The sequence below is a fragment of the Pieris rapae genome, chromosome 20 (genome assembly GCF_905147795.1).
Source record: "Pieris rapae chromosome 20, ilPieRapa1.1, whole genome shotgun sequence".
In the NCBI taxonomy this organism is placed as follows: Eukaryota; Metazoa; Arthropoda; class Insecta; order Lepidoptera; family Pieridae; genus Pieris; species Pieris rapae.
In genome coordinates, this window is record NC_059528.1 from 2,512,529 (window position 1) to 2,760,643 (window position 248,115).

At 32.5% G+C, this 248,115-nt stretch overlaps 5 protein-coding genes and 2 non-coding genes across 16 annotated transcripts; 2 read left to right on the top strand and 5 right to left on the bottom strand.

Annotated features, from left to right (window-relative positions):
• Positions 1 to 4,996: 4,996 nt before the first annotated feature.
• Positions 4,997 to 16,452, top strand: LOC110993134 (peptidylglycine alpha-hydroxylating monooxygenase). The gene is made up of 9 exons (XM_022259268.2): positions 4,997 to 5,372; positions 7,027 to 7,084; positions 7,943 to 8,030; positions 9,250 to 9,325; positions 12,064 to 12,190; positions 12,801 to 12,849; positions 13,416 to 13,561; positions 14,112 to 14,301; positions 14,827 to 16,452. The coding sequence occupies exons 1-9, from the start codon at positions 5,250 to 5,252 to the stop codon at positions 14,990 to 14,992; spliced, it is 1,023 nt and encodes a 340-aa protein (XP_022114960.2). The 5' UTR covers positions 4,997 to 5,249; the 3' UTR covers positions 14,993 to 16,452.
• Positions 16,453 to 92,548: 76,096 nt separating this feature from the next.
• On the bottom strand, positions 92,549 to 94,937 carry LOC110993129 (venom carboxylesterase-6). The gene is made up of 3 exons (XM_022259258.2): positions 94,719 to 94,937; positions 93,309 to 94,531; positions 92,549 to 93,206 (listed from the first exon to the last, which is right to left on the bottom strand). The coding sequence occupies exons 1-3, from the start codon at positions 94,896 to 94,898 to the stop codon at positions 92,753 to 92,755; spliced, it is 1,857 nt and encodes a 618-aa protein (XP_022114950.2). The 5' UTR covers positions 94,899 to 94,937; the 3' UTR covers positions 92,549 to 92,752.
• An 8,254-nt stretch (positions 94,938 to 103,191) lies between these two features.
• On the top strand, positions 103,192 to 153,626 carry LOC110993120 (myocyte-specific enhancer factor 2). 6 transcript variants are annotated; one of them, XM_022259234.2, is made up of 9 exons: positions 103,192 to 103,420; positions 139,844 to 139,985; positions 142,882 to 143,019; positions 146,331 to 146,396; positions 147,056 to 147,356; positions 147,700 to 147,929; positions 148,771 to 148,895; positions 150,476 to 150,636; positions 151,108 to 153,626. In XM_022259234.2, the coding sequence occupies exons 2-9, from the start codon at positions 139,932 to 139,934 to the stop codon at positions 151,227 to 151,229; spliced, it is 1,197 nt and encodes a 398-aa protein (XP_022114926.1). In that variant the 5' UTR covers positions 103,192 to 103,420; positions 139,844 to 139,931; the 3' UTR covers positions 151,230 to 153,626. The 6 variants fall into 6 exon arrangements, with proteins under 6 accessions (XP_022114926.1, XP_022114927.1, XP_022114928.1 ...); XM_022259235.2 differs by having other exon boundaries at positions 150,479 to 150,636; XM_022259236.2 differs by having other exon boundaries at positions 148,771 to 148,889.
• On the bottom strand, positions 149,146 to 149,217 carry Trnah-gug. The gene has a single exon. It is a non-coding gene; the product is annotated as a tRNA-His (tRNA).
• Trnah-gug lies at positions 149,629 to 149,700 on the bottom strand. Its single transcript has one exon. It is a non-coding gene; the product is annotated as a tRNA-His (tRNA).
• A 182-nt stretch (positions 153,627 to 153,808) lies between the features above and the next one.
• LOC110993136 (ionotropic receptor 21a) lies at positions 153,809 to 160,333 on the bottom strand. Its single transcript, XM_022259271.2, has 9 exons — positions 159,755 to 160,333; positions 159,079 to 159,275; positions 158,781 to 158,912; positions 158,198 to 158,359; positions 157,704 to 157,945; positions 157,000 to 157,140; positions 156,013 to 156,208; positions 155,647 to 155,845; positions 153,809 to 154,544 (listed from the first exon to the last, which is right to left on the bottom strand). Exons 1-9 carry the CDS (start codon positions 160,331 to 160,333, stop codon positions 154,068 to 154,070), a joined length of 2,325 nt encoding a protein of 774 aa, XP_022114963.2. The 3' UTR covers positions 153,809 to 154,067.
• Positions 160,334 to 161,582: 1,249 nt separating this feature from the next.
• Positions 161,583 to 243,580, bottom strand: LOC110993132 (mucin-4). Of its 5 annotated transcripts, none has more exons than XM_022259262.2 (17): positions 243,440 to 243,580; positions 173,978 to 174,182; positions 173,411 to 173,621; positions 172,878 to 173,158; positions 170,009 to 172,645; positions 169,623 to 169,774; positions 169,131 to 169,282; positions 168,885 to 168,931; positions 168,598 to 168,801; positions 166,212 to 168,149; positions 165,483 to 165,578; positions 165,013 to 165,206; positions 164,672 to 164,897; positions 163,684 to 163,976; positions 163,355 to 163,499; positions 162,854 to 163,052; positions 161,583 to 162,523 (listed from the first exon to the last, which is right to left on the bottom strand). In XM_022259262.2, exons 1-17 carry the CDS (start codon positions 243,495 to 243,497, stop codon positions 162,362 to 162,364), a joined length of 7,200 nt encoding a protein of 2,399 aa, XP_022114954.2. In that variant the 5' UTR covers positions 243,498 to 243,580; the 3' UTR covers positions 161,583 to 162,361. The 5 variants fall into 5 exon arrangements, with proteins under 5 accessions (XP_022114954.2, XP_022114955.2, XP_022114953.2 ...); XM_022259263.2 differs by lacking the exon at positions 164,672 to 164,897 and adding an exon at positions 164,180 to 164,405 and having other exon boundaries at positions 169,131 to 169,240; positions 243,440 to 243,579; XM_022259261.2 differs by lacking the exon at positions 164,672 to 164,897 and adding an exon at positions 164,180 to 164,405 and having other exon boundaries at positions 243,440 to 243,579.
• Between the last annotated feature and the right edge of the window lie 4,535 nt (positions 243,581 to 248,115).

Below are 248,115 nucleotides of genomic sequence, written 5' to 3' on the forward strand. Positions count from 1 at the left end.
TTTACTGGACTTACCGCTGGAACAGTGGATGAAATCGTGGGTTAACCGTAACGAAACAGTCGACGGGGGACGAAATACTCGTAGATACAGAAAACGCAGGCCAAAACCAATAGTATAATTTGAGCTATCAAAATATTTTATTTATTCGGTTTTGAAAGGTATGGTTATTTTCTGGTATGGGCGTGAGAACCTGATAAAATGAATTTGTCAAAGAACCAGTGGATGGAAGGGTGAGAGTTTACATCATATGCAGCACATTTTAATTGTAATCTTATAATACATAAATTATGTTACATAGTACATTTCGCAATTCCACTTTCCCTCTACTATTATTTTTCATTACTAACTTTGTCATACATTACTCATTAGCAATCACGGCATTTTATATAATTTAAGATTCTTTATTAAAATAATCTTCTTTCTTTTCTTTTTTCTTAATCACGATAAACAATAGATTTTTTTATAGAACAAACGTGCAGGAGGCACACCTGATGTTACGTGTTACCACCGCCCATGGACACTCAATGCCAGATGCTCGCGAGTGCGTTGCCATTCTTTTAAGAATTGGTACGCTCTTTTCTCTCTTTATTTCAGATTATTGAATAAATAATACATATTATAATAAATATTGGTATTCAATAAGATAATAACTCCCTAATTTCATTGTTAGCTGTCAAATTACTTATATTAAGATATAATTCAGTACATTAAGAAGCACTTAAAACCTGTCAGTTTCTACTTTATTTGAAACTCATGCTACAGTCCTGAAGTTGCAAGTGCATCTTAATTACAAAACTTAGTTATTAACTTTATTAGTACTAATGCGTACATATTTTGAATATGATATTTTATAAGTTACATAACGTTTTAGTATAATCAAAATGCAAAGGCTATAAATTATATAGCTTCAATATAATATGGTAAAAACGTAGCTATTTTTTAATTACATAGTTACTCGGAAATTCAACCTGCATATAAGTTCTTATCTACGATTTCATTAAACTTTTTGACCTAGTGGCTTCAGCCTGCGACCCTCATCCCTGATGTTGTACGTTCGATCCTCGGCTGTGCATCAATGGACTTTTTTTATGTGCGTATTTAACATTTGCTTGAACGGTGAAGGAAAACATCGTGAGGAAACCGGCTTACCTTAGTTTGAGTACTTAGCGTGCGTCAGGAGGTTATGATCGCCTACGTGTCTATTTGATTGACAAATGATCATAAAACAGATACAGAAATCTGAGGCCCAGACCTCAAAATTTAAATCTTATTCTTATTAAAAACTGATGTTTCGCTTTACAATAAGCAATCAATGTTGATTGCAACATTTGTTTTAAACAAATCTAATACAATTAATAAATCAGACATCTTTAAAATAATACACGCGTACCAAATACTAGGTTTAAATATTTTGTTGCTGAATGCATATGAAACTTCACCTGCAAACTATTCAATCAATTCCAAATGTAGAGAGATTTGGAATAAAACAGTCTCGGATATATACCAATATTTGTGGGTTCACCCACAAACCCAATAATCACGTGTGAATCCACGTCAAATTCTCTACGTGAATATCCTGACGTATGGTCCGATACTCCGAACGTGATCGGAGTGAAAATGAAATTATATGTCAAAGAAAAATTGTATTCTCCAGCCTTTGTTTTCGGTGTCTAGAGATATGCGATGTGGACTACTTTATACTCAGTAGATCCTTCAAATATTTATTATTTATTAATTAACACTTCAAAAATAAAATATATTAAACATAATTTAATGAAAAGCAACTGGCGGCCTTATTGTTATGAGCGATTTCTTCCAGACAACCACTGTGAGTAAAGGAAAAAACCACTGTGAGTATACATATTACATAAGGTAGGCAAGAAGTGCAAAAATACATATTACAAATAATAACAGAAACAAAAAGAAATAAAATAAATTACTTTATACTCAGTTTATCCTTCAAATATTTATTGCTTATAAGTCTGCACATATGTGAAGTTCCAGGTGAGAAGGAAATGCATCGCTCGAAAGAATAGAATATTTATTTCTTTAACAAAATTGTTTCAATCAAATAATACTTATATCTTAACAAATATTTCTAACGCCCACGTGGCAAAACAGAACCCTTTATTCCTGGAAAATATTATTTATTTTGGAATGATAGGCACAGTCTTACCTTTAATATTTATCAATACACAAGACAGATCTGCCTCGTGAATCCGCCTCTAAAATCTACATGGCTACGGTACAAATATGCTTCATATTTCGCCAGATGAGTTATTAGTATTATAATAACAAATAACTGTTTTACTTACCATTATTAATTCAATTGGTTTTTTTTATAAAGTAGACTGTTACCTACATAACATCTTACGGCCGCAGTGAATATCGACTATACTAAGCCATTTAAAGATTTTAAGAAGTATATTATTTTTCTTTACCCAATATTATGGGTAATAACAATTTCTGCCGTTTATGAGACATATAAAGCATATTCTAAACACGAAACATTCTCAAAACAATCCCTCCTGTATTTTACATATCAGTTTATTTTAATAAATAGAATTTTTCAAATGACAAAGACATACACGGACTTAGTTGTAGAGCTCGACAAGTAAGTTTATCACTACAAGATATTTCCATTAACACTTTATGCTTTGCCAAGATGTGGTAAACAAAGTATCTTAATTTAAGTACTTAGCTTTTATGTATATAATAGTTCGAGGCAGTCAATTAATTGGTTGACGCAATTATTTTGTCGTTATAAACCAATAATTAAAAGTAAATTTTTTGATATATTGGACGTAGGTAATGGTTTGAATAGTTTTAAATGTGAAGGTTATTCATTTGTTTTTTGTTTATAATAAATAAGCAAAAAATAAAATAGCCTTTATTCGAATACAATATTTATACTTAGTTCATGTAATATATGTTTTCGTTTAGTACTCGACCTCCGACGGCGTGAAGGCTTTCTCCAAATTCTTCTTCATTTCTTGGGACAATTTTCAAATGTTTTCCTTTTTATTTCATCTTCCCAAATCAAATCAAAATAAAAAATCGTCGTATAGTACAAACAAGTACACTTATGAACGTAAAAAAAAATTAATAGTAAATTTACATTTACTACCAGATCGCAAGTCAAGGGCGTAGAGCGGGCAAGCCAAATTTTTGGTGGTTTCAACTTTGGTGGTTATCAAAGTTATAATAAATATATTCGAACAAATGTATAAAAACTGTAAACAAAATACCAAAATACAAATTAGCACACAGCAACACCGAGTGGTTTGCTTTGTCGGCCTAACTGGTGGTACGGACATACCTGAAATCGGCTAATTGAGCCTTTCATGTGACTGCGAAACTGAATGTAGTTCAATATGTCGATGCATCCAGCTAACTTAAGTAGCCGTTTAATTAACATCCTAGCTGTTTAAACGGCGCCATTTAGCCGCATGTTCAGCCAGGTGACCAAACAGCTAGGCTAACTGACTTGGATCGATGACGTTTCATTACTTTGACAGTTAATGAATCACTGCTGAGCTGAGCTGAGCTTCTACGGGAGTGTCTGCAACGATAGTGGATTTACGACGAAGGGATTCATTGAAGCGGTGAACGCGCAAACTTCTTACGTTTTATTAGGGATAAATTAAGTTGACCCCTAGTACATCAACCCGAGATATTTGCACCGCGTCACCAGTGCCGTCATCCGCATAGCAATTAACGCTACGGAAATGCAATTTAGAAAAAGCATTGTTGGGTGCCTTTCTCAAACCCGTAGGTACGCTACGTACGTACGTAATTCGCTGTTTTGCTGATGATTTTTCTTTTTCTCTATTTTAAGTTCCAACCTTCTTTGTAATTTTATTTTATTTTATTGTGTAATTATCTTATTTTGTTTATGTTTTTAATTTTGTATTTTTTTTAGCATATTTTATGTTTACATGTATTGTCATACATATTAGATATAAGATTTTATAAAATTATCAGTCGATTTAGTAAAATGTATGATGTTGTAGACTTAATAAATAAATAAATAAAAAACAAATTATTATTGCAATAAAGGTGGAAACGTGGATGGATGAGTACACAGCCTAAAATAATTCCAGTATTTATGTAACAGGAGGTTCAACTGATATTAAGTTATACCGCAGCCTCTGAACACTCAGAATGCCAGGAGGCTTGCAAGTGCCTTGCCAGCCTTTTAAGAAATGGGTCCACTCTGACTCAAAATTACACCAATTCTCCCATGAGTTCCATGCTTTATTGGTTTAAGGAGAAAATTAATAACATTGATTCTCATGAATATTGGCTTTTCCTAATGACGCCCTCTATTGTTTTTTTTATGAACAATAGTAGTACTTAGTAATAATGCAAAAAGAAGAAGAACAAGAAAATTCCATGAATTCAATTAATGCCATAGACCTTACCATATCATATTATAATATAGTAGTAGTTAGTTAATATACTTTTGTTAATTGCGCCATCTATCGAGCCTAAATAAAACCTTTTACTACCCAACATTTATATAATTTTTAAAGCCGTCCACAAGATATCGCTATTGTTCATCGAAACATAGTTTTAGATTCTTGTTCTTCTTCAATCTGAAATTGTTACACTTGATTATTAACACTTAAAATTATTATTACTAATGAATTATAATAATGCAATAGATACTAAATAGGTAATTTAGCTCTGCAGCAATCTTAAATCTCAGAACAGTTCAGCACCGACTCAGGCCATCAGAGCCAGCCATTTTATTTCACTAGTTTAGGGTTTAAGTGTAGGGTTTTTTGTAGATATTTTGAGTTAAATTTTCATTCGACATTGAAACATTACTTTCAGATGGTCACACAATTGATTTATTTTTACGTGGTATATATTTTCTTGAATAATTATTGTGTAAGATTATTGCTTTTTCAAATTTTTCATCCTGGCTACCCACAGATTGACGTCAGAGCCCTTTACCGCTTAGGTATTGAGTATTCTACCTACGCACAGATTGTACGTCATTTTTTCATTTCATCAAGAGTATATGTCGCTTGTTGTGTTTATTGATTGATTTGACTCGTGAATCGTGATATCATTTTATCATTACATCAGTTGAAATTAGTTCTCTGATTCGTGTAGTTATTCGGAGCGCTCATATTTAATTTCCAATTGCTGCTAAATAAATCAGCAACTAAACTTTGGATAATTATTAAAGGCGACATAAATAATTCTAAAGCGTTTCTAACATTCCAAGTTTTTTAAATATGGAGAGTTTGTATAGCATATTTGTAATATTCTTCTTTGTATTTATTTTTAAAACCTCAGAAGTATTAACTTTCGAAGTGGATACATACGATTTTTTGATGCCTAACGTTCATCCCCACAGGGTAAGTTTAAATATACATATTTATGTTTTCGTTTAATCACTAAAAAAGTAATTTACAACTTAAGTTTATTTTTCGTAAATTATTATTTATTCGGTATTCGTCTTAATATCTCAAGATAAATTAAGCAAACTAGCAAATTACTATACACATAAATTGAGCTTAAAGCTCCCATTTAATATAGATAGAAATATATATAATAGGGCTTGGGTAGAGTTGTCTGTCCTTATTGTTTACTGTTAAAACTTATGACACAGAAAAATACTTTCAAGTTTTTCGGTTAGTTATTATATTGTTTGTAAGATTGCATTACAATTGCATCTTATATGGTATTTTTATTAATTATCAGAAGTATTTCTCAAATCTTATCACAATTTGATAGCAATCAAGTGTTTGATTGCCTGATGGATCAATAATAGATAACATTATTAGGCATTATCTTATCTCTTAATTAAAGCAAATTTATATATCTGTATAACCTTTGAATTAAAATGTAAACAATAAATTTAAATATCTTATAAGATTATATAAACAAAGTAAGTATATCATATTTAATATTGTATTTGATGTCAACAGACAGAGATTTACTTAAATCAAACTTATTCAATATTAACAAAACCACTGAACTTAGATTTAGGTAAAATATATATCATTAATGTATGTAGCACAGTGTTATAACACTTATACCATTGAAAATAAAATTATTCTACATTAATATTACTTATATATTACACACTAACAATTATAATATATTCTATATAACATAATCTAACTAAAATATGCAACTTATAGGCTTTCATTAACATGATTAGTATCTGAACAAGAATAGATTGAACATATTTTCAATTAAGTGTGAAGGTCAGCAACAATAATATCTGTACACATTTTATTATTACAAAATATATATGTATATATTCTGTATCATCTATAAATATCTCTAAATTCATTAGTTAATTAGTTTTTCCTTCTGCAGCAATGGATTTGATTACCCGAGAAATTGTGCTTCTGATATGTAGATATTTGAAAAGTGTAAATAGACTTAAACATCTATTTGTGTCTAACTCACATTGTTGGTAAGATTAAGCCTGATATGTTATACTCTTGACAATTTATATATACCTATATTGTTGCAATCAATGTATATACTTATCTATATTATCATAATTTTACAATATATACGTAATATTATTCTAATGATAAATATATAACAGATTTGGTATAATTTTGTAATCTTCTTATATTATTAATTTCTATTTAACTTTACCAGGCTTTGTAGAGAATATTTGCCGTGATGCTTGGCTGATAATAATTTATGTAGCATATAATTACAATTCCTAACCCTAGACTATAGTGTAGCTTATAAGGCCAGGTGCTTATGTATTGAGTTAATCACAATAAATATGATATAATAATATATTAGCTGACTTGGAAATATTTATAATTTGTATTGTATTGACCAAATGTTCAATTTGTTTTTATATGCCTAACATATATACAATAAAATTTATATTTTCTCTTGTTTTGAGAGTTTAAACAAGAAAATCATAAGAGACAAACATTGTACAATATCTTGTATCAAAAATAAATTACTGGGGATGTGGGCGTTATCAGATTATCAATGGCAGATTAAGCACTAATCAATACTATTAAATTGCAGGACGAGCTCTACCTATGTACTCCAATCAGAATATCACCAAACCAGAACTTTTATATTGGTATGTCATCTGTTATTAGTTTTTAAGTTTTATAGTTTATTTTATTCGCATTAATTTTTTATGTTATATATATATATTTTTTAATTCTTAAGTCGAAAACGAATTATTAAATAAAACTAGATTAACGCATTTATCTATAGTAGAAATCACGTGATTTCTACAATTAAAAGGAATTTTGTTCTCGTAGAACACACATGAACTGACACTTATTTCATGATAGATTCATTCGTCCATAGCGCATATATAAAGATTTATAAGATCTATCTCTTTATATTTTGAATAATCATAATGTGTCTTATATATAAACGTAATAAGTCGTTCATAATTATGATTATTAGGGGAATAACAGTTGAGTCACGATAATGTTGTTAATAATTTAATGATTCCCGGTATTGTTTAATTATATTTATGTTACAATTAATAATTTAATGCTAAAAATCATCTTATTTATCACCGGTATTAATTTATCTAGATAAATAAAATTAATCGGTAAACACGAAGACGGCTGGAGCAATTTTAGTATGTTTATGTAAATTTTTATTTATTTATACTTTGAACTGAAAAATTTGTAAAATTGCACGGGAAGACTCGGTTTTTTTTTCGGAAAAGCGAACAGTCTTGATGGGGTAGCAAAATGTTTCAAATGTCGATATGAAGCAGCCGTGAAACGGTGTTCGCCGGGGTAGATAGTTCTAGTAATAAAATCGTAGTTTTCTATCAATTGTCCAATTGGTAAAGCAAAAGCTTTAGAAATCTTGTTTTGAGGTCGAAGTTTCACGTAATAAATAATGTATAATAAAAATAAATTCGACGTTTTTATATTCTTAGAATTTATACTTACTACAATAAATTTTCCAGTGGGATTTAAACCTAATGCAACTATGCATACCGCTCATCATATGCTTCTCTATGGATGCTCGGAACCTGGCTCCAACGACCCAGTATGGTAAGCATTATCGTCACTCAAGCAGCACTATTATATCCCTTTAACTTGGCGTGCGTTGCAACAGGCGTTCCCGTTCTGGCTAAGAGATTAGATGAGATTAATATTCCTCTTCGTAGTCTTTAATACTGAAGGTGGAGCTTGCTGCTTCCAAACCACTCTATCCGCACCTTGAGGGCATTAGGAATCTGCCATCACTCCTCCCTACCATTACCAGTTTCTTGAGATTATTCGGTTCTCTCCTGGTAGGTAATATGGCCAAAGTAGCTAAGCACCTGCTGGTAAATTATAGTTGACAGTCCTGTGATGATCTTTAGTAGGTGGAAATTGACTAATTCAAATTAGATTAATATTAGAAATTTATTAAAAAATCAAAATATCATTATTACAGCTAGTATAAGATCAATGGTAATAAAAATTTAAGTTTTTATGTTTGATGTTGTAAAAAAATAAAATGCATATAGTATATGCTCCAAGCTTGGTCAACTATATACAATATATTCTAACAGCGAGAAATTGTATGCCGTAATTCATAAATTTACAAAGAACATTTACAAATTCAAGAGACATTTTTATGTATGATAATCAAAAGTAACAGTAAAAATGCGTCTGCCCATAGTAACATACTCTATGTTATTTAAAATGCTCTTATGACCTGAATAACAGGTATTTGTTTGTATTGAATGTTTGCCTTGGTTATTTACATAACACTATGTATTCAATACTGCAGTGAAAATAAACATGAAATGATGATAAATAAATAATCGTTTATACAAAAACGAAACTGTTCAGAATTTGTATTATAGATGGATATCAAAGGATTTTCTATTGACAAGTTGCTTAATTAACACAATTTAATGAATATTAAAATTGTATACGAAGTTTTAGACGCACGCCTACAAGTGTTTGTTCGTTAAGGGTGAATGAAGGATAAGATTTTTGAAAACATTTTTTACTTGTTACGTCAAAGGAGTATAACTTCTAACGCGTGTACATTTTTCTTGTGTCAGTAATGCTAAACTCATAAATTACCTATTTAAAAGAGTACCGAGAGTTTTTTTTACGCCGCCTTTTTCTCTTCTACAACCTCTGTCTTCTTTGCCGCTGAGTAGGGTTGTCTACCGATACATCTTATATTCCATAATAAACATTTTTTTTATTTATTGAATTTGTTACCACTGGTTTATTTTGCGCTCATGTCTTCGTGTTAATGCAATTTCAGGAGTTGCGGTGAAATGCAGAGCAACCAAGTGGATAAGTTGTATACCACAGCTAGTCCGTGCCGGTCGGGTTCTCAGGTATATTTCAAATAGACTCTAATAAAATAGTGCGTGCGTACAAAGTACACATTTCAGAAGTGAAACCTTGTAAATTAATTAATACTAAGGTAAAAGCCCCAATATATGATCATGTACCGGTATATGTTCACTCCAAGTATTTGAATATTTATGTTCACACTGTATACGTGCCAATAATAATATAAAGAAATAAAAATCTGCGTTTACTGTATAAGACGTTATCTAAAGTTCTAATATGTAACTACTAAACGAATACATCAACCGATAGTATTTTTTGCTCGATCTCCCTTTCTAACTTAATTTTACCCTCAAGCGCCTAAAGAAGTTTCACTTCAAAAATTAATTTATATATAATTATAATAATTATATATATTAAAACGGCTTCTAAATGTATTTACATATTTCAATATAGCTAGAAACTTTCATGGGTTTTAACCTCGGATTGAATTTTTTATTTTCCTTTTAATAGGCAAGTATCCATCGGTGCTACGATTGTAATTATTTTAGCTGTATTCCTTCACTGTCTGAGCAGTGTTTTGCCGGGATTCGAATTAGGTCATCATAGATCTTAGTCGAAATATGTATATTCACAACTAATATTTTTAAGATTATTAAGATTAATAGGCGGCATTGAATGATGAATTGATAAGGACAGATCACGTCAAATACAAAATAAAGGAGGCCACATATTAAAAAACACAGTCCAAAATTTAAAAAAATATATTCTTTTTGTCTCTAATAATAATTAATAATTTAAAATAATTATGTTGACGTTTCACTCAATCAGACTTATACAGAATATATTTTATTAGGTGTCCATATACTTTTGACCGGTATATTTTAAATAAAAGTTGTCTAATTATTTAAACAACTTAGTGACGCTACAATCTTATTGCTTGACCTCAGATTTTTATATTTCATTCGTGATATTTTTTTAATAGGCGAATAGGTGATTTTGCCTGATACAAGGCGATTCTTGGGTCTTAGACATTCTGTTTTCTATAAGATGTTATCCTTTACCAGCGATTAATTGCGCATATAGAAAGTCCGATACCCAATCGTGATTCGAACTCACGACGTCAGTGTTGAGAGTCGTCTGCACCAACCACTAACCTATATTGCTCTTAACAAAAAAAAAACAAATGAATTTATTCAGAATAAACAATTTATTAAAATTCTTAAAACTACTTTAATAATTGGTTAAGTTGTATCGTAATTAGCATCCAACAAAGAATACTAATGACGTCAACCTTTTAGCTAAATCTTTAATATTGTTCTGATATTGATGATTTCACAAAATTTTAGTCAAGTGTACAATCGCTATTGTTATTAATGAATTTTTAATATAGGTAATTTCAGTCTTATCAAAATGTTTTTTGTAATTAATTACAACTTTAATTTCACACTGATAATTGGTACAATACTCGCATATAAGCGTAGATAAAGAAACAATATGGAATAAAAACATACCTAGCACGGTACTAAAAATACTAACTATCTGAACATAATTGTATTGATAGATAATTTATATGCGGTATATAAAGATCATATGAGTGAAGTTTGAATTTTCAGAAGATTTTTTTATTTGCCACCTTGATGGCTGGAAATCTTCCCCAGTCAGTTTCACACGGCATTTTCTTTTGCTAACTAGCGAACTGTGGAATGACTCCCAGTAGGGATCATTCCAGAGATACGTCCTCCAACTATTTAAAATTCGAGCGTACTCCTCCCTCAATGGCAACGCATCCACTAAAAATGGGTGTCTATGGGCTGCGATGACTGTCCTTTTTGGGCGTCCCGCAGGCTGTCCCCCTATTACAAAAAAAAAGTATTTTCTGCATTTAAATTGGTCCATAGCTATTATGGAACTTATACGTTGTTGTTCTTTAGGCGCGTTATGAAAAATTGATAACTATGCTCAAGTTGTATTTTCTAGTAATTTCATATTTAGAACTCGTGTTTCGTAGCAGTGCAATTAAACAGTGTGAATAAATAAATATTATTTTGGTGTTTTTAAATCAATTTCATTTACGACTGTGATAGTATTTACTAATAAAATCGTTTTGATTAATTTTATTATTTATCCTTGATCACTACTACATTTTACTTATTTTTTTTTCGATACGTCAAAGAACTTATGACGCGTGTACATAAGTACACACACTCTTTTTTTATAATAATGTACATAGTTCATTCATTATGAATATATTTTAAGACAGAGATCAAAATATATAATTTGAATTTGTCTATTGCGCGTTGAGACAGTGTTTAACTGATACGGGGAAGCGCGTAACAGCTAGGTCGGAAGCTTAAACTGCCTTTCTGCCTACCTAAAAATGTTATGTGTCTGAAATTACTCTATTGATTATGACAGCACAAAAATACTAGAGACTAAGTCCATGGATTCTCGTCAATCGGATGAATTCTCGTCAAGAACAGGTTTCTTGCATCGGCTATGCATGAAGCGGCGGTGTTTCGATTGTTTTAGTGCGTTGTTTGTGCAATTTTTGAGGGTAAAGGTGTTTTGTTGTATATTATGTCACTTAAGTTAATTATAATTAACTAAATATTTTCGACGTCCTGGTGGACAGAAAAACTGTGTTCAGTTTATGTTTGCACCATACAAACTTCTACAATTTAAGATTATTTATACAATAAATAAATAAATGGGCAACCGTTAATGTGTTTTAATTCCTTATTCGCCTTTAGCCGGTCTTAGTGAACTCTATGGATTACAGATTGTGTACGCCTGGGCACGAGACGCGCCAAGCCTGGAGCTTCCCAAAGATGTCGGCTTTTTAATTGGACAAGATTCGCCAATCAAATACCTCGTACTTCAAGTTCATTACATGACCAAGTTTCCAGGTAAAGAAGTATTTTTTAATAGTACCTATTTAATATAGTTAAGTCAAGAATAGGTATGCATTATCGAAACGGAATATCTATGTTTGCGTATTTCCCTTGAATAAATTTACTGATGTAATGTTTAATAGTATTACATAATGTAGTGGTATTGTAAAACGTAATAATAAAAAATTGTAACAATTATAATTATTTTTTCTGATTACAAAATTTATAATCTTTAAGACAAAAAAAGTTATTACTAAAACAATCAAAGCAATTTATTTATTTATTTATCCTAAAGCTATCATAAATTATATATAATTATAAACAAATACACTGAAAATATAGCCAATGATGGAATACATAATACATTTTACAACAAAAAGTTTTACTAAAGGGAACAATAATAATAATATATAATAATAAAACAATTTGCTAAAAATCATGGAATTCGAAGAACCCTTTTCTTAAGATGCAAATTTCTATAGGCTGCGAAAGTATAAAAACATATGTTTTAAACTTATATGATTTTAATCAACCCTTATGATTGATTATTTGATTTTAATGTTAAGAATTTGAATGCCCAGTTTTTAATTTTTATTATATTATATAAAAAAAATTAATATTTCAGAAGGAAAAACTGACAATTCAGGCGTGTTTTTAAAGTACACTCAAGAAACGTAAGTGACATTTATTTATTATTTTTTATTCCATTCGAGTTTTCGTGTTGCCTTTTTTCTGATAATTACTGAATTAAATTAAGGGTAATTATTGAATATTTACATTCTACCCTTTTTCTTCATGTGACCTGTGTACTAATTCAGTAATGACTTGCTCCATTTTGACTATCCTCTGACGGTATGCCCAGCCCACTTCCATTACAGTTCATTAATCGTGATAGTTACATCTTTTGGTTTGTGTGATTTTTTATTATTGAAATGTTTATTCTGTCATAAAGTTTTTCCTCATCATGCTTCAAGTTTGACTGCCGTCAGTCAATTTAGGCAGATGCTCGTGTTCTCTCCAAACAAAAATCAAATACATATAATTATTAAAGATAGGTTACGTAATCATTAAAAAAAAACGGCGGAGAGTTAATTGCCAGTTCTTCTCTTCCGTTCTACGCCCTTGATATGAGAACTGGCAGTAAATGTAAAATTAGAAGCATTTAATATTTCTTTTTTTTGACCTTCATAAGTGTACATTATGTTACCTACATGAATAAATGATTTTTGAATGCTTTCAGAATGCCACGTCAGGCAGGCGTAATACTTCTAGGAACAAGTGGAGTCATCCCACCAGATTCTGTAGAACATATGGAAACTGCCTGTATCATGAAAGAAGAGAAGGTCATACATCCCTTCGCTTTTAGAACTCACACGCATGGCCTTGGTAAGTCTAGGCTCACCCAGAAGATGCCAGTTTGTCTTGGTCTAAGAACATTATCAACAGTTCCATGTGTTTAATGATCAATTGCATTGAAAACCTTCTTAACAGAACAATTTGAATCAGCTATTCTGCTGTACGCCCACTTATGATGATACAAATTAATCATTATTTGTCTTCTTGCGTCACAACTTTTATTTTTGCCCATTTTGAACAAAATGTAAAATAAAATTTAGCTTATTTTTTTATGGCAATATTGTAAACTTTATGCCAGTTTCAAGTAAAAATATTTAATTTTAAATTGCCTTCAAAATAATAAAGCCCAAGAACGAAATGTTTTTCTCCAATTTTAAAAAAAGAACGAGCTAGGAATGCATTTTTTTTTAATTCCAATGAGACGTCTAACCGGCCAGTAACAGAAAATAAATTACATGCTTATTTTGTAATTAAAACTATCAAATGTTATCTATTTTATGCAAATAATGAGTTTTTTACTTAGTTTTACTTTTTTCCAATAGAAATCTAGATTATTAGTGAAAATACAATAAATTTCCAGGCAAAAAAGTGTCAGGCTACGTAGTCCGCAAATCAATGCAAGGCGACAAATGGGAGTTGATCGGCAGTAAGGACCCGCAGTTGCCGCAAATGTTCTATCCAGTAGTTAACACGGACCCTATTGGCAAGTTTGACGTACTGGCTGCTAGATGTGTCATGAATAATACTAGGCATGAGCTGGTTAAGATCGGGTGAGTATTTTGGCCTTATCCTGCCAAACCACATATCAAAATATATTGAAAAGTTACTGCAATTTTTCCCCTGTTTTTTAAATTAATTCTTACATATATATTTTATTTAATATGAACTCGAATGTTCAATTTCTCAATGTAAATGACTTGGTTTTAAACTTTTTTTTTGGCAAGGTTTTAAAAATCATTTTAGAATGTTTAAAATGTGGAAATTGTTATTTTTAATTCTGTTAATTTTTGGCTTTTAATATTTACATTATCATGAACCTGCCAAACTTATTAAAGCAAGATGGCGCTATGACTTAATATTATTTATTTTGTATGTTTTAAAGTTGGCACAGAGAGGAAGGAATTTAAAAAGTCCACTGACTTCACAAAAAATTTGGAAAGTAAATAATAATTTTAAAAATCCCGATTTAACGAATCTCCATAATGATTTTATAAGTTTTCTTACCCTGAATATTTACATAAGTTTTTTTTTGTTGTCTCATTTATGAATTTTGACTTTTACAAATATATTTTCAGGGCAACGAACAGAGATGAAATGTGCAACTTCTATCTCATGTACTGGGTGGAGAATGACACTCCACTTAAAATGAAGTACTGTTTCTCGTCGGGACCGCCGTATTACTATTGGGGCATGGGGCCAGAGAACTTCAACCGTATCCCCGATCTCGACAATACTGTATAAATATATCTTCTATTTTGACGGAAAATTTTGTCTCAATTCCATTGATTTGCACAATGTTATATTGCGTTTTTTTTTTTAATCTCAATTATTACATATCATAAACAAACAAACAAAATATATAAGTGAAATATTATATTGCATAAACCTAGTTTGAGCTGTATTCGGGCGATATTTTGTTTTTTTATGTACTTACAAAAAAATACCAATTTAAAATTCGGACCAAAACTTTTTTTTTAATTGCAAAATTTTTCGTCAACTCGTGCAATTTGACCCAGTAGGTAAGTAAGTGTTCCTAGAATATATTGGATCTGAGGTATGAAATGTAATTTCATTACCCTATATTTAAGTGTAAAGCATTCCCAAAAAATTATAAAAAAATATGCTCAGTGTCAAGACCGCTTAAAAAAAAGGAAAAAAAAATGGTCTTAAATGCACAAAGTATGTGTGTAATGTTGGACCCATATCAATGTACTTAAATCTATTTTTCCAAAGAAATTCAGTGTATCAAGCTTTGTATTTTTATCCCTACGACTCAAATTCAAATCAATTCTTGTACGCATCTTACATCAATTGTTTTTATTTATTATTATAATTACTAATTAAAAAGGTTTTACTCAGCTTGGTACACTCCTTATATATAAGACATTGGCAGCTATAATATTTTTAATACACGCCAAATTAGTTAAATTTGTAGAAATAACATTCCGATTAATGAAATCATAGTTTTAATAAAAATATATAGATTATTTATATTTACTTCCCGTACTGAGACATCGACTTTAGCTGCGCCTTAAGTTATGTTTAAACTAATTTCAATATAAACATTCTTATTAATGGTTAATGAATTGTGACTGTCTGTTAAATGCAATACTATTGACATTTTATGTGTTAATGTTTATATACATTTGTATATTTAGCCACACAATTTCTCTAAATTGTATTATGTGTTGTTAACGACGACAAAAAATGTATGCACGAGTAGTTTTAATTATTATAAATTATTAATTTTATACCCTTAGGAAAATGGTCCTTCGAGCCGGATTTTGGTTTATTCGTGAAAAGTCTAAATAAGTAATATAATTTAGCTAAATAGACCTATTTAATAAAAGTATTTACGTTTAAAAATAATGAGGTATATTTCTATTTAATTACCGGCTCGAAGGACCAGTGTTTCCGAAGAGTCGATCGATATTTATAACTAAAGTTAAATTCACACTTTAATTCGTATTGAAAATGCATTTTATCATAATTTTAATTATATATTGCGATTATTTGCGAAAATCACATTCCTCTAGTCAATACTTAATTTAGTGTAAAGTATTATATTTTCTTTAAGTAATACTATTTTACGAAATTAACATGTCTGAAAAAGACTTTTCTCAAAATTCCTATGTAAAACAATAATTTATAATGTTTCTAAGACTGTTGTTTTAAAGTAACAAAATCGTTTAAAGATTTTCTTCAATTTATGCAAATTTTATACTTTAGTTTAGATTTTTACGATTATATTTTATTTATTATTTTAAAACTTCTTATATTATTTTGCAATGTACCCTATATTTACTTTGAAACTATATCTACTGTTAAACGGCGTCTGATACAAAGCTTAAAATAATGGTCTATTTGAAAAGATTGTAAAAACAATTACAGAATATTTAATAGTGTTAAAAATCTGTAGAAATTATTATTTTTAATTTCTTTTTGGCTTAAATAAAATTGAGAGGCAAACCAAGATTTAACCAGGTTGGCGTCGTTATGACGTGTACGTCCAAAAGCAACGTGTTACGTACGCAAAAATGTTTTTTACGTGTCATTCTTAATATACACACATATTCCAAAACAGGTGAAGATATTATTTTAAACGCTGCGTCATCGTCGATAGGAATTATCTGTAACCGTTTTTTTTCACGTGACTGACGTATAAAATTTGTATAGTTTAAGTTTTTGAAAAAATAACCGTACTTTATAAGATATTTTCGTCCATATAACGTTTCTTAAAACCATATTTTATACAGATTAAAATATTTATTCATTTGTAAGATGTCAAATAGGCTATTATTAATTAGTTTCGTAGTACTAAAAACGGTAAATATAAAAAAACAAGTTCTGTATTAAAAAAAGAAACTTTATAGTATTTTGTTTAGCAAATTCTGTTTTCTAAATTGAGTTAAACTTATTTCTGTATATTTTACGATATCTATCTATCTCTCTCTTTATGTCTTTTTTTATCTACTTGACGTTTTGAGTTTTACAGAAGCGGCGAGAATTTCAAATTCAAATTAATGTAATTTGTTATTTATAAAAGTTTTATTTAAGTTTGTATAGCTCCCGAAAATATAGCAAGAGTCCTTGAATAAGGTTTTTAAGTATTTTTCTATTTAAAGCAAAAAAACTTGCAAGAGCGCGTCAACGCCGCGCGTGACGCCGCGTACGTACGAACGTACCATACGTACGTTTAATTTTGCAAAAGAAACACTAAGTTTTTAATCTAAATTTGATGTCTTGATACCCTAGCAATTAACAATGACCTTTGGAACGAAAATGGACTTCGATTTATGTATATCGTATGCTTTGGTGTGAAGTAAAAAGACGAAAGCATCCGAGGATAATAGAGAATAGAGTAAGCCTATACGACTACTATTAATTATTCCGTTTATTCTAATTGCGTCTTTAATTCTTTGTATTAAAGTGTATTTTACAACACGTGAACCCAAAATCCTTATATTTGGTCTTCGGTCATTTGTAGTTGAGAAATTGGTTATTAATTCGCTTAAAACATAATATTTATGAATGGATTTGGTTGGACCATATCTTAGATTAAATTGTACTTGAATTTAAGTAGATGTGGAATTTATTATATGGAAGATTTTATGTTTTCAATGTTAGAGATTTATCTTTTTACTGATTTGAAAAATATTCAGTTGTTATATAAAATGTAGTTCAGTATTCTTACAACGGTACAGTTTTGTATAGAAATAACTGACTTGTAACATAAAAACTAATAGAGAACTAAAAGTCGCTGTTATATAGATCTGATTTTATAATATTTGAAGAACGGAAAAATCTCTTTGTTAAAATTATAAACAATAAATTAGTTTTAAATTTTGTCAAAACGTACGATCTGACGTCATTTTAAAAGTCTAAAAGTGATTCACAATCGACTTAATTTTTGTCTTGCCATCTTTAACTCTGCGATTTCAATAACTAGAAATATTCTAGATACATAAACTAATTGATTTACTAGATTTTTTTGCTATAGATAATAACAGAGTGACAAAACACAGATTGTTGACGCTGTTCCCCCTTGAGTGTTATATTATATATATATCATATTAATAAAATATATAATTATATAAAATCTTCTTATATGAATCTGTTGTCGACTGTACTGTCATTCCTATGTGTGAACCTCATGTTTAATATGTGTAATGTAGAAATAAAGGCGTATATTTTATAAAGTTTTTTACTCTTTACCAAACACATCTATCCGATGGACGCTTGCTAGCAGTCGTTCATCAGATCAAATTCCTTAATAGACCAAAAATAGTACGTAATTTTAGCGTTAGATGGACTTGCCCCTTAAGAAACCGTTTTTTAACGGCCACAGTGGGTTCTCTCATCTTGAAAAACTTATAATATTGTGACCAATAAATATAGATAAAATAAAACATGTGCAATTCACACGTGGCAGAAGTGACCTTCAAAAACAATTTTTTATTATCATATATAAATTAATCATTTTCCATATCTAAATGTGTGTGTTCTTTTAAAACAGTATATTTTAATGATAAATTTTAATTTATAAGTTTAATATAAATTTTTAATTTGGCAAAAACATCGAAAGTTTGAAATTCGATCAAATGTTAAAGCGGCAGTAAAGAGAGGCTGTATAATGCCTGCTATCTCATTTTCTCCCACGTAAAATCTTATAAATTATTGTTTCTGTCTCTTTTTACTGTCGCTTTTTCCGTTTCATTCGGTTTGAAATCACAACGATTCTAAAGAAGTTTCACTTCAAAAATCAAGTCTGCCTGTTGTTTTTGGCATTATATAAACTATATTCCCTAAACGATTCCACCCTTTCCACCTTGACGTCTGGCGTTCCACGACTGAGCGCGTATTTAAAACACTGCCGCGCACCACTGTAGTTAAGAATCAGGGTCCTTTAACAAGAGTATAGCATTACCTTAAAGGCCGGCAACGCACTTGCAGACCTGATGTTGCGTGTCCATGGGCGACGGAAAGCACTTTAAGTAATCCGCCTGCTCCGTTAAATTGAAGTTTTCAGTTTCAAAAAATGCTTACTAAGCGCCACTCACGCCAGCCATGTTTTGGTATGTATAAAGTACTAATTAAGAAACAAATTGTTTTACATTTATGTTAAACAGTTGATAAGACATGGTAATGCATTGGCTAAGCTGGTAGAAAATTTAATACATGTGGATAATATGTATGTATAATACAAGTTAAACTCTTTATTATACAACATAACATTGTGAGCACAAGGCTATCCTGTGGGGTATTGGGTGGCCCAGGGATGACATGTTTGCCACCCACAGAGCGTCCCCCGCTACGCAACGAGGCGTGGGGCAAACCAACAGGTACTCAATACAAAACAGATTTGTTAGAATTTCTAACGAGTTGATCCTTTGAACAAGGATAAAAGTAGACGACAGTTGTATTGCGTACATAAGTGTATTTAACTAGACAGCAGTTCGAATGAAAATTTCATAAGAGTATTTGTTTGATTATAACAAGGCTTTCCGAGAAGTGAAATCGTTAACTTCTTTCTATACCAATTTCCTGCATTAGAACTCTCTTTGGACCAGTGGATTTTTTACACTTCTTTATATAGTGTCGGAAACTGGCTTCGACATAAAGATATATGACATAGACAAACTTCGTTTATTTCAGCTATTTTCATGGTATAATGTCATATGGTGTTATTTTGTGTTAGTTATTTCCACTATGTATTTGCGTGTTTTTCCCACGAGAATATAAGTGCGTGCTCCTATTTCAATATGCCTCCTGCTGATAGAGGACAAATCTTTGTTTTTAATTTATTTTATTATTAATTATAACTTAAGATGTCATGTGGAACATGGTTGCAGCTTCTTACAAACATTCTGTAAAACAAAAAACTTAAAAAATAATTAAAAAGAGTGGCGGAGAGTTTATTGCCAGTTCTTCTCTTCCGTTCAACTCCCTGGATTTGAGAACTGGCAGTAAATGTGAAATTAGAAGCAATTCATATATATTTTGTTACCTATATGTGTGAATGTTTTTTTTTGAATTTAAAGGCCCAGGCTAAGCACACCATCCTTTAACTAGGATGGTGTGCTTACTGAATGCTGTCTCTGACAATATCGACATATTTATATGATTGCATAATGAGTCCACAGTTGCTTTTTTTATTATATATCTTATGTTTCTGTTTCAATGTGTTTTGGCTTTTATGTGTAATGTAATTGTTAAGTGATAACCTGTAGGAATACTTAAATAAACAAAATAAAAAGTATTAATATATATATTATTATAATATTTATTCTTAGTTTTTTTTAGGGTAATGTAATTGTTTTTGTAAATAAATATATTATAGCATAAATATGAGTTTTATTATTAAACAAAATGCAGGTCCAATTTCCATTTGTTTTCCAAACAGAAACGTTTAAACGTTTAACGTAGTATTCACCCTTCCAGTCTTATAATGAGTTTAATTATGATGCCGTAGCAGTTGTATTAGGTTGCGTCACTAAATCGTCTTTCTAACGACACTTTACACAATATAATCGTATAAGCCAATATTGTGTTCGCAGGCGCCAACCACTTATACATACAGCTTGATGCAATGTGTTATGTAACGCAATGAACTGGTATGATGATGCCCTACTAAGCCGTATGTCCACGCGTATAAAGCATACCACTAATAAATTTTATACAAATTCCTGTAGATTCGGCCTTTAAAACCGAAGCAAATTATTTTAATTTCACTGCATCTGCATTGGTAAACATATTGTAAACTCAAGCTGAACACAACATTCTCTCATTCTCTGTTACATAATATCAAATAGTCTAATATCTACTGCTCGTAGGATGCCTTTTCTAAGAAAATAGTAGGATACTTACAATATCTTTTTGTAGCAAAAAAGGCTGCATTCCATTGGCATAGTTCGAACTAAAACAAAATTAGAATTTTTTTTTCAAAGAAAACACTGTTTTAACGGTTTAAAGTTATGTATTATCGTAAAGTTATAATTATTTAAACATCATTTATTTCCAAGCCAAGTTACGCCGCATCGAACTATTTTAACAAAACTCTGTAATAGTTAATTGGGTCTAGTCAGTTTTTTCTAAAAATCTAATGTTGCTAATTTGCTCAAGCAAAACCTACAATTCTATTACTTTTTTTATGGAATTTAATACTTCAAAAGCCCACCGTGGTTGTTTTTGAAACTTAAGCGGAAAGCGTTGAAATGTACAAAAAAATTTAAACGATTTTAAAACAAATGGTGACTTACACCAGTATAATACGCGTAACAGAACTAATTTGAGTGTGCGACCAACCAGGCTCCAGAAGATAAACCACTCCTTATATGGAAATTGTATTCGTTTTTACAACAAACTCCCAAGCGAAATTAGAGAACTGTCACTAAATAAATTCAAAGCCCTTGTCAAAAGTAAATTAATTAATAAAGCATTTTATAAATGTGACGAATACTTAAATGATCCTAATCCTTGGGATTGATTTGCTCCAGTTCAAACAATTTGTATTAAAAACTTGGCGATTGAAAAGAGTGGCGGAAAGTTTCTTGCCAGTTCTTCTTACCCGCTCTACGCCCTTGACTTGCGAACTGGTGGTAAATGTAAATTTACGATTAAATTAAATAAATTTATGTTTACCTAAATGAATAAAGATATTTTGATTGATTGATTGATATTAAAAAGTAAAAGTTACGACAGCGGTTGGTGATGACATGTTATCCGATCTATATATAATTTTGTGTTTCAAAAGTTCATAAGAAGCTTTAAATTATTTCCTATATATTTTGTACCACACAACCATGGGAATTAATTCAGTCGTGTATTATATTCTTTTTACAATGACCAAGTAAAGAGTTATTATAAAATGCGAAAACGAATCTATTTGTTCGGTAATTAACTTTGGCTTAGTAAAAAAATAGGGTTGAAAATCATATAAAAATAATTTACAGATATTGAATATAAGTACACAACAGCAGCGTTTTTGTGAAATGTGAAATTAGAAGCAATTCATATATATTTTGTTACCTATATGTGTGAATGTTTTTTTTTGAATTTAAAGGCCCAGGCTAAGCACACCATCCTTTAACTAGGATGGTGTGCTTACTGAATGCTGTCTCTGACAATATCGACATATTTATATGATTGCATAATGAGTCCACAGTTGCTTTTTTTATTATATATCTTATGTTTCTGTTTCAATGTGTTTTGGCTTTTATGTGTAATGTAGTTGTTTAGTGATAACCTGTAGGAATACTTAAATAAACAAAATAAAAAGTATTAATATATATATTATTATAATATTTATTCTTAGTTTTTTTTAGGATAATGTAATTGTTTTTGTAAATAAATATATTATAGCATAAATATGAGTTTTATTATAAAACAAAATGCAGGTCCAATTTCCATTTGTTTTCCAAACAGAAACGTTTAAACGTTTAACGTAGTATTCACCCTTCCAGTCTTATAATGAGTTCAATTATGAGGCCGTAGCAGTTGTATTAGGTTGCGTCACTAAATCGTCTTTCTAACGACACTTTACACAATATAATCGTATAAGCCAATATTGTGTTCGCAGGCGCCAACCACTTATACATACAGCTTGATGCAATGTGTTATGTAACGCAATTAACTGGTATGATGATGCCCTACTAAGCCGTATGTCCACGCGTATAAAGCATACCACTAATAAATTTTATACAAATTCCTGTAGATTCGGCCTTTAAAACCGAAGCAAATTATTTTAATTTCACTGCATCTGCATTGGTAAACATATTGTAAACTCAAGCTGAACACAACATTCTCTCATTCTCTGTTACATAATATCAAATAGTCTAATATCTACTGCTCGTAGGATGCCTTTTCTAAGAAAATAGTAGGATACTTACAATATCTTTTTGTAGCAAAAAAGGCTGCATTCCATTGGCATAGTTCGAACTAAAACAAAATTAGAATTTTTTTTTCAAAGAAAACACTGTTTTAACGGTTTAAAGTTATGTATTATCGTAAACTTATAATTATTTAAACATCATTTATTTCCAAGCCAAGTTACGCCGCATCGAACTATTTTAACAAAACTCTGTAATAGTTAATTGGGTCTAGTCAGTTTTTTCTAAAAATCTAATGTTGCTAATTTGCTCAAGCAAAACCTACAATTCTATTACTTTTTTTATGGAATTTAATACTTCAAAAGCCCACCGTGGTTGTTTTTGAAACTTAATGGAAGCAGGAAAACATCCGTCGAATAATGTAGCAAACTCAATTGTATGGACGCTTTAGAGTTGTCGAAAGATCGTAATGTTTAATTGAAGAAAGTATCGTGAGGCTTCTAAAAAGAAACCTATACTGGAAATAATACTATTCCTTTTTAAAACACATAAACGCGAATAACTAATAAAATCATATGTCAATTACAATTGCCGTCTTCATTTTAGTTTCAAGTATAGGTAGCTATTGATCCCAATTAGAAATTCTTGTGTTAAACTGCAAGTTAATTATTTCCTTCGTCTTTGTTGTTTAATTATGTGTTGTATTTTAAGCTTGTGTTAAAAGCGGAAAGCGTTGAAATGTACAAAAAAAATTAAACGATTTTAAAACAAATGGTGACTTACACCAGTATAATACGCGTAACAGAACTAATTTGAGTGTGCGACCAACCAGGCTCCAGAAGATAAACCACTCCTTATATGGAAATTGTATTCGTTTTTACAACAAACTCCCAAGCGAAATTGGAGAACTGTCACTAAATAAATTCAAAGCCCTTGTCAAAAGTAAATTAATTAATAAAGCATTTTATAAATGTGACGAATACTTAAATGATCCTAATCCTTGGGATTGATTTGCTCCAGTTCAAACAATTTGTATTAAAAACTTGGCGATTGAAAAGAGTGGCGGAAAGTTTCTTGCCAGTTCTTCTTACCCGCTCTACGCCCTTGACTTGCGAACTGGTGGTAAATGTAAATTTACGATTAAATTAAAGAAATTTATGTTTACCTAAATGAATAAAGATATTTTGATTGATTGATTGATATTAAAAAGTAAAAGTTACGACAGCGGTTGGTGATGACATGTTATCCGATCTATATATAATTTTGTGTTTCAAAAGTTTATAAGAAGCTTTAAATTATTTCCTATATATTTTGTACCACACAACCATGGGAATTAATCAAGTCGTGTATTATATTCTTTTTACAATGACCAAGTAAAGAGTTATTATAAAATGCGAAAACGAATCTATTTGTTCGGTAATTAACTTTGGCTTAGTAAAAAAATAGGGTTGAACATCATATAAAAATAATTTACAGATATTGAATATATAAAGTACACAACAGCAGCGTTTTTGTCGAAAAGAAAGACCGCTTGAGAAAGAGTGAGAAAGGGTGATCGAGAAAAAAATATATACGCTTTTTGTCAATGTATTCGTTTAGTAACATATTAGAACTTCAGATTTTCTGTCGCGCAACGTCTTGTGCAGTTATCGCAGATTTTTCATTTATTTATACATACATTAGCTGGTATACAGTGTGCAATGCAATGCAGCAATGTAAATATAAATATATGGAGTAATTTATATTTACATTTCTGATATATATATATATATATATATATAATTGTTTGAGCGTATTGCTCCAGCCAGTTGCGAAACTTATAAAGTTTTATTTTGAAGTTCTTCGCCAACTTTGTATTGTGACAGAAACGAGCATTGGTTTCCTTGTACTTGGGAAATATTAACTTTTTATCCTGCTTTATACACTTGAACCACGCGGTTTCGCCCACGTTTATTCGGTCGTAGCATATAGGCCTTCAATGAATGGATAACACATAAAGAATTATATATAGTCGCCTAAAGGAAAGCAGAAACTCAGTGGAGTGAAGAACGAAGTAAGGGATCGCCTTTTTCAGTGAAGGCGATTTTTTACTAAAGGTAATACACATTATGAATAGGCTTTTGTCGGGGCGGCTTTTTTTTTGTAGAACAGGGGTAAACGGGCAGGAGTCTCACCTGATGTTAAGTGATACCGCCGCCCATGGAGTGGCCATTGTGGCCATGCCAGAGGGCTCGCGAATGCGTTGCCGGCTAATGTGATCGGATCTTCCGTATCCATTAAAATGTCAGGGCCTCATAGGGGACTTTGTTGTAGAGAGCAGTTAAAGATTGATAGGTGTCGCTACCCAACTATGATTAGCATTTAACTTCAACCCTACCTATTTTATTTTCATATTATAAATACCTAAATTGTAAATTTTAAAACTGTTAAATATAATATTTTTACATGACCGAATTTATTGTTCACAAACATTTAACGTAGCCAAAGTTGCTACATTTTCTGTACATTGTCAACGAGAACAGGAAAATGATTTACCGAAAAGCAAAATTATGAAAATTTTTACTGAAATCCCACAGTGCTTTCCAGTTTGTTTTGTTAAGGAAAAACGTTTTATTTAGAAATCATAACTTTCTTTGTCGAATAAAGGCGTTGCAAAATCAACTTATGATTTTTTTTTCAATCATTTTGTTACAAGAATATTCTATGACCCCTGGTAAACTTTTTTCATAGCTCTCGGATTCATTTCATCAAATGAAATTGTAATATTGTATTTACATATCGTTGAAAAGAGATATATAAATAAGATTACAATTTTATAAATAAATGGTTTATAAATGATAATTATTTTATTTATGAAACGAAATCCAAAAAAAAACGTGAATTCCCAGCCAGCACCGAAAGAAGAAAATGATAAAGTTGGTTGTCTGTCTCGTAGAGAATAAAAACATTTTTCGTCTCAATCACGGCTTTTGACTGTTTGATAAATAGATCAGATTGCTCATTCTTGATAATCGTGAATTTTCGTCATCAATTCACCTCACAAGGGAAATCAACATCTCTCTTAATGTCTAAAAGATTTTTAAGAATTTACTAAACTTTTTAACAACCCACGCGTTTCAGAGGCATGGTCGGGTTAAAAAATAAACAAAATAACCATAATATATAGGTATCATAGTCGTAAAAGTAACATCAATATATAATAATATACAAGAGTTTAAAATAATTAAATACATATATGTATTTGCTAATTTGCACGTGGTAATGGCATCTCTATGCAACATTCTGACATCTGTGGAAATAAGGTATTTATTTATTGCTTAGCCATAAAATCTGCTAAAGTAACTTATTATTTAGTCCCGCACCCCAATCGAGGATTCATTATTATAAAGTCATATAGGTACACCATATGATCCTTTAAACCTGAAACGAAACGCCAGTAAACGAATTCCCATTACATATGTACTAAGGCTGCGAATTGGTAACGTAAAATGATTTCCATAAAAGTAATTAATAAAGCGATTTCAAAAAAAACATGCGAGCAGCAACGAGATTCGAAATTTGAATCATTTTCCAGATTTAGTTGTTCAAAAATATCCATGCGCTATCTCATAGCTGTGCATACGTGGAAAGGTGGCCTGCGGCACGCGTATCAGCTGTTAGGTCAAGGTTACCCGGGTCAATGCTGAGCCTGCCCGGGTGGCGCGTAGGCGTCGCCATGGCAACCGGCCCACGCCACCTACGTACCAGGTAGTCAATCAATTACCGCGAACGCTATCTAATGAGATGTAATTGAATAAAACCTGCAGTGATATGAGTGCTTACATCTAGTTATTTTTATTTTCATATATGTGTTAGACTAAAATTTAGTTTTAGTGTATACGAAATAAATCGATATTACTGTGTAAAAGACGTTTTAAAAGTAAGACATATTGGCATTGGCATATATTATTTATAAGCGTTATTTATCTAAACAATATCTGTTGTATATTATTATATCTTTATGTTTATTAAAAAAAATATACTGGCTTCAAAAATAAAAAAATAAAAACAAAATACGTTTACTATGGAACATAAGATACTTAATCCACGTCATTAAAATTGGACCTGTAGGCATCCCTACTCATTGGCAAAAAAGACAGAGGGTGTAGGCATACTTATACTTATAAGTCCTAAACTACCTTCATACTAAAGTACACTACACATTCAAAGTGTACTACCGGTCTTAATCATAATCGTATTTTATTACGTTATTTTTACGTGACACGAACGTAAAGGACGAAACGTTTAATCTAATCGTAGTTCTCTGATAGGTTTTTAATAACATCTACATCGGTACAACTAATCATGTCTCTGTTCATCGTTCATAAAGGCAATTCTAACAATATTACTTTTAAAACCGTGTCTTGTACGACATTGTATTTCACTAGCGCAAGTAATTAGTGGCATAATGGTTTTTAATTATAAATGTAATAGATGATTTTATTATATTTACATAATCTACATGTTAAAAATACAAATTAAAAGAAAAGTAATAAAAACCGATATTAAACAAATAACACTCATAAATATATAATATCACTCTCTAAGTAGGTGGTTGTAAGTGGTTTACTATAATATCATGCATTGCAAACTCCATGTAACGCATCTCGATTTAACGTCGAAATCATTCGGCTATGGTTGGTTTAGCTTGTCTTCCATGCAATGATACACTCTACATAAACCCACCCTCGATATCGACAGTTAAATAATAATAAGTACTTAATAAGTTGCAAAAGTTATTAAAAAAGCGGAACTATGTTATTTGGTCGCTTATTATTAAAATAGCCCGTAATAAACTCTACTGTCCCCATCATACGTACAGAACTTTCTATGAAATCCGTTCTTTTGTTTACTTAAATTGGGATTGCTTGCACGTTTATCACAAAGATGCCTCAATATTGCAAGGTATGAATAAAATAATAAGAAAATACAACATAATTACTGGTACAGCAAAATGTCAGGCGCAAATAACAGACGTTACGAAATAGCGTTTAATTAATAGTACAGCTTTTTATGCAATTGCTAACACTAGTCTGAAATCGTAGTCTTTTCCAGATTTTTTCTTTCCATTTAACGAATTCTTCTAACACCAAAATAGTCACACAGTGCCTTGAGTGTCGTTATATAGAGTTTATACTGTATATGTAAAGGATACAATAAAACAGTTGCACTACAACCTTTCTGCCTCATATTTCTGTATCTGTTTCATTATTAGTAAATCTAATAGGCTAGTAGGCGATTAGATTTCTGAGCCTGTCACACGCCGCGCCGTCGACTTTTTGGGTCTAAGGCAAGCCGGCTTCCTGACGATGTTTTTCTTTATTGTTCGAGCAAATGTTAAATGCGCACTTAGAAAGAACGTCCATTGGCTGTGCCAGGGATCGAACCTACGGCATCAGGGCTGAGAGGCGCACACTGAAGCCACTAGGACATCGCTACTCAAACTGCTGCTGTAAATAACTATCTATATTTATAAAATATACAGAAAAAAACATGTTTAAAAAAGAATTCATCACAGCGTAAATAAGTTAACAAAAAGAGACGTTAGACTTCATTAAATAATAATTTAGCTGTTTTGAATATAAAACATAATATGTAACTATATAATAACATACCGCCTTAACTGTGTATTGATCCACTTACCAACAACGACGTTAGTATGTCTTATTCACATAAATATTCATATGAAATACAGTGATTTACATTAGAAGATACGACATTTGTAAGTAAAAATTAAAACCTTTGACTAACTTCTAACTTCATTTTCTTAAGTACAATACCGAAACGTTTGCCAAATTTTAAATACGATTGTTAGAACAGAAGCTTCCAATGTATGTATTAACTTAATTATTTATATATGTATAGTTAGCAATAAATAATCAATTAAAGTTATGCACTTGAATCGTTTATTTCCTGTAGTAATCTACAATTAGTACATATAAGCATACAAAAATTACTGTCAATAAAGATATAGATATATATAAGATTATCAACAGCGTTGCAACCTTATTGGCATTATAAGGTATTGGCAACAAGTGCCTTATATACCTCCTCCTCCTACGTACCTTATATGTCCTCGATTTTTGATACCTGGCTAGTATCCTCACGATGTTTACGTTCGTACAAGAAGTTAGTAAGTTACGTTCATTTAAGAAAAATCAATTAAGCACTAGAAATACATCCATTAAAATTCAATGTACAATGATAAACATCAATAAATAAATACATATTAGATGCTTATAATTTTACATATACTGCCAGTTCTCAAATCAAGTGCGTAGAAGAGAACAGAATTCCCATGGACACTCAATTCCAAAGGGGTTGTGAGTGCGTCGTAGATCTTGTAACAATTGATACGTTCAGGATCCTAAGTCGATGTTTATTGAGGCAATTGAAATCGCTATTAAACTTGTTATACCGAGGCTTTTGTGTAGGTAATAATGTTGGAACCCGCTTGACCGTTTCAAAACAATAAACGGCGTTCTAGTTAAATGATAAAGGCTAGATCACACGCGCACTGAACACTGCGCGTTGACCCGTGTTACATTTTCACGGCATGCGCACTTCGCTCTGTAGCCTTCGGGACACGTATTTTACCTATTTATACCGCTATTGAGGCGTTAATTGCTAGTCATTTAAATTATAAAGACTCATTCACAGCGTAAGTATTTCAATTACGTATATTTATGTGGATGGAGGAAGCTACGAACAAATCCATGGAAAGTTCAGGAGGACGTCTATGCCCAAAGGGGTCCAGACTGAAGAACCTAAAGATACGGAAATAACAATAAATAACGTTGACTATAATATATATAGACGTAGAGTATAATAACTGACACCCATTACATATGTAATTTTTTAACAGTATGAAATTAAAGAGGCTTTATTTATATTTTAAGCAACAAGCTAACCTATATATGTACACTATATTCCTAGATACCCTGTCCTGATAGTATTAATTTTATTTTATTTAATTTTTTACAATATATATTCATTGTTTATGTTTTTCCTTGATGATTGTGGTTTTTAAGTAAATTATTTTTTATAATTACCTATGTATGAGTGTGCTTAAAACACTCGTACTTTGGCTTATTTTATTTTAAGTTTTAATATTTAACTTTTTTATATAGAACAGGGGGCAAACGGGCAAGAAAACCTGATTATATGATGTTTTATCATAAAATCAGGTTTTTAATGAAAAGTAGATGATCCATAACATAAATTCCATTCCAAGACGCTATGTTTAAACCACATTTAAAACGCTGGGTAAAAGCTCACGAAAGTTGATTTCCATACATTACATAGAATATAATTCGTACTTAATTGCGTTTATTCAAAACAAGTAACATAATACATAAACATATACCTAATAACTAACTAAATAAAAAAATAATATTAATTTTTTACTTTATTACCTTTAGGTAGGGTTCCGAAGATACTGGCAGCGTTCCCTCTTTGAATAGCTAACTAATTCTTTGTGCGAGGTTGCTTGATGTAGACTAATTTAATATAATATAATATAATATAATTTAGAAGTCTTATAAAAATGAAGTTTGTTATATATTATACAAAAAATATTTCGATGGGCTGACAGAACAAGTTTGTCCTTAAAGTCTCCAAGGCAATATCACATATTATTATATTAAAAATGTTCTGAAATATAACTAAATTTTAAAGAAAAGCATTAACAATTTATAATTTTCTGATCTTCTTAAGACCCTCTTATATTTCGTAAGCTTCGAGAACTTTTACTTAATAAGGCTTAGAATCAATCTCCAACAGCTTTTTAAAGATTTTAGCAAGGAAAAAAATAAAATGTTATCTTTATTTATTTTTTCTCTTAGATTATAACCTAATCATTATTATGTACTGTTACAATTGAAAACATAAAAACAAAAATAAATAATTTATTTTATAATAATGCAACATTACCAAAACAATCGGATTCCCAAAAACAATAGAAAGACTAAGGATTGCATTAGTGTATTTATATGCAGTGTCATCGATATCATATATCGTAATATCGATTTAAAATCGATTCGTCTTCAATAATTTTGAATATTCCTATCCTATTCCAAGAGGTTTGAGAAATTTATATATAGAACAGGGGCAAACGGGCAGGAGGCTCACCTGATGTTATGTGATACCGCCGCCCATGGACACTCTCGATGCTCGCGAGTGCGTTGCCGGCCTTTTAAGAATTTGTATGCTCTTTTCTTGAAGTTTAAGGGATTAATTTTGTGTGACTTCACGTTCGCTAAAAAGCCCTTGAAGTCTATTTTTTGAGTAATCTAATAAAATCTAAATCTTAATCTCTTGTTATTTAGCACAATTAATATGTTATTTGATTATGATTTACGTTTTAATTATTCTTATGGTTTCTCTAAAAAATATTCATTATACCATGATACACAATTGTTACTGATTTTAAGATATATAAAAAAATCAGACGGGCAGGATTCTCATCTGACCTCCTCTGGCCCACCACTATAGACACTCTCAATCACAGAGGGCTCGCGATCACGTTACCGGCCTTTTTAAGAATTGAGATGCTCTTAATAGGCCCTTAAATGAAAAATAATGAAAATTGAATTTTTGGTTGAGCTTTTTCTATTCCAGTGATTTAACATGTGCTCCTCCTAACATGGTTCCTTATGATGTTTTATCATATAATCAGGTTTTTATTGTTACATAGTCATAAAAATTAATTGGTGTGCACAGGTTTCCAACACACTGTTTTTTAATAAGACAGGGGACGGTTGTTGTATGACTAAAACTGAAGGCTGTTGTGTGTGTGTTGAACTGTTGGCTTAGTGGTTTAACAACTCTCTAATGGATAACGTGCATTCGAATCACGGCTATGCACCAATTATTAAATGTGCGCAATCAACTCTTACTTGATGATCAGGCAGTCCAGACTATTATTAGTCGATGAAATATCAGCCACTGGTTTTTATGAAAAAAATTTAATAAATAATAAAATAGACTAAGCGCCTGTTCCACAATGTCCGGATAAGTTCCAAATAAGCTATTTATTACTTATTGGTAGGATACATAGTATATTTGCGTTTCACGACTGTCAGATAGCGCTATACGTCATGAAATGCGAAGTATCTTATTTGGAACTTTTATCTTTCGAATAATTTATGTATTGCATAGCTATTTGGCACTTTATCCATACATTGTGAAACAGGCCCTAAACTATTTACAAATATAATATTAATCTGACATAAAACACATCTATCGCTGTATCTTAAATGTATACCACAGTCAGCGTAGCCAGGAAGGAAAAAGCAATAACTGGTTTGAAGAGCTAGTCAAAGTACTAAACGAGTGTTCAAAAACCAAGCAACACTTGAGATTTGTATCTTGCCGACAAAGTAAGAGGATGGCGCCACCTATCTCGATGTTTCACTTAGAGCTATTGAAAGGTGAACGCAGACAAGTGTTCTGATTGAGAGTAATATAACTTTAATGCATACTTATTACCGCTACAATATATCTTGGGAAGGTAGAATTATTGGTCTGAGTACACGAGTATTTTGCATAAAATAACGTGTAAATTATAGATATAATAAAATATATTATTAATTTTCTATATTTGTTTGAAATATTGTAGTATTGTTTGATGATTTGCTTTTTTTTAAAGTATACCGAGAGTTTTTTACGCCGGATTTTTCTCTCGGCCTACACCCTCTCCTTTGCCGAGTAGGGATGCCTACAGTTTTAAATTTAATGATGTGGAATAAGTGACACCTTGATGATCTTATGTTCCACAATAAACGTATTTTATTTTATTTTTATTATATCAAAAAGTTTAAGTATGTTTATTTTTTATACTGTTTTAAAAACAATTCAGAAAACAGTTTTGATTCTTTTCATACTTGGAAAGCTCTGTGTTGTGATTTATTAACAGTTTAATATATTTGTTTGTACATATAAAGTGGGACCTTACCTACCTACCCAATAATATCTAGGTAGCAGTAGCTTCAACCACAGCCTTTATAATAAAGCAACTTATTTAGATTAAACACACATATGTACAAAATAACAACATATATCCTATTAAAATGATACGTAATCAGGTATTTGAACAACCGTTGTAACATTAGACCTGCTCTTGACGGCTTAAGAACCTGTATCATACGCCCACACATAAGAGTGCTCCCGAATTAAATTATAACGTACTTGAAGAACCTCAGAAAACCTACAGGGACCACACATAATTTATGAATATACTTAGAAGAATACAAAGTAATACTGTTGAAAACTTTTTTTTACTGTTCTGGCAGCAAACTCTGGAAGAAATGCAAGTTCGCCGATCGCTCTATTGTTTCATCTCATCAATTAGCTACTTTGCAGTGATATTTAGGCCAGCAAACAAAAGAATCGGCATTCCCTTGCCGATTCCTTTAATAATTGGTTGAGGAAATGGCACTTGACGAAATGCTGATAGACTGAATATAATACTGATTAATATCATAAGCAAAGGCACGGCCTCTTCGTAATACGACTAACTGTTAAACCCAAAATTGCATATTGTTATTGAATACTTTTTGATATGTCTCCGCCCTCGACAAACAGTATTATAGATCGATCGATTTAAGATGTGAAAGCACACCTACACAGTTTTGTAATCACTTGACTGCTTTCTTAACAGAACCGCCAATGGCACTGGAGTTTTATTTCGATTTTACTCGCAATTATGGACACTAACATTGACACAAGTCTCGTAAGTACGTTGCCGGCTTTTTAATAATTAATGCGGAAATACTTCAGTGGGCGCTTGGTTTGACATAGCGGTAAAAACTGTCTTAAGAAACGTTTAGTTGTGGAACGATACTTCAGACTGTGTTCGTTTCTTTCATTTGTGACTATCATTTGGCGACATATACTTCTCGTAAGCCATTTTTAAAACTATGGGATAAATTGGTATCGCATACTCAAGACTTTAACCACAAATAAAAAAATTGATAATTCTGTGAAACCAGGATAAGTGAGAAACCTCCATTATTAAGAGTTGCAATGTGGTCCCGGCACTTTTTCATCGAATCACCTCCAACGATTAACCTCAACTGTAGCCCTGTATAAGTGAGACCATTTATCGGATTAGTAAATGTTTCTATACGTCCGTTTATTTTCATAGTCCTATAAATAACATAAATTATATATAAAATAAAATACGTTTATTTTTAAACATAAAATCATCTAGGTATCACTTATTCCACGTCAATCAATTCGAACCTGTAGACATCCCTACTCATCGGCAAAGAAGACAGAGGGTGTAGGCCAAGAGAAAAAGCTGGTGTAAAAAACTCTCTCAGTACTAGTCCCAGGCCCTTTTATCAACTAGATAATCAATAACTGTATAGTAATAAGCCTTTTTACATAGCTTTTCTTTAATACATTTCTTAAAATTATTAAAAGGCAGAGATATAACAAAAACAATTATACTAAAGATATTGCCAAAGAGGGAATAATGTATACGTATACAAAAGGTTCAAACATTTACATTTACAATAAAAATCATCAGGTACATTTAACTAAGTAATACTTAATTCAGCTATATTGTGTGATGGTGTGAGAGGATATTTAGGTAAGGGTTTGTATGTGTGTGTCCTTTAAAGCATATTCCGCGATACCTTAGACTAGCCAACGCTTAAATAGTTATCTTTATATATAATGCCATACTGTATTGTTATTTTATGACGATTTCCATCTCTATAACTGGAATAAAGGTATATTCCAAAATGAGGTAATTATAATTACCTAGCCTAATTGGAAAACTGATTAATGAAACTCTTTACAAAACCATGGTCTTTTCTCAGTTAATCAGGTTATACTGTAATAATTTATTATTACTATGCGTATATTTGAAAGAGACTTAACCTAATATGTACATATAATGCATACATTTATTAGAATCTATATTGTAAACCTACTGTTTTGAGTGACAGAAAAATTATAGACGTATTAAATAGAAAAGTGTCATTTGCAATATAATGCATGTCATACATTTCCAGTGCCGCTTTGTTAAATACAATTAGCCGTTAATAATATAGAATTACACTTTCTATTTATTATACTTAATAGAAAAAACAGGTTTATTTTCTTTACATTTATTTAATCGACATGTATAATTGAGGGGAGAACATAATATATCCGCGTTTACTTTATTGATTTTAAATTGTTCTTTTTTTTAAATTACATTGTACAGCATATTTTAGTTATATTTTTTTTATATTCAATATAGCCTTCGAGTGATACTACAGTTATAGCGGTATACAAATTAAATTATTATTTTTTAATACGATTTGTCTTTAGCATTAAAATACGCTTCCCTTTCGGCAATTACGTCTTCATTAGTACAAACCTTCTGTCTAGCGAAAATTATTTTCAGGTCTTAGAACAGGAAAACTTCGCTGGCCAAATCTGGAGAATATGGCCATCAAATTGTTGAAATTTGAAATTAAATTTAGCCATCCTTTTCATGGGCTAGTAACCGTAAGTTGTCTTGATTAAACATCACTTTCTTTTTCTCCAAATGAGTACATAGAGGTCACATAGCTTTTGAAACCATAGCACTCTTCTGTCTCTAGTTTTTAGTAGTTATTTCTGTGTCTACTAAAACAAAACATATTTCCCCACAAAAGCCTAGACTTTCGGACAAAACGATAGGTATTTGCGTGTTGTTCCTACGAGAATGTAAGTGCGTGCTCACGGAAAATCTTTCTTTTTAATTTATTTTATTATTCTTTATTACTCATGGTGTAATGGTTGCAGCTCCTTACAAACGTTGTGTAAAAAATCTTGGCGATTAAAAAGAGTGGCGGAGAGTTTATTGTTAGTTCTTCTCTTCCGTTCAACGCCCTTGATTTGAGAACTGGCAGTAAATGTAAAAAGAAGCTTTCTATGTATTTATTTTGATGAATTAATGATTTTTTAATTTGAATTTGAATTTTTTACTTAACTGTACAGATGCTGAGACTTCTACGTTAATTCCGAAAATTTGTTCCTTTACAACAATGTTGGTATGTTTACCAATATACACAGAGAACATTGTAGAAATATCTGTGGTTTTCAAATATTCAACGGCGCAAAGGACAGTTGGCTGTATCGATTTCTTTTTACCTACGTCACTTTCCATAACTTTAAATTCGTTTACGTCAGCAAATTATTATCAATTATAGCATTTTTAGTATATTTTTGAATGATACATTTATACATTAAAATCCTTAAACTCACGGTGCGGGATTTTATACACATATTTTGTAAATATATTTCCATATACTTCTGCTTTTATAGGCCGCCCTCTGGCAAAATACTACGCTCTTGTAGCATTGAGTTGCGATCTGAAGATTCTTAATAATTCCTACCACGGTAGTTACCTTTATATCGGATTATATTAATCTATTCTACTATTAGAATAATACATTAGAAATGTTTGTCGTAATCGTTGGAAAAAGCTCTCTTAAATTTGTACAAAAATAGTTATTACAGTTGTTAATAAAACATTGTTTTGTCTCTTCAACAGTAATTGAATTATTTTCAGAACAAAAAGGGTCAAATAGGACGTTAATTAATATTTTTGTTTGTTAACTAATTATTTAATTTATTTTTAATTGGAAAAGATAGCACAAAGGTATCACTTAACGTAAAATCTTGATTTGATTTGGTCGGTGTGTAAGTCTTGAAAGTTCTGAATTTTAGTAGGCATATAGATTTTAAAATAATTTAAAAAGTATTCCCCGGGAGTCGAACTGCTGTTATCTGGCAGTATCGCTTTAAGCTCAACGGCTTAACCCATAACAACGGTTTATTTAACTTTATGTTTGTTAAGGCAGTTAAATAGGACCGATTTCCACAAGTAGATCATGTTACGTGCCATGACGTAGTGAAACGCGATATGCGCAGACGCATTCCGTATACGGCGTTAGCGCCGCCCAATCAGCCGATCACGCCCTACTAGCCACATTATATATCACTTGTGGATTATTCAATTATTGTGAGTGCTAAGAACGAGTGTATATTTTTTATGTAATGTCAACAACATTTATTTCTAGAATGCGTACAAACAATATTCTAAACACTTATACACTTTAAAATTCAATGTGAATGTTTCTAATTAAAATTAAACTTATGATATTATTACCGACTTCATTATTTACGGCAATAGTGAAATATTACTGGTAATTATTTATTAAAATATTGGAAATTAATCGCAAGTGTTCTTCGTGATATTTTTGGGTCATATAATTTGTCATAAAACAAATTTCGTGTACTTTCAAGTAATATAAGAAAAATAGTTTAAACTTTAACTATAGAAATTTAGTAAAACTTTCGTAACTCCACTCTTGGTTAACCCGTTCCAGTATTGTTATGGCTTATTGAAGATATCTTGCAAAGCCTATAAAACTTTTTACGATGCCAAACGGGCATGTTGTTAAGAATAACATACGGGTACCGTAATACAAACACACACGACATATGAGACCACACTGGCGATTCTAGAGTCTATTGCATTAGTTCTTTATAGGTAAATTGATCAACCATTTTTTGTTTTAGTACATTGAACCTAGGTTAACTAAACTAAGCCAAGCGTTTTTACCTTGATTTGTGATTTAGATGTAAATATAAAATTAGAAGCATTTAGCATTCTATAGGTATTTCGATTTAACGTTAATTGTGTTGCCTATATTAATAAATGATTTTGATTTGATTTCATAACAGTATATGCTACAGCAACTTTGCTGATGGAACGAGCTAAGCTACTACTGAATTGAATAAATAAAATCTTATTGTATTGTGTATACCCTTGATAAACCCCCAGGTTACAGCAAGTGTGGACGCATTATTGTACATACTCACTAAAACCCCACAGATACCGCATATGCTACACATTGTTTCATATGTAACAACACTAAATGTATTTAACAAATAGATTTAAAAAGTTCCGTTTGACTGCGAATTATAATTGCGTTTTACAATTTAACTTAATTAATATTTTAGTGACTATTTTATATTCAAAAGTCATGTTGGCCTATTTATTTATTTATTTGGAAACAAAACATATACATGTACATCTTTACAAAAAATAAAGTTAAAAATAAACACATTGGATGTATCCACAAAAGGTATCCTAGTGGATTTAGCGTGCGACTCTCATCCTTGGGGTTGTTGGTTCGTTCCCCGACTTTGCATCAATGTAGGTACTTTCTGTGTATGTGCGCATTTTACATTTGATCAGTGGTGTAAAACATCGTGAGGAAACCGACTTGGCACAGGAAGCTGATCACCTATTAGATTGACAAATGATCATGGAACCGTTACAGACATCTGAGGCCGTGTAGTGCCACTGATTTATTTTTACTTTACCTTTTATTTCAATCCACTGAGAAACAAATGGATTCTTAAACGACATAAATTATTACATCACTAGTAACTTAAGCTATCCTAGTTAGCTATTTAATAAAGTTCTAAGTTCAATAAAGCTTTGTGGCAAAGAGAAAATCCCCTTTGCGCTATTAGTAATTGCTGGAGGCGGAACACGGTAATAGCCGGAGCCTTATTCGCATATGCTAGACATTGATTCTTACACTGATATTATGCAACGGCCAGTAAAAAAATATAATTCATTTTTCAAAAATTAATCGAAAATAAACTTCACAAGGTATATTTAAATTTTAAAAGTGTACTACTAAACTATACATTTAAGGGACAAAATGTTTTGTAATAAAAATTCAGATTTAACTCAATTTTTCTGTCGTTAAAGATAATAGGAAGTCGTAAAACTTGGGCTGTATAATTTAGGTATAAAGGGTCCTATCATATACTTCGGCGCGACATTTTAATTTCTACAGATTCGTATTGAATTTGACAATAATACAAAATCAGTGATCAAATTACCTATTAGTAGCAAAACACTTGAAAAGCATCTAAATAAAATTTTAAATATGAAACCTTATTATTTTAGAAAGTTTAAATTTAAAAAAAGTGCGTACAAATTACACATGTCAGAACTTTTTCTCAATCTTCCTTTTCTTTCTCAATCTTTCACTATAGCTCTCTTGGGAGAGGAGTGAGAGGTGGGCCTATCGCTCCATGGCACTGTGCTTGATGCGACGTTTACTCTATCTCACTCTCTCTCTCTCTCGATCTTTCTCTCCCTTTTCTTCGACATAAACGCTGCACATCTTCGTGACGCTAAAATGATTATGATTGCGTTTCATCCGGTATTATATCTTCATATACCTTCAGAAATTCACTTCAAAAATCTCAAATTCAAAGGAACAAACGGCCCTACTTCTGCACCGGCTTTATTTGTTATTTAGCCTTCTGTGTTTTAACGTATTTTTATCTAAGAACGGTAATTCCAAAGTTTATACAATCAGACTATGACTTCTAAATGTCAAAATTCATTACGTACTTGAGTGACTCTTAACAGTAAGTCTCGTTTCTGAATGCTGAGCACTTTATGGAGACTTAGCGCTAACCTGAGCTCACTGACGAATGCCAGAATCGTATTAGATTTGGCATACAAAAGTCATATTTATATTACCGTTATAAATTATTGAAGAGTCGATATTACAACTAATATTAAGAATGAGACCAATTAGCTTTATACTAAGAAAGTCCAGCTTCCAACGCTATCCGGTGCTTGGTGAAGGTTGATGAAGGAAAGATGCATCAGTGATTTAATCGTATCTTCTAGTAATTCGTATAAACATTTGAAATAAAAATAAAATTAATTTATCCTAACTTTCGTTTAAGTAGCTCAAATAGCTATCGATGAACGAAAAATGGAAAATGCTGTATAGCTATTCAATAAATATGGGTTAGGGCAATGAACGGCAAAGAAGTGCAAGTATAAAGTGCAAGAATGTAATTGTTTGTTTGATTACAAACAAAGAATTATCAATGTGAAGAAATTGTGGCTTCAGCTTGCGGCCTCAGATCATTCTAATCCCCGACCAATTGACTCCCTATCTATGTTCGCAATTACATTCGCCCTAATGGTCATGAAAAACATCGTGAGGAAACCGGCTTGCCTTAGACCTAAATAGTCGACGGCGTTTGTTGAACTCAGAACCTCACCTACTTCCCTACTAGATTGACAATTGGTCTTGCAACATATACAGAACTGAGGCCCAAACCTAAGAAGGTTGTATCTGATATTTTTTAAATGTTGGTATAGATTATTCAATCGCAACTGATAATGCATTTCTTTGTACTATACAGAGTGCGTGTACTAAAGTAGTTTATGTGCTCGCCTTTAATACGATCAGCAGAGCAAAATACATAACGTAGATGCCGGGGCTTCTCTTCAATCAAAATGTATACTTGTGTGTGTATTTCTGAATAATATATGTGAATGTATAGGCAATGCATTGCTTGTAGATTGCACAACACAAACGAAGGTTCACATTATTGCTAATAATCAAACAAATAAATGGTAGCTGACAATCTTTGTAAAGTGCGATTGGCTTTCTCCGTATCATCTTTTAAAACTCTTCCATATAAACATTTCCTAGCCTTATCCTTTCCTGATTAATGTTTAATTCTTGTATTTCATTGCTATTCAACATTCACGAATCCGTAAGATTAGCTTTTTGGTTTTAAGTTAGTCATTAATATTCTATTTTTGTTATCCTTTAGATTAAGGTTTTATATATTAATATTTTGTTTATATAACATTTGGATATGCACTTCTTGCTTTCGTGATATTTTTTAGTTCTTTTCTTACTAGGGTAACCTAGAAGAGATCGCTAATTAGCGATAAGGCCGCTCGTTGCATCCCTTGTAATCTTTATGTATTGTGTTTCTTTTTTTATTATTATTATAAGTATTGCAACGAAGTGTGAATAAATAAAGTAAAATTTTGTATCTTTGTTTTTGCATATATACTTGAAGCTCTTTTTCATCAACATATGTCCATAATCTACTTTAACTCACGATAAAGTTATTTTATAAAACAGAGGAACGAAAATAAGACTCTTTTTTTTATGTTACGCTTACAATGCTAGAAGGCTCATTGCGTTTCTGGTCTTTTAAGAGTTGGCGCGTACCAAGTTGTATACCTACCTACGGCTGAAACAGCAATGCCTCAGAAATTCTACGTCGCGTTGGTAGTTAACGACGTTTGAACACCTACCCGCTTAAGAATAATTTTAAATTCTATCCGTATTTTCATTTAAATAACATTTTCATATATATATGGTATTTATCTACGGTAATTTACAATCGAGCAGTTTTCATCAATCGTGGCCAGCGAGAATATCTCGAATTAAGTAAATATAATACATTGGAGTTTTTCCATTCAAAGAAGTTTTATTCAAATTACAAGGTTTTCCAGAAAACCAACCTGTAGATTCATCCTAAATGAATACAGCTCTAGGGTTATATAGGTCGAGTTACTGGCGTTATGCCAGCTAACTCACTGGTCGGTGGTCGGCCAACGTAAAGGTTACGAACTGAGAAAGTTTTAACACAGCTTGTTATAGGTCAACAGAACCCGATAGAAAGATTTTAATGTCCTTAAAAATATAGACATAATGAGATAAGCGATTCTTTATCTTGTCCTATTTATAACCCGGTACCAATGTTTTTTTTTTCAATATTTGTTCGTACGAATATTGGCTTGTTCGTTCTGTTGAAGTTTACGTGTTTCTTATGACTATACAAATCTATATCCCTAAAACTCGGTTGGACCGATTTGGCTTTTTTTGGTCTTAAATTATATGTGGAAGTCCAGAGAAGGTTTAAACAGTGAAACAAATAAAAAAAAATTACTAAAATCGGTTGTCTGTAAAGTCGGTTTACTGACCATAGTTGAATGTGACAACGTCATAAGAAAATACTGACAGAATGGTTGCATTTTTCCAAAGAAAATTTTAATTTTAATTCTTTGACAGAAATTTTGTATGGATATAGAGAAGGAGGTAAATGGAAATCACAATTGAATTGATCAAGTTACATTTATTTGAACGCATACATACGCTTGCACTACAAGCTTTAAATGTACGCATCATAGGTAACGCCGCGCCGCGAGGTAACGCTGCATGAGTCATGTTTCGTGCATGCAGCCGGCTCCATCGAATTATAAGACGTTGTCACGTCAAAAAGAACAATTTAATTTTCCAATAAATCGGTTCCTATTGTGAGTTCCACCTTTTTAGAAATAAAGAAGTGTTACTTGGTTGTCATAAATATTGCCTTCAGAAATTTGTTTCATGGTTGTAGTTTAAGGTTGCATTTGGTCTATTTCGACACCACAAGCAGGAGATTCGAAGGTCACGACTTCATCTTGTACTAATTATATTTATATATGTAAATATGTAAAAACTTGTTTATTAATATGTGTTGTTGGATTTATATAAATTGATTAATAATGCCAGACGCTACTTGGCTACGGAATAGATAAATCTAACTTTTGTCTGTACGTCTATTTATTAGTCATAATATCTTTATTCATTTAGGTAAACATACAGTACACTTATGAACGTCAAGAAAAACCGATTAAATTAATCGCAAATTTACATTTACCACCAGTTCGCAAGTCAAGGGCGTAGAGCGGGTAAGAAGAATTGGTCAAAACCAAAATCTTATTACGAAATAAGGATTAAATTTAGTCGGTATTTGTGTAATCATGTTTTTCTATGGAAATAACCACCTAAACATGAACACAAATGCGTTTCTAACTTAACCGTATTATAAACCCGCTAATGGTAATAATTAAACTATTTTAAATATTGGTTTATCACTACAGCCTCATTTCAACACCACGAGGCAAAATAAATCAATATCTCCTCACAACACAAAAAAAACAAGAAAACATGAACTGTATGGAAAGAGCATATACTACTTGGAAAGGCTAGTGATGTTGGTATCCATAGGTGCGGTTGTTTGCAATGGGCTGAACCTCTGAATTACAAATATAAAAGTCAAAATCTTTTAATGTATCGTCATTACAAAGGTTATTAAATAATTGATTTTATTTGGTTTTCGGCGTTTCGAAATACGGCAGGTCTGCGTCTCATCTGTCGGCTTGACGGCGAATACGATAAATATTTATCATGTGATATCGTCAGGTGTACCTATCGTTTCACCACAGACAACATAGTTTTTTATTTTATATACTCTTTAATCTATCGTATGCTCTTTTTGTTTCTCGCTTTCCTTCCATAAGTAGATATTGTTATTATTATTATTATTATTTTTATAGAACAGGGGGCAAACGGGCAGAAGGCTCATCTGAAGTTAAGTGATACCGCCGCCCATGGACACTCTCAATGCCAGAGGGCTCGCGAGTGCGATGCCGGCCTTTTAAGAATTGGTACGCTCTTTTCTTGAAGGACCCTAAGTCGAATTGGTTCGGAAATACTTCAGTTGGCAGTTGGTTCCACAAAGTGGTGGTGCGCGGAAAAAACTGCCTAGAAAAACGCGCAGTTGTGCAACGGTATTAATTATATTTTTAGATAAGAGTTTATGAATCGAAAAATAAACGGGATTTATCACTTAAACAAATACATAGCAAATGCCAGTATGATTTAGGACTTAATAAATAAAGGTCACACACTTCATGAAATTAATTATTGTATAGATGCCATAAAAATGTGTAGTTATTAATTGCTTTCATAGAGTTATTCATACGCTTAGTTATATGGTCATATTTAAAAGGTTTTTTACTATGAAACTATTACGTAGGGGCACTTGAATTCCTATGGGTAATAAAACTTATTTTACAAGCATTCTATGAGTGGACGTTAAAATTGTTTTTCGTACATTTTGATGTTTATTTTAAGACTCTGACTTCTATGATTTCCCATTTCTAGTTTGTAGTTGTTCATCATTCATAATTGGAGTCGTTATTTACTAAGTCTGAAGATGAATTTTCTACTTTTTCTTTGTACTTGTTCTTTGTTTAATATACACAACAAATAATTCCATGTTTATTTGAAGAGACGTAATTTTTTTTATAAAATTTTTGACAGAACATGTCAATTGTCATTCGTAGGCGAGATAATAAATGTAGGCACACTGTATAAACTATACGTAAGATCGAATAGTTAGAAAAATACCATAACCTTTTTATGAATTTGCATGACGAAACAGGTTATTCGCGTTATAAACATTGTCACTTAATTAAGATTAATATGAAATTCTCATGATGCAGATACTAATAATTTATTGGATATATTGAATCATTACAACCTACTGGATTATCAGGAAAGAACCGAATAGTTATTTAACTCAACAAACGGAAAAGGCAGAGGAGGACTTCCCATTGGTCGGTCCCAATTATGGGTCATAACATCCCTAAGGAGACAAACTTGACAGATTCAAGACAGACCTTCAGTAATTAAGACTACGAAGAGGGATTATATTTGCGCAGTATATGAACGCGTTTACGCTATCGAAAGCATCAGAATCAGTGTATCTGTCAAAAAGCATTTATTATATAAAACCTCCTGAGTTTAAATTAAAAAAAAAGTTTTCTTTTAATTCATTGACGCGTCTCTCATCACACATTTACGCGATATTTGCCGAATAACATTTGTCTCGACTCTGACATTGTAGGATTTTAATATATTGAATAAAATACAGAAATGCCAACCCACAGACTATTATTATTTTATTGATATATTCGTTTTATATTGTGATGTAAAAGATCTTTGTTGGATGAGTAATTAGGAATAAACGGAATCTTTTTATTGCGCTAAGTAGCGTCAGGTTTTCAGTATTCGTAATTAAATTATTGCAATTTGCAATACATCAACTAAAATAAAAAGGAATCGTGTAATGTTCTATTAAAACGTATAATTCATTTGAATGTGTTTCATTGTTTTTATATTTTATATATATATATATATATATATATATATATACCTCAGGGATGACGGTTGCGTGCTCTTTTTCTTTGGCTTAGTTGTTAAAGAAATATATATAATATTATGTAACTGCAATATCTACAAACATTTATTATATAGAATTTATATAATCAAAGTTTACTTGACAATGAGAAATGGATGTATCCACCCACACTCCAATTGTTTTCAGTTGATAAACATTTATGACGTCTGTAGAATAAAGTGAAATTCCTCAGACGAAAAGTCAAAATGGAATTTAATTAGACTGTATACAGTATTTATCTGTGAATCTTGGCTACACGCCAGTGTTTGAAGAGAATTGACAAGTGAACACAGAGCTTAAAATCGCCATAATTTATATACGATTATATGTATGACCGCAATAACTAGTATAGCCTAAAGAAGCCTTTCTTAGAGCTTTCGGGAGTGCGACCGACCGAGGAAAATCTACGCAAAATTATGATTTTTAGTATATGGTTTAAAAGTTACATAAGAATTCACGCGCTGTGAGTATGACCACATTCTTGGAATAGCGACTTTCCACTTCTGTCTAATTGGCAGTAAACAATTGAATAATTAGAAATTAAATAGAGCAGTGTTGGCCCAGTGGCTTCAGTGTGCGACTCTCATACATGAGGTCGTAGGTTCGATCCCCGGCTGTGCGACAATGGACTTTCTTTCTATGTACGCATTTAACATTTGCTCGAACGTTGAAGGAAAACATCGTGAGGAAACCGACATGTCTTAGACCCAAAAAGTCGACTGATCACTTGCCTATTAGAATTAAAAAATGATCATGAAAGAGATTAAAAAATTTGAGGCCAATATCTAAAGAGGTTGTAGCGCCACTGATTTATTTATTTAATTGAATAATTGTTAAATAATAATTTACGATAAGTCATCCAAAGTAGTATTGGATGATAACAAACAGTTGAAACTTGAAAGTCACGTAGGCTCATCTATTTCATTAGGTAATAAATCCTTCCTTCTTTCCACATTATATATTAGATAATCCTGATTAAATCAAAACCTAGGACTGAATTTTCCGCCAGTCTGTTTGTGACAGTTGTTATTGTCCTACCGTTTTGCACGGTACGTATATAATTGGGCCTTATATGACGCACATTCATAAAGTAATATTTCATCTCTTTCTGTCCAATTGTTTTCACACTATGATGGATAAAGACGGAAAATTACTTACCGTTTAACTAGCTTCCGGCGTTTACTTACCATGGTTGAACTATAAACCGTTTTAGCTCTAAGAATAACTGGAACTTATCGAATGGAATCAATCAGTCTAAAGTTTAAGTTTATTAAAGGCTCCTTGGTAACAGCAATAGGCAGGCCGATAGAATACCTATTATATATACCATCATAGGGTACTGCCACCGCCAACCGAGTAGTGTCTAAGCTTTTCTTTCGCGTTCTAGAATCATCCTTCATACTTTAAAATCACGCGCCATATTGTTTGCATAAATCTTAATAAAAGTAGGTCCTATGTGTTCGAAATTTAAATATAAAACACATTGAATAGACCACGACGTGAACTGACAGGAAGATGAAATCATTATTCGCATTAATGCTTGTGGGAGTATAAAAGTTGAGACTCACTAGACATTATACCCACGCATTTCAATAGACTATATATGAAGGACGAATTTGTGCTTTGTTAAACATATTTATACTTCAATAAATAAGTGAAAATATTCGTGCGATAAGTGCTTGTGTGTTAACGGTTGAATTAAATACGAAATTGGCGATATTCAGATTCAATCATGAGAATATATATCAGTTATTAAACATCCAATAGCGAGCTGAAAACATATTCACTATAATTCCTTATATAGGTCGGTATTTAATATTACAGCCATCAAAATATGCTAAGGACTAAGGTATCTACAATTTCTTTCATACCTCCCTTTTGCGTAGACTATGACTACGTCATATTTTAGATAAGCAATTTTTTCTCCTTATATATTAAAAGTTTAACGGGGATGATAAAATAGATGTTTAAAAACCTCTTATGTAATCCAGTTGATAACGTGCGCAACGCAACGGGCGCAATCAACCTTTTGTAAAAAAAAGCAGAATTTTTTAGGTGCCGCGGCAGATTTCTTTATTTGTTAATTTGATGTGACTATCTATCGTTGACCATGACTGCTGATAATCACTCAAAATACATGTCTATAATGATATAAAGGTTCATATGGTACAAAAACTCATATTTCATCATATTTCTCTAGTACTTATAAAATATTAGGTGTTTTCAGTCAAATTCATCTGAAATATTGTCTACAACATATAATTATATACATGGCCTAGTACATTGCCTGTTGCTTTTGGCTCTTTGCCAGCTACGACAAACATCGACTATGGCCGGCCCTCGTCAAGGTGTTAAGAGCAGTTGAAAAACACGTTACAATTTCACGTATTATATTTTTAAATCTCACTAAATAAATGTATACCTTCCATGAACAATAGATAAAGTAGTTAACGTTATAGAAAACAACAATTTATTTCGTGTTAGTGTATTTGACGTCGTTCGAATTTCAAAAATCTATTTATTTCGTGTACATGTAGTTAAAATCGTTCGAATTTCAAAAATCTATTTATTTCGTGTACATGTAGTTGACATCGTTCGAATTTCAAAAATCAATAGTGTTCGTGATGGACAATCAGATGTCGGAATTTTTTTTTTTAACATCAAACCGACGATGACAGTTTAGAACAACATACCGGTTATATTGACCAAAATCAAAGGTCCCGGCTGAATTCTATTGTATTAAGTTCTTAAAAAAAACGCCATCAGCTTGTAGGTTTTTACGACGCAATATGAGTAGTCCCTTCGATGTCGTTATAACAGATTTTGACTGTATTATCATAATGAATGTGTGTCTTAATGTTTGTGCTAAACATGCTTTGTCGCCGCATAAATTATTGACAACTTATAAATGTTTTGTCTTTTTACTCATCATGTGATTGTTCTGGTTTCGAACGCTCAAAAGGTTTAACTTTTAAAGGAACTTAATTAAACCCTTAAAGAAAAAGCATTAATATAATTTTTTAATAGAATGAGAGAATTTCTGTCATCAATATCTTAATGTTTCTAGGGGTCTAATTTCTATTACATATGAAACAATATAAATAGCAAAGTGAAGCTACAAAAAATTTAAAATCCCATAGGTTTTTACAAAACCACAACCATGTCTATTCGTTGAAAACATGCGCGCGCGCCTCTGACGCATATCAAAGATGCGCGACGGTCACTTTTTCAGATCACGCCGTCTTGGCTATGAGCCAACAGCGCCGCTTGGCAGAGCGCCAGTAACAATCACCCTCAAACCATACTTATGTTAAATATATATGTATATGTAATGCAGTCGTAAAAGATTTTACACTGAATGTCTGATGTCAGTTGATTTTGAAATCTTATTTCAATTGGCTTTCTCTGCAGCTCCATTAAAAATCTATAGCATTATATATATATATATATTCTTCAATTCTCTACATAAAAAAATAAATCAGTGGCGCTACAATTTTTTTAGGTCGGGGCCTCAGATTAGGTATCTGTTTCAGAATCATTTGCATTGCATTTTTTCAATCTATTATGCAATTAGATTATATGCCTCCTGTGCCTGACACACGCCGTCGACGTTACCGGTCTTTCATCGTTCGAACAAATGTTTAATGCACTTCGAGAGAAACTCACGCACGCTGGAGCCACCAGGTCAATACTGTAGTTTACTAACCATATCATAGTCATTGACAACAACCCTCGGAACAGTGAGGCCACTCCATGAAGTCTTTCAAGTGACCAAAAATCTTCTGGGCTTCTGGAAGGAGCTAGACTGGCTAAATTACCTAGAACTTTACGCGCAATGCACCATATGAGCGTTTAAGCGCGGAAACTGAGTCCATACTACATAACTCGATTAGTGAAAACATTATATTGTTGGGGCTCTAAACCCTTGGACGGAAAAATGATTAGGCATAGAAGTCCGTTTTCGAGAACTATTATTCAATAGTAAAGTCTTGTTAGTTGTTTCTTCTTCTTTTATTGCGTCTCCATCACTGGAGGTTGGCCGTCAGTGTCTTGAAGCGTGTCTTGTCCACCAGGCTTGATGCAACAACCCTTTCGCAGTTGCAATACCCGTCCCTAACGTTGATTATTTTTTCATCTACCAACCCATTTTAATTAATTGGTAGCAGTGATCATGGCGCAAAACGTGGCCCAGGTTTACGCAAGTTCCCGTTTTTTGATGTTCTGTATAAGTTTTTTCATCAATGAAACTCGTTTCAGAAACTTCTCGTTAGAGACATGCATGTGAAGATTTTTTTTTTGTTGTTTGTTATTGTTAGTTGTTTACTGTTATTTAATATGGTTCAAATGAATATTTGAAATATAGGGTGTATTTACAACGCCGGCGTACTGAAAATAATTCTAGTTTTGGCCACAACGTACTTCTGGCTGTTTCGAGAAAAGGATGGTACGAGTTTTTACCCGACTTGGATACTAAGTTAATGTTAAAATTGATTTACCAAAAACCCAAGCAATATACTAGTATAAAGGTTTCTTTCTTTACTTATGACAATCACAACTAGATGTTCTACAAAACAATTCTAAAATAACAATTCTACAATTTAGGCGAAAATATGTTGGTATGTTGTAAATGAGTTAATTATCTGTTCAAGTTGATTACTATAATTACATCGAAATCAGTGGGATCTCGAAATAAAGCCATTAGTCTCGACAAGTCAGGATTACGGTAATTTATTATTGACTCAAAACGATTAATTAATTATATTTAATGAGGAAATTTTATTTGAGTACAAGGCTTGAAAAGTCTTAAGAATTTATTTCGTTTTTATCAAAATATATAAAAAAATAATTCGTTTTATATTTTTTTTACTCGAATTTTGATTACCGGTCGTAAACTATCAGTTAAAATAAAATTACCCCACGTACACATCTTCTGGATAAGTGTTTATAATATTTTTAAGGAATATGCTAAGAAATAAAAGTAAGTACGGCTTAAATAGTTATAATATAAGACGTAGATATTTATTCAGAAGTTTCACAGCACAATACAGAAATAGATGTATTTATATAACATTGTGGGCCAATAACATATCTTCACAAATAGTTTTATAAAACAAAGAGGTAAACATCCCAAACATTTTTAGTGTATAACGTAAAAGAAGAAAAAAACAGAGTTTAATTAGTTGACAATAAAAGGTTATAAAAAATAAAATAAAATACGTTTATTTTGGAACATAAGATCTTCTAGGTATCACTTATTCCACGTCAATCAATTCGAACTTGAAATGTTTTCAATGCATTTCGTTCATCATGGTTGAAATAATTAAATATGATTCCTAATAAACTATTACTTTACACACACAAAAATAAGATTAAAATACCGTACTTTATAAACGATTTCATAACAGTTTAATTGTGCAAAATATGAAAACTTCCTCTAAAAAAAAATGTCTCCTTAATATTTTCTTTAAATTTCATATTAAATCGGTGTCAATTTTTCCAGTGAAAATATCACATACTCGTGCTAAACACGTAAGGAATGGACTTTGCCAATATCCAAACGATAAATAAGTCAATTGGTAAATACAAGGGTTTTGGCTCTATGCACATCGAGACGACAGCTGTTTTAAACATGACAATATTAATATAAATTATATACGTTAAATATTATAAACGATTGAATATTAGCATTTAACACCTTAATCATATAGTACCCCGTCTCTTTAAGTACTAGGATTCAAATACAGAAATACAGTGTTAAAACGAACACTTTACGAACGAACGAATACGTGTACGAATACTTTATTTTATTATCTGAATCATCAATGCAGAAACAAAAAACGTATAGTAATTTTCACTTGGACACTTGATTTAAATAGTACTTCTAAAAATTTAAACTGAACTCTGTGTTTTAAATTAAACTCAAAGCATAATAGCTAGCATGAGGTGAATAACACTTCGATTAGGCTAAGAGAAGAGTCATCTATCTCTGCTCCATTCATCCTTTTGATTTTTCTTTCATTGTAGGGAAGGGTTGAAGAAAAATCTATGGGCTCAGCAGGTGTTTGAAAAAAGGTTTGAGTTATTTATATATATAATACTAGCTGCCTCCGCGAACTTCATTTTTCCTTAATACCTAGTCTACCTTTTTAGTACATACCAACATGGAACATATTGCTATGTTGCCCCAGAGACTGTTCGGTTTTACGAAATCGGAAACCCGAAACATAGAATTGGGCTGGACAATATATTATATATATATATTATTATAGCTTAGGGGTAAGATAAAGCCCATTTCTCAGAGCTACTGAAGATGCATAATAAATTTCATAAGAATCGGTCGAGCCGTTTCGGAGGAGTATGGGAACTTACGTTGTGACACGAGATTTTTATATATATAGAGATATAAGTTTACAATATTAAAAATAAAATTATTAAGAGTTTTACAACAGCTGGAATAACGCAATGTTTAATTTCGTTAATTGTATTTTAATTATAAAGAATTTAAATACCGACATTCCCAAATCGAATGGAGTCTACTTGTCTGTCCTTCCTTATAAAAAAAGTCCTATTTTTTTTAATGAACGTTGTACTTCTCAAGTGAGTCACACGCGTCACTCCGACGCAGCTGCCAAAGGATCTCATCTTACTTTGCGCACGGCGCACGTGTTGTACAATTTCACTATCGAAAACAACATAAATCACATTATATTGCACGCAAAAATGTTTATTGTTGTTGACTAGCGAAGTGTCATTTTCCTATGATTTTAATATGAATCGTGAAAACGTGTTGCCATAATGTTACGTGTTTAATGTTTTGCTTGGACGCAATTATTGGCTAGGATGTTATTGTTAAGGCGAGCCGATGGAGTGATTTACGGAACTTTTACTTTGCTAAAGTCTTTTATTAAAATATTTAGTAGATACCTATAGTGCAAGTTGATTTTTTTGATATCTCTCTATATATACTTAAGTGATACCTAATGGGTAATCATCTGATGATTGAAGCCTTAGAATTATCAATCATTCAGACATATAATATTGCTTCATTGTATATTATGAGCTATAAAATATCGCTTGAATCGCGGATATTTGTTTATTTACTGACATTAATATAGTCAGTAATACTCATGTAATTCTAGCTATAGCTAAAGATATATCTCTATGTATGTACGTTTATATACTATATATGTACTTATATAGTATATAAATTGGTAATAGACAATTTATAAAACCTAATAATTAACTCAAGTCTGCCAAGAGCGAAATATTAAGAAAGTAAATCTAAAACACAAAAGTCATTAATTTTCAAGTAAATAAAAAGACTAAATGAAACTGTAATCATTCAGTCGTCGAGAAAAACGATAATGAAAGGGAAGAATGTTGGAAATCTCCAGTCGGCGGGAGTCGAGATCTAAATATAGATGCGCGCGCGACGCATGTACGGCGCATGCGCCAGATGTGGGCCTGGGACAATGGGCAGGTGATTGGTTTAACGTAGCGTACACCTGCAAAGTGTTATTAAAAAGATTCAGTGGCCTATAATTGGTAAAAAGCGGCTTGAAGTCAACATAATACTCTCGCGAAACGATCACTTTGACCGGTAACTTGCCATCATCTCGTCTTTCTTTGTATATTCTCACCCCTTCGATCAAGACGAGCCACACATTCATAATATAAATCAGATCAATCTTAATAACTAAAGTAATCACCTGTCTCTTTTTATCGCAACGTAAACACAATTAAGCAGAAAAAGACGAAATACTTGTTGTAATTGTCTTAGTTATTATGTAAAATCAAATCCGACATTAAAATGAAAAGTTTACACATTGTCAATAATATTTGCTTTTAAATAACATGAAGCGGCAAACTTATACCAGAGTTGCTACAACCTTTTTAGGTCTTGGCCTCAGATTTTTGTAACTGTTTCATGATCACTTGGCAATCTAATTGGCAAGTAGGTGAACAACCTTCGACTTGTTGGGTCTAAGACATGTCGGTTTCCTCATGATGTTTTCCTCCACCTTCTTCGAACGAATGTTAAATGCTCACACTCTGAAATTCCTTTCGGCGCACGCCTAAGCCACTTGCTCATTACATCCTATGTACATATTTATTTCTTTTTTTCTTTATTGTCTCTCTGTAACAAAGCAATTGTTTACCGCAAATTTGTTCTTGCAAGTAATTATTAGCTCCTACATTTCTAATTCATCTGTGGGGACCAACTGTGGAGACAAAGCTTACGGGATTCCTTGAAAGAGAGTTCCGTAGCCTTTACAAGAGTTGGAAGGAAGTAATCGGCGAATATGTCACGAATATGTCAAACAGATGTGTTTTTAAAGTATTATTAAAATCTGTGTAAATATTTTGCAAAAAACACAATATTTTACGTTTAGAGAGTAATACAATTCAATTTTAAATTTTGTGAATTAAAATAATCTTATTTTAATAAGACAACAGATAAATAAAATTACTTTAGGCTCTTTAAAAACAATGGGTTTAAAGATAATAAGTAACAGATGCAAAATATACGAATAAAAAATTATAACCATCTGTAAAAATATTTTAATGCCGCAGGATTAATATGTATGAATCAGAATTTGCGTATTGAAGACATGTGTGAAAGTGACTCAAAATAATCGGAATTGTTATCCATGTCTACCCGTCTCTTCCCGTTACTAATCCATTTTGCTTAAAAGTTTTATAATGACCAAGTATTGAGGGAAATGCCAATTGTCACCACCTTTTTACCGTCACAATTTTCATGCCTCAGCGATCTAAGTCTTGTATAGACTCGTGGTCGAGTTTTGAGATGTATATTTGACGCGTAGATTTACTGTAGTAAAAATGTGCCTTTTGTATTTGCTAAGGGTACTTTAAACAAAAGGGTCAAAGTTGGTTGTTTTGGCTCCCTGAAGCCAACCATTTTTACAACTTCGTGTTTCGAAATAAACGAGGCAAGGTTGTGTAAACTTCTAAGAAAATACCAAATTATAAACCTCCAAGTTTTTCCATAGTTACAATACAAAACTTGATGCAGCCATATAAGATTTTTCACCATTGTAATCTACACGACTAATAAAGTACATATACAATCATAGGAAATCTTATCCTATTTCTATGTAATAAAGTCTAAAATCATTTGTATCTGTTATACGTTACCTTGTTTTGTTTGGGTTAAAAAGAGACAGAAGACTTTATGACTTGTCACACTCGGAATAGGAGTGATTTTAGCGTGGCTGTTTATGTATGAGCGGTCGGTACGGTTGCATAAATCAACGCACACATGCTCAGACGGCGGCCATTTTCTTGCGCTTGGGCAGCGGATGGCACGTGCGGGCTATTTTCAGCGCGTTACGCTCCCGCCCTAAAGCTAACAGTGATTATTCAGATATGGTTTTAAGATTTTCAATTATTCGGAATTATATTATTCCTTTAATAATGATTTTTATATAAAAAATTGAAGCTTTTTAGTTTGGCTAGGCTTACTGTATACAGAATTAGCTACTTATACATTCAGACATCAAAATACGCAGCAGAAAATGGTGAATAACTATATATTAAATACAAATATATTCAGGTCTATTAATGCATAAAAATATCGCTTATGGCTTCGTATAAATTATGCAGTCTAAGACAGTTGTAATACTAATATAATTTTGCTTTTGTTAAATAATTTATTTTTAAATAGTAAAACTGTGTATGAAAAGTTTAAAAATTATTAAATAACGTTTTAAAAACTCAACATTTAATGGAGCCTTTTTTTATTGACATTGGCATATGAACACTATGTTATATGAATACATGTTTTGATATGATTTACAATGTACAAAATTGGACGTAATAAAGTATGCTACTTCAGTATAATTTTTGTAAATTATACACTGGAACTCTTAGATAGTTTCAAGTAACACGAGTACATTAAAACGTCATAAATGAATAAAAACGCGAACCCTACTAAATGTCGATTTATGTTAATAATTATTGTTTTTTAGAACTCGATACGTTAAAGATATTGTGGTCTTTTCTAGAAGCATCTGTCAATTATTCTATGTTCCTGGTCGTCGCCTCCGGTCTACATTCCCCATTTTGATGGTGGTCGTTAATGAGCCGTTTACTGTGACGAGAGATTAGGCTGCACCTACCGTTAATTACCACCACGATTTTCTTCGGTATAATAACGCTATTTTAGTCAGTGAAAATAATGCTTAGAACTTACGGCCCCTCCATGACACGCGGAAAGATACAACAACCATTTCATACGTGGAAATACATTGTAACCACCCACGTTAGGTCCATCCAAGTTCTATCACCACCAGCACGTCATAAATGTATATTTAACAAATAAGTGTTCTCATGTGAGTGACATGGTGAATGTTTAAAGAACTTTATTTCTCATTACAAAAATGTATTTTAATTACATGAGAAACTTAATATACGAGCGAGATTTAGCCGTCCCAATTTTGGTCTACTATAGTCACTCTGACATGCATCTTTAATGCCTTTTTGAATTTGTCAAACGTGCCAATATTGCGAATTTTAGACGGTAATTGATTAAATAAAAAAATAAATAGTTTATTAAAACAAAACAGTTACGGCTGTGAACAGAAAATGTGGTTACAACGCATTTCAGAAAACAATATATTGCATTATATATCTAACAATTTTCGTAGAATCAAAGAAGTTTTTACTTCAGAAAGTGCACTCGTGTATTCTAACAATAAAGCAACAGACTAGCAAATCACCATTGAAATGCACTGAATAGAAACTGAACTATCAAAGTCTGTCACAGAGGGGAAGAGCTGACAAACAAGTTGTACGCCCGAAGTAGTACTTGAATAAGTAATAAATGCTACGAAGGAAAATCGAAGTGTATAACAATGCAATGAAATCACACTAAGGAATAATTTCAATAGACTTACGATAATTGCTTAAGAATTTCATTGTTAAATGTTTTCTATTACTGATTTCATAAAACCAGATGACACTGTCATTAATAAAGACGTAATTTTTTGTAATTGAGGGAAATGAAGAAAACCTTCTGTTTTATTCTAGACACGGGACATGATGCTTCATGATATTACATTTGTATAAAGTTAATCCCACATATTAAGTCACAGGTGATTAAATCAGCGACAGCTTTCGCATTACTTGAAGCGATTTTTTTAATTGTACTCAAACATTTGTAAATCATATTTTTAGCATTACTTCATTTAAAAAGTTTTTTTTTCTTATTTTATAGAAATGTTTCCGAAAATACTCTTGTCTTGTGTTATTGTAATTTCGCTAAGTACATAGCTGAAAATATAATGATAGCTGTCACAAATGTTTTCAAGGCTACTATTTGAATTAAAACAGGATCTCTGATGAGCCGGATACGAGGCGGTCAGAACAGCACCTTGAAGCAGATGACCTGTGTTCGCCTATCATGAGGCATTTTGAGCGTCCACTTGTCGATTCAGATCGACTGGTGTATGCATAGACTTCTTCTTGAGTTTTTTAAGATATAATGTTTTAGGAAGATTCTTGAAAAAGTATGCTATGTTTATTTCTATTCTGTCATTTTTAGATTTTTATAAAATAACTAGCTGACCCGGCGAACTTTGTTCCGCCTTAATTGCAATTAATAAGCAGTTTTTTTTTATTGGAAAAAATACAAAAAAATAAATACCTACATTAATCATTCATTATACGAATGGGCAATGGCACTATCATTACATTATAATTGTTAATTATTTATTTAATAGAAATACGTTTGAATATCGATTTCCTACAAATATCAAATTGTCATCTATACGTCATTACATAGCTATCATTTGCGTTTTGTTATTCCAAGTCTGATTCTTTTGTGTTATACCACGTTTTATAGTGACAGACGTTTCATGTCAAGTCCCACGGGAACGCTGTCGAACGGGATAAAAAGTATCCTATGTCCGTCTCCTGGCTCTAAGCTACCTACATACCAATTTTCACACAAATCTGTTCTTCCGTTCTTGAGTTATAAGTGGTGTAACTAACACGACTTTCTTTTATATATATAAGCTGCCCCGGCGAACTTTGTTCCGCCTTAATGGCAATAAATAAGCAGTTTGTTTTTTTTATTGGAAAAAATACAAAAAAATTAAATACCTACATTAATCATTCATTATTATTTCTGTATTTTAGTACATAGGTTGTTCTTCACTTAAGTACCTTGTGATACACGACATTTTTTGTTTTATTATCAGGCGCAAAAACAAACAACGCTGATGGTCTTCCGACCCGTGAACATGCCACGTATAATTGACCATGGGAAAAACATGAATGTTCTAGATTTAAACCACAAACTTTTAAGGATTGGCCTTGTGATTTGTTGATGGTCATGGCAAATGCAAGACGTATCGGAAATTGAAGTCTTTTAAATTCAAACGGCATATCGGTTGGGATCATCGGGATCCTCGGAATAAGAACTTCCTCACCTTTGAGATTTCCTATCATTATCGTAGCGTAAATTACATTGTTCTTCAATTTTCTAACCACCAAACGCATACCGTTGCAAAACAGTGCAACGGTTGGTTTATGTTTCGAAGCATGATTACTACGGAGCCAACCTTTAGGCGTAAATTGTGCGGTGGTAAGCCAGGCACGTCCAAAGAGTTTAAAAATTCAATTGGATAGTTGGTGGCTTCATCTTCATTTGTGACGCAGTCAATAGATTTGAATGAAGCATTGTTCCAATGATCTTATTTTGAATTATGTAGTTCAGGTCATCTACATCTTTATTCTTAGCCGCTAAAATTGCTCGCTCACTCAACCATTCATTATTTTTGTAGTTAGAAATAATGTTTGGAAACACATTGTTAATAAGTTCGTCTTTTGATTCCATTCATCGACAGGTACTTGACCATTACCGATAGTCAGCAATTGCTCCGAGAAATCTTCAGCAGATGTATCATTAAGCAATGTAACTCTCATGTTTGTTGTCAGCTGCAGTTTCTTCACATAGCGCCATAGGTTTGACGATTTGAGGCAAGTGTTTATTTCGTCGACAGCCGTAGATCTTGGAATTACTGGCAGTATTTGGCGGAAATCGCCAGACAGTAAAATCATTGCTCCTCCAAAACATCTTGAGTCATTGCGTAAATCTTTTAATGTTCGGTTAAGTGCTTCTAATGCACGTCTATGCGCCCAGACGCCCAGCGTCCCAGATGATGATTTTCGATGCCGCTAAAACTTTTGCCATTGCTGAGTGTTTTGCAATATTACACTTTGGTTCTTCAATAGTTTGAAGATTTAACAGTAATTTTAATTCTGAATGAGCCGTACGGCATCCTTCTAACAATGTGACTGCTATTTCAGAAGAAGCAACTGCAACCGCTATGTTGGATCTCGCCCGAACAGTTGCTAAAACTAATGACATGAGGAATGTCTTGCCATTTTCATCATCGTTTACCTTCATTAAAGTATCATAAACTTGCTTTTGTTGGTAATTCAACAGGGTTACATTCGTTTGAACTACTAAATCTAATTCCTGGTGATCATATTCACGTTCCCGCTCCAATACTCGATTAAATGCGTCTTTCGACAACAACAACAAATAGAAACATTAATCATTCTTTGGATGAACTGAATACATACGACCATGTCGAGTTTTATAGTTCTCTTCACTGTTTATACGAATGGGCAATGGCACTATCATTACATTTAATTATTTATTTAATAGAAATATTTTGAATATTGATTTCTTACAAATATCAAATTGTCATATATACGTCATTACATAGCTGTCATTATACGTCAATTACATAGCTATCATTTGCGTTTTATTATTCTTTTTTGTTATACCACGTTTTATAGTGACTGACGTTTCATGTCAAGTCCCACGGGAACGCTGCCGAACGGGATAAAAAGTATCCTATGTCCGTCTCCTGGCTCTAAGCTACCTCCATTCCAATTTTCACCCAAATCTGTTCTTCCGTTCTTGAGTTATAAGTGGTGTAACTAACACGACTTTCTTTTATATATATAGATTAATGGTCACTATTTCCTTAGTAAAATAACAGACATAACTAAGGTAAGGTATACGCGGGTATATGCCTAATATAAAAATTAACACATTCACTAGAAAAATAAATCAATTAACGTGTGGTGTCTAACGTAAAACCTCGGTCCAAGGTTCAGATATTGTGGTCCAGTGAATAAAATTATTCATAATATTAGTTTATTTTTTGGTTCTTAGACTGTACAGTGACATTATAAATCACATAACGAATAGACGTTCAGATGTTGGCTTATGTCCAAGGATCGCTTCGTCGCGTAGCCAAAGCCGGTAGCAACATGTCATTTTAACATTTAATAAAATAATATATAATAATACGTGGGTGCTTTATATAAGTTTGTATATATTTGATTGCTTCTTGTTGTATTAAATAATAAAATAAAAGAGTTGTGAGACCTTTTTAGGTCTAGGCCTCAGATTTATGTAACTGTTTCATGACCATTTGTTAATCTAATTGACTAAAATGTGATCCTGTGCCTGACACACTATATTGACTTTTTGGGTCTAAGAGAAGCAGGTTTCCTTCGGATGTTCCTTCACCGTTCAAGCGAATGTTAAATGCGCACATATAAAATTAATTTTTACATTGATGCACAGCTGGGGTTTGAACCTACGACTTCAGCGATGAGAATCGCACGCTTAAGCCACTAGGCCAACACTGCTGCTGTTTTAAATCAACTAATGTCAAAAACAATGTAATGTTTCTAGGATGCCATTTGGACTGGCTCGTCTCTGTAGTGCTTAGGAGATGTTCGCCAAAGCCCGTAAAAATGATTTCTGGGCTACTATTAGAATTAAAACAGGATCTCTGTTGAGCCGGGGATCCGACGGGACCGTCGGAACAGCATCTTGAAGACTGTGGCAGATGCCCTGTCTTCGCCTATCGTAAGGCATTTTGAGAGTACCCTTGTGGGTACAGATCGACTGGTGTATGCATATACTTCTTCATGAGTTTTTTATGATATTATGTTTAGCTTTTTAAAAATAATATACTAACACTAGTCTGTAAGTTTATACTAACATAATGATGGATTTTTATCGGAATAAATAAATAATAATAATAAAAAACAAAAGACAGTGTGAAGGCGCGTTTTGTTCTACACTGTATGACGTATTCGCATTAATTCTTTTATCTCAGTCCACCTTGTATAATAAATATACAAGTATATAAATAGTGGATAATGAGCTATTTTATTTATAGTAGTTTATTAAATTTTAGTACATATCAATAGTATTCGTTTGGGTATTTTATTTATTTTGTAAAATATAGAATATATTCCCAGAAGTGAAAATACAACTTTTTTATTTTACATTCCGCTTTGTTGTCACAAAATAATCGTCAACAAAAGATCGTATATATCCTTCAATCAAGACAAATGTGACTATATATCTCACGTTAACCCGTTGCCAAAACAGCTTAGTACGTTTGACAAAAATGTGTATCACGTAGTATCACAATTTAAAAATCGTTTTAATAAACGTTTTTTTAATTCCACTACACATTCATATATGACGCTTATGATTTTAGATTTAGAACTCTCTAGAACTGACACCCTTTTCACCTACATAACACTATATTTTATTATTTCAAAATATTTCTAAAATTTCAAATAAACAATTGAATCAATTAAAAAAAATGATTGGCATTGGCTTTTAGAGAAAACGCCTTATAAGGATTTATTTTACATAAAACAAATGAAGCTGGATCCTCTAAAATATCCTATTATTAATAGTAAAACTAACAACGATGTGTTTAGTCCTGCAAACATTAACACGTATAAAAACAACTTGCCTCCTTAACCTTATGCAAGATTTTTCCCTATTTAAAATGTCTACCGTAGGAGCATTTAATTAATTTAAACATCTTAGAGAGACACTTATTGTTGCGACATCTTTTTTATTTAATAACTAGCGACCCGCCCCGGCTTCGCACGGGTGCAATGCTGATACTAAATACACTACAGAAAATCTGTGAACGTTGTATATAAAAATGTGGGTTATCCATAAGAGATAGACATATACCATCATGGACTTTTCTGTAGATCTTTTCAATGTGTACAATACTTAGTACAATATTTTGATAAAACTCGTAGGGTTCAGCCTGCGTTTGCAATGTAAGCGGAAAAAATTTAATTATTTACGACATCACATTAGAAACCTCAAAAATAACAGTATTTCTCCACTATTTAGTGGATGTTATTATACATATAAATCTTCCTCTTTAATCACTCTATCTATTAAAAAAGATCGCATCAAAATCCGTTGCGTAGTTTCAAAGATTTAAGCGTATAAAGGGACATAGGGGCAGAGAAAGCGACTTAGTACTATGTAGTGATTACATGACGTCACTAAAACTACTTTCCTACTTCTAAAAATAAGTTGACATGGTTTCGTTAATAAAATAAAACTATATTTGCGACTAGTGCATCTAGATGTATCTTACTACTGACTAGTAATCTTAGCGTCAATTTTTAATAACTTATATAAATCAAGGACTACATCACAAAAATCATTTTCAGCCAGTAATTCTTTATAATCTAATAAAGGTGCGCCGTGGTGACGCTCTTATTTATGAGGTTGTATATGTAGTGTTATTTTAATGTTCAAATTTAACACTTACACGTCGGTGAAGGAAATTGTGACGATGCATTGACACAAAAACCTGCGTGTCAGGTTTCCAAGCTGAGCCTATTAATAAATAAGTGACAAGGACTATATCCAAAAAACTGGAAGCGTTTGAGATCTGGGTTTATCGACGTATGCTTAATTATCTTGCACATACCGCATACGAAGTACAACCGTCCTGGACAGAGTGCAGAAGATGAAAGAAGTGCTTATGTTGGTTAAGAAAAGAAAACTAATACAAACTCCTTCAACTAATCATTCAAGGCAAAGTGGCAGGTAGAAGGAGACCTGACCGCAGACGCGTATCGGTTGAAAAACTTAAGACAATGGTTTGGTCAAACAAAATCAAACTAGCAATTATGATCGCCAACCCTCGCAAGGAGATGGCACTATAAGAAGTATATTAGTAAATAAATGATCAACAGATAAAGAGATCAGGCTAGGAGCAAACATGGCATTTTTTTTTGTTGAATAGCGACAGGAGGCGTGTACTCAATATGCGTTCCTTTAGAAAATTTGTTCTTAAAAAGCTCGATGTCCGAGCGAAAGACCCCTTTGAGTTGCCGCTCCAACACATTTTAGTGGGTCAAAGGAATTCAGCTAAGCCTAAAAATTTTAAGCCACCGATTTCCCAATTAGTTCGGTTAACGCGGTTTTACGATACTCGCGAATGATTTTTATAAGTAGATAAGTAACTATTTTATAAATTATTTACATGGCCAAATATATTTTAATAATTTTTTAATGACAATATTTATTTACGCCAAAGTTTTATATAAGTATGTCTCGCTTCACCTGTGCTGCTTAAATAACATCAGACGATATGTGTTAGACTTAAAAAATGTTACTAAGCTAATTAAATATCAAATCAAATAATAATACTCTTATTAGGACAGAATCATAATGAACCATATTTCTTATTTAATAAAACTTCCTTCTGCTCATAGTAAACAGTCGGAATATTAAATTATTTTTATTAGTTTAAGGCATCCTAGAATATACACATTCAATACTATTATCACCAAAACCCCATTGCTGCGACAAGGGGCAATCGTTCGATATGTTTGGCAGTTGATGTTGCGTTCGTCACCGTTCTGGCGTGCTGAATGGATGGCGTCATGATCAGCAACAGACAGCGTCTCGACAGCAGCACTAATTTTACCATCTGGCTGGCTGCGTACGCCACTAAGTATAGCAGCCCGAAGATAGCCCGGTCCACGACCCATCGTGCATAAACTTTTCACAATTAGACTATTATTTTTGGTAGCAAAGTCAGTCGGTCGATTATTAATAGAGGCTTTTCCGAGTTTATATTCGTTACGTGTGTTGTGGTGTTAACTTTTAGTGAATTATACATAGACGCTTATAAATAGGATGTGCTGCGTCTGACGGACGGGGGAACACCTTCCTGAAATATCGTAGTACGCCAGTGGTTTGCGTGTTTTCCGACGTATTGGTAAATGATTATTTATACATTGAAAGCAATGAATTGCGTCGTGCAAGGTGGCGCTACGAGTTTAGCCGTTGGACGCGCTCGTAGATGCCATTGCTACGAGCAATTGCTCGCGCGGATCTAGAGAATATTACTCCTTTTTGTAAATCAGTATTGAGGACTATAATATTTTAAGAATCTTTTAAATAAATCATTAATTTGAAATGAATTAAAAAGGAAGTAAATACATCAGTTGACTTTTTTTTATTTTAGCGTAGCAGTAATTAAGTATTATAAACAAATGGAAAATTAAGATATTTTAGTAATAAATTCCACATCTGAAGTAAAGCGAAAACTTGTGTACAATATATGGGGATTAAAATCAGAGTAAGTTTACTTTCTACTTTTAATATGAATGTAGGAACATATCTTATCTATGCAAAATTGAATTACGTGCATAACCTTTTCTCCTTGAAATTCGTAATGGCAGAAGGGGTGATGTCAAGAATCTTCACACTACACGGCTGTTACGGCATAAGAAACCGGATTACTGATTCCATACTGATTTCTTTCTATCAGCTTCTCATTTGCCTTTATTTGTCTTAACCTACCATACAAATTACCAATCGTATCGTCGACGTCCGTCGTTCCACAACATAGCGTATCTTAAGGCAGTTTTTCCCGCTCAGCACCTACCAGCTGCTTAATGAAGTATTTCCTATCCAATTCTACTTAGGGCCCTACAAGACAAGATCGTACCAATTCTTTAAAGGCCTAGCAAGCCTTCAGCAATGTCAGAGTCTGAGGCCAAAAACCTAACAAATATTCAATCACAAAGCGAAAATCATTATACAAATTATCAGTCTACACGAGATAACCATTAAAACTCATATTATATCCAACGAATAAATGCAGATGAAATACGAACTCATTTATAAACCATCAAGTTTATGAGAGGCGTCACAACCACTATGACATGAGAAGTGCATTGAGGGGGAGGCCCTCCCAGGGAGGCAGACGGAGATATTTTCGTCTGGTCATGTCAATTTGAATTAGCAACTGCAGGTAGCGATAATGGTCGTATATCTATTGTGTAGGTCAGTACTATATTTATATTTACATTATTGGTTTGTAGACTACTGGGTTTCTGATATAGAAATAGAGTAGGTTTTTTTATTTTGCTCATTAACTAGAATGACAAAAGATTTTTCAGTTATCTATTGCGACTATAATTATCGAATTAGTGCCTTTTAGTATTAAGTTTAAAAATATATATATATATATTTTTTTTTTATAGAACAGGCGGCAAACGGGCAGGAGGCTCACCTGATGTTAAGTGATACCGCCGCCCATGGACACTCTCAATGCCAGAGGGCTCGCGAGTGCATTGCCGGCCTTTTAAGAATTGGTACGCTCTTTTCTTGAAGGACCCTAAGTCAAATTGGTTCGGAAATACTTCAGTCGGCATATAACACAAGAAAAGTGTTTTCCTTTATAAATTAGATTAGGCTTAAGTTACTGATTAGTCTTGAGTTGCGCTAGATGATAAAGTAAGTAGTAAGTTGTCATAGCGAAGACACATGGTTAAAATATATATTTATTGCCAGTTGTTTAGGAGTAACTGTTATAATAATAATATATTATGTAACTTCGAATCTAGATTGCTCAGGTTTTACCATTTTCTGACACAAAGTACGCAAAAGATATAAATATAAGAACAATAGTTTTATAGTAATTAGAAACCAAAGAAAAGAAACATGTTCTGTAACGGTGTTTAAAAGAAATGAGACAAATTGTGACAGGAAGCGCGCCCAGCCGGTGGGCAGAAAAAAGTCGGTCGTTGACCCGCCGCTTTACCGTGTGTTACCCTAATTGCATCCGTTTCGAATTTTGAATTCAAACTGAAAGTTCATTTCTTTGATATTATCTGTAATTTATTATGGAAATTGGTTATATATTCAAAAAAAGAATGCCTATTTTTATGACAGTTAGTTATGTTTTTATTAATAGATAAAATTTTGTTTTTCGTCTATTTCTCCCTTTACCTTGATTCAAGGATGTTCTTAATTATTAATACTATGGACATGTTACTAAAAGTATATTTTGTATGTCATATACTGCCAAATTCAGCTTAAAAAACATTTGAGATTTTACAAGGGAATAAAAAAGCAACAAAAATATATATTATCTGATGATAATAAATTGTTATCTTCTTCGTAGTAGAAGTAAAGTACTTAGTAAAATTATAACAACTAATAATGGAGATTAATAATATTTAATAATGAAATGGTTTTTAAAAGTTTATATGTATAATTTGTTAACTTATAACTGTATAAATATGTTTATTCGTAATAAAACTAATAGTATTTATACACCCGGTGACAGATTGAAACACACGTGAAATCCATTTTCACGGGGAGTGTATTAAACAATAATTAACCCTCCCCTGACATTACTGCGCCTGCGCAGATGTTCAGTTAGCACAGGGGATTTTTTTCAGTGAAGTTTCATAGCGCATTCTCACACCTGTGTTTAAAACAAATACAATATTAAATCGATTTATATTTTACAATTGTATTATGTAGGAAATAAAAAATAACTGCCCCGCGACATGTACGTATTGCGTATATATACCTCGTTTCTCTTCAAAACGTATAAATCTTTTTTATATACAAAGTAATATTAAAAAAATACACAGTTAACATTAATTTAAAATAAGGTTACATTTTGTAAAACCACTTTATCTATATGAACTGTTATTCGTTAGGCTTTTTTCGATTTACGTTAAAAATTTTGTTTCCTATTCTTTTACATCTGTCAGATTTTCAGAGCTTTGAGTACACAGTTTATAAATGATTAAAGTTTTAACAAATAATAAGCCTGAAACCGTTTACAAAGCAAGTTATTATTCACTTAATAATAGACCGCGCAAACATTAGCTAATTATACATAGCTTTGTTCAGGCATAAACATAAATAAATCAGTGGCGCTACAACATCTTTTAGGTCTTGGCCTCAGTTTTCTGAATCTATTTCATGATCATATTTAAATCTAATAGGCAAGTAGGTGATCAGTCTCCAGTGCCTGACACACGTCGTCGACTTTTTGGGTCTAAGACATGTCGGTTTCCTCACGATGTTTTCCTTCACCGTTCGAGCAAATTGTTAAATGCGCACATAGGAAGAAAGTCCATTGGTGCACAGCCGGGGATCGAACCTACGACCTCAGGTATGAGAGTCGCACGCGGAAGTCACTAGGCCAACACTTCTCTTCAGGCTTCACGATAGTTCAGGCATAACTGAAATTAATTTTAAAGCTGGAAAGGTTGGTTCAGACAATTTCTCACATTAGGTACTAAGGTTAGTATAGCCATATATTTATTATGATTTAATTATAAATTTCGATATCATAACCCATGTCTAATTATTACCTTATAGTTAGATAGACAGGTAACAAATTCATACTACGTAATAACCAACGATTTGCTTACATTGATTGACAGTTATTACATAGATATGTTTCAATTCTCAATAAATAATAAATCATTGGCGCTGCAACCTTTTTAGGTCTGAGGCTCAGATTTTATCGGTTTCATGCCGAGCAACAGGTAAGTAGGTAATCAGAATAACAGAAAAACAAAAAAAAACTATAAATTCACCATATAACTATATCAATAAAATTCAAAGTATAATATAATTTTAAGCTCCTTACAAAAGTATAAATTTGAATTAAGAATGTCAACGGAAACCCTCTCCCGTCACATGACTCCCCTCTTCCTAAGTTTCAGCCGTTTCCGGCAAGACACCTGCGCTTGCGGAGAGTTATCGCTTTTTAATATTCTTCAACAGTTTACTATTATGATGTTTTACGGTTTTCAGCATCCTATTTATTATTCCTTTTTTGTGGTAAAATCGATTTTAATGGCGCCTAGATTTTAACGTGTTATTAATATGTAGGTATTGGTATTTTTAAATATATCGACCGTACTTCTTGTGTAATAGAAGATTAGACATAGACATAACATTTATAACTAACTAATAACTACTAACTAACACACATGGAAACAAACAAATAATAATAACAATAAAAAGTAAACCAAAAATTATAGGAAGAAAAATTGTACATTTTAAGTGATTAATGATAATGACGTCAATTTAAAAATATTCAAAGTTGTTTAAATAAATAAGCATGTCTGTCAATAGATTCCGAGGTCTTTAGAGATTTGTTTAAATCTTTCTCAACGCTGAATTCAGTTTATCAGTGAAAATTATTTAAATACTATTATTACAGACATTTATTTTTTCTTATAGGTAACACACTATGAGTACCATTTTAAAAGTAATCGCTCACTTTTATAGGGTTTTAATTCTAAATACTCAAGTTTTAAATAAAGTTTAACTTTAAATAGAACAGCTTTTAGCTTTGCTCAAATTAAATTCTATAACCTATTAGAAAGCTTTCAGTAGATAACAAAGGCTATTATTATTTAACTAGAATAAAATATAAAACAACATAAACATTTTCTATTCTCGTTTCATTTAAAGTATCCGCCTTAATGGACAAATAATACGTAATCTGTTTCATGATAGGTATTTTCTCTAGGGTCAAATAAATAAAATAAAAATAAATTAATGACGCTACTACTCAGTTTCCTGTTTTTGTTTCATGATCAGTTATTTATATAATAGGCAAGTAGGTGACCTGTGCTTGATACTCGCTGCCGAATACCTTGGTAAAAAGCAAGCCGGTATCCTCAAGATATTTAAAAAAAAGGAAAGTAAGTCCATTGGTGCTCAGCCGGGGATCGAACCTAGGACCTCAGGGATGAGAGTTGCACTCCATTCACTTGGCACTGTTGCACAACACGGCACTTTGGGGCAAATAGTTCTGGTAAAAATGAGTATTGCGTTCCAAATTCCAAAACAAAAGTCGGGTAGTATCCGTGATTATTCCTAATATTCATGCGTGCAAATTAGTAAATTCAGCTAAAAAGTCGACATTTTATTTTTTAAGATTATATCTTGTTATAAACATGGCTGTCTGCTTTCAAAAATTTCTCATCACATGAATCACATACAACGATGATAATCATTATAATAATTCAAATACTCTCATTAACTGCTTTAATATAATGGAAACAAATAGTCATTACATTTTTAACTTTTATAATAGCAAGCTATCGCAAACAGTCAGAGGCTGCATATATTATTCAAAGGCAGCTAAGTGGCCGTGCCATCCGCTCACTAGCGGCATCTATTATGCAGGCCCCGGCTTGACACGTCGACGCCTGTCCCCCACTGGGGGTCTTGTCACTTGCGTCCCCAATTATGCACAATGACGAAGCCACTTAGCTGACCCTTGGACCTATTGCCCTTTTTTGTTTTGAGGAACCAGGTTAGGAATACAAGGTCGGTAGTAATTGAATGTGTAGTACGATTTTTTGAGATAATTTTTAACCCTTTTGAAAGCGTATTTTCATGTTGTTTTTATTTATTTAATTGTATGTAACCTAACAGCTTATACTTATACATATTATAATACAAAACACTAAGACAATACAGAATGCCAAAACAGATGACATAGATAAACAATTTATGTATATAAAACAGAATACAAGCAGGTGCATTAATAGATAAAGATAATAAAATTTAAGATTTCATGTTTTGTTTTGTAATAACGGATGAGGTATTACGTATTTAGCTATACTTGACTTTAATAGAGCAAGTGATTATGAAAAGTATATGGGTAGTAGTGACGGTTGAATGCAATTTTTTCAATTCAATATAAGTCTGGGAAGTTAAGTGATCTATAGATCATTGTGAAATAGTTAATAAAAAGACACTTTACTTCAAAATAAACTCATAATTCAATATTTAGTTAATCGTTTCTTTGTGCTAAGTGTAACTTTTGAATTTCGAACATAAAAATTGTTTTAAAGCTTAGCCATACGAGTTTTATTAAAAAAACAATTGAGTTATTCTCGTAACTGCACGATGCAACACAGAAAATCGCTTAACCCGGTAGTTTATTAATGAAAATTGAGCGACATCAGAACGAGACTAATATAGACCAAAACCAAGAACTGGGACAAGATATTTTGGATCAGTTGGTGGGCTAATTGCAATGTTAATTTGTTAAATGGAGGTAAACAGACTGATTGGGTAGTGTTAGAAGGCTGTTCAGAATAAATGTGTCATATGGGTATCAATAAATAAATCAAAAATCATGTATTAAACATATTGGACACTTATGAACGTCATAAAAAAATAAATATTATACATTAAATGCTTCTAATTTTACATTCACTGCCAGTTCTCAAATCAAGGGCGTAGAACGGAAGAGAATAACTGGCAATAAACTCTCCGCCACTCTTTTGAATCACCAAGTTAAGACAAAGATTTGTCCTCTATCAGAGGAGCACTTACATACTCATGAGAACAACACGCAAATACGTGGTAGAAACAACTTTAATCACCGCATACACGAATTTAAGTATATTGTACGTGGCAGAAAGATTACTATATTTAAGGCATAATTAACTAACCGTCTGGTTAGTAATGATTTATTTAATTAAAGTTAAGAATAAAGTAAGGAGTTATAGCGTGTGCACATAGGTTTGAGAAAACTAAAACAAAAGACGAAACGATAGCGTTTTTTTGTGGTCAGTCAACTATATATATGTAGTCTTCTATTGTAGACACGCGGTTATATTAAGAATATGGCAAATCTTATTACCAAAAATAAATAAATCAGTGGCGCTACAACTTCTATAGGTTCTGGCCTCAGATTTCTGATTCTGAATCGGCAGTGCTTGACACACGTCGTCGATTTTTTGGGTCTATGACATGTCGGTTTCCTCACGATGTTTTCCTACACCGTTCGAGCAAATGTTAAATGCGCACATAGAAAGAAAGTCCATTGGTGCAGAGCCCGGGATCGAACTTACGACCTGAGGTCGACTCTCATAGTCGCACGTTAAAGCCACGAGGCCAACACTGCTCTTATTACCAACGTCAGATAATTATAAAAAATAACTATCGACATGAACGGAGTTTGAATCGATTTGTGGCGTGTTAAGCCTCAAATCATAACAAAACTCATAAAATAACAGCGTATGGAAAAGTTGTGACTGAGCGAAAAGTATGTAATTTTACACTCACCAGCTGTTCATTTCTGAAGGAATTACAATTTGTTCGATATCAAATGATGAGTTACGTAATGGCTTATTACATAATTTTTCACGATTCGAACGTCTCGTATCGTTGATGAAAATGATATGTCTATACTAATATTATAAAGAGGAAAGGTTTGATTTTTTGTTTGTTTGTATGAATTGAATAGGCTCCGAAACTACTTGGCAGATTTGAAAAATTCTTTCACTGTTGGAAAGCTACATCATTCCTGAGTGACATAGGCTATATTTCATTTAAAAAAAAAATAGGCATCCTTACTAAAATTACGATAACATTAACATTTGTTTATTATTTGATACAATTGATTTGTATTTTTTACTGCTTTAAAAGCTACTGGATAGTTTTCAAAAATTATTTCACTAATAGAATTCTAAACTATCTCTCAGTAGCCCTAGGTTGTTGAAAACTGTATAACCGTTTAGGTCCGGGAATCTCTCTCTTTTGTCGGCAGCTCATATCTGAGCGTCTAGGTCAGCAACGAAGCATCTAGAGCGGACTATCTGCTTCCACCGGTTTCTGTCCAGTGCTTCTCTTATGACACCGTATAGCTTTGAAGACTATGAGTCTTTTTCTTGATCGGTCCACGTCCACGTGATCTTTTGCTTTCTGTGTTACCAACTACGATCAGTTCAAGTTCTCATCTCAAGGTCTGGGAATTACGTATCTCTAAATGTTTCGTGATACTTTATTTTCTGTGTATGTCTTACTTGTAAATTTTTCGTTCACCGTTGCAAGTTCAATGCACGTCTCAGGGTTGAGATTGTTTGATAAATAATTTACAAATTTGACTAAAGTATACAGGTACAACTGTATTACCGGAAGCGTTTAGGTACCAAAAATAAACCAAGGGTCTATTGAAGCTAATCAAGCAAAGATATTGAGAATTATTGTTGATTTAATGTTAGTCTAAAGGTCGCTGATCCACGTCGCGTGTAATTTGTGCGTGATATGATTTGAATTCACGAGATAACTGAAGATTAAATCTTTCCAAAACACACACATTAATGCTGGGATATTTTTTTGCGGTTATAACCCAAGTGCTTCGAATAATATAGTCTTGTACCTGCTTGCATAATATTGCAGTCGATACTATCGCCTTCTGTGATGGCAAATCACAATAGGGTTTAGCTGCCGTTGAGTACGTTACATATTCTGTTTATCTACAGAACTGTACGTCTACGAATTTCATACTAGCGACAGTAGGCAGTAACTTCCTACCAAGATAGAGAGTGTGTGATACCAAGGTTGCGACATCAGCGCTTTGTATGTTGAGAGAACTACATCTAAATAACATTCAAATACTTGTGTCTCTATCGAAAGTTACAGCGCACCGGCGCTAATTAGCTAACGACTGATTTATGAAAAAAACAAAAATTCTTTTAACGGATTTAAAACCAAAGAAATATTATATATTTTGTCACGGATAAATTATTGTGTCTGTGACTAATAAGATAAATTAATTATCCTTTAAAACATTTAATTATCTTTAGGCTAACGGAATAAAACAAATTCGAAATGTTGTTTTTTAATACTTTTTGTATTGAAGTCGTTTTGAAGAAATTTATTAAGGCACTATTTTTTAAGTATGTCATCAATCTTTTGTATAGTTATTTATTTTTCGAATCCAGATATGTCTTTTACACATAGAAAGCAAGACGGAATTCCATTTATCGATCGGTTCGATGAACTGTTGGAATAATAATAGCCCATCATACCGTCCACTGTATACTTTACAATTACTTTCTATGACAATTAATATTTACCCGTATTTGATCTTCGATTATTTACGTGACACCCAGCTATAATGATTATAATCAGTAAAGTTTCAGAATCACTAAGAATTAGTTTAGATTTAATTTAGATTTAGTATTTAATATTTTTGATGTGAAACTTCTTTAGGCGCATGAGAGTAATATTTTCATGGATGAAACGTCACGAATATGAGCAGCGTTTTAGTCTAAGAAAAGCGAGAGAGCGATAGACCGATTGAGAGAGAGTAAGAAAGGAAGATCGAAAAAAAATCACTCTATTGGTTGATGTCTTCGTTTAGTATTTATGTATTAGAATTTTAGATGGAATTCTATCGCATAACTTCTTGAGCAGAAAATGAAGATTTATTTATATTATTATTATTAGTAAACAGTGTATAAACTATATATATATACAATTATAATATTTTATTTTATTTTATATTATTTTATTGTGTAATTGTCTTATCTTGTTTATGTTGTTAATTGTATTTTTTTTTTCAATAATTTTTAGCAAAACTTATGTTTACATAATATATTGTCGTACATATAGCTAGAAGATTTTATAAAATTATCAGTAGATTTGGTAATATGTGTGGTGTTGTAGACTTAATAAATAAATATATACAAATACATGGAGTGATCAATTAATGGTACATTAGTCATAGTTATTTACAAAGAAGCTTCACCTTTGACACGTGTACTTTGTGCGCACGCACTTTTTTTTATTATTTATTGATTTTAACCCACAAATGCATTTCATACACCCACGATCCAACTCAGCAAATGGACGCCTACGTACAAGGCTTGCATGAATACGTAACAAATGCGTCATTGTTCGATAATCTGAAAACACCAGTTAAATACAAACAACAGGAAATGAGCCAAAAACTACATTTATCGTATAATCGTCAGCAATCATTAGTCAGGCAAACCACAGACATGGAGATTAATTAATGATGCATTAAAATGACGTAATAAATATGTGTTAGCCAAGTTTTGAAACGGCAGTTTTGGCCTAGCGACTTCAGCGTGCGACTCTCATCGACTCATACGACTGAGGTCGTAGGTTCTATCTCTGGCTGTGCACCAATGGACTTTCGTTCTATGTGCACATTTAAAATTCGCTTGAACGGTGAAGAAAAATCGTGGCCAAACCGGCTTGGATCCAAAAAGTCGAGGACGGCTTAGAAGGATGACCTACTTGCCTATTAGATTAACAAAAGATCATAAAAAGACACAGAACTATGAGGCTCAGATCTAAAAAGTTTGTGGTCTAATTGATTTATTTTATTGATACGACATACATTTGGCAAATGTTACCCCTTTTTTCACAAAATTGAATAAATAATTTCATGTAATCTTTATTTAATAGTAGTAGTAACTGCACAGGTACACTATCACTACCATAGATAGAAAAAAACTTTAAATAATAATAATATATTTATTTTATTTTCTCACAAAAACATATACAATAATTGTCATTCTTCTTTGGAGCAACTGCTATTGCTTAAGTGAGACTGATGCCTGTTAAATAATAGTAGACTCGAACTTAATAACGAAAAAAGACACAAGTGTCATTGGCATAGGGGAAGATGAGAAGAACAATGAGAAAAGTAACACAAGTTTTACCAAATACTGTGCCGTTAAATAAAGTCACAAAAATAAAACAAACAGTCACAAAATAATAGATGATTGATGGCGTACATTAAAGAAATGGCTAAGTGATTTTCAAAAATTAAAACAATTTCAACTCCATCTAAATATATCATAACCACAGAAAAACGAAAAAGTGAGGCAATCAGTGTCAAAAATTATGGATCATCCAAACAAAGTTTCATACAGTATCTATAACGGATAGTCTATGACGATTGCATGTATACGTAGTCCTCAAATTCTCAATATAGACAGCAATTACTCAAGCACAAGAGCTAAGATTAAGCTCACGGGTCTGTTCATTTATCTGAAAGCATGTCGAACTAAGCTTTTATAATTCATTGGCTGAATTTCGATCTATTTTTCTCGACTGAGACAGTTTGACGGCTCGTTGGAAATCAAAGGAAAGTTCGTGTCTGTATTGTAATGTTATTATTTCTTTCATTTCTCACGGTCGGAAATAATTTTAAATTGTGGATTTTAAGTATTGCTTAAGCTAGCTAGCTATCTTCTGTATTCGCAACACATTAAAATAATTGTAATTATGTTAACAGTGTTTGTAACATATACTGTAGATTTAGTATGATGTGGTAAACTTTAATAAATAAACAAATAGTGTTTTAGGCAGATGGACAAATTTTGACTCGTTTTAAAGTAGTGATATGACTTGAAGAATTCTTATAATCTACAATTTTACGGACAATCTGTGATGAGACCCACGTTCAAAGATCTCGCGCTTCTTCGTAACAGCACCACGCTTCCAGAACTTTGATTATTTTCGATTTTATATGACAGTAAAGATACGGAGACTTCACAATCTCAGATACCATACTATCAGGAGTATTTCATCAATTAAATTTTTTTTTTGTGATGAAACGGGTTTTGTGTATCCATTATTGTGTTTATTTATTAAAGTGCTTAGTCAAACAAATATTAAATCGATTCAATAGAAAGTTTTATACGAAATCGAATACGGATACAGCTAATTTTACACGTATATTTTAGTAGAAGATGTTTTCGTTCGATGTATTTAGGGATTCGGTCAAGGATCAGACATCTAAATTCGTTTACGCGACTATTAACGTCAATTCCAAATAGTTGTATTGTTTTCATTCACGTGGTATGTGTTTTTAAATTTCAAAAATGAAATGAAAACCATGTCTTTTATCAAATTTTCGCTGCACCATTCATCATTCTCTTACCATATTGTTTTTGTTAAAATTTTATTTATTACCTTAAATCTTACAAATTGCTATTGTAATATATTTTAAGCTTATATATAGTGCACTAAGCCCACTCAATAGTAAAAGCTCATCTCTATTGTACTGGTTATGTAAGCAGGTGATTTTATAGGCAACGTTGTGAAACTTTAAAGCTCTCTCTCATCGGCCTTTAAAATTTACCAAAATACTAAATGAAAACTTAAACTGATAACGTAATCTAAGTATACATCCTCAAACAACACGCTTGAGAAACAATAAAAATATGCCACTACAAAATTTTACACACCTCCATATAAAGATACTTATATGTTTTTTTTTCCTACATAGAAATCATAAAAATTTTTGTTTTATTTACAGATAAATAAGCAAAAATCTGACATTAATACGATAGTATAAATACATATATCAATATTGTTATAAAAGTTTAGTAAGTAATGACCACAATAGATCCTACGCAAAAGGAAACTTGAGACTCTCTTATGAATCTCGTACTCAAGCGATATTAATATTGCATATAATACCAGGAAGTGTGGAAGTCTGGATAAAGCTTGATTGGCTTAGGCGTCTATTTTAGTTCATACATACTTCAAATAGTATAAACCTCGTAGTTAAGAAAATTATACCAAAATTATACAAAATTACCCATAGCAGTAAAAAATTATAAGTACAGATGCATTTAACAAATGTCCTTCAGAAATGGTAAATATTTTCGGCTAAGTTTCGTCATAGAAGAGAATGTAAAATTCCACCTTGATATTTCCAAATTGTATTCCTTAATATGTTATATCAAATCAAAATCCAACAATTTCAAATAGATAGAGGTCAAAATGATGACTTTGTTTAAGGTAAGTCTATCAAAGAAAATTATTTATTTCATGTAATTCTATCTTTATTATATGTATTAATTGTTTAAAGAATGTTAATAATAATAATTATTATTTATTTGCTAGAATATGGTACAAAAACATTTTAGTAGTACAATCTAAACTTTGCATGTTCTGTCGCACATAATCTATATATATAAAAGAAAGTCGTGTTAGTTACACCACTTATAACTCAAGAACGGAAGAACAGATTTGGGTGAAAATTGGAATGGAGGTAGCTTAGAGCCAGGAGACGGACATAGGATACTTTTTATCCCGTTCGGCAGCGTTCCCGTGGGACTTGACATGAAACGTCAGTCACTATAAAACGTGGTATAACAAAAAAGAATAATAAAACGCAAATGATAGCTATGTAATTGACGTATAATGACAGCTATGTAATGACGTATATATGACAATTTGATATTTGTAAGAAATCAATATTCAAAATATTTCTATTAAATAAATAATTAAATGTAATGATAGTGCCATTGCCCATTCGTATAAACAGTGAAGAGAACTATAAAACTCGACATGGTCGTTTGTATTCAGTTCATCCAAAGAATGATTAATGTTTCTATTTGTTGTTGTTGTCGAAAGACGCATTTAATCGAGTATTGGAGCGGGAACGTGAATATGATCACCAGGAATTAGATTTAGTAGTTCAAACGAATGTAACCCTGTTGAATTACCAACAAAAGCAAGTTTATGATACTTTAATGAAGGCAAACGATGATGAAAATGGCAAGACATTCCTCATGTCATTAGTTTTAGCAACTGTTCGGGCGAGATCCAACATAGCGGTTGCAGTTGCTTCTTCTGAAATAGCAGTCACATTGTTAGAAGGATGCCGTACGGCTCATTCAGAATTAAAATTACCGTTAAATCTTCAAACTATTGAAGAACCAACGTGTAATATTGCAAAACACTCAGCAATGGCAAAAGTTTTAGCGGCATCGAAAATCATCACCTGGGACGAATGCACAATGGCGCATAAACGTGCATTAGAAGCACTTAACCGAACATTAAAAGATTTACGCAATGACTCAAGATGTTTTGGAGGAGCAATGATTTTACTGTCTGGCGATTTCCGCCAAATACTGCCAGTAATTCCAAGATCTACGGCTGTCGACGAAATAAACACTTGCCTCAAATCGTCAAACCTATGGCGCTATGTGAAGAAACTGCAGCTGACAACAAACATGAGAGTTACATTGCTTAATGATACATCTGCTGAAGATTTCTCGGAGCAATTGCTGACTATCGGTAATGGTCAAGTACCTGTCGATGAATGAAATCAAAAGACGAACTTATTAACAATGTGTTTCCAAACATTATTTCTAACTACAAAAATAATGAATGGTTGAGTGAGCGAGCAATTTTAGCGGCTAAGAATAAAGATGTAGACGACCTGAACTACATAATTCAAAATAAGATCATTGGAACAATGCTTCATTCAAATCTATTGACTGCGTCACAAATGAAGATGAAGCCACCAACTATCCCATTGAATTTTTAAACTCTTTGGACGTGCCTGGCTTACCACCGCACAATTTACGCCTAAAGGTTGGCTCCGTAGTAATCATGCTTCGAAACATAAACCAACCGTTGCACAGTTTTGCAACGGTATGCGTTTGGTGGTTAGAAAATTGAAGAACAATGTAATTTACGCTACGATAATGATAGGAAATCTCAAAGGTGAGGAAGTTCTTATTCCGAGGATCCCGATGATCCCAACCGATATGCCGTTTGAATTTAAAAGACTTCAATTTCCGATACGTCTTGCATTTGCCATGACCATCAACAAATCACAAGGCCAATCCTTAAAAGTTTGTGGTTTAAATCTAGAACATTCATGTTTTTCCCATGGTCAATTATACGTGGCATGTTCACGGGTCGGAAGACCATCAGCGTTGTTTGTTATTGCGCCTGATAATAAAACAAAAAATGTCGTGTATCACAAGGTACTTAAGTGAAGAACAACCTATGTACTAAAATACAGAAATAATAATGAATGATTAATGTAGGTATTTAATTTTTTTGTATTTTTTCCAATAAAAAAAACAAACTGCTTATTTATTGCCATTAAGGCGGAACAAAGTTCGCCGGGGCAGCTTGTCTATATATATAAAAGAAAGTCGTGTTAGTTACACCACTTATAACTCAAGAACGGAAGAACAGATTTGGGTGAAAATTGTAATGGAGGTAGCTTAGAGCCAGGAGACGGACATAGGATACTTTTTATCCCGTTCGGCAGCGTTCCCGTGGGACTTGACATGAAACGTCAGTCACTATAAAACGTGGTATAACAAAAAAGAATAATAAAACGCAAATGATAGCTATGTAATTGACGTATAATGACAGCTATGTAATGACGTATATATGACAATTTGATATTTGTAAGAAATCAATATTCAAAATATTTCTATTAAATAAATAATTAAATGTAATGATAGTGCCATTGCCCATTCGTATAAACAGTGAAGAGAACTATAAAACTCGACATGGTCGTTTGTATTCAGTTCATCCAAATAATGATTAATGTTTCTATTTGTTGTTGTTGTCGAAAGACGCATTTAATCGAGTATTGGAGCGGGAACGTGAATATGATCACCAGGAATTAGATTTAGTAGTTCAAACGAATGTAACCCTGTTGAATTACCAACAAAAGCAAGTTTATGATACTTTAATGAAGGCAAACGATGATGAAAATGGCAAGACATTCCTCATGTCATTAGTTTTAGCAACTATTCGGGCGAGATCCAACATAGCGGTTGCAGTTGCTTCTTCTGAAATAGCAGTCACATTGTTAGAAGGATGCCGTACGGCTCATTCAGAATTAAAATTACCGTTAAATCTTCAAACTATTGAAGAACCAACGTGTAATATTGCAAAACACTCAGCAATGGCAAAAGTTTTAGCGGCATCGAAAATCATCATCTGGGACGAATGCACAACGACGCATAAACGTGCATTAGAAGCACTTAACCGAACATTAAAAGATTTACGCAATGACTCAAGATGTTTTGGAGGAGCACTGATTTTACTGTCTGGCGATTTCCGCCAAATACTGCCAGTAATTCCAAGATCTACGGCTGTCGACGAAATAAACACTTGCCTCAAATCGTCAAATCTATGGCGCTATGTGAAGAAACTGCAGCTGACAACAAACATGAGAGTTACATTGCTTAATGATACATCTGCTGAAGATTTCTCGGAGCAATTGCTGACTATCGGTAATGGTCAAGTACCTGTCGACGAATGGAATCAAAAGACGAACTTATCAACAATGTATTTCCAAACATTATTTCTAACTACAAAAATAATGAATGGTTGAGTGAGCGAGCAATTTTAGTGGCTAAGAATAAAGATGTAGATGACCTGAACTACATAATCTATATATATAAAAGAAAGTCGTGTTAGTTACACCACTTATAACTCAAGAACGGAAGAACAGATTTGGGTGAAAATTGGAATGGAGGTAGCTTAGAGCCAGGAGACGGACATAGGATACTTTTTATCCCGTTCGGCAGCGTTCCCGTGGGACTTGACATGAAACCTCAGTCACTATAAAACGTGGTATAACAAAAAAGAATAATAAAACGCAAATGATAGCTATGTAATTGACGTATAATGACAGCTATGTAATGACGTATATATGACAATTTGATATTTGTAAGAAATCAATATTCAAAATATTTCTATTAAATAAATAATTAAATGTAATGATAGTGCCATTGCCCATTCGTATAAACAGTGAAGAGAACTATAAAACTCGACATGGTCGTATGTATTCAGTTCATCCAAAGAATGATTAATGTTTCTATTTGTTGTTGTTGTCGAAAGACGCATTTAATCGAGTATTGGAGCGGGAACGTGAATATGATCACCAGGAATTAGATTTAGTAGTTCAAACGAATGTAACCCTGTTGAATTACCAACAAAAGCAAGTTTATGATACTTTAATGAAGGCAAACGATGATGAAAATGGCAAGACATTCCTCATGTCATTAGTTTTAGCAACTGTTCGGGCGAGATCCAACATAGCGGTTGCAGTTGCTTCTTCTGAAATAGCAGTCACATTGTTAGAAGGATGCCGTACGGCTCATTCAGAATTAAAATTACCGTTAAATCTTCAAACTATTGAAGAACCAACGTGTAATATTGCAAAACACTCAGCAATGGCAAAAGTTTTAGCGGCATCGAAAATCATCATCTGGGACGCTGGGCGTCTGGGCGCATAGACGTGCATTAGAAGCACTTAACCGAACATTAAAAGATTTACGCAATGACTCAAGATGTTTTGGAGGAGCAATGATTTTACTGTCTGGCGATTTCCGCCAAATACTGCCAGTAATTCCAAGATCTACGGCTGTCGACGAAATAAACACTTGCCTCAAATCGTCAAACCTATGGCGCTATGTGAAGAAACTGCAGCTGACAACAAACATGAGAGTTACATTGCTTAATGATACATCTGCTGAAGATTTCTCGGAGCAATTGCTGACTATCGGTAATGGTCAAGTACCTGTCGATGAATGGAATCAAAAGACGAACTTATTAACAATGTGTTTCCAAACATTATTTCTAACTACAAAAATAATGAATGGTTGAGTGAGCGAGCAATTTTAGCGTCTAAGAATAAAGATGTAGATGACCTGAACTACATAATTCAAAATAAGATCATTGGAACAATGCTTCATTCAAATCTATTGACTGCGTCACAAATGAAGATGAAGCCACCAACTATCCCATTGAATTTTTAAACTCTTTGGACGTGCCTGGCTTACCACCGCACAATTTACGCCTAAAAGTTGGCTCCGTAGTAATCATGCTTCGAAACATAAACCAACCGTTGCACAGTTTTGCAACGGTATGCGTTTGGTGGTTAGAAAATTGAAGAACAATGTAATTTACGCTACGATAATGATAGGAAATCTCAAAGGTGAGGAAGTTCTTATTCCGAGGATCCCGATGATCCCAACCGATATGCCGTTTGAATTTAAAAGACTTCAATTTCCGATACGTCTTGCATTTGCCATGACCATCAACAAATCACAAGGCCAATCCTTAAAAGTTTGTGGTTTAAATCTAGAACATTCATGTTTTTCCCATGGTCAATTATACGTGGCATGTTCACGGGTCGGAAGACCATCAGCGTTGTTTGTTTTTGCGCCTGATAATAAAACAAAAAATGTCGTGTATCACAAGGTACTTAAGTGAAGAACAACCTATGTACTAAAATACAGAAATAATAATGAATGATTAATGTAGGTATTTAATTTTTTTGTATTTTTTCCAATAAAAAAAACAAACTGCTTTTTTATTGCCATTAAGGCGGAACAAAGTTCGCCGGGGCAGCTTGTTCAAAATAAGATCATTGGAACAATGCATTCATTCAAATCTATTGACTGCGTCACAAATGAAGATGAAGCCACCAACTATCCAATTGAATTTTTAAACTCTTTGGACGTGCCTGGCTTACCACCGCACAATTTACGCCTAAAGGTTGGCTCCGTAGTAATAATGCTTCGAAACATAAACCAACCGTTGCACAGTTTTGCAACGGTATGCGTTTGGTGGTTAGAAAATTAAAGAACAATGTAATTTACGCTACGATAATGATAGGCAATCTCAAAGGTGAGGAAGTTCTTATTCCGAGGATCCCGATGATCCCAAACGATATGCCGTTTGAATTTAAAAGACTTCAATTTCCGATACGTCTTGCATTTGCCATGACCATCAACAAATCACAAGGCCAATCCTTAAAAGTTTGTGGTTTAAATCTAGAACATTCATGTTTTTCCTATGGTCAATTATACGTGGCATGTTCACGGGTCGGAAGACCATCAGCGTTGTTTGTTTTTGCGCCTGATAATAAAACAAAAAATGTCGTGTATCACAAGGTACTTAAGTGAAGAGCAACCTATGTACTAAAATACAGAAATAATAATGAATGATTAATGTAGGTATTTAATTTTTTTGTATTTTTTCCAATAAAAAAAACAAACTGCTTATTTATTGCCATTAAGGAGGAACAAAGTTCGCCGGGTCAGCTTGTGGCTTATAAATATATCTCTAAGATAATCTAGGTAGTAAGATCTTGGAATATTTTTGCTAAATTATTATGAACCTTGATTTCCATACAAGAAGTATTTTTCCTTAACAAATCCAGATTAACTTTTGGCATCTCCCCATGTTTACTTCGGCAGTTGTCCACTCCCATTGACTTAAAAATATTTATGTTTTTGTGAATGAATAAGGACATTTCTAGAATATACATGCAAGTAGATTATGGCACAATTGACATTTAAAGACTTGCTCTTTGCCTAGCCACCAGAAGTCTTATTGAAACTCTCTGTAATAGTCCTCAGGATCAAGTCTCAAGGATGTTTTGAATTTATTGATTATACTCTCAGAAGTTAATAATTTCCAAGCACTAATTAGTCGATATAAATATTAAATTCGCCTTTAAAGTGCCCATTAATCGTTACATTTAAATGAATGGCTTCTGACGTGTCAAGTACTTGGTACTAATGATATATATTAAAAAGTTGTATATGTCAATATCGCTCAATGCGATTGTCAGATGAAGGCCCAACGTGTGTAATCGATAGTGACATTCGTTTCCTAAATTTTTATATACATATATAAATTCGTGTCTGTTATTAATAAATAATTAAACTGAGGTACGAGAATCTTTTTATTATGATTATTTTTTAAAGGCCGGCAACGCACTGACGAGCCCTCTGGCATTGAGTGTTCATGCGTGGATGGTTAACTTAACATCAGATGAGCCTGCCCGTTTGATCCCAGTTCTTTAAAATTTTTCCTTCCGCTTTAAAAGCATAAATGCGAATTCATTCCAAGAGATTCCTTTTCTATGTTAAGAGAGCTATAACAAAAAGTCAATTATGGAATAGTATAATTTAGTTAGTATTTTGAGCTTACAAAAACAATGTTTTTTAATGATACAGAATTTTATTGTTTTTATTTGAAGTCTCTGAATATCTTGAGGAACGAGATATTGGTAGGTATATTTCTAGGATATAGGTAGAAGATACACCTAGTATTTGCTAAAAAGCACACATACTCTTTAAGTTCCAATAGCGACAGCTACCCTGGATTCTGATTGCGAGGCGTTTAGGAAACTCCTTAATCGTTTCGTTCAGTCACTTGTCTGACGGAACTTTAGCGACTTGATTTAATATCGATATTTAATTAACTATCTAGAGATTCAATTAACTCGCTGATTTAACTTCTTTTCTGCGACATATCCACTGATTGATTCCAAGGTTGCAACATTTACGCTACGGATATTAAGAGAATATGGAAGTTACATAGTATGGACGCAGGATTCCAGTTGGGGTTTGATCTCAATTCTCTAGTTGATAAAAGCGCCTGGGACTAATGCTGGGCAGGCTACCTCTAATTAATTTGATATAATTGTTTTAAATATTGTTTGATGATTTGCTTTTTTAAAAGAGTACCGAGAGTTTTTTACGCCGGCTTTTTCTCTCGGCCTACACCCTCTGTCTTCTTTGCCGATGAGTAGGGATGCCTACAAGTTGGAATTGATTGACGTGGAATAAGTGATACCTAGATGATCTTATGTTCCAAAATAAACGTATTTTATTTTTATTTTATTTTAGCACTATAATAGCCATAAGCACTACTAAATATATGATTTAAACAATAATTTTGTTCTTCTCTACCACAAGATTCCAGTAATTTTATCGTTCTAGTACTAAAGCCAATATTTCGTGGGATTATTTTTATGGCCAATTGGTCGCTGCAGAGTCATTTTAATGGCTACAGTTAAACGTAAATTATGTAAATGAATACATAATTCTTCCAAATTCCTAAAAAACTCAGGGATTATTTATTGAGACTTCGAAGAATATTTAAAGCCTTTATCTCACCAAAATCATAGCAAAAATCGAAAGCTGGTTATACATAACAATTTTTTTTTTGTGGACAAATATGTAAATGTGTGTTATACAATAACGGAACAATGCAGTGTGCAACTTCCGTATAATTTCGAAAATCGAATTTTAGGTTTCAAGGTAATATTTCGTATTCATTAAATTACAAGTCATGCCGTCACCCTTGACAGTTAATTGAAGTTACTATCAAAAACTTGTCGAAATCGACAGCTATACATAAAACTGGAGATAAAATATCCTTAATAATTAAAATGATGTAGATAATACATATGCTGGAATATTTATTGATACACGAAGGAAAATAAAAAAGAGATTAGCCTAATTAAAGGTTAAATTATTTTAATCGTAAGAATTGTTTTTTTTTTCTTTTGTCCTAGAAATAAATTTTGTGATTTAAACTCATTTAATTCAGCCATATAATAATAGCTTTTTTGGGACCATAAAAACCTATATTTATAACCTTGAAGTCACAGCCCTGGGATATCGATTAAAACTTTCTAGTCAGCAACTACGGTTGACTTGTTTCAATTATTTACTCCTTAAGCTTAAAAGTTCAAAGTCCTCATTGACCACGCCGTGCCTTTTTGGAACTCTAAACATTCATATTAACAGTTTGCCTTTCTTACTAAGCATTGTCTTGGCGTATTGTGTAAGAAGACACACATATGACTTACATTGATTTGCCCGTCCGCGATATTATGGAAAAGATTATATAAGTATTAACAATTTAATAAATCCAAAAGAAAGGATCAGTAAAAGAAATTCAGAAATCTCCGTCCCATACACAAGCATTCACGTTTCAAAGCGTCAAGTCCATTTAAGAATAATTTACGATCTAAATTATTATTTGTTTACATTCTAACTTTCTAAAGATCAAAACTTTAGTTTAAAGACTTTTAATGCTCATAAAATTTCTTCGGCGTCAAATCGTAAAATTTCACTCTCATTAACAGATCGTAAGAACACTATTCTTATAAAAAATGTTGTTGCGTACTAATTGAGATAAATTGACTATTTTAATAGAGGTACAATATGTTCAATTATGAATTTCAATTTACTTAGGTGTCATTAAAAACATTAAAAAGTTTATTTAATATAATATAATTTACGGCGCGTCGAATATTAAATAAATGCGTCCGATGCAAAATCTTAAAATGATTTTTTTTTCAGTAAAATAGATGCAGAAATGTTCTTCATGAGACGAGTTAAGGGGTTGCACACAAATGCATTACAGAACATAGAAAAAAAATGTTCAGATAAACGCGAGGTTTGTGGTTTGTACATGGGCGGCGGTATCACTTAACATCAGTCTAACCTCCTGCCCGTTTGCCCCCTATTCTATAAAAAAATTGTCCGTTTGGCCACAATCTCCAAGATATTAATTGAGATGGGGCCTATTCGAGGGCACCTCCTCTATCCAGGAGATGAATAGACATCTCCTAGTAAATTTAGTAAATTTGTTACTCGAAAGTGTATATGGTGAGTGATGACTCAATAAATAATAAATCAAGCTTCTAAGAAATATTACTCAGATCTCAATAAAATAAAGTATTGCGCTGGTGCATTTGGCTGAAATCACTTTGCACACGTGCTGTTCATAATTTTTAAAACGTTACATTTCATATGTGAGATTTGGGTGGATATGCCGTTGCAATTATTTGGGAATTGAAAAACTATAAGACAGTAAAAACGTTTTACTGTCTTATAATTAATAATTTGTGTATAAGTCGCAGTAGCCTAGCCGTTTAATTAACAGCCTAGCCGTTTAACTAACGGCCTGAAAGCAGAAAGTAGCTGGATATTCAGCTAGTTGATTAAACAGCCAGGCAAATGAGTTGGATCGATAACATTTTATTCCTTGCCTGGCATGTTGACAGTTAATTTAAATTTACTTCCACTTTCTGACACTCTCAAACTGATTGAGCTAATTGGCTGAGACATATATAAAGAATAAAATATTGAAATAGTCTCAAAAGACTGGCAACGTTCTTGATAATCCTGCTGTTTACTTTTTGGATGTTACTAAAACTAAAACTTTCAAAGAAACTTTACATACTTTTACAAATTTTAATAAATTTCTTGTCAGAAGTAAATGAGAATTTAATTTTAAATTAAAACCGATGAATTGACTCTATTTTGACGCATCTTATTTATACAAAAAATTATGTGACGGCGGAACACAAATTGGCCACCATTTTCACGCCATTTTTTTGTCACGTCGACATTCATTACAATAATATAATAATTATTTTACAATATTAGGGTGATTTTGAAGCCCAATATTCAAACGTGCAATGTTAACTGATTAAACGTTCTTACGTATAACGAACAATTATATTGTACTAGCGGATCCGACAGACGTTGTCCTGTCTATACGTCTTTAATTTGAAAATTTCAAACTTTTTTTAATAAGCTAAAACATTCTGGACCATTTTGATGAAAATTATTATTCAAATGTTATGACAATATCTAACGATCCAGCACATGGTCTACACTCTACAATAACACAATGATAACAAAACTTTTTTTTAATTTGATCGCAGCGCTAACTGTCGGGACAGACTAAAATTAAAATTCGAATATTATTTAAAATTTGACAGTGCGATGGTAGCGCCGTCTGTCGGATCCAATGTAAAACATTCCAAAATCAACAACTACTAATTAATTAAAAAAAACATTGTCCAGCGGACAAAATTGTGAATCTAAACCATTCTCGAATCTCCACGAACACACACAAAAAATTTCATCAAAATTGGTCCAGTCGTTTAGGAGGAGTTCAGTCACATACACACATACACAAGAAATATATATATTAAGATTTTCCAATTCGGTCTAAAGATATCCATATCAATCTTTAGTGTTGTTGGTCCCGCCCGTGCCGCAGCCGCTATGGGCCATGTGGCACGCATCCTGCCAAGACCTACCTTCAAGCTATGAGTGACGGACCACGTGTATAACAATATACAATATTAAAATATTGCGGCCAATGTATAAGCTTTATACATATAGTACATCTTTTTGGTTTATCTGATAAATCACTATATAGTATAAAACAAAGTCGCTTTCTCTGTCCCTATGTCCCTTTGTATGCTTAAATCTTTGAAACTACGCAACGGATTTGCTGATGCGGTTTTTTTTAATAGATAGAGTGATTCAAGAGGAAGGTATATGTATAATAACATCCATTAAATAGTGGAGAAGTACTGTTATTTTTGAGGTTTCTAATGTGATGCCGTAAATAATTACATTTTTCCGCTTACATTGCAAACGCAGGCCCTACGAGTTTTATCAAAATAATGCACTAAGTATTGCACACATTGAAAAGGTCTACAGAAAAGTCCGTGATGGTATATGTCTATCTCTTATGAATAACCCACATTTTTATTTACAACGTTCACAGATTTTCTGTAGTGTATTTAGTATCAGCATTGCACCCGTGCGAAGCCGGGGCGGGTCGCTGTAGAGTAATAAAAAGCCTTATATTTCTATAGTTCCTTTTAAACATTTTATTCTGGGTATCTATGGACCGTTTGATTTGGTCTATCGAACTCAAAGTTTCTAATTTATTTTTCCATTTATTCTTCTTTTTTTCATTTCTCTGGGAGTCTGGAGGGTGACTGTATGTCTCGTGAAGCGTGTCTTGTCCAAATGTACCAGATGCGCCAACTCTTTCGCAGTCGCAATACCCACTCCCTAATGTTACGAAGACATTATTTTTTACTTCTACCATACTTTACCAACCCTCGATTTAACTCATTATAATTCATTAAAGGAAGTGGTAGCGATCATGGCGCAATAAATGAATAATTATAAATAAAACACAAACAAAACTATATTTATTAACGTCAAAAAAATATATACATTTAAATACTTCAAATTTTACAATTACTGCCAGTTCTCAAATCAAGGGCGTAGAACGGTAGAGAAGATCTGACAATCCGCCGCCACTCTTTTTATTCGCGGTTTTTTTGTTTTCCACAATGTTTGGACCTGCAACCCTTACACCATGTTCCACATGACACCTTAAGTAATTAATAGCCAATTAATAATAATAATAAAAAATTAAAAACAAAGATTTGTCCTTTATCAGCAATATACATGGTAAAAAGGAGTACGTATCTCGAATTATACCTACTAGAATGTAAGAATTCTAGTAGGTATAATTCGAGATATCAGATATATAAGGGTAAGATTCGAGATTTAGCGCTATCAGCCTTGTTTGGCAAAAACAATTTTTGGCATTTTTATAGAACAGGGCAAAAGTGTTTAACGCCATGTCAAGTGAAATCGGCTCTCTCAACACCAGAGAGCTCGCATTGCCCGCCTTTTAAGAATCGGTAGGATCTTCTTGTAGGACACCAATTGGTTAACATAGAGGAGAGAGCAACTCCGGACCTAACCCCTTAGTAAGGTATGCATTGAAAAGTTTTTTGCTAAGTAACATAATACTCTTTGTTTGACTTTAGTTTAACTTTTAACCCATGTTTATGTTGAACACAGCTGCACGGTTACGCTAAATTAAACTGCAAATCTGCTCATTGCCACTTTTAATGGCCTTCTTGCATTTTATGGTCTACATGCATCTTATAAACATCCATAAGAGGTATTAAAATTGTTTATATTTAAGTTGTAGTGAAGCTATATTTGGTGCAAAAACTTAATTGTTTATGATGGATGCCTAAGTCTTTTTACTTCTACTGAAGTCGATGCAAAACTTTTGTTTGCATTTTGTTGTATTTTTCAGAGGAGTAAACGCGCTATTCTGTTGATCATTTTTTATGTAGAAAAGCAAAGTTCCAATGGGGTCAGGCACAAATCTGTTTCAGTAAGCAGCCTAATGCAGTTTTCATCATCAGCAAGGTTAGCCTATCTTTTTCTTTATTCTATGACACTACCTTCTAAGTCTTAGCCTCGGATTTCTGTATCCATTTCGTGATCAGAAGTAGTTCATCGGATTTCAGATGACACACGCTGTCGACATTTTTAGAAAGAGAAATTTAGAAATTTTGTATTCTACCTCGACGTCTGATGGTGTCATCAGCTCTAAGAAAATGCAGGGACTTCACATCTCTACGCAAAGCCAAGGGATCAAGCTCAGGGGTGGATCGCCTTAAGGGCTTTGGGATGCAGCCTAGAGCCCCATGTAAACAAAGGAACTGAAAACAATAGGTGATATTATAAATTTATAAAAAATATCTGAAATTTTATTAAAACCAAACCTGAGATCTAACAACTGGTGTGGTGCGCGTCTATCAAACGGAACGGAGAATTTCCTGTCGCTTTCGGTCGGTGAATCTTCGCCCATGATCAAGTGCCTTCGAAAGTGACCAGTCCACGTTATATACGGTTACGTCGAAGAAACTAGTGCTTGGGAGCCCGTTGGGTGCTAAGTAAATACATTTTGGTATTAACACATTAAACTAGCTTCATTAAATTATCATAATATTAAAATACATATAAAATTAAGAGGCTGTAAACAAACCAAACACGAATAAAAAAATATTTTTTTTAAATCTAGTTACCATTTTTAAGATTGCGATAATTAAGTGGCAATTTATCATGTTAAAACCACATTATATTTCAGTAAAAAAATATTAATAAGAGAGATCATATTGGAAACTTGTAATGGACACATATGCGTTAATATTGTAAGCGACCCTGAATTTAATTCACGACAATATATTTACCGATATCATGGTGCAGAATTAGTGGAACTATGAAGAAGATATCAAGAGGATATCTATTAAGAAAAATAATAAAAAAACATTGCAAGAACAGTTTTTTTTTCAATAGCGCATCGTGCAATCAGTTTATTGACTATGAGCAGATAAGTTGTAGCTTAGCTAGCAAGAACAGAGTAAACTTAATCCTATCTATATATTTTTTCTAATTATTTTCCGCAGGAAGGCCTCCTTCAAAGATCTCCAGATATCTCTGTTTTGGATGAGGTTATCTAGCTTGAGCCAACCGATTTAGTTACGTCATCCGCCCATCTCGTAAGCGGTCTTCCTCTATTTCGTTTCCTAACAGTTCCTCCCACCACATTTATATCAAATACATACCTTTTTTTCATTATTATTAAAACCTTACGCAGCAGTGTTGGTCTATTGACTTTAGCATTCGACTCTCGTCCCTGAGGTTGTCGGTTCGATCCCCGGCGGTGAGTAATGGCTCATACGGTAATAGAAACAAAAGTCTAACGCCCAAAACGTGTACTAGCGGCACAGAAGACTAATCACCTACTTGCCTTAGAAAACAAATGATCATCATCATAATGACGAAATAGATATAGAAATCTGAGGCCCTGAGTCAAAAGGCTGTATCACCACTGCATGGGTTTTGTTTTGTAAAATTATACTCGTATATTTTTATTAGAATTGGGTTTAATTTTTTTTGTACATTACAACATGCTGTATGATAAAAATAAATAAATAAAGACAAACTATACAAGAGGTTTATTATCATGAAAGTAGCATCAAAGTCCGCAGTGTGGTGTCAAGGTGTTTGCCTGCATATACGCAGTTTGACCTTGCACTAGAAGAACTCACCCCCGTCTTATACAAGTACGACCTTATTTCCGTAATAAAAAATATGACGTTGCATGTAAACCTAGATTATGTTGACGATAATAGGGCTGTAACTATAATATATTTGACGTTTTGAAGACCCTGTCTTAAAAATAATTGACTAATTTTATATTGTATGCACTTAACAATAATTATATACCTACGATTTATTTTTATGATCCACCCACACTTTAAGTATATTGTAGTCAAGTATAAAACATTAAATACAAAAAAGCATTTTTATGACGACAGCTGTTATTTGTAATGCCAAACTAAGCGAATGAAAGCGATTAACACGTAGATATTTAGTTGGCGTAGCTGAGAAACTATATCTAATTTGGGTTAAAGGCATATGACAAAAATGAACAAAATTTTTTAATTAGATTTTCTTATATTTACCTATAACCTTAGATTATTGTATTTCAATAGATAAAACATGGCTTGACTTGACAATGACTGACGAAATTCTACAAAAACATCTCTTTGCGAATATTTTTTGTCATAATGAAATGAGATAAAATCATGATTTTTGTATTATGATGTTATGAGGTTTATTCATATGTACGCGTACCGATGTTCTTGAAAAGAAATATAATTATAAACATAACTATTGTGTAAAGATTTACTGATGATTTCGAGAAATAAAAGATAGGTTAAACATTAAAAAAGACGTAACCGAAGCCATTAATGCAGATCGTCAGTACTGGCAAGAGTTAACTGCAAACGAAATAGAAGATGCACTGGGTTCAAACAACTTAGGTGTTGCCAAGTATATTATCTCCACCTAGGTGATGACACACACAATGTATACACTACCCCACAAGGGAGGAAAGAGACATAGATTGTGCCATCATAACCTGATACATAATTTAGAGAAGTGTGATGAAAGCCAAAGGTTTTTAGGACATTATATAAACTAAATATTGGTGACTTAATTAATATTAATTAAAGTTGTTTAAACCAACTACTGGCGCAACATAAGGAGCGATAGAATTCTCTTGTTTCGGTGGCGAAGACATTTAAATTATTTAAATATTAAGTAACAATGCGCCGGTATTATGTGATATATATATTAAGTGATACCATCGCTCATGGACACTCACATTGCCAAAGGGCAAGTACGTTGCCAGCCTTTATAGAATTGGTACGCTCTTAAAGGACCGTATAGGCGATTGGTTCCGAAAAAACTGAGTGGGTTTTTTATTTCGTTTATTTTTTTTATAGAACAGGGGGCAAACGGGCATGAGGCTCACCTGATGTTAGTTGATTTTCTATATTTATTTTACGGAAATATGTTTCAATATAAAAGAAATATCATATGTAGCTGATGGATTAAAAAAAAGTAAGTCGTGTATCAAAAAAAATGTTTATTTATTATTAAAGTACACATTTTGGGAATTTTTTTTTTTAAATAATAATAAGTCCAATGTAGAGCATGGCGTTCGCGACAATCATTTAATACAACAATACAATAACTTATAACGCCCCGGCAGGTGGAATCAGTGATGGCATTTCGTGACGTATATCTTTCAATTGCGCTAGAGAAGTCGGCTTATTGATGTAGATTTTAGATTAAAGGTAACCCCATAAGAAAAATCTATGAGGCTTAAATCAGGACTGCGTGGAGAAAAATTTCACGACCTCGTAGCAGAGACGTATTGGACGTGTGGCGTTGCTCCGTCCTGATGAACCACGTCCTTTGGTTATAGTTTGAAGCAGGCACCAAGAAGCGTGATTTGATGCATCCATGCAGTAAGCTAAATAAATGTAAACTTTCTTTTCAGACACCTGTTATTAATAGTGAAATACATCACACAGATAATGAATTTGTATACTAATGAAGTTTTGATAGTCATGTCAAAACTTGACATGTCAAAACATGATTCTATAATTTCTGAAAGTTTATTACGGAGCTGTTAGTGTTTAGTAGTTACGATAAAATCCGATACTAGCCTTCTAACTTTGCATCGTGTTACACGCAACTTTACACACTAAATGTTAATTAATTTTAAAATACCATTTTAACTTTAACCCACATTTTCTTTGTTCTATTTATATGAGTGAGTTATTATTTAATTTATTCCCATGTTCAAGGCTTTATTTGTGTTTCATGTGTAGAAAAAAAAATCATTTTACAAAATGTAAGGTATGTTTGCCAATTTTATCCGATAATTCGGATCGACATCAAGATAGAGGTGACGTTATCTTAATAGATTTAAAAGAAAACGCAAATACAGTAACTATGCTTTAATTGTTTAAACAACGAAATATACATTTTACTTAATCACAATGAACTGTATTACCTAAGTGTAAAAATAATAAATTAACTCTGTTAACACATTTTTCGAATTTAGCTAAAAATCTGAAAAAGAGTCACAGATCTCTATCTATAAAAACTCTGCCTAAACTTATAACATAAACATAATCTATGTTTAAGTTTATAACATAATTTCTGACGTTTCTAAGTTGTTAACAATTGACAATAAGCTGACGACCACCAGTGTAAATCCAATTACAGTGGAGGCAGAGTTAAAACAATGATATTTAATTTCAGTTTTATTATATTGTATATAATTATCCATATTTTCATATATTTCAGCAAAACTTTCACCTTCGGTATGATTATTTATGTATTCGTTGTCATCTACTTCAATGCTATCCATATCTTGTTCACTATGTATAATGTCCCACCTACTTCTTGCGTCAAGGAAATACTTATCATAAATATCTTGCCAAAATGTTAGAGTTTTTGTATAAGGATCTCTTAATAAAATATCTAAAGAGCCAGCTTCTTTTTTCTGTACGTCATACTCATTTCGGATTTTTAGATAGTATTTGTTGTTATTTGTAAAAGGCTGCCACACAGTACTCGACGTTTCACTTGTAGGCGTTCTAAAATAGAAACAACTTTTAATATTGTATTCAAATGGTACTGAAATGCTATTGAAATTCATTTATCACTCAAGTTTTAGTTAGAATACTGAAATGACTTACCCAGTTTTTGCGAAATTAGTCCACCGCTCCACAAGCATGTCTGCAATGGCTAAGTCATAGGCAGTGCAGGTTTCATATGATTTTTCATAAAATAAATACGCCAGTTCCTGACGATGAACTGACTTTTTTGAATTGTCAGCTTCTACTAAAACTTTTCCAAGATTACCCTTGTATGAGAATTGATAGAGGTAAATCGGAGTAGTTCTAGTTAAAGCACGCATATGAGATTCTCTTAAGGTGGATATATGCACCATAATATCTCCAGCTAATGTTGCATATAAGTCTTTTTCGACAGAATTATTTAAGGAGTAAAACCCTTTTATTTGATCTGTTATTTTCAGCTTTTCTTCCTTTGTATTAAAATAAAGATCTTTTTGAAGATTTACTATACTTAACCAATCTTTAATGAAACCTTTTTGAACAACTGGACCTTCATTATCCACAAACCCAGTCATAAATGGCACATCCAATTGTTCCCCAGACTTGAAAATTTGATAAGGCGATTTCAATAAGAACGGTTCTTTGACGTCGGAGATTACTCTCTCGATACAAGGTGCAAAAGTTAGTAAATTATCAGACTCTAGTTCATTAATTACCGCCATTAATGCAGAAGCCCTAACTCGAGTAAATATATCTGACAATCTGTATACATCTTCAACGCTATGACCAAGTGCTTCGGCAACCTTGATTGCATTTTCTAAATTATCTCTAGTTACTGCCCAAGGGGCCATTGCAGTACCACTTTGTGCTATAGCCTTGTGGAAAAGTCCTTTTGAACTTAAAGAAAGTGTAAGTAAATCAACAATTGAAGCTCCAATACCGTGGCCAAAAATAGTAACGTTATGTGGATCTCCTCCAAAGGCTGCTATGTTTTGTTGTATCCACTTCAATGCAGCAATTATATCCTTAAGACCAGCATTACCTGGAGCTTTCGAAGTGCCTAAGCATAAAAATCCGAAAATGGATTCTCTGAAATTAGGAGTTACGACTACTACGTCTTTTTCGATAATATTTTTAAACGCTGGGTCAAAGTTATTAATTTCTCGTCCTTTGATCCAAACCATTACTGGTAATTTACGTGTATGGTCCACTGTTGGAGAGATGACATTTAGCGACAGGCAATCTTCGATCCCATCGTAACCATCTTTTGTGGGTCGCAGACATGTAATGTTTTGACGGTTTGCTACAAACGGGTCTCTAAATAGCGGAGATGGTTTTGGAGGCTGTGGATAAAATTAGATGTCTATGTATGAAAGCAATAAAACACAAGCACACAGAAATATCTTGATAGAATATATTTCTAGATAGACAGATAGATAGGAGACGTTAGGTACAAAATAGCTTGTAAAGCATTTTTATAAGTATGGTGCAGTGACGTTACCAAAATAAATAGTAAATATAATCCAATACCTGAAATCTATTAACACCAGCTGTAGAGTCAGCATATGGAATGCCATAAAATTTGTAGTAGGAATCAAAAGATCCTATAACTGTTCCTTGCGTTATGCTAACACGAACTTCGCTTGGCCAATTTTCACTAGGTATACAGAAATATAACACAAAGGTTGTACATACAATGTACCAAATCATTTTAGCTTATCACTAAAACTGAGAGATATTTCGTTTCAATCTTAGTATGATAAGTCAAGTTATCTTCCCTTTCCCTAGCTAACGCTATCAACACAGAGATAAGTTAAAATATTTTTTGCAAACCTAAGTAATCGCCCTTACAGCCAAGGTAATGTGATGTCACTTACGGTTTTTTTTCTTGGAGTTGTATCAATTAGTCCAATTAAAAATAATAAGTACACGTTTATGCAATTTGCAAAAGAATTTCCATTGACGTTGTAGTAATGGTGATTTAAGAGTGACGTAAATCCAAGGCCATTCTTTCTCATTTGGTAAAAAATAATTTTGAAAATTTAATTAATAGACCCATATGTTTATTTCTATGTTCTTTTTATACTTGAATACATGACTTAATGTAATACTAATTCACTAAATAATAAATAATCTTAAGACCCATAATTAGGTCACTGAACTTTTAGGATATCTTCGAAGAAAAACATTGTTTAAAAGACCATTTGTGTCAATATGATAATATTAGTGAATTTTCAACCTTACTACTGGTGCGCAAGAGTTCAGTTTTTGCTATGGTCCCATTTTTTCAGTGGTTCCCTTAGAGGGGGTGAGGCGTATAGGTCCTCGGGGAGGGGACACGTGTGCCACATGTGTCGCGATGCGCCTTCATGAGAATTTCTGATTCATTGGTCTTTGTCAATGGTAATATTAATAATTTTTATTTCGTACTTATGAATTAATCATACACCGCAAAATACTTGGTCGATAATTCAAAGCTTCAAGACAAATAATGTATGTTGTATGTGGCATTTAATCAATGTATATTTTGATAATATATTGTGCTGTTAATTTTGACACAATGCAAGTGACATAATGCAATGTTAATGTCGTAATCATTAAGTGATTTAATTGACCGCCATTCATTGGTAGAGTTACCTGATCTAATTACTTACATAATATATTAAGTCCTATTATTTTATACTTATATTATATTATACTTTTTCATTACAATTGTACAACCTCTGGCTTCATATGACTTTGATTTTTATGAGTACTTTCTCCGGCTCAGGAAAAAAAGGTAAACTGGAAGAGCTGGCCACATTGACCGCGTCTCTAATGACAGATGGGTCAAAGAGAAGTTTACTGCCTCAATGGGAAGTAAAAAGAGAGGACGCTCACCTGGGAAGATGGAATAAAGAGGATAGCGGGGAAGGATTAGAAGAATTTGGAGGTTGGCTTCATAGGTTGATGGCCGTGGAATTATTTTAATCCTGGCTATTTTTGTATTTATTTTATTATATTCTCCAGGTTTCTTGAGTGTTGTTTGACCAGACAGAATGGTCAATTATGTTATATGGAAGCGGGAAAATTTTGCTGTTAGGTCAAAGTCATGTCAAAGACAAAGATGAACGAATGGGACCTCTTGGGTAAAATGCCTAAAAGTGCCTACAAGATCTCTTTACGGATCTCTCTACTTGAGCGGATTAAAACACTTTTTTAAAGACGTCCTTTGTTACACGTACTTACGTAACACTGAATTACTTTAATTTTAATGAACACCCTTCACTTTAAAACAGTAGCAATCAAAGATCTACTATCATGTCAATACACAGGTTTAAGATAAATAATTGCGAGATAACTATCATATACCAGATGACCTTCGAAACTGAATCGCCTTCAGTTTAGTAAATTGAATTTTATCTTAATTTTGTATCTCCCGGATAGTCGATAGTCCTGCCATGTGGTTCACCACGTGGGTCTGACGCAAAAAACATGTACCACATTGCCTAAGCTAAAGTAAACCTTATGAATTTTGCGGACGGTTTAGTTTTGTGTGGAAGGTGTATGGTGTTAGGACCAATGGAAAGATTTGTCACCTTGTGGGAGACTCCTATGCAAGACGCGAAAGTTTGAGTGCGCAACACATTGCACTCATCTTTTCAAAATATATCGGATTAAAATTTATAAATATTTACTTAATTTAATGAAAAACACTCTTTCACGGATTATAGTTATGTATTATTGTATTTAAACTTATAATTATTTAGATATAATTTTAAATTTACCGACGTTTCTAACAAAATCGCTAGTAACAGCTCCAAAACTCAACATATATCAGTGTGCTATATTTCAATAATTTTAATGTTTAATGTTTAAATAACTTTATTTCTCATTACAAAAAAAAAAATTATAGTGCCCCTTGCAAACGGGCAGGAGGCACACCTGATGTTAAGTGATACCGCCGCCCATGGACACTCGATGCTAGAGGGCATCATTATTCTTATTTACATGAGAAACACAATATTGCGCGAGACACACGTCGCCATTAGCCGTCTCATTTTTAAGCCTCCATAATACTTGCTATGATTGAATAAAAACTAAATTAGGCAAATCTTTGAAGCGACTTTGTGTTTTGTTCAATCTATGATGAGTGATTTTATTCACAGTGTGACTTAAATGTGACGTCGTTGATGCGATGGCTAGATCCATACTAGCTCCATTATATCTATTCTCGTTAATATACAGGATGGACAAAAAGTCGTGGATCAAACGCAACTAGGGAATAGATACCTCATCAGCTGCAGCTTGTTTGTAATTGTTCCTAAAAAGATATTAGATACACTTATGAGCCAAACTGTAATACCTTTTCAGAATCCCTATTGAATACGTCAAAACTTGTTATACAATTGATAGGATCATTTGAGAAACGTTTGTATCGTAAGTACATATAAATTAGTATAGATAATATATTGGTATAGTTATCTTTAATACAGTAAATGAACAACTGTAAATATAACGTTTTACGCAAGGACTCATCAGTATCAATCTAGTGAATATCATAGAAAAGATACAGACTGTAGATTTGATCGAATTATAATAAGAGTTAGTATAAAAAATGATAATTATTATTAAGTTTAAGGACCTCCTGTAGATTTTTTTTTGTAGCATCTCATTTTTCCCCTTCGTTTGGTTCACAACTCTTTCGGTCATCTCGTATAATCTAAGTATATAAAAATATTAAACACTCGCATATAAAGCAATAAAACGTCAAACAAACGTTAAAATCAGGGTCCATACCAATTATTCTCTTATCAGCCGTATCGTATATAAAGCTTTTTAATTTAACATTCTCTCAGTGTATAAAATAAATGCACCGTTATCTTGTTAAGCGATCTTTCCGATAAACTTTACTAACCTAAGTTAAAGGTTTTCGATTGCTCATTTGTCTTTATCACTCCAATTTGGGCTTTTAATTCAATTTTTGATACAATAAGTAGCTGCGAATTAAATTTGTTAAATTTTAATTGGAAAAGGATTTTATATTGTTATCAAAATCTACTTGGGTTTTAAGTCGCCTATTGTGTCGCCGAGAAACGGTTATTATTGATTAACGACCGGGACGGTGTACAAATTTATGTAGGCTTTTATATATTACATATATTTAATATACAGTATTTGGTAACTAAGTTGCATAGTTAAATTTCAACTTATAATAAAAAACAGAAGATAAATCATAACACTTGTTGGTCTTAAAAAACAGTGGCACCACCACCTATTTAGGTCATGACCTCAGATTTCTGTATATGTTTCAAAATCATTTGTTAATCTAAGAAAAGTAGGTGATCAGCCTCCTGTGCCTGACACATGCCGTCGACTGTTTGGGTCTATTCCACACGATGTTTCCATCACATTCCTAGCTAATGTTAAATGCGCACATAGAAATAAAGTTCTTTGGTGCACAATTGAGCATCGAACCTTTGAACCCTGGGTTAAGAGTCGCACGCTGAAAGCACTAGGCTAAGACAGTTGCAGGTCTTAGTACATATAAAATTCACATTTAAGTCTATATCATCATATCTCTTCATGTCTTTCGAGCTGATACTCCAGAAAGTTAATTAAACGGTAAAAATACAACTCAATAAATCTCAAAACTAAATCTCCACCCTATCCAAAGTACTTTTGAAGTGCATTAAACTCCTGGGCGAATACGTGCGCACGCGCCGTCAAGGGGAAGCGTCCCAAAATAGACCAACCTCATACCAATCGTTCTTGCGGGGCCTGTACCATGAGCTAAAGCCGGGTTGATGCAATAGTGACTATTAATTTCAGTATACTAAGGTACATTTTTCTATACACCAAAGTGTAGTAATGCGCTTGGTAACCCCCCCAGATTACAGTTTTCAGAGTGGAAAACGTGACATATAGAGACTTCGATTTTAATTATATCACATAATGGACGAGGACTGTAGTGGATTAGGTACACCAAAATTATCTACTCATACATATTACAGTAGGTAATCTTTAGAGCGGTGTATTAGAAATAACTTCGATTCGTAGTTACGAATGTTTGAAAAACCTCTAACATAGGATGTAGGAAATTGAAATAACGTAAATTAAATGTTAAGTCATGTGTTTTAAATTATCAGTTTCTCTTCAGATTATCAAAAATTATATGGTGTTGATATGTTACTTATGTGGCTAATTGTGTATTTTGACGTTTTTACATAAGTATTTATTTATTATGGTTTACAATTTTTTCTCAGCAAGATGTTTGGAAAAGATTGATATGAATTAATAATGTAATTCTATAAAAGCAAAACGTCAAGTATTCTGATATATTCTATATTAAAGTATTTTGAATTATTTAGGCACGGAATAACCATTTGAATCCAAAATAAAATGGATGATTTTAAAAGTTTAATCTTCCCAAAATCATTGTATTTGTTTAAGCTTCATTATTTATGTGATTTATTTGTAACTCTTGGAATAGAGAGGACCTAAAGAAAACGACACCCAAGAGATTTATAGAAGTATAGCTTTAAGTTCATATAAGGTTCATAGTAGTAGCAGGAATGGAGAAAGAAACCTGGTAATGAAATTTGGTAAAAGGCGGACGGGAAACTTGGCTATTCAGTTTTTTATTTTTTGAAACACTTGTATGCAATAACTTAAAACATAATTTAAACAAAACAGAAAGCCGAAGAATTCAAGATTACGAGAGTGTAAAATAAAGGTCGTTTTCAAAATTCGAAAACAACTTTCGACCCTGCGTTTTTCATTTCCTTATTATTTCAAAAAAAATGAAAGTTGATCGAGGTAAACATCAAGGCTCATCGGGTGGAAAATCACACGTCCTTTGAAATAGAGGCAGAAGCTTTTTTTTCTTTTGCTTGATTGAATGAAAGGTTCATTTTTACTTAATTAGCTACAGCTTTTCCACGATTTTTCATTATCAATATTCTCTGCATATAAAAATGTATGTACTGCCTGATATACCAATCGTTAAAAGCATACAAGTCTCAGAAAGACTGGCTACGCACCCACTAAAAATAGGTGTACATGATGCGTTGACTGCTCTTTTTTAGCGCCCCGGACCCAACTCGTTAACCTATCTTATAAAAAAATCGCGTCGAATTCTTGTCGAAAAAATTAAATAAACACTAGTATACCTACTCGCCCCACAAAGGCTGGCTACGCACCCACTAAAATAGGTGTACATGGGATGCGTTGACTGCCCCTTTTAGGCGTCCCGGAGGCTTATAAAAAACAATTATACGCGTCGAATTCTTGTAAGGAGTGCCTTACCTATGTTTAGAAATTATTTCCTGGTTTTTTTCTCTATGTCGCTATGCAAGTAAAAATTCATCATTAATTTTTAAAATTAAAAATTGTAACTAATAATTACCAAAACGGAATACATAAGGTCGACATGACAATAATTAAGTCTTACATATTGCTTAATATTCATTAAAAAAGGCCGGCAACTTATTTGCAATTCGGCCGGCACTGTGAGTGTCCATGTGGGGTATCACTTAACGTTAGTTAAGTCCGTTTAATATATAATTCCTATTATTAAAAAAATCGCATGATATCGATAGAACAGCCTTTACTAAGTTGCGTTTTACATGAATTAAACTTTTATTAAACAGCTATTAATTTTAACAAAGGATGATGAATCTATTCGATCATATAGACGGATTGTTGACAAATCAAAATCAAACGTTTACCATCTCCAAACTTGACTGTAAAGTTTGTCTGACATAGCGACGACTATACTTCCTGCATCCTATACCTATACATTCAAAAAATTGTTCATACCATTTCTATGCTTTATTATTTACATGGAATGATGATAATTCATGATTTTCTTCACAATATCGGCAAGTGAAATTAAATACAGAACAATTATTACTAACGAAACACATATATTTAATAATTTTATTTTCAGGTGTTGCAATAACGCCACGCATTACTCACATGACAGATGAAAATGAGATTATTGTTTGAAGTTGTCGTTTACCTATACGAATTAAGAAACAAAATTTAATATCTTCCACAAGGGAAAGTCCGTAGAATGTGTGGTAGCTTCCTCTTTGTATATTCTTCTTTGGAAGTTTCAGCTATTGCACTTAAAGTGATTTAAATAAATATAAGTAATAACAAACCTTATATGCTTTAATAAGTGTTAGTTAATAAGGTTAGGATAGCGTCACAGTCAGGTAAGGTATTTAACGTTCATCTTCATTTATTTATTTATCTTTTGCCTGCCGACGATCGGCACACAAAAGAAAAAAGTCGGTTGTCTGTAAAGTCAGCTTACTGACGATAGTTGAAGGTGACAACGTCAAAAGAAAATACTGTTAGAATGGTTGCATTTTTCAACAGAATATTTTAATTTTATTTGTTTGATAGATGTTTTGTGTGGATATAGAGAAGGATGTAAATGGAAATCACAATTGAATTTATCAAGTTACATTTATTTGTAAATACGCTTGCACTTTAATCTTTAAATGGAACGCATCAGAGTTAACCCCGCGCCGAATTTTTCGTGCGTGCAACCTGCTCCATCGAATTATAAGACGTTGTCTCGTATAAAAATTCAATCGATTCAATGTGACCTATATAAACATAACAAACACGAAAAATACATCGATTCATTGTATTATAAAAGCTAAAGTATAAATTGATTTCAAAGTGCGACGACAGCAATTATAATCCAGACTCTATACCAATATTTAATAGTCTTTCATACGATAAGAGTCTCTCATTAGAGAATCAAGGAAAGTAATAATGTCAAAAAATACGAAAAGGCTTGTAGTAGGCACCAACTTCGGTCCCTTAATATCATTTTACTATACATTTTTACGAAAGAAAAAAAAGCTATCATTCTATGTCTAAGAAAGAGAGCATTGGCCTTCAAAGCTAACAAGAGAGACACTTTTATTTAATAAGCATTTTTTTTTTCGGAATCGTTGACCGCAGAGGTGCTGATTTAATGGCTCAACGAATACTTGTTTCGTAGTACAGTGAGGAAAAGCTGCCACAGGGACCAAACTTTTTACATTTGTTTTAATTTTATTTTTATTACTTTTTGATCATTTTGATTACTATGGAGGTTAAGGAAATTGTACATACTTGGATATTTGATTGTCATGATGACTAATATAGATAGAAAATATGAAATTAATTTAAATAGACTTAGTTGAACGGTATATTTAAAATTACCGCTGAATAAACATAGGTGTATTAAAACGAGTCACCTTAATTTATGTAAAACGAAGAATTTCAGCTTCAACTCGAACTTAAGATCGCGTTCGAAGGCAATCTTGAAAAAGTGATTAGATACGTGTGTACTTCGAAAATGTTCTTTATTTCGTAAGCCATAGGATTTTATTTAGTATAGATCGATGTGATTGTTATGAAATACGACGTGGGTGTTTAATGGTTGGAAGTTGAGGCCTGGAGACAGCTGTTGCCCCCTCGGGTGTACTAAGGATTTTGTTTACAGCCTTCTAATCACGTCGACTATTAGGTGTCATATTTATTTGGTACTTGTGCGTTTCCAACATATTGAAAGTCATAATACTGTATTGTTCAATCAAAGACAGGAGTGAAGTCAGTGCAGTAATTAATGTCTCGTTGACACCATTCGATTCTCTTTCAACAGTGATTAATTGCGCTGTTTATCTACGCCATAGGTATAATAACCTCGACTGGCAATCGCCCAAAAGTCGAATGCTGTCATAAAATATCTTCCTCTAAATCAACAAATAAATCCTTATAATTACTTAATCGCATTTCAAAAAAGTATCATACATATTTAATATGGGGAAATTTGTCGTCATTTTCTGCCCGCAAGCACACGCCCAAGCTGAAGAAAGCTTTGTAGGGCGGGCGACTTCCTCGACGCTGGCGCCTCTAGCGATTGCCGCGCGAACTACTTATCTCACGGCCATTGGCCGCCGGCTGTGACGTCACACGTCCACCGACCAATAGCAGCAAATGGTCTCGCGGCCGGCCGCAGTTCTGTCTCCGTCGCGCCTTTGCTCGAGTTGTGTTTCGCTCTCAGCCCCTGCCCCCCACGCCCCGCGCTCGACTCGCCCGCATTCTAGTCGTGGGTGTCACGCTGTGCAGTCCTCGCGTGTGCCGCTCAACTTAGTGCGCCGTTTGTGAGTGCTTTAGTTTTCGCTCGAGTGACAGTGTGACGACGAAAACCAGTAGCCCATCGCGGAGGATGTTAACAGCTCACGGTGAGTGATAAATATAAAGTCGGCGGAGTCTTATCTCCCAATAGGCGCCACGTGAACGCGCTCTATTTATAAAATGTAAACACTCCGCTAATTTGATTTGAGACGATATCGCAGTATTGGATGTAGTGCGGACACACGTCTCACAATCGTACGTAATAGACTGCGACGGTCAAGATTGCCGAGTTCCTGTAAGACGATCGTGTCGTTTAGCTGGCCTATTGTACGATATGTAATGAAATAATCTGTAGAATGCTGTTGCAGTCATTTGTTCCAACGATACAATAAAGTCGGCCGGTCGGGCTGGTTGTCGTCAGCACGATAACGTGACCTTGGAGCGCAGTGCCGCGAATACCGGCCGGCACTGGAGGCTCTCTGAAAATAATCAGACAAGGGTCGGCAATCGGCATATAGACATTGAATATTCATTGCGATTCTTAATAACTTCGTGTAGTTATTTTTTTACAACAAAAAAGTACATATCGGAAATAAAATTTATTCTGACTGCACAGTTGACAAAATTTAATTATCTACTATAATACGGGAGCTGGTCGCGCTTCAATTAAAGAGTAACGACTGTATTTAAATGACTAATAATGTTCAATGAGTAATTGTAATGAACATACCCGTCATTGTTCCAGAATCCCAACATATAATGCGAAATTTCTGTGAATTTAATACGCAAATCTTTGTTGAACAAAGCGTAGGATCTGTTATTTTCCTTTTGATTGCATGTTTACGGCCGGCGATTGCACATACTCATTACTTATACGTTCCTAGGAGTGTAGGTTGTGGATTTATTATATGTCAGTCTTGTATGTCCGGCTGGGTTACCTCGATATGGTCAGGTTCGAGCTCTCGGCCCTTGTCGTTCCACATACTTTCATCGTTGAATTTGTAATAATGGTCACTAGGTGCCTTGGACATAAGCACAATTAAAACAAAACATCACACCAACGCAATTATATTATCTCGGTATTAGGAATTTTATTGTAATACTATATCTTACTATAGTTTAATACGTCCTCCAAGACTCGCTGGAAAACAAAAAACTGCCAGCAAAAACAAAAAACTGGCGGCAAAAACAAAACTTTGTAAAATTATGAAGATTTGGGATTCTCATTTGCACTTACTCACACATGTTTGAATGTAGCACTTGGCACATTAGCATCACCATCTTTGTCCGCGTACATAAGATAACGTAGGTGTGAGAGGGACGGGTATAATTCGCATCGCGCAAACCGGCCATGCGAGATGCTCAGTCGTATCATAAATATTAATCAGGCGCTGCTGGTGTCAACAGCCACCGCGTAACGTGATATTGCCTCGATGCGCTTCTTGCCTAGTACTCGCCGTGCGGGAGCCAGACAAGTCTATACTATCGAAGGACATGACAATCAACAGACAAATAAGCTACTGGTGCCAGTCCGATATTATAATAATGTATGCAATTATATATTATACAATTTAATATTTCAACAGTGAATATAAACTGTTATAATTATATTTTCCATGTCTGTAATAAATATTTACGTAAATACTAAAAGACCTTTTATTTAACAGTGAATTCAATTCCTAAAGTAAAAAGGGAACGAATAATTAAAATTCACATTGTTATTCAGTGCAAATAATTGTACTGCAAATAATTAACCAAGTAGAAATTATGATAATACTTATCGTATGCACATCCGTTTGTGCTTACGCATCCAGCCATGACCTGCCCTACAACTTCATTGGTTTATTATATTAATATATACAGTATTACTTTTGCTATGTTTTCTTTCATTAAAGTAAAAGTAATCAATACATTTGTAAATATATATTTATTGTAATACATAATTATATTTCAAGCTAACTTATTATTATTTAATAAACTGAAATTAATTAAGTTATATAAAAATATACAATAACTTTTAGTTTAATAGCGTATGGATTATTATTATTAAGCAGATAGATTATTGTTGTCTTATTATAATTTTTTTTTGTCTTTTTGTATCATTTATTTCTAATGTGTAATTTAGCATTATTTGATTTGCTATTATTAAGTAAATACTTATTTAATATTAAAGTCTAATTTGAATCTTGTATGAATGTTTCATAAATCTGCAAATAGAAAAACAATTGAACATAAATAAAAAAAATATGTCACATTTAAATTTTGAATTTATTTGATCATTAACGGTAACATATATTCTGTCTCTTTATTCGCTGCGATCACTTACAATTGTGTGGGTGTGTAGATTAATGCACGTGTGTGCAACCCTTGAAGATGTTCGCGCTCAACTGTTTTCTTTTTTATCGACATTATTGTTCGGTTTATTACCAGCCGTGTAGGTTATACGGCCATGTTGTATTTCAGGATTAATAATGAATTAATTAATTCTATAATTAAAAATGGCCCGTTGTTCGAATATAATATTAAATTCACATCTAACGGATTTCATCTATTATATTCACGTTAGATCTTATACCAATAAAGTTTAGCTATTGTTAATACGATAATTTGCTACTACACAAAAAGTGCAGGAAAGGCATCTTTGTATTCACTTCAGATAAGGAAGCGCTAATGATTAGTGATACACGAGTTACGACCTTATTTTAACGATATAGGGTGCACTTTCATTTGAGTAGCTGTTAGGACTTGTTACTTATTTACATAGAAGCCACTTGAAATAAGAGTCACGAGTTATTGCGTAACAGCGGGAGGTACTATATCACCGAGTTCACATCGATTGTCAAATTAATTTATACTAAATAGTTTTAATCGTCACGCGCTTATATAGTTGAATTAAAGCGTAAAACACTTTGGTTTTTGAGAAAGAAAAAAGGTACCTATAGAAATCAAACTTCAAAAATTGCAATAAAAAGGAATCGTATTGAAATTCTAAATCTTCAGGATGTCCTGCGGCCCTGGTAGCACTTGACGATATCCCGTAGGAATTAGAAAAAAATAACTAATTTGCCAAAGAGACACGAAAATATTTCTGTTCTATTTTAACTACGTATTCATACTTGTTACATTTTTTTGTGAATCTATACAAAAGTTTAAATATTTTACTTTGATCTTTTGTAAGATTATTTGCCATCACTGTACGAGCAAGTGCTAATTGCGTGTACCTAGATAAAATCGATTGGTACAGTCGGGCTTTGAACTCACGACCCGGTTGAAAGTAAGCAATCCACACTTTTATCTTCAATATTGTTTTATAATACATGGCATTATTGCGTTTTCCACCATAATTCGTTCTTTACGTCAAATTAATTTTGTACGCATAAATTATTTCGTATCAACGAACTAGTGTTATCAAAAATTTACAATGTTAATTAAAAATATCAGTAAATGTAACATCTTACAATATTTTTTTATATAACATGCTGTCTTTTTATCATATGTGTAAAAAAAACAATTGCGGAAGCTTTAACGGTACCCTGCCACTAACTTTACCTTAACCTGACTAAAAAGGTGTTATAATTATTTATTGTTATTATTTAATTAAAGTTAATTATGTATATTGTGTGTGTAAAAAAGGATGTTTGTAAAAACCTTTCGTCAGTGTTCATTCGAATGTACAATTAGTTGCTAAGACATTCCGTTAGAAAACATAACCAAACCGGTTTTGTCATGAAAATATTTGTTTTAAGGTTAATTAATAAATTAGCACTTTTTTTATAATACAGGGAGAAAAACGCATTTTGAGAGGAAACCTTTTTGTTGGTGCAAAAGAGTTTTTTATAAAATACGTTTAGTGCTTTCAAGAGATGTAAAATTTTCATTGGCTCAATTATGATAACTACATAATTATGATACTTACCATTCGGCTGGTGCTCCCAAATCCCAGCTTCCTTCTTGTGATCAAATTCAGCTAAGGATTTATCGAATTGTCAATCCAACGTATTACTGATGGACTGGGATCTCTATTTTTATTTATTTATAATAATTGTAACTTATTTATGTACGAAGTTCTTCTGGAAAAATAAATAAAGATTATTATTCTCTCTCTACGAGGCATTGCGTCTCTGAGTTTTCCGGTTCGTATTACAAGGTACTTTTGCGAACTGTGGAATCGACTTCCGGATTGAATCCCTTCCCTTAGAGATACGACCCCAACTATTCCAATTTAAAAGTACTGCTCCCTCAAAGGCCGGCAGCGCACCCACTAAATTGTCCAAGACCGTCCCGTATGCCCCACTATTAAAAAAATGTAAGTCTGTCAATTCCCTGCTTCGATAATTCTGACGCATACTTATTGTGATAGATTGTAATTTCGAAATCTTCCGCACGTAGAGGCATGATGGATGACGGCTTATCAGTAATGATAACCTTAGTGTCTTCGCAGTGCACATATATCTGAGCATACATGCAAAAAAATACTGAATATATAATCGACATATATACCTGCGTCCAAATGAAGTAAAGATTCAATGATAACATTCGTGAATTGTAATATTTATTTAGCAAGATAACGATAATGTGTTAAGTCGACACGTGTTTGATTACATAATTCGAAAGTGACGTCATGTTGTCGTTTCCGGAGCAATTTTTGGTATATTTTTTGTTCGCAAATTTTGAAATTTGTTTACTGTAAAATGTATCTTATTATTGAGACAATAAGACGCAAATTCAAAATGAAAGGGAATGAAAACATTCTATTACTTTACTTATAAATATTATTTACTTCTTAAATCATTTATTAATTACCACTAGGTTTTATTATTGATGAGTTGGCGACTGTGGAGCAATTCTTATTTCTTGAGTTCAACTTAATGTGAGTTGGCAAGTGCATATCTATCTATACAAAGTTGTAGAAAGTTAGGTAGGTTACGATGTAGGTTTACTCAATACGATATAAATTCATGTAAAAAAATGTAATCAATTTAAATGTTAAATAATTTAATATCATAAATTATAAGCTTTACCAGGGTTGCAGAAAATTCTGAAGTTAACAGAATGCAACACAAATGTTGACAATATGATAACGCGACCCCGCATTGTCTTCACAAGCGTACCTTTCAAGGTGTTACGGTAATTACTTTCATTGTTTGACTACAGAGTCAATAGAGTTACAAATAACAATAAATTATAATAAATAGAGCAATCGACAATATTTGTTTTAAGAACGAAAGTTCGCGAACTATTTTTTTTTTCATTGCATAGTTGAAATAGTGAACATTAAAAGTTGAAACATTGAATATTTTCAAGATCGTGTTTTTATTTATTTCTTATCGTGATATTTTTACAAAGGACCTGATAATCAAACGTCTGCGATCGCACGATCTCCAGGTTTAGAGGTGCGCACGTCCATGTCACTAGACCAGTACTTCTCACAAATTCAATAGAAAATACAGGTCTTCATTCTTTACTTGGTAAACCCACTGTTGAAAATCGTATGCTGTCGTGTTGGATATGAATGAAGTCTTTCGGCTGTTTTCGGTAGACCTCGGAATCGTTCGTGTATTTCCAAGGTCGGCGGGTGTCCTCATTTCCACTGGGATCGATGGGTGCCTCACCCCAAAATTTTCAACTACTGCCACGCTTTTCGTGCGTTTTCAATGTCAACAAAATCGTTTGGTCTATATTGCCGCCTTCCGTTACAATTGGATATTACGAAAGTCTGATTCCACGGCGTCGAGCTTTTTTTGTTACGCTTGATTTGAGCTTAGTCATTGGATGTATGGTGTAAAAAGTTGATGCCTAAATTGTTATTTATTACTAACATTTGTTAACTTGCTACGTTGCAAGTTTTCTCTTTGGATTAGGTTATATTTCTAAATAAATGTGCATACAAAATTATATTCTAAATAAATCTAATATAAAAATTGTTGTGTTTACTAATGAAATAAAATATTTTTCCTGTGTAAGCCTTCGTTGAAGAAAAATTAATTTTTCACTACAGACTTTATTAAATATTCTTGCGCCGTTTTCTTGATCGCTCGTATAGAAAAACAACTGAATTGTGGTTGCCTAGCAACGGCTTAGCACGTCAATTGTCACGCCTTATCAATAGTCTTTATAAGAGCCCTTAATATTTCTGGCGCCACGTTGATTAAAAAAGGAATTTATTTAAAATTCTCAAAATTTCTTTAACTGTAAACTTTATACTTTTGAGATAGTAAAAAGTTAGTCTGACAGCTGTAAAACTCTCTTAAATGCTTATAATTGTAGTGTAATTTGATCTTTACAAAAGATATTATATTAAGAATCCCCTTTACAGTCAGGTCTATTACATTTTTGATAAGACATTGATCACAAAAATGCAATTTGATACTAAAACATTTATATTTTAAAATGAAATCGTGTTATCATTAAATTTGAGTTGGACTTATCTATTATCACATTAGAAGCCTATGATAATATTAATGTAAACTATAAGATTTTTATAATGGTTTTTTTATATAATTAAATTATATCCAAATTACTTCACAAGTTAATTATCTTTTACTGAGTAATTTTGTCATAATATATAATGATTATAATTTAAAGTAGCTAGAGAAAAAGAATCATTAGCATATATTATAACATAAAGATGTCTGTTAAACTGAAAAACAACGACCAAATGATATTTTTTTATTTACAAAAATTATTAAGTTTATAATTTTAAATAAATTTAAGTCTGTTTAAATTAAATAACCAATTATTTCTTAATTTTTGATATCAGTCTGTTTTCATTATGTTAAAAATATTACGCAAAAATAAAAAGTACATATATGATTAACATACATGTCTTAGGGCCTGTTTCACAATGTCCGGATAAGTTCCAAATAAGCTATTTGTTACTTATTGGTATGATAATTAGTATTTTTGCGTTTCACGACTGTCAGAGAGCGCTATACGTCATGAAATTCGAAGTATCTTATTTGGAACTTTTATATTTCGAATAATTTATGTGTTGCATAGCTATTTGGCACTTTATCCATACATTGTGAAACAGGCCCTTAAAATTTTTGAAATTCCAATTAAAAGTTTTTCTTAATTAGCGAATGAAACCGCTTTTATTTTAACCTATTCGTCACATGCCACTTGTCAATAACCATATGAGAAATTTTTAATCAATTAGTACTAGTTTAGAACATCTTTCTAGTCAAGTTAGTTAGTTAATGCCCTATAACCCCTAGGTGGGGCAGAGGGCGTCCACAGTGAGTCTCCATCGCGTTCGGTCTTGAGCCTCGTATTTCACCTCTCTCCAAGTTCTACCGGCTCTCTTTGCCTCGTCTGCTGCTACGGCGCCAGGTTTGCTTGGGACGGCCCCGGCATGTTTAGAACATCTAGCTATCTAAAAAATAAAAAAAACAAGGTTTAACGGCACCGGCAAAACATAATAAACACGAAGAGAAAAAAAATAACATCGATTCATACATTATAAAAACTAAACGAAAATTGTTATTAAAGGAAGAAATATGGATATCCAGACTCACTTAACAGAATATTCAATCTGGATATCGGTTAGTTTTGGGCAAAACGCGTTCTTGAAGCAGGGAGAATCCCATTACTAGTTCGAGAAGTTAGGAGGTCTGATTCCTGATTCTCCGGTCGTGTCATCTGTAGACATAGATTTTTCACACACAGTCTAAACAACCAGTCTCAATAAGGCGACGTATATTTCGTTGGATATTTGAAAATATATTACCGTTTCATAGATAGCCACTGAATTATAAAACTAGAAGATTAATAAGCTGTTGATATGAAACTCAACGTTGATAACATGATAACTGTGTACTTCCTCGTTTGGTGTATTGCAAAACTGCATTGTCTGTTCACTTCCTTACCCTGACCTTGACGCTCGAGTGAGGACAACCATGTTTTACCTTTACCGGGATCTACCCATAGACAATTCATCGATACATACGGCGTATTTTAATCATTAAAATTATCTATTATGTTTAAATAAATAGTTTTTATACGAAGATTTTCAATGTCGTTTCGTCGACTGTATACGTCGTTTCGAGTCCTTCAAAAAAGTTTATAAGAAACCGTTAACCGGTGCGAAAAAATGTAATAAATTTATGTTAAATAAGTTTTATTAGAATACGCAAAAACTAAAGTCTAAAATCTGAAAAATACCTATTACTATGAAACAACAGTCGCACATACAGTTCACTTCAGTACTGCCCTTTGCAATCCTTGAGCGTGACAATTCTTTTAAAAGAGATGTTATGAAATATAAATAAAAGAACTGATTCGTTATTATACATACTCATTATGAAAGTACGTCGAAAAGCAAGCAAGCTGCAACGGAACATCAGGAAAGATTTATTAAAGTATGCCCCCTGCCACCATAACATGCGTTTAAATATACTGAAATATATCGTATATAATGTGAGATTTTTACGTAAAATAGATGATAATAACTAAACTAACTAAATGTCCTAGTCGTCAGTGTGTTACTATGAATAAAAAAAACACACTGACGACTAGGACATATCATAAAATGATTTATCTAATTCTCTTCAGCGCAGTGCGAACTTGAATTTGGAATAAAGCTGTTAAAGTTTGAATGTTCGAAATTCAAGTGTCTGCCAACCGAGTTCGCTTCAATTAACGAAAATGATTAATATTAATCTGCGAAGAACGTTGGCGCCCACTCATTGCACTACTTGATACATTAATCCTTGGTTATGAAGTCCTTTGTCAAAAAGAGTGGCTATTGGGGCATGGGCATAAAGTTCAAATTCGCCCCGGCATTCTATTGGCCAAGGCAGTTCAAAACGTAATAATTAAAAAAAATGTTTGATTCACTTAAATGCCCCGTTTTTTCATTTACATAGTTTATATTAAAATTTATGTAATCATAGGTATATATTTAAATTTATTAACATAAATTTCCTTTCCGATCAATATTAATTATATTATCGTATTTAAATGTTATGCGTGTTACACAATAAATATGCCAAATAAAATTCAAGGTAAAATTAATGGTTTATATGACATGTTTAAATGGATGAACGATAGTTATTTAAACAAAGCTAAAACAGGAATAAAAAAGGAAAAATAAAAAGTGCACATGAATCACGATAGTTTTAGATTAGTCTCACTGCTCACATCAGTAAGTATGAAAGTTAGGGTTACGATCTGGACAGGTAATGTTTGGACAGTAGAGATTTGAGAAGGAAGATAGAGAAGAAGCCAAGCGAATAGGGACGTTAAATGAATTCCAGAGACCTTAAAGAATTCTCCAAGAAAGGAAGATTTATGATATAGTTTTTGGAACAGCCAATGTTACAGCTGTGGTCTCCCAAATTTTTTTAATTTCTTTTGAGATAGGTAGGATTTTTAGGATTGAAGATATGTAATGAAGATGGGTAACAAGACTCGCTTACGGAACGCAGAGATATGAAAATCATAAAATGTCCTCGTAAAGAACAGAAGAGAATAGACGTAGTCTAGCAATGGCGGAAGGAGAGATTGTGCCAGTGAGAAAATTACTTAGACGTCAAATCAAATCAAATCAAAAATCATTCATTCATATAGGTAACATAATATACACTTATGAACGTCAAAAAAAAAGAAATATACATTAAATGATTCTAATTTTACATATACTGCCAGTTCTCAAATCAAGGGCGTAGAACGGAAGAGAAGAACTGGCAATAAACTCTCCGCCACTCTTTTTAATCGCCAAGTTTTTTTCACAATGCTTGTAAGGAGCTGCATCCATTACACCACGTCGAAGGGTAGCAAATTATGTAACTGATTGTCCTAAAAATAAAATGTCAAAAAGTCTTGTAATGAGTATTTAGTTCTATTACAATTATGTATCTTCGTAAGTGCAAATGAGTCAACCATATTATGTCTTCAAGTTAAAAGTAAAATCGGATAACTAATCTTGCTTAGGGCAATTCAAAATTATATTATGTGCAGACTTAGGCATGTATTCACTTTTATTAGTGCGAGTGCAAGTGATTAGTAATTGAGGATGATTAGTGCAGGTGTATAGTGCAAGTAGAGTTTATTTCAGTAAATAATAATTTCCTTTATTCCCTACTAAAATTAAATTAACTTAAGTCCATGTCTTTATTATTTACTCCAGAACTTGACCTGCGACGGAGTGAAGGCTTCTAAATTCTTCCACTTATTCCTCGCCACAATTTTCCATATTCAATCCCGTTTATTACATCTTCCCAAGTATCTAGTGGTACCCTCTTTTTCCCCACTTGCTCATTACTATAGGTACAATTGTTACATAATTTGCGTCTGAAAATAAAATCAAAATACGAAATCTTGAATATAAGGTCAATACTATAATCACAATGTACAATTAAATCGCTTGCGATGATTAATAGGAAATTAAAATATTGTAGGCCATTTCATATACATACTTTGTCCATAATGATACAAAATTATTGAAAAAAGATATTTTTAATTTTGTTTAACATTTCCGGATTTTATTCTAATTTTAACTTTTGTTCCATATATGTACATGTAAGACACTATTTTTAACTTACAGCGGAAACGAGAGGTTTGCCTTAAGTTTAAAGACCTTAACATATTAATTAAAAATAAATACCGAAATTTTTAAGGACACAAATCGAGCCTTTTTTGTAAGTTGCGAAAATTTTCGACCAACAACCATATATTATATACACCTTACGGTAAAGCAACAGTTTTAGTTAGTAGTAGGTTAGTTGCTGATCTAAAACTATACTAGATAATTAACACTTTCATTTGTAAACATTTTTTTTTACTTGGGGGAAATTGCGCATACCCTTCCGCGGCGCGAATGTGTGACTCGCTACTTGCAAATAGCAAGGGTAGATTGGGTCCAGTACTTGCATCATCATCATCATCATCCCTTCTTTTAAACGCCGTTCATTCGTGAACCAGTCTAACTGCACTCCTTAACTACCACTACTCTTTCGTCTCTGACAAATTGTGTTGATGCTGTGACCAACAGGTCTTTAGTTAAAAGTATACAATTCGTTTAATGTTAAAACACATTTTTTTATTTCTTTCGCCTATGTGCATTCCGCCTCTTGGCTTTTATCAAATTTTATTAGTTTCGTTAGATGATTTTGATACAATTAGCCAATGCAAATTTTCCCTCGGTAACTAAAAGACAATTAAAAAAAACTGTTATAATTGGCGCCATATAAAATCATCTACACCATGTCTGGAAACTTTTGCATACCCTCGTTGTAAGAGCGCATGGCATGACACAGAATAGTCTTTAAAAAATCTATAAAATCTAAGTTGAATTTTTCGCATAGTGTCTCACATATAAATTGCAAATTATTGTATGCATAATTCATTAAGTTAAAAATCTGACTAGACGACCTCTAGTTTTAGGTGGCAAAATCAGTATTAGCTAGAATTGCGGAAACAGCTAAATCATTTTTTGTACGTACTTCACGGTCAATGACGACTTGCGGCCTTGTTTGCCGAGGCACGTCTCGTCCGAATAGTTACATAATAAACATCGATTAACTCTAATGAATAATAAGGCACTCGATTCTAATCGAGGCAGGTTTAAAGGTCAATGGGATAGGTAGAACTAGTGTCACTAGTTACCTTATACTACAGTGGTTCATTAATAACATACTTGTACTATTATTTTATATATATACTATATCTCTATACATACATATATATATATATATAATATATATATATATATTATATATATTCTCGTATCACATGTTAGTTCCCATACTCCTCCGAAACGGCTCGACTGATTCTTATGAATTTATTATCCATATTCAGTAGGTCTGAGAATCGGCTCTATTTATATTTTAAAATCCTAAGCGATAAGGGATGTCCCCCTCTAAGTAATTTATTTTTTGTTTTTATTTTTTTTATACTACAATAATGTTACCCAAGATGTGAAAAGCAAAGCTTTCATCGCATCCGCTGCGAAAACTATTGATGATAGAACAAAAAAATGGTCCACCATATTAAAGAACATCAAAATCTACCAAAATAAAATAAAAAACATCCACCAGTGTATAGCCGAGACTGGACAGGCCGATAGTGAATACGTTAATCTAATAACAGAGAATAAATCACATTTGTTACTAGGTCAGTCCTTTACTTAATAAAAATATTAATTTATACTGAAAAATTATGCTAATTTAAATAGCAAATACGATGTATGAAGGCCGAACATTTTAAATAAACAAACATTTATTATTTAAAAGAATGGCTATGAGGAATTTTGACATTCCATATTCAAACTTCAGCGTATTAATTGCCATATACAAATCATAAAATCTATAGCTCGATAAATCTGTTTGTGCAAGTGTTAGTAAACACGACCGCAGATAACCTAAGCACAGATACCAACAAGACTCAAGAATTGCATAGAGTCAACGACACATGAGTAACATTAGTATTATCAGACTCGTCATTGGTCGGCGACGTCCGTGTATTTTTAGCCTAGGCCACACTAAAAATAGTTCACTGTACAACGGTTATTACTGAATTAATATTTCTAAAAATGGATCGTCTACGCGCGAATGATAACGCGACCGAGACCGATAGTAGCGTATGACGTGTGGCGGCCATCTTTGAATGTTTGTTTTCTTTTTTGTTTAGTGTTGTTACATGTTTTCGGCCAGTTGTAACAGTCTTTGAACTTTTGAAAACTATATTAACAAAAAACTATTTACTTACTTAAAAGGTTTCCAAATCTTACAATTAGGAAAGAAAATGTAGCTACTTAAAATGAATAAATACTTTTTTATTATTTTTAATAAATAATAATATATCATTTTTGTAACTAAGTTTGAGCCGATTTGAAATAGATTAAATTGTATTCTTTTCTATTTCACTCTCCGTAATAACCTTGAATATCAAATTTCAATTTACCAATTGGTGATAAGAGCGAAGCTGTATCGCTGAATTTAATAAGATAGAGTCGAGATAAAGCAACTTTGTAGTACACGAGTAAAAAGGTATAAAATCTCTATTGGAATTAATGAACATTGACATTTATGTATGTATAGTAGAGTTCAGATTGGCGTGAAGACACTCCCATGCGATAACCTGCCCATCAATCGTTTTTCCACATAAACTGGTAAACGGGTCACTTGCCTGAAATGATCTTTACACACGCATTCAGTATTTGTACGGTTATTTAATAGATTTATTTTGCACAAGTTAATCATTGGAAAAAAATATAAAATTTTATCTTTGTAAACATATCACGGTTGTCTATGATAACACGTGTTTGTTGATAACCTGGCCTTGCCTTTAACAATATAGATACATCATACGTCAATTGCCAGCTGTCAGTGATTCCGACATTATCATTATCCCTAATACTACTGGGTTTACGTAGACCCTGGATGAGCTGGATAAATCTGGAAAATTTGGGGATAACTTCATGTATATTTCAAGTTTTCTCTCGTTACTGCTCAATTGTTTTATTCGTTGTGTGCATAAGCAATTATATTAATTGTATATATTTAAATTGTAATAATTATTGTAAATTGTATTTTTGTAAATTCCATCGTAAAATATTTTCTCAAACCATATATGGTAATGTCGAACTAACCATAATTAACATTATATCGAGTACCTGTCGAGTACTTTATGTAATTTTGAATTAATATTTACGGACGATTAAACATGTAAAACTTATTTTGACATACGTTTTCGAAAGCTTTTACTCAAGGCCCTGATAAACCTCTCTTGTCAGATCGCAAAAAAATTGTATCAGATATCATTCAAAAAGGTTGCGTAAGTAAATGGATACAGTTCGTGATATTTTATGTAATTGATACTTGGAGGACGTAAAAACAAATTTAAAGGTATTTTTTTTAATTTCTTTTTTTCGGTTTTTTTAAACGTTTTATATAAAAAGGGTTAGGAATTCCTTATGTAACTTAACAACTTAGGAGTCAAATTATTAAAATTTAAGCCGGAAACCGTAATACAAAGAAACTTTATCATCATCTATATTTCGACTCAATGTCCAATTCCTGGGTAGCCACTTAGAGATGCCTCAAATCCTAGTATTCGCTAATTACTTATATATTATTAATAATTATTGCAATTTAAATACCCTGGAGGTCGACATATTTCCCTGTATCTTAATTGTTTGTCGGAACCTTTGACCTGCAGATATGCCTCGGCGAGAAGAAAATGTCTTGGGGACTCTTCAGACTAATCCTTAATCTTGTAATATACGGAGTCAGCTTGAAAAAGCCCGAGCCATGTGATATTATCGTTACAAGACGAGTGGCGCCACTTATAATGTGCGCAGCGTAATGTCATCCAGGACATTAGTTAATTGATCCATATCTCAGCTAATGATAACTGGAGGTACATACTATACACTGAGGTTTCTCTGGTTTGAAATAAATGAATAACGATTAATCATATGTAATAATGAGGTAAGAGACAGTCTTAAGTAGTCTAGCAGCAGTATATGTTTATAGCAATTTTCCTGGTGATTAAACCCTGGGTTTGTTTCAAATACAATATTAAGTAAGGCGTATGAAACCTCAATTCTGATATAACAAGTGATTAATTGCTACCCTTTTATTCTAAACGAGAAGCTTTTTTACTTGTTTAGAATAAAAGATAAACCGGAATTAATGTGTAAAAATCACTTCCGTTTCCTTTCCCGACTTCACCTTCTACAATTCTTATTTAAAACACGTATTAATGTAATTTTCTTGTTTCAGGTATGTTGGTCACGAGAAAACGGCATTTATTAACGTGTATTAAGGTTGTATTAACATTTTCCTTTACGTATTGTATTGTATTGTTCTGCTGTAATTACTCTGTCTTTGTTCACAAAAAAGAGTTTCCGGAAGGAACCAGTGAGTGTGCTATGTTGCTATATTGTGAATTCAATTGACGTATTCAGACGATATAAAATACAATCTCTAGAAATGCCTGGAAAGGTTTTTTTAAAACTTTAATTACAAATTATATAGTTATGATTTTTTTTGTTCTCCTGCCATTGTGTCCAGGGACCTTTTCCATGGTTTATATTGTTAAAAAATACATAAAGTCGAAAGACAACGAGGCGACTGCTGGTGTCGTATATTTATGATTGGTTAACACCATATCTTGGTAAATTCTCTCACGACATAATGAAGAACAGAAAAGCAAACTTTGGATTTTGCTTGGACAAACGTCCATACACAATCTTCTTTTGATCGATTTCTCATTGTAGAATACAAGCCTGAATGACATAAAAGAGACTTGACTTATGAGTTATGACTCCCGTAAGTCAAAATCAAAAAATGTATTATGAAAAAAAATGTATTACCTTAATACTAATATGAAGCGCATCACATCTGCCCCTCCTATTACCACAACTACATAGCGATCACGACTGCTCTGTCAAGAGTGTAGCGGATAAAAAGAATACTAATATAATAGATGTTTATGACATCTTAGCTAATCGCGCACGAAAACAAAAATTAAATTACCTCAAAATTCCTTTATGTGGCGTCAAATTCCCGCATAGTTTGGAACAATGCCCTTACGTTAGAACAACTGAACATTGTTAATCAATTGACTCACAAGGTTACTGGGTTACTAAAACGTGTGCCATAATACATTACATTTTATGCTTCATTTAAATTAACAAAGAATTATTTTGAAGGTCGCGTACAATTATGGCAATGTGAAGAAAATGTTTTACTTAGAAATTTATTTCTTTTGACATCATTTTCACTGATATAGACACATATAGGCAAAGGTGCCGTTGATAACTAACTAGTTTTTAAAATGGATTTCTCTGGATATAATCTCAAGGTTAGGTCTACTTGTTAGGTAACTACTTAAAGGTACAAGGTTGATGCATATAAAGTACAGCAATAATTTAGTGGTTTAGCGAGTGATTTTCAGCCATAAGGATATACGTGTTGATTTCCAGCTATATATTTTTTATGCGTGCGGTTGACGCTAGTGGCGGAAAATATTATGAGTAATGTGTCCAAAATGGTTCATACAAATGTGAACAAGATAGTCTATTATCGCATTTAAATTATGAGACCATTTTTTGAAAACAAAATCCAAAAACTTACCTTGATTTCATTAATTTATATTCTGTTATTGTGGAGTTTCTTTATCATTGAAAGTAAATCGCCGTATAGGGGCACAATTAAAAAGTCGCGAATTACGATGTTGTTTCAAGTTTTTTTTTTCGATTTGAAAGTACAAAGAAACACACACACACACACATATTCTACCACAAAATCCTACTTCACCGTACCTCCTGCTGATACAGTCTTCGACAATTTGAGACAAATCTTTGTTTTTAATTTATATTATTATTATTTATTACTAAAGATGTCATGTGAATCGTGGGGTAATTGCAGCTCCTAACAAACGTTGTGTAAAACAAAAACAAAACTTGGCGATTAAAAAAAAGAGGTTCTTGCCAGTTCTCCTCTTCCGCTCTACGCCATTGATTTAAGAACTGGCAGTAAATGTAAAATTAGAAGAATTCAATGTATATTTCTTTTTTGACGTTCATAAGTGTACATTGTGTTACCTGTATGAATAAATGATTTTTGTCTTTGACTATGACTTTGGAAATGAATACATATTTTTCATTAGAATGCAGCGGTGGTACTCCATAACTTCATATTTCAATATTTAGTTTTTGTACAGTGCGAACACAAGATTAAAAGAAATTTCATACAAAAACTTTGGTATCGAATGATACGTGATGTTGGTTATAAGACCTGTCTATTATATTTGCCTATATTATGTCATAATTAATAAAACTTTAATAGTCTTACACAAGACTGTTACGTGATGTATAACAAGCTCAAATAAAATAATTATATTACGATACTGTTGTTAGGCGCAAACGATCAATGGCTTCTGTACATAAGATAGCCGTATTTCATTTATCAGAAATATTCAATATTCAATAGAATACAATATCGATACCGAACTATACCATTATTGTAACACAATTGCGAACCATCTGGCAATGTGAGTTTGACGGCGGCGGTGGGTTCAGTTGAGCATCCTGCGCGTTTTCCTTCCTGGAAAATTAAAAAAAGAAACAAATACATCTGTGAAACAGCAATTATTATAATGTATTATTTATCAATTAGTATGACAAGAGCAAGTCGTAAGAATGACGAAGAATCAATATCTAATGACAGCTATAAGATAGGTGAACAAGAGCTGCCCGGAATAGAAGCAACAGGAAGTCTACCTGTCCCAGAACGCACTAGACCAAAAGTATTGTTTTGTTTTGTGTTATATTTTGTTTATTTAAAAAATATTTATTTTGGAATATAAGATACAGGTATCACTTATTCCACGTGATTAAATTTGATTCGGTAGACATCCCTACTCATCGGCAAAGAAGTCAGACGGTGTAGGCCGAGAGAAAAAGCCGGCGTAAAAAACTCTATTTTAAAACAAATAACACAGATTAATTAGATGTACCCTGCCTAGCACTAGTCCCAGGCCCTTTTATCATCTAGGTAATCGTTAACTTTACAGTAAGCCTTTTTACACATCTGTTCTTTCATACATTTCTTAATTTTATTAATTTTAGTGCCATTGCGGCATCTATAACGCTAATGCCGCATCGTTGGAATCGCGCGGTACTTGACATTAAATTTGGAATAGCTTTTTTGGAAGTTTCTTATCAATGCTGAGGGTTGAACTTGCAATTGCAAGCCTGCCCTTGAAGTACATAACAACAATTTTAAATGATATTGGATTAACTTCGTAACTAGTAATGGGCTTTTGCTCGTATCTCATTTGAATGTTAGCATTGTTCTGAAGGCTGTTACAGATCGATAATGATCTCACTGTACAATCAAGGAAATAACTATCTAAAGTGCGAATTTAAATTCTTAAAATTATTATAATGGCGTTTATGACCTTTTTAGTTCTGGGTCTCAAAGTTCTGTCTGTTGCATGATAATGCTAATCTAATAGGCAAGTAGGTGATCAGCATTCTGTGCCTGACGTACGCCGTCGAGTATATGGCAAGCCGGCTTCCTCACGATGTTTTCCGTCAACGTATGAACGAATGTTAAATGCGCACATACAAATAAAATGCATTGGTGCACAGCCGGGATTCGAACCTACGACCTCAGTGATGAGAGTCGCGCCCTAAAGCCACTTGACCATCACTGCTCTGCTAAATTCTTTCAAGATAATAACAAATATATTCCCCATTTTGTTTATTCAGTATCAAAAATTTTCCCACTATTTTAACATTTGATAGATTTTTTTAAGTTTCTATTCCAAATTATTATTTTTCTATCAATAAACGTCTGGTTTCAAACAATTTTTATTTATTTATACAATATCTGTAAAACTAAAACTTGCCTAAGTCCAGATACGTAGTGATTTGTGTACAATTTAATTTTAGGTGTAGTTAATCTTAACACGTCAAATTAACATTGACAATTTGTTGACAGTATAATGCATATTTGGTCATATGTCAATTTGAATGGCTACGCTGTAAATTAAATACGAACAGGCTCGTGAAATTACTTTACACATATAAATTTAATAAATATATAATAATTTAATAAATTTAATTAACTTTTATATAAACAATCGGCGATGCCGCCCTTCATGTCTGAGCTTTAGATTTCTTTAGTAGTAACACTAACAGTAGATGATTATCCTTTTGTCACTGTCTATTTTTTAGGTCTAAAACATACCTATTGGTTTCCTCAAAATGTTTTCATTACCTTACGACCGAGTGGTATTTTTTTTTATAGAATAGGGCCAAACGGGCAGGTGGCTCACAGGATGTTAAGTCATACCACCGCCCATGGACACTCTCAATGCCAGAGGGCTCGCGAGTGCCTTGCCGGCCTTTTAAGAATTGGTACGCTCTTTTCTTGAAGGACCCTAAGTCGAATTGGTTCGGAAATAATTCAGTGGGAAGCTGGTTCAGAACTCTTTCTCACAGAAATTTTATTAGTGCACAGCTTTCTTCTTTCTTGCGATATCGTAATCTGTCACATTACAGGTACCGATTTTTCGGAGTGTCAGATATCGACCAAAACATCGACATATCAGGCATAGAAGGCCACCTACTTGTCTAACAACATAAAATGATTGATGCAAAAAACCCATGCAGTACATTTGGATGTTTAGAAAATTATGTTTCACAAACTAAAATCAAAGTTAAATTAGAATTTAGTTAGTGAATGTATATTGCGATTTTTATTTAATGCATCGATTGTTGAGATTGACACAAACCTTGTGATACTGAGCAAATATGACATCAGAGGTTACAAATGTGACTTTGTAGTTTTATAATGATATGCGTTGATTACGACATTAATAAAATATATACAAAATATTACCACACGTGGTTTCTTCTCGGCAATTACCAAAAATATTCAAGCTTTGATATATTTCATATAAATAATTAATTCAACAGAAAGCTTGATGTTTTTTTGACTAAAAATATATAAATCAGTGGCACTACAACCTTTTTAGGTCTAGGCCTCCGATTTCTGATTTTTTTTCTGTTTTATGATTAATTTTTAAATCTAATAGGCAAGTAGGTGATCAGCCTCCAGTGCCTGACACACGTCGTCGACTTTTTGGGTCTAAGACATGTCGGTTTCCTCACGATGTTTTCCTTCACCGGTCGAGCAAATGTTAAATGCGCAACATAGAAAGAAAGCCGGGGATCGAACCTACGACCTCAGGTATGAGAGTCACACGCTGGTGCCACTAGGCCAACACTGCTCTTTTTTGACTAAAGTTCTATTATTTATAGTTAAATGATTCTTCTTTACTGTGTCATAGAATTATTTTGATTTCAATACAAACATCTTTTTGAATGCCATTTTGGTAAGTTTAATATGCAGTCACATTGACCTCGTTTTCGCTTTTAATCTCAACCCAAACAATATTTATTAATAATTGTCAGTCATTATTGATGAAGGCAATATTATTTTTATGGCATGTATTTAATTACTTAACATAAAAATTTGTCTTGTATATTTTTTTTTGATTTTTCATGTGATTTTTACATGCATATTTCTTTAACTATAGTATTTAAAATGTATGTTTTTAATTAAGATTAAGTAATTCTATATATGTAATATAAACCAAACCAATGAATCTATATGAAGAATAAAATGTTATTTATACATATTTATATACTTATAAACGTCAAAAACAATTTAAAACATTTAATGACAGTTCCCAAATCAATGCCATATCTCTGATGAATCGTAAGAAACACACAAAAACTATATAAGCAAACTACATCGCATAATATCTTAAATAAATTGTTAACAATAGATACGTTTAGCCGCCATAATTTCACCACTGAATCTCATAGCCGCCGATCGCAAGTATACAAATTTACGTTTAAGTATGGCCGATCAAAAGTTGCAGACATCTTGCAGTAGCAATTTGAAGTCATTGCTACCAAGCTAGTTCAGACCGGTTCATGAAGCAATTAAATGACACAGTAAAAGTGCCTATTAAGTGTAATATTTTTACTCAGTTCAACATGACAGCTGCATTAAGAAAATCGTGCGCGATCTTTACATTTTTTTTGAGGCGTCTCGAGTTAGACAAATTTATGACGAAGCCACTAGGAATAAAAGTATATTAGGGTTGCCTGGATGAGGTCGCTTGTTAGGGATAAGGCCGCCCGTTGCATCCCTTGTAATTTTTATGTATTGTGTTATTTGTGTTTCTTTGCAACGAAGTGTGAATATAGTACATTTCATTACAAGTGCGGAAAGCCTGTCGAATGTCTACCCGAGCCGAGGCGCAGCCGAAGGTGAGGGTTGACAGTCGGGACAAGTTGCAATGACGGTTCCGCACGTGTACTGAACGACTATTTTTAATACAGTTGCGAAAAAATTAAGCAATTTAATTAAACTATTTGCTTTTTTTCTCTTCTCTCTACGGAATAAATTCGTTGCACGTAGATATGTAGCGACTCATATGTTTCCGGTAAATTGTTCTCCGAAGCATTTTGTGCAATTATACTGCGTTCGGGTGGTATTCATTCAAATAAAATATCGTCGAAATTACTCATTTTGTGCAACAAATAACTCAACTCGAAAGAACATTTTTGGAAAATGGCGCCAACCGCAAAGAATATGAGCAAAGCTTGTTTTTTCTTTTCTTCACCCATTCTGGGTAGGCAAAGGGAACTTGGCCCATACAGCCAATTCTTCAGTAGACTATTTTTATTGAAAGAAAATCAAATCTAATTCAATGAATCCAATCATTAAATCTGATATTGAAACAAATAGTAGCTTCTTTTTAAAATATTTGCATGAATCAAAAAACTTCTGTGATTTTTTGTAGTAAAAACTTCATGGTTAGTTTTCTCTTTTTAATATTTTTTTATTGATATGAAATAAAATAAACCTAACCTAACTTATTGAATCCAATTATTCGTAAACTTTTTAAAAATACGTATTTGCATATATTATAAAATTCTTTTTAATATTTTTTTAATTGATATGAAATGAAAAGAAACCTAACCGAACTTATTGAATCCAATTATTATAATATTTAGAAATCATATATCATAAAAACTTCTATGAATCTTTTTCTTAATAAAACCTTCGTGGTTGGTTTTTTCTTTTTAATACACATTGTTTTGACAGTTGGCAAAGAAAACGCACGAGTGCGGGAATGGCAAAGAAAAAGCACGAGTGTGTAATAGCCCACTTTCCGAACGCTATACCTCCCTGCAATATGCCACTTTTTGAGCAACTGTATTAAAAAATATATTTACATCTTATCAAAGAATATAGCTACAAAAAAAATCTGCAGATTATGGGCAGTTAATGGGAAGTTAACGAAATCTTTTATTCGTCCAGTAGAATGAGAATGTTACATAAAAATATGTATCGTTAGTTAAATTGGATCCTAATAAGAAATACGGTTTTAATATATGTACTATAGGTTTCCAAAAGCGAAGAATGGTTCAATAAATAAAAGAGATTTGGACAATTTTTTTAAATACCTAGTTTTGGTTTTTATCAAATAGTCTTACATGATTGGCGAAACCAATATAAGATAGATTTCATATCAAGATAAACACAACTTGTACTCGAGTATTTTTTCTGCAAAGAGATTCATTGAATCTGAATGACTTCCATTTTCTTATCATAAACGCCTAAGCCGATAAAGTTGTGTGATAAGATGATATAAACAAGGCAGTAAAATGATATAAGGCTGATATTTTTCAATATATATACATTTTTATTAGAAACTTTGCCGCCACCAAATTAGTTGATTTACGCTCGAACTCAATCCGTATCCGCAATCTCAGATAGGAAACACTCTAAAAAAACAATCTGAGATTGTGGATTGTCAGACCGTGACCTTCGATTTCCAACCAAACCCTACGAGGACAATCCATTTTTGGCGACATATAGAATGCAATCTCTTCCCCCTTTTTCGTTTCATTTTACCGAGTTTACACTCATATTCTTTATTGGCACACATTTTTCAACATTTGGATTAAGACGTCTATCTCAGATGGTCAAAAATGGTTTGAGAAAGGTTAAAGTAAAGGGTTTGCACGTTCTGTTGATAGATGCAAGATATGTCGATGTTTATTTTTTTTTTATTCTACCCCTATTGTAATGACAGAAGATTTCCAAGTTAATTCTAGCACCATTAAATAGCTTAGTCCTTATGAAAAACCTTTGATTTCATCCTGAAACCACACTTCAATCAGAACTTATCAGTATTGCTCGTTTTGAAAGACCTAACCAATCACTACTAAACCCTAGTCTAGTACTAAACATTACTTGAAAAGTAGGATTAAATGATATCGTCTATGGCAATGTCAAGGCGTTTTATCTTGAGTCATGATCATTGCAGTTGCCCAGTTCAGGAATTTATTATAACACTTTCTAAATTCTTTTGTAATTAAATATTTCGTTTATATAAGGATAAAAACAAGTGAAAGTTGTTTTTTTGTCAAACATTTTTGTTCAGTCGTATACTGAAATACAGGAATTTTATATACAATACGATTATGTCACATTTTTTAAATTGGACCCAGAAAAAGGAATGTATGTGAAAATATAACACGGTAAAAACTGAAAAAGCAAAACGCTAAACCTAGTTGTAGCTCTAACACATAATATGTAATGAATATAAAGACCTATATAAAACGTCTTATAATAGATGGATTAAGCTACTTGTATTAAGCCTGTCTAAAACTATCAAGCCTTCAATAATAAACGACTTGATGAAGAATTATAAATATCTGAATCAAATTCAAAACTAATTTATTTATGTAGGTACTTAACATAATGTACACTTATGAACGTCAAAAATGTATTATACATTGAATGCTTTTTTTTACTTTAACTATTTTTTACATTTACTGCTAGTTCTCAATTCAAGGGCGTAGAGCGGAAGAGAAGAACTGGCAATAAACTCTCCGCCACTCTTTTTAATCGCCTAGTTTTTTCTTTTACACAACGTTTGTAGGGAGCCGCAACCATTACACCATGTTCCATATGACATCTTGAGTAATAAAGAATAATACAATAAATTAAAAACAAAGATTTGTCCTCTATCAGCAGGAGGCATGGTGCAATTCCTAGTGCTCCTGCACTCACTTACATTCTCATGGGAACAACACGCATATACATAGCAGAAACAACTAATATTACTGCATACACGAATTCAAGTACGACCAGTCACCACAAGTAGCACCCGTTCACGAGTATGAAGCGTGGCCAGCCATCGGCCCCCTCGCCATATTTTAGGAAGAGAGACAACCCGACGCATGGACGCCGCCACAAGCAATGACATCTGATAAAACATCTAGAAATTCTTAGTTATCTTTTAAACGGCTGTGTAGTAAAATAATATAACCGACCATAATCTGTTTGCTTTCAACGTTTATCACCCTCATGCATGCATGAGAAATTGCAATGACAACATACTGTATATAATGATTAAAATATCTTTAAACGGCGCCGTATTTCATATAACCTAGCTTTATCTACAGGTGCAACCGCCACTTATGGCTTATCAACTTTTTTAAGAGGCATTTAAAATATTCTGTAGTGCATCGCAGCAGAGTCCAAAATTAATGAAGAAACACCGAGATGCGTTCCCAGGCGATCGTCGCAAACTACACTTTTTATTTTTTTAAAACAAGCCTACAATGATTCTGGTTTTGCAAGACAACTCTGATAATCGATTCGCAATACTACATTCTCGATTTCATTATCAAATATTGTGTTAAATTTTTCAATCATGGAAAAGTAATATTTTTTTTTAAATAAAGTAGTTAAATCTCCAAAAAGTTTTTACATCACTTCTCGTCTTCAGTCTAATATGAAGCGTACACAGAGCTCATTGAATTCATGTTGAGGCAGGTAGTGGAAAAATGCGGTTTTAATTTTTTCTCAGTCTCGCAAAGCCCTTGGGCAATTATAAAAAAAGTGTAAATGCCCTCCGTGACTAGGACAGCTTCTTATGACCTTGACGGCAGCCATTTGCTTTTTTTTGCGCGCGTTCAATGTTGCCAGCATGACGGCGTGCGGTGCGTTGGCTTTTACTTTTTTATTTTTTTAGAAGACAACTCGTTATGCAACTTTTCTTTTTGCTTGGGATGCGTATTTTATGAAAATAATAATTACTGATACGAGAATTTGTAAGCATGTATTTAATTATGCTTATTAGGACTTCGAGAAGTACAAATTAGCTTAGTGTATAATCTTTGCACTAAGATTTTTCTTTGACTTAGGTTAAAAGTATTCGCGACTAAGCGATATCACATCGGTATGTCAAAACCTATAGGATATATAGATATATAGATACTAATAAGGTGAAATTACCCTTGTTTTCAGGAAGCTAAATCATTATGAGAGAGCTGTGTTGGCCTAGTGGCTTCAGCGTGCGACTCTCATACCTGAGGTCGTAGGTTCGATCCCGGGCTGTGCACCAATGGACCTTTCTATGTGCGCATTTAAGATTGCTTGATCGAGGAAGGAAAACATCGTGAGGAAACCGACATGTCTTAGACCCAAAAAGTCGACGACGTGTGTTAGGCACTGGAGGCTGATCACCTGCTTGCCTATTAGATTTAAAAATGATCATGTAAAAGATTCAGAAATCGGAGGCCAGGGCCTAAAGAGGTTGTAGCGCCACTGATTTATTTTTTAAATGATTATGAGAGCATAAACAGAAGCCCCAAGAGTACTAGAGTCTAACAAGATCTAATACTAAGCGGCAAACAAATCGACGTTACGCTGTAATTCGTAATTCTATTCAAATTAACATCACTGAGTCAGGTTATACGTAAAATAACAGGTAAATAATATATTTATTACCTCTTTCAATTATATGAATAGCTAACAATTAGCAATAACAATTATTATTTAATATTATAAAGGAAATATATTTGTATGTTTTAACGAATTATATAACTGAAGAACCGATGACAAAAATTGTTTAGAATAGAACATTATTAGAATATTGTTGTAATATGCAAAATATTAATATAAAGTATAAGTATAGCTAATCGAAGTAAGATTTTAAAATAGCTTATCTATATATCGTATAATTTTTAATGCCTAGTTAAATGTATATTGGAGAAATCGAATTGTATTATTTATTTCATTTTATTATATATTATATTAAAAAATGAATCGCTAAATATGTCGTTAAGCATAATATTTTTTTGGAAGGAAAAATTTCGCTTAATTTAGTAAGTATGTACTTAGGTATTTATTTCGGAAAATGGAACTCTCTAACTGTTGTAACTCAAAAAGTTCCATATTTAGTTACTAAAAAAGGTGGCTAAGGAAAAAAACATTTTAGGCAGTCATGAAGTAAATTATTTATTTATTTATGCTTTCCGCTTTGACAAAAGTGATATTTATTTCAAAAGTTCATTTATTACACTGGCTATTTTATTGACTAGCTCTACGGTTGTATCCACGTTTTTCGGTCGTGTTACATTATACCCCTTAATCTCGAGATTACGCAATAACGAGCTCAACCAAACTAAGTGGAACTCTCAAAAGGAAATATTATTACCTGTTTTGGAAATTTTTAATCGAAGTAGGTTGAGAAATTTGATCAAACTTAAAATTATACTTCTGACTTTTAAAATATGTATAGGTAAAAATGTGATCACAAAACAGATGATCGGCCTGGATAATTATTTAAAAATAGAACAGTAAAGACTCTTCCCACATTAAGTTCCTATGCAAGATCATAACGAATTCTAACATCCAATTTCAAACAAAGTGACAGTTAACATTTAATTATGGAACAGATAAGGGTATTTCTTAAATCCATAGATCTAAAAAATATTTAGATATATCGATTATTATCGATATAATACGTAGGCGTTTGGCAAACGTATCTTCGGTATCGTAATCTCTATCTAGAAGTGATGGCCACGTTAGTGATAATTCGCAGCTTGACAAACAACCTACGATCAATCATTTATTAGAACTTAGCTGTTTTATGAAATGATTATATATAAACAGTAGGTATATATTAGTAAAGCTATTTTCAAATATAAAAAAGTGCGTGCGTACAAAGTACACATGTCAGAAGTGATTTTAGTAAATTAATTATTACTATGAAAAAAGCCCCAATAAATGATCATGTACTAGTATATGATCACTCCATGTATGTGTATATCTATATTCAAACTGTTTACACACTGCATACCTGCTTATGATAATATAAATATATAAAGTAGTATAATAAGTGGTTGCCTGAAAAATATCGCTCGAAAGCGATTATAAATAAATAAAAAATCCGCGATTACTGCACAAACTGTTATGTGACAGAATTGCCATCTAACTTTCTATATAATATGTAACTACTAAACGAATACATCAACCAATAGCGTGTTTTTTCTCACTCTCACTTAAGCGGTGTCTCCCGTTTCTTCGACAAAAACGCTGCACATCTTCGTGACTTTTCATCCGTAAAAGTTACCCTCATGCGCCTAAAGAAATTTCAGTCAAAAAGAATTTTTCATATAAGGACAGTCCAAATTAACGTATATGAAACAATTGACATTCTTTTTATTCATTTTGAACGCGTAATTTTATTGAAATTCAAGTACAATATCGAAATTTTGCTCAAATTTAAATTTATCTGATGTTATCTTTAACGCCTCTGAAACAATTTTGATACTTGCAATCCGGTTCGAAATTTGTTGTCATATTTGTTGATTGCATTATACAGACGATTATTAATAAAACGAAATTGAATTACTAGTTTAATAAGTTAATTATTGACATTCGCACTTCTAGAGACAAACATATTGTCAAACCCAATTTGAATGAGTTATGGGGAATAAAAATCTTAAATGTCTATGGAAAATTATGAAGTCAGATTTAAAAGTATAATTCCCATCCGCATCTAGTGACAATGCTTTCTTAGAGTAACATCGTTAACACATCCAAGGGCAAAGGTATGAAAGACCAATCCGACATTCGCTCAGATATACACCTTAGTCGCTTAGAATATGATACTTTTTCCCATACCACGTGGCCAGATTAAATAAACTGCTTGACATAGTTTTGCGTTTCGGGTCAGACGGGTGTTGGTGCCCAATAAACAAACGCCCATCGCGATTTGAAATTTTACGAATTGAAAAAAAAACATAGTTTTTAATTGAATTGTTCAATCTGTATTTGTTTGTTCTGTTCTCATACACAAGATTAATATTAATCAACACAGCATCCAACCAAAACTTAACGATCTATATATGTATTATATTAGTGCGCTTGTACAGAGAGCAAAATACATCATCATAAGGAACTAGACATGTCATGCCTTGGGTCCGCGACATTGTCAGTTGGATATGAAAAAAATTGTTTGCACATGCTAGAACATATAAAGAAAAGTGTTGTATTATTTATTATTTTAAACTATATTTTATGCAGTGCTTGCTTGGGTATTAATAAATAAATTGTATTGTAATATAGTGGTCTAATGTAATTAAATTTTTTTCTCTTTTCGTGTTTGTTATGTGTGCGGAGCGTTTGCAAGGTATTGTAAATAAATAAACATAATAACACATGTAATGCAAATTTATAATAATATTTAATGCGTATTTCAAAAACACACAATACAAACAAAACAGCCCAATACAGCTAAAACACTAGGAAAGATGTGTGGTACAAAACTTTCTGCATCTAACTTGCGGGCAAATATATTCAGATAAATCATATCTGGCGCCATCTACAATTAACATATGAAAGGAACAAAGGTGCTTCTCAAGTGACATTGTAACGTTACTTTGACCTTAGTTATCAGTGATTTTTGAACTTACAACGAAGTATTGTAACTCTGTACATAGATTATTATTATTGTTTACGATAAAACAGATATATATATATATATATATATATATATATATATATATATATATATATATATATATATATATACTGCCCTATGGATCTTAATTGAGATCTCTTAAGAATTAATGTTTTGTAAATAAGTAGTTAACAGTTTTGATTTCAATCAATTTTTAAACTACTACAGAATGTACTTGAAATATTAGTTTCATATTACGAAATTACTAAAGCAAATTACATATTTAATACACATAATTATTCACTACACGTAATAAGACGTGAATTAGTGACAGAGTACTGTAATTCTGGCCTTTTCGTGTAGTGAATAAAATATGGCCGGCATAAAAAATATATAGCACTATACAAATATGTATATATTACAATTTTAAAGCCATCTAAGCCACACAGTATCTTATACAATAGTGGATATTTAATGCTAATTTATATATCAATTAAGTGTCTAAAATCATGTCTTCCGTATATAATAGTATGTTTATTAATTAAGTCTGCACTAATTTCGCAGAAGTGAATTTATCATTAATGTTACAATATAATTTATGACTGATAACTACGATTTAATATTGTAAATAATAACATAATACTCGCCCACTGTTTGTATTAACACACTTGCGGTTTCCTTATCAGACACTATATCAGTGTGTGTGAAATGACGTCATGCCCGATTGTCATCGCAGTCATGGTTAACGAGCACTTGGTCATCCAAAACACGATACAGCGAAACCCATCGATTTAAATGTCATACGATTAAACCATTAAGAAAGTTATATAATTCGTAAACTAAACAACTTTTGCTTTCACTGAACTTGACATAGGTCAAACGGTTTCATGATGGTACTCGACCAAACAACCGTACAAGATCTCTGCATTGCCACGGGAATCTAGGCTCTAAAACGCTTCAGCCCGCTGCCGCGTGGCTGATTTTCGTATGTCGGTATAATTTCGCACTTTTACCTTCCGCAATATCGCTTGAAGGACAGCTCTCGGTGTGGATCTTAGGTCTCTTTTTCATTGGAACGTGACACGCTTGGTAGCAACCTTGCCCCCCCCGCCACCCTGGCACAGCTGACGTCACACGCGCCATCTTGCCACTGACGCGTTGCTAGGCAACCAAACAAGCTTCGCACTCGAGATGGGAATTCTTATAGGAATTCTTTTACCGAGTATATCGCAAAAATCAATTTGATACATGGCTTCCAATAGATTTGACAAGCTAAAGTTAAGTAAAAAAGTAATGGGCCGTCTATTGAAATGTAAAAAGCGATCAGAGAATATTATATTAAGTATCTCGTAGAGTTCTGTAAAGAATTCCATACAATGCATAAGACGTCGGACTAATACCGCTCAGATTGCAAGCATGTTAATAATGAAGTGTATTAAAGGAAACTTTTTTTTATTGAACAGGGGCCAAACATGCAAACTTCAATATATATAGGTAAACACTTGAAAGAATAAAGATTATAATAATTGAATCGAACTTCAATAATGGAATATGAATCCGGCAGCTGTGAGATATATCGAATAAACAATATATGCATAGGCATGTAAATCACTCAACCATAAAAAGTTTACCAAAACGAAAACCGTACGCAATGTTATGTTTGTTCATCGGGTAATACATAAAAAAATCAGTTAACGTTATATGTGCAGTAATTTAGGTAGCTGTTTTGTTTTTTTTTTTTTGTAATTTAAATTTGTTTCCTTACTCATGTATATTATAATACTTTTTTGATATGACTTAGTATGACTTTGCTGTGGAATGAAATCTTGGTCATCCATGTTCTTACGTAGCTTAAAAACCAGTCTTCCAATACCTTCTTAAATGTAATCAAACTAAAACTCAAACCCAAACTCAAAAAATCTTTATTCATATAGGTAAACAAGTACACTTATGAACGTCAAAAAAATTAAATTAATTGTAAATTTACATTTACTACCAGCTCGCAAGTCAGCGTACAGTACAGAAGAACTGGCAAGAAACTTTCCGCCACTGTTTGCAATCGCGAAGTCTTGAGTCATACAAATTGTATTGATTCATATGTAGCATGGGAGAAAAAAATATTAACTAAATACATATTTACGTAAATCATATTGAACAGTATCAAGCTATCGTTTCGTAATATAAACCAGTGTCTCAGTATTGGTCCTAGATAATTTTCTTTATATACGCTTATTTGAGTCCTCAACGTGTTGATTTCCGCGATCCCTCCACCTTCCACACGGCACGATAAACCATTATAGAAACACAGCTTCTAAACAAAATATTAAATGTGCTGTATATAATAATATGAATACACGTGCATCGCCGCAAATATTTGAATAACATCGTTCACCCGCTTCACCCCCTGCAAAGGAGAAATGCAATCACAACTGGAACTCTACAGGCTTTATACACATGTATATATTATAAACGTATTTGAAAAATACGTACTATTTGTAATAGTAGATTGATAAATATAATCGTTTACCGATCAAGTCCCGAATACTTAACAATTGATTCAAATAAGCAAAGAAGCACTTTGCTAATATTCGATATTTGAACTTACTAAAATCTTTACTAAGTACAATTAATCTTAAATGTAATGAAGTATTTTCAAAGAACACTTTTCATAAAAAAATACCCAAATATATGTATTATTAGTTGTATCTTATAAACCGTTATCTGTACGCTATCGTCGCGAAATTCTACGTATAAAATAAATCGCTGCATTTAGCGAACTTAACCTATGAACAAAACAAAGATGCATCAGATAGCTACCATTAATTACTCCCGTTATTGGGCACAATACTGAAATCTGAAAGCTATCTTTGTAAAATTGAAATCGAATACTAATGGATTGTTTGGTGTACACTGCGTGATATGATCTAGTTTTGATGCATCGTCCAAGGGTCAAAATGCAATGAAACGCGCCAACTGAATATGAACTCTCATTAGTGTTGCCCAAATGCAAGACCAAGACGAGACTTAGACCAGTCTTGGTATTGGTCTTGCGTCAATACACCTGGTCTTGATCTTGGTATTGGTATTGCGCTCTCAGTCTTGGTCTTGGTCTTGATCTTGCAGCAAGAGTCTCGCAAGTCTCGCAAGACTTGCAAATACCTATTAGCCTATTGCTATTTATTCGTCACTCATGTCAAATTGTAAACATTCACTCCGAAAGCAATAAGAATTTAGAGTACCTAGCTAGGTAAATGGGCGAGAATAATAAATAAGATAGACTCGAAGCGAAACTCAATTAGAAATGACTGAAATTGAAATAAAAACTCATATTTATGAGCACACAGGCCGAAGACCGACAAAGAAAAATGCGGCATTCTTTGATAGATAGAATAAATCTTTGAAAGATTAAAAAACAGAAGTATCAGAATCAAAATCAAATAGGTTTTGTGCCTACGCAAAAATAAAGTGTAGATAATTATGCAAATAATATTGTTTATTATGTTCCTTTTTTATTAGAACTATACGTTGCCTGCTGTTTTTATGGAGGTTACTAGCTACTAGAGTAGATACGATAGAAGTTGATAAACCGACACTGCATATCTCGATTTTTGGAAATGTATTTTAAAACCAAATGCGTAAAGCAATATGACGTCGCTCATATTTGGAGTTTTTCCACGTTTCAAATTTGTTCAAATCACCCACTATCGAGACAGCGTGTCAAATGCTGTGATACACTTGTTGCAAACCGCGGCGTCTTTGTCGGTAAATTATCAAATATGTAGGTATATAATACCCCGACCGACCAACAGTTTATTCGCAGAACGTCACATTTTCCCAATCAACCTTGAACCTTATTTCTCTAGTGATAAAGTTGAAAATTTGATAACGCCCAAATCTCAGTTTGTCCTAACTGCAAGACGCAAGAGTATTGCAGGCTTAAGTATTGTCTTGCTCAAGTCTTGCAGGCTTCAGTCTTGGTATTGGTCTTGCTACGATAAGGCGGTCTTGGTATTGGTATTGGTCTTGCAAAAATGCAAGAACAAGACCAAGACTGCAAGACCAAGACCGATTTTGGGCAACACTAACTCTCATACTACGGTCTAAGGGTGGTATTTAGTAGGGTGTTCATACGCGTGGGTGCTCCCCATCCTCCTGCAAGGTCGCACGAGCCTGGAACGAGATAGAATGTTCATGAAAACAGGCTTCACGTTTAATAAACAAAACCTCAGATAATTACTTTGAGAGATAATTAATATTTTAATAAATTTTATGTGATATAAAGTTTAGTACGTATAAACCAACTTTTGCATTTATACCCTAGTTATTAAAAATATGTCACCCAGGGACAAAAAATAAAAAAAAGCGTTAATAAATCCATAAAATTCGTTGATTTTTTTTTTAAATTATGTAATGCACAATTTTTTTTTGTAATTCACAATATGATTTACCTAATGAAGTTTTATTCAAATGTTCGCGTTATCCAAAGTTACATTGACCCAAAAAAAGTTGAATATACCAAACTAGCTTTTTAAGTTAAGTAAGTAAATAATTATTATAATAATTTGTTGTATGAGATCGCGTATTTAATTTATAAAGAAGAAAACTACTCCATATTTCAATTTTCCACACACTAGACGTGTGTCATCTACAGAAAAGGCAATTTTCCTAACCTTTGTTCACGACAATATCCGTCAGTACAAATACCATATTTCAGGTATTACAAAGTCAAGGTGATTTTGTCACGTGGGATATTACATCTTATTGTCTTGTAAGAAGCCCTAAAATTGCATGATTATTAGTGGTATTATGAAACGTAAGGTTAACTGTTTATCTCATACACCACGTGTTGTCATTCTTGTGCTAATATTGCTTTAGTATAATTATGCTGTAAAATTCTCATTGTTATATCTCTTTAACAAATGATCGTCCATTCGACGTCCATTAACAATTATAATCAATTTTAAGTAATCCATTATTTGATCTTATTATGTATTTAATATAAATCTACAGAGAATTGTTTAAAATTATATCTATTAATGAAGTTGTCTTAAAATAATAAAATTCTTCTAACGCGCGTATTATCGCAAATCTTAAATCATATGTAAAACTGTTCATTTAAATGCATATTACAAAGAGCATAATAATTTAACTTACTTATAAAGCATCATTTTTTTATTAGTTTTAAAATGACGTCACAAAGACAATTAATTATTCTATAATATATACTAATGTTTAATAACTGTTTTTGTACGAAATGATACTAAATGTGTACGTACATTGGTGCACACACAGGTGTTAAAAATTCTCATTAATATTAATTATTCTAGTTTTTGAACGTATGTAAACGTTTCGTTATTATAAAGTCTATACTTGATAAGAAAACTACTTAGAGTTAATTTTTAGTCTATATTTTGATAAATCAATGGTTTAGTACTAATCAGTACTAATCATAAATACAAAAGTAATATAACGCTCTCACTAGCACAACTCTAACTACAAGATATGTCAATTTCGAAATAATTCAAATGTATATAATAATATTAATAATAATAGCCTTTTTTATTGTAAATACATAAAAATGTGAAATACTTATAATTAATCGGCCAGCCGGTTAATTTCTGTTTTAAATGAAGCCTAGCCTAGCATAGTATTTGAAAAAGGCCTCCTCTAAGCAAGCAGTACCTAATTAAACTGCATTATATTCTTCCAGCTGGAATTCTGGTGTCTTTAAAATCGGACCTTACTTTGAATTAAATGCTGGCGCGTAATTAGTTTCGTCAGTGTTCTTTAGCCATACTCCAGTCAGCGTTGGCAACTCAAGATCGAAATGAGAAGCAAAAATTTTGGAGTGTTTTTTCGGTAGTACTGTTTAAATTAACTTTCGTTCTTGTTTTTCAAATTATGACTCATTTCAGTACATTAAGGCCCATTGTTTGCTCCTTTAGTGTGCGAAGGTTTTTCACGATTAAGCCCACTTCATGCACTTGTGGTTCGGTTATCCTTTTAAGGAAAAATGTAATGAGCCATAAGAAAAAAGGGAAGGCAAGGACGGTCAAGTATGTTCCCTCGGTTGCTACTTCCAGTACATTAGGTCTTCTGGCTTATTTTAGTAAACATTGGCCTTTGGAATCTTCTAGCGTTACAAATGTCAACGTTTTTTTTCTACCCGAGAACTGTTGGACCAAACTCCTGTCTGGAAGCTGCTTCATAAAAATCAGCAATATAGAATAGACTATAAGAATGTTTGATTTTATTATTATTATAGTTTAACCAGAGGTGGAATTGACCAATGATTTCCGGTTGAAATTCAAACCGTGAATCGTACAATATAATTTTTAAACTATTAATATATATCAAAGAATGTTTAAAAGAAATTTCATTTTTTCAATAGAGCTGAAAACAATTGAAATATCCACGTAATTAGCATGTGTTCAACTGAAACTATGACATCACATAGTGAACAGCCAAATCATTAACACCTGAGTCGGATTTCGGCACACATTTAATTTTTACTAAGAATTCATGGTAAATCTAAATCATATCAAGAAATTATCTATAATTTCTACAATACAACGAAAGCTACCACCAGCTCAAAGACGCGGCCAAAGACAATACAAGACTGAATAGAAGACGGCTTACGTAATTTTTGTAAATCCATTTTTAATCTAGTTAAGTAGGTAAGTGATTCTTAAACTCTTAGGTCGTGCGATCAAAACCCATCTGAATAATTAATAGATCATTATTTATATTTGCGCTGTTTCGAATTGTATTCTTTATGCCTCATTAGGGTAATAACCCTGACATAATAATCTCATAGTATATTTCTAAAATTCTAATTGCACCGTAAAGTTAAAAAAACCCCGTTGAAAAGTCCGCATTGCCTATAAACCAGTGACCTAAAACCCTGTCCCTAGCGAGTCCCCACAAAACTATCCGACCTCAAAATGATTCCATAATGACGCAGCAGTGTTCAGCTGTCGAAATACGAAAGAAGTCAAGTCTTAAAAGCTGGTAACGCACCTGCTCTATGTCTGGAGATTTCACTAAAAATTTGGATTGTTGTATTTGTTACTAAATTTATAATATTTTCAAGCACATTTCATCAGTGGGAGATAATTGTCTAACCCCTATGTAAATAAGTATTTACAACGACAAACTCAATCTCTTTGCATGAACTCTTTCGTCTCTTCCTCTCAAATTGTAATTACGCTGTGATAAAAAGAGACCGATGAGTAGTTTGCTTAATACGTCAATTACACGTCTCTAAACACACACAAAACTATAAATTAGATAAGATGTAGATGGGCGGTCTTACTGTTGCGAACAGTTTCTTCGAGAGACATGAATTGGTCCAACATTAATGTTTAAATAACTTTATTTCTCATTACAAAAAAAATATTGTATTTACATGAGAAACTTATTATGTATACATATATACGAGCGAGATACACGTCGCCAGTAGCCATCCCAATTTTAGTTTACCACGTTCACTTTAACATGTATCTTTGATGCCTTTTTGAATTTGTCAAACGCAACATTATTAGGGGCAAATTAAAAGGCTAATTTAATTGTAAACTTTTCTTAATAACAATGTAGTAACCTTTGATATTTTGGTCTCAAAATTCCAGAAATAACATTGCTAAATGAATTTTATATATGTAATGAAAGCGAGGTTGTACTTGCCTCAACTCTTGCGCAGTGATTGGACTGAATTTCGTAATTTACTATAATCATAACGAACTAATTATACGTGTTTATGCCCCAATATTTCCAATTAAAAAAAATTGTTTCACGTAAAATATCTTGCTTTTCTCATTAATAAATTATACGCTGTGTTAAGTAATAAAGAGTTTAATTTAATTCCGGTTTTGAGAAAAAAACATTTTCCGTATTTATTATTTGAAATCAGGTGACGAATAGTCGGAGATAAGCTAAACGGTTTTTGGACACTTTTAAAAAGATATTAAAAAAAACATTAAATCACTCAGTATATGTAATCCATTTACTTATCTACAGGTAATTAATCATTAATTTTACTTCCAAATTACCAACGTGACTAGACCTAATTTTAATGTATAATTTTTTTAATATAATTTAGAATACATGATATTATTTATTGAGTATTCATTAACATATGCCGAAGTCATGAGGTCCCATTTATGTCTCATGACCTATATATAAATATATAAAAAATGATATATCTATTTAATACAATTTTTATGTTACAGATATTAGCTGTTGACACCATAGACGCAGCCCACCGGCCATTTGTTCTCACCCCCCGCTCCCCAAAACATCTCCAAGATTGCTGCCACCATGGGCCGGAAGAAAATACAAATATCTCGGATTACAGATGAACGGAATCGACAGGTGCGTCTTAGCAATTTTTTTTACTTCTCGATCATAAAAAATTTGGAGAAATCATAAAAATATAATGTTTATCATTTCTGTTAAACAATGGACCGGGACGAGGCGATATTTCAAGTTTTTAATGTAAATGCAGAAATTAAATGAATTTTATAAAATTCACCAAAATTGACATTTAAAATCTGATTAAAACAAATATATCATAGTTGACATTTCAATGAGGTTAAATTTAATGACTTTTGCGAGATTGAACCAGAAATTTCAAATTCAATGACTCGCCAAGATAATGAATTTGTGCATTTTATGTTGCATGTTTAATGGATAAACTAAAAACAACACAAAAAACTAACCCTTACTTTGAAACGTTAGAATAGAATCGTTCTTACTGATCTGTGACTGTTCCCTAGTATTTCCTAAATTAAGATTAAGGGAGCGTTCAAGTATTACGTCACACAAATTTTTGAGATTCTCTCTTTCTTTAACACTGAATTACTAATCAGTGGTGCTACAACCTCTTTAGGTCTTGGCCTCAGATATCTGAATCTGTTTCATGATTTTTTTTAAATCGAATAGGCAAGTAGGTGATCGGCCATCCAGTGCCTGACACACGTCGTCGACATTTTGGGTCTAAGACATGTAGGTTTCCTCACCATGTTTTCCTTCACCGTTCGAGCAAATGTTAAATGTGCACATAGATAGAAACTCCATTGGTGCACAGCCGGGGAACCGAACCTACGACCTCAGGTATGAGAGTCGCACGCTGAAGCCACTAGGCCAACACTGCTCGAATCCACTCACACCACACATCTCCACTGAATTACTAATACCCATTATTATAACATTTTTCTAAAAAACTTGACTCTTTAATTTGTAAAATTATTTATTAAAGATCGAGGTTAAATCTTGGTCGTCTATTACACAGCTTCAAACGTATAACATTTCGAATCCTAAAGCTCGCGAAGGCTGCTTAATATCGTTAAATTTACTATGATCACATTTACTTTGTATTTACTATGTATTTTTTTATCGTGGTCGCCGAAGAGAGCTTTCGATGGCCATCTCCCTCTTTCTCCGCTCCTCCTCCATTATATGTACGTTACTATAACGACTGCTGGTTCTTGATCACAAACTCAAATTATCACAAGGTTAAGGGTGAAATGAACTAAGTTCCGACTCAACAAACAGATGCGACACTATCTGGTCGCTAGGGTTGCCAAAAATTTAAATGATTAAATGTTATATATATTACAAATACTATTTGTATCGAGAAATTATTTTTGATAAATTATCATGGTCATCATAGCAGGATTTTACTTACTTACTTTACATAAGAAATGTACTTTAAAATTCATGCCCTTCTAATGCATAAAAATTAAATTTTATAATGAAACCGTGCTGCTATTGTTATTATATTATTATTAATAGCGAATGGATACTCCTTTGGATTTTAATCACCAACTCGTTTCTAATAAAAAATAATTGTAAATATACATTAATAACCTGAATTCACTTCTCGTACATCATTCAAATTACATTAATTGATTTAAGTAATTTTTTAGATCGCATTAATACAGCTCGTGAACAAAAACAGTATAAAAAACTTATTTAAGAAAAAAAGTATTTTCGAATTGAACTTGACAAATTTGTCTTAATAACTAGCAATTAATTTAATATGAGAGATTTTTTGACGCTTACACAAGCGCAAATTAATAAATAATATTTCGATTAAATTATCAAAAAAAGATTTAAAGCCGACAACCATAAAGTCTGCGAACATTATCGCAGAGTGCGAACAATGACCGCAGTCTGTAATTTATTAATTGTAACAACGGGCAACATTTCAACTGGAAGTTTGAATTTCGAATTTTACCTTCCAAAATTAAATAGACGCCCGAAGCATCGTTCAGTTTACATAACGAAAATATTATCGCATTTTGTGTAGATTTAATTTTATTAAAACAATGCAAGATTGAGAAGACTAAAATAAATCATATCAATTTAATTCAAAAAACTGACAGACCTGTCATTACAATAAGGCATATTAAGAGTCAAAATTGAAGGGAATAATAATATTTATAATCAAATAAATCATGTCGCGTTTCAATTTCTTGATACACTCTTTAACACAATTCAGGGAAAACGAAGCGAATAAATTATAAAACAATGCTTCATGTAAAGGATATTGAATGTAAAACACAAATACACAATATTACAGTCCCTGACCTAATTAATGTATAAATTAATGATAACGTTGTCAGCATTAAGATTGTATTTATATAGCGAGATATTCCGATATTTTATTAGTGAAAGTAGCTCAATGCAGTTTTTCAGGGTGATACTAAATAAAAACAAGAAATTTAAAACAATACTGGACGAGACATTATTGTGTTGCGTGGTTACAGCGCCGGTAGTCTCACTTTCAATATTAGACGTACTTGTGTATATTGTTATTTTAAAAGTTTTTTGGATCGCTTTTGGGAGTTACACAGTACCGGCGCGTTGCCGAAATGTTGCCTAAAAATCCTCAGAAAAAGACTAAATTACTGTTTTATATACAAAAAGTTTAAATCACTATATTTTATTGTTAAGAGATAATAAAACATGACTAGGTATGAATATATGTTAAAAAGAAGCCGTGACGCGTTTCGTTTGATTGTAATTGGTCAAGCCATGACCAACCATAGACACGCTGCATCTCCGTGACCAATCACGTAAGATCGTGTTTTGTTTTGCCTCAGTACGCAAAAAAACACAAAAAGTGAATGTCTATCGAAAAAAGTTGACACAATTTAGGCCGGTCATAAGTATGACTTAATGTTTTTAAAATTTAGTAGAAACCGCATATTGATTTCCACGAAGCGTTTAATGAATAAGTTTTGACGAATTGTTTACGTTTCAGGTTACGTTCAACAAAAGAAAATTTGGAGTGATGAAGAAAGCTTATGAGTTGAGCGTTCTATGCGATTGTGAGATAGCCCTCATCATCTTCAGTTCAAACAACAAACTCTACCAATATGCTAGCACTGATATGGACAAGGTGAGAATTGAATTATCTATCTAATAAGCTGATCTTCGTACGCTTCTCCCAACCCAACGTATCTCGACCTGATAAATAAAATTCAAGTGCGAATCCTGGAACATGTCTCAGAAAAATGTGCCCGATTCGCATTTTTCTGACTGATTCATGTTTGATATAAAATGATGAACGGAAAATAACTTTTTAACACAAAAAAAAAATGCTACGTATGAGAACTAATCTTCTGAAATACACGATGCATACATACTTAATGAATTAAAAAGATTAACGGAGCATTGCTGATAAGTGTATTGGTGTGCTTTACAAAGGTACAAAGCTGTGTTTTTAGTTTTATTTTTGCTTCATTAAAACAAAGATATAGATTTTTAATTCTTCCACCTAGCTTCCCGTCAAATAGTCATTAAGTACATAGTTTCCGTGGATATGTCAGAATTTTTTGGTCAGAATTACCTGTTTGCTCTCACAACCAGTGAAATTTATAATTAGGGTATACAATTCTTTTAAATATAAATTGATATAAAGACAAGAGACCTTTTTGTTAATTTAAATTTATTTGTTAACAATGCGGCTTTTGTGCAAAATTCAAAACATTTTGCATTTATACATTATATAATATGTATTGTTAATTATTAAATTGTTCATAAATACAGCGTTTATTCCATGGAGTGAGGTTTTCCTATGGTTAATCTCTTTCGGGTTTCTCCCATTTGGCAAGCATCGAAAAATTTAAGTTTATATAAGTTTAATTTTATTATAAATTAAAAAAATATATTTTTGTAAAATTACTGTAGGTAAAGCGTCAAGCCGTTATCGTCCAGAAAATATGTTAATAGTTATAAGTTTTAACCTTACCCACAAATACGCAGTAGTACTCTTGTGTGTTTTTGTTTTTAATAATTATTAAATTATTTACGACAAAATTAAATCGTTCAGTCATTCAGTAATAGCCTTTATTTATTCAAGAGGTTTGGTGTGACGCAGGGAAGTACGTTTACACCAACTTTGTTTGTATTACACGACAGATTTTAGGTATAGTATAGCTATTTGGCTATACATATGCCTAGTATCATTAATTTCCTGGAACTCTTTAGATAAGTACGTGTGTAATTATTTCTTCGACGACAATTACACACGTTCATTAATTTTACTTTAATATATAAACATCCCTTTTACATAAGAGTAGTTCAATTTAATAAAAATATATATTGATATTTTGAAGCAATAAATCAAATGATATTGATAAAAACAAGCAATACAATTTAATGCAAAGTTAACAATAAACACACAAAAATGTTAATAAATTACGTAATATTTTAATAATAAATATTTTAAAACAATAAATTAGACTTGCAACAAATAGTATATTCTTCTGTATACCTAATACCGAATATTCGGCGAGGCCCCTGACCGAATAGCCGAATATTAGACAATAGTATTCGGCTGGATTCGGCGCCAACAACTTGTATAGACGTAATTGTTTCGCGCTCCTTTGTTTTGTTCTAATGTACTCATCGCCCGAGCGTCGCGCGGTATATATATATAAAAGAAATGAGAACCTTACCCTTCTAAATTTTGATTACCAGAATAATTCATATAAGTACATAGAATCCTCAATTTTTCTAATTCAGAAGGTGATTATGTACCAATGACTACTTAAATGATTAAAACAGAAATGAAAATATGAATATATACGTCATCAATCGATTTTAATTTTATCAATTATTTCTCTATGAAAAATTATTTACGTATTTTGGTTTTGGTATTCGGCCGAATAATATTTAGATATTCGGTATTAGACCGAATATAATAAAAGCAGCCGAATACCGAATATTAACCGAATATTCGTTGTCTGTTGTCTCGAATATAATTGTCTAAAAACTTTATCTATAGTTTAATTTAAAGTTTAAAATAGATACTTACAAGCGTCTTGCACAAATTTTTATTTTACAAATGAAGTAACCGAACTTAATAATAAAATTAATTGTATTAATACCTTAAACCACTCAACGTACCAACTTAAATGGCACACAAAGCATTCGCATATTAAAGTCGCCGGTTTAAGTTTTACAATAATTATCTCATTACAAATTATTATTCAACACCCTGCTCTGTGCAACATAATTTAATAGTATAATCATGTGTTATTATATTATGTACTTAACCTTTTTAAAATCGATTTTTTTTATATTCGCACTGTTTATGAGTTTAACTTTTAATTAACTATGTATTTTTTAAATTGGTCTGCCTTGAGTTTTTATTGTTTCCGGTTTTATATTATTTTCTTTAGAAACATTACCTTGACAAGAATTTTTAAATGTACGAAAAAAAGCTGTTACAAGTTTATAAGCATATATTATAGTGGTCACATTATGTCCGCTAACATTAATAAGATTTAATCTTATAGGTAATTCATTTTTTAATAGAATATAAATATGTATCTTCTTACTTCGGCTAAGCAATGGAACATGTTCAGTTAAAAACTGAATGAAACAAAAACTTTTAGATATGTCAAAGTGAAATCATTTATATATATAGGTAACATAATGTACACTCATGAACGTCAAAAAAAAGAAATATACATTAAATGATTCTAATTTTACATTTAATGCCAGTTCTCAAATCAAGGGCAGTAGAACGGAAGAGAAGAACTAGCAAAAAACTCTCTGCCACTCTTTTTAATCGCCAAGTTTTTTTTACACAATGTTTGTAAGGAGCTGCAACCGTTACACCATGTTCCATATGACATATGAATTCCATATGAATTCAAAGGTTGGCCCTATCGTAAATACATGTAGGAGGACGTAATAGAAAAGTGTTACAAAAAATTAAAACAAATGAATGTCATGAATGTCGACGTAGCGAAGTAGTACGGTCCGGACCGTAGCAAGTGGAGTAAAGTGGGTAAAAATATTTGAACTATACCCTAAAACTGCATACTAGATCTAACTAGCATAATAGGATATGGCTTCTAATCCGAAAAATTAAAACAAATGAATGTTGACGTAGCGAGAGTAGTAGGTCACGACCGTAGCAAGTGGAGAAAAGTGGGTAAAAATATTTCAGCTATACCCTAAAACGGCTAAAACTGCATACGACTAGACATGACTAGCATAATAGGATATGGCTTCTAATCCGAAAAATTAAAACAAATGAATGTTGACGTAGCGAGAGTAGTAGGTCAGGACCGTAGCAAGTGGAGAAAAGTGGGTAAAAATATTTGAACTATACCCTAAAACTGCATATGACTAGATATGACTAGCATAATACGATATGGCTTCCAATCCCAATTCATAAATGCATTTTAATTCCAGGTATTACTGAAGTACACGGAGTACAACGAGCCGCACGAGTCGCTAACCAACCGGAACATCATCGAGGTACAATAAGTACGGCGTCATTTGTGTGCCCGTGATCAATGCAGTGTCTATGCAATATTGACTTATACCATTAACAGCTTATACTCACATGCAACTGTACTAAACGTAAACTAATTCGAAATTTAAATACCACAGTAGGTAAACACTACGGCATGTTAGTTCCTGTTAGCTCGGAACACCAGACGTTACTAATACACCCCAATTGTTTATGTTTTACCAGCATGGGTTTTGTTTATTTGAATTAATCGGCCCTGGTGATCCGATGGGTGAAGTCAGTGTTGTATCATTGCATTTGACACTACACACATATGTACGCTATAAAGTTACCACGTACTAGAATAACGCTGTGTAGTTTGATGTTTTGTTTTACCCTCCAATACTAAACACAACAGCCACCTTGGGTCACTTCCTATTTTCATCATTTTTCTATTGAAACGTAATTGGCTTATAATTTGATTCTAATAGTAGTAACTTAGTTGATTCAAATAGAATCACGCGTTTAATTTATTTTCCCATTTTATTTAAACCACAATATTTTCTCACAATTTTTACCCAATGTGGCTACAACTAATTGAGGGTGTACGCATGTAAACTACAAAACACTGTTCTAAGTACTTGGCTTGTCAAGCCACCTGAGCTGGTTTCGCTGACACTTTCAGGCGCTAACGAAGAAAGAGCATAAGAACGGTGTGATGTCACCAGACAGCCCTGAAGCGGAACCGGAATACAACCTGACTCCTCGCACTGAAGCAAAGTACTCGAAAATTGATGAAGAATTCCAAATGATGATGCAAAGGAACCAGTTGAATGGGAGGAGCGTTGGAGTTGGAGTGGCAGGAAGCAATTATAACCTTCCTGTCAGCGTTCCAGTGGGAAGCTACGACCAATCGCTGCTACAGGCTAGTCCTCAGATGCACACCTCTATCAGTCCACGGCCTTCGTCTTCGGAAACCGATTCAGGTAGATATATAACCTTATTAACAAATAAGTTCGATATAAATCTAAGTACTAAGAACTACTGTGCATAATGTTGCTTCTGTATCATACATATAACTGATGTTTTTCTTCTACCCACACAAGTTAATATACAAACAGTGTGGCAACAACGTCTTCTCAATGCCTGACTGATCCAGATACTTAAATAACTACTTGGATAATGTTTTCTTTTTTATATTAAAATAAAAGTAAGAATTATTTACAGAAACGCGCAGTTTGTTTGGAAAAAGTTAGATAGTTTATATATTTCTTCCTGCCACTTTACCACACTTATTCGTAAAGTAATACTGTATTTTCACCGTTTCAGTCTACCCAAGCGGTGGGATGCTCGAAATGTCAAACGGATACCCAGGTTCCGGCTCGCCTTTGGGAGCCGGATGTACCCCTTCCCCCTCCCCGGGACCGGCTCCCTCGCCGCACCGTCATCCCCACAAGCATGCTCCCCCGCCCCACCACTCACCACGGCATAACAACCTTCGCGTCGTCATACCCAGCTCTATGCCACCGCCACAAGATGATATCTCGTATACCGGAGAGGTAAGAATTAATAAAATATAAAACACGACATTTACTGACAGAAATCTTGGTATTTTCTGACACTCTTGAGAACACGAAAGTTATTGGGAATTGTTATATGCTATAATAAAATAGCATATATAGACTGGTATCAAAATATAGGTGAAAAAAATTACTATGTCTTAACTATGTATTAAACAAACGCCTTTAGGAAATATTCGAAAGATTATACTACTAGACTACTAGACTAAGACTATACTATACTACTAGACTAAGACTACAAATGTTTAACGTATACTTATGGTAGCGCTATTAGTATTAGTGTTACTAAATATAGAGCTAAAATTATATTTATAACATAATAACTGAAGTGATGTTTTGCTAGATATTCACTTGTAACACTATTTAATTTAATACAAAAATGTGTACATAAATTAAATTAATCGACCAAAGCTTTAGTGTTTTACATATTCTAAATATAACAAGCGTGTTACCATGTGTAAAGTACAAATATATCTCTTTTTTGTACTACAATGGACGCCGAAAAATACGATAAAAATAGTAATTAATTTACCTTAAATCCTCATAAAAACTTATAAAATATTAGTACACATGTACCTATAACACGAAGGTCAATTCAAGAAGGATCAATTTATTTTACTATAATGAAAAAAAAAAACAGTTTGGCATTTCAATTCCCACTTGGTCAAATTTAAATGCATATACTTGCTTATTCTAATTTTTGAAAATAGAAATTAATTCAGAAAGGGGCATATATGACAAATATATTTTTATTTTTAAATAGTACAATAGTATAGTAATAACCTATGTTATTAGTAATGGTATACGATGATATTTTCAGACACCGCTAAGCTACCCAGGACTTGGAAATTTCGGACCACAAGACTTCAGCATGAGCTCCGACATGGGGATTGGACTTTCGTGGGGCGCTCACCAACTGCATACACTACAGCACAACAGGTACATGTCTGTGCCCAATTTGAATTTTTTTATTTGCGTTTTCTACTGGAAAAGGGTGTATCAGACTTAAATTGAGGGTAGTTTATAAGGGGGTTTTAATTATGCAACTATTATAAGATGTTATTTACGAAAACATACAAATATTAATACATTTATGACCACAAAGTATTAGAATGGTAAATTTTTTGATGTACAAATGCGGGTATTCTTAAAAGAAAAATGTAAAAAAATTAAGCTCCGCCGAGACAGCTTTCGCTGCCGTGACCAGGATTCGAACCTGGGTTACTACGGCCACAACGTAGGGTCCTAACCACTAGACGATCACGGCTATCGGAGCAGATACAAAAGCAAATGAAAGTAGTCATACTACTCTGCAAAATGACGTTTCATTTCACGGTTGACTTGTCGCAACCTAAAAACTTGGAACACGTTTCAAAAAAGATAATTAACTACTTAATCAGTTTTTTCTTTACAATTCAAGGTTAATAAAAGACTGTTTAAAATTCAAATAATTTTTAGTACAATGTCATTAATGTTCATAGGAAAAATATATTTAACAAAGAATTAACGGTGTATATCGGCTTACATTAATATTTTTTTAATAGACCTAAGAATTTATTTCAAATTTAAATATATTTTAGCACATGCTACGTAACATCCAGTTAATAGTGAGATTTTTCTTATCGGTCTAAGGTGTAATTGAAATGTAAAAAAATCTCTCCGCCGAGACAGCTTTCGCTGCCGTGACCAGGATTCGAACCTGGGTTACTACGGCCACAACGTAGGGTCCTAACCACTAGACGATCACGGCTATCGGAGCTTGTACAGTCGTGTACAAAATGCAGGAACAGTTACAGTACCTTTCACTATTCTTTACGGTTGATTGCGCACGAGTAACCACGAAATTACGTTTTAATACGCGTATAGGTTAAGTCACTCGATTGATTATCGCAACAAAGTCTATTGTTTTTGAGAAACCTGTGAAACTATGGATTTGTAGAAGAAATTCTTCGTACGTTTTAAATTCTGATATTAGAGCTTTAATAACAGTATGTAATGTATATTAATTAATTGAAAATATTTGCAAAATTATTTTATAACATGTAAAGTATGCTTGCTAAGATCAAACAAATCATATCATTGTTTTACTGGTAAATGTAACGGTGGTAGATCTTCCTTTGTTTTTTTTTAAATCACATGTAGTTTATAAAAATTGGTTTTAACTTTGGTTCCCCAAAAAACTATATTTTGCTTAATTTAATCAGCAGTAAAACAGTAGAAAATATATCCTACATAAAATGTATTCTATATATTATAACAATAACATCTACATCATGAAGTGATTTAAGATTGAGCGACATTATAAACTATTTCGATTTCGATTTGCCGTATACGCAGATTGTTGAACGCAAATTAGTATCTATTTTATATCTACGATGACACTAATGCTGTATTACAATAACGGACGCAGGACCGAATACTGTAGGCCAAATCAACGCTAACTGAGATAACCGTTTTTACATCTATAAATCTTATATTTATACCAGAATTACTCGTGATGTAATAACATATTGTTTTCTTTACAGTAGCAGCTTGCCAGTGTTAGGTGGCGGGACGCCCCCACCGGCCGCATCGCCTAGCAACGTGAAGATAAAAGCCGAACCAGTGTCGCCGCCACGTGCGCCTGACCACCTACATAGAGGACAACCCGCACCGCAGCCCGCACATATTTCTGGCGTTATTGATGGTGAGTTTCGTTATTTGATATGTCTCGGCGACAACTGATCAACAACTTGACTTAAAAATCTATAAAACATTTGGAGGAAAATACAATTTGATATTCAGGAGTCTTTAGTCGATACTCTTTTTTTTTAATTTATGGCAATAGTTATAACTTTACGTGAGAAAAAATAAAGAAACATCGAGAGGAAATAAAAGGAAAAGCTAGTTAAAACATAATATTTACATAAATATTAAAAATTAATATTGTTATTATGATTTGAAATGATTCTGAAAAAAGATAATACATTATTATACAAAAAAAGCAATAGGCAGGTAGATACTATTTGTATAATAAAAGTAATCCTTTTTCAATACGATAAATAAAAAAAATATAAAAAAAGTGGAAAAATTATTTCGAATTGGATGGCATAGAATGCTCCGAGAAAATCTCAGTTAGCTTATGTAATGAATGAATAAAATGGTGGATAATCATTAGGTTCAATAAGTTCAAGTAACCTGGGTTCGCCTGCAGGCCAGGACATGCGGCACAGCGCCGTGCCGTTGGACTACGAGCAGCCCCACACGAAGAGGCCGCGCATCGAGGGTTGGGCCACATAGCTAGGCCCCGAGGCCTACGGGCCCTACTCGAGGCCCCTCCACCCGCACTGCTAGGCCCCGACTAGGCCCCTAGGCCCCGGAAGCCCCAGGCCTCCTGTCGCACTTCACCCCGTCCCCGGACACGCCCTTTGAGGGCAGGTAGACAACCCTTTATACGTAATTCATGTTACACTTAGACGATCTTCGTTGGACCCGTAGATAGCATTCTAATTTCCTCTGTATATAGATGTTATATGTGCAATCCGTGCCATTGTCTATTTAGCTTAAATGTTAGTCAATTTGAGTCAAGTGAGTTGAGTGAACTGTTCGGAGGTGAAGAGACACAAAAGTGCAAGTTGAGACAGAATTGACTTTGTGTTAGTGTTTTATAGTTTTTTGTGCCATTTAATATCATAGTGTGACATCCGAACTTCGATCTTTGTAAGTGTAGCATCATCACAGAATAAGTTATATATCGTATTTATACACAAGAATCATATATGTATACACGTCCCGTTAGGTACGAATGTTATGTATTTAGTAGGTAATGTTAGCTAGACGAGTATAAAATGTACCACACGAAGCTTTAAAAATCTTATGATACACTCGCACCTTAAGCAGTCTTGGTATAACGAGGTATATACACTAAATTAGATTTCTACAATTCGGTATTGGTAAGGTCAATGACACCTTCGAAGTTTCTTGTGACGACCAAATATTAAAGTCAATTTATCACCTACTTATCTGGTACTTGAGAAGTACGATTAGCGTAGCGATCGATAACTGGTTGTTTTGTTAATGTGATCTGAAGCATTGAACATATTATTATACACAAAAATATATTTATCAAATGATATATTTTAATATTGCACTACAAACTACACTCCTATTTTTAGACGTGTGTAACCAGATTAATAAAATATTTTAGTTTTTTAAATGCTATGATATCTTTGTGCTTTGGTCCACCGTTACCTTCACTGTAGTTGCCTTACTCACAGTGCCTAAGTGTACCCATAAAGGTTCTATTGTATATCGTAGCTAACATTCACACCTTACAAACCCAAGATCTAGGCGTTTCCCCAATGGTGCATACTTCGATTTTCTTACGCTAATTTATGTTCGCTTATACGCTGTTGCTTATCTTGGGTTTTATATTTATTTTCAATACATAAACTATTCACATATAAACATAAGTACAATGTAAATACAAAATTATACGATTGTTGTTGTATGTAAAAATCACTATTTTAATACTTTAGAGTAATCCTTCAAGTCACAATAACAAAATTTTGTATATTTGTTAAATATTGTGTACAGGGATGTACCCAGTTTGAAGTTCAAAAGTCTGAAGGATGGAGAATGTATTTTCGCATTGTATTATAATATACACGTTTAGAATATTTTAATACCATAAACGTTGTCCCGAAGGGAGATATTCTTGTAAAAAAATTGTTGCACTGTCGTATCGATGTTTCCGAACTATTCGGCCCAAAAGTTCCTTTTTCCGTGCATTCTTTGAGATTTGCTCAAATTGTTTGGCTAATCCTTGTATCGTTAGTTTAAAATTGTTGTAAATGTCTTGAGCGTTCGTTTCTCCTCTCGCAGCCGATACCATTAAGGAAGTGCACGAAACTTATTTAATCAGTGTCGGATTTCCGAATAGGACATAAGTATTATAACCATATTTATATGTAAAACTACATAGACTTGTCGATCGCACTTTAATTATATCGACAAAAACCGTAAGCTGGTATTGGGAGCATTATTTCCGAGGTTGTGAGGTTTGCATCGGGAATGATTTCACTATAGTTATATAATAATCATTTCACGCACAATTGTGTTGTGTGTTATGTAAAGCTTGGTCTGTTTTAGATGTGCCGTTGTATGTTTGCCCCATTCTGTGAGGCAGAGGCGAGACCCTCAGTGCGGGATCATTGCATTTATGAAACATTAGTCATAAGTAAATATGTGGTCATCGGGCTCCGTGCATTAGATTTGACTGTCCCCTCTCCCCTGCCTCACAGCCACTCGAACAACCCAAATAGATAGTAGGACTATACATATCCTTTATGAATACTCAGTCGATTTCACTTTCAATTGTAACATCAGCTGTGCAATACATGTAACAATTGCTTAGGTAGGTTTTAGTTTTATTTTCGTTTGAATTTACAAAGAATGCAAATCTGTTGTATTTTATCGATATTTTTATTGATAGCGCCTTCGGTATTTCGGAGGTTGAGTTAAGTCATAATTATAATTATTTTGTAAGTTAGGCCGGGCCATGAGGCATTTCTGCAATTTGTGTAAATGATTCAAACATCTCAGTGGCTGAATGAACTTATGTTATTGGACAGTGTTAGAAAATTGTTATAAATTATTTTAATGACTGTTCGAAGGATAATAAAGAGTTGGATGTCACTTTTGTTGTTTATTTTGTCTTATAAACATCTTAGCACCTTTATTTATCCCTAACATCCAAAATCCCGTTTTGCAATTTCATTTTTAGACCACGTTATTTCAAATTTGAAATATTACCGCTGAGAAAAAAAAACTTAGGAAAAGATTTAATAATTGAAGGAGTAAATTATTGCAACCCGCATTTGTTCTATTTTATTAAGTCACACATATATACTTAAGGCAGAATGATAAATATACGAGAATTACAGTGTCTATTACATAGGTACCTATGTAATGCCATTTTTCTACAAGTGTTTAATAAAATGATTGAAAGAAAATTCCCTAATCGCTAGAAATATGCAGGACAACGTCTGTCGGGTCCGGTAAATATATTATACTTATTAATAATTTAATCCAACTAAACACTGCAAATTATTCCTAATTTTATCAATAAGAGCTATATTATTCATGTACTTGATCACCGAACACCATTGAACCCTTATTAACTCTCTCCTCTATAGATTTCGATAGCAGCTTCCTCATTTCATCTCTTCTGAATATTCTTTCAACTTCTTTATCCAAATCCAAAGAGCTTGACCTTCTAGAATCATATCCATCGTAATTATTATGTATTGTTATAGCTTCTTGGCTAACATGAATGATTTGTCCATCAAGAGTCTCTTTCGATTCAACACTGTTCGATCTTGGGTTAAAGTATAGTCTGCTATCGTTTCGTGAAGTTTCAGATGTGACGTCAGTATTAGACAGTCTTCTTTTCAACTGTCGGCACCCACGCGAGAATCCGCCCATCCACTCCGATAATAGTGCAATTGTAGCTAATAAGAACCCGGCGCCCAGTAACAGAAACATTCCTTGCGTGTCTTCCAACGTCAAACCCTTTTCTTCTACCGAATTGGATGATAGAGTAGATGATCTAGTCTGAAATAGGTTTTTATAAATATTATTTTTTTAAGACTAATAAAATCTACCAAGAAACCAAAATTATGACGATTAAACTATATGTTAATAGCACCTGTATCTTAATTGAAAAATAAATAAATAACTCTCTCCATAGTGGCTTATCATTCAAAAAATCTAATACACAACTACTCGCAATACTCGTCGAGCGAGTTTGTTTATCTTGCCGAAGCCGCGTACAAATTATTTGAAGAAGTCTATTTGGTACGAGGGTGTGCAATTATTTATTTAATCAATTACCATCTCAAATTCGCAATATTGGAGTGTTTGACAAATTCAAAAAAGCAGTAAAGATGCATGTTAGAATGAACACAGTTGACTAAAATTAAGACGGCTAATGGCGACGTATATCTCGCTCATATATATACATATTAATATTTTTTTGTAATGAGAAATAAAGCTATTTAAACATTATTAGAATTACGCTTAATGCGAGCAACATAACATTTTTCCTTATAATAAAGGAAAATATCCTGAGGTAAATCATTAGATTGATAGTTTCAATTTAATTTGTATAGTTTATTAAACGCATTATTATAGTTTTTGTAAGCGCTTGAGTAGGTTAAATTGGGTTAAGAATTACCAGTGGCGCTACACCCTTTTCTAGGTTCGGGCTGTTTCATGATCGATTGTCAATGTAAGATGATCAGCCTCAGATCAGCGAATGTTAAATGTCCATTGGCGCACAGCCGGGGATCGAAACTACGACCTCAAGGATGTCAGTTGCAAGCTGTGACCATCACTGCTCAAATAAATAAATATGGTTAACCGTCATGTCATTTTCAGTATTTTTTACTCGAATATTATAATCATTCCTGTTACTTTCAAGTCCATATGGCTATAGTATTGTGTTTTATTTTAACGGTTTTAAATTTTTCCGACGTTAACAGCGTGCGTGGTTACGGTGACTGAAGACAAAAGGTGTTGAATGTCAAAAAGTATCACAGCTTTAGAAAAAGTTGAACGTCGAACGTCGGAAAAATTTATACTTAACTTCGATCCGGTAAAAAATTGTTTTCTTTATAGGTATATATTTTATATACATATTCGTTGTATAACTTACCATCAATAGCTTCCCCCCTCCTTTCTTATGGATTTCCCACATGATGTCTTGCGTTATTTTGTCAACTATCCCACTTTGAAACAAAGTACTCAGGTCCTTGCTCAACTTTGCAGTTTGAGCAGAATTGTTAGGAAAACTATAAGCCACCGTAAATGGCACAAAGCATTCATTTGATATATGCAGGACTGCGCGTTTAGATCTGTGAAAGATCATTTAAAATATTATAAAATATCTAATAATTTTTAATTTATAATGCTTAATAATATGCCAGCGCCACCTAAAACTCTTGTGAGGAAACTACGACGTTGCAGTCATAAACAAAATCTGATACAGCCTTCGCTCGTACACCTACGTTTATTTACTTACTCAGATATCGAATAATTCGATTGTATAAGGTATTCCAGCTCTGCCCTCGATCCAAGAAATGCATACGGCCAGAAAAACGCTTTCGTCACATTTCTTATCCCAGTTTCAATATCGGGTACAAATTCTAAATTTTTCAATAATTTTCTCGTAGCTTGATCTGATGAGTTTAAAAACCATCTTTCCCAACCTCCCCTTTCTGAAGACAAAATTTGTTAAACGTAACGTATACACATTTAGGGAGATGATAACTACACCTAAACGATGACACTTCCTTACAAAAATGTCATTGTTTTAACTGAGAATTCGATATAACAAAATCAAACAATGTAGTGTAAGAGCTAATATGACTTTGACGACACTAAAAAAGAAAGAGTGATGGATATTTGTAAGCTTACGTCCATAATTTTAAACGTATAAGTATGTCTTTAGTTTGTTGAGTTGGAAAATATTAGGTAGATGAGTGAGATTCAGAAGGAGAGATTTTATTGACTCCCGTATGACAAAAGTTAATATATTTTTAACATACTGTAGTCTTATTAGTACTTATTGCGAATATTATTCCTCAGTGTATTCTGTGTTGCGAGTGAGTACTGCTGTATTCGTTCAAAGTAGGTACGAATCACGTTGACATTTGGGAGTCACGCTTAGGACTAAGTTTCGAGTGAATGTGTGGATAAGAACCATAAAATCAACAAATATGTGCACGTATGGGAAAAATGTCATATATCCTACATTTTTTTTACAGAACAAAGGGCAAAGGGGCAGGAGGCTCATCTCATGTTAAGTGATACCGCTGCCCATGGATACTCGATGCCAGAGGGCTCGCCAGTGCGTTGCCGGCCGTTTAAGAATTTGTACGCTCTTTTCTTGAAGGACCCTAAGTCGTCGAATTGTTTCGGAAAAACTTCATGGGCAGCTGATATTGATAGCCAACATAGTTAATTTGGCAAAATGTCTGTAAATTTCAATAATGAAGATGAAACTCACCTAAAGTTCCGACTCGGAAAAATCCACTCAAAAGTTGACTTACAGTATCAATTGTCTCGGGGTATATTGGTAAAGTTACAAATGCTATTATGGAACCGGTATAGCAGCTTGTTATGATTATAGTGAATAGCCAATACCAACCTGTAGAACGCATAATTATTTTAAATTACAACAGAAATCCTGTAAACACAACTGTCTTTCGCACATCCAAAAAATTGATCTAATTCTTAATTATTCCTTTTTTTAACATTTCATTTTATTTACTTCACACCATATTACACAAGACCACTTTACCGATATTGCTAACTTTCAGTAATATTATTATTATAATTTTCTACTAAGTGTATTTTATATGTATATTTTTGTTTTTGCGACTGAGGCGCAAACTAGCTGATGTGGTCCCTGGCAGAATGACTAGCTGTGGAACATTCTGATCCTCAGCATAATGCCGAGCGAGGCATTTACAGCCATAGCACACACGCATAACAGGCTTGAGACGAACCGAATGGGAAAAGGAAAAAAAAATATACCTCTCATTATATCTTTTAATTTTTTTTTCTTTGATTATTGTTATTTTGTGTGTGTTTTGTTTGTATTAAGTAATATGTCTATGTTTATGTCTACATCCAAAACTCTACGTGCAGGTCTTAGGTTATGAAGCATTACAATAGCAATTTAACATTTTAAAATTCTCATCCACTTACCAATTAACAGCCTCGTTGTTACCTTATCAGTCTTACTCCAGGAGTATTTACCGACAAAAGTGAAACAGTTCGTAAATGTCCCAAAAACGTACCAAAACATATTTTCCACCTCACCACTATTATTGATTAAATGACTTAATGTATGCTTATCAGAGAAGGCTAAAGGGAAAATTGCAATCAGATATGTGAAGGTCAATGCCACCCAAACATGCCAGTGGAATGGTCCCAAAATTGCGCGATATCTGGAAATTTATATTACAATTTGAACGATAAATTTCGTATGGACTTGCTTTTATAATAAAATTTGAGTAATGAAAAAATTCTATTACCATCTAAAACATGGTAAAATAAATTCGCTGCATTTTGTTCTGATTTATGTAATCTAATATTAGGAGTTAGTTTATTAGTTAACTATGAGCGGACGCTTTTCGAAATCTTTTAACCAGTTTCCTAGCTAATCTGTTAATAAAGACTTCAAAATATTTTTAACATACCGAGGTAATGCAGTTGATGCCAATGTAATAAACGCGGCACAATCTTGAGAATGACCAATACTTAGATCCAATTCTCTAACCCTTTCTGCTGTGATATATAATCCAGCTATACCAATATCTGCTCGTCCTAAAGCCACTTCATTGGCTACTGAGTCACCCGATCTAATAATAAAATATTTTTATATAATTATAGTTAGTGCAGGCAATTTTTTACAACACCTAAGTATTGAAGATAACATGAGACCCTTTTAAAATATATGTTGCTTGTGTGGTACAAAATTTTCGGTTAATAAACCCACATCTGAGATCATTATCTTGAATTATTATGTAATTTGCAAAGATGTCATTATTCTAAATGAGTAAAGAGGTACAAGATCGCGAGGCCTTGTACTGAATGGCCCGATGACATTGTAATGAACGCAGGCCAAAGTTGAAGACAGAAAACCTGGAAACTAAGAAATCTAAGGAGGAGGCCTTTATCCGGAGAAATATAAACAAATGTATAGTTTAAGTTTAGTGTTTCCTTGTACTGTTTATATTTATATATAATTAATAAATCTGTACACTCGTAGTTATTATTTACCCCAAATTAAGCTCTCGTGGTTCAATAAACTCAATAGAAAAGTTATTCCTCGCTGCTAACAGTTTAATTATTCGTATCTCCACTCCATCCCAAACCGTCTTGATTGCACCACTTGTTTTATCAATTAGGGACCTATATAAGATAATAATTATATTTTAACTTTTCTATTGCCTGATGATATTTGATGATGAAAGGTTTCCCTGTCTATAACTTAAAATGAATCGTTAGACACGTTTTCTAAAAATCATATTTATCGTGTCCTGTACGAATTTACGTTTAAATATCTTAAATGTGGTACCTTTTAATAGTATAAGGCGGCTGATTTGCAACCGCAATCAAAAACCTATGACCAGCATATCCTTCCATCATTTTTAATGGAAACAAATTTATGTTCCTCGTAAACTTTCCATGTGTCCATGAGGTAAGTATATGCGGTTTACTTGAGCCCAAGCCATCAGTATACAAAACATGGGTATACAAGATGTATGACGCTTCCTGTTAACAAAACATTTCACTGCCATTTCAAGAAAATATCTTTATATTTAATAAAGATAAATATATTTTCTTCAAACTTTACTCAAGTTAGTCTTCGGAGGAAATACTTATGTAAGATTTTGAATATTATAGTTAATAAATAAAAAACGTAAAGTGGCGTAGTAAAGAGGGGGGGGGGGTGGTCTCGGTCCACTTCGGGTGTCACCTTTGAGGTCACACACACCCGGTTCTAAAATAAATCACTAGCACAAAAAATTCTCTATGTAGAATTCAGGGATTCCCGCAAAAGAGCCTGACGCTGTCGTGGGGGATTCCCCGTCCCATACTCGCGTACTTTTAATAAATGATCCATGTCATATAAAATTTGTGTGACACCACCAACTTCTGCACCGAGTGCCACCCACGGTAGCTACGCCACTACATACGCACACTAATACTTGTTAACTAAATCTTATAAATCACGAGTTTCAAATACTTACTAAAGTCATATCATCATCCTTAAAACTGGGGCTTACTATCAGTAAGTTAATAAACAGCCTAGATGATGGATTGGCCAAGTACTCTTGTACAGCCCATTGAGATGATCGCGCAACCACCACTACTTTGCTATTAGACTGTGTAGTCAGGACCTTATGACATTTCTGAACATCAGTAAGGAATAAAATAAAATGCAGGCAGTCCTCCTTAGCTTGAATAAGGTTGGGTGCTTCTAAACGATTGTTATCATCAATGTAACCATGAATAAATGTCACAGGAAAAGATCTTAAGAGGTCTTGAAACAGTTTGGTTTCGGAAAATATCTGATTATCATAGAGAAGAACAGGAGTACAATCAGTTAAATATTTAAGTGTGATATTGTGGATGAGACGTAACAGGGATGGCCCTTGATCGAAATGTTTATCTTCTGGCAAGAATCTTTCGCGCCAGAGCTCTTCTCTTGTTTTAGGGTGACCGTGAAATACTGGATCTGCTCCTCGTTTCTTGACATATTTCGAGGTTTGTAGCACATTAAATCTTGTATGTAATTGAACTTTTTGTGTTTTTTTTATCTCGCCCATCGATGGATAGTATTCAATCTCTCCTTTTACACGCAAGAACATGAAACATGTTGAATATAAAAGAATTAACACGTTCATTTTGAATCTATCAGTGTATTTACTTTAACAGAAATCTCTTTTATATATCGAATATAAGACCTTGAATGAGGTAGAATGTCAAAAGACAGGTGTTATGATTGAAATTGAATTTTTTATTACCTCATCGTTCATGAACATAGTTCAAGAATTATCCAATGTCACCTTGAAAAACACTGGCACCGTCTCGGTCTGTATATATATATCTCTCTCTATTTAGTTTTTTTCTAATAGGCAAGCAGGTGATCAGCCATCTTAGCCGAGAAGACGCCTTTAGACTTGTCTCTAAGACTTCTTCACTATATTAATAAACATATATTTGCAATACAATAATAAATTGAGCTGTAAGCTATCCTATCTTTTAAGTTTATTAATAAGATTAAACTGCACATCGCGGACAAACATCGTGACAGAAGATTTATATATATATATATATATATATAACCTATATATATATATTATATCCTATATATAAATCTTCTATATATATATATAGGATATATATCGCTTGTTTCGAGGAACAAAATCGTAAAGCTCTACCGTTTTAATATTTTCATTTTTGACCTTTAGATTGATGTACTGAAACTGGTATTTTCAGAAGTTTTGTAAAACATTTTACTATAAAAAAAAACACGAGACTTACGAGACGTATTGTACATTATTGGGTTTACCATGTTACTAATACTAGTTTACCTAATTTTACCTCCCCTGAAATAGATCACAACAAGCATAGGTTAGTTTTAGTTCTGATTGATATTTTACCAAATACTTATAAAAAGTTAATACTATTTAAAATACGAATAAATCTTTGTAATACGTTATAATATATCCGCAAAAAGGTGTGTAGTAGATTATTACTTTCTAAACTTTCGTCAAAATGTGCTGTGTCGTCCGCAATTTTGTTAAAAACAGTGAAACAATCGTATAAGCATTTGCTCTTCATTCTAATTACATAAATTTCTGTAATATACATTTATTTATTTTTTAAAACTAAATATATAACAGTGTTTAAATCGCCGAATAGGAAAAAATATTCTTCCATTTTATATGTATGTATGTGGAATCCTACTTAAAATAACATTAAGTACCTTCTTTCATTACCTAAACAATATAGATTTTGCTTTTCCCGGGGCAACCGATATATTAATTAATAGGCAATAAAAATAACAACATGTCAAATTAAATAATTTTATTCTGGATCATATTCAAATTACATTGTCTTATACAAATCACATTACATTTTGCTTAAACAACGCATAAGTCAAATCGGGGAATCGCATCGGTAGGAATTCACAAAAATAATTGTACAAAATGGAACTACAAATATTAAATATTATCCTATATTTACAATACTTATCTAATCGTTATAAATATCGCAAGCAAAAGCTTCGCATCAAGCGTTATTAATCGTCTTTTTGCATCAAAACATAATTTCCGGAGTTATTTTAGAATCCTTTCAGTCGTATAGACATGTGTTTCATCTATTCGATGTAAACAGACGTCTCCACAACCCACTTTAAATTCATTCTTTCTAGAAAATCATACACCTACGCTAAAATAACTATATTTACAAAAAAGGCAGTGTCAACCACAAAGCTGGCAAGAAATGTCTAAATTTTAATATGGCTTTTGTACCAGAGTTATCAGATTTGAAAGAGGAAGCAATGAAATTCGATAAAAATGAAATATATTGCAAAACATTGCACCGAGTATTTATCTATCAAACTTAAAATAGGTAGTTTTCGAAATGTTTCTCATCCTAGATGATTGAAAACTTACAATATCACAGTTTCCAATACAATTCCTATAATAAATTTATTTACTACAAATTCGAATCACACGAAATTGTTTGCTTTGTGACCATTATGGCACTCTGGAGAAAACAATTTCTGCCTAATTGATCCATGCCACATTGGCTAAGTTAGTGGATCAAAAATATGCGAGTTCTTAAATTTATTTATCTTCAATTTCATTGTCGATGCGCGACGATCTGATGCCAGTTTTGCCTGTCCAGGGGTAAATCTCGGGACATGGCTGGCAAGTCCTCATGTACCGTACCCCGGATTTGTGCCAAAGGTTACACACCTTTGGGTTGTTGCACTTCTTCGGTCGGCCCTGTAATGAGATGATAACTTTAGTAACTTTCACTAAAAAATCAACCACCATACCATTTTACCACTTAAATTAACCTTTAAATAACTAAATATATTTCATACTTGGTTTTAGTATATAATTCAAATTGATTTTGTTTAACAAACTTTAGTGTTTAGAAAGATATGCTTTTAATGGTTTCTTGCTTTAAGTGTTTTATATACTGGTAAGTTTTCATTTAAAATTACATGTTTAAAGAAACCCCCTGATTATTTGCATTATATAACATTTGTGCAGCAATAGCATAATCGACTAAATATTTCTGAAGATTATCTACTTGAAAGACTTTCTTACTTGGTAATTGCATTGGAATGGCTGGAAATTGTTAAGCCTAGATATTGGAGTAGGGTCTCTGACCCACTGGAGAGCTTGCCAATTGGTGACAATCCACACATCCTTCATTTTGTTAATAAAGTCCAGGAACATAATGAATCCTTCCTTGTGGTGAGCCTGAGTGAACCAGGCGGCGTGATAGAAGAGACCAAATGGTGCTCTGAAATAAATAATATATGTTTCACCCAAATACAAGCAAAAGTAAGAAACCATTGTCTATGTTGCAACGTCTGTTGTGGTTATGTTGTTTTTTTAATTGTAAGACTTAAAACAAAATATTGTTTAAAATTAAAGTAATTAGAAATTATAAACATTTTTTGAGAAGAAATTAATAATGACGATAAATAATTAATATACGCTACGGTGTTCAGTCATTTTTCTTAAGTTCTATCAACTACTTTGAATTGTCAAGGCATTTCTTTTTCATAGTATATGTACAAACAAAATCAATAGAAAGTGTACCTGTTGGATGTGTAATGACGATCAAAGTTTTTCAGAATCATTTTGTACACGCCCTCTGCCTCTGATGGGTTAGCGCAAGCGTCCCCCATAGAACATCTGCCACCATTCAGGTCCTGCCACATCACCATAGGAACTTCCCAAACACCTGAAAAATTATGTATATATAATTATAGTCTCATTGTGCCATCCAAAAACCAATTAATAAAAACAGTTTTATTTAAATATCGTCTGCTTTCATGGAACAAAGAATCAAATACTTTTAGTATCATCCTATCACTTTCAAGAGCAAATGGTCTCTTTATTATTATGATTATATCTTTGCTACTAACCTGGGTATGATTTCGTTGGGCAAGGTGGAATCATGCAATCGTGGAACAATTTGTAGTCGAGCGTGTAAGGCCAGCTCGGGGGTTTGTTTTCATATACAGGTAAAGAGGAATCATATGTAAAGTTGGAATCATATAACATTTTAAACATCTTGTTGCCTCCGACAGAAAGGAAAGGAGCTCTCATTCCTCTTACATCTTCTAGTTTTACTCCACCATATGCGGCTAATATCTCTCTTTGCCCGCCTACTTCTCTGTTCCATTTCTTCTGAGAAAATTGCTCACCAAAGCTATGACTGAAATATTAAAATTTATATGAGTTCTTTAGATTATTAACATACAATACTTTTTTGTTACTCCATCCAATTAAATATTCAAAAACTTTAGTTAGTCATGCAGTTAATTCCACCAACATTATAAAGAAATTAGTAGAAAGTTAAAATCAAATAATAAAGTGTGAATAGTTCTGAACAATGTGCCGAGTTCTCTGTTGACTTACGATATTGTGTGCGATGCCATCTCATGCCCAGCTGAATAAAGATTCTGAACTTGGCTGTAGTCGGTCCATTCGTGTGATACGTAAAAAGTGGCTGAGATGGGACAACCGTTGGGATTCACACGACCTTTTTCAAACAGGTCGGCGTACAATCCCTTGTTGAGGTCATTTACTGAATCGTCGAATGTCAGCACAACTATTTGCGGTACGCTCTCAACGGGAAGATCGCCTGTTTATTGTAGGATACGGAACATGATCGTGCAATTGGTTTTTTGGTTGTGTAAAGTGTGCCAGGAGAAGGAAGATAGAAGCAGGTTATAGGTTGTATAGAAAGAGAATGGAAGAGAAAGAAATTTTGTATTAATAATAATCCCAATATACCTATATAATATATATCTAAGAATATGGAGATGGTTAATTAGAAGGAGCCCTAGGTTGGCAGCTCAAAGACTTCCAAAACAGATCCCAGTAAGCACCTCGTGAAAACAAACTTACGATATAGTGTGGGAGGCAAACTCATGGCCATCGGCATATAAATTCTGAACTTGACTGTAATCTGTCCATTCATGAGATACATAAAACGTGGCACTTATGGGACATCCATTTGGATTGACGCGGCCTCTTTCAAATAACTCTTCATAGTACATTTTATTTAAGTCGCTCACAGCATCGTCAAACGTAATAAGTACAATTTGAGGTACTTCGTCGACGGGTAAATTTCCTGAGATATTCAGCATACTTATTAAATAAACAATCAAATAAATAAATAAAATATAACCGTTACTTCAAACATTATGAACAATAATTTTGGTGCCAAAAAATTAAGAATAACGTACCAGGAATATCCTTTCCACCGCAGAAACAGTCTGGTAAAAGACAAACGTCTTTTCTGCATTTGGCTGCGGTTTTGTCTGGCTGTGGTTGTGGGTATACTGGTGCGGGCCGGCTTGGAGGTATGGTGTATATATCTGGGGCATCAGCGGTCTTAGACACAATAGCAGTTGAAGGTTTCAATGTCGGACGACTGCGGCTGTTACAAAAACATTCAAATTATCTGATATTCTTGATTACAAAAGTAAATATAGAATGAATGAAAGATAAAACCGAAAAGTTTTTTTTATTTACAATAATAACGTAAGCTTGGTGTATTTTGAGTTATACAATGTTTATTATACAATATCAATTAACAATTGCCTAAACTTGTCGGTTTTAAAACAATGAAAAAAGCAATCTTTGGTGTATGGTATTGATATAAAAATGAATATGATGTGAAGCATGATAATCTGATGTAATATTTGATTCTAACGTTGGTGGAGTTCCTCGGTTAGGAGTTTGTGGAGGAGAATCAGATCCACCCTGAGTAGAGTAGTGCGCGGAACCGCGTCCACGTGTGTTGCTTGGTCTGTAAATAATTATGATTATATAACCATACACATAATATAAACAATTTCCATTAGTATGCGTGAATAAGTTTAAAGCAACGTTCAAAATTGATATAATGATTGTTTCTGAAATAATTTATTATGACAATATGTATCATAATATACTATTATATTTTTTATTGGTATATAATAATAATATATAATATAAAAGTATAAAACAGAACATGCAAATTAAAATAACTTATAAATAATACGTAATGATTGTGTGCTTATTGATGAGTTGCGATGAGACTAAACGGTGCATTAGCTACATTGAGGAACTTTCTTACTTGTGACTCAAAAGTTGACAACGAAAAAGTCGTGTTTTATCGGTGCAAGTGACAAAGAGAAGGAAATGTTCGCGTCAGGAGTTAACAATGGTAGAATTCAACTCAACCGACTGGAAGTCCCCCAATGAAAGAAGAGAATGCTAAGCGATAGATTTGATTGAAAGGTGATATTAAAAGATTTTGGAAAGGTTCATTTTCATGCCAGTTATTTTGGCCTGCAGAAAATTATGCAACATTGACTTTAGAAAAAAGCCTCCACCATTGACGTGTGAGTATGAAAAGATCATCAGGCTGCTAAGATTATTAGCCGTTCAGCAAATATACCTCTGGTATTTGATTTCGTTGCATTTTGGATTCGCTTGCAGACGGTTGTCTGTTGAGCAATTTGGCGACGATTGATAACTCCTGCGCCCATCTCCAAGGGTTTTCGCCGCTAACTTTATGGCGGGATTGACTCGCGATACCCGAGTTGGGAAAGGTAAATTTTTAGTCGAAGTCAAGTCGTAATCAGTTTTTGTCGTTGTTGTCGATTTTGTCGTGCTTGTAGTTGAAGCAATGTCGCTAACTATTATTGGCTGAAGTTCAATTGACTTCGCGCTTGTATTATACTTAATGTCACTGTTAGACAAAGTCGTGGTTGATAATCGATCATAACCTTGGGTAGGGATTATATCGTCAACTAAAGGCTCCTTGCTAAGTAACTTTGTATATTTAGCAGATTTTAAATGGTCTGGTTTGTGTGTTACAAACTTCGTAAATTTAGACTCGTAAGAGTTAGGTTTTTGTATGTTAACAAAATCATTTACAGTTGAACTTTCCAAAATACTTGTATAGCTCTGTTTATTTTCACCTTGTCTAGAAGGAAGAACTGGTGGTGTATTATACGTTGATGTAATGATTGAATCGGTCACTTCAGATACCATTTCCGGAACATTTACAAAAGTTGGTAGAATTTCTGTTACACTGGGCTCAGTAATAATTTGAAGATATTTAATATTGTTCCGAACAGGTTTTTCTTCAACATACTTTATTTTCTTTTTTTGAAAGCCAATATTAACAACTTCTTCCTTCGGTAGAGGTGTTGAAAAGAGTGATGTTGTTTCTATAAATTGTGGCGTACTTGTAAAGCTATTGAAAAATGTTTTAATTATATTTCTCACTCTCCCATTAAATACTTCAGTTGTTTGATCCGGAACATCATCGTCTGCAACGCGATACGTGTAGTACGAGGGTTGTTGCGTTATTGGCTTATCTCTGCTAACGTAGCCATCTAAGAATTGTCTCGGAGGTAATGTGCTAGTGGTACTGGTAGTGGTACTTGTTGATGTATATTCTAAATCTTGTTCGGTCTCTTTATTACGTAAATTATTGAGCGTTTCATAGGGTGATATAACAGATTCATCCCACTGTCTATTATTTAAGTATCTATCGCCTAATTGTTCATCAGTAACCTTGGACGTACTTGATTGCATGGTTTCCAATTTCTCATGTTTATCTTCATTCTGTATAGCTGAATCTACAATATCGTCCAACTTAATATTGTCTGTTGAGGAAAAGGTTTTTTCGATATGGTTGGTATTTGTTGCTGGCCTTCTACGTACTGTTTTGAGGTAAAATTTTGTCGAATCTGTTGATGATGGAGTAGTATTAATTCTTATTTTTGTTTTTGGTGTAGGTGTTACTTTTATGTGGGGTCGCTTATGTTTTGTCAATTCCCTAACTTCTGCGATTTGAAGGTTATCATTATTTTCACTTATTGATGTAGTTATATTCAAATCACTCTCAATTTTATGATCATCTACATTTTTGTCAACATCATAGTAATATCTTTGGATATCTTGTTTTTTATTATTCACATTGTTATTTGAAGATTTGACAGGAGCAATAAATGGTTCATAAGGTTTAGTTCTTACAGTCAATGTGTAAGGATTATCAGTATCATTTGAATTTCGTCGAATAGAAAAGCCTGTAGTTAACGATATCATTTTTTTATTAACAGGCTTATAATTGTCTTGAACAATTTTTAAATTATGTTCACTGTTTGGTGTTACTCTAGCAACTGGTTTTATTGTCGGTAAATCAGTCGAGGGTAAGTTATCGTCCAACCTGTTAAGGTTGTCAGTCTTTTCAAAGGGTTTTGCATGGGACGAAAAGTTTATACGAGAGGATAAAGTTGCAGGAAGAGTTGAGGTGGATTCATTAAGATTTGTTCGCTTTTCGTTAGGATCGGAATCGCGAAATGAATTTTCATCAGTTGACGATCTGTTGAATAGGAAAACAAACCTTTCTAGCTCCAGTTCTATATTAAATTTTTCTACAAAAATTCGTATGCAAAAGCTTTTGTAGGGTATAAAATAATCAAATACTTGCTGCTGTTAAATAAGGCACTCTCATCATTTCTATCCAGCTACCGTGATTTATATTAAAAACACCATATAAGCTAGCGAAATAAAATTCCTACAAGTATTAATTATTTAACACAAAAATTACAATTTCTTCTGCATAGTACCTTAAACCAATTTCGTTAGTAATGATAAAGATTAGCTGTTAAATCACAAATATAGTTATAAAACTAATAGACATTGAGTTGGTAGTATATTAGTGACAGGTGATATATGTTTTGATGTATCGTCTAAATGTGGTTAGTTTCGATGGTATCATGATGCGTTGAATAAAGGCGATGATGTAAAACGGTGTACATTAAAAGTACCTTGGACTAAAACGAGTCACAGTTATTGTTTCTTTGAAGGGTGCAGTGGTTGGACGTTTTGTGGTAGAAGTCGTGGTAGTAGTGGTAGTAGTGGTAAAGGTAGTGCTTGTCGTTGGAGGAGTTGTGCTTAAGGATGTAGCTTCATAAATAGTTGTTCTCACGCTGCTTGGAACATGATCATAGCCCAATTCATTAACATCGCCCCTAATTCATAGTTTAATATTAGTAAAGACGAAGTTCATAACTGATTATTAAATTAATTCAATCTGCTATATATAAAATATTACCTTGTCTGTTGACGAATAGCTGTCTGATACTGATTCTGGTTAGGTATCTGTAAAAAGGGAACAAATTGCATAAATTCATGGAATGTATCTTGATATTAGACTGAGAAACAACCATTGCGTGAATTATAAAAACGTAAGTAACGTATGTTTTGAAGTTGCGGTTCATGTGAGATCCAACAGGTTCTTACTAACATTACTTAAAAGGTCTCAATTAAAAATTGCTTGCTTTATTGTTTTTGTCGTTACCTGTCCTTGAATGAGTGCGTCATCGTAGTCATCAGGCAATACGGGTCTGGGCGTGTAGGTCTCCACAGGTCGGCGAGCCGGTGGTGGCGTGCCACGGTACGTCTGCTGGACTGCCGGGCGGAGTGAGCCTACGTTATATTGCTGCACATAATCTGCCAACACCCACCAATCTCCCGTTATTGAGTTAAGTGCCCATACACCACATTTGGTCACAATTAAAGAAGGTTATCGAAGATTCTTTTAGTAGAGATTTATTGGTAAGGAAACCGTAAAATATAAAATTAGTAAGGAAGTATAAGTGATACTTTCCACTCGAGTTATCATTCAATTATTCAATGTTATATGATTATTATTTTATATATATTTACAAAACTGGAAATACTGCTTATTTTTATGTTATATTTAGTGATAGTTATTTAAAAATATGTACAAGATTATTTATGTAAATAGTTTTTTAAATATTTCATTTATATGATCAAATCTGAAATTCACCTGTGTCTTTGTACAATTCACCGTCTTCGTCATAAACAGCATAATAAGGATCATACTGGTCAGGACTGTATGCCTGAGAACCGTTGTATAGCATTTTGGGGCGAGGACTGGCCGAGTAAGATGATGGTGGAATGCTTTCAGTGGGTTCCAAACTGTAAAATCCAAATATTTATTTAACATAGTCCTTGAAACGTAATGAATACCGCGGAAGTATGTACAAAGCCGTTAGTCAAAATCATCACCTTGGTCAACTTAGTCAGTCAAAGTCACAGTTAATTGAGAAAGAAAATGTTAATATAGTGCCTTTTATAAGTCAGTTTCATAGTGAGGTTTGCGATCAATATAAGTTTAAATGTAAATAGTCTTTTTGAGTTGTATATTTTTACCTGTTTATTTTGTCATCGTGACTGGTCTTTGTGTAACGAGTCTCTTGTTTAGAGCTGTCAGATGGAGTAGTCAATTTCATTTGTGCAACGATGTTGTGGTGACGTATTCGACCCCGCGTCTGTTTATTTTCTTCACTTTGAGTCGCACTGTCTTTTACAGTTGTAGGTTTAGCTAATCTATGTCTTAACGTATAAGGCCTCAATGTAGTCTGGTTAAGATATTTTGGTGGTTTCAAGGTATAAGGATTATTACCATTAGGAACTCGCATGTGATATGTTCTGTTTCGTATATGATGAACCATGGACAATTCATTTAAATCCTGATGTGTTACATCTGGAGAAACATATCCCATCACAGGGACAGGTATTTTTCCGTTGATGTTTTTCAATGACTGTTTAAAAGGAACTTTCGTGACAACTGATACATCATTATGATTTTTGGTAACACTATCCGAGAGAGAGTTTGGGTTTGTTGGTCTACGAGGTGCAAGGGAATTTCCTTTTATGTTTTTCAAGTCACCTGTTTCTTCGCTGGAGTCATCATATTCATGGTAGTTCTGAGCCATGGGCGGGCGTTGCGGTTTTACTTCAGTACTTGGCATATATTTTGGCTTCACCATAGGTTCATAATAATACTGATCATCTTCATCATCATAATAGTAGTCGGTCATTTCTGGCGAAGGTTTAGGTATAGGTTTACGTTTAAGAGGGGGTTTGGTAGTCGTTGTTGACGTTGTTGTCATGTAGTGTCTAACAGATTCAGGAGACTTTATTGGTGCCTGGGAGGAAGGATGTATTGCTTGCTTAAACAACCCTTCTAAATTTGGTATGTCGGAAAAGTAATTGGGTCTAAGTGTAGACTTCATAATATCTGAGAAATCACTTGCAGTCTGTTTCCAATGGTTCTGAAGAGCAGCTAGTTGGTTATTCGCCAATGATGGCTTAATAGTTGATTGTTGAAAAGTTACAATGTAAGCATTATCAGGTTTCATAGTAGAGGTTACAAATGGTCTTTCACTCGACATTGAATTAGCCTGACGGTACGCATTTGTACTTGAAGTAACGCTGTTAAACCTCGTATTAGCGTTAAATGGCTTAGGCGTAACTTCGTGCAAATATTGTGAAAAAGAATTTGGTGATGTGAGACGTGTTTGATTGTTATTGATATTATTTCCAAATTGCGTATTAAAATTATATTGAAGTGGTAGCTGTCTATCATCTTTAAAGTTTGGAGGCTTAAACTTTGAAGCGACTAATCCTGTTTGTCCTTTAAAGACTTGTGGTGGATTATTATAAGAGTCCACATTACTATGCGCATGTTGTACATTATGCAGATTTGCTGAGTTGCTTATAACCCCGGGAATAGTAAATGGTTTGGGAGAACTGACGCCTGTGCTTCCAAAAGCCGTAGGATTAGTAACTTTCTTGTCATAAGAAGGAGTAGATGAATAAACTTTTGGAGTTTGTAGATTAAAAGCCATGTCTGGAACTGGTTTAGGCTTAGATGTTGTCACACCAATTGCTGAATAGTGGTTTTCTCTTAAGTTAGATAGAAACTCATCAAAATCAAAGTTAGGATTTGCAAACGGATTATCAATATGAGCATATTTATTTTTTGGGTGTGTATATTCATGAGGTAGCCGTGTTGAAAATGGTTTGAAATTACCACCGTTTTGAAATTCTTCTGATTCCTCATCATCACTTTCATCCGAGTCTTCGTCTTCATACTCTTCATCTACGTCTACAGGCTTGGCAACATTAGGTTTTTTGTTTAGATCATTTGTATTATGAAATTTACTTGGTTGTGTATCAGGAACTTGATAATTGGAATTATAATTATTTGGAGAAATAGTCGGATTACCATGTACGGGTTTTCCCGTAACAAGCGTTGTTGAGAGCTGCGATGAATCAGGAAATGAAACATATTTTGGTGTAACAGGTTGAAATGAATATTGCATGTTTTGATTATTATGAGTAACTTTATTCTGGTTGTTATTGTAAAAACCACCAGACAAAGAAGCAAAGGGATTGTCATTATTGTTGAGTGACGATATAGGGGGGCTTTTAGTTATTATTTGCGTATTAATGTTAGTTGGCTTTTGTTTAGCGATGTCTGGAATACTTGGTTTAAAGGGCCGTTGTGATTGGAAATTATCTGTCTGATACGTTAAATAGGGATTTTGAAAATAGCTTTGAGGTAACTGTTGTCGTGTTGCACTATTTAAGTTATCATTATTATACTGTGTTTGATATCTAGGACTTTGTATATTAGGATTATAATGCTGTAAATCAACTAATTTTATTTGCTTTGTATTAGGCCATATTTTAACTGGTGTTTTATAGCCATTTTTTAAATAGTATCTAACTTGTCGCTTGTCTCTTTCGGTTTCGTCGTGGTCATCGTCATAGTCATTTAAACTGGGTTCAGTTTCGGCTTCAAAATATTCCATTACTTGGTCATCATCAATTCTTTTCGTAATTTGAGTTTGGTTTTTGCTGTCAAAATTGAAATCTAATGGCGCAGTTGAACGTTTAGTTCTTTGATGAGTTTTGAAAGAAGCTCCATCGATTTCAATTTCATTAGTCGAAATGTCTATAAGTCTGTCAGGAATATCAGTTACGTTGTCTTTTTGTCCACTGCAATACAAATAAATAATTTATATTTTGTTAATATTTTATATTAGAAAAAACACACAACACCCTAATGTATTGTTCAGTGGTTGGTGGATGGACATTATTGATATTTATTGATAGAAATTAATTATCAAAAATTAAATACTATTTCCTTTGGAAATAAAAAATAGTTTTGCTCCCTCGAAACTCTTACTAATACCCGAAAGCTCTTCAATAAAAAACAAATAAAGTGTACCTGTAAGTTTGTGGCGCCTGCGTAGCTGTAGCGGTTCTTCTCTCATCAACCTGGCTACCAAAAGAGAATGATCCAATTTTGCTGTTCTGGTTCAACGAAGCGGGAATAATATTAGCATTTAGAGTCCTTCCAGATGATATGGGCTGTGACACATAGCCGTCTCTGTCCTTTTGAACCTGTCCTATTGTTGATGGTTGTCCTCTGTACACCCTCTGTTGCCTGTCGGTCTCAAGTTCTTCGACTGGTGGTAGATCATCCACCTCAGCATATAATTGTTGTTGCTGAAATATTTAATCGAATATTACGAAATGAATCCTTAATAAAAGGAATCATCCATTTTATTACCATATTTATTTAATTTCCTCTATAAAATAATGAGTTAGATTATTTAATAGATTATATAATAGATTGGTATATTGAGCTGTCTCGATGATATGGATTAATGACTATAAAATACTTGATTCTACTTCATCTTTCCTAAGTCCTCACGTTTCTCAATTGTCCATACTCCATTATAATTATTATTAACTAACCTTTTCGTATTCTTCTCGGCGACTGTATTGCGTCTGTCCTCGTGAAGTGACAACTGGTTTTGGCTGGAGACGAGGGGCTGGTGGTGGGTTCCTGCGGGGTGGGGGTGGTGGTGGTTCCCTCTCATTTAGCCTCTCCAAGTCATCAGCGACAACAGCGCCGGTTGCATCGCAGCCGACATTACGTGGCCAGTCACATGTTTGGAGCTCATGGCTGGAATTATTTATAGAAATTGTTATTTTACATTATATTCTAAAAACGTAGAGTTGATTCGTTCGTACGTTGTTCGTCTATGAAAAGAGATGCCGACTAACCTCGGAGTCCCTAAACAGCAACTGCAAAAAGGTCCCGTGTAGATTCTAGTGTCTGAGTGAAACTGAGTGAATTTTATTCGTTAAATTTATAGGTTATTATAGGTTAAATTTTGGTTGTTGGTTACTTATAGGTTAAATTTTAATTTAATTTTAATCTTTGTTCATGACCGAACTACATGGAAATAACATTAATTAGAATACGTATAGACAAAGAGAAATGATAGATGACAGGCTAGCTGCCAGCTAAGACCTTACCTGTACATAAGACCGCCAGTACACGATTCAAGTAGTGCGCCGCCAAACACGCAGACATAGTAGAGCGTGCAGTCAGTGGGATGAGGGTAGTAGCCAAACTCTTCGGGGCAGTCGAAGTTAGCCTCTCGTTTTATATCCGCCGCGACCGGAACGCTCCTGATTGGCCCGGAGCGCTGCCGGGAACGGTCGTTTGCCCCGAGACATTCTGGAATATAAATTATTTATATTAAAAGAAAATAAGCATTTATAACTATACTAACATTTTAACTATGTATTTATTACGAAGTAATAGTTAAACAACCTGCTTTGAGAATAATAAAACTAACTAATTCCATCAGAGTGTACTTAATTGGCTGATGAAACAGAGGCAGAAAGCTGTATGGCTGATTGAACACTCAGCCATACAGCTTTCTGCCTTAGTGCTGTATGTTTGAGGATCATTTCATTCATAAAAAAATAAAAAAATGTATTATAAGTTTTTCAACTATAAACTTGCTCAGCTGTCTTTTTCAACTAATTACCGTACAAACTTATTCTTTTGAAATTCGGTTACTAATGCAAGAAGCATACATTATATTTTAGTTGCACACTTGATAATCCATCAGTGTTGTAAGTATACAATTAAAAATTATCTTCTAATCTTGATTAATCTCAACTATTTCTCTTTCCGGCCTTGGCGGTAATTTGTTTGGTAACTCTATTTAAATAGGGTTACAACATACAATTTACTAAAACAGTTAGGTAGTACAATTTTAAAAAGGCCTTTTTGTGAAAAAGTACGGGGATTTAAATATAATAATGAGATTCAGATTCTCTAAATGAAAAAAAAGTGACAAACCAACTATATTCATATTAATTCATTTAAATGATTGGTTTTTTTTTCTTAGAACAGGCATTGGATGTTAAGTGATACATGGACGCCCATGGACAAATTGTCGGCCTTTTAAGAAGAGCGTATGAAACGCCGTCTTTTTGTTTTTCTTACAGGTCAAATTAATAATCTCCGGCTTCTATTATCTGATTGAAGACGTATTAAAAATGAATCAGTATAATTCCACTGTTTCAACCAGTCACAGCGTAAACACAAAGCGACAGAAAGAGATGGAAGTATATTTTAGTGTTCTCCATTTTTGGTACACTTATTCGTGCATGGAAAGTAATTAAGGTTTATCTTAGCGGCTAAGGGATTAGCATCCGTTATCTGGTTTGGGCAATTGTCACGTTGTCGCAATCACGACAGCGCAGGCGCGACTGTGGGATGTGGGACAATCACCATCTCTCGCGCACTGCATAATTCGCACGGGAAATTACGTAGTCTCCTTTTATTTTCATTATCACCTTGTACTATCTTTGGGATATCCTTGAGAAAATTAATTTAATTGTTTTTTATGATTCAAAGATATAACACATTTTAAACAATAATACAATGCTTTGTTTTATTGTTAAAAAATTAAAGTTAAATTTTAAAAAAAACATTACATTTTGTCAATTTATGCTTTTATGAACATTTTTTTTAAGACAGACGCGTACTTAAAACTAGTAAAATAATAAATACCATAGATGGCAATATCATATTTTGACAGATCTTGACCATACTTCTAAGTACACTGTGTACCTACAGATTACCACGTTTAGTGTAGACGGAAGTTTGACGAATGACCAATGATAATCTATTTTTTTTTAATCCAAGATAATTAAACACATTCAAAATGTCAATATTAAAGACGGAGTCGGCATCACAGTATGACCTACAGCTGTATTTAATTGTTTTGTAAATAATTATAATGTACTTTTGGGGCGGAATAGCTGTCACCATCACTAGTGATAGTTTGAGAAAAAGGAAGGGTACCAATATCTGAACCAGTGTGAAAATCAAGCTGTGGATTTTGTGATCAACTCTTCACGAAAATAAATAAACAAAACATGTAGGAAGTCGCCTTCACTTTTCGGGTCAATCCTCTTCGACATTTTAAAATGTCATGTCGACAACAAAAACTCGACCGCACTATGAATGAACTTGATACAGCACTTAATTATAATAATCTACATATTTTTTCACATTTATAATTTCTCACTTTCTATGTTGTCATTTGAATAATTATAAAATGACGTACAAGTCTTATTAGGGACTTGGAAAATAACTTTTGTTTTTATAACCAACGAATCTTTTGTTAGGTTAGATTCTTAAAGTGATGCTAATAATGTATTAGATTAGTGTTTCGAAACTGGTACAAGCACCTGCATTTATCGCATTTTTATTAATTCTACACTCATAAATGTTAAAAAATGAAAAAAAAAGCTAGTTAGCAAGTTTCGGGAGTTACGAACCTGAATCGGTTGTTTTGCCAGTTGTTTATTTTATATTTTTTTTTATTAAAATGGTGGACAACTTAATTATAACTAACGATTGTAAACAGTCTCTTTAATTCCTAAATATACTTAACAGGTATCAGGAATCAATGCTTCAAATTATTGACTGAACTCAAATTTAAAAAAATTAAAATGATTTCTACGTCATCTGTCAATTATGTCAATTTGGTGGTGCATAGACAAACAAGGCTTGGGCAGGAAATTACTGGGCATTACTAGTTATAGTTTACAATTTGTTTGGTTGGAAGCCTCTTAAAAAGATTTAAATACAAACTTATTCAACCCATTTTCGCCCACAGTAATACGACAATCACAGAACATCGACCCCTATAAAATTATTCAAAAAAAGCATCGTGGGCAGAAATACAGCTCCCAGTTGCAATACAATTTACATATACCATCCCGCAATCAACATAAATAAGAGTTTCTTATTCATAGATAAGGTTAATGAAATTACATCTTAAGTAAGGAAATTTAAAGGCAGAAAAATAAAAAAAACTAATCCTTTTTTTCTTATTAAATGGTTTACCATGACAATTATTGAGATTGCAGATATTTTGAAAGAATACATCGTGATATGTATGATATACGCTAAACACAACAAAATATAAATATTTATATAAAAAATAATAATATATAAAAATACATTATACTCTGTTTTAAAGTCAGTTAAATTTCGCCGGTAATTTATATCCATAAAATATTTCGTACTCACTTAAAGAAAGGCGTTATTCAGTAGTGACATTTTAACATGCCATTTAGTCAAATGTAAACAGAAAACAATAGATAGACGTAATAGCCTAAGGTGTAAAGTAAGCGATGACAGCCACTAAACTCTTTTTTTTTGACGTTCATAAGTGTACATTGTGTTACCTATATGAATAAATGATTTTTTGTTTTAAACTAAATAATTGTTTATTTAAACTTGATTTATATACAGCCGTTATTAAAAATGAACACGAATTTCGTTTGCCAAAGACAACAGAGTAATAAGGTTTTATAATGTACTAGAACTTTCAAAATAATATTTCTGTCTAAGCTAAAGCTCGGCCTAAGCTACCAAGGTGCTGTTTGCAAAGCAATTTCTTCCGTTTTTAAATCGAAATGCTATCGAGAAATATGTCCTAAAGTCCTATCGAAACAGATAAAGAAATATTTTAGAAGGGTTTTCCATATGGGTATTACTTTAGGATAAGGACTTCCATAAGGATTTCGACTTTATCTCTTTTTGTAGACGGTTGCTTATACCTGAAGGTCGTGGTCAGCAAGGTAAAATCTGAAGCGGGCCCTATCTGTGAAACAAACTTAAAACTTGAAATAAATTATTATTATATTATTATCTAGTTGGTGGCTTTTCGCCCAGTCAATTGCTTTTTGTGTTATCAACAACGATCAGTTTCCCCAACACCGCCTCTGCGCATTGCATGGCGAGTCCGAATTTTGGAATGTCAAACAAATATCATTGCAAAATAACTTAGTGTTCAATATTTGTCAAACATTTCCTAAGCTTTATTATAACAATCAAAACGTGCAGACTGGGCGTGTCTAGAAGTGACCTTTTGAACAATTTACAAATGCTTGCAGTTATACAAAACCTTATTACTCAGGCCTTGGATTTCTCGCTCTCGATAAATTAACAATGTGAGCCGTTCACATGCGATGTAGAAATTAATTAAGGTCTAAAATCGTTTAGAGCTACTTGTGTATAACGTAATTAAATATACACAAAGATTATACGCCGAGATTAAACTAGTAACATTGAATTTTATAATACGTTTTTGATTGATTTTGTTTTCAAAACATTATAAAGCATTATTGCGTATAGCGCAAAAAATTATTTAAATATAGAACATAATTAAATGGAAGAAAGTCAATTTTCTTTTCTTTTTTCAAACTTCTTATTTTTATACAGTGGTAGTCTTAGCTATCACCAACCTTTGAAACTATCATGGTGCCTTACTTTGTCTTCTTAAATAATTTACGGAATATGTATGGGTAAAAAAATTACGTCCTTTGAATGATTAAGAAACCATACTATTGAGCAGTGTTTGCCTAGTGGCTTCAGCGTGCGACCCTCATACCTGACATCGTAGGTTCGATCCCCGGCTACACCAATGGAGTTTCATTCTATGTGCGCATTTAACATTTGCTCGAACGGTGCAGGAAAACATCGTGACAAAACCCACATGTCTTAGACCCAAAAAGTCGACAGCGTGTGTCAGGCACTAGAGGCTGATCATCTATTAGACTTAAAAATGATCATGAAACAGATTCAGAATTCTGAGGCCAAGACCTAAAGAGGTTGTAGCGCCACTGATTTATTTATTATTTACTATCGAACCCTGCTACTTTACCTAACAAACAAGCACCTAACAAATTTTACTGCTTTACATAATTTTCATATAGTTTAACTTTACATTAAAAGCTGTGCCTTGATGGAGTTGAACTTTACCATAAAGATTACTTAAAGCAACATTAGGGCCAGTGATATTTACGATGTTGCGAGGCCACTGATGCAAATGCTTAAATATCTGGAATAAACTAAATATGTAAGCACATCTATGTAAATTATGCTAGGTGCAAGCCATGAAAACAATTAATATTATTTTATAAAGACCTTTGCAATATTTTTACCAACTATGATTAGAAATCTATACTTCTACTGGTAGACTCGGCCAAGCGTTGCTAAGGCTAAGATTTTTGTTATATTTTATAGTTGTAAACTATTCAAGAGAAACGGTAGGAGAACTTATGTGAAAGGTTAGCTTATGTGTTACGTTGGTACTTTTAACACAGCGCCATCTGTTTGAATTGTATCAAATAATAAACAAATATTTGCAATAAAATAATATTGCGGGTATAAATTAAGATGTAAGCTATCCTATCTTTTAAGTTAGATCAAACTGCACACGGTGTGCAAACACTGACCAAGTCATAAAAATATTTTTTCTCACCTGTGTTTAATATCTTTTACGATTACTAAAAGTGTTAAAATGTAGTAAAAAAGTTAATTAGGCATTTTCTTGTTTTTCTCCTTCAATTCTTAAACATATTTAAATATCGAAGTTACACAAAACACCCGCCTTACGTCAATTGCCGACAAGACATGCTAGGCTTGAATTAATTCCTATTACGTATTAAAATATTCAATCGATTACCAAGTAATTTGTTTTAACAATCACTTTACTCAATATCCTTCTACTTAATACAGGATTTTTTAAATTATATATTATTAAAGATTAATTTTAGTTGTATCTAATTATACATATTTACTGTTGCTTGTAATAAATATAACTCATTGTCTATGAATGTGTTCACACTCTTTTGTTCCCTGGATTAAACACGTTCCGGAACTTTCTTGATATTCTTTTTTTTTTTATAGAACAGGGGGCAAACGGGCAGGAGGCTCACCTGACGTTAAGTGATACCGCCGCCCATGGACATTCTCTATCCCAGAGGGCTCGAAGTGCGTTGCCGGCCTTTTAAGAATTGGTACGCTCTTCGCTGGTAGAAAAAGCGTTATAATATTTCAATAAATTATGCATTAATAAAAAAAAATATATCGTAATTTATTGCTATATTAATTTAAATAATTAAACAACTATTGATACCTATTCAAGGACGTAAACTATATTACAATTAATGGGTAATAAATATTGAATGTCATTTCAATAGTAAAACATGTACAGATTAATTGATTTAACTTCAAATAACGTAAAATATATTCAAATTAGCAAATTACCTTGATTATATATCTACATTAAGATGTAATAATTACATAAAACAGGTAGATTTTTATATATTTCCCGTGATATGTCTTGGTCAATTAATGTTATGTGCGCATTATATAGATCACTTGAAGGCCTTGGCATTTAGATAAATTATGTCTCTGTACTGTAAAGTAATCATGTGTCCAGTGATTGACTGGTTATTATTAACCGACTTTGAAAAACTGTAGCAAGATTGTTATTTGCCGCCGTATATTTGTGTTAAGTATATATTGTACTTTGTGTTGAGTATATTAATCGTGACATGACAGCAGTATCATTGTGTGTGCATATTTATTACATTATCTAGTAAATACCGAGTGAGTCTCAACAAAAAGTGCATCCGTTACTTTATAAAGGTACTGTAAACCATATATATTGAAGATTCTTCTGACACATCCGGAACTGCTGAATTAACAAGAAAAACCTTTGCGATACATCACATAAATAATTTTTTAAATACCCTCATATTGTTTTGTCCACAATAAATACATACATCCAAACACGTCAGTCAACGCCATTGGTTAATTTTATTATTGGCGTTTGACATCTGACACCGGCATTATTGCCATCTTAGTGGACCTGTCGGCTGGATACAAGGATTTTGGACCTAATTATTATAACATACTCTTTCGATTATTCCTACATAGGGTTTTGAGCAGAAAAAATAATAATGGATTGCCGTAAGTGTTTAAAAATTGCGCCTGATGCAGAGAGTATCAAATGTACCTCCTGCCTAGCATGGTTACATTTCTATTGTGCGGAACTGTCGGAATCAGACTTTAAAAAGATTTTACCTATGAACAGAATAAAATGGAAGTGTTCTGCATGTAAGTCTAAGAAGAAAACAACGCTCTCGACGACCAACTCACCTTCCCTTAGCTCGGCTTCGCCCTTGAACGTGGACACGGAGGTGTTAACTAAATATATGGACTCAAAGTTTGCGAACTTAAGTCAACAGTGGCGCGATGATCTCAACTCGGCAATCTTAGAGGTTTCGCGAACATTTCGGAATGATATAATTGCCTTAGAAAATCGCATAAACACATGCGAAGAAAGAGTTGCTCAAGTGGAATCAGCGGCAGCGACAAACTCCTCTTCCCTGCCGTCCAACCTCATAGAAGAAAATGCGTCACTACGTCACGAGCTTGAAACCTTGAGTAACAGGCTCGACAACTTCGATCAAGCCTCTAGAAACTGCAATGTCGAGATTCAAAATGTGCCCGAAATTAAAGGTGAAAACCTTATGCAACTCTCTTTTACACTAAGCAACATTTTAAACGTCGAATTAAAAGACTCAGACATAAAAACTGTTCACCGCGTTAAGCCAGGAGTACCTACGGGTCGCCCGAGAAATATTATACTGCAGTTGACAACTCGCAGAAAACGTGATGATTTTATCGCTGCTGCACGTGTGCGTGGCTCTCTAACAGTTGATAAATTGCTGGTTGGATCTGTGGCTGCCTCTGGCAACAATCGATTCTACGTCAATGAACAGCTTACCTTGAAAAACAAAATACTCTTCAGTAAGGTCAGGCAACTTGCAAGGGAAAGAGGGTATAAGTATGTTTGGATAAAAAACTGTTGTATTTTTGTTAGAAAAACTGATGAAGCTAAAGCCATCCAAGTGCGATCCAGTGATGATCTAGCCAAATTAATATGACTATATTCCCCTATTTACATTTTGTATATTTTTTGTATTGTGTTCGAGTGTTCTATATGTTTAGTTGGTATCTTGCTCTTTTTTTGTTCTTTTAGTGCGGTGCGGAGTGCGAAACTGGATTTTTTTATAATCTTCATTTTCTTCCTTCATATTTTTGAGTATGGGTAATGGCTCTTAATGCCTTATCAATTTACTATCAGAACTGTGGAGGCATAAAGAGTAAAATAAATAAACTCAAAAATAGTATTCTTCTTAGCAACTTTGATATTATTGTTTTGGTAGAGACTTGGTTAGTGGATTCTGTCTTTGATGGAGAGTTGCACTCGGGCGGTTATGATATATTTCGACGGGACAGAAACCTCCAGCTCTCTCATAAAAAGAGTGGCGGCGGTGTCTTGGTCATGGTGAAAAGAGGAATTAAATCTATCAGATTGACTGAGTTTGAGGCCCCGGATTTGGAGGAAATATACATTCACCTGCCATCTCACGCTCGTCTCCTCCTCAATGCTTGTTACTTTCCCCCCGTAACTCATACTTCTGCATACATAAAATTCTTTCAAAAACTGCATGACATACACGCTAGTGCTCGATTTTCTAATTACATAATTACAGGTGACTTTAATTTACCTCATCTCATCTGGTCATCCTCTCCAGATACCCTTCTACAATCTGCAAATACTGAGTCATCAAAATTATTGTTGCATACTATATCTTTTATGAATTTAAAACAAATTAATGTAGTCTACAATAACAATGCGCGGCTCTTAGACCTAGTCCTAACAACACATATATAAGTGTAACCTGATGTGGATGCATCCAGTGTGTTTGTATTTGTTTTATTTTTGACTTTGTTTTTATTAAGGATGTCTCTGTTTGGTTTCCCAATAAATAAATAAATAAATAAATACTGTTTTTTAATTTATTACAAAGGGCAAATATATCTTTTTACATACAATTCCATTGTACGTGTGTATGTCACTGATCTCCTCTACACTGAAACGGCTGGACCGCTTTGAATGATTTTGGATCATTTTATGCAGAGTAATAAATAATATAAATGCGAACTGTCTCTATGGTGTAGCAAAGCAAAATATTCCATGTGTTGATATGTAGCTTCTGAACGGATACACGAAATGAAAAAAATCATAAGGCGAAACAAAGTTTGCGCGGGCGAAAACCGGGTGCACTAAAGAACTCATTTGTATTTTAGTTGTCTACCTATATATATATATAAGAAGGCTAATTTATTTTAGGAATCCGTTATTTTTATTTCATCTTACAGCATAATAGATTAGTTTTACGATACAGAATACTTGATTCGTTAAATAATCAGCTAAAGCGCACTTTTTTTTTTTTTTTATAGAACAGGGGGCAAACGGGCAGGAGGCTCACCTGATGTTAAGTGATACCGCCGCCCATGGACACCCTCAATGCCAGAGGGCTCGCGAGTGCGTTGCCGGCCTTTTAAGAATTGGTACGCTCTTTTCTTGAAGGACCCTAAGTCGAATTGGTTCGGAAATACTTCAGTTGGCAGCTGGTTCCACAGAGTGGTGGTGCACTTGTAAGACTTGATCCTATAATTTCGTATTACGACATTGTACAGGCTATTTCAACATCGACAAGTGGGCGCAGTGACCAGCCACCTGCCGGTTCGATTCCCAGTGACAGGCGCCATGGTCGTGACTAACGCAATAACGAAACAATTGTGTTAATTTAAATGTATTAAGTGCAAGTACTCTTACGGGTTTACTTGTACATAACCTTTATATTCAGGAAGTAAGCAAGTTGTTGACAAGAATTATTTTATTTATTTATAGTGAAAACATGTGTGAAAAACGAGAACTGGCGTGGAATTTTATTTATACATTATTTATACTTTATTTTTTCATCTTAAATTCCATGACGGTTCTCTTTCACAAAATCAAACATTCGTTGTCTACACTTTCCCTCTGCACATTATTGGTCAAAGCAAAAGCACCGAGCGAAGATACCACAATTACTTAAATAAGTATAAAACATAGAGGTTCACGTTAAAAAATCACAAACTAAATAGAAAAACATAGAAAGCGATTCCGAACAACACTATCGAATTGAAATTCGCAAGTGTTACTAAACTGATCGTGATCTCAAACCAGTATTACTCAGAACGTAAGACAACTAATCTGTGGTTATCTAAACTAATTAGAATATAACCGGTGTTTAGCTGTCACGAGCGTCTTAAACGTGACTCGATTCGAATCCAGAGCGAAATAGATCACTTTCATATTATATAAATCGGTTCGGATTAAGCACGGTAATCTGATGTGTAAATTGTTTTCGTAGGTAGTAAAGCAATGCAAATAAATTCTTTCGTAGAAATTTTATTGCGTTCTTCGGTGCAACTGCCACTGAAGAATTGATATTTATGTAAGATCACGTGTTTTGCCAACCTGGAACTAGTTTCGCTGGGCATCTTATTTGTAAAAACATTACAATTAAAAAAATAACTTTGTGAAATGCATATTACATTATACGGCTTATAACGCGTATTGCGCGATGTTAATACATAATTTCTGTGGTGCCACGGCGTAGAATCTTTTTCGCTGACAAAAACTATGTCCAAAAAACTGCAAGCTTTCAAGATCTGGGTTTATCGACGTGTCCTTAAAATATATTGGAAACACAGCAACAATACAACCGTGCTGAACAGAATGCAGAAGAACAAAGAAGTGTCTATGACCGTAAAGAAAAGGAAAATTGAAACGGAGATGTTTTACGTAACACCAAAAAAACGAGCTCTTCAACCTATCAAACAACGCAGAGTGGTAGAAGGAAACCCGGCTGCAGACGCACGTCTTGGTTGAAAAACCTGAGACAATAATAATAATAATCTTTATTTCTTCTCCCACATATACATACTAGGTTATAATTATTAAACTAAGATAGTATATGTGAGAGATTGGTCTCTGTAACAGGAGACCTGAGTGACAGATAGCCAGCCTCTTCACCACCGGACAGGAACACGTACACAATGATTTGGTCAAAGCACCAAGTCATAGTTTATAAGCGCGGCAACCAAATTTAAACTGGCATGGCTCAACAAGAAGATGAAATTTGTGTCGTCCGGGCACGCATGTGCCACAAAAGACATATGAAGAAGATATGTAATGTTTATATTTGAAATAAAGTCGAATTGGTTTACTGAATGTATCATTCTATGACTCGACATATAGAAAATTCTGAAACGCTAATATTCATTTAGAAATTTGTTTGATGGCACCTCAAAATACTTAACATATATTAGTATTTAACTAAACAATACATTGAAAACCTCAAAAAAACCAATAACAAAACAACTTGTTAACCTTTACATAATTGTAAAAGTAAAAGTTTTTTTTTTTTTTTTATAGAACAGGGGGCAAACGGGCAGGAGGCTCACCTGATGTTAAGTGATACCAAACCATACAGAATTGTTATTTACATACTTTAGATATACAACAATAAACTTACTAATGCGTAGTACGTATATACAAGAACAGATGTAAAGAACTATGTAATGATTACATAATCTTGAACTTACGACCTATTGACCGATTAATCTTCGTAGCTCATTTTAAAGACCTCTAAACGATGTTCGACCTTAAACTATATGAGCTTTAATCAATCTATTATATATATCTATAATCATTCTGATTCTCTCAGAACTCTAGTAAACTCGGTCAAAGCGTCTCTACGATCCTTCTGCGATAAATGGATTAAAAAGTGTGATTTATTTTTTGAATTAGAAATCCAAGTTGTAAAGGATTGAGGGTAGGTTGGAACTTGGAAGAGCAAACAAAATCCTTTCATTGGATTTTTATCTAAATGTAATTTATAGGATATGTTCACATATAACAACTAATGTACAGTCATTTCTTCACTTCTGATAGCCCCTTGCCATTTACGGTATTAATTCAATAAATAGTTTAAAAAAAGGACATCCCTGGATAATTTGGTACTTTAGACAATGCTATGAAATAACATTCTTATCAGTTATTGAGTATTTTCTTGTTTTTGCACATTTTTCCTCCACTACTCGCACTGTATTATTCAAAATACCGAAGTTGATTTATTTCAAAATAGCCATTACATGAGGAAGACTCCTCAATAATCATTACCGAACATTTATTGACCTCTTACCCACAAATAATTAGAAAATGTCAACGTCCGTCAACGTAAACTATGTAACACAAATTCAACCAGACAATAACACATATTATATAACACGTAACAGAGTGAAACTGTAATACAAGGTAGGATAATTATGATTTCCACATTGCCAGCGAAATAAGGTTAAGTGGATATCTATTGAGGAAAACAATCGTCTGGTGCTTATATTATTATTGTAGAAAACGCAAAAATTACGATACCCGCGCAGCTAATCGCATAAGTTATTGTGCCAGAGAAACATACTTAACGCAAAATACACGTTCTTAAAAAAATCATGTATGTAAAACAATAGTCAACAAAAATAAACACTTATAACATGAAAAATGAAATAAATCGTAAGCTGATATTTTTTATTAATTTTAATGTATGAAACCTAACAATGTATTAAATGTTATTAAATTATTACCCTAAAATTAAATTAACCTAAAAATGTATTAAATATTATTAAATTAAATGTATTATAATTAAAATAATGTATTAAATATAACCTTAAATAAGGTAATAAAAATAATTATACGATTTGAAACTGGGGCTTTGATAATGTACGGTTGTCATTCGCTAACATTAGTGAAACAATAAATCATGGACGGCCTTGAGACCGATTTGACACCCAAGCCCTAGGCAAATAAGGATACATTCTCTATTGCCCAATCGCTTTGATCGAAACAATATATACAATGATTACACCCTCTTTACTCATAAAAAATCTATTGCACCGTTTTTAAGTTTTTATTATAGCTTAAAAAACATTAGAGAGAAGAAACAAATAAGATATTAGTTTGCAGTACATCAGTATACGGATATTTTTTAATGAATGTTAAAGTTAACTGAATTTTGTGCTGTGTGACTTCGCTTCAAAGACTACTGAAAACATCTGTGTAACAATATTTTCCATACTTTTAATGTTTGTATTATTTTACAGTTCATTTTATTATTGTTCTTTATGTTCATTATATCCACCATTACATAAAAATTATATTTTCTTTATTGTTGTGGACTATCGGTTACCTATGGTTACATTAAATCTATTTTCAGTAGATCGACATGGCTCAGATAAAGACTTCAGACACAGACAGACTTCTATATTTCTTATAATTAACAGCCTGGTTCTCGGTTCTCTTCAATACTTACCCGTGATTAACGAAACACCTCGCTAACTAACATTATAATTAACATGCCAACATCCGTACCTGAAACAATAATGGTAACATTAGTACATGATATCTGGGACAAATCGTGATACAGAAATAGCTATTTAATTCGTAACAGCCAAATGATTTGTTCACGATTTTAAAACAGCTGCAGAGATCCGGATAGCTAATATGTGTATAATGCGTGATATGTAAAAATCACTTTACGAAAATATAAGTTATTATGTAAAAAAAAAACAATTTTATCATCTAGGCATTTCAGCGAACGTCGTCAGCGAAAGACTGCATGGTCAAGCTAATATAATTGCTCCTAATATTTTTCTTTTATAGAACAAACGGGTAGAAGGCTCACCTGATGTTAAGTGATACCGCCGCCCATGGACACTCTCAATGCCAGAGGGCTCGCGAGTGCGTTGCCGGCCTTTTAAGAATTGGTATATTAATATTGCCACGTTAACGCCATATAGTGCTGGATTCGCTGGATTTTTTCAAAACGTTTGTATAGAAGTACCACTCCTGTGATATTTTGAAAATCGAATTCTACATATACGTGTGAAGAATTGTACGTACGTACACTTTTTAGAAGTTAGATGCAGGCGTTATATCCGTTGCGTTCGTAACTTGGCGTAATATAATTCGCATAATGCAAATCACATGGAACTGCGGGCTGCTTCACTGCTCACTAATTATTGAAACGTAAGCATTACACAAGGGTTAAGTGGGATGTTATTGAATAATAGAGGTTAAAGAGGTAATTATCAATATTTAAAAATTATTTATAAATGCATTTGTTTGTTTTTATCTAAATTTTTAAAATAATTATTTTCCAATAACGGCAAAAGCCTTGCAGTAATAAAAATACTGTCAATTAATTTAAGAACATTTTTTACATTGAGCACTCTCGTTTGAAAAACATGAAACGACCTTTTTAACTTGACTGTACATATCAAACGAGAGATTGGAATAAAGTACAGTCGCAATAAAAGCTATTAAAGCTAACATGTGGCCGGTGTCGTAGCGTGGTCATGCGATCTGCTGCTGATAATAGTAACGTGTTCGCTGACACGCGCTTAAAACACGCGACTGTGGTTTAAGTTATAAGATGTTAAAGATCAATTTTAAAACATGTAGTTCTATAATAAGATTTAAATATGTACAGTTGGACAATTTACGTACTATTAGAAGCTATGTAAGTGCTTTTATTGCTGTAAAATACTTATCCTAGTATATTAAAATGTGAAGTAACATAAACACTAATAATTAATCGGCAATTCGGTTGATTTATATTGAACAAGCCTCCTCTAAGTGCTTCTAGTCCTCTTGGTGTCTACCTTTTGACAACAACGAAGGCCCAGGTGCTCTACTTATATCATCTTCCTATGTTTTTATTTCCTCGTTACATTAGTCATTTCCATTTCAATATTATACTAGAAATAACAGCATTTCTAAACTTTGTCATATTTCTAGAAACTTAAGTGGTAGGAATTTAATATTAAGTCGCGTCTCTTATAGTATCAAAACAATCATATATGTTCGAATACATTCACCGATATACCTTAGCACTAACTAGATCATGTCGTTACACAAGAATTCACTATCTGCAACTATACTCGTGGGATATAAATATAGCAATGATACTTTAACATGTACTAGATATATTTCGTGATTTATTAATCTCTTATACAAGTCTTAATCTGTTATACAAGTACTGCTTGATATGTCTAATTTATAATGTAATAACGAGCTTTTTCTGTAGCTTTTTTCATCAATCGATCTCTACTCTCAGAAAATTTCATAAATTTAAACATTAAAACTTTTTCGCGGTACAAAAATTGCATTTAATTTCTTCACACTCATTTTGACAGTCATGACATTTTTTTAATGTCATATAGCCGGCCAGTTACAAATGGAACACTCAAAGAGATGTTATGTCAAAGTCAATGTAATATGTTTCTTATTTCAAAAAGCAAACAAATACCAGCGACAATTTCCCTCTATATTGAGGTGATTATAGAACTGAGTAGACCATTACGTATTCTGACCACAATTGTAATCGATACGAATTACATCTAAATGCGGCAGTGCATATAAACTGAGGTCTGAGACCCACTGAGGTGGTCATAATATCGAGGAAACAAAAGTGTAACACTTACGCAATACTTACCTTTTAGCATACTTAGTATGGTGAAAGTAAGCCAATTTGACACTAAAAGTTCATCCCCTTATTCATAAAAAAATAATCAGCCCAGCTTCAGTACTCACCAATCTCTTTCGTCACAGCGTAAACGTATTAAGACAGAAAGAGATGACTAGATTAGTTAAAATAGCACTGATATTGTATGAATAATGGGGTTTAATAAAACTGTAGGAAAGTTAAACAGTTTTTATTTGTTTCGTGTTACTATCTATTCAAAAACCATCAAAGGCCACGAGTCGCCTTAGGGAAAATAGAGCAAATTATGAAATAATACTTAAAAGTGCACTCACGTAAACGAAAGCCGAACGGAAGGACGCGAAGACGCATCTAGCGTGCGCATGCGCGTGCGAGTAAATCCTTATTATGCAAGTATACGCAATGTATTGCGATTAATAAGTTAAAAGTTAAATAATGTTTTAGGAATTCTTCTAATTGTTTCTGATTGCATTTCCTTACTACAGTTTACATATTGGAACGCTGAAATATCTTTTTAGGAATTACTCACCGTTTCTTCGACACATCAAATACATGGCAATATCCGTTTCTCGAACTGATACAAATACAATTTCATTTATAAAAGTATCTATTTAATAAAATTATGTTATAGCAATTTACGTGCTAAAAAAATTATATCTATAAATCTAATATTTATAACCTATAAATCATACAAATAACTACTACTGATATATTGTTTTAGTACGTTTTTATTTATTTCGTAATCCTAGCTAACAAAAACTATATAAATATATTTGTTTTCATTCAATTATTTATTTAAGTTTTATATATTATTAATAATTATAGTCTAACTTAAAATTACATTTCATGAAGACTGTTATAACTGTATATTGTATATATAATATAAAAAACATCTTAAATAACAGCTTCGTAAAATGAACTTACACAATATAGTTGGCCAATACACCACCCTTTCATAAAGATATCATCAGTGACACTTATTTATCGACACCATTTCTCTCGTTGTTACTCAAAGATCACTTACGAGGTAATATTAAGTATTTCTTAAGCTTTAAAATTCTTATTATAAAGTCTTTATAAAGAGAAACATTTGGGAGATATACGCGCATCGTTTTAACTGTATCTGTCACATATAAAACAATTTAATAGATAGAGAACTCTAATAAACTCTAGGCACCTATAATACTAATGTCTACAGGCCAGTCATCTAAACTGGCTAACCCACAAGATCGTTTGCTCTTTATATTTATTTAAAATTCTTACAAGAACAGACTATGACGTTGATGATAATGTTAAACAGATTCGCAACATTTACATAAGTCGATGTTTTGAGTTTTTTTTTTCAATTTAATAAAAATCAATAGAGTTCTTTGATTTTTATTAAATTGAACTCCGTATACACAACACGATCCCAATTTTAATATATAAAAATTTTACTGTACATTTCCGCTCTACTTGTTAAAGAATTCAATTCACGATGTTATCGTTGTCATTGCACTAAGGAATTAGTCAACAGTCTGTGAAAGTTGTTCTTGAATAGAATATTGATACTTTTACTACTGAAGTCGATTATACAATTTGTACGGACAATTGTGCTGTGAGCATCTTTTGAATTTACATGAATGACTATTAAGTTTTTAGAGAACTTTAATTATTCACATTACATGTATAATAACAATTTAAATTATATAAAAAATATAATACGACGGACGGATCGCTAATAGATAAATAGGATTGCAAAGAAGAGCAAGAGTGCGAAACTTATAATCCAAAAAATATCAGGGCATCGTATAAGACAACAAAAATCTAACACAAAAAAAAAAACAAACATGATTATTAAAAATGACGCGCTTAGATGGGATACAAGTCCCATCATCAAGAAAATTCGCGAATTATCAATTCGCCCCCAAGACGAATTTGGTCGCCTTGCCTTTAGTCGCCTCATACAGAGGCGAAAGAAACTGGTATGACCTGGAGTAAAGTTGAATAAGCTACCAAAGGGTGGTATCCTTTCTTCCTTCTTCCCCACATAGAGAACGTATGACTTTAAGTTAAATAAGTAATTGACGATACCAACATCGAGGTAGACGTATGACGGATTACATTAATTAAATCTAGTAAAAAAACCTTGGCTCTCTAACTGTTTCAGGTATGGGCCTCAGATTCTGTATCAGTTTCGCGATCATCACCTGACATCCGCTGTTAACTTTTAGGAGAAGAGATCGATTTCATCACAATGTCTTCTTCACAAAATATTAGGCGCATAGCCGGCGTTTGAACCTACGACGTCTGTGATGACAGTCACATACTGGAGCCACTAGACCACCACTGCTCAACAATTAGGCGAATTCCTGTAGTTTATTTTAAATAATGATATTAGAAGAATATTTTTCTAATCATTTGTAATTTACATGTTCATTATATGTTATTATATATATAATGTATTTTTTAAATTAAAACGATACAAAAAAATTATCGAAAAATTTACTGCGTATTACACTAAAGATTGTTTTTAATAATTCATATTAATGACAACAGGTGTATGCAACATTCAATTAGGCATTTAAACTTTCCCCGAAGACAACAGATTCACTTCTAAAATAAAACAATCAGTGTAATTATTTTGAAATTACTCTAATCTCCAAAGGTCGTTAAAACTCAACATCTGTTTTGATTATTCTTACGTAACTTGTACAAACCAGACGACGCCATTGACCGCCAGCGAAAGTCACTTCCACAACAACTTTTTCTATGCCAAACCCAATAATTACTATATTCAATGTGCGTGATATGGGTTTTAAACGGAAATTGTAATATTTTACGAATAGCTTTTGGCTATATCATAATTTTGTTTATTCTGTGTGTGTGTATATGTGTTTATTGTATTCGATTTAGTCTAGTTTATTTACTTCGCGTGGCTTCACGAAACAGTTTTCTTTTTGGGAATCAGAATCATTATACATACATAATATATAAATATTTAGCAAAAACCGATAATTAGTAGTTAGTAGGGTACCCTAAGTACTTTATCTGACTTAGTTATTTGTTTTTTTTTATTTATTATGAATACATCAATGGCACTACAACCTATTTAGGTCTGGGCTTTGATTTCTGTATCTGTTTCATGATCATTTGTTAAGATAATAGGAAAGTAGGTGATAAGCCGTCTGTGACTGGCGCACGCCCTCCACTTTTTGGGTCTAAGGAAGCTGGTTTCCTCACGATGTATTCCTGCACTGTTCAAGCGAATGTTGAATGCGCATAGAGAATCCATTGGTACACAGCCAAGGATCAAACCTACGACCTGAGGGATGATAGTCGCACGCTGAAGCCACTAGGCCAACTCGAAACCACTGGGCCAAATGCTCTGTAAAGCATTTACACTCAAACATATATTTCGTACATTTTTAAAGACTACCCTTAAATTGAAAAAATATTTCCTATGTACTATCTAAGTAGTGCTTACATCTGTTTTAAAGTGACGACTAACTTGACAGAGACAGAAAACCGAATCAGAATTTTGTTAAGTCGAATTTTACTCCATTGCTGTTATTGCAACGCAAGTTTCACAACTGTATTGTTCGTGTGCTTTATCTCGGACTCAGTACCAAACGATTTAGATATCTACGGTGGAGTAAAACCTAACGAAAAAACTTCATCATGATCAGTCTATTCGAAAAGAGTTACCCATAGACACATCGAAGTTATGTTATGTTAAGCAATAGTTAGACTGTGAGAATGAAAGTTTACCTTATTAAGATACTAACTCAACGAACGGGATACCTGCTAGAATGTCGTCGGTTTCCACGTCAAAGCCCTTGAATTAAACTTCCTTTAATAGCATTAATAACGGCATTTTAAACATATGTTTAATTAATGTTGTTAGGATAGTAAGTACCATAGTGGATTCATTCAATCATTTAAAATTGTTTCTTGGTATTTGTATTATATATACATAAATATAAACTAAACACGTGAGTAGTAGAGTGGTTTATAAAACCTTTTTATATGAAGACATTTAAACGTTTAAATCACAATTTTAAACAGTTACAAAATAATACGAATTTCTATTTAAACACTCTTAGAGATAATATCTTTATACAAGTGTCGCAAACACGTCAATTGTAGCAATACCAAGCACGCAGTTCAGATCTCGGCGAAATCGAAAAATTTGCGACCTTATTTTGCCATTTCGTAACTTAAATATCTCTTGCGCACGCAATGTTTAACACAGAATGCGTGACCTTGACTGCACCCAGAAACGAATCAGTCGAATGACGGATTATGATTAAACTAAAGACAAGAGAGTCAACGTAGGTACTCACTCTACAGCTTCGTCCTGATAACGTTAAGACAACTGATAACAAACGCTCCGTATAAAGGATTAATCGAAGCACTAAGTTCATTTGAATACAATACAAATTGTATGAAAAGCTGCAAATTCGTCTATGTCAATATGGTATAACTATTTAAAGAACCTTTATGCTTCCAGCACTCTGGGCCCTATAGAAACCACTTGCGAGTCTTCCATACAGAAAACTATTTAATACTAATGATAAGTACTATTCGTATCGACTACTAAGGGCAACTCGCAACGCTGTTGTTATTACATTGGAATGAAAATCTTTTTTGCATTGTCCTAAATTAAACCGCTAAAAATATTGTGTTAATTCATTACATTTATTCTTACAAAACTTTACACATGATTGCACAGCGTTTTTAATGTTGAAATGAGAATACATAATTGGACTCGATTCTATCGACACAAACCCTACGGCATGACGGAAGTTACTCAAGTAACTGACACACAAACTCTACAATACAGATAAGGATAATTCACCAATGGGGCATGGGACGTAATATTTCTAATTCTATGCTTTAAAAGAAATGGTTTTAATAGTTAAGAAAATCAGTATTATTTTGCCAGAAATCGATCTCTAACTACGCCTAGGGCTCAGAAAGATACATTTATGTTGCCTATATTCAAATCATATATTATTCCGCATCTTGAAAAATTGCTACATATTTTTTATTTGTCAAAACTTCGACCTAGAAATCGCAAGAACATTTTTGGTCCACCTGTGATTTTGGTTCACACGAAAAAACAATTTTTGTGAACAAACTCTGTGTCTGTTCATTATGTTCTGATTTTGTACGGATTATATTTTAATTTCTCTTTTCTTTTCTATGTAAAGATTTTTGTAATATGGTGTGGCCCTTTAGGCACCAAGGTCCTCGTGGTTTTTGTTGTTTTTGTACTCTTACTTTATTAAATCATAATAAAAGATGTAATAAAAAAAGGTTATCAAACTAGCTAAACAGCTATATCTATATCTACCAACCTGAATATTTGTTTTCCCGGAATTTGATTCCAGATCGTCGTCGTCGCAAAATAAGATCGCTGAATTACAATTATCCTTTTAATATTACAGAGGTTCCGTTCCCCGGCGAAATTTTTGCGGTAAATTAAATGTATACAAACTCCGACCTTTAAACAATGCAATGTTGTATACGAATTAACTCTGTACATAAATGATATTACCAAATAATTTTTTCCAGTTTTTAAGCGTGAACTCAGAACAGGCTTGCGTACAAAATTAAGTCAAAATCATAAATTTTCGCGTAATTAAACTATTACATAAATGGCGTCTTCACACTCTACTTATGATATGCGGGCTGATAATTTTGTTTGTACATATCATATAATGTTTGCTATGAAATAGTATATTTTAACCTCATTACAATACTTGGACATCTCTGGGCCTAATAATATGCAAAAATACTTAGTGGCACAAATATATATTATAATATAGATAATTACCGAAATAATGAATAAATTATTAACGAAAAACCTTTTTACATAGTTTTGCGTATGTATTTCGCATTTATCTTGACAGTCGGGATCTAAGACACTATTAACACTATTAACACTTCGTTGCATTACATAAAAGGAAAATATTAAACATAATTTAATGAAAAGCAACTGGCGGCCTTATCGCTTTAGAGCGATTTCTTCTAGACAACCACTGTGAGTAAAGGAAAAAACCTCTAGTTTCTTCAGTTCATCTAATCCAGTGTTTCCCAAACATTTTTGTGATACCTAAAATTAGTATCCAAATATGCAAAATATATTTATTCACTTAAGAAACTTAAATGATAGGTTTTACGAAGAAATCACTAATAAATTGAAACTTATTTATTTATTTATTTATTTATTTACGAAACACTTACACAATTTTTAAAAGAATGAAAAACTGAAATTCAAAGTCCAAATAAGTTTAAAAAAGATTTTTTTTTATTTTATTAGTGAGATCCTTGCGCTTGATGCTTAAGAGAGATTTTATATTAGGTTTCAATTTGGCTACAGTCTCAAATCTCCTTTTTGTGTTATATTTAACTTATTCGATTGCCCCTCTTAACAAACAAATTTCCCCCCTGTAGGGCATCGGCACAACGTTAGGAAAATTTGATCCAATCCGTCTCTCATTTATCACATTGGTCGCTTTATACTCATCTTAATTGCCAATTTCTTAAGACACACACATTCAAAATGCTACATTCAACGTTAGATGCGATGCACTTGTTTTAGTGACACATGAAAAAATAGATGACAGATAAAAGATCTCGCTCCTGCTATATATTTATACTCTCGTGCTATATAAAGCCAAAACCATATTAATGTTCTTCATTATTTTTGTAAATTGATACCTCTGATGTAACTGACCGCAAGCCGCAAAGGTCAATAACCTCCTTGTTTTGATCGACAGCTGATGCTTGAAGATGCAATTTATAACAAGACATTGATTTGATCTATATCGAGATTATTTATTATGTTTGAAGCTTTTTTGCTCAATAATTTATAATATTAGGGATATATACTGGGGACTTACAAACATGAATTACCTATTAAAGATTACATTTAATTTGGGGCATTATTAAAAAAGACTTTTAATTTTTTTTAAACAATAATCGTCAATTATTTAAAAAATCAAGAATCAAGCCAAATATAAGGTTTGTCTCGTTTTTTTATTTGCAAAATGATACTGGAGTGATAAGGACAATAACATTTAACAAGTTGTGCAACTATTGAGATAAAATAAATATAAAAATTGTTATAATCATAACTGTATTGTTATAATTATTCCAATCATAACTAAAGATTCCGAAAAATTTATTAGTAATTTTTATATTTTTTTATGATTTTTCTACATTAGGTATGAAATTGCCTAATACAACCAAACTAGTCTACAACTGTGAAATTACGCAGACATGAATTGCAAACGATTAACCAAAATGTCTGTAATTTTAAATAATCGTGCGCTTAGTCACAAAGAGATCGTAAAAATCTACAATTTTACTAACAACTGAATTATGAACCTAACCTTGCGTTTTGCAAGCCATTCACCAGACAAGACCTATTGTTTGAAGCTTAACAAAAACAATAGATATTATATACTAATCAATCAAATTCGTTTCATTTAATGTTCATAATAAGCTAAGATTCAAAGTTGTGATTTAGGGCATTGACAAAAACAAAGATTTTGGCATAGTAAATATTACCGCTATTTTACAAGCCAAGAAATCTAAGCGACCTGTAATTGTATTAAGTATCTGTTTAGCTAAAAACATTGAATAAACGATGTAATGGTTACTGTAACATACACAGAGTGATAACTGTATTTATTTCAGACTCTATTCATATGTATTTTTAGTTAGAGTTAATTACAATTCTGTCCTAAAAGCAACGTTAGAATGTATTTTATTTTTGTACATAAATACATTTTATAAGTAAATATTATGCCCTTACAAAGGACCTAGTTATACAAATTTAATCGACCATTCAAATCAGTGGAGGAAGAGTAACAAATATCTAAAACGACCTTGCATTGAAACAAGATTTCTCGTGCATCGGATATTCGAATAATCATCGAACAATCGATTATTCGAAAATTACCAATCGATCTGGATAAGTAGGGTCATCGCACTTTGATACGGTTACATCACCACTTCTCATTACAATTTTGATTTATATTTGAGATAAAAATAACAGATGATAAATATTTGCGTTGATGATGATGTTCGTTATGTGTATTTCTTCTATTAAGATGGTATTTTCAATCATTATATGCGATGTACATTTATTTTTTTAATATTTTTGTATTTATTGATATGTTCTTCAATATTGTGCGATATTTTTTCTATCGCCAATCGTTTTCGCAGCGCTTGCAATGGAAGATATTTTATAGACATTGTTCTTACACCTTGGGTAATATTATTGTGGTTTTAGTAGTGATCCTTAATTTTTCTTAAAATAAATATAATAATGTAGCATTAAAATGGTGAAAGAATTTTCAAAATCGGTACTTTAATTAATAAAAGGTAATACTTTTTGAGACTTTTCGTTAAAAAAATACTTACATACAAATCTTTCCTCTTAATTATATTAGTATATTGAATAGTTTTGAAGTGAAAATTCTTTAGTCGCATAAGAGGATTTTTTTACGGAACGCCACGAAAATGTAAAAGCCCCAATCGATGATCATGTACACCCTGTACATTATCATCGATTGGGGCTTTTAACTTAGTTATAATAAATTTACTAAGAAGTTTTACTTGTGACACGTGTACTTTTTCCGCACGCGACGCTTTTGTTTGTCAGTGCGCTAAGGAATAAACAGATTGATAAGACAAATGTAATAAACATTATATCTAAGAAGACTCTGGGCTATATGACAATGTGACAGAATAATTGTGGGCGTGGGGTACGGCTACTATATTAAATAAATCTAAATCCGGTTTAAAAATTCATCTCTTTACGTCGAATAATGTGAGCACTGCGACAACATAGTTTTAAAAAAAAGCCCGTTTTAATATAGGATTTTTTTATGGACGTTTTGTACTCGTAAATGAATGATGATTCAAATTATGAAATCGCATACTGAATGAATTTATTATAGTTTAGTAATATTATTTAGTAATAACAATTACCTTTACGGCCATAAATTTTCAACCATTTCCAAATATATTTTATATATGAACAAATCCACTTGTTATTTATATGGCGGCTGTGATTCACTATTGCGTAGGCGCAACAACCTCGACCTTGCTTTCTATTATGCAATGTTATGGGGTAGTTGACATTCACGTGCAATTTCTTTGAATAACCATAGAAATTAAAATAAAATTCGTAAATATCTTTACTTAAGTAAATATACAGGCCTTTTATATTTATTTATTTAGTACTCCTATAGGTAACATAAATTATATTATATAATTACAAACAAATACACTGAGAATATAGTCAAAGATGGAATACATGATACATTATATAACAAAAAGATTTATAAAAGGGAATATATATAGGATAGGATATAATACAGTCTTGGAATGATGTATGTTTAAGTTCCTAGGCGTAGTGATAATGGACATCTTTATTTTTTATTTTTTTATTTTATTTGAAGTTAAAAAAAGATTTCTATAGAATTATGAATTCGAAAATTATCTATAGGCTTGTATTGTGTGTTCTATGCATCGTGCATGTGATCTCGCTGTTATAAACTTATTTGTCTTACCCTTCCCTAAAACTTGTACATGAGGGTTCGATTCCCATTAAAACAATAACAACCTAAGTCCTGCAACAATGTAGCCAGCATGGCCTTTCTTTAAAATTACCCACGAAACCGATGCAGAAAAATATCTGACTCAAACCCAAATATATACTTATTACGATTCGTCAACCAAACATTATTTTATATTTCGTTACAAAAATGTAACCGATATAAAACTCTGAATGCGCCGGCGCATCCATATAGTGAAAGTAGTAGGTGGCAGTAATGACTATTTTGCACTTTTTGTTAGTGTTGATTAAGGCTTTTATAGAGCCGAGTGTAATAACATGGTGTCGTAATGCATTCATATGTGATCTTATTTCTAATTATAATTTTAAATTAACAACAAAACGAAAATATATTTGTGTCTCAATATATTATCGGAGAATGTTAGTTTATCTGTCAAGTACAGATTTTTCTTCATCATATAATTAATAACATAATATATTCTTATTTATTTCATATATATTTTGTATTGCATTGAACCTACTAAAACCAAAAAACCTTTGTCCTGTACACATATTTTAATGCCAAAAAAATAGTCCACTTGAACACGCATAAAACAAACCATCAGATTTATTTATTGTTGTTCACATTTCTGGAACGAATCAAGTATGAAAACAATTTCAATATTTATACAATACATTAAAATTGAGATTGGACAATAATATCTTTCGAGTACAAACATAAATTCAAAGATTAAATTTCTTGGAATTTGAAACTAAAAGGTCGTACCAGGAAGTGTTCTGTACATGAATGCTTTATTTGTCTCATTTGAAAATCTGTTCTCGTGAACATGCACAGAGCAAATAACTCAAACGGTATCTGACAAACGGTTTATATAAGTGGTATTTTAAATCGGTAAAGGTATAATAAAATCAGTGTGATTATTTTTTAAACATTGCTTATTTAGCAGCTATTTGCAACTTGCTATGGAATGGAAGCCTGGTTATCCATATCACAGGTTCTTACCTAGTTTGAAAACCAGTCTCCCAATACCGTCACAACTGTATTATTAATTATTATTGTAAATGTTATATGGGAGAAAAATAAATAAATAATTATTATTATTATTATAATGAATGTTTTGATGGCTAATGTGCAATTTCTATAAATATTTAATAAAAGTCCTTGATTTATAACTCAATTTACGAAAATACACAATTGTCACTATGGAAACCATTAATACAGCCTCAAACACTCACTATGACACACACATGGAAACATCATTTGAGTTTACTTTATTTTTTAGTTTTTTTTTAAATGTATCTTTGTCTATTAGGCACTTGCTTGTTATATCGTTTTATTTCTATTTTAATAAATACTTTTTTTGTTTGTTCTCTTTTATAAATCTTTTTGTTGTAAAATGTATCATGTATTCAATCTTTGGCTATATTCTCAGTGTATTTTTTTGTAATTATATAAAATTTAAGTTAGCTGTAGGAGTCCTAAATAAATAAATATTAAAACTGCTCAATTTCATATGTACTAAATCGTTTTACGGTATACATAAAAAATGTCTTCATAGTTTAAGTAAAATAACATTTATTTTGCATATTTTTTTAAAGCTGTCCTGTTTGGAATAAATCCTCATAAAACGATAAATATTTTTGCACAAATACCTAACGGTATGTTTAAAAATGTGACACGCAATGAATTATTCACACACATGATACAAAATCAAAGACAAGGATCATGACAAACATTTACATACAATAAAATTGTGTCAAAATTCTGCCTCATCACAACTTCACAATCGTCTAGTATAATTAGTCTTGACTAAGATAAAAGCTAGTTAGAACTTTCCGATACGGAGTCTACAACGCTTAAGTATTATTTCATCGCTTGCTTGTCTTTTGTTTCAGCAGTACCAATAAAATATTGCCATTCATCATACTTTAGGTACTTTTGGAGATATGTTCTAAAACTTTAAATACTTCTGTGTCTTCTCAGTCTAAAACAAATGTAGCTCAAACCAACCCCGTACGTGATCGTGTATCATTTTATGAGCCACGGAGGCTGATACGCTGATAAGAAGCAAGTATGTGCGTATCAAACAGACGACGGGGGAATGAGCTATGTCCAGCCTATTATGGTCTCGCACCCAGTATATTGAATAACGATTCCAAATACTTTGTTGTGATACACCAAGAATCTTACTAATGTGGTCAGTAATGAAAGCACCTCAACAATAAGCAATAAGTAACTTAACCTTCGTCCTCTGTAGTCCTTCGGCACGCTTGAAGAGCAATTTATCAATCTTTTATAAGGGAATAGTTTTATCATTCATCATCCATTAGCGTGATTGGCACGCGTCGATTCACAATCATTCTTTTCACCTCACACAAAGATGTGCATAAAGATACATCAAAAGATACTTTGTCATGACACGCGTTCCGGTTATAAATCTTCCACCAAGACTTTAGATTGGCTGATGTCATTGGGATAAGCCTTAGACTATAAAGCGGTTCCATTGTACTGTCTACTGAAGCCTTTTGTGATCGGTGTATTCCTCAAACAATAAACGATGTCTTGTAATGGATGTCCGAAATACAAAGACGGAAGTGAACGCAGAAGACAATAGATGCTGATTGTATAACAGGTGCAAACAATTATAATTATTTTCTAATCTAACTGCTGATCATCAATATTATGTTAGCTAATGATTGAGATAAATTCTAGATTTTATCGGAAACAAAAGATGTTGTTCTATACTTTCTTAAATCAGTCGGTAAAAAGTTATTGAGTTAAACAATTCCTCGATACAATATTGCGTAAGTACTGGACAAGGTAATATTGTCAATGCTATTGTTTGACCTTAGCTTTCAAATATCTAGATCGGAATAAAAATAACATTCCATACCCGTTTTGCGATAGATAAGTTATTATAACAATTGTACAGATAGTTAAAGAACTTTTAATGTAATTAATAAATTAGTTGCACTCAATAAATAATTATACGAGGTCATTTGGAGGCCTGATCTATAAAGTACTGAATGAAAATATATATTTAAATACATACACACAAAATAAGATCACTTCTAATTATGTATTACGACGTTTTAGATTATCAGATAATCTGTCTGTTAGTTTATCATCTAACACGTTTATTTATTTTTTGATAGTGGATTTCATTCAAATATCAATTGTATAATATGACCTTTGAACAAAAAACTATAGGGCTTAAATTAAATAGACTTGACATTACAGTATATTATTCAAACACGCAGGCTAAGGAACTTGTTTTTTCGATAGATGACTCTAAATATTTTATCAATAAAATCATCTTCGGATAAAGGCTGGATTGGAATTCACAAACAAACTTATCAGCTTAATAATCACCCACTAATGTGGGTTGTATAAAATTATAATAATATTTTATCACGTAATTTATTGAAGACTATTGAAAAGATTTATATTCCAGAACAACAAATTCGCATTATTTCACTTAAATCTATTGACAATATCTATTACTCGAATTTGAGATACATATTATATAAATAAAAATAAAATAAATATACCTAATCTGTTCCAACGCCTCCATGGCTCCATTTACTAACCTTCGTCACAAGCTTTTTTATAATTTTTAACAATAAATTATTTTGATTTACGTTCGAAGTAATTTATATATAGTATGATATAAATCTTAGTATTATCTAGTACTATGTATCTTGTTGATACCCACGCTAATTCCTGCTACAAGACCTTCCCACCTACAATATCCTTCAACTTCATAAACACATTGCGAAAAAACATATAATTTCCATTTATGCGTAATAAAGACATTTAGATGTTACAATTAAATATGTTTGCATATATTTTGCATCTCGAATTGACCTTCAAAATTTGCCATCATTTGTTAATTTATTTATAGTTGAGGCTATTTTATAATTAAAATATATTGCATAATCTGGATAGACATGTCTACTCAATGGAGCTCAATGAAGAGACTGGTCTGCGGGTACCAAGTAGAAACCTGAGGCTTACGTCTAAACTTTTGGATGTACCGCGCGCACATTCCAACTTTGTTAGCAAAGCGTCACCCAAGAAATACAAAAAAATAAATTTCTATGGAGGCAGACTTATTTGTTTGTACGCTGGCTGAGTTCACAAGAGTTGCTTGCTATATTGTTAGTTAAAAGGCATATAGGATAATTTTTTAATCTATACTAATATTATAAAGAGGAAAGGTTTGATTTTTTGTTTGTTTGTTTGTATGAATTGAATAGGCTCCGAAACTACTTGGCAGATTTGAAAAATTCTTTCACTGTTGGAAAGCTACATCATTCCTGAGTGACATAGGCTATATTTCATTTTCAAAAAAATAGGCATCCTTACTAAAATTACGATAACATTAACATTTGTTTATTAATTGATACAATTCTAACAGATGGCGCTGAGTTAAAGGTAGTAGTTTGGCAAGACGACGTTTGCCAGGTCAGCTAGTGTTTTTTATATAGGATAATTGGTGTGGGTATTATTTTGGCGTTCTATCGAATTAGTAGTAACTGTTAAGGTTGAATAATGTAGTGGAATAAATAAATAAATATTATTATTATTTTTGTTCAAAATTTCATCTTGGGAAGCCGCCCTGTGCCGTTAATTTTTACTTTCTTGTCTTATATAAGTTCACACACATAAATAAAGATGTCGATGATTTAAACTAATATTGGAGTCTTAAAAAACAAAAACGTATTAAAAAAGGTGGAACCATCGTCTGAGCGAAACAATCACTGCATTCTTCTGCATATCGTATTAATAGCTAACGAGATAATTTTATTCAAATTTAAGGTATCCAATAATCCGGAAAACAAACGAGCTTAACCATTTTATGATCATAAGCAACAAACAATGACCTCTACCACAGAACACTTAACCCTAAATACCTATGCAAATATTATAGAAATGTCAATGTCAAGTTCTTTGTGAAAGTGACCTTTGATGACGTCTCAAGACTTCGGTAAGTTACTGGGATGGTTATGAGATCAAATATGACTTATATTTAATAAATTTTTTTTTAGATTCTCATCTGATGTTGAGAGATATTACTGCTTTAATCAGCCTTTTAAGAATAGATTCTGTTAGAACTGCCCTTTATTTTTGGGTTTAAAAAAAAAGCTTTATTTTAAATACAATTCAAATTTAACGATAAAAAAATTCCTAACAATAAATTGGAATTAAGCCAAAGAATGTGTTACCGAGACGGGTGATGAAGCCGAACTAAACTCAATAATATTTATTGAGTGTTAGATTTTATTATAAATTGATCATCTGGCGAAAGCCAGAAAGCAGTATTCTGTTCAGAGCTGTATTATAACTTACTAACAGAGATTTTCTTGAAGGACCTCATGCTGGAAATACTTCAATGGGTAACTGCTTCCATATAGTGATGGTGCTCCGCAAACATGCCTAACGAAACGCTCAGTTGTGTAACGTGTCAAAGGAAATTTAAATATAAAAAAAATACTTGCCCTGCACTGAATGTTGGTGTCCAATTTTATTGATATACTCATACTAACTTGGAATATTCCAAGAGGAAGAAAGAAAAATGTTATCAATATGAAAATCGATTAAAGTGTTTACATTCCTTTTGATGATGATATTTCTTGCTGCATATATCTTAACTTAATTTTTATCGCCCTGTTTACATTTCCGAGTTGAAACCATAACATCGTTACTGTAATTACTTGTAACCTGTCAATGGAATGCGTATATTACTTCCTCAATTCTTGTCACTTGCATTATTAAGTAGGTTTATTGTAATTCGCTGAGTGTAAACACTTGAAAATACTAAAACATTTACAAGCTCATGAAAAAATAATACCAGCATTCAATATGGTAAATTTTGGTTTATTAAAAATCAACACAATGTCAAAATAATCCTAACAATACGCCCCAATTTACAGATAATCAAAACATAATATATAAAGTATATATAGAATACATGGAGCTATTCTATTTATAAATATTTATTTATATATATGCAAATCGTGTTATCCTATACAATCATTTAGTGAAAATTAAGAAAAAAAAAATGAAACGTTAAAGCGGCAAATTAACTTAATTACAGATAATAAAGACATCTTCGATTATTTGATTTTATCTGTCGGAACAAAGCAATAGTGTCAATTGTATGACACAATTTTTATCTGACAATTTTGTTGCCATTTTTGGACCATTTCGGTAACCAAAAATCCACATAAATAAAGTAAACACAGTAAAGATGGAGATCAATTCAACAAAAACTCAATTACCTGCCAACAATCAACAGATTCTTCTAGAAGCCTGATTTAATATCGAACTGCAACAAATACCTAAGCTGGACCACTTCAAGTAAGTGAACGTTGTCGGCCTTGCTGTGGCACGCCTTGTAAGGGTTGCCATGCGGAAATATTTTTATGAAAAACTGGTTCAGGTAAGTAGATCATACAATTATTAATAAAGGCTTTTTGGACTTATGACTTAAGTGTTGTCTATGGAAAGTTTAAGACAGTTCTGATATTTTTTGTTTGGAATTGTCTGTCGCAGCTTTTAGCCGATCAATTGACTGCCTAGAATTCTACTGAAACGGCGCCGTTTAACTAGCTGCCCGAAAGATATTCCGCCGGAGCGTATGTTACAACATTTAATAAACTGGCCAGATTCCATATAAACTTTAGTTTTCGATATGACTTTTTAAATATGATTTAATTTGGCAATTTATCTTTAAATATGTATGAAAGCAAGCAAGATGCGTATCACAAAGCAAATTAAACAATGATTGGTACACATAAAATATTTTTATAAGGTTTTTGTGAGAGCCTTGTCTATTGAGTATTTACCAGCGGCAAATAAATGTACATAAATTGTAGTCTTAAATAACAAATTGTATAGAGATTATGATTTTTAACAAGATATGATTGGATTTCGTAATTTTTTTATGACTCGACACACCTTGATTTAGTGAAAGGTACATAATTAGAGTAACCTTCATTAATCGAAGGTTGAAATATGTAAGAGAAATATAGTTTATACTTCCGTGTACAATTATTAATATCCTGTATTATGTCCGCTTTACGTACATATCTCGATATATATTTAAAAAAGATATTAAAAAAATCAATGTTTTACATTATTTATTAAGGTTTTAGGTGAGAGGGTAAAAACTTTTTTAGAAAATTGTTCTAAAAGCTCCTTGCGCAGGCGCAATGACCTAATGTTGCAATCAAATAAAATGCTCTGTATAAAAACTGTTGTTTTTGAGTCTAAAAGGACGTAAAATCCGTCGAAATAGTACCTTAAAATAATGTAATAAGAAAATAGTTTAGTATTGTTTCTTGCTAAAAGTCTTCGGTTTTTTTATGTTACAGGAGGCAGACGGGCAGAAGGGTCATCTGATGTTAAGTGACACCGCCATGGACACTCGCACTGCCAGAAGGCTCACAAGCGCGCTGCCGGCCTTTTAAGAATCGGTACGCTCTTTCCGTATTTCCTGATTTCAGTATTTCCCCTATAGGTCAACAACCAATTCCTTCCTGTATGCAACAATACTTAAATCATGACCACGATTTATGTAAAAGTAAATCGCCGTTAAAGAGGTTGCCAAAACAGTCATTAACAATCAAAATAAATCAGATCGATCACGATTCTCGATCAACGTCAATTGATACACTCCATAACGTAACAAAGAGATCAATTTAAATGTCAGAGAATATTTGCGATTGTCGCGAAGGCCTATGTTTCCGTAGCACAATTTTCTATTCATGAGCAAAAATTATGTACAAGTACAAATACCTGGACGGGATAATTTGTCTTAAGCTAATATTTTTTTGTTATAAAAACCTGTTAAGTTTGAGTAAGTAAACAAGACTGTCTGCTTCCTTCATGATCAATTACCTGAAAGAAAAATGATTAAGATTAATTAATTATACATATAAATAAGTTTTTATATCACGATGAATTTTAACAGGATGCTTCGCAGCTACTATTCTTATTGCTTCGTATACGGTTATAAATAATTTAATCTGTCAAAACTTGGAAATGTATATATATATATATATATATATAAGTTTTAAAATCTGATCCTACCTTTCTTATATCTCTTAAATCCTTGTCGTCAAATCAAATTTAATATTAAAAAATATTTTTATTATAAAACATAAATCACATATTGCACGTCATTAAATTTCAATCTGTAGGCAACCCTACTCATCGGCAAAGAAGACAGAGGGTGTAGGCCGAGAGAAAAAGCCGGCGTAAAAAAATCTCAACGATAATAGATGGTACTTTAACACCGCGCTATACTTTTAATTGCCCATAAACAGAAACTCCGAGACACCGCAGTTTCAAGTCAAGTCAAATCAATCGTAATTCAATTGACGGTCTACCATCAGATAAGCCTATTACATGCCCTACTGCTTTTCCTATTATTATTTAGTTTTTTGCATATACGTCCATATTATGAAACGACATGTGAAACCAAATAGGAAACACACAACTTTAACTTCTACTCACGATGTTGACATTTCGTCATGATTGTAGGCCGCATTTTGTTATTCTATGCATACGCCCTTGCTTAATGCGTCCTTTGCACATGTCTCTAGAATTATATTGACCCTTATTACCAATGCATAGAGGCGTGTTTTAAGATTGTTTGTAGGTCAAAAACGCGGGCAGTGCGTCACGAGAATCAACTTGTCACGATTATGGACTTAAATATTGTGATTATGTAAACCAAATGCCTATTGTTAAGGGATTTGTTGCTTTTTAAACTATTTCTTCTTCTAAAACTGGTTGTTTGAGAGCGTTCTTCTTTATCTTCTTTAGTGTAGTATTTCGGCATTATTTAAGCATGATAATTCATACGAAAACCATTTTGTTTTTAACGAATAGACAATTTACTGTACAGGCAGTATTAGAAATAAATAGTTTTACTGAAACACAGAAAAGTTTTCTTTATGACATATATTTATAAGTTTAATCAAACCACATTATATTGTTTATATAAATAACTTAATTAGCGGCTGACTTCAAATATTAAATAAACGAGATATAAATTAATACTTTTTAGGGTGATTTTTTTTATCTGTTCTTAACCGACTTCAAATAATTAAAAAGGGGTTATCTGTTAGACGAACCGAACAGAACTTTATGGTTGGAATGATTCGAATTTAAAGCGACTCCACTTCTAAAAAATAACCCAATATGACTTTCATACCTACCATAAAAAATATATTATTATTTAATACTTTTTGATATATTTTGGAGTTGATTTATTTAGAAAAGGATTCGTTACATCAAAGGTAACGTTTAACATTACATAAGCGAACTTACCTACTTGCGTAAAACTAATTAAACAGGCTTAGAGTCAAAAGGATTTGAGCAATGAAACACTATTCATTAGCAAAAGTAGTTCATAAAAGTCGAGTTTCAAATAGATAAAGCAAGTGTCAAGTTTGCATAATAGGCTGATTTATGCTCCAGTTTTAAACCGGTGTTTTGACCTTGCTTTGTGACAACTTTTAAACAATTGTCCTTGGAAGGTCGAATGTAAAGTGTATGCAATTTGTTTGTTTAAAAAAAGAACCTGCGTAAGACGAATCAATCTTCTATAATCTATAATAGTAATAATAATATTAGAACTGTAGTTCTGATATTAATAAAAAAAAATTATTAAATTTATTAATTCAGGAGTACACTCCTGTTATAGGTATAAATTTTAAAAATAGAAACACAATGTTTCCACAGAACATATATAGTTTTTGTAGACTTTACCACAGTTTTGTAGGCATTTTAGATGTGACACCTTTTCTGATCTTTCTAAGAGGGCAATTTTATTTGGAAAGGTTTTCGTGGAATATTAAAATCTTTTGATCCTAACGCAAGGTTCCACAGCTTCCGGCTAACACAATACATTCCATACAATCACTCAGCCTCGTATGTTCTAATCTCTACCGACTCCGCCCCTTTGAGATTCAATTTTGTTTGTAGAGGTCATAAAAATGAACATTCATTATAATGTATGGACCAAATTATTTTTAACTAAAGATTCAATTTGTTTTTTGTTTACTGATTATTTTGCTTCCGCTGATGATTTAATTTCCGTGATATATTCACGTTTATTATTTACTTTTTTTTTTCTTAAAAAAACCAATACGAATAAGTCTATATATCTCTGATCTAAATACAACGTTTTTATATTTCGTTATAGAATACATTTATAATTTAAATTCAGAATAAAGCAATAAATAGGATCAAATTATGGTTCCGGTCTGGTTACGTAAAATAGCCATATTTCATACATATAGATGATATAATATTATTTATTGGTACAGCAAATCGATCGATTAATAGTAACGATTATGACGTCACTCTTCCTTCTTACAACATACATTGACTACATGTAATAAGTATGATTGTATCAAACGTTTTCAATTTGTATAATTTAAAAATAGAATCTCTAATTGTTGTTTTAAACAGTATTTACGTACAGAGTATATTTTATTTAGAAGGAAACAAAACAGATAATATGTGCTTTACAGAGAGAGTATGTATTGAAATACATAAATCTATATAACGCTGTTTCCCTTTCTTAATTATATTTCCATGATCGTATATAAAAAGGCGAGCCTATTAAAGACAGCAACGGCTAATACAGTAAGTGGTTATATTGCTACACTGGATTTCATGTTTCGAATGGAAATTTGATAAGTTACTACTTTTAGCTTAATAAGGACATTGGTTTGAGGCAAAAACTAAACACATTTTATTTCTACATCGAACGCAATGCTGAGCACGAATGTCGAATACTTTCGAGATTCGAGTCGAGTGCGATACTTAGACATAATGTGTACATTACAAAAATAAAAGAACTATATTGTATCTATAAAGAAGGTTAAACCAAATTGTATATTAAAAAATTGACTTTAACGAAGTTTTATTCATATATTCATTAGTTTCATCATTTATTCGTTTAATTTTATATTACAGCAGCAAAACCTATACATAATGCTAGATTCGACTACTTTTTCGAATGTTTCCGCGATAGGGACCCTGAATTAAATGCATAAATCATGAGCAATGAACATTTGGCATGCAGTTCTGGTAATCAATTTAGATTCGTGCCTTTATAAATGCAATTAAAGGTGTTTCGCGTGGGAATAGTGAATTACCGCTACTTTTAACAAGCAAAGAAATCTACCTCATAAAATATTTTGTAACTGGCCGCAAAGAATTTCTCGAATTTTAAATTTCCAATGATTTTTTGAATCACAGTTGGCAAGTTTAGTATTCAAACGAACGAAGTAGAAGTCCAACTGCCAATTTTAAAAAATAATATTAATTTTCTAAACATAAAGTCAAAAGTATAACGAAAAAACGAGCAATATAAAAATCATCAATTTGTTATACTACTATAGAATTATTGCCAACTGCCTTCCATGTGTTATGTATTTTGAAAGCTCTATTACAAAGGAAGAAGGTTTGTAATCGCAAACAAGTATTAAGTGAGACAGCGTAAAATTATAGTCGTGATAGAGCCATTTCGTTTATTTCAATTAGTTTATAATCGCTTCTGCTTTAAATCGTTAAAATTATTCCATTTATAAATAAAGTGAGATCCATTTGTTTTTTTATTATCAATATATGTGCTTCTGTTATCAAAAATATCACTATAGTCTGTGTCATGTATTCATTATTGCTGAATGACAAAACTTTTTATATCATTAATGAAGGACACGACCATATATTTCTTCTTCCTTCTTATTATTCGTAAGGAATCCCCTGTCTTCAGTATTATTCTATGTTAATAACCATATTTTATATATTTCAATCAAATTTCTTCAACGTTTCACCGCTTAAATCACATACCTCATGGAAAAATTCTTAATTTGAACAATTTAAAGAAAAGAAAGACAAATGAAATCGGAAGGATGTATCAATTACTGCCACGAGATTTACGGAAGAGTGGTATAGATACACTTAGAACAGTGAAAACTGATGCATTCCAGATAGCAAACGCGGAAAGCGGAGCGACGCACTCGAGAGAATGTTATTCCTATCGATACGATACATCGGTTAACTGATATTTTTAGTCATATGTAGCTATGTGGCAGCCAAACTCTTGATAAAAATAGTATTTTTAAAGTTACCTACATGTTAATAATACAATATATATTTAAATATAGTACAATAACATATATATGTTAGTGTACTTTGTTATTTCAGATGTTTTGAATTGCTATTAAGAACAAATTCAATATCATTTATTTTAAAAGGGATTTTTTTTGCATATGAATATTTCCATACAATTTCGGCTGACGTTTCGGGTAACGAAAAACACCTGTAGCTTTTCACATTCCAAATTCCAAATAGGTACAATTTGTATTTTTGTCACTGGGTCTATGACATCATTGAAATTGTGTTATTTTCTATGGCAGTTGAGAAATTACTACAACTCACCTCACTCTATTTCTCTCTACAGGACTCTGAATGCCGCGTAACCCTATAAAGTAGTAAGGATAGAAACATACATAGAAATCACATTTTAATATTAGTAAAATATTTATGATTCTCTTACTAACAACTTCATATTACAGTAACCAGTCGTCTGTATCGATGCGGAAGAGGGGATGTGAAATAGAAATTTCACAAGAAGCATATTTTTCTAATAGTACATTAATCACTTTCATGATTTCCCATAAACATATGAATAATGAAATGAAATTCGTCTCGTTTTCCGTAATATTTAGGACATGATTTCAAATAAGACTGCAGCTTCAAGACGCTTTGTGGGTATCAATACTGTTTACGTATGTATACGGTAGCATTAGGAATCAACTCTTTGTGTTTTAAATGATATACTGCAGTTAAAAAGTGCATGTGCGTGAAAGGGCGGGATCAATATACATAAAAGTTAATTAATTTCTACAAGTTGAAATTTACGAAAAAAATTTACGACTAGAGTATTTTTGTCTGGTGTTTCTCAAGGATCAGAATTAGGTCCAGTGTTATATAACGTCTTGCTCAATGACATCAGGATTCTCTATACCTTCAAAGTTAGCCTCTCTACGGTGACCAAATTTTATCAGACTTAGTGCAAGATTTTGGTTTCCAAGAACAAGACTTAGATCGCCTCACTTGAAGAAAACCAAATTGCCGTCAAAACGAACAGGTGCCAAGGAATACTTTACGGAGGAAACGAGTGTTGAAATTTCAGTATCTCGTGAACAAGAAGCTAAACAATGCAATTAATTAAGCGTAACTTTGTTTATTGTGCTCTTAATAAGGCTAACTAAACTAACTAACTAAGTTTTAATTTAGTTAATATTTTGATATTTTTTTAATTTGGCGGTTGCTTATTTAATTTTTTCTCTTGATAGCTACTTATGTTCTAATAATAATAATTTGTATATGTAAGTGTGTAAAATTTGTGATGTGATATTCCTGTAGAATTTCATGCGTGTTTTAGAACTTGTAAATAAGTTAATAATGCCCTCAGTATTGTTTTGGACGCTTTCTTTTAAATACCACATCAACTTAATATAAATAGTAGCACTATAATAATAAGCTAATAAGTTTTTGAATTTCAAACACGGTAAACTAAAGACAATTTCGAAAGTACAGTAGGTATATTATCAAAGCACATATTTGTAATGAAATGTAACTGCGTATATTTCGTAACGTCCACAACTCAACAGCGTGAGTTAAAACTGGTCGATCGAATAATTATTGTGCGCGGGAGTATTGCAAAACAACTTGCAATAATGTCATCAAGCACCCACCAAAGCGCCTACTTGGCGAAACGAGGTAATCTATATATATAAAAGAAAGTCGTGTTAGTTACACCACTTATAACTCAAGAACGAAAGAACAGATTTGAGTGAAAATTGGTATGGAGGTAGCTTAGAGCCAGGAGACGGACATAGGATACTTTTTATCCCGTTCGACAGCGTTCCCGTGGGACTTGACATGAAACGTCAGTCACTATAAAAAGTGGTATAACAAATAAGAATCAGACTTGGAATAATAAAACGCAAATGATAGCTATGTAATTGACGTATAATGACAGCTATGTAATGACGTATATATGACAATTTGATATTTGTAAGAAATCAATATTCAAAATATTTCTATTAAATAAATACGTTTAATTATTTTTACAATTTACAATTTAATTATAATGATAGTGCTATTGCCCATTCGTATAAACAGTGAAGAGAACTATAAAACTCGGTATGGTCGTATGTATACAGTTCATCCAAAGAATGATGAATGTTTCTATTTGTTGTTGTTGTCGAATGACGCATTTAATCGAGTAAAGGAAGTTTATGATACTTTAATGAAGGCAAACGATGATGAAAATGGTGGTTTATATTTCCTAGATGCCCTTGGTGGAACTGGCAAGACATTCCTCATGTCATTAGTTTTAGCAACTGTTCGGGCGAGATCCAACATAGCGGTTGCAGTTGCTTCTTCTGAAATAGCAGCCACATTGTTAGAAGGATGCCGTACGGCTCATTCAGAATTAAAATTACCGTTAAATCTTCAAACTATTGGAGAACCAACGTGTAATATTGCAAAACACTCAGCAATGGCCAAAGTTTTAGCGGCATCGAAAATCATCATCTGGGACGAATGCACAATGGCGCATAAACGTGCATTGGAAGCACTTAACCGAACATTAAAAGATTTACGCAATGAATCGAGATGTTTTGGAGGAGCAATGATTTTACTGTCTGGCAATTTCCGCCAAATACTGCCAGTAATTCCAAGATCTACGGCTGTCGACGAAATAAACGCTTGCCTCAAATCGTCAAATCTATGGCGCTATGTGACGAAAGTGCAGCTGACAACAAACATGAGAGTTACATTGCTTACTGATAAAAAAGAAGAAAAAGAATAAAGATGTAGATGACCTGAACTACATAATGGTATGCGTTTGGTGGTTAGAAAATTGAAGAACAATGTAATTTACGCTACGATAATGATAGGAAAATTCAAAGGTGAGGAAGTTCTTATTCCGAGGATCCCGATGATCCCAACCGATATGCCGTTTGAATTTAAAAGACTTCAATTTCCGATACGTCTTGCATTTGCCATGACCATCAACAAATCACAAGGCCAATCCTTAAAAGTTTGTGGTTTAAATCTAGAACATTCATGTTTTTCCCATGGTCAATTATACGTGGCATGTTCACGGGTCGGAAGACCATCAGCGTTGTTTGTTTTTGCGCCTGATAATAAAACAAAAAATGAAAAAATGTGTATCACAAGGTACTTAAGGGAAGAGCAACCTATGTACTAAAATACAGAAATAATAATGAATGATTAATGTAGGTATTTAATTTTTTTGTATTTTTTCCAATAAAAAAACCCAAACTGCTTATTTATTGCCATTAAGGCGGAACAAAGTTCGCCAGGTCAGCTAGTTTATCGATAAACCCAATATAGGTGTAGTTCAATGTCAATTTTAAAACTGACTATTATGTAAAGACTTATTTAGGAAATCTATGTATTACCATAATCTATAAATGTATGGTTGTTGATATATTAATTATGTTTATGCAACTGAAGCAGGTATATTTTAGTTAATAAATCAGCAAATATGAAATTATATATACTGCTTATTAATAAGATTAACAGCAATATATTTTAAGATTGTCATGTAAAAAAATTCACTAAAAGTTAAAAAGATTTTTATCAAAATCAGGCTTGACTTCAGTATTTTTTTATTAAAACTCCGTTTTATTTTACAAGTTCAAGTTACCCTCGTTGTGAGAAGAGGTTAAAAAAATGAGTCATTGTCTAGACACATTGTTGACGATTTATTAAGACCTAAACTGCTATCTAAATATGAGTTAAATGTCACAACAAAAATGTTTTGTGTGACTAATATCATAATTACTACCGGATCTAAAGTCAGATAATAAAAATGGTTATTAACACATTTAATATATAGTATTTAATTTTAATATATCAAATTTAACGTTAAAGAGAAAACCTAATAAATAGAAAACTATTTCAGACTACTTTTACAAAATGATCTAAAAGTATGTTTTCATAATAAAATTTAAAAAATACCTATTTATAAAAGTAATGATTTCATTTTAATACATTTATAATTACTGGCTTACAAACCAAATCGTTCGGGAGGCAGAACAGGAGTATGTATGTATAAAATTTAAGTGACCAAGTAGAAAAGATAGTTTTAAAGTAATAAATTGGTTAAGTATGTTTTTTTTTAATTTGGCCTTGTCATCACAGGACCTCTTAATTCAGAAAGGCTCATAAACCGAATTCCTCAATTACTATAAAAAACCCTTAAACAATGATAAAATTTAATGAATTAATTCTTATTATACACATTTCTCCTTACGTAATGTTAATCTATATGAGGCAAGACTTATCAAGATAATCATTTGTATCTGTCAATGAAATAAGACTTTGCATAGCAAGTGCATTTGTAGTGAAATTGTGCAAGTGATCTACTTTTGCACTTACATAAGAGATAGGAGTTGCTCAAGGAACCCCTTGGCTCTGAGGCAATTTAACTTTAAAGGATATTTAGAGTCTAAATGCAAAAAGATACTTTGCTAATAAACGTAGCTAATTGGATCGTAAATTTTAGAAGTTATATTTGTTACGAATAATTAATTTTGTTCGAATAAATAATGCAATTCACTGTGGTAATCTTTAACTCCTTATTGCTTATATTGTGATTTATGAGTCAAATCACAATATCTAAGCAATAAGGAGGTATTTGGAAAAAAAACTAAATTTGAAGCTGCCAGTCGCTCGGCTACACGATGTCATAGAATTAAGCCATATATAAAATAACAGTTTGAAGAAATGTGCTACGAAATCAAGGAGGAAAACTGCAAGAATCCAATGCAGCTCAAACAAAAATAAAACTGAACAAAATACTCGCTAAAATAAGAAAATCACGTTTGGTTACTCTTGATTGTTATTTTAATGGAACTCAAAAAGTTTCTTTTAAGTATCTTCAAACTTTGGTAATTGTTAAGCAAGTTAACTCAACGAAAATGTAAGATTTTTATTTCCATAGTATTATTTGTATATAAAACCCCTAATAGCCGAGAAAACTACGAGATTGGGTAGAGACTCTGTTTCCCTGTCTCTCGGTCTCAGTGTCTCTTTTCCTTTCCTAGAAAGCGAATGTACAAAGTTAGTTCTGCTGAGCATGAGGTCTTCCAAAGTATTATTATCCTATCGAAGCAGAATATTTATGTGCTCGAGCAATATTTCATCCTATCCCAGGATTGTCGCCAATCGACAAAGGCTGGGTTGAATATACATTACAAACAATTGTATACGTTCAAGCAGTTTAACTATATGTTAGTTACTAACACACAGTAGAAGTATTTATAGTTTTAATTGACGCTAAGTTTCGCAATGTCACCAGACTAAATTGCATAACATTTATTGACTTGAAGAACAAGATATTGCGAATAATATCGCTTTACGCCTTAATTAATTTAATTTAAGTGATAGGTCTTTTATAGCAATTAGAGCAAACATAAATGTTGTTAAAGTATATTTACTACTACTTACAACATTCTAATGTCGGAAGATTTTTTTTATTCAGTCTAGTATTTTGAATGTAATCGTTAATTTATGAAGTAAGTATTGGTTACTATTAAGACAGATATAATAATAAACGATACCATCGGAATCTGATAAGCCAGAAGGTACCTAAATAAAATTTATAACTCACATTAGCACAAACAATAAAACGATCAAACAAAATTGATTGTTACTCAGTGATAAAGTATTATTAACATGTGATATTGAACGATATAGACATACAATTTAGAATAAATTGGGCAAAAAATATGAATAGATTAGAATTTTGTTACAATTTATTTTTACTATAGCTCTGTTGTATGTATCAAACAGGTTTGAATATTCAATTGTTGTTGGTTTGAAGCTATATCGAAAAAAACATTTAGAATAACTTGTACGAATATTTTAATATGATAATGCTATATATACTAACAGATTTATTTAAGTATAACTCCTACTAGGTACGTATAAATAAAAGAATTTACTGGTACATATATTCTCGAAAAATAAATAATAATTAATCATTTTTCTGTATAGGTACTTCGGCCAGACACAAGACATTAATGTTTAGAACTTTCATAGTTTTTAGTTTTTCTTATATATTTGAACAAGTGTTATTGGTTGGTTGGTTGTCATTGGTCATCCACAATAGTTAATAATAATATTTTAGTTACCAGTTAGAATTTTAACGAATAACCTCTTCATTGTTTCTGGTAATCGCACACTTATTCCTATAAAAGTATGAAATCTTAAGATATGATTAAAATACTTTAAATTATGAAAAATAGTTTATTTGCATTTAAAGTAAACTTAATAATTTTTGCCTATAATGGGAATTTATATCAATTTCTAGTTTCTATGATTACAATTAAAAGTTACTCACGGTATAGCTTAATTACGAAATGATTTTTGCTTACCTGAAATGAAAAAAAATATTATAAGTAAAAAACGAAAGGGTCGAAATCCGTGACACTGTTGCCTGAATTTCGAACATTCACAAACAAGTTTGCTAGGTCAAGGGCTGATAATATAGACCTTTTTTTATATTTAAGATAATTTTAATGCAAAACGAGATTGTATATTTTTTCTTACATCAGTAAAAAGCTTAATAATTTGGTTCAATTACATATTTAAAGACAAAGCCTTGGTGTTGTGTTGCTTGCTTTTTGTTTAATATATTATTGTCTGTGTTATATCATAATTATTTTCTTTTAAAATATACGTTAAAGCTAAATTATTGATTCATATTGTATCAACTAAACCAGTCAGTATCACAATAATTGTATTACTATTGTAAATTATTTCATTCTCACTTGAAAATTACACCTTAACAAGAATAAGTAGCGAAAACATGCATGTTGAAGCTGCTAAAGCAAATTCAGTTTAAACATATCATATCAAGTTCTGTCACTAATGGAACACATAAAAACATATAAAAAACCTAGCGGATCCGACAGACGTTGTCCTACTTCTACACGTCACGTCTACACGTCTTTAATTTCAAAATTTCAATTTTTAATAAGCCATTTTGATGAAAATTATTATTCAAATGTTATGACAATATCTAACGATCCAGCACATGGTCACACACGATATAACACAATAATAACAAAACTTTTTTTAAATTTCGGGACAGACTAAAATTAAAATTCGAATATTATTTAAAATTTGACACTGCGATGGTAGCGCCGTCTGTCGGATCCAATGTAAAACATTCCAAAATCAACAACAACTAATAAATTGAAAATTAATTAAAAAAACATTGTCCAGCGGACAAAATTGTGAATCTAAACCATTCCCAGATCCCCTTGAACACACACAAAAAATTTCGTCTAAATCGGTCCAGTCGTTTAGGAGGAGTTCAGTCACATACACACGCACACAAGAAATATATATATTAAGATATGCATCTGTTTCATTTGTAGGCCGATCAGCCAGTCATTCGTCGTTACACATTTCCTACCTGAACTCACGTTTTCCTATTGAAAATCTTACCCAGCTAAATGGAAGCATCACAGAGGACCTGCTTCACGGCCTAATCGATTATTTCCTCTCGATTATTGAAGCGATGAAGTAACAATCGCTTTACTGACCTACAACTATTATATAAAATAGTACCAGTATTTACAGTGCGATAATTCGGCCCGGATAACGCAATCTCGGTCAATTAATAGTTTAATTATTCGTTTTGATCCAGTTCAATTGATTTATTGGTACAATTATTTGAACGGACAAGGTGACAATTTGAATTAATGTTATTAGTTTTCTAACGAGTGAAATAATTAACATTTATTGCTTAATATTTTATTGGATTTTATTTGTACGTCTGATGTTGTTATTCGTTTAGCGCCTTCCGTCCTATATATGTCATTATTGTAAAGACCACTGTTATAATTTGTATATTAAGAGAATTAGGTTACTAACTTAAATAGAGTATGGCTTAGTTTCCGGCATTGATTATTTAGAAACAATATGAGGCATGCCAAAATTGATATGCCCCGAAGTTGTAGATGTCAAAGAACAAAGCAAATTTTCATAGTTTAGTTTATTTAACAAATAACATAGACTATCAATTTACTATGTAACTTTCTAGTAGAAAGGAGCTTTTTAATTTGTTTTTATTTCAGTCACACGCACAACCTATGAGGCCTTAAAGTTAAATAACAATTACTTTTGAAATGAAAAAAACTCGTGAAAGCTTCTTAAAAACTTTTTGTTAAAAAATACTACTTGTGGGTTGGCTTTCTAATATTATCTTTGTATCATTTTAGATATTTAGGAAAGTAATCTATAAAATTGATAAACGCTATTGATAATTACTTTACACAATAATAGCCATTACGCATAAGGAAATATTATCTAATAGAGCTCTAAAACCCAGTAAACTATATAATAAGCGGAAGACAATGTAGAAAGTTGTACTAAGACTAAGACAACTCTTACCATGATCTAATAAACGCCGTTCAAAGGAATCGTGCCCTAGATACTTAATTATAAGTGACATATAGCAATGTTTTAAATTGTTAGATATTTTACAATAAAGAAATTATTATTATTATTATTTTATATAATAGGGGGGCAAACGAGCCTGCGGGACGCCCAAAAAGACAGTCGTCGCAGTCCATAGACACCCATTCTAGTGGGTGCGTCGCCGGCTTTTAAGGTAGGAGTACGCTCGAACATTGAATTTTTAGAAGTTGTAACTCTCAGGGAAGATCCCCGCCGGTAGTAGATTCCACAGTTCGCTAGTACGCAAAAGAAAATGCCTGGTGAAACGGACCCTGGAAGATTTCCAGCCATCAAGCCGAATGAAAGAAATAATTATTATAACTTTGACGTGTATTTTTATAAAGATAGATCCAGAGACATCCAGGAGGCAGACCTCCTTTTACATGCAAAGATATTAAATTTTCATTATACTTATTAAACCGATGACGAACGCCACAGGGTAATGAAACTAACATCGCCTGCTATGGTAAAAATCCTTTATTCTCCACAAAATTAGGCAATCAAAGATCGTATCAATATTAGATATCAATCAATGACAATGTAATGTACTACATAAACAAGGTTATAAGTCAAATATTCCTCCCAATAAACAGCCTCTCAAACAGACACAATTTGACAGAATCAGTTCATATCAAATTTATTACACAATTATTACACGACCGAAAGCTTGAAACCATGTCTAAACACAAATCTTATACTACTACTTTTTATATTCGAAGAAAAATAGAGAATATAAGAAACCCGACACGACCCTTTTTTTTAATATTTTCTAGACATTTCCCCGACTGTGTAGTCGTCGGAGACATTAAGTGTCGAACATAAGTCGTATTGGTAACTCCGATGTTAATACACTACTATATGACACACCCTTTACGACGGATAAAATTCTTAGGCCCACATACCAAATACGGACATTTTAATTTGTACTTTAAATCGAATACTTCAATATTAAATAAATACAGTGTTATTACTACGTATAACATATAACTTGCATTTAAAAAATAATAAACAAACAGTTAATTAGCAACTGGCTGTCAATGTGGTTCGTGGATATCTTTTTTTATAGAACAGGGGCAAACGGGCAGATCTCATCTGATGTAAAGTGATACCGCCCATACGCATTCTCAATGCCAGAGGGCTCGCGAGTGCGTTGCCTGTCTTTAAGGAATTAGTAGCCTCTTTTTAATATGAAGACAAAAAATAAAAGCTATCATTAAATTGGTTCTATCTACAAATTAATACCATATATATATATTAATTACTTAATTGAAACAACGATCAAAGCTGAATATATGTTTATTAACGTATTCAGTATTTCGAAAAGCAGTTCAAAGGTTTCTCTCAAGATGTACGACATGACAGATACGTATGGGATTATTGGCAGTGGCATTGGCGAATTAATATATGCTAATTCCTACTGAATAGTGGCAGATTTAAGAGCTATTTCACTACCAACATTTAGTCAATTATGTAGATGTATTAGCGGTAATAAATTGATTTGGAGTCACGGTTAGTCTCGTCGTAATTTGACATCTTAGCCAATATTGTTCGATTACTTGTTCCTATTTTGAAAATGAAATATTGATGGTAACCTTAGATTTTTTTGTACTATCCTCACAAAATATATAATTCCGTAAGTACTTTAAATCATAACGCTATGTGTGTACAGAACATTAATGTAACTATTGCTTGTTTAACTAATGCTTTTTTCTCCGAATGACAGGACCTCATGTAGCCTTAGAATACATAGATTATCGAAGTCAATATTTAAAATATATCACTGACCTGCAGCGTATTAATAAATACGCACAAGAAGTAATATAATCTACAAAACATGATAGAAAGAATTACGTATAACTTTCATAATCTCAAACATTTTTCCCATATACTTATATGTAAATCCCTACAATAATCATGTATTATGTGGGCTTTATCTTATTTCTTATCTAACGTAGGCGATAAAAAACCAGTTCATTTATAAAATTACCGAAATTGCTACAAGCAAGATCACACAGTTTTACATAATCTGTTTTCACTATGACAACTGCAATCCAAGATGGCGGAACAATGGTCTCTTGGCGGGAAAAGTTATTAATTAGGTAATTAATCAACCGGTTATTACGCGAGCGGATGTGAAGTAAGTAAACAATGCATTATTATATTTCAGCCAACAAAATATGCGTACGTATGGTATTAAAATGTTTTTGTTGTTCTCGCATAGAAAGTTTATCATGAGATGTGCGCATTTTAGTTTATTCTATGCTCGCAGATTCTTATCACTCTATTAATCAACAATGTTGTCTGACACTTCTTATATGTATTGAGTATTAAATGTTTCGTGTCAAAACACTTTTTTATATATTAAAAACTTCACTCCGAACATTGACCTTATTATAATTTTATTAGCGGGTAAATAACCTATCTGCAGGACATCGAACCAAAATGTATGTATATGGTAGATAAAAATGCAATTTACATAATGTTTTAAAATGTAATTTCTAGAAGGCTGTGTTGTTCATCACTTAATTATCTTAATTGCAAAAGATACAAGAATTCAAAACGTTTGTTACAGGGTAAATAATATTTATGCTACAATTTAATAAAAACGTATCTTTAGTACTAATAAATTTAAATAAGATACCACAGACAAGATAATATAGACCACAGACTGAAAAACCGACTTCCTTTCTGTTATATACAAAAAGTCCAACCCACATATTCACAGCCTTGAAGTTCATATAAAGAGTACACATGAAAACGAAAGTATGGAATCACTTTCGATGACAGTTCATTAATTTCATTTCTCGAACTGGTTTTCGGCTTAAATTATTTTAGATTTCGTTCTTTAAAGTCTTGTTACTTATAAAATATTTTAAAACGAACTTCATTCGATGTATTAAACGTATTGCTATAAAAACATAATAATTAGATTTACCTATATTCTTGGAAACGGATGATTATGATATCATCGTGCAAAATACTCAGGTAACATAAAGTTTTATTTATTTTAAATTAATCAATGTCAAGCCTTTAATGAAGATCCGTCTACGTATTTATCAAGATTTGACTGAGTCAATAACAGTATTGTTGTATAGTTTAAGTCGAAAAAATAATATTTTCATTTCGTGTATAAGTATTTATTGGCAAGGTCTCGAATTCGAGAAATTATAAGAATACATATAATAAGGCCTAGACTTCTTTAACCGTATTTGGGATATGTGGGGGCTCCTCAATCTGTAATAATTTTTCTTCCCTGTCAAATTTATTTATAAAAATAATATTATTCGCCGGACATGATGTTTTGGGTTTCTCAAGAATTTACAACCACTCATAAAAACCTTCTGTATCACAATCTAATTGAATGGTAAAATAACAATCCTTTAGGTTGATAACCTTGTCCTAATAAAGTCACTTATTTATATTATTTATTACGGATTATTAATATTTAAGACGCATTAAGGAAAATTATCATACAGTCATCATTTAATTAAAAAAAACTTAAATTAATAATTGTTTTACGAGTAACAAACCAATCGTAAAAGGAGTTTTATCTTGTCACTAAGCTCGTTCGTGATTTTTACATGGCGTATATGTTCGATTCTTGGCGAAATAATAATCCAACAGGCATACTAAGTAGTATGCGTTTCAGAGCTATAAAGAATTAGCAATTAAGTAAAATTCACTTCAACGTTTAAAACAGGTATCATAGTGTATAATATATTCACTCATTTGCATAATATCGAATACCTAAGTTATTTGAAAAGCTTAATGCAATCGCTATTGCAGTTTGTGTGTATATAATTAACTTGAAAGGTTTACATCATTTGAAGTATCGATTTTCTAATTTGAACGTAACAGATATAATTATTATACATTCCCGTCAAACGCTTCACTGACGCATGGGGTTCACAATCGTCTTTCTTGTACTTATAAAGAAACACATTTCTAAGCCTATACAATATTAGTTTTGTCAAAAACCGAACTGTCCTGTGATACACCATTAGGGTACACATGTAAAAAACTATCGTAGCCATGGTAACAAGGCACATCCATAAACTAACACTGCCTTATGTTGCTTAACCTTAGACCCAGTTATGAAATACCGCTGCAAGCCTCCAGGCGACTTTTATGTAATTATAATATGTATAAGGATTTAACCTTTTGGTTACTTGACATTTCTTAGTTTTGACACACTTTAGACATGTAAATATCCTATTGAAAATTCTGTTAAAATTTCAAAAATAATACATTGCACGCGCTTATCTCAAATTATCTATGTATAGAGGAAGCTATGCTAATATTATACAATTAGATGTAATTGGATGAGATGCACATAAGCCTGATCACCCACGCGCCTATTAAGATAATAAGAATCTTTATTGCTATACATACAAATAATAACTTTTTTTTAGAAACGGCTGGATAGTAGGTGGCTCATCTGATGTTAAGCGATACCTCTGCCCATACGTGCTATGTGCACGCATTTCTGGACTTTTTGGAATTGATATGCTATTTTCTTATTTCCATGAGTGGAATTAGTTCAGAAATACTTCAGTGGATAGTACTTAGATAATGTCCAACGTATGTTCTGTTTCAAAACCTTAGTAGAAACTCCTATAGATTTAACCAACGAACCTCTTAAAATATCATTATTATACAAAACCAAAACAAAATTAGAATGACAAAAAGAAATTAAGTCATATATTCCTTCGTGTTATTGTAAGCCTAATAAAACATCAAGATATAATACCAGAAATAAAATACCAGATTAAAAATCTACCGCCAAAGCAACGGGTGGTATCGCTACTGGCTAATTAAATTGCAGAGGTTCTTGCATACTCAAAAGTCGATTTAATTATCGCTAATGATTAACTAATTATGAGCATAAAAATGTCGCGATTCCATTGCGGAATTTTTGCCTGACTAGTTATCTGATTTATGGCATAGGGCAGTATAAGTATATTTAAATCTTAAACGTAAAGTATATGTAACATAATATCAATTATAATAATCGTATTACTGATGTAAAATTAAATTACTTTGACGGTCAAAGATAATTAATGAAATTATACGTACTTTAAAATGTAACAAATAAAACTGATTTTTACATTTAATCAGTGAATATAATAATTTTCAATTTAATGAAATGATTGGGAAAGCAACTTTTATCATTCGTGAAATAGGGTTGTCATTACATTGGATATTTTGCATTATCACGTTAATGCAAAAGTTTGAGAAACATTATAATGAAGAATATTTTTTTCTTAAAAATTTAAATTTAAAACCTTTATTAAGGAGGGAAATTATCAAATGAAATTGCTAGCAGTAGATATCGTTTTTAAGTCAAAGTCAAATAAAGTGTTGATGTTATTATAACTTTAAATCTAATTATAAGTATATATTTATATCCATACACAGAACAGTATTCACATTATTCTTAACCTTCAAATAATAATAAATAATATTGATAAATATATATTTAAAATAAACAAAAATAATATTACTATTATATTTTTTTAATTTACCTACTGATTTAGTTTATAATTATATTTTAAGTTATCCTAGTAATATATTATAAATAAAAAATTTCGATAGATTCTTTTAGTGCTAAGCAAATTTGAAAAGTTTTACTATTGGTATTTTCCTATCGTATAATATATATAAACTTATAAACTATTACTATCATAATCTGTTTGTACAACCTTACGAGTACATTCACTTATATTGCGTGATTAGAAAAAAATGTGATCCGCACGCGAAAGCGTTTCCGTAAATATCGTACACCTGTGAGATATGACTATCTATTTAATTGATTTAATTAAACGACATTGAACTTCAAAGCAAATCCTGCAATTAATAAATTATATATAATTCTCTAATGAGTCATGAAACAACGGAAAAATACATGGAAATATTACACAAACTCCAGGTCTGTATGAAAGTGCTATCTAAATTTATATTAATACTTTTCAGCTAATTTGTACTAATGCACATCGCCAAAGTTGATTGCTGAGTGTCTCTAGGCAGTATTAGACTTCATTTATGTAAGGGGAATAACGTTTGTAGGTTGATTATAAAACAAAAAAATGAACAGAATGGATTTTTAAAATCTTTTGTCTATATAATAATAAATAAAATGACAATCTAGTGCATATCAATGCCTCTTTGCATGTGTTTAGCTAGAGATCATACAAGCATTATCCGCTTAACAGATGTCTAATTTTTTAGGTCTAAGACATGCCAGCTTTCTCACGTCGCTATGAGGTATTAGTGTTAGATTAACCTGATAGTTTAGGCATTACAATAGTTTAAAATAATAAATATTGTTACTACCGACGCGACTATCATAAAAGTATGTGAGGAAATTGACTTGTATAATTTACGATCTAAGCAATTCAATGCATTATGCAAACAATTTATATGGCTCATTGAGAAATAGCTAGGCGATTTATTCTATAACATAAAATACATCTCCCAAACACTATATGAAATATTTAAAATGCGAACTAGTTTTAATAATTACGTAATTATAACCAGATAAATAAATAAGAAAAGAAAAAGTGTAAACCAAGAGGTAATTGTTAGACTGCAGCTGACAACTTCATAAATATTTTATTTTTATTTTTTTGAGCTTATCAGGCGATCACGCAGAACTGTGGCCGAGAAGTTAGGCAGCAGGGAAGTGTAAAAATTTCGTTCATCCATTTTTAAAAGCTTCTCATCTCGCAGGTTCCTACTTCGGGAATATTCTAGTTATATTTTTGTGGCAATGCAGCGTTCCAAATACTACTACTACTCTAGTGATTAGAGTTTTTGTAGGTTGTAACTAAACTTGCAAAGCTGTCAGAAAAAACAGGAAACAGACCGTTTTTGGTATAATAAGAGGAAGGCGCACAATGCAGAAGATTATCATGAGAATTGCATTGAAACGTTACGCGTGTCAGGAACTTCGTTTCACGGTTTTTACCTTACTAATGAAAGGATGGTATTACATTTTTTTACTATTAAACAGAAGAAATTGCTTCAACTATCACAATACATAGAATAACTATACAATATATAGCGTATCTTTGATATATTCTACCTTATTTAAAAAAATAAAGTATCTAAAATCATTTTTAAAATGCTCAATATATATTTTTCTTAATCTGTGAGGTATGACCTCGGTATAAATATCGTTAATTCTAAAATAAATTAAAGAAAAAAAACAAAAACAAATGAAGACAATAAAAGTTTTGTTTGTCACTAGAAGTTAACCTCAGATAGTTTGAATTGAACATTTAGCTAGATGGATAATATCCGCATCGTTTTTGAGAGGTATTTCCTTAAAATCCGCGGTTAGTTACTAAAAAAAAATTCATATTCAATATTTCTTATATTTTAAAAATAGCTTTTATAAAAGGTAATTAAGAATAGTGAGCTTTATTTTAAATATTTACCAATTACGTTAACCGTTAACATAGGTAACATGAAATCGTAGAATTTTGTCGTCTCGTTAACATGCAAGATTGTGCAAACGATGATGTCACGGTTTCTAACACTTAGCACCATCTTCGAATTAACCTTGGCCCCTGAATCTAAGGAACCACCGCAGACATGGTACATTATTATATTTATATATAACTATAATAGTAAAGTACATGTTTTTAAGTAACTAGATATATAGTATTACTAGCTGACCCGGCAAACGTCGTTTTGCCATGTATATCATTTTTAATAAAAAATAGGTGCTGATCGTAGAGGGTTGAAAATTTAGGGTTGTATGTATTTTAATGCTGTTGATACAGTTGATAAAAAAAAATTTAAAAAAAATTAGGGGTGGATTACCCTTAACATTTGGGGGGATGAAAAATAGATGTTGTCCGATTCTCAGACATACCCAATACGCACACAAAATTTCATGAGAATCGGGAAAGCCGTTTCGGAGGAGTTTAACCAGAAACACCACGACACGAGAATTTTATATTTAAGATTTATTTTTAAGAATATAAAAACTGTTTATTTGTCTGTTGAAAATAAATATATTCATTAAGAATATATCCTAAATAGTTTTTAGCAATGCGTTATACATAATTTAGCTTGCTTGCTATGTACTATGTAAAAGAACACAAACTTTGCTAACCGTTCGAGATGTCTTAGAAGAATAAAAAATGTACTAAACATATTTTAATAAAAGGAAATTGAGAGTCACATTTTAAATAGTTTACAGTTTAGTTTTGATACGTGTTTGTAGTGTTGCATGTAACTCTGTTTTATTAGTTTGGTTTATTTTATTTTTCCATACTAGGTTTGCATGGAAAAAATCGCCCATTGCCTAACTTATGGTACCTGTTTTTATATGTTTGTTTAAAGTAACGAAGTGAAAATAAATATATAATAAATAATTGTTATATAATTTTGACTGATGAAAAGGTTTGCATTGTATCGTCATATTAATTCTTAAAAAAACGTTTAAATTTTATCCATTTCGTGATATGGTATGTTCTAATTAGTCCAAAAATAACCTTAAAAACCAAGAATTTTAATGCGTTTGCGCAGACACGAAGGCGCATCAGCCGGTCACATTAGCCTTATATGCGTAAAGATGGTCAGTCTACTTCTAAATTAGAATGAAGAGGACACACCATATAAAGATTATTAGCCAATTATCACATTCCGTTTGTATTTTAAATTCTATCATGCAGTACAAATTTGATACAGTTTCGAAATAGTAATTACAGAAAATTAAGTCGGTGTTTTAGGTTTGAATCGTACTAATTCGACTTAGTGTTTGACTATTGTCATCTCTTTCTGTCATAGTATGTTTACGATGTAATGAAAAGAGAGGTTATATTACCTATGACGCTACAACCTTTTAGATCTGAGCGTCAGATTTCTGTATCTGGTCTGTGATAATTTCTAACTGGCAAGTTCTATGGCAGATATATCCATCAACTTTTGGGCATTTCCTCACGAATTTTCCTTCCTACCAGCGAGTGTTAAATGCGCAGAAAGTTCAAAATCGAAGACAGTGCATATTCGGGAAGCAAACCTGCGACCCCAGAGCCACTGAGTTAAAAAATTAAATGTACAAGAAACTGTTTACGTTTTGTTTTCATATTATTACGACTACGTCAATCCTATGAACTATTATGTAAAGGTCGCAATACATGTAAACAAATTTGACCTCAATGACTTTAACTTAGCGGGTACTTTAAATTGACTTAACACACAACTAAGAGAGATGTTAATAGAATAACCACAGACTATAGGAATTTCTGTTGTAATTATAATTAGCAGTAGTGAATTGTCCACTGTTTGAGTGCAAAGGTCACGGACGCAAAGACATAGTCTTATTTGGATTATATAGCGATAAATTATTATTATTAATATATTAATATTAAAACACTAGCTGCCCCCGCGAACTTCGCTTCTCCTTAATGAGATTTTACTGAGCCTACCTGTTTAGTACATCATGGAACATTTTGCTATGCTATCCCAGACAGAGACTGTTAAGTTTTCCGGAATGAAATCTTTTTAGGTTGTTCTGTGAATTTTTCTCTGTATAAACCTCAGTCTTCACAACATAAGTTTTTAATAATGAAATAAAAAATAGGAGTTGATTGTAAAGGGTTGAAAATTCAGGTTTATATGTATTTACTAATGCTGTATCATAAAATTTTAGGGGTGGATTACCCTGAACATTTAGGGGGATGAAAAATAGATGTTGTCCGATTCTCAGATCTACCCAATATGCTCACAAAATTTCATGAGAATCGCGAAAGCCGTTTCGGAGGAGTTCAACCACAAACACCGCGATACGAGAATTTTATATATAAGATAGTTATATTGGCGATTTAAAAGAGTCTGCTATAACGGATATTACTTTTATCCTCTGTGTGTACACGTCCCCACATTTTGAATAACCTGCAGATGCCATCTACGATTACCGTTTATGTAATTATTATTTCATCAATGCCCCAATGAGAACATACTTCACATCTTGTATATTTAGTAGTATGTATTGTTCTACATATCAAGGCTCTCATGTTATGTGGGTGTTGCTCCAAAATAGATCATAATAGTGTACCCTTTTGTTTTAATACCACCGCATCATTTGTCTTTATATGACCTATTAAATGTGACATGTGTTGCTCAAGTTGCGATGAATTAATAATCACAGCTTAGCAAACACAAGCAAAAAGTTGGGGCATGTTTTAAATTTATAATAATGTGTGGTGTTTGAATATTTTACCTACTATAGCATATATTTCAATAGAAATATAATTGATTTGAAATCGAGGGTTAATATCCGTCCATGCATCGGGTCTCTCCCTTAAATATGGCGAAGGGACTTGTGGTGACTGGTCGGACTTGAATTCATGTATGAGGTGATGTTAGTTATTTCGACTATGTATTTGCGTGTTGTGCCCACGAGAATGTAAGTACCTGCTCCTATTTCACCATGCCTACATAGGACATATTCGTTTTTAAATCTATACTAATATTATAAAGAGGAAAGGTTTGATTTTTTGTTTGTTTGTTTGTTTGTATGAATTGAATAGGCTCCGAAACTACTTGGCAGATTTGAAAAATTCTTTCACTGTTGGAAAGCTACATCATTCCTGAGTGACATAGGCTATATTTCATTTTCAAAAAAAATAGGCATCCTTACTAAAATTACGATAACATTAACATTTGTTTATTATTTGATACAATTCTAACAGATGGCGCTGAGTTAAAGGTAGTTTAGTTTAGGTCCGTGTCGTGGTACCAACGTTTCACATAAGTTCTCCTACGGTTTCCCTTGATTATTTTACTACTATGTAATATAACAAAAACCTTAGCCACAGCAACGCTTGGCCGAGTCTGCTATTTTTAATATAATTTATTAGCAATAATTACTTCAGATGTTATGTGTAACATGGTGTAATCGTTGCAGTTGCTCACAAACATTTTGTAAAATTTCACTTAAATTTTGGCTTCCGTATCTAGATTTGAGAACTGGCAGTAAATGTAAAAATGAATGACTAAATTTCAATTTTAATTAAATATCATTCATGTTTGCAATAATAAAATTCTCTTTCGATTATCGGGCTTAAAAATTTCCACAAAAATAATATATTACATTCAAAGTAACAATGGTCATTGACATTCAGTACAGTTAGAAAGCAATAAAATATCTTCACAAAGCAATAAATCCTTTTCTAGAAAATTTTAAAACGTAAACTAATAGAAAATCTAAATTGGTAGTGATCTCATACTGAAGTATCTCGTGTCCATAAAATTACTGCGATTAATATGATTAATTTAACAATTCTCAACGCGTCGCAGTTATCACAAAGTAATTTATCTGATTTCGTTGTTTTTAAGTATCTAAGGTTTTTATATATATATCTATAAAAAGCGGATTTGACAGACGTTGTCCTGTACACACGTGTCTTCCATACAAAAAAAAAACTTTTAATGTCGACTCCACTTGAACACACAAAAATTTCATTAAATCTGTCCAGCCGTTTAAATTTTTATTATAAGATAACTAAGATAAGAGTGAATCTTAGTTTTACGTAAACAGACTATGCCTGTCCAATCACCCAGATATTAATTGTTACAAATGTTCGTATATTGAATTAAAAAAAATCTTGGTACGAAATATCGCCTCAAAACTAAATTAATAATAGAAACTGTTATCTATCTTGCGATTTTGTAAACTGTTTGTCAAAATTTTTTAATTACAATTTGAAAGATTTCAAACATAGAAGCCTTCGCCTTATCTGTTGTTTTAAGAATAATAATAACAATTCTACGAGGGGTAGTTTTAGACAAAACGAGCTCGTTTGATTGTAATTTATCAACAGAAACCTATTATATGCCATCCGTTTATCTAATCACAAATAAACGCGCCGGTTCATATTCTTTCAGTCGTTTTATATTTTAACTTGTGACAAATTGAAAAGACAATTGTCAGTATACTGCACAGACTATAAACCTCCAATGAGTGAGTCCTTTTCCCTGTCGAGTTCTAGGGAAACAACCTTTTTGGAACTAATTTAGATTAAGAAATAAACTATAGATTAATATTCTTTAAGATTTAGTCACACGGGTCAGTGAGTAATTTTGCTATGTAGGTAAACACAGTACCTTTCGTAACGATGGTACCCAACATCAATCTAAACATGAATTAAAGCATTAACCTTTCGCTTGAGAAAATGTGCCAACTGTTTCAAAATAAACTCATTTATGTACATTGAATTGAAGGTTTTTGACGTGGGAATGCGGTGTATCCTCAACACAGCCTTCCTTAGTAGGCATTGTTCTGTTACCTGAAACAAAACAAAAGTAATTATATAACGTAGTTAAATACGACTGTGAACAATTGTTATGCACATAATAGTGTAATAAATCAAAGATATAAGTCAAATATGTAAATAATTCGGACAGTACATGCTTCTAAGTTTAGTGTATTATGTAATATTTATATTACAAGTAATAAGACCAGTTTTTTCCGTTCTTACTACTACAATTAGGTGTCAGATATTAGCCCACGTTTAATTATACAATTGTAAATTAGTTTTTCATTTGACAATTGACAATTGTGAAATTTACTAACGAGCATGAGCTAAAGATACTACTAATTATTATACGCGCAAATAGTATGATTTGTGGGAATGATATATTAAATCTAAGGCTATATATCAAAGCCTAAGATTTAATATAATTCCACCCGACAGGCATGGCTCGCTTTCAATTGCAAACCATATTTATGTTAACCCATTCGTTTTCAGATTGCGATAAATTATGCAGTTTATATTGTTGAAACTCGTTTGACTATATACAATTTGCTAAAATTGAATTAGAATTGAAAAGCAAATTCTTTCGATTATTCGAAAAAAGTTCTTTAATATTTTTGAAAAGGTTGGCGTATTCCATTTATAAACGAATATTCATTTATTTACCTAATACAAAAACATATATATATAAAAGAGCAGATAGAAAGAATATGTGATGCTTTATTATTGCAATCAATATATTAAAGTTGTCCCGTTGTTTTATGTTTTGTCTCATTCTAAGGCCAGGATTATAAACTTTGTGTTTTTCTATCTTACAACACTAAAAACATATAGTATGTAAATTTTAATTACAATGTTAAACATTTTTTTATTATTGTCACGGTCATTAATCTGTAACATTAAGATAATAGATATATAGGATTGTAAAATTAATTCCCAGTTCTCTAAGATTTATTTTTTAGCTCATATTACAAAGCTTTGTACAAGTGGGAACTGGTTCGAACAACTCATAGTCCATTTATTGAACATAATTAGCGCAAGTGGATCCGCGCGTGAATTATTTATTATTAATAAATATTTTTCAATGTTTTTAAATAAGGCTACTGATAATCGTATGCACGAGTCATAACCAGAATAAAGACATATCCGATACTTGAAAAAGCATAAGTGGGTTAAGGACCAATACGAAAAGGCCGTTTCGAGACTCAAATGATAGGAAGTGGAGCACCATAACTGCACTATGTTGAGCCTAGTCTGTGACCAATGTATGGCTATTTTAAAATATGTATATTGTATATATATTTATATAGTGAACGAATAAAGAAATTTGCCAATACTTATTATTTTTCAAAGTAATCTCCATTCCTCTCTACACATCGTCTTCGATGGAACCGTTGATGTTATCTTCAGTAGTCGCTGTTAAAGGATGAGATTGCTACGTCCACATTAGTTATTCCACACTCGTTAAACCAATTGTAAATTGTGGCACGAGATGGGGGATTATCATTAAGAAATGCTTATCATAGCTCGCAGCCTATCATAGCTTTGTTGTTGAGTAAGCTCACAACGAAAGTCATTATAAAACATTGACCGACAATTCTCTCGCGTTAGGTTAATTTCTAGGTGTAATGAGAGTTATAGATTTGCCGCCAATTCACAAAAACAAATGACAAATGAATGCAATATCAAAATATATCAAATATCTCAATAAATAAAATATAAGATGACATTTGCATGCCTATTCATATGTGGCGGATTTTTGTAATTTATGTAACTAATTGTAAGACTATTCTGGCAAATAAACGATTTGATTTGATTTGAATACGCTTATAAGGTTAAAGGTAAAAATAAGGTACGCGAATAGGTTAACAAAGAGTTCTAAAATTGAAATTAAAAAAAGTTTTTATTAGCAATGTTTCTAACTGGCCAGTTTTAAACATTTTCATTGTTACCCAGGTATTATTATCATTACCAAATTTAAAAAATATAAATGTTTTAAGAACCATTACTTGCAGTGTGCTTTCGGTGCCTAAATAACCTTTATTTATGTTTCGTGATTTTTACCCGTAAATACAGTCCACCTTTTAACATAAGTATATTTATAAACGTCTAAATGACGTTTATTTGACATTAGTCTTTTTCTACTATTCGTTTATAATGCATTGAGCACGTTTCTTTAAATATTATCTTTTTGTGTCACTTTAGAATCTTGTATATAATGCAAATAAGATGTGTCACGAATTCCAAACATCAACAAAAAACCGGACATAACTGTATTTATTTTAATAGTGGAAAACGTACATAAATATTGATACGATAAAACTGGTTTACATAGATTTTTTTTCAATGAACGTATAATATAGAACATTTGTCTATCCCAATATACGATGGAATATGTACAGGAACACTTTGTTGGTTATTGTACGTGTCTTTTTTTGAATATTAAAGCAGGTTCTGTAACATTCGAAATTCAAATGATTTTTGATTTTTTTTTTCAATATAATCATTTGTCTATTGTTATTACCGGACTATTATACAAATAAATAAGATTTAATTCCAAATTCAAATGATGCTGCAAAAAGTATACAATCAAATCTTCACATACATGCAAAGTCAGGTAGAAATCGCGCCAACATTTCGTATGTATTGGAGAAATGGACTTTCGCATTCGAACATAATATTATGTAATTTGTACCGTATATGACGGTGACTTATGATTTTTGAGATGTGCAATAATTTTATGAAATATGTTTAAGATAATTAATCCATCGCTTGCATCCAAGACACTTTTTGTAGGATATTAAATATTTTTAAATTTACGCATATGCACGAAGTAAAATTTTATTTTAGCGTAATCAAAATTTAAACGATGCGTCAACTTAACTAATTTTAATGAAGACATAAATGTAATTAATTTTTATAAAATTAATTTGAAACTTAAATTTGTCAACGAATTAATTTAAATATGATGGTAACGTAATAATTTCACCAATTTCCTAAGTTATGTAAAAGAAAGTTTTGAATGTTCGACTCATGGTTCTGAATATTCAATAAAGTTATGAATTAAAAATTGAAATAATTATAAGTTAACTCGGTTGAATTTTTTACATTTCCTACATTTGATTAATAGATGCCGGTATAGAAATCCGAACATACATAGAAATCTAAGTTTTATTAAAAGACATTCTGTGGTAAAAGCAACATCAGCATTTCTAAAGGGTTTGATTGTTTTTACTGAATAAGAGGCAAACGGGCAAGAGGCTCGTTAAGTGATACCTCCCACCCATGGACACTCGCACTGCCAGAACGCTCGCAATCGCGCTGTCGGCCTTTTACCTGTTTGATAGGCCGAGTTCCTTCGAAATAATATCGTACATTAATTAAAATTGTTACTACTATTTACTTATTATACAACCCATGTTTATTATTATCAGGATTTGTTAAAGTGTGTTCAATCAGCACTTATACTCGATGATGTTTATAGTAAACTTGGCAGACACCCTCGTAATACATTAACTTTATCAGTGTGTATATTTTTTTATGAAATATATTAATTCGTATTATCTGTAACTCAGATAATACTTTAATACTCAGATACTAAGCTCAAAAATCTCCCATATGTCAAAATCTAATACATTTTTAGCGTATACTGTAGTCACTATAATAATTTATTGCAAGAATATGGTACAAAAATGTGTAAAGTGGTACAATCATTAGTTCTCATAATCTGCCACACAATGGCGCGCAAATTGTCCCTAAATGAATTTTACATATGACATTATTTGTCTTATGAATTGGTCAATTTTTATATTGCTTGTATCGCACATATCACATCATATATTATTAAAATTATATCAACTACAGTGCCTAACGCAAATAATCATTTATTGAATAATACATTTTTTTACAAGTACCAAGTCGATTTTTAAAGACTCTAGTCGGAAGTTTTTGTAATTCTTTTGGTAAACCCTTATTGTCTTATAAAAGGTGTTTTTCTAAACAGTCATACCCGAAGGGATACAAGTATGAAGTCGCCAAGTGAAATGGTATTTAGAGGAAGCGCTCGAACAATCAGTTCAGCTACATGCATAAATGAGAGCTAACGCACACATGTAAACTAATTACACGTTTACGCGTGTGCGCGCAGTTTTCACTTATACTGGAAGTATTAGCAATGTTTTATATCGAGTAATAAAAGTATTATTTAAAAGGGAAATGCTAACCTGTTTGCGAAATTGAAAGTTTACTTGTGTTACTCCGAGCAAGTAAAAAAAAATAGAAGAGTTTGTGACTTAGATCCGTTTTAAATTAATTTTAAATATAGTACGGTTTGTTTTTTTTATAGAACAGGGGGCAAACGGGCAAGAGGCTCACCTGATGTTAATTGATACCGCCGCCCATGGACACTCTCAATGCCAGAGGGCTCGCGAGTGCTCATGATCATTGTTGAAGGAATATGCATACGATATTTTCACGACACAACCAAAATTACCGCCGACTTAAAATTTTACACGCTTTCATTGTACTGTCAAAATAATTCAGATGAGCAGTGAAACTATGAAGAATACTCTCACATGCATCTTATGGTCTAATGTGAAATTATAAAGGCAAAGAATGTCTTGTAAAAAACTGCTAGCATCAATTTTTTTTATAACTGTGTATCTTCCTAGTATATATTTCAGCTGACGTGTATGAAGTTCGTGCTAAGCAGTTTAAATTCTTTAGTACTCAAAGCTATAATTATAAAAGACTTAGGAGGCTTAATAGACATATTCCTATAATTTTCATTCATTTAAATTTCTTTATAAAAATTTAAATACAAATTATTACATTCATTTGAAAACTTTAATTACTCATTAGACAATTTATAGTTACACACGTAAACCACAGATACAATTAGCTTTAAGGCCCTATCTCAGCACTCATTGCTGTGTCAGCGTCTCAGGGTGGACTGTGGTGCGCAATGGAGAGCTAGAGCACTGATGCGCGCCGGCCCTTAATAACAATTAGCTATTAACATTAAATTAATGTAATTTTATTTTTGGAAATATATCTGAGATCCGAAATGGATTACTTGGCTTGCGTATATATATCGTGTAAATTTCAAAATCATATTCTATATAAATTTTCGTCATAAAATGATTTCAAGTTATGTTTGGATTTTTTTTCTATCGAGCGAAGCTTTTCGTCTTTTTTTTTTAAGTCGTGTATCGATCTTTCAAAATGATATAATGATAGGTCCTTAAAATCAGAATTGTCTATGATTAAACAGATTAAAGTGAGTTACGTCATCGACCGACTAATGGCCAGTTATAAACAATGAAAGAAAGTGCAACTATTCATGACCGTGAAAGTGACTTAAAACAATGAAAAAATCCATTCCGTAATCCGTGTTGCGTAAGTTAAACGATAATTATTAGCGCAACGGGTCCGTTTCGTTCTGATTCAAAGATTTTGTAAATTGTTATTTAATTATTGTGCAATTTTAGGCTTTGGGTTTGCATAATTAAGTTTGAACTAAATAGATGTTACTTAAGTTGTTGCGGAAAGTAATAAGATTTTTTTTATGAAACATTTTTGTAAGATTTTGCCCGGCGTAACATTCATTTTTATGGGTTCTTCTGTATATTATAGGCCAGTAGAAACATTCTTTTTCGAGAGTTTTTTTTTGTTTTTATAGAACAGGGGGCAAACGGGCAGGAGGCTCACCTGATGTTAAGTGATACCGCCGCCCATGGACACTCTCAATGCCAGAGGGCTCGCAAGTGCATTGCCGGCCTTTTAAGAATTATGACATTACATATGATTTGTACTCAAAACTATCATTAAAAAATCCATTTATCTTTTGTTTTTAAATGTAAAGACTGTACTCGATATTATTGATCAACTATCGTTTTTAAAATTAAAGGTAAGGTGTATTACAAACTCAAAAACATTATAAATAACTAAGACTAGAATATTACGAATATTGTATTCTAAAGAAAGTCAAAATAAGACAAGTCGGATAAAAGATGCCACAAGGAAAATCCTAAACGAAATTCACCGTCGTCCTTGGATCGCTTGCGGAAGCATTTTTAACCCAAATTTTGCAATATGTCACAACCTTCCTCATATAAACCATAATCCTCTATAATATTAACAAATCCTTTCTCAATTATGTTGAAAATTGCTTCCAATATAATAATAATAACGCCCACATTTAACCTTGTTGTTTGACGTTAATATCTAATTGTGTAAACTTATATAACATATATATTTAAGCCATAAAATTTATTATTCATAGGTATGCAAGTTTTTTTTACAAATTGTCTTGACTGTGACAACCTTGAAGTTTTGCTACAAATAAGTAAGCAAGAAAGTCATACTGTATTGGCCTAGTGGTTTCCCGATCCCTCGACCCCTGAGGTCGTAGGTTCGATGTCTGGCTAATGGACTTTCTGTCTATGTGTGCATCTAACACACTCGCATACTCGGCTGATCACCTACCATTTAGGGTTGTAGCACCACTAGATTATATCTTATCTTACTACTATTACTACTATCAAACCGAAGTCATTATTTTCCTTTTTCTATTTGTTAAACTGCTTAGGGCGTGAATACATTTAATCAAAAGATGTATATTTTTTAACCTTCTTCCCGTGGTGTCAAAAATGATCTGGCTCGATATTAACATGATAGAGCCTTCGTTGACAAACAAATAAAATGTTAATAATGACCGAAATAAATTCAAAAGCTTATAATTGTTATTCATTCATTTGACCTGAGGCCATTAAGTCAAGGTTTAATCGAATTCTTTGAATGATCAGATGTTTTCATCAAAATCTATAAATACAATTCTCGTGTTATAATGTTTATCCCAAACTCATCCGTAAAACGGCTTGACCGATTCTTATGAAATTTTATATTAATATTTTGTAAGTCTGAGAGTCAGCTACTAAAAAAAAATATTTTTTTTATTATTTATTTTTAGACAATTTTTTTTAGTTTTTTTTATGATATAACATAAAAAAAACATAGAAATCCTAATTTTCAACCCTCTACAATCAAACCCTAATTTTTAGTTATTTTTATTGAACTAAAAAATGTTTCCTACAAATAAGATGCATGGCAAAACAACGTTTGGTGGATCAGCTAGTAATTTAATAAATGTCGAATACAAGTTTTTCATATTGACGTTTTTAATAAAATACTTTGTAAAAATAAATAGCATACAACTGTAAGGTAAAAAGTCACACACACATACATACATAAGCACTTAAACACCAATAGTTGGATTATATTTTCTTGTGTTTGTTATTATTATGCCTTTAACTATCCAAGAAAAAATATATGATATTCCGTGATCGTTAAACGATCTACAAAGTGTATTTGACAGTCGTTGTGCAAAAATAACTTCAACTTACATAAAGATCTCATTGAAACGAATTAATAAATTTTAACGCATTCATAAAGTTTAGTTTCGTCAAGCTAATGTTCTTAGACCTAGCAGAGTGGACGCGGACAGAATCTATAATAGACTTGCGAAAGGCGAGCCTTGGCCGACATTTTTCTAATACGTCAAATTAAGCATTGTTAAAACCGCTTTAACCACGGAATTGATATCATACAAATACACGAATCCCAACTATGTATAATGCAATACGTGCTTATATGAAGAATGTCTGAGGTCTGACTCTATTAAGAACTAAAAATTGAGGGCGTATATCAAGGATTGTATTGTATCTATTTGTTATCCATAAACATACAGACATAGCTATATACTTTATATTATATTATATACATTACAAAAAAACAATCATATAATCACACTTAATAAATTTATTATGTGGTAGTTCTAGTACAATTTATGTCCTCTTATCCCGAACTTAATTTAACTTAATATAATGTAAATTACAATAAAAAGTAAATTATTATGAAAAGAACGACTCCTACGTTAGTAAATTCTCTCGTATTAATATAATTCTAAACGCATTAATCATTCCTCAATTCAGCAATTTTATCAATATTACAATATCATTAAATTATCATTATTTATTTATCATTATTCTCATGGCCTTAACCACGTGACCTCTAGAAAAACAATAGACACATTCTGCCTCAGAAAATCATTCATGTGACAATAATTTTAAACAAATCAATAAGGTTTGGAGGCTAACTTCTTTTTGTTTAAAACCTATTTTCACGTCAATGTTTACAATAAAACAAAGAAGTTCTATTTTGGAATTTTATAAATATGTGGAGTCTAACTTTGTGGAGTGAATAGCTTTTAAAGTATAGTTTCTAGTAGTAAAACTATTTTTGTTACGGTCGTTGCTTTATTATGCATTTAAGTTGAAAATAATCTATCTAAAAATTGTACTTTTTTTATATTTACCTATATCACTCTATGTATTAGAATGAAACGCTTAAGATGACGATTTCTACAAATCGTACATTATCAAATATATGATAATAAAATCGACGCCATTTGTCATTTGTTTTAAGAATCGTCTGAAGATACTACGGGACGTATCGCAAGTCCGTTTTCTTTTTTTTGGAGTACATCGCATCACCAACTGGACTTCCGGAGCAATATTTGCAACATTTTAGGAATACTATAGAAAGTGAGAAGCCACACGCAGTCCGCACGATCTCAATTCACAGTCGTCTATTTGCATAACAATACAGCCTTACAAATAGTCCAACTATGAAGTAACAGTTAACACATTGTTAAGGCTTTTGTTGTAATTTTCCGTAACAGTATCAAATAGAGCGGACCACAGACTGTATCAGTGAAGTATACTCTATGATTAAAAAATACTGTGTAATTAAAACGGGCTTAATTATCACAACTTCTAATTGATATTTCGTGGTTTAGCTTATTACATACTAACTACTTGATTTGCTAAAAAGTCTAATTAAGACTTGACTGCGTAATATTGTATTAAATTGACATCGGCATGTCACAGTTATTACCCTGAACCACTTGTATTTGTAGGTCCAAGGTTCGATTCCCGAATAAAAACAAAGAAAAAAGCTTAAAGAAAGCAATGTACTTATCTCGAACCTAATCAGCTTTTTTTAAAAAAACAGGGGGCCAACGGGCATGATGCTCACCTGATGCTAAGTGATACTTCCGCCCATGGACACCCTCAATGCCTCGCGAGCTCGCGAGTGCGTTACCAGCTTTTTTGCTGGTATTTTTTTTTTGTTTAAAAACAAATTCTGCTAGTTTTATTTTACCTTGTATATATTCTTTTCTTTTTATGTGTTTACCAATTGTCATGCATTTTAGATAAAAGTGTTCGTAACGTATACCGTTGATTTAGGACCTGTTTCACAATGTATGCATTAAGTATCAAATAGCTATGAAACACATAAATTATTCGAAAGATAAAAGTTTCAAATAAGAAACTTCGCGTTTCATGACGAATAGCGCTGACAGTTGTGAAACGCAAAAATACTGTTTGTCCTACCAATAAGTAATAAATAGTTTATTTGGAACTTATCCGGACATTGTGATACAGACCCTTAGTACTATGTATGACGTGGTAAGCTGTAATAAATAAATAAAGTGTGAAATGAAACAGAACATAATGTATGCTATGAACATACTATGGTTCCGAGACAAATTGAATGTGGTATTTGAAATTGTTTATCAAGTATATTCAGTATTGTAATATTTAATAATGTTAGGGAGATTTTTATTTATATTATCATTTTAAATTTGTAAGGTGGAGTATTCTGCATAAATCACAAGTGATTGAACTTTAGTATTTGTATATTATGTCAAAATTGACCCGAAAACATTTAAACTGTTGATGATGATTCATTTCGTTTTGCATATTATCATTATTTGATTAAATGTTAAAAATATTTAATCTGTATGTACATATAAGCACGTGTAAGTATGTCGTGTGTTTTTTTACTAAGAAACACTAGTAAGTATATCTAGGCATTTTTGTTTTAAAATAGCAATTCAATCTAAGAAACGCTTCCGTACAATGCCTTGTGTAGCTAAGATATGACAGCAATTTAATTTTGACTAAGTATCTAAGTAAGTATTAAAATATCTTAGAGGCTTAGAAAAAAACAAAAAACATTCAATTTAAGTATTTATTCATCTTCAAGATCATGGGAGTTAATATATTTAGAAAATATCTTCTTTATATAAACTAAGCCCGAAACAAAAAAAATGTTAAGCTAAAAGTAAGATTCGATTAGTTATTCTAGCGTTTACTCAGTCGTATTGGCGCGGTTCTTACGCAACACCGATTACAATTACTGGCCGCTTGCAAAAGCACAATTAACGTATGTTTCCAAATACTTTGGCCAATGAATTGCATGAGAATAGAGTTTTTGCTCGCAATTTTTCCCATACTGACATTGTACGATACATAATGAAAGTATGGAATTTATGGGATCACTGAACAACGACTAATTAACACCTGTGTTTATGAACTTTTTATTAAACTACTCGAAGATGTTTCCCTCAGACTAAGCTAAGTATGGCCGTATTTTATTTAGACCTTGTTAAATCTCAACTCTATATCTTACACGTAAATGTTATTTTTGTTACCATTTATTATATTTTTTATGAGCACGTTTCCATGGTAACAAACGCTAGTATCTTTAATCTTTGATATTATACAAGAATGTATTTAATGAAGTTGTATTTGCACATACAATTGCTAAAAGAAAATCCGTCAAATCACTCTTCGAGCCACACTTAAAAACAAACCCGTAAAGACTCCCGTCAGTGAACATTCACCCTATAAAAAAATCTCAAGTCTATGGAATAGAAGCTTGTAATAATAATTTACTATAAATTATAACTGTACCATATTTATAAATTCTCACCATAAACTTATTGATCATTTCACTTTCAACGTGCTACATTAAATACTTTCGCTGGTTACGTTTGTATAATGTCTTTAAACGATTGATAAACACATAAATAACAGAATGAAAACAGCAAACTTTTATTGTCAAATCTTACCACCAAAGGGCATACTGTCCTAGCGACAAAAATTATATAAATATATTATATTTTAATGCGTTAAATTTTAAAATCAATTGGTGGTAGGTTTCGTGTTTTTTTCACCACTGTGCTACCAAAGAATGTTATTAAAAAAACTACGAAAATTAGAAGAAGAATTCCTGATTTTTCTTCTATATTTTTAGATTTATATTGCTGATCACAACATATAGTTATTTTTTAGGTTTATAGATTGTAATGTAAGTCTGTTAAGCGCGGTAAAAATAACTTTGATTCGTGTCAATGTCTACAGCTTTTTAAATATAGGAAAAAAATCTGTACCTTGTGTGTAAAACTATTTTGAAGTAAACTTAGGCGTCGACATTTAACTTGCAATTTACATTCGTAAAATTTTTGATTAAATATGACGCATGCACGGAGGTTGTAATATATTATTTTTTTGTTAAAATAAATACACAAAAATATTATAATAATTAAGGATAAAAGGCGCGATATTATTTTAACTTTAAATACAAAATTACGTGAAAGCATATTTTTACGACTTTTATTACGTTGCATCGTTGAATGTATTACAAAATCACTTAAAATAGTTTGCAATAAAATATTGACCATCTAAAAAATCTAAATTAACAATCCAAATTTTCATTTATTTTATTGAAAAAAAAATTACTTATTCACGAAGAAAATGTAATTTAAATCTGTTTTAAAACAATAAATATATTACCTGTTAATAAGACAATTGTAAACAGCGCGCCTGCGCTGAAGTATCGCATAGAGCCCATAGTGCACACACAGTCACTTCACTGGCACTAGCACATCACGCGTCAAGCTGCGCGGAAAGTCAGCGCACTACAGTGGCTGGCGGTGCCAAGCCCAACCATGAGGCTGCAGGTGGGGAGGCCGGAAAACAAATGTCATGGATAGTGCTTTCAGGATTTGGTGCTTTTGTATTACTAAGGTTCTATTTGTTAAGAATCAGGACGTAATCTAAATTCATAAGTCTTTATAATAGGTTATTATTCATAATTTAAAATAATAAAAATAAATCAGTGGCACTACAACCTCTTTAGGTCTTGGTCTCAGATTTCTGAATCTGTTTCATGATCATATTTTAAATCTAATAGGCAAGTAGGTGATCAGCCTCCAGTGCCTGACACACGTCGTCGACTTTTTGGGTCTAAGATATGTCGGTTTCCTCACGAAGTTTTCCTTCACCCTTCGAGCAAATGCGCACATAGAAAGGAAGTCCATTGGTGCCCAACCGGGGATCGAACCTACAACCTCGGGTATGAGAGTCGCACGCTGGAGCCACTAGGCCAACACTGCACTATTATTCATATATATCGCCAGAATTTTTTATATAGAAAGAGGTGTAAGCGCATTTTATACGTTGATGCTTTTTTGTTTATATTTAATACAACAATTTGGTGCTTAGTACATTTTATCTTCTATCATACACGTATTCACCAATGAGCAAGTATAACGGTACGGATCTGATCTCAGAGTTCACTATCCTTCAATTGACTTAATATTAAATAGGAGTAATCTAGTATCTAGTAAAGTAGATTAAAATAGTTTTATTATTGTAAAATCATACAAAAATATATTTGAAATTAGAAACACAAACACAAAATAATATTATATAATATCGAGTGCGTTTAAGTCTTTTCTATGGGCTAACATTATGCTACGCAATACAGTTAGGTAAATAATCTATTTGTATGTAAGTTACAAAATATTAATTTATGTATGTATTATATAATTTTATTTAGGTAGAAATTTATACATATATTTATAGTTTAATTGTTAAGAAAGTAAGTGCAAAGAGAAAAGTGCATCTTTTAATGGTTTATAAAAATCGTTTGATAAAATTATTAATGTTTACAGTAAACTTTTGCTATTATATCGGACTAAACAGTACTTATTAGGAACTGGCTATATTCGGTAGTAAGCTGATTAAATTTGATGAAAGCATTATTTAGTGCCTATCTCATACCTGTTTTGCTGGTATTTACTGCTTAACAAAACTGCTAGTATTTTTATATGAAAGAACTTGGAATTAATATTTTAGATAAAATACCTTGGAACATACACCGTAATTATATTACGTATAATCTAGTAAACTTCAATAAATAAAAAAAAACCGTATTTTTTTAACGCAACTATAAACGCCTATAAAGGCTGGAATAACCGAGCTACACATTTGTCACCATTAATCCAAGTGTAACATTCCCTGAAGTGTGACCATTAAAATTTTTCACATGCCCATTCGAACATTATATGAAATGCGTTTTCTCAGCGGCGTCTTTGATTGAGGTACTGGTAGCAAGTCAATTTAACTTTTAAAAACCTCTCTCTTAGATCTGGCTTTATTTGTAGAAGAACGATTTGACTAGCATTAAGTCTGTTTTTGTAAATAGAACCTGTAAATAGTAAATGCTATTACAATAACGACTATGACTTGCATACTCCGCAACTGAGAGATTTTTTTGTACCACGAAACACGATATGTGCAAATGAAATCCATTTATATAGGAGATTTTCGTATGACTTTATAATTATTGTGAAACGATACTTTGATGCAATTTCAGCCTCTAGAAAATATGAATAGATATATATTTTAATCATATCGTTCCATTTGTCCCTCCTATTCCGAAGAACGCGTTTTGGTCGTTTTCGATCACCGATATCTAGATTGAGGATTCTGATAAACGAGCTAGGTCTGGATATCCATAATTATATATTTTTTAGTAATTATTTTATTTATTTAATATTTGTATGTTGTATCTCATGTTTGATTTGATAAAAAAATTGTATGGTTTACCAATGTATCAGTGTGCCGAGCGTTGGAAAGGTTTTATCAATAAATAAATGCTATGGCAATAATAAATTAACTAGTAGGTATTAATTTTATTTCATTGAAATTTATTATTACAATTGCGCTGGCTCTACGACCCGAAAAGGGTCTTGTCCTTTTACATGAGAAACTTCCAGCGCTTACGTCCTGTCCTATATTATTTTCCGCCAATGTCTGGCTTTCAGCTGCAGCAGGTCCTCCTCCACTCTATCAATCCACCGATACCTAGGCCAACCTACTGTTCTCCGACTTGACAAGATCAGGTATGCTTCCTTCCACACCCGATCTTGGCCCATGCGCTCACGGTGCCCTAGCCAATGTTATTAAATATTAACAAATTCAATAATAATTTAGAGATTTTTGTAAATTCGTATTTTGCTGATGGTACTACTTACTCATTGAATATGTAATGGGTATTGACAATATTTATGTAACAATCTGTACGGTTAGCATACAACATTGAATATCATACAATGATACTGGTATTCTGTTTGTGCTACTAGAAAACTTGTGTTGATGTGTAGATAAGTATATGTTCATAAAATGTTTCATGTCTTTTCTAAGACAAGCGTGCGCTTTTAAATTGTCTGGAAACTTAGGTTTAAATGACGTCGTAAATTTCTGTTTGATACTAAGGGTTTAATTATTAGCAAACCAATTGGTGTCATAGCTAAAACTACCATTCTCAAAATAAACAATATAAAAATTATTATTTATTTATCTCTGATAAGCGAATGTAACTCATGTACAAACAGATAAAAATGTTAACTTCCTCGTATGGTGCAGGAAGTCTTCGCGTGGAAATAAGCATGTGTCAGGGTTACTCAAGGAGGCTCTGATCAGAATAAAAGGTTTTTGAACTTTAGTGATGATGTGGGGTTAACATAGAGAAAGAAGAGAGTAGGAAAATGAATTATCGTTTCAACTGCCTTACTGACCAGAAATGAAAGATAACAATGACGTTATTTTCCCTATAATTACTATCAGTAAGTTTTACAAAAATAAATAATAAATCGTTTATTTTCAAAACAGTGGTACATTCATGAAAGTCATAATTATAATAATGTCATAATAATAAGCTAATTTATTTATAATAAGTTAGAAATATAGAAACCTTGCCTTTAAATTTTTTTATATCTATTGTTAAAATATTGCTCAAAAAGTATTCGCATTTTCTGCTTTCTTGTTTCATTTTTGTAGAAAGAAATTAATTACTACTACAGTAAAAAAAAAGTAAAATAGCTGTTTCTAAAAGCGATGCGACAGAGAATTTGTTTTCCATCGGCATTTGAGGAAGACTTTATATTAAATTCTTTCACACAGGTTTAATTCACACAGCTATGACCGCTCATTCTTTAGTTTTATTATGTTTTGATTATTACTTTAGTTTACTCATAGTATGTAGTAATCTCTTTGTACAGTTATTATCTGCCGTGGACGGCTAGTGACCCATTACCACGGGACCTCTCACAAAGATAGAAATATTTTTTTTTATATATAATATAAACGAAACGGGGGCAAACGAGCCTGCGGGTCGCCCAAAATGGGCTGACGACTGCCCATAAACACACATTTTTAGTAAGTGCGTTGCCGGCCTTTATTTAAGGGAAGAGTACGCTCGAATTTTGAATAGTTGGAGGTCGTATCACAGTTCGCTAGTTCGCAAAAAAAAATGCCTTTGATAAACGGCCTGTGGAAGATATCCAGCCATCAAGAGTACTTGTAAAATGTTATGTTAAAAGTCAAATAAACTATATTTATATTATATATATCATAACCAACGGAAGTGTCAATAAAATTAGAATCAAGTTTTTAAGGAAGCATTGAAGGTCAGTCAATGTGTAAAAAGTCGTTCAAATCGATCCAATTACCCACTTTACAGGCGTTATATTTTATCCATTACGGAAGTATTAAATTGCAATAAAATAGTTCCATTAACGCTTATGTGGTTACAATTTGCAAAGTATTAAATATTATTAACATTCTTTACATAGCAGTTGTACACTTAAGATCGTTTGAATAATTTGTATTGCAAACAGTATTAGAAAAATCCGAGCTTGGTAATCGCTACTGAATTAAATGTTAATAAGTTAAATGTGTTTTTGAAGCGTTGGACGGCTGACTAGATGGACAGTTGGCGGGGTTGGAGGTAATCTTTGGATACATAATACCGGAAACTGTTGAGAATGGAAATTTAGGGGAGAGGCATTGCCATTGGATGTCTTGTCTTGTCTTGCTTCTTCTTATTCATATTTTCCTTACGTTGCCTGGAAAAGATCGCTGTTGCCTCACTAATCATTTATGTCGCCTATTTTAAACATATTATTAATGTAACGAATAAATAAAACAAATTGGTTTTTTTATTGAAATTTGCATATTTACATTTTATATCTAAACTTGCTCTTATACTAACATATGATATTTGATTCATTTCTCATTAAGAGTGCTTCATACATAAGTAAGGCAGGTTCAACTCTTGTGAACCTGCCTTACTTATACACGTGATTTAGCTGACTTCTTTTAAGGCATTTCCATTGAAATTT

What these genes read in the sequence shown, in the direction of transcription:
- LOC110993120 (XM_022259234.2), top strand. Translation starts at nt 139,932, where the DNA reads ATGGGCCGGAAGAAAATACAAATATCTCGGATTACAGATGAACGGAAT. An exon ending in CAGATGAACGGAATCGACAG is followed by an intron (nt 139,986 to 142,881) that starts GTGCGTCTTAGC and finishes TTTACGTTTCAG; the next exon opens with GTTACGTTCAACAAAAGAAA. An exon ending in CCAACCGGAACATCATCGAG is followed by an intron (nt 146,397 to 147,055) that starts GTACAATAAGTA and finishes TGACACTTTCAG; the next exon opens with GCGCTAACGAAGAAAGAGCA.
- LOC110993134 (XM_022259268.2), top strand. Translation starts at nt 5,250, where the DNA reads ATGGAGAGTTTGTATAGCATATTTGTAATATTCTTCTTTGTATTTATT. An exon ending in CTAACGTTCATCCCCACAGG is followed by an intron (nt 5,373 to 7,026) that starts GTAAGTTTAAAT and finishes ATTAAATTGCAG; the next exon opens with GACGAGCTCTACCTATGTAC. An exon ending in CATGAGCTGGTTAAGATCGG is followed by an intron (nt 14,302 to 14,826) that starts GTGAGTATTTTG and finishes ATATATTTTCAG; the next exon opens with GGCAACGAACAGAGATGAAA.
- LOC110993136 (XM_022259271.2), bottom strand. Translation starts at nt 160,333, where the DNA reads ATGGGCGAGATAAAAAAAACACAAAAAGTTCAATTACATACAAGATTT. An exon ending in AGGATGATGATATGACTTTA is followed by an intron (nt 159,276 to 159,754) that starts GTAAGTATTTGA and finishes TTTTGTTAACAG; the next exon opens with GAAGCGTCATACATCTTGTA. An exon ending in GAGGGGGGAAGCTATTGATG is followed by an intron (nt 154,545 to 155,646) that starts GTAAGTTATACA and finishes AACCTATTTCAG; the next exon opens with ACTAGATCATCTACTCTATC.
- LOC110993129 (XM_022259258.2), bottom strand. Translation starts at nt 94,898, where the DNA reads ATGATTTGGTACATTGTATGTACAACCTTTGTGTTATATTTCTGTATA. An exon ending in CTGGTGTTAATAGATTTCAG is followed by an intron (nt 94,532 to 94,718) that starts GTATTGGATTAT and finishes TTTTATCCACAG; the next exon opens with CCTCCAAAACCATCTCCGCT. An exon ending in ACTAATTTCGCAAAAACTGG is followed by an intron (nt 93,207 to 93,308) that starts GTAAGTCATTTC and finishes TTTCTATTTTAG; the next exon opens with AACGCCTACAAGTGAAACGT.
- LOC110993132 (XM_022259262.2), bottom strand. Translation starts at nt 243,497, where the DNA reads ATGGGCTCTATGCGATACTTCAGCGCAGGCGCGCTGTTTACAATTGTC. An exon ending in AACGAAATCAAATACCAGAG is followed by an intron (nt 165,579 to 166,211) that starts GTATATTTGCTG and finishes AATTATTTACAG; the next exon opens with ACCAAGCAACACACGTGGAC. An exon ending in CGTCATTACACATCCAACAG is followed by an intron (nt 163,053 to 163,354) that starts GTACACTTTCTA and finishes TATTTATTTCAG; the next exon opens with AGCACCATTTGGTCTCTTCT.